We start from the raw sequence: 237,810 nt of genomic DNA on the forward strand, positions 1-237,810 counted from the left end.
TATAAATTAGAATATCTGTGGACAACAAAATCTGTTTTACAAAATTTATTGCATTGACGTGAAGGAGAATTTATTTCCCAAAGAATATCTTATTATAGGTAATAGTGTTTTCCATTGCATAGACGTATAAACATGCTATAAATTGTGATAATGGAAGTAGCACAAGCGAAAATTGAAGATTTTATACTTGATGTGTTTCATTGTATTAAATACTAATTTTAAATATACATTAAAGAATTTATATTAATAAAATTTCGTGTTATCAAGCATTATTAGATATGAGTAAATATAATAATTTCCTGAATTTTAGAAATAAAATATGCAGAATTATTGCTATGCAATTAGATATTTAGATATTTATTAAATTTTGCGCTTTTATTTGTTGAGTCTTTTGGAAAGTAAAACAAAAAATATAAAAAAAAACATATAAAATATAATCTTTTATAGTACAGTATTTATTTCATTTTAACATAAATGCGTTTCATTATTTCGAAAAAGAAAATAAGGTTGAAAACTGTTCATATGTTTTTTTTATAAAGATATATTTTGTTCAATTTTCTTTATTGAAAATTCATACAATTCAAAATGAAGTATTCATTAATTAAAATTATATCTTCAGTTCCATTTATTGATGAATATTTAAAAATTCATGTTAAATTACTCTCTAATTATATCAAGATTGACAATTTTATCTTTTAAAGATAAAATAATCAAAAGTGGAATAATAATTAGAGCGATTAATATTTTCAAAAATAAATACTTTCATTTTGATTGACATTTGTACGCTGGGCGAATTTTACGCTATATGTGTAATATGAAAGAGTCTGATCAAATTCTCTCCCTTGCTATGGAGTAGATATTATTCTAATATGTCATTTATATGGGATAAATAAGCCTTCTTATTCAGATTATGGAATGAATATAATATTTATAAATTGAACAATTTTTAATCGTTTCATTTCAAGTATTTACATTTCCAATCTTGACAAATCTTTTAAAATAAACTAATGTATTTTTCGAAGGTTTTAATATATAATTTCAATAATTATAAAATGCAAAACTGAAAATATGAATATTGATTTTAATTTAATAATATATTGGTATCTTTTTATTTTTTATATTTATTTTACTTTTTATTTTTTATATTATTTTTATATTTTTATTTTATGAATGTAGTAATAATAAAATAACTAAAGCAAAAATTTGTTTTAAAGATGTTTAAAATAAAATATAACAAGATTACTAAACATATTTTTTCATCTATTCTTCATTGCAACGATTCTTTTTTTTTCCATAAGAAGTTTTCCATTACAAAAATTAACTCAAGAATGCTCTTGTGGAAGAATTGTTTTTCTGGAATGTAGAAATTTTTCAAGCTCGCAATTTCATCACAGTAGGGAGTGCATCCTAGGAAGATGTTATTCAAAATGAAACTTATATAGTAACAAATTATTTATCACTATTGATTCAGATTAGATACTATTCAAGCAAATTTAAATTCAAACACATATATATAATCTTTACTGATTTGCATGTATATATATATATACTTACTATCAGAAGTACATTATTTTTTAATCTCTTAATAGTAAACAGTAAATGAATAAATAAATCAAAATATTCAGAATTCAACCATTAAAATTTATATACTTGAACATCTTAGTAAGCAAATTGACACTTGAATAAATCAGGATTTGAAATTATAATTAGGAATATTTATCTGTTAATAAAATAATATAAAAAATATATAATAGAAAATAAAATATATAAAATATATAATAAAATATCATTATCTCGTGAAGACTATTATAACGAGAGGAGAAAGATGTTCATTGGTAAATTGGTCATATAACTGCAGCATAAATAAATTTTAGGATTTCTCAGGAATTTAAACTTTTGACATCACGTATTTTCTTGACTTACCAATTTTACCCTCTCTGTTTATATGTAACTTGTTTCACATGGTTCACCACAGTTTACAGGACTTGAGAAATTTCCTTGCCTAAGCTGATGTTCGTCCACCAGGAAGTTCTAGATCCGAGAACAAAGTGTATCGTCATTGCCTTATTTCAAAACGATGTCAAACTAAAACAAATTTCATTTTGTTCCATGGAAGATATACTACCGGCAAGAAAATTAAATGTATTTAACAATGGAAATTGAAACAATAGAAATTTCTTATTAAATTTATATTAAAACAAAATTAAAAGAGTGTGATAAGTCAGCTTATAATAAAAATAGATTTTATATAACAAAGTTTTAAAATTATATCCTGGATCTTTGAAATCTAGAATATCTGGACTTTGTTCATAAAAATGTTGTTGCACATATATATATATATTATACATTAAAATTTAAGCTAGTTATTTGAAATATTTTACGACCGTTGCTGTTTAATGTGAAATTCATGAGTTATTTCACGCTTGATTGCAAAAGCAACATATTAAAGTAATGAAGAGAATTTGATAAGTTAAAAGTTAAATATAATTTGACTCTCTAAAATTCTGAATTATGTTTGAGACATATTCTTATATTAAATTAAAAAGTTAATAAAGCTAAATTTAAAAGTTAATAAAGCTAAATGTAAAAAGTTAAATAAAATAAAATAAAAATTAAATAATATTCTAGAATTTCGCGAAAGAAAAAAACACAAATCAATCTTAAATTAAACTTGATCTTTCATTCGATATGGTAGCAGATTAAATCAATGAAGCAACCGATTCCAAAGGTGAAACAAGTTTTTCGGTGGCTGGTTGTTCTTTCTCTTATCGAGAAATTTATTAGCATAGACTGGTAGTAGAAAATCAATATCAATGTCGGATCTTAGACTGTCGAGTACGCTGACCTAACCCATGAAAAATGTTCTTATGCGAATATATATTTTTTCAATTTTGATCTTTTTATATTCTTAAATATCTTGAAAATTATTCCATCTAGAAAGGAAAAAATCATTTTATAAATCATTAAATATTCCATAAAATATTTAAATATTATTTAATGAAGAATATTTTTAAATTGACTTTATAAATTTTTAAGTTTAATAAATTATGTTAATAAGATATTTTTTATTTTTAAGACAAACCATGTGCCATGAAGAAATTTGAATGAATTCGCAATTATTTACGCATGATTTCTTTGCTCAATGCTCTTTTCTTGTTATTTCCATGTCAATGATAGAATCCTCAAAATCACATACATAAGAAATCCCTTAAACGGATCTAGGTCGAATGGAAATTTTCCCTGACAAATTCCATTTATTCACCCCTTTATCCCTTCGAAATAAACTTTGATAATGTTCCAGAAACTGCTGACTAGATTTCCCATTTGCTATGTAATTTCAATGTTGATTGTTAATGATTATCTAATCTCTCAACTAGCGAGTTTTTAAAAATAGAGAAACTTTTATAGAAGCCTATCAAATTTTTAATTTTTTCTCTCATTCATATCTTTTCTTACGTTATCATTTCAAATGCATTTCATTATAAGGAACTAGAAAAAAAAATATAAAATGCTACAAAAAGAAATATATTATTTTAAAATCTATTTTTAAATTATAAGAAAATTGGATTTATTCTTTAAGAAGACATTCGAACAATATTCGTTTTATTTTATCATATTTATCATGTTACTTTTTAAAGTTTTTAAACTTACAAAATAGCATGATATTATATATTTATCATAAAAATGTGATTGCATTACATAAATTAATATATAATATCATTAGTCAATGAAAAGTATATCATAAATTATAATACAAATAGCAAGTGCTCATATAAAAAATACATTTGAATAGAAAAAAAATATTTTGAATAATTTTATTACATAGTTTGTGTAATTGTAGAAAAATTCTAAAACTTACGTTTAACACTTACAGATAAATTAATCGAATAGCCTCTTTATTAGAAATGATTTCAAATTTCATTTCTTATATATATATACATATATAATCACATGTATTGTCATTATTACGTATAGATAATTAAGAAACCTTTTGATAAATTAATTGCTCGAATTTATAAAATGCAAGAAGAAGGCAGGAAATAGATGGAGAATGAAAACTAGATCATATAAATTGCAGCACCCTGGTTCGGTTCCGTTGGAAAAACCAGATCGTCGAGCTTGAATCCATCCTTTATCCCACATAGACCGAGCTCCTTTTTCAGTGTATCCACAAATTGAGAAACCTTGTCTTTCGTTATGATGGCCACTATGCAGCCACCCCATCTATGTAAAATGAAATCGCACGAATATATCATTTCATTAATTTTGTCATGTATTGTGAAGTATATTCGATGAAACTGACGCTAAATATGAAATTGCAATATTATAATCACATGAAACATTAACAGCTGTGACGTTTTCAATAATGAATGATTTTATATATTGGAAACATTTTCATTAACATTAGAGTTTCCATAATGTTATATTAGCTCTTGCTTGAGTTGCATGCTATCGTGTTATAAAAATAATTTCTTCGATAAACACTGGCAATTCGAAACACACCCATGGATCGATCTACTTTTCAGAGAAGTCGTTACAATTTTTTTTCTTTTCTTTAAATAGAGATACTGAAAAAAATATTGAAAAAAACATTTGATGTAAAATATGCATGAAAAAGAGTTTTTTTTCATTCTGAGTAAAGAAGTAATCTACTTTTGAAATCATTTAAAATGCAATAAAATTCATTGAATTTTCATCGTGAAACAATTAATCTTTTCGAATAGAATTTAAAGATTTAGACCCATTTTTTCTTATTAAATTATTTATTATATTTTTAATTACTTGGTATTTTTATTTCCATTGAAAAAGTATAACAATTATGATGAATAAAATTTTGACTTTATAAAAAAAGAGTGATTAAAATGTATCAGAAATTTAACAAAAGAAATATATTAAGAATAGAGTTGATTATGATTTGGAAAGTATCAGTTTCAAAATGATCAAAAAGACAGAAATATTTTTTAATAAATAATCTGCAGATTCATAATTTTTTTTATAATTATTCATCTAATTTTCAATCTATTTTATATATCATTTTATTTTATATGATCATATATACATACATATAATAAATATATCAGTAAGATGATAGAATCTATTTCTATTTAAATGCGCATTCTTAAATTGAAGAACACGAAATTTCGAGATATTTTTTTCAATTTCATTTTCATTCCCTTTGATCATCTGTCACGAATAGATATAAGATATATATTACATTTATTCTTCTATGTATTCTACATGTAAATTTAATTTACAATGGTGGACAATATGATATGACTGTTATCCAAGTCCCGAGTTTCACTTACCCAGCTCCCGTGAGTCTTGCACCGAGTGCACCGCAAGCCATAGCTTTATCAACGAGTGAATTGACACTGGGATGACTGCACTCGTATAGTTTGTGCATACTAAAATGGCTATTAGACATCAGATTGCCTAGTTGTTTTAACTTCTCTTCTTCCACAATTGCATTTTTCTCACTAATATGCTGGAATTCGAGTACTCTAGCCGCCTCTAAAATATATATGGAATCATATGATCATTCAATCGATTGATATTTAATAAATGTACTAATAATGAATACACATTGATGTTAATGTAAAAGATAATAGGAGTAAAGCAATAAAAAATTAGATAAGCACTTTTAATATGGATATAGAATTTCAAATTACTAAATAAAAATCCAGAGTTGATCTTCTTATATTTTTTTCTTGTTCTTTCTAATAGGATGTACATGTGCATCTTCGTATATATATTGTTTAAGAAAAATAGTATAATATAGTTCTATTTAATAAAGGACAGAGAGATGAATAACAGAATATCTACGCTTATAAATCATGTAATAGGCCCAAGATCTGAAGCTAATTTCATAATCTGTGGGTAACAATGCAAAACAGCATACTGAATAATATTGATATAAGATATTAATATATTCGTAAGATACATTTGAAGAGTTAATTTTAAAAGCCAAAACAAACGCAAAATTTGATATAAAATGTAATTTATATAATATAAATATTTTATTTATATAATTAATATAATATAAGTATAATAAATATAATCAATTAAAATTTGCATTAAATGAAGTGAAACGGGGGTAGAATGAAAGAGCTTTATCTTTGTCATATTATTATGTTGCTTTGTTTTCACTTTGCTTTATTTAATTTAAATTGGTTATAATTATAATAATTTAATATATAAGTTTTAATAGATTTTTTATATATAAATTTTTTGTTTCAGCCTTTAGAAACTTTTAAAATTCTATGAATTTATTAGTTAATTTATTTTATTGTTCTATGAATATATTAATATTATATAATACTAAGTGTAGACATTAATTGTATTATATTATATTATATGAAATTGAATGCATGAAATTTAATTGTTTTAAGTAGTTCGCTGAAGATTATTATTCAAGATTAATTATATAACGTCTAATTAAACTTTCGCACGATTTTAATGGAAATTTTCAACAGGAAAGAAGCGTAATTCTTCAAATATCTATGTATATATCATATTAAATGTGTTAAATTTCTTTATCATTTTATATTTATTTACTGATATTCTAAAGAAAATTATCTCTTTACTAACAAAATCTGATAACAATCATTGAACAAGCTAAAATAAAAAAAATTAAAATAAAAAAATTTGAATGGAAAGTTCTGAAGAATTGTTGTCATTTTCGCTATATTTCTAAGTCAATAAATTTTATGACTTGAACCGAATACGATTGGTTGTGAACAAATGATTACAATTAAAATTTATTACTTTATGAAGAAATGCATGCAAATGATTGATACGCGATTTTTTTTCTTCTAATTAGATTAAAAATTTTTTAATCAAATGATCAAATTGATTTAATGATAAAATAGTTTATTTTCAGTATTCTTAGAGATTTCGCGAATTCTTATCTGATATTCAAAATTTTCTTATGTACAATATCAAATTTCTTTGATATTAGTATGATGATAAAATTTGTATAAATAAATTATTCTGTTGGAAATATGATTCAGAACATTTCAGAAAAAAATAACAATGTAAATAAATTTTATTAAAAATTTTTCTGAGAATCAATGTATGGAAAGTTTGTTAGAGATATAAGAAAAAAATAATTTATGCGCTTTGTGTTTCAATGTTTTCATAAATTATTATTACCTTGATACACATGGAGAGCACGTTGTTTTAATTTGAAAATTTGCGCATTGCTAAAAGTTTGTAATAATGATATTTCACGAAGTTTCTCATTCGTTATATCAAGGTTCTTGCTAATCTGAAAAAAATACGTGTATGGCTACTGATAATGAATTAAGTCTTATCATGGATAAAATCATGGATAAACAAAAATCAATTGACATAATATCTTATATCTATAATACTTTTTTTTCAACAATGAATATTTTTTTTCAATAATAATATTCGAACAATTATTTGATATTATACATCAATTGCATGTTACGTTAACTGCATACCTCACTTAGGGTATATGGTTCTTCGTGAAGGTCGGTTGTTATAACTGAAACCATTTCGTCTAAGCTCATATTAAGACTCTCTTGAATATCGATTAGTCTTTGTACATGTTCCCAAGGTTTGTTTCTTTTCTTTGCTATCATCTATGAATAAATGAATTAATCTTAGAAAAAAGTCATAGTTTAAAAAGTATTAAAAAATTATGAATTAATTTTTTAAAAATAAAATTACAAAAAAGCATTGAAAAATGCTTAAAAACAAGAATTTTATTAATTTCTATCTATATGAGCAATATAAAAAGTTATTTAATAATCATAAAATATAATAAAAAAAATCTCATTAATCTCTTTGAAGATATATTGAATAAATATTCAAATGTTCATGTTGTTTGAAACCAACAAATAAATAAATCATTTTCAAATCTGCTTCTAATTCCTTTTTCCTCTTTCATCTTATTATATTTTAACATCAAACATTATTCATTTTCTATATTTAATTCGCAAATAATAATTTATCTCAATTTAATTATTCAGTTTATTGTAAATATTTATATTCATATAAAATACAAATTACTTTAGCAAGTAAATAATTCAATAAATAAATTCAAATTCATAATTATAAAGAATTACCTGTGCAGCTAAGCGACATTCTGCAACTCTTAAATTATAATCTGTTGTGGAAGCTTTGTTATGACAAGCTTGGCTGTGCGCTATTACGAATACTGCGGTTTCCGGTAACATGACATCGGTACCACGCAAGGGATTGAATTCGATTAGCATTGCAGAACCTTCATTAAGAGTATTAACGAGCATCACCATAAACATATTCGTATTTGTAGATTATATAATATGATTAAACTAATAATTGTTCCTTTTAGAAATGAAGAATTACCTGCTTTTCCAAGGAACGCGATTGCTTGATCCATTCCACCACCTTGGGTACCAATATATCTTTCAGCGTTAGCACTGATGGTAGCCAATTCACGTTTCGATAGTTGATACTATAACAGAAACGATTTTATTGATTAGAAATTCGAGTTCAATCTAAATTTCATTGTCAAATATTTTTCTTATTGCAATATCTATATTTTTTTTGTAATTTTTTTTGTAATTTACAGCCATTATAGTAAATATCTTTCAGCTTTGAAAATATTTATTCTAAGAGAACTCAATAATTATACTAGAAAGAAGATCTAGGAATATGTCATCTAGAAAAGCAAATTTATTCCATTTTTACAAATTGAAATTTGCATGATAAATTGCTAAATATATAACTTACTGGTATTTTTAAGTTAATAGTAATCTTTAAGTTAAATTTCAACAATTAAAAAATGTTAAAATAAAAAAAAAATAGGAATCACTTTATTTTTAATAATTTATTTTGATATGAAGAGTTATAAATTTAGTTTTGAATAAATTTTTATTATTTCAATTTCACGAAACAAGGAATGAGTCGAAGATCTTGGAATATTGATAATCTTTCAATTTTCGAACGTTTGAAAAAAAAACAAAATTTTTTTATCAAATGAACTTCTTAAGTCTATCTTAAACAAATAATTTTTCTGAATTTTTTCGGTATGATCAATATATGTAATATAATACTTTTATTATATCGAACTACATTTGATTTCTCTTATCTATTATCAACTGGTAATTTATTCTACTGACCAAATTCTTATTCACCAATATAATTCGCAATATTGCATACCAATGTATATCATATTATTATGAAATGGTGTATATGATGATATGGAATCAATTTTATAGCATAAAGTTTCAATAGTCATATGTAGAGCAATCATAAACATATTTTATGCGATCGTGGGGGTGGAAGAACGGGTAATGAACAAGAAAATATAAGAAATTCTTGGGACATTTCATTCGAAGATATTCGACGCATAATCTTGAAGACTAGCAAGCGCCACGAGATCGTGACTTCGTTGAAAGAGACATTAGGGACTAAGGAACTTTTCTCATCGATCTTGCAACCTTGAGATAGAAAAAGAGAGGAAAATAAAAGGGTAAAATGGAAGAAGAGGAAGGAGAAGGAATGATGCTCTATCGTGGCGACGAGGGAAAAGAACGATGAGATTTTACTTATCTCCGGAGCAAAGGCGGTTCGAGATCTCTTTTTCCATTATTTCTCTACAAACGGAACTGTCCGCAACAATGCGTCGAGATATGTATTGACATATATGTATGTGTGATTTAATCATAATGAAACAGCTATATCCAGTACATGATACTGATACCTCGTGCAGCTTGTTAATCACATAGCTTTGCAAAATACTCGGCTTCGAAGTAAACTCGGTGTAAACTCAATATTCCTCATTTGTTCGTCAAATATTCCTCGTTTCTTCTTCTGTTATTTTTTACTATGATAAAAAATAATGATAATACTTTATTGATTGACTTTAATAATAATATACTATAGAAATATTTCAAAGTTTTTGAAATATTTGATTTAATATTAATGTATAATGTTAAGCAAATATGTTATAATTCGATTTTAAAATAGTTTAAATAAACTTGTTTGGATAAAAATTTTTAAAAAATAATATATAATCTCTGGTATATTTTATTTATTGTTAAAAATTTTTTGCCCGCAAGAAATACTAGACTTGTTCGATGGAATAAACTTGAAGATATATCTTCATCCTGAAAAATATATTTCTCAAAAATTTTCTTCTACTATTTCTTTTTCATTTCGAAACTTTCTTATATGTTCTCTGCAAAATTTCAATGGAATTTATTTCAATTTATATGAGTTAAACATATTCCAATAATCTATTAATTTTTTAAATATTGTCTTAAATAATTCTTTATATTTTTATATAATATAATTATATAATTTATATAATTATATAAAATAATTAGATAAAATAATTTCTGTAATAATGAATAAAAATTCTCTAATAATGAATAAAAATATAGCAAATTTGAATATTTGAAAAGAATATTTACCTGACTAGCATGCACGATCAAAAGGACAGCGGCAGAAACTAACGCGCTAGAGCTCGAGAGTCCTGAATTAGGAGGAATGTTACCCCAAACTGCAGCCAAAATTCCTGAAGGTACACATTCCTCTGGGATCACTTCAAGAGCTCCTTTCACACCGCAGAGAAAATATTTGTACCAATCTGGACCGCTGTCGACGTCTCCGATACAAACACTATGTAGAAAAACATTAAATTTGTTTTTTTTGCAATTATATTATAATTTTATCTACTTCCATTTTTAGGAATAACAAAATAACAGCAAACAACAAAAAAGATTGTAAAATATAAAACATGGAAAATTTTTTTTATTAATTAAATATTAAAAAATTTATAAAAAAAGATAGTGAAATATATTTTATGTTTCATTTTTTTAATAATATTTCATGTTAGCTATATTATTTTTATTTCTTTAATTCCCTGTTACTGCAAGATATTTTTCCATTATTTTTGCTATTTCTTTTATGCTACCTATATTTGCATGTAATCCGGCATGGATTTTATTTTAAAGATTTTTTTAGAACAATGTTTGCAAATTTTACGGATTTTTGCACATATATTTTTTTTGTTGCACGAAAATAAAAAGACCAATGAAATACCCAATGGTAAACATGATATTTTTCCTTCTAGCATTATCTCCTTTTTATTTGCATTACGATGAAGTTCATTTTTCTTCTTTCGTTGAGAGGAGCGAGGTTATTATATGCGAAAACTACTCCTGGTACTCGACATCAACACGAAAAGATTAATCAGAGATTGCAGCGAATCGTTCTCTTGCTTTTTTTCTCTAAATTTTATTAAATTTAAAATTTATATGACTAAAGTTAGATATGTTAATAAGTTAAATATATTATTACATCAATAATGAAAATTAATAAAGATTAAATAATAATATTACTTAATATACGAAACAAGTTTTTTGAATTTTTAATTTATAAATTTTTTTAATTTAATTTAATATAAAAAACATAACTTTATAGTAATTTTCATATATTATAAAATAAATTGTAACCATTGTTATTAAGAAAATTGTACTTTTATAGAACTCATGAGAACTTAGATATTCTTGAAGAATACAATTACTTCATCTACAAAGAAATCCATCTCTGATAAGTTACAAAGACTTCTATTTGCTCAAATTATGTCTTATATTTTCTGTAACATAAAGAATCAGCATCATAACTGGTAACAATTCTTACATAATATATATATAGCTTCAGAAGCTATTGTTCTCTTTTTCAACCATGTTTCTTATGTAGAATTGTTTTAAATATTTTTTTTTTCAATATTTGCAAATATATTTCCATATCATTCATTATTTTTCCTTCATTATTTAATAATGATATGTGACATTTTACCAAATCAATTTGAGAGAAATTTCATAATTTATGAAAATTAAATAGATTCCATGGATTAGTCAATGATCGAAGAATCGTTTCATAAACATAATAGTTATTATTATCCATTAAATTTTTCAATGATAACAGGAATTTTCAATCGTTGACGGCTAAACTCGATGACCGTAATAAAATTACATGGCCAGTTTTATCATCTGACTTTTCATTTTATTGCTGCTTCCTTTAATCTGACACGACCACATCCAACAGTGTCACGATACTTTTCTGGCAAATTAGTTTCACGTCAGACAGAATACCATTTATTTTTGTCTTCGCGAAAAATGCATCGCGGAAATTTTTTACGATGAAATTGCATATTGTACAGAATATTATATTATAATATTATATTATAATATTACATCCAAGTAATAATACAATAAATATACAGATGTAACAATTTTAATTTGATTTCAAAACATATTTTAATTACATTAAAACTTATTTTATCCTATAAAAAAAAATATTATTTCTATGTATTAAAATATCAATATAGATAATAATTAAAATTGATTAAATCATTAAGTTAGATTGAAATGAAATTTTATGAGAAATATTCCATGTTCTATAATACTTACATACATATATATATATATATATAGCAATTTAAATTTACTTATGTAAAATTGTGCAATCTTTATGTATGCACATTAAATAGAAAATTCAGCGAAAAAATTTCAATTTGTAACTTGAACTTAAATCGTATTTCTAGAAGTGGGATGTAGCACAATACTCTGATTATTCACACTCTTGAAAGTTTAGGATATACTTATATTAAGTTTGTACTTCGTAATTGAATGCAATATTTCTTGTTATACTTTAAAGTAACTATCTTGCATTAAATTACAGTTATTTAATTGCAAAAAATGAGAATAAGAAATTTATATCATATTATATTAAAAACATAAAATAAAATAAAGCTTTAAAACGTTTTATTATTATTATAATATATATAAATAAATAATCTTTTTAATTGGTTTCTTTTTTTATTTTCTTTTTAAGTTCATAATTATTTTTTTACTTACCTAATGTCTTTGAAATTACAGTGGAAATTTTTGTATTTTGAATCTAAATTAGTAAGATGAATGACGTTGTCGTTTGAGAGTGCTACAGCAATAAGTATATCTTGTTCAATAGCCATTGGACAAACAGCATATCCGCAATAATCGATGTGCTCACCAATTAAATTAACTCTGCGAACAGTTGATTAAAATAACCGCAATTACTCGAAATGGAAGTTTAACAATATTGAAAACATTGTCCTTTTATAAATTATTTACAATATAATATATCTACAATAGATTTTATTTTATCTTGATATAATATAAAGAATTAATCATTATTATAAATTATTGTTATATTAATATAAGAATAAATATAAATATAAGAATAAATATAATAAAAATTACCTTCCCGGAACTCTTACAAAAAACAAAGGTTTGATATTGTATGTTGATTGAAAATGATCAGCTAAAATATCCAGTCTCTTTAAGAGTTTTTCATTTGGTTGTAAAATGGGAACTCGTTCTTCCGGATTTATAGTGCATTTTTCATTATCTGGCATTTCTTGAAACAAATTCATAAAAGATTTTCTCAATGTAAGTCATATAATCAACAAGCATTGTAACTATGAGAAATATTTTATTTTTCAAAAAACTTTTAATTTTTTCATTCAGAAGTAAAAAACATAATCGAGAAGTTGAAAAACAATTTAATATTTACCTGAATAACTATAAAAATACATAACAAAACAACAAAAGCCACAGCTAAATAAATATTACTGTAATAATAAAACTGTATTCGAGACTGTCATTTCGGTTCATAAATTCTATTTCAAATTCTAATTTGAAATTTAATATAACTTATAGTTTAAAATAATTAAATTAATTATAAATTTAATTATTTTATTTAACAAATCTATAGATCTATAAATATTATTTTCGTTAAAAATAATTGATAGAATATTGAAATGATTTTAATATCTGACATTACGTAATTTTATATTATTCTGTAAATTTATTATGAAATATATACATAATTAATAATGTATGATATACACTCAAAAAACTTATTCGTCTTATAAAAATTTTGATTAATATGCTACAAATAATTATTTATAAAATAATTTTCCATTAAAATATTAAAACAAATTATTCAAATTATTTCATTTACCTAATTTTAACGGTTTCTTAATTCGATATGGTGTAGCATCAACAATCGAAGAAATCTCGAAAGATACAGTCGCTCTAAGTATTCGATTTGAGTGTTCAATCGATGAATAATATATTACTACGCCGCAAGTTAAATGATAAATTTAAAGCACACCATTGTCAATTTGCTTCGTATGTTTTATATTATGTAACATTACAATATGTATGATGTTTATTTATATATTTATATTTTGTATCTATGAGAATAAAAATTAGAAGTTTCATTAAATTTTGATATTTCGTATAAGAATCAATTAATTAATGTCTTGGTATATTTATTTTTTTAAACTAATTTGTATAATTATTATCTTTATATTTAGATAATTTGAATTATTCATTTAGATTGTTTTTAATTAAGAGAAAGTTGGTGAAATTTTTATTTAATAATTATTTGAAATTATTAACTAGATTGTCGAAATGAAAATTTTTAATTGATCTGCACTATCGATTTATAAGAATTATAAGATGTTCATAATAGTTTCCATTTGTTCTACGAAAGGCACCACTATACAGCGTGTTGATTGAAACATAAAGCATTATAAAATAACAAATTATTCCATACAAATGTAGTATTATTATAATAATAATATAAAATATTATATATTAATTTAAAAAATGTCCAAAGTATTTTTTTAATATATATAAAAAAAGATTCAGGGAATAAATACATCTATAGATATCATGGCATGCTTATGTGTTTGTAAACAAGATAATACCGGCCGTTGTTGTATCAGCTTTTCATGCAATGATGAAAGTAGATGGCAAAGCATTCTTATAAAAAAGTTTCGGATGAAAAAACAGAATGAAATAACAAGGCAGACCTACCTGTTATTGTATAAATTTTAGATCTCAAAATGGCGATATGTCACGTTATCGTAGATGTTTAACCACAAACGTGGCACAAATGAATAATTTATGTACGAAATAAGCCACAAAATAACGTTAGTGTACACGTGTACTAGAACACTTGTGATTACTATATTCGCTGTACATTTAAAACTTACAACCAATTGTGCTTTTATCTTATGATAAGAATTGAAGAAACTGATAATATGAGATTCATCATTCGTAGATAATACTGTAGCACACGTATTTCATAGCTTCTCATCTGTTCATCATCATGATGAAACATAATAACACATGTGAATAAAATACGTATATTTTAAACTTTGAAATAAGATTTAATTATTATGATTTATTAATCTTTTTTTTCTCGAGTTAAAAAAAATTTGTAAATCGTAATTGTTATAGTCTTAATAATTCGCGCACAAAAACTATTAAAACTATGAAATCACAAGAATATAATTTAGATGTCCGAACAACAATTATGGCAGAAGTAAGAACTCATCAGATAAACGGGATACTGTCGGTATATGAATCACATCGATAAACTTAGATAACAAATTAAAAAATTTATTTAAAATTTAAAAATAATTTTAAAAATATAATAATCACAGTGGATACTATATAAGTTTAAAAATAGAAATTTAAATAGATAATATAAATATATATTTTGATTTTTTATTTTATTTTTCATACTTCGATTAATTTACTTATTGTATTCTCAATAATATTTTCTGTTGTATAAATATATTTAATTTATACTTATATATTCTCCCTGAATTTATATATCTTAAATTAAAAAATTAAAATTAAATCTAAATTAGATTATAATAAAATTTATTGGAATGAAATTTTTATCAATATTAGATTAAATGAGTTTTACTTGAATTTTTATATTATAAATTTTAAAATATATTATAAATTTTTATTATTAATTACTGATTAAGTATTAGAATGATTTAATATAAAAAATATTAAATCATCAATATTTTATTATCTGTATTATATATATTTATATAATATTATATAAATATTAATATAAACAATTATATAATAATAATATATAAATAAATTTAAGTTTAGTACTATATTTAAATTCATTTTTATGAAAAAATATCTTATAAATTGATATTATTATCATTGTATTCTAATAAAAAATATGAATCTAATTTTTAATTCAACTTATGACTTATAACTTATATAAATCTGTCTATTATTTGTAGCAATCGAAAGAATTATAAATATATTTCAATTCAAATAATATATAATATATGAGAATATTTGATAATGAACGGTCAAAGAAATCATTTTTAAAATCTGTTGACTTTACCGACTTTTATGATTAAATTGAATGTAATTCTTGCAGTTACCGCTCTAAATTGTAGAGGGCATGCCAAACAGCACCATCGATATTTCAGAACATGGAATACAAAATTCCATTAATGATATATTTTATAATACATCACGTATATTTTAAAATATGGAAAAAATCTAATATTATAAGATATAATAATATAATAATATAAATATTTATAACATATTATATTTATATGATATTTCTGCCATATTATAATTCATCAATAAAAAAATATTCTAATATTACTATTAAATATATTACTCATCAATCTTCATAGAGGGCATATCAATCACAGTGACATTGGCATCATCGTCAGCCATTTTATGTAGTCTATGATCGAAGCATCATGAAATCGTGGAAGTCTGTGATAAAGGCAAATGGCCGCCGTAGTGTATAAGAGCGGGTTACGCATATGATGTTTTTCCGCGAACAGTTCCTGACGTACGGTATGTAAAGACGCGTGAGTTGATCATTTGACAAAAAGCGTGATGTGAACGACAAGTGAAAAATTGAACGGTGTTTCCGTGGCCGGCGATGAACGGTGAAAATGCTAGTGCGGTGATGAAATCGGTGTCGGAGGGTGAGCTGGGCGTGGAAGAGGTTAAATTATCAGAATCGAAAATACAGAATTCTATCCCGCGTTTGAAACGTACGTTTACTTTGCCGAGGAATCCGTTTCAAAGTGCCAGCAGGATGTTAAGACGACGTCCGAAACAAAATCGTGATTCAAAAGACAGTAGCAGTGCAACGAGTACTAAAGACAGAAACAATATGCAGCAACATCAGCAGCAAGTGGAAAGCATACAACAAAATATGAGTCGATTACATGGCAGCCAAAGTTATCCAGAAAGGCCTGGTGTAAAAAAAGTGTTCCGTAGACCTTCTTGGAAAAAGTTTATCAACAAAATGGTCCAACACATGTCGAACGTGGGCACACAGAATCATAAAACTTCTCATAGGGACGATCTTAGTTCTAGTGCTGGAGACATAAGGGTACCTCCGCCTCGACCGGCACATATACCGCCTGATAGAGTGCCAGGGGTCATAGGTTTACGCAATCACGGTAACACGTGTTTTATGAACGCTGTATTGCAATGCTTATCGCATACGGACATACTTGCAGAATATTTCGTGCTGGACCAATACAAGGTCGATTTATCCAGAAGAAATAAACTAAACTCTAAAAAATATGGAACAAAAGGAGAGATCACAGAACAGTTGGCTCTTTTATTAAAGGCTATCTGGAGTTGTCAATACGATCCAGAAATGAGCACAGCGTTCAAAAGCGTCGTCGACAAATACGGAAGTCAGTATCGCGGGAACTTGCAGCACGACGCTCAGGAATTCTTGTTATGGCTATTAGATAAAGTGCACGAGGACTTAAATCAAGCCACCAAAAAAAAATATAAAATCATAAAGGTGAGATATCATGAAATTTTTTAAGGTTATGAATAGCATCTTTTCGTGTATTGCATATAATAAATATATTATTACACAATATATTTAATTATAATTATTAGTTAGCCACATTAATTCTAATTTTTTGGTTTTTTTTTTTAACCAAAAAATATATTTACAAATTTATAAATGCTAAAAATATTTATGATAGAATTTTTTAGAATTTGTTTTTTTGTATGATAAAAAGGCGTGTTTATCCAGTTTTGAGTGAATTTTATTTATTAATCGAAGAATCAGTCGACCGTACAATTGTGATCAGGCCTTAACCTAAATTTGTTTCACGTTCGAAAAGTATATGTATGTATATCTACGTGCCGCGCTTTCTGAACGGTTCTATCTAGGAATCCGGACAAATACGCGCGAAAGTTCCATTCCGGAAGAAGTAAAAGATAAATAGAAATCGTCCGTTTACCGTATAATACATATATTTTTTATAAAAAAAATAATATATCTATTCTAATTTAAATTTATGATTAGAATAAATTTTATTTTTGTATTACTATGAATATATATTACTATGAATATTATCATGTAGATCTTTTTTTTTAATTATTTAAATATTTTAAAGTATTTGATTAATAAATGTATTTAATATGTATTAAATATATATTATATATTTATATATATTAGGAATCAATATTCGTTTATTGATAATAAATTATGATTTATTTTCATTATCGAAGATTAATAATTAATAAATAACAATTTTTATCGATATTTAATACTTCATTGACATTGCAAAAGCAATAATTGAGAAAAATTAATTTAATAAATTAATAAAATAACAAATATATTTAATAATATATATGTATATAATTATTTACATATTATATCACGATAGTTTTATTTTTATCTTTGATATGTACAACAATAGCAAAATTATCATCTTATCGGAAAAATTATAATCTTATCGGAACCATTATTTTTAAATATAACTATAATAATTACAGAATATAAAAAAAATTTTTTTTTTAAAATTTAATATCATTTTCTCTAAAATTAAAAATAATTTATATATATTTAATAAACCGCGAACTTGACTAGTGAATCATTTTTTATATTAATACAATATACAAAAAGATATAGTAAAATAGAAAAAGAACAAATTTTAGTTCGCTGATTCACCGCAACGAGATGCCCGCCAACGATAAGTGACGTAACCAGAAAAAAGTGCGCATCATGTTTGGTTCTTTTTTGGTATATATTTTTTTTTTCGATATTTATTTCACGATCAGCTACTGATTTATTATTAATGACATTTTTTTCAATGCTATTGTCTTCTGGTTATATGCAATGAATGCTGTATTTCTTTGTTGGTTAGTGTAATGACGATTACATGAACGATGAGGTAAGAGATAAAGAAAAATGACTTATGAATCATGCTGTTTATCGAACAAAAAACAAACGGAATTGCTGGTAGCATAAATGTGAAAGATAGAGAAAGTACAAACAAAAAATAATTTAAAAAATTTTTTTGCAATTGATGTAAGAGATTTATTAATTATTATTATATATTAATACATTTCTATATATAGAATTTGATTCTTTCGTAATAAAAAATAATTCTATAATTTTTACAATAAAATTCTTATGAATTTTTTTTATAGTATTGTTTATATTTCAAATTTTGGTGTTTTAAAATATTATAGCTAATAGTAGACAAACGAATATTAATAAGTGATTCTCAATTTTGTACTCTTTCAAATTCTTGTCATGTAAAATTATGTGCGTTTATTAATTTTATTAAATAGCTGTACATGTTTTTTATTACAAAACGATTTTAGAAACGTTATTTAAGCAATTACAATTATATGCATACATATAAATATACATGAATATTTTTTAAATTCATTTACAACATTTTAAAAATGTAATTAAATAAAATATTAATATGCGAATATAATTATATATTATTTATATGATTGTATTTAAATACTTTTCGATTTCATCTATAGAATTTTTTATTTGGAAATATAGCTTTAAAAATTTATTGTCGTATAGAAAAACAATATTAACTTATTTTTTTGTTAAAATAACTAATAACTGATGATTAATTAATTATCTAAACAGTTGAATTTTTCTTTAATATATATATATATACATTTTTTATGATTTATTAAATATATTAAATTTTATTATGATTTTTTTCAACTTTTTATCTATCCTCATTAATTGAAATTTATTCATAATCGAGTATCTGCTTTTTTAGTTTTTTTTTTATTTTATTTATTTTATTATATAATTTTTTTCTTTTTTTCTTAAGAGAATAGAAATTGTTTGAAATATTTATCTATATTAAAAATTTATTTATATTCTGTTATCGATTTAATATATTTTTTCTCTGATTTTTTTTCATTTTTTTTTTTTTTTTTCCACATTTCATTCTTCGAATATGTGAATATATGAGCTCATTTGATCCGTTATCTTATCAGACCATTTCTTACATACTATCAAAGTACTATAGTATTTGTTGAGCATCATAAGAAAACAGTCTTCTGGGAGGCAACTCGATAATCCGGATCAAGAATTAATAATGTTCGACATTGTTGCCCCTATGGATTTATCAACTCGTTCGTGCTACTTTTTTGTAACTAGTTTTTTCTTCAAGTGCCCTTCATCAGCTACGTTGACCGACTTCTTTGAAACCGGTCATTGAAAAGCCTTGAAAATTCGAAGATACTCTTTGGAAACATTAACACCTTCTTTCGTAGAAAGTCGTCAGGTGCATTTCATACAAGTTTCTTTTATTACATGTTTAACCATATACATTACAATTTGTTATTTACTAGTGAAATAGTTTTATTGATATATTAAAACCAAAAAATTTTAAAACATCTCATAAAAAAGATAATATTAATTGAAATATATTAAATATTAAATATATATAATATTAATCGAATATAATAAATATACTTTTGTATATAATATTTTAATTCGTATAAAACAATTGTATTATACAACACAATAATTCCAAATGAATCGATATCTTAAAAAGATCGAGAAGTTCGACATTTTTCAAAATACATAAAGCCACTCGAGCACGTGCTAAACGACAGTGCCACGATTTATTGACCTTGCGATAAGATCATTAGTTCTTGCTATTTTAAAATTAGGATACTTACATAAATCGAAATGATTTGCTATTCATATTATTATTTATCATGTGTATATTGAAATCTAATAAAATAAGATTTCTGTTTAATTGTCATAGAAAAAAAATGAAAATTTTATTCATATTTATATAAAAATAAAAATTATTATACATATAAATAAATTAGGTTTTGGTTTAGATAAATTTATTAATTATCACAACTAAATTTCTTAGTTATAATTAATTGTTTTATTGTCTTATCAAATAATTCGTTCGTATTCCTATTTACACACAATTTTTAGAGATTTATCTACAAATATTTTTTATCTGTTGTACACAATTATTTTCACGCGACTTCTTGTGAACTGATTTCATAGTGTTTGTCTCTCAAGCGTCCATGAGCAAATACCACGTGTCCTTAATCGATTATTTTATGATTCTCATTATCGATGCTTCTTTTATCGTCTGTTTCTTCCGCGAACCTTCAATTAAACATTCGTACATGGCAGGACTAAATAGAATTTATCAATATTTTTCGTTTACTTTTTGTAAATAAGTACAAATATCAAATATTGAGAAAAAAAAGCGAGAAAATTATCGAAGAAGACAAAGATTTGAATATAAAATAACATAATGTTACGTTTGATGAAAAACTACCTTCAACGAGACCTTGCACGTGCAACGTGATGCGCGCTTTTATGTAGCAAAAAGGTCGTCTCGCTCTGGCAATCAAAATGAAAATCTGAAGGAAAATTTATGCGTCTTGAAGAAAAAATATGAAAATAAGTTATATTCTGATCTTAGTAATCATTCTTTCACTAAAATATTTGTGAATAGAATTAAGATTTAATCTAGATAAATCATATATACATAAATCAATTTCTAATTTCAATCTAGATAAAATTGTTTTTTTGCTTATAAATATGGAATAGTTTATAAGAATATAATTAATAAAATAATTTTTGATAGAAATTATGATATATAAAAATAATCTATATATAAAAAAATTAAGTGTAAGGAATTAACAATTCAAATAATATTTTAACTTCGGTTCCAATTAAAAAATTAAGATACGTTTATTAACATTATTTCTTTCTTCTAAAAATTAGGGAAAAAATTAATATAATATAATTAATTTGTTAATATAATTAATCATAAAATATAATTATGCAAAGAATAATTTTTTCTTGATTGATATCGAATAATTTTTCTTGAAAATTGATATCGAATAGAATATTTAACAAAAAAAATAAAAAAGAAGAAAAAAATAATAAAAACATTAGAATTTGAATGTAGATTTAAATATTTATTGCCAAACATCGGACTTCCATTTATTGTTGACGGTTCATAAATAATCCAGTAATTTTACATTTATCTGAAAATTGATGGAACTTAAAAAATTAATAAGATCAAATTTTTTTTCTCTTTAAATGAATTATTTGTAAACAATGTATATATTATTTTATAATAGCTTCTGAAAATCTATCGCTAGGACAGAATAAATAGTAATTAGACATGTTAAGCGTTTATATAAGCATAAACAAGCACCTAAAGCTCTGATTTCTTAGTTGCGTTGTTAATCACGATATGCCGTTTCTATGACGTCCTTCGCGTAGTATTACACACATTGAATCATAACATCGAATTAATTATTACTTTTCTGCACGTCTAATTAGTTCTAATCATACTTGGATGGCCCTGATACAGTTTTTAACTATTACCGAATTAAATTAATAACCAGAATGGAAAGGAAAAACGAAAAAGTGAAATTCATTAAATAATAACAATTTCTTTTTTTGTTTAAAATATATTCTAAAAGATTAAAGATATGATATTAATAAAACATTGCATTTGTCTTTATTTCAATTTAATAATTTTATGTTAAAATCAATAATAATATTTTTTATCATTGCAATACATAATATAGCTTATTGAAAAATACCAGAGGAGAAATTTAAGTACTTTCAAATTCCAACTATTGCATTATATTTCAATGCATTCCATGACTATCGGCCTGAAAGAAGTTAATTATAACGGGTCGAGGGACGCTGATTGCTACTGTTACGTAAAGAATGTTTAGAGAAGCCACACTTCCTGTTTTTTGCTTTGTAGTTGTAGGAAGTGAACTATCGATATTTGTCATAACATCAATAAGTTCTAATAAATCATTTCGTGAATCACTTTTTTTTTTAAATTTTTTTTTATTAAAAATGAGAATAAATTAGATTTTATTTAAAATTATAAAATATGAAAATATGGTATATATTAATAATATATATTAGTTTAGTTTAAATTTGAAATAAGAGGATTTTTTTATTACTTTATTAATTTATTATATTTTTATTAATTTATTACTTTAATTTGACATTCAAAAAGATAGTGAAAAAAATGTTGAATCTGACAATTCTAATGAATTCTATAAGGGTTACCGACCGATTGACCAAACTTATTCAACCTTTACATTAGTACACGTGTACCAACATGACATTGACCAATTGTGAAGTTGCGAATTGTAGAATGAGTCGTTACAACCTGTAAGCATCGAAAATTATTTCCGGCAACCGGATCGGCGATATATCCTGTGAACAAACCGATAATTGTGTTTTTGTGGTTTTCACATGAAAAAAAATTATCACTTAATAACAAATAGTTTAATCTTATCTTATTTGGAAAAAATTTATTTTTTATTTTTTTTCGAAAAAAAAATAATTTTATTTAAATATTATTTATTTAAAACTAAATATTATTATTAAATATTAAATATTATTTATTTTTAAATAAATAAATTAAATAAATATAAATGAATAAATGTAATTATTTTTTTATGATTAAAATTTTTTTAATCGATTTTTTAATTATTTCCTTTTTTATTTTGTTAAAAATCGTATAATTAATTTTACGAAATTCTTCATAATATGTATTTTTAATTACTATTATTTTGATTATGTGAAATATATATTTGAAAAAATTGCAATTAGAAGGTCATAAAAACAAGTTTTATCTATCCGATTAAGGGAAGCCTTCCATGCCAACTGAGCACACTTTCTCGAGAATTTGCTGATCTGAAAGGGGACAGTGAAAAAGCACGAGGCTTACAGAATATTTCTGAATACTACTATCTAATATTCTAAATAATTAAATTATTATTTAAAAATATTTAATTTAAAGTATTTAATTTTAGTAATATAAATTTTTAAAAATATATTTATATTTAAGATATACATGAATCTTATATATTAAATATAATATTTAAATAGAATATAATACATATGTATTATGTATATGAAAAATAAGTATTTTTTGTAAACTAGCATTGTTACTTATTAGAATATTGGTTTAATTCCTAAAAAATAGTTCGATACGAACTTGTGAATTTTAACGAGTCATCGACAATTGTTTGGTGTTAATTAAAATATCTCACTTGCTTTGCTCTTTCAATCATATCTGTTACGAAATCAAAAAGTGCAACAGACGGCATAGACAGCAACAAACTACTGGTAGACAGTTATTATTAGAATAAACGAGTTATAAATAATCGTCTTTATGTATCTTGAGTGATAAATTGTTTGTACAAATGATGCATGTCTCAATGATGCATTTCTCATAAAAAATAAATCCATACGATTCTGTTACGTATAAATAAATGTTTATAAATCGTGAAACAACAGTATATACATTTTTTTCGTTAATATAAAAATTTAAGAAATGGAAACCTTTCAATTTATGAAAGGTTATTACCAAATAATTTATGTTTTGCTTTTTATTCCTTTTTTTCTTTTCGATATATTGATGACTCAATATAATTTATTTCTTCTTTTATTAGTTTAATAATTCTTCATTTGATTAAGAATTTATTAATGATAAATATTTTTTATTATTTTTTTAATGTGATGATATTAAATTATTATATTTCAATACAATTTTATGTTTTTTGATTAAGTTTCTTTTGTTAGTATTTTTCCATCATTTTGTAACAAAATTAATTCGTATGATATATTGTTTGTTTGGCTTCTTATCTTGTTTAACATATCGATGACGTAAAGTAAAATATTCCTAAGGTTAAAATATTCCCTTGATTAAATGCAGGTATATACAAAGTATACACGATTATTTGCATTTTAATAAAACATTACCAATATTCTTATGATATTTGTGATAAAGATTAATTGTTTCGTTATTGCTTTTACATTCATTTGAATGGCTTCGATATCTTCATGATAAAACCAATAGCATTCTTTATATCATTACGAACCAAGTTTCTTAATAATACAATAAATATGATTTAATTGAATATGATAAATTATTATTAAATTTTCAAAAAAGAACTTTTTGAAATGTAAAGATTAGTAATTGGAATAATAAATAAAAAAAATAATAAAATTTCAAATTTTAATGAAATATTTTATTATATAATACATTAGCAAAAATATATCTATATTAAATAAATCGATATTATATAGAATATACATAATTAATCACAAAACAAAATAATATCTCAGATTAGAAAGTTTCTCCGTTTTCTCTTAGAAAATGTCGACTTACCTTATTCCTATTAAATTAGAATGTTATTTATAATACAATAAAAATATTAATCAAATAGTATTGTATATCATAAATGCATTTATTTATTAACAAAATGTTTTTATTTTATTTACAGAATTCCTTCGGCAGGCCGGATGATATTGTCGCGGCGGAAACTTTGGCAAATCATGTCCGTTGTAACAATTCGTTTGTGCATGCAGTGTTCCAAGCTCAATTTCGGTCTAGTTTGACTTGTCCAAGATGCCACCGACAATCGAATACGTTCGATCCTTTCCTTTGTGTGTCAGTACCTGTCCCGCAAAATCATCGACAGATGAATCTTTTCGTGAATGTTCTTTATACGTCACAACAACCGCGGCAAGTAAAAATCGGTGTAAGTGTAAATCAGATGGCCAATGTAAGAGAACTCAGAGAAATTTTGGCCAGTGATACCGGTATCGATGAGAATCACATGTTACTCACGGAAGTTCATGATGAAGGATTTCATAGGTAAACTATTATTTCCGATTTATTCTTCTGCAGATTATATTAAATAAATGAATGTTATTTTAGTTTTAAAATACCTTTTTTTGTTATTTATTACTTACAGAACTTTCTCTGATTGCCAACCTTTATCTGTGATTACGGAAAACGATCCGCTTTACTGTATAGAACTGCCACAGTTGAAGGAACCTACAGAGCAAGCATATATTCTACTTGTATGGATTAACATTCTTATGAAAGGAGATCTAAGGCAACGTTTTGGTAGTCCATATACTATGCAAGTATCTAGAGAAACATCATATGAAGATTTACAAAAACTTTTATTAAAAGAAATGCATAGTGTTCTGGCTGATGATGTGCTTACGTCGAGTCAGAGTCCTGGACTATTTAATATTCGAGTAGCGGATCCTGCAGCTACTCCTATTCAAGATGAACATCCGTGTATAGATCCTTGTGTAGAACATCCCCTTTACACAGAACAAATTGAACAAGCATTGGCTCTCTGTGCCGATGATTCTGGTCCTCAGCATGTAAAATTAATTCTTGAATGGGATGAAGCTACTAAGTGTAATATTATTCAAGATGATAGTGATCAAATCGAAGAACATGCCAGTGTAAAACAATTGAAAACAAATTCTGAACTGGGGGGAGCTGTTACTTTAGAAGAATGTTTTGATCTATATACAAGAGCCGAAATATTAGGAGCGGAAGACGCGTGGCACTGTCCATATTGTAATAAGAAACAAGAAGTTGTGAAGAAATTGGGTCTTTGGTCTTTACCTGATATCTTAGTTATTCATTTAAAAAGATTTCGACAACAGTCTAAACAAAGATCTACATCTAAATTGACCATGTTAGTCGATTTTCCTTTGTATGGTTTCGATATGACTCCCCATCTTGCTCATAATGGAGTTCAAACGCATAATAACGTGAGTAGTTTAGGTGGTCTAGGCTGGTCACCCTGGAAAAAACCTAGACCTCGTCAACAAAATATCCCAAAATATGACGAAAACGTTTATGATCTTTATGCAATTTGTAACCATCATGGACAAGATTTACAGGGAGGTCATTATACCGCATTTTGCCGAAACCCATATGATACTCAATGGTATTGTTTTGACGATACCCGAGTAGAAGCCGTAAATGATACTAATTTAATAACAAATGCTGCATATATGTTGTTTTATCAACGTAGAGGGTTAACTAATAATTCTGGTAATTCTTCAGCCGCATCTACAAGTTCTGCCGGGTCTGGACTTGATCATTGGGTTTCAAAAATGCCACCATTTTATTTTAACAATAAGACTAATAACAATGTTTCAAATAACAATCAAAGCAAATCACAGGAAGTGTTGTGTCAAGATAAAATCGTAGAAGAAAAGAATATAACGAATTTTAATAGAGGATGTCGTAATTATGCTACTTTGCAACCGAAGAAAAGAAATGTTGCGACAGAAACGGATATTAGCCAGATCGATCACTATTCAGATGATGAAGCACCTTGTAGAAGAGAATGGGTAAATTCATATTATTGATATATATAATTTTAATTGTAGATGATTTAAAAATATTATTTTACATTTTAATTTTACATTTATATATAATTTTTAGGCTTCACCAAAACCTGTTCGAAAAATGTCGTCCATTACGTTAATACCGCAATCTACAATAATCCATAGTGCCAGTAGTGATCCAGACACAACAATAATACACGAGTCAACGTTGTAACACACAATTTAAGCCAGATTAGATCTGGCTCGAGCAACGCTCAATGTATAGTGCCTGGAATGGTGTGTGAAAGATCAGAAATAAATTAGAAATAAAGAGTAAAAATAAATACAAAAATATATAACAACTTTTCGCGGAATTTAACTCCATTCATTTCTTATCAAAGACTTAATGTAGTCTATTTAGAAACAAATATGAAAATCTTTCACTTTGAATTTATACATATAAGAAAGCTTTTCTTTTATATTAAGCATCGACCGAACAAAGAATATCTAGAATCTCTCTAATTTCTTTGTTTTGATATTGAAAAAAGAAAAAAATAGAAAGTTACAATATTAGATGAATATTTTCTGAGAATGTAAATGAAACTCGAGGCATTAGTGATTTTTGTATTTATATCGTATTTACAAATTGCGTGAATTGTATTGTACATTCTAGTTGTTAGAAAACTTTTTAAGAAAAGGACAAATATTCAGTATCAAAAAGTATGAATCCCTTATTTACATGCTGTCTATTGTTAATACTTAGATTTTTTTCAATGCAATAGGTAACTAATATTTTACATATGTCCAACAAGAATGTACATGTGTCAAAGAAACTTTGTACGCGACTTTTTTTTCGAATTTGCGGATCAAATATCGTATGCGTCGTGTTGCAATGAAACTATGACAATAACTGAATCTTATTTAGCAGGATTCATGTATTACAATGACTTTCTTTTCAATAATAATTCTTGTTTGGACATATTATATAGTTGCTAATCATTGCTTTGAATTTATGCTTAATTATAATATTTATATCATATTTGTATCACCTACTAGTGGCCTTATCTCAGTAATTAATATTAATATGTCATTTGCAATCATACAAGCATAGTTACTATTTTGACAGCGTTTTATTACCAAACATTGACATTGTATCGTGAAAGCCACCAAATTGTAACATATATATCACTAATTCTTTGGATTCTAATGAATCGACGACCAAAAAAATCAATATACTTCCATTTAAAAGTCTCGTTCTTCCTCTAATAATCGGCATAATTAAATTTTGTTATTCGAAAAAGATAATATGTCGGTTCTTAATAGAGTGGCTTTCCTAATATTCTTCAGCGATGTCTTTTTTTGTATTTTATTCTCAAATACTCTAATCTCTCAGTTGTAACGAGCATTCCACTTATTGTTAGATTTGTTTATAAATAGAAGATGATGAAAAACAGAAGCATGAAAGTGAAACAAATTTATATATATTCATATACACGTAGGTGTATAATTTGTGAGTGAAAGATATTTAAGTTATTTTAAAAGTAACATTTATTACTAGTCATATGTATCGTGGACGGGATGTGGCGACTAAAGAATGTATGTGACGAATTGTAACACAATTAATATCGAATTCATTATAATAATATAAAAAAAGATATTTGATTGAAATAAAAAAAAAACGTAAGATATAACTTGATATACATGTTTTAAAGGCGTTTACACGTAAATTGGTTCCTGTGACAAGATTAAACAAGTGCCATGATGGTCTTAGAGATATAATACTCAATAAAAATTCAAATATTTTTATACTCGGTTTAATAACGATTGTTCTTTTCAAATTTAGTAATTGAAAACTTAAATATCTTAAAAATTAATCAATAATCAATAAACTATATGTAAATAATTATAGTAAAGAAATGCAATTTTTCTATAAATATTCCAATTACTGGATTTGAAAAGAGACATCACATTAAATGATCGAGTATTATTCAGTTCAAAATAAGAAGTTCCCTTCGTGGCATTTAATAAACTGCATGATAGAATGAATGTGTAGAATGTGTGATAAACAGAAGTAAAGGAAAGCCACTACCCGTTTATTATTCTATGATTTTAGAATTTTGTGCATTCACGTTAATCGACTGAGGGATATGTTATTAATTATATTATCGCTGTTTTTGTTGAAATAAATTAGGAAATGTATATATAAATGAAAAAAAACGTCATTCCACTTTGTGCACGCTGAATTATGTCAGCTTTGATCTATGATTCTAAATACTTCGCGTTTTTTGAAGTAACTGTTGATGCTTGTTATGTTTATAGACAATTAATTGCCACGCTTTTTATAATTTTTCAAGAGCACGCGTGGGAAATTCCCTTGCATCAATTCAGAAATTTCAATGTGGAAAGAAAATATCGACCAATTGTATACTAGTCTAATATATTTTATTGTAGTCTGCGAAATATATAATAATTTGTTGCATATTGAAGAAATTTGTGAAAAGATAAATATCAATTATGTCGAATTTTATTTTAATTATATCAGTTTATAAATAATAGAGTATAGATCAAATAGATAAAAAAGCAAATTTGAATTCGAAATGAGATATTGTATAATACTATTATTCAAGTCTAATGTAAAAAGTTTATAAATAATTAGGAATAAAATAAATCGTAATATACAGAGATTTGTCAATAAAAGTAATATTCATACATAAAATATTTGGAATATAGTAATTTAAAGAAAAATTATGTATTTGACTATTATTTACATTAAAATTCGATTATAAAATATGCGTTCATTTTAAAAATATATATTGATCCCAATTCTTTTGTTATTTAATAAAAATATAGTATTTATTTTGTTATACTTGAGAAATATGTAGTAAAATTAATTGTTTTTAATTTAGTAATAAACAAATTATAAAAAAATTATATGAAACGATATGATTTATATAAAAAAATATTATATAATAAATATATAAATAATTTAATAATATATTAAAAATTTAATATTCAGTGTTTAATTTGAATTTTATATTTTCGCGCCATTCAATGTTATAATGGAGTATATATAACTGTTAATAAAAAATTGTTTATTACTTTTACTTTATTTATAAAAGAAGAAATTAATTTTTTAATTTGTTGCATTTAAAATAATTAACAGTATAAATTAAATATTTTCTTTTAACTGAAAATTTTATTTTCTAAATTTTTTAATATTTTTCATAAATTGTCAGTCATCATTTTTAACAGTTGATATTTTAAAATATATTAATTTTATTTTTAATTATTTAAAAAAATATATAAAATTATAAAGTCATGATTTATGTATGAAAAAAAATTATAAATTTTTTGTTTTTATATTATAATTTTTCTTTATTTTGTAATATTTTTTTACATCAAGAAAAAAAGAAATAAATAATATCAAGTCTTATTTCTTAATAATAATAAATATAATCTGTTTCTTTAATATAAATATATATTTTAAAACTTATTCCATTAATTAATTCTATCGATATTAGAAATTTAAAAATATTTAAGTAGTATATACAGCATTTACATAAAATATAGCACATTTTAAATATTTATTGTATATTTTATGTAAAATACGACAAATTTATAAGCATAAACTATGAAATGTATTGCTTTTCACAATATGTATATCGAAATTCATAATATATTGCTTACAATGTAGGCCAGAAAGATTTAAGTAGTTTCAATATTGCACGGTCTGCTCAAATAAATTGTTTCAATTTGGTGGATTATCACGAAATTTTTCTTATCCGATACATGTATGATTAAAGGCTTGGATTACGAATAATGAATAATATCATCTTACATTTAATCGAAAAGTGTACCGAGCATCAAGAGTCTTCTCTCGATATTTACTTCAAACGAAATAATTCGTTGAAGCGAACTGTACATACGTACATCTTACGAGAAAGATGAAATTGTATGGTATTACATTGGGATTGGTCGTGGCGCCACCCCACTCCGTGAAGACTTTCAGTCGAGCTCGAACCTTCATCGGGTGTGGAGTGTGTGTTGCATTGTCGTGTGTTAGTGTTCAGATTATTCACTGAAAATTAAGGTAAGAGAATTTTTTTACGTAATACATAACTAAATACATAATAATAAAAATATATCGTTTGCATCGTTTAACAATTACAATTATAACATAAAGCCGGTAAATCATTACACAAAAACTATTTTTGTCCTCGTTATTAGTCGATGTTGCATGGAAACAATATCGTGTACGACGGAGTTTCAATGATTTGTTTACTTATGCTCAAAATATATACGAAGTTTAAGTTAACCATCGGCATTCTAATGAAAGCAACAACAAGAGACAGCGCCTCTCCCACGAGATAAGAGAGACAGAGAGAATGGTGGCGCTCAGAGCCGTCTTCGTGTGTACTCTCGGGATCGATACACAGTACACACTTGGCGCGACGTTCGTGTAAGGTTACGGTTTGTACGGGATCGCATGCGGGTGTGTATGCTTCTTTCCATGCTTGTCTCCTGTGACGTCGTTGTGTTACGTGTCTGCGTGCATGCTCTCTATAAGCGAGGGTGGATTTTCGGTGTAGCTACAGAAAAATTCAAAGAAATTGAGAAGAACGCGTCAGACTATGCGGGTACTTCATGCAACGCACCCTCTCTCAAGGCGAGCGCGCCGGCAACCGTTGCTGAAAAGAAACGTGTGAGAATGACAAGTAAGTGCAGTAAAGATATTCAAAAAGGGAGATTTGCTGTCTGGTATACCGCGAATTATAATAGTGAGACTTGTCACATTATTTTGCTTCTATGAATATATTATATAAAAAATATTGCTTATTTATTGCTTTTATTAAATGTAATAGAATTAGATTTTAATTTAATTTAAATTAGACATAATTTTTTATATTAAATTATAAAAATCTGTTAATATATTATACTATTATTTTTCATTGTTTTCATTTTATATTATTTTATATTATAAAAAGCAAAATTTAACTATATGGGAAAAAATATTCATATTTGATATAATAATGTGACAAAAATACAGTGATATTATTTTCATATTATATTTCTAATATTCATGAAATTAACAGCAATATGTTCTTTCTTCTTTTTTTTTTTTTTTTTTATTATATTAGTGTTAGATTAGATAGACAAAGGTTAGATGTTAGAGGTTAGAAACATGTAGCTAACTGTTAATCACTTTATCCGTTATTTTCATATTGACAATTTGATCTTATGAATACTTTTGAAAATTGGTAGAGTTAGTCAATAAAATAAAATAGTCATAATATACTCGATCGATTTGTGGGAATCGAAAAACCGCAACGCGTGCGATAATCTATCATTAGAATAAGTTTCACTCTCCGAGTAACTTTTTACGTAATGAGAAATTGTAATATCTTAACCTATTTATTGGTTCGATAGACAATCATATTTTAGTGAACTATATCACACTATGATATATTTCTTGATATAATACTTTCATGTATTATTTCTCACTCTTTTTTTTAATATTTAATTACATAAGTATTCCTTACGTGCATTTTTTATAAACAATTTTATTAAATGTTTGCTATAATAGAAATTTTATTGTAAAAAATTGATTGAATGTTTTATTCATAGATTTTTTTTGAACATATATGTTACATGTTTATACGTATAGAAAATTTTCTTAAGACAATACATTCGAAAATAATCTAATCTAAGAAATTATATTTATTGTTATATTTATTGTTTATGTCATCTATTTCTATTATTTATAACGCTTTAGATTTTTTTTAATGAGTCTATAATGAGTTATACATATATAAATAATATTCTGATCGCAAATTTTTTCTTTATTTCAAAGAATCGGATATTTAATAAGATTAATATTTAATAAGATTAATATTAAGTAAATATGAAATAAAAATATAGATGAAAAAGACAAATCTAAACATTCGAACGAAGTAGTCGATATTATCTATTTGTTTCATTGAATAAAGAACGAAACACGAAATATCTAGTATTTCGATGATCATAACTTTCATATGAAATTTTATATTTCCTTATATATTACTCGACAAAATAATTTACAAATAAAAATTTGAAAAAAAAAAAAGAGAGCAAGTATACTTGATTTTGTTCTGTATATTGCAGTAATATACTGATATTTCGAATTCGTTTTTTTGAATTTTTAATTTTACAATGATTTAAAAATCAATTTTAACTTATAGAAAATTTACACATATATTCGTGTATTCATTCATACGTAATATTAAATTGTGTGTTTGTTTTTTATGTGATGTAAAACATCTCTCTATCGAGATGCTCTAAATCAATAACAACCAACTGCAAGTGATGTCAATTTCAATGAAACTAGAACGCGACGGTATTATTTTAATAAATGGTACGCGAAAAATTAATTATATGAAAAATTCAAACTTATCGAACTATGCTTTGAAGAAAACCTGTATTTTCGAAATATAATTCTTTAGCATATATCACGAACACATTTACCACAAGTAGAAATGAACGTGTGTTAGTAATGTCAATTCGTTAAATCACGACAAAGATAATTAACCGATCAAGTAACAAATAAAATAGTTTTTGTTATCTATCGCTTAAATTACAGATAACCAGTTAAATACACCCATGACCGATTCATTTTGATCGTTTAACGGTTCGAGATAATTATCTGCCATTTGATAGCTTATTTAGTTCCAACGGTAATTAATGCTTTAAATTTTCGTAGCTAATGATATAATAGATTTATTCTTTACACTTTAATAAGTATCTTATTAATATAATGTCAAATATAAATCAATGCGTTATCTTATGAATACTTATACTCTGTATATCATATTTAATTCAATAATAATATTTGTTAATTTATAAATTAACGCTAGGGAATAATAATACGCAATGTTTGCTATTTTTTAATAGCGAATTGATATAATTTTAATTTATTATAGAATCATTTTAAATGAATGCTAACCAAAAAGAGACGAGATGAGATGATGGACGAGAAAAGAAAAACAATTAGTTTAAACTTGTACGCATCACTAACTCGGAATAATTGGGCCAATCGATAGTTACTACCCTTAGTTCACCCTTCACTTCTAATGAACTCAAATCATGTGCAAAATCGTCATCGTGTACACTCGTACATATTATTACACTTGATTTATAATCTATATTCATCTATATTTAAAATTTACTATCTCTTATCATTATACCATTACCAGAATACATCATTTTGTATATGTACATTTTTAAAATTCAATCAAAAATTACATGAATATAGATTATAATTTTTACTTTACTTATACAAATATAAAATAAAAATTAGAATAAATATATTACTCGAGTAGAATAATACAAAATAACAAAATAATAATAAACAAATAATTGTCAAAATATGTCCAACAGAGATTTTAAACATATAGTTACATTTAACATACGTATAACGATTGAGTCAAATCCTTGACCCTCGCACACCATACACTTTCTCTAGTAACTTAATACAACACCCATCTTCGTAACGCAACTTCTTCTTCCGGTAACTATCATAGGTCACCGGATACAATCGAACGTGGCAACCATAATTATTACCATTCGATTAATTACAACACGCATACTTAATTACAACTCGAAATCATAAACGTCCAATCAACACTTGCCAAAAGGATCTCGAGAAGAATCAGAATAAATAATTCCACGCGTTAAACCGCGTTATAATGAAATTCCCGATTGACTTTGATGCTCGTCAAAGGGTCGTCGACTGTCGTGCTCTCGACGAGCAAAGACCCTTCGAAAAAGTGGAGATATTTTCGCGTGACACGCGACCACGTTCCTCGCAGAGCACGCGCGTTTCGTGGTTGAATCGAACGGAAGCATTATTGAATCGGCAATACGGCCGAGTGGCTCATTGGAATGCAGTGATGCATCGCTATATATACGTGAAGCTGGCGGCGGGTGCCAGTGGTCGGTCTATGGCGCATCTTCAGACTTAAACAAACGATCGGTATGCAAGGTGAGAGGCCTATCTATTCAAGCCTCGACGGAATGCAAAAAAAGCCGACGTTTCCAGACAAAGGGGGATATCGGGCTCTGACCGAGTGGAAGTCTTCCTGATGCCCGTTATTCGTATGTCTCCTTGCTTCTTCACCCTTGAAAACGCGGCTGGAAATCCGAGATCCTATCCGAGCAAACTCGTTCCGTCTCCAAACTGGACGTGTCACGCATGTGCTTTTTCTGACCCCTAAAGGCCACCTGTCCATCGTCGCGCATCGCCTGTTTCAAGCTTCCATGCAGCTTATGGGGCAATGTAAAGCAATGAGCGGTCGTTTACCAAACAGTAGCACGCTTTCATTGCGATTGCGCTTTCGTTTAGACGCCCAGCTTACGATACTGGCGACAACCAGGCGTATTATTGCCGCGAATCAATTATTTTTGTACTTTGTCTTCGTAAAAAAATCGTATCTTCTTAAACGGATATGGATATTTTTTTTCTATTTTATTGATAAAATATTATTTCTCAAGTTTTGCAAGTTTGATATTCGGGCGGAAATTTTGAAAAATGTTTTATGATGTTTTCGATCTATTTGAGATTGATAACACATTGTGTGGCAATGTGATATTTATTCAAAAGAGCGAATTTATGTTATCAATCAGTTAAAAAACTAATAAAAAAAAAAAAATAACAGAGAAAAAATATTATAATTGCTATTATTTTCAAGATAGAATAAAAAATATATTAAGAATTTCGGTTACGTAATGAAAACAATATAAAAGAAATTCCGATTTCTGAAAGTACGTAGAGAAAGAGTTTAAAATTCATTGTTTTCACAATTCAAGGAAGAAAAGAAAGAGATTTTTTTGTTTAATTTACATCGATTGTCAAGATTCCATATTTAAAGTACAAGGGCCATTTAACGAGGGGGTGTTCGAGATTGACAAAACGCGTTATTGAACCGAGAGGAGTACTCAATTATTTGGCTTGTTATGCCTCGAATCTGAACTAACTGAAAAGAATCGAGGCATTTGGGCAATTGATCGAATATGGTCATATAATTGTTGAGAATGATTAGACTTGAATACTCGAGGATAAGTTATTCCTTCTTTTCAAATGCTTGAAAGTACTTTTTAAATTCTTGCTTTGTGATTTATTCAATTATCGGATATTATTATTCAGATATTTTTTCAATGATTTTAAAAAGAAAATTTTTTATCATCGTAGAAAAAATTGAAATTACTTATAATCAAACAAAATGATAATTACGAGGAAAAATTTAAAAAGAGATAAATTCAAATGATATACAAATGATATGTTTATCATTTCTTATAAGATACAATTACCATATGGAATATAATCACATTATAGATACACATATACATCATTATATTACATATAATGATTACATCTATACACCATTGTATTTATTATCTCATTTATTGAATGATTTGATCCAAACATATATCTTAAATGTCATATCATTTCAAATAATACTTTCATTACGAAAATCACGAAAATTCGATCTGACAAGATAAACCTTTCCATAAAAGTTGTGTAAAACTGGAGTAAAAATATTTTTACTCTACCACTCTATGTTTAATAAATTTATAAAATGATCGGTATGGAATAATATCGAAAGGAATTAATTCGGGATCGAAAATCACTTTCGTTCACTGAAGTGAGACTGGTCGAGGAACCAGCTTGCCAGATAAACTTCTTTCGAAGCTTTCTCTTTGGCTTATCGGGCAACTACGAGGCAACAACTGTAGCAGAACGAAATTACGTAAACGTTTTCAAATTTAGAACCGGATAGCGACTAATCCCGAAGGAATAAAGAGTTTCTACCGCTGTTAATCCAGCATGGAGGGAAAACGCCGAGGGCGAAACACGGCGTTCTGCGACAAAAGAAAACTCCTTCTATATTGCTCTCGTAGAAAAGGAAATATATAGTGCTATATGAACAGGGCGATGACAAAAAAAAAATGTGCTTTATATAGCTTATGCTCCGTGGATTTTTGTTCGAAATATCTGCTTGAATGAAATTTAATTATGAATTATACTCGCCGAGTTATCGGCCTCGATAACTTTCTTCCTTTTGTGTTATCTGTTCTCTTGAATTCCGTTGAAATTATATATTCATCCGTGGTATTCATATCGTAAGATCTTATCCTTTTGTATAATACAATTATCTACTTGTACGAGCTTGTATATGCAATCATCTTGAACAATTTAAAAGAATGGACGGTCTTTAGAAATTTTTATTAGACGATGGATTCTTCGAGATTAATATTCGAGAAATTCGTCGTAGTTTATATTTTTGTTGATAAATCTATTATCGTAATACTTTATCAGATAATAAATATTTTGATTCAAAAATGTTAAAATCGTTTTAATGAATATCTTAATTGATCTCAAAATAATATCGATAACCAAATCCGCTTGGATGATTGCATTAATATTATCGAAATTTTATAATTATGCCAATTCGTTTTGAGGCATTAAAACGTATATTCTACACATTTTTTTTTTCACAAAATACATAATATCATTTCTATGCAAACAAATTTTTAGAATTGTTGTCACATGGAAACATATTCACGCTTAACGACAGATGACAGATTTCGCAATATATTAATAATAAATCACAATTTTATCGTCTATCAATGTTGGAACAAAGTATGGACTGGACGAACGAGACTAATGACAATTTTACAACTTCGAAACAACGTTCGAAAAGTAACGTTAAACAACTTTACAATCATTAAGGTTAAAAGAAGAAAGGGGAACGAGGAAGTTCTGAGCCGGTTTCCGCCGCAAATTATCTTTGAATTAACATGGCGAAACGTGGTTGTGCGCGATAGTGACGTCCCTTTTCAGAGGTTGAATTTTCCAAGCAAACGCTTCGGGCCTCATTGCCATCAAGTCATGAGACGAAGCGAGGCGAGAAACAGGCCAGGGCAAGGGGACTTTTTAGCGGTAGAATTGCAAAGCAAACTATGGAGAAGCGCCCCGGGTACGTTGCATCACTCTGCCTCTTCCTAGTCTCCCGCGTGCCTTGAATAAAAAGAAAAATTACCCCCTGTGAAAGGGGGCACAAATAAATTATATCTCGGACACGGCAATTGTACACCGCCTTCGACACGTTACCGTAATTATTCAAGAAACTTGAGCTTAAATGATGCCGTTTATCAACGCCCTTGTATTCCTGAGGAGTATTCAGAGGATCTTGGATGTGAAAATGCGGATAATGGAATTACAGCTACTTCAGATGATCCGATTTTTTGATTCCGTCATATTTATTAATAAGCAAGTTTCATATCCTCATTGGTAATTTTTGTTTATTTTTTTTAGTGTTAATTTTTTCAAATTTTCGCCTTTGTATGAATCTGATTTTTATAATACTGACGATGGCCATATACATATTAAAATTACACAAAACAATTGATTCAACAAATGACTCGCAACTGCTTGTAAATATGATAACGAATCGGTTAATCTTTATATTTGAGAACTGGTTTGTGAATCTTGTCTGTCTTCGATTCGATAAATATAGCATCTTCCAAATTTTCTTTTCTTTTTTTTACTTTTACAGATAATTATAATCAATTGCAAGAAAAATTTCCATTAACTTTCAATCTTAATCGATGACATCCAAGTTTGGAGAAAATTGAAAATGAACAAAAGTGTCTCTCTCGATCTTTATATCATAAAATTTCCTCACTTGGATTAATTTTTTTTTTTTTTTTTTTTTAAGGAAACGGAAGATTATTCGTGCATCCGTAATAAAGATGGCGAAAAAATTGCTGGGCTATTTTCTGGGAGGGGAAACGAGGTAGTCCGTGCATCGGTGAGTGCATTTTAAAAGTTGCACGGGATCGGTGAACTGGGTAGCGCGAAAAGGGGTGGCTAAAGGGAAACTTTTATAATTAAAAACGGGGCAGAAAAAGTAGCGCAAACAGCGTTATAGTCCCGGGCCCAGAATGCGGGTAGCGTGGGATCCGCGTGCATCTAGCAACAAACGTCCGGCGCCGAGCGTAATGGACGCTGAGGAAAGTAATTACCATAAAACGCGAGTAATATTAAAGTTAAAATGTTGGATTTCTTCTTCTTCTTTTTTTTTTTTTTTTTTTTTTTTTTTCGAATAAACGAACGAGTTCGTCTTCTTCGCGCAGGTGTCGCGCAATTTTCCCTTCGCGAAAGAAAGATTTTTCATCTCCTATCTATTCAGGAGGAAATGAATGAGACGAAGTAGGATCTTGGGGGGAAAAATTGTTGGATATATTCAGAGGATCAATTCGATAATTGATGTTGGAGTTTTTTTGAGAAGATGTTTAAAAGAATTGTTTTTCAAATTAATTGATATTTTAACGAAGAGAAAAATTTCAATTCCTCGATATGAAGATATAAAATATCGAAGGCAATGAGTTATTTTCTTTTATCGGTTTATTGTTCGAATATAGCCATCTTATATGCGGCGATGCAAATGATGACAGGTCGAATAACAACTTTCGATGCGATTGTATCTCGTATAGTAAAGCGTTCGAAGTAAAAGGTTCTAACAAGAAATGAATGTCTTTGTATAGTATATATAGTGAGATATTATAGAGTACATTGACTTATATACGTGTATTGTCTACTAACTGTGAATTTTAATGTTTTTCTAATTGAATTCTCATTAAATTCTGGTCTTTTCTATTCGTATCGTATAATATTCTTCTTACTTGACCTATATTCTCGTGTATATAGCAGCGTTTTTTGATTGACGCGTAAGAAAGATACGTCTTTTAGATGTAGCAATGAAAGAAGAAATGTACTTTTCTTCTTTTTAGGTTATGTTCGATTGTGAAATGTACAAATAGATGTATAATAGATACAATTTGAAGAATAATTATATTTGTCGGCTATACTGGTTTTCAACACACAATTGTACATTACACACAATTGTAATTTATTACAAATCCTGTCTACGCTAAAAACTATCATGCCTTATTTTATTTTTAAGTGAAAATAATGTGTTGCTTGCGTTGCTTCATTAAAATTGATATTTTATGATTCTACATGCTACCTTACGTATTACTCATAGTAATTCACATTTTAATTAACAATTTCATGTACTTAGTTAACACAGAGTTATCCCCATTCATTTTTAAAATTATTTTCAAATATCTGCAATTTCTTTTTCTCTCCTTTTCACAATGTTTATCAGTCTCAAGTGTTGAGCTCCGATTTCCGGAAACACGTACTTATACACCAAAGCATCAATTAAGCATGCATTACCGTATCAACTTGCCAGCAGCATATTCTTCATTTCTCATAACTTACATTGTACGATACATTTTAAATCCATGAAAAATTTTTATGAAAATAATTTTCTAATTTTTTAAAGATTTTTTTCAAGATCAACTTTCTAATTTAAAGATATTTTTTGAAAGTTCAATTCTTATTTGTGCCATGCATGTTGCATACACTGTTGCATGTATATCCTGTCGCAGTTAATCATTGCAAGCAACTGTAGGCCACGTGGCGTCAACCTTGTGGATGGTCACTCTGTATACATGTATCTATAATGTCTCAGGATTTACATGTATACACGCAAGGGGAAGGTTGGCAAAGCTGCATCGATCGAGCAATTATTCTTTATTTTGCACTTCTTGGAACACTTTTTATTCCTCCTTTTTATTATTATTATTATTATTATTATTATTATTATTATTATTATTATTATTATTATTCTCTTATCTCACATTTCTAAAGGACTTTTTCCTTTTTTTATTTATATTTTTATTCTCCTTCGTCAAACATGAATCGACCACTTACAATTAGAACAATTGCATCGGTGATTCATGCGAAGCGATGTTTCATCGATCGAGTTTAAACAAGCTATGATTTTATAACATCGAACCGTTCGGGATATAACAAATGTAACAAAGAAAATGTATTAAGTTGATTCATACGAAATGTATCTTCAAACTTTGATATATGTAACAAATAGGAATGGAGAAAACAATTGTTATAAATCGCGTGACACTGAACGTTGACGAAATATTAATAAATAATAAAAATATCGAAATTGTGATCGGCTGCACTCGAAATTCGAGTCGAAAATCGATGGTGAATAGGAAACTGTAGGAAATATGGGAAAGGAAAGGTCGAGTGGAGAAAAATTTTCTCGAGCATCTGGTCGACAGTCCTGTTTATACGGTCGCATGCTGCAGTCGACTTTGGTAACGTTGTAAATCGTTGCGTTTACCACTGGAAAGACACACGGTGGCATCTGGTCGAAAAATTGCATCTCTGCCCCACTCCACGATCCACGTCGTCTTCTACTTTCTTTTTCTTCCCCGCAAGACAAAATCTTTTCCACCCCCTTAAAATCTTTTCCAGAATTTAACCTGCTGAAGTTCTAATATTATATTGTTCACGGCAATATGTATTTACCTTGTATTTTGCCTGTGAATTTACCACTCGATATACGATTCGAGACGAACAATCTTCCAACTCGACTTTGAAATATGCAAAAAGATCCAGGATAAAGGAAAAAGGGAAGCTCGCAGTTGAATTTCAACTGGTGAATCAAGATGAATAAAAGTGAAGCAATTCAAAAATTAAGATTTTTAATCGTAATAAGAACGAGTAAAAATATTATATCGATTAACTTAAATCCAATTTAAAATTCGATCGATTTTTAAATTGAGATTTTGAGCGTACATATATCGATGAAATTTTTTGAAGATACGATTGAGGTGCGGATGGGGAAGCATCTCGTTTATCTTAGACGAAGACAATCTTTTTGAATTTATGGCGGGGAAAATTGGAAAATGATTACTTGGTAATGCATCAATGCCCCCTCCCGATTGCCTATTTGAAATTTCATGCTTTTGGGGATGATAAAAGGGACAATTTGAAGCGGCATGCATAGGAATTAAATAGAAAGTGGGATGAAAAATTGAATCCACGATATCTTTCATATAATTTTCTAACATCTTCGTGAAGAATTCAATTTGCTATCGAAACTTATAACCCATCTACATTGGGAGATCAATTTTGTATTTGTGAGAAATGTAATCGATCGTACTTAATGAATTGAAGATAAATATTAAAATTTCGTTCATAGAAACGGAGCTCGGTGTTCTATTTAGCATAAAAATATAATTTTAGCGATCGATCTACTTCGTATTGATCCATTGTTTCGGAGGTTCGAAGATTTTAATAATCGATACTTGGCTTCCAGGAACCGACTCGCATTCCCATTGAGGAACTCGATTCGGTATTTGCATTCCGTAATCATTCCTTGAACGACATTATTGGTTCCTCGAAGCCCGACAGCAGAGCCAGGATAATATGAAGAACTGAAAGAGATCCCGTAGTAGACTTATTCTTTCGCCGAAATAGAGAAGCGCCTTTGAAGATTTAAACAGTGTTTGCGTCGCGCTTCGTGATTTCCTTTCTTTTCCTTCCTTCTTCTCTTTCTTCCCGTTCCATCTTGCCAAGGGAATAGGAAAAATGAACGTGTAATACTTGATATTTGAAAGAATCGCGAATTATTATTAATGGAATTCTTGAAAAAGAATTTGAAATTTAAAATTTGATTTTTGGAATGAGATACATCGATATATCGATGGTACTATTTTATTATATATAAACTGAATGATGAAACACAAATTTTATAAAATTTTATATATACTCGGTATTGTAATAAATTTTAAAATACTCGAAATACTCATATCATTTTATCATGTATTTTAATTTCGAGGAAAAATTTTTTTTAAAGTCAATTCAATTTCCAAGTGAATAAATTTTATAAATCACAGACGCGCGAATAGCATCGATCGAATAGCCTGAAATGATTCGAGATATTGAATCAGTTAAATCAATAGTCGTCCAATAGAACAGTGATTCCCAACCTATGAGTTGTAAAGTGTTTTTTAGAGAATACACTCGTCACTTTTAACTTATTTATTTTAATATAATCACTTTACAAGAGCTTTCATTAATTTTCTTAACTTTCTTTATATGTAAGGCAAAGATCACAAAATTTTAATATAATCATTTTACAAGAACTTTCATTAATTTTCTTAACTTTCTTTATATGTAAGGCAAAGATCACAAAATGTTATTTTATAGATTATAGAACTTTAGGCATTTGGGAAAATTTTAATGTGCAAAACGTTTGATTTTTAATTTTTTAATTTCTTGGAAATGAGCCATCAGATTTCTGGTGAATCGACATAGATATAGATAGTCATCAATATTAAAATTCGAAGATCCATTCTTTTATCGCCTCTTTAAATTTCACGTCGATCGACGATCAAGGTATCTTTCTATCCGATATCTAATTAATATAAAAATTAGAATCGATCAATTCGAATATCTTCGATCGAAAACGTCTACTCCGGAAGGAATGATTTAATTGTGGAATTTTTCTCGGTGTCGTTTCACTGGCTCGAAGGAATACGAGAAATGGAGAAATTCAAAGGGAGTTTCGCCGCGGAGCATCGACGTTTTGAATCTTTGTAACAGGCGACGGGTGCGGTTTAACTCTGTTACGCGGATAATAGCGTCGCGGCAAGTTTTCCCTTTCCTCCATTTCCATTCTCTGTCCCCGTAATTTCGTTTCACTGGAAGCGTACACTTTTATCAAACGACCTCCTTATCGCCGCGCCTCCTTCGATCACTGGGCCCCGTATATTTCCCTTTCGAGTTTCCGGTTCGCAGAGACGGAAGAAGAGAAATCGATTGGCGCGTGGAACAATCGCGATTCAGTAATGAGAGACATCGTATTATTATTATTATTTTGACATATCTGAATGCGGTGATAATTTTAAAAGAAATATTTTCTTGATATTTTTTTTCTTTTCCTATTGTTAAATATTATAACGCAGATGTTTGAAATTTATTTTCTTTCTCCTAATAATTTGTACATTTAATAATTAATCCGTGAAAGAAATATTTCAATGCATATTTGATTCTATTCTTTTTTTTTCCTTTTCTTAACGATGTATTAATTACGTATAATTAATATACGTAAATTTTCCTTCAATTCCATTGAATAGAATGTTTCGTGATCTTTCGTTTGAAAACATTGAATTATTCTCTCGTTACTTTTTCAATAGCTTAATAGCTTCGTTGATACGTTATTCATAAGTAGCAAGTGTTCGTAAATGCGTATAGAGTGTTTCTCTTCTAATGGAAGTCTGAATTATTTCCGTTGGTAACAAAGTAAGAAAATTATTACATAGTTGTAAAACCCGCATAAACTTTTTCCTCGGTTATTATCATTATTAAGATCATTTCAAACTTAGATTTTTTTTTCCCCGCTTCGTAACAAACTCTCTTTATCTTTCGCCATTATACCTCTTCGTAACACGCCCGGAACCCGCGTACATATCTTTACAACGCGATATATTTTCTACCTAATTTTAATAACGAAACTCGAACACATCTTATCTTTACCTCTTAAAATTCAAACAGTAAATCTTCTTAAAAAAAAAAAAAAGAAAAACCAGATCAACGAACGTACCGAAATATATCCCCGATCCGAATCAAAGATACCGCAGGGACCGCGATATCGGATCACGCTGTTCGAGATACACCGGTATTACAGCTTATCACTGTATCTTAAAACTGTCAAACTTCACGAGGAAACCGCAACCAATTAATTCGAAAGCCCGAAAACGGGTGTCACGGAACAATCGGAAGGTTATAGGGATCTGGGATATCAATTTCACGTCGATTAATCGACGCTGTGCAGAAGCGATCGAGTATCAATGTAGGACAGGAGGGATGATCGGTTATCGGGTGTACAGGATCTCGATCGATCGGGATTAAATAGTCGATAACCGAGGCGAGATATCGAATGGGGAGCGGGAAGGCGTGGCATAAAGGAGCACGCGGGAGTTAACCGCGAGAGCGCAGAAATCGATCGGCGGAAGTCGTTGCGCTCTCTCTTTCTCTCGCTCGCTCCTCCGGCACTCTATCCTCTCGGCTCGTATACCTCGCTCGTTCTCCCTCTTCAACTATCGCTCCACCGTTTCCTCTTCGACGTATTGCTGACATTGTTGGAACGAGTGACGTATGCGCTGTTTCGTCGTGTACAGGGTGTCTCGGGGTATGTGGTTCAAGAGGTGTAAAAGTAAGTCGAAAAAGAGGAATGGTATCTTTTCGAGTAAATCGAATTTGAAAGCTTTTCATTATGTAAAGCTTTAATCGATGTATTTTTGAATTTTAATTAAACGAACAAATTTTATTCCACGTTATTTTTTGCTTCCTCTTCTTCTTCTTCTTCTCAAGTGTGGAATAATACACGCATATTTAATCTAGATTCGAAAACTGAGAAAATCTTATATTCTTTTTCTGATTCGTTGTCATTTTTTTGTTTTAGATACATTTTTGCTCGTTCTATAACGCCCGTGCCGTTTTGTAACACCCTGTACATTCGGCTACGAATCACACTCTTCATGATTCATTCAAAATCGACGGTGAACTTGCGCTCAGGAAATATTCGCTTACCGAAAAAATCCGTCCTGAATACGCACCAAGGGAAATTTTTTAGATTATCGAGGACACAATACACGGAGGTACAAAGGCAGGATTTTTTATTTTCTTTTTTTTTTTATTTTTCTTTTTTTTTTTTTTTTGACGATAACTTTTTTGCCGTTGGTTCTTCGCATCGTTTCGATTTGATATTCCGTGTGGATGGAGAGAATTGGGGGCACGAACGAAAGAAAGATAACGAAGCATGACCTATTTGACGCTTTCTTGTGCTTAACGCATTGGGAACGTGGTTTTCGAGATTCGTATGCACCTCGTTTCCCGTTGTGACGCATATCGAGGGCTTTAGCACAATGCAGTTTAGTCATACAGATCTCTTCGAGAATGCGTACAAAAAAAGGAATCGATCACTCGATTGTATTGACAGATGACAGACTGTCCCTGATACGAGATTTTTCATGCACGATTATCGAAATTTTATAGGTAATTCGATAATTCCTTTAATTTCACGATACATATCGTATAGTATTTTATAATTGTATTAAAGAATTTGATTAATATAATTATTGAAGATTAAACTCAGGTATGGATTAGCGTGAAATCGATGGAGTAATTATAACAAGTGGGATAAGAAAGGAAAAGTTACGAATCAAAAATTCCACGTTAAAATTCCCCTCCCAGTAAATTCCATCTCATGATCTTTATCGATATCTTGCAAACGTTTTACGACACCGTGCCGATGGAAAGTGCAAGTAGCCCCCTTAATTCGAATTATCCGGGCCGCTTGAACGCGGCCGTTTCAAATTTGTCGTCCAACACAGCCTTTTACCGTAATCCTCTTCCTCGTGGGCTCGTAGTTCGTCGCCGTTCCATCCAAGGCCATGAATAGCCAGGCCACCGTTTTCAGTAGTTTTTCAACGTTTCAAGCTGTCGACAAGCCTCGAACCAACTTGCCCCGTAAAAAATGTTTTACCTCCCGAAACACAAGGGATTCAAATTTTCCCTCTTTTTCTACGTCGCTGCTTCTAGACTTTTTCCTGCTCTCGTATTTTAAAAGCTCTCTGTTCGAAAAAAAAAAGAAAAGAAAAGAAAAGAAAAGAAACGAAAAAAAGGGAAAAAGAGGAAGAGGCAAAAAAAAAAATAATAGTAATACCGATGGTTAATGGTTGGAGCGGAACAGAATTTTACGCGAAATATAGAAATTCGAAACAACATAGTTGGTTCAACTTCGGTGTCTACGATTCTGTCCATCGTAAATGTTGTCATGGCAGATCGTAAAATATTTTTCTTGGAAGGCTCTCGATGCAATTTCATCGCGAATAAAGCATTTCTTTAGAAATGATAAAACGAGAGAAAAAAAGGGACGGGGGGCATGGGACGAGGAGAAAAATGCAATAATTCCGCGCGCCATCGTAAACTGTGCATTTGCTCGTAAAAGCTATCCGTGTGCAGGGAAGACGTGGAAGAAAATTGTCGCTTTTGTCCGTGGAGGAAGGCTGGAAGGGATAGAAAACGGAAGCCTCGTAAAACGGAAGCGATGATCGAAAACTTTGAATGGGAAAAGTGAATGAAGATAATGTAAATTTGCGAGTATAACAGTGGCGAACTTTTTCTTCTTATTTATGAAGAAAGGAGAGGAGGAAAAGTTGGAGAAAAATTGAATCGTTGAAGATCGATTCGAATACGAGGATTAATAAAAGTTTCTTTTATACGTATACATATGTAAGTAGATATCATCTTCAAATTTATCTCTTCTGAGAAGATTCCAATAAAAAAAAAAAAAAAGAAAAAGCTTATCTACATGTACAACTATCATCCTCTTTCTCTGTATCGTGAATCATACATTAACGAATGCGTGAATCAGTTTCCTCTGCGTTAAAAAAAATTCATTCCCTTTTTCGTTTCAAAGGATGATGTTCATTGACCCATTTTAAGCCATTTTGACGATATGTCCTGATTGTTAATCATCTTATTTTTAATCATTTTGATTGTGCAAATAAATATCAACAACAAGATGAATACATGATTACTACGTATTTATATAGAAAAAATAAAAAATTTTATATGATACAAACTAAATTTCCCAAAGTGTCTTTCAATCGATACATTGAATCACTCATTATGGTATATCAAGGAAAGTCAGAAACGACTAATCTCTGTCTTAATCATTCCATTTCCAGAATCATACTTGCCACGCTACTTAATAAACTACGAGAAGCTAACGCAATAAAGTTGCTTGGCATTCATTGTGTCGGAAATATATTCACGCTGTTTAATTCCATTCAATGATACACGCGTTGAACAATTGGATATGCGCGTCTTAATTTGTCCCTGAAATCTTTGTTCCAAGTCCCGGCATAAGATTGCATAATAGCCGATCCATTGAAAAGTATAATCGCGTAAGATAAATCGATTCTTGCCATTCGTTCGGCGTGGCATTAGGAATCGTGGCGTTTGCAATGAACTTGATTCCAACTTACTCACTTACGCTCTTACACGAGCCCGAAACTCTAAGGGAGTCGGTATAATTACTTTCGGTGGAACAATTTGGTGCCGTTCATTGTGCCAGGTGTTTAGAGTTCTGGGCAAATGTGAATCGAGAGGGTGTCGATTAAACGATTTCATTGTAATTCATAAAGTGAATCATCGAGATTTAGAAACTAATATTTAAACTTTTCTTCGCGTATGAGATTCTCGAGAGATAAAGTGCACGATGGTTTAATATTTTTAAATTCTGATGTTAAGTTTTCGATGTAAAGTTTTATTATAAAGTATTATAAAGTAGTTTCTGTATATTTGTGTGTATATTTGTAGATTGGTAGGTAAAATATTTAACAATTAGATATTAGAATGAGTAATTTAACTCTTAAATTTAATTCTTATTTAATAATGATTGTTTAAATGTTTAATCTTAACGTAATTTTAAATATTTTTTAAAAATGCACAAAGAATGATAAATTTAAAGAAATTCGTAGGAAATTTTAATGATCTTTAGATCTTAAATTTTCAAGAAGAACAGTATTTCTTTCAGATTCTATAAATAATGTTGGAATATAATTTATCCAATGTTAAATTCTTTCCATTCCAAATCATATGACTTAAAATTAAAATCATCATGAGTAAAATATCTTTTGTACCTGTCTCACAATTTTAAATTTCTTTGATAAATCATTCTTTCAAAAAAGAATTTTCTCTTAGATATCGAATATTAATTTCTTTCTATTCTTGACTTCTATCTTGCTATTTGTGAATGTAGATTCGTAAGTAAAGACGAATATAGTCGCTCTTTTCGACCGATTTCACCTGACGTCATTATATCTCTCTTTGGAAAATTTTACCAAGATTGGATCTCGCGCACGCGGGTCAACCGTTTCAATGTAGGCTCTCCAGTTGTATGCTATCTGTTAAATGAATCTTTAACGAACATCCATCGGCCGGAAATATTCAGGAAGTTTAAATGCAATCGGTTGATCGAGCAGTGAACAATCTGTGGCGTGTTAAAACGATGATTCACCTCGGATCCTTTCTATCCGACTTCACCGATTTTGTATTCGTTACGAATGATTTAATTTAATAAATTAATTGGAGATAACATTGTCATTGTTGTTAACAAATGTATACGATTTTTAATACTCGAAATCTGTTCTTATTCCAATCTATCAAGTAATGGACGATATATTTGTTTATGAAAATTGTTATGTTATTCTTGTATCTTTTGTATTATTTTATTGTATTAATGTATTAATGTAACGTAATATCGGTGATCATCTTCAGAAATCATCTTTCAGAAATATTAATTGTAAATTTATAATAACATTTACGGCTGTTAAAATTAAAAATTCTAAAGATATGGGTGATTATTTATTGATAACATTTTATGTGATCTTTTTTCAATTCTAACCATCGTCATTTTTTCCATTATTTTATATTTTATAAAGTATTATTGGAGAATTGTGATCGAATTTTAATTTATACTAAAAATTAATTATTCGAAACATTAATACATATTATATGATAATGTAAAATTTAGACTCGATTATTAGTTGAGAACGTTAAATAGATTTTCTGTTTGAAAATTTAACGTGTTGGTAGTCAAATGTTGCCAGCAACGCCATGTTGGCTGGTGGTGACGTGTGATTAATTGCGAATTAATTAAACAATTTTACTATTTAAACATTATATCTGCATATTAGAAATAAAATTATATTATATAACGTTATAAACTTGTTATTTATTATTTAACACACCGAGAAGCAATTATTACTCTAACTGGAAGAAACTTAAAAATATAACGATAATTCAAATTAATTCGTCTTTTTATCCCATCGCGTGTTTGTACAAAATTAATAATATAAATACAAAATACAAATCTAAAGTAAATCTGAAGTTGAAATTTAAAGTGAGTCGATAACAAACGCCAAGTTTCGAAAACAAACGAATTACCTTACCCGCGGACTTAATCAAACTTTTTCGTCTGATTCTCGTTTCGAGCACGTTAAAATTCAACGGGCGTTGCATGCATGATAACGAGCGATCAGCATCCGTCGGTTCAGCTCGGTAATTCATGCGCGCAAAACTTTTCACGGAAATTTCGAATATCCGATGCTCTGTCTACGTCGCGATCACTTGCCTCCATCTCTACTTTCCGAAAAAGAGAGAGATAGAGAGAGAGAGAAGGGAAAATGAAAAGAAAAAAGAAAACAAGAGGTAACAAGGAAAAAGATCAGAGGGAGGAAGAGAGAGAGAGAGAGAGAGAGAGAGAGAGAGAGAGAGAGAGAGGGAGGGAGAAGTCAATTCGAGAAAGTTTTCTCATTGTCTCAGAACGTGGAAAAGTTTCGTTGCAATTTCGTGGAAGATGACTATCGATAGCTCGTCGTACCTAGCTGTCGAGCTTCATTTGCAACGAGCTTTTAACGTTAATAACTGTCCGCTTTATACTCGGATAACGAAAACACAAGGAACAGGTTGAACGTGTCTTTAAACGACTCATGATAATCCATGATTTCTTTTTTATAGTCGCGACATTAAACGACCAAGAAAGCTTCCTCAAGAGCTTTTAAGAGAGAAGCTTGGAACGGCTTGAAAGTTTAGAGTATGAAACGAAGTAAAATGAGAATAAAATTATGGTGCATGTTAATATTGATTGCAACGTTTTTATAACGTTCATGATATAAGATATGATTGCCATTTAATTAATTATTCATTATCTAGTGGAAAGTGATGATTAATTTTAGAATATTGTTGTGAGTATGTGTAATTAAGAGTAAGATATTTTTGTTTTTGTATCAGTGAATCATTTCATATATTTGCATATTGTTTTTGATTATGGCTTGCATTCTCAATTTTAGATATGATTCCTTTGTTAAATAGGAAAACTAATTAATTGGAAAATAAATTCTTTTCTATAATCGATTAATATGAACTATTAAGTAATAGTGTAAAAGAATACATAAGAGAAAATGTATTATAAAGAATAAATTAATCATTTTTAGATACCATCCCAAGATCTCTCAACATTTTAAATATTTTCAGATATGTTCAAATACATTTAGTTTAATTTAAATACATTTTGATCATTGGATATGGATCCATGATTTCTTATATATATTCAGTTTGATAATTAAGAGATAGCAGTGAAGAAATCAAGAATGAAATATAATTGAAAAACAATTTTTTTTAAAACAATTATCTCCATTTTTCTTTATTTGTTTTTACATGTTGTTGGAGAATCAAAAACGTTTAGTTTTTATAAGGGTGGTCATGGAAGTAGTCTGACAGGGTTGAACCTCCTCAAGTTTCAAATTACATTTCCGTTTCGTTCCACGTCTTCGAAAGTTTCACTTTACTTAGAACAGGATTCAAAGGAAAGTTCTTCCTCGATTTAATCCACTATATCCTCTACACCAAACTTGTTCCTGAAGTGTTCCTCGTACTAGATAGCTAATTTTCGTCGCTTATCATGCCCTAATTATTCGATTCCTTCTTCTTGAATAATTCGAGATAGAATTTCATTTTACAATATTCCTTCAATCATCTCGATTGCTCGTAAAATTTAATAGATATCTCTCGTATTTTAAAAAAATTGAAAATCCTTCGGTATCTTGAATATTTTAAAGCACGAATATCGTTTCTCAATAAATATTTTAGAATCTTTAAACCTCGAATATCTCTTCGAACAGATATTCTTAAAGTTTTTAAAACACAAATATCGCTCTGAAAATATTTATTAGATTAGGTATTTTAATATTCTTTAATCTCGAATATCTATCCAAATAGAAGTAGTTTTTAAAAATCGAACATCTCTCGAAAGCTTTAGAAAACGTTGAAAGCAACTGTAATTTCGTTAGAAAATATTTGACAAGGAGTTGTACCTCTTTTTTCCCAGTGAATACATTTTTCAACTCCATCTTTTCTTTCCTCTCGTGATAATAACTGTAATTTGCGGAAAAATTGACGTTTAATTACGATTACTTTCAGGAAGCATTTTTCGATCGTAGATATATCTATTCCAACGAGAATTAAAAAAAATTAAAATTGCACGAATTCCAGGTAAAAAGATTGTCTCTACGAGATCCACATCGATAGATAAAAATACAAACTACTTGTATCGTGCACCGTTATCTCTCATAATTATCAAAGTACTATAAAAAAAAAAAAAAAAAAAAAATGAATGGAATCTTTATTCGAATCGATGAATTCTTAAAAGGTTCAACCGTTACGAATCTCTCGGGGATTCGTTTAATCTTTAACGATTCTCGTTTCACAGAGGAATGTCTCGAATAATACAGCATTTTAGAGGAAGAATCGCGGTTATCTGACGATGATCGCCATGGAAATTACATAGGTGAAATAATTAATCGTGGCTCCGCTCGCCATTTTGATTTTACGCACATTCCCGCATTAATGCTTGAATTGCCGTTGTATATTGTTGTTTGTGTATTCAAAACGGCTATACGAAATTATTCAGCTTGTTTAAACAATTTCGCGATGAATTATCGAGGCATCGTGTGAAATCGGTTTATGAGTCATGATTCTCGATATCTATCGTCGTCGTATTCAGAATTTTCTTAGTGCAATTCCGGTCGTGAACAAGTATATGCCACGTAAAACGTATTCACGGCAATAAAAACATTATAAAAATCGAGATTATCTTCGCTGTATCTATATCTATATATATATATTGATTTTCCATTTATTCATTCAACAGTAAGTTTTTATTTTGTTTTATTTTATTTATTTATTTTTTTGTATTTAGAGAGTGTTCATTTCAATTTTGATTATTTTTGAAAAAGAAATAATAAAGAAATATTAAAAATTTTGTAAAATGATAGTAAATGATGGAAATGTGATATACATATATATATATATATCGAAGTTAATTAAGTGGAAATTTATATTGAAATTCAATGTCCTTGTTTTGATCGAAAACACTTGCGGTTTTCTAATTTTTTAGTGAAATTACCGCGAAAGTATTACGTAACATTATACGGAAATATGTGCTTGGCGTTACGGAAGTAAGATAAATGTGTAACTTTTTGATTATAATAATTTTTATCGTGGAGCAACATGTAAAATACACGTTTTATTTATTATTCGCACGAATAATATCGTGGATCGATATGGAATTTTTAAAACATGAAGGCGAAAAGGTCTCAAGAAATACCATAGTGCAACAGTGCGCGAAACGTAGTAAAAAGTATTCCCTCCTGATAAGATAATCCTGATAACCGCGAAATCGTTTGCCCGCACTACTGTGGAAATAAGAAATTTTAATTATTCCCTGATATTCAATCAACCTCGTTTTTTTCTGCCCTTTTCTACTATTTTCCCTTTTCTACCAGTTTCTTTCATTTTTAAAATTTCTCCTCGAAAATTCTCGCACGAAATTCTCGCACGATTCCAATAATTTTATCTTATTATATCTCTGGATTATCGGGGATCAACTCATTCAACGTTTCTTGAAAATCCTCTAAACATTAAGTTTATCGAGACAAGACGCAAAGATTGTTCAAAAACTTAAAAAATAACTCTTAAAAAAATCTTTACAATCATCTTTGTCGTACCAAACTTTTGTGTTTGCTTTAGATCCTCCTCAAAGATCTATCTCACGAATACATTATATAACCTATATATATAATTCATGGAAGAATAAATCGAGCATGTAGAATGTAACATATTTTTATACATTATGGAAAGTTTCATTTCAAAATAAATCGATTTCCTGAAATAACACTCTACATTTCCGCCTTATTTTTTCATGCAGATTCGTCCCCACCCTCGTCAACTCCGCACATCTCCAAATTCAATCCACCAAACATCCCCGTAAAAAACGTTTCAACCCCCGGAGGGCAATTAACCGGAATCAGGATCCAACAACCGTTCCATCCACGATGGAACTTTCCCCCGCGAACGATATAACGTAATAGATCTCTTGGATTAATTGCTACAGACCAGCAAGCTTTGCTCCAGGAGGATATAGGAATGACTGGAACGGTAGTCTAGTTTCTGTCGCGTGATATCGCACACAAACGATGATGTGCGACTCTTTCGTGGCCACGGTTGGAACACGGCTCGTAAATGTTAATCACCATTGTACCCCCGATGAGCCTAATCCAGTTGTACATCGCGTTGGCTTCCCTCCCAGCGGAGCTCAGGTGATTCCTGCAACAATTTCGGGCTTGTTTGTTAATGCAACGTGTACACGAGCGAGTGGTTTCCTACGCTACGATGTGTTTAACCTTCGTGGCCGGTGGATGAAAGATGCAGGGGGAAGCGTGGAAAGTTAGAAACGTTCCGTGATCCTTTGAGCTACTTGTATTGCGTACGTATATATTGTATTTTAATAAGGTATTTTAATCCGCGATTCTTCGGGTCAAATTGTCAAATTCACGGGATGTGCATTGGACAAGTGGGAATAATTTTATCGCGGAAAAATATGAAAAGAGAATGAGAATCGTTTTTGTTAAGAGTTTTTTTTTTTTTTGGTTTGGAAATTTTCCAAAAGTGAATTTGATTGATTCGAAATTTAATTCGATAAAATTATCTTTAAATAAAATATAGTGCTTTTCGTTTGTTTTCACGCGTAGAATAATTTTTAAATTTAACAATCATACCTCGTATACATAGATCATCAATGGTGAATTGGATATATGATTGAAGAGATAGAGATCGTGAATGCAGAGACATGAGTCAATCTTCTCCTGTGAATAGATATATGTATATGTAAGTAATATCTTGAGAGCTAGGCGCCATTGCACACGACAATATTTGTCGAGATGTTGTAAAGTGTCTAGAGTTAATCAACCTCTGTAAATATCTTTGAAATTCCAAGTGACAGGCATGTTTTATCGCAATATTTGTATAGGGGGGAATAAAAAGAAAAGAAAAAAAAAAAAAAGAACGTTTACTCAAAAAATCGTTAAATTTGTAATAAGTATTTGTTATATCTATTAGACTTAAGCATAGAAGGTTATCAAGGTTGTTTAAATTTAAATTGCTCTTAATCAAACGAACACGTGTTTCTAATCTAATCACCATATGCACCATGTTCACGCAACACGATTCTAATTCGGATCACTTTTTTTCTTCTCTCTTTCTAAACTGGCCAAGATAACACAACTCTCAAGTAACGTATTTAAAATTCTTCAAGCGTTTCAAAATCTTTTATCGTTGGAGCGTTGCATTATCTACGCCTCTCAATTAAGAGATAATTCAATTCATAAATAATAATCCTTTCTATTCTTAATCTTATTTTACGACAAACAGCCAACAACTTCCCGCGTACATAAACTCAAGGATCTTCCACCGTTTTTCTCGCAAAAAACGCAAACCCGGCCTCCCTCGTCACCCAAAAGGTATGCCCCTCGAACAACCCGATCGACCGTTCGAAATCACCGTACGATCTCTTCGTGCGTCAGAATCGTGGAACGATCGAGCAGCCGGCGACCTTGCAGCCGGCCAAGATTAAACTCCGCTCCCGGATCACTCTCGGCTCTCGATGGTATCCGTTCGAATAATTACGCCGTGCGCGGAGGAGAAATGGCCGGCGCGAATAGTTTGGCCAAAGTTATTCAAACGGCGTGCCGCCGCTATCTTGGCGGTATGCGCGGCCACCTGAGAACGAGTGCACTTGTCTCCCGCCGCTGATCCAGCCTCTGACGGATCCGAAGAATTTCATACTCGAGCAGCTGGTTGCCTCTGCATGGCCTATGGGAACCACGAAAGAGCAACCTCGCACAATAACGGCCGTGATTGCAGCCTGTGGTGCAACCCGCCACGTATATATTGTGAGCAAGCTCCGCGAGTTATACATTTTTCACCCTTCCTTCCTTACCTATCGTACTATTTATAGTGAAAGTGAAGCATCAAAGAACATTCTTCTTTTCGAAGAAGTGTCGGAAGATTGCCTTATTTCTTGGTTTTTGTCAATAGATATATATATATATGTGCCTCGTTTATTTCATCGATTTTTTTGCTAAGATTTTCATTTTTTATCTATTATATTAACTTGCATGACTAACTACATGTCTTGTGGATATCGATGAATCAGATATCAAGTTAGTCAACTTAACTATTATCCTTAATCCCTTTTGGGAATAATGCTGGCTCCAATCTACAATCTTGTGATAGAACGTAATATTTCATCGAGTCTGTTCAATAAAATATTCAATTTTAAATTGGCGAACGAGGGAGGAGGGAGGGGAGAGAGGTATTATCTCGTGATATTCGTACGGATAAACCGTCGAAAATATCGAAATAACATGGAGGCGAGGACGTGCCTCGAGAAAAGGCTGGAATGGCCGACATTGTGTCCGGAGAGAGACCAGGTGTAATGTAGTTTAAAGCCGGCATGCGGCAGCTGATCTTTTCCCACGGTGTTCTGAGGCGGGTCTGAGGAAGTTCAAGAATGGACCAAACTTCCCTCTGCTCTTACCTCCGTCGTTTTTTCCTCCATTTCGTATAAAAAGCCCGCTCCTCTCTGCGGGCTTGTGTTTATAATTCCAAACGACGACCACGACAAAGAGCTGTGACCTGGAATGCAAAGTAAGGCTCGTGTCCGATCGTTTCACCGAAACAGAGGATACTTCTTGGTTGGATAAATAATATATTTTTCAGAAAATTTGTTTCATCCTTAATCGTGTCAATTATCATCGTTTAAAATTGCGTCGACACGATTTCGATAAGTTAAAATTTTAAACTTAGGAAATATAAGTTGATAGTTCGAAAGATATATATCGAATAAGAAGAAAGCAAGAAAATTTCAATTTTTCTTTTCTTTTTTTTAGTTAAGTTTAAAGAGAATTCTCGGGTATTCATAATTATGTTGAAAAAAAATCTTGAATTTGATAAGAGATTATTTTATAATCTGGAGAGAGTGTAATTGGTTACGGAATATTATTTTAGGTCGTTTCTTATACATCAGATAATCCAATCTTTTCTTTTTAATCTTTCGTTCTCAGGCTAACTATTCTCTTGTAATTATATTATCAAGATCACAGAAGAAAAATTTGATTTTTTTTTTTAATTTTTTACTTCTAACGTTGAAATTATCTATTTATTTTACTTTACATTTTTGATTAAAATACTTACATATCGAGATTTCTATCTTTTTAATAAGTTAAGATATTAAAATAAGTCTTTTAATTATTAAATAACATAAGAAACGAGAAATTTCACGTAATAGAAAAGACCGATCTATGATTAAATAAATTAAGATCAAGATCGATATCCAATCGTCTGCGGGAAGCAAATATTTCGCTTTAGATCGATCGTTCTTCTATTCGTTCCTAAAACAAGGAGGGGAAAAAAAGACGGTGAAAGTAGGAAGAGGTCGACACAATTGATGACGGCGTGCAATGAAGGAAAGGAATCAATTTATATCGTGCACAGGACATCGAATAGATTCAACTCCGATCCGTGGAAGGTTCTAATTTTTTTAAACAACACGAAGATTCTTCGAATCTTCCTCCTCGACTATCAGAATTTTGTACAATCTTCTGATACACGTTGAGAAGAGAGAGAAAAAAAAACAACTTTCTCTGCTTCAAACGATCATATCCTGTTATATTTCACTGGAACGAGAAGAGAAGGAAAAACGAGATAAGAAGATTGCAATCGACGATGTCGTGCAACTAAAAGATTCCAGTTGCAGAGCTGGTCGACCTGTATCCGAGGATATTGCCGGAAATCATCAATTTTCTACGCCACTTGATATGTTAATATTCCATTTGCTCGTTCGAATTTATCCTACGGAACACAAGTGGAAAGATCTTCGTGGAAGATGTATTTCTTTTCATCTCGAATGCAAAATTTCGCGGCACATCGCTTTGGAAAATTGTGTTTCGAAAGTTTCGCCAGTTGAATTGGACAGGTGTAAGGGATGTATGCGTGGGTGTGGCGATCGAAAGAGGGATGGAACGGAGGAATAGAACCCGGCGGTTATGTAAATCAAGCGCCACAGCATATAGGATGCTGTGTAATCAAAGATTTCTCCCCCATTGTGCGTACTTCCAATTCGCCTAATTTCAATCTCTTCAGTTTACGATCTTTGCCTCGTTACAATGTCAAATTTTCACATTTTAGATTCACATGGTAGATTCAACAAGATATTATAATGCTCGAGTTGGTGAGAAATTATTATTAAATTTTGTCTTTAATTTTGGCAAGACAAACAATTTCGAGTGGCTCGTGACACCCACTGTTTATGATAAATTCATTTTCTGAGAGTGGTATTCTATGTTCAGGAAATATGTATGAGATTTAGAGGGTTGATTAACAATTGCGTACTTGAGAAAGGTATTTACCTTGAAATAAATGCTGTGAATGGAATATGCTAATAGACATAAAATTATTAATATACATATATTATAATTATAATAACATTATAATAATTAAACTACAGATATAACAGATATACAAAATGCACATGACACGGAAAATGTGCAAAGTGCTCGTTACAATATTTAAAGAATATAAAGCAAATCTCGATATTTAACGATATTTAACCTCCATTTCTTTATTCACGTTCATAAAAATTTGATTTGGCTAATAAAAATCCACATTCCTCACGGTAACACAAACTAGAAAAAGATGAAAAGCAAACGGAAGAAATGTCTCGCGGAGAAGAGGAGGTGGAAACGGAGGTAGACAAAAGGAGGTAACCGATGTCCGGTGGGGAGATCCTCGGTGATTCCATTCGAATATAGCCGCCGGGGAGGGGTAATAATTCGTTAAAAAGAATCTCGAGATACTTCCGGAAGAGGCACATGTTCTTGTCGGGTATCGTCGCCGACGAGAGCGGAATGGAGCAGCTGGCACAGATTTCATTAATTAAGCGCTCGTTGCTTCCACAACGGCGCTTCGAGCGTAATTGAATCAGGCCTGGCAAAGCGTTTCGAAGGAGTGACAAAGAGTGCGGGGGCGAGAGGGAGGATAAAGAGAGCACATCATCGGACGACGTCGACGTATCTGACAAAGATTAAACCGCGTCGAGGGCACGGTTCGATCCGTGCCTTCGTTCGATTCGATTCGATTCGATTCGATTCGAAAACTAAACGATATCCAGACAGAATTGGATCCTCCTTTTTGCACGGCGGTTACCGGTTTAATTACACGCCAAATCGGATAATCGGTCCGCTCTAAATATAACAGGTTTCTTTCTTTCGTGCAGAATCGATTTTCTCACTTGATTTGCTGATCCATCACAGGCCGCTCTCTTTTTTCCCCTTTTTTCGCTGTCCAAAGAGCGCGACAAAGGACACGATATTTTTTTTTTTAACGTACAGTATCGTTCATAAATATTTGAACACTTGGCCGAATCCGTTATCAATCTTTGTAAGAAGATTGAAATATTCTAACTTGATGAAAAATAATCGAATTGTAATTCAATTCGCTTCGTTTTGAGTTTGATTCTTTTTTAAAATTTGACTTATTTCTTTTCTATCTAATATATTCTAGATATTAATATGAATATTATTTAAAAAGAGTAAAGAAACGAAGATGTTTATTTTCTTTCTCCTGGTACGCGTAAAGTCACAGAAATCTTGGAGGAAGAAAAAGCCGGGAGCAATTCTTAACCCGTTCTTTCTGTTCCAGGTCTCGTAGCATGTCTTGACGAGTAGGAGGAGCTCTTCAACGGGGTTTTCGGCAGACAAGGGTTCTCCAAAATGGCGGGCGGTCAGCAGCTTCCCGAACAGTACACGGTACCGCAGCTCGCTAAGGTCTTCCACGGCCTGCCGCACCTCAACGTCTCTCTCCACTCGGTCAACAACACCTTTAATCCACATTCCGAAATCTATCTCGAGGTAAATAATAATGCATATAACGTTTCCTTTTTGTTTTACAATATTGTAAACAAAACAAAATCAAGATTTAATTATACAATGCATCCTATTATATTGAAGTTTATAGTTTACTAGCATTAGAAATAAAATTTACGATTTGATTGCGAAATGATATTAAAAGAATTCATAAAAAATATCGGTATAAAACAAAAGAAAAAATCGATAAAGATAAAGCGTATAAGAAATATTTTTGCATCGATCGATGAAAATTAACAAAGTTCAAAGAATATCGTTTTAACTACTCGAATCTGAAAACTTGATTCATTAATGCAGAAATAATATATAGAGCCGTGATTTTATTGGTTTTCAACGACAATTTATCAACGACCAACAACAATGCGCGAATCGTGTCCATGTCGCTATGTGTAAGCTTTAGCTGGGTCAGCGGAATAAATCGCATGTCGTTCGATTAACAGGATCGTGATAGCAATTCACTGAATTCTGCTAGTTACGTCAATATCTGGAAGCAATTCCTGCTCGATTCCTTTTTGGCCAACGTACAAAGCATTCTCGTTGATTTCCCGTAAAATGTCCCTCGATACTGCCTCCCGAAGGAAGAAGAGATTCTTTGGCAATGCTTTCCAAACCGAGCATTCGTTGAATAGATTGTACGCGTTGAACTCGTTTCTCAAATAAATGGGAATGTTGTTTTGCTGAATTTGAATATTTTTTTAATCGTTCTTTCAATTCAATATCGTAACAACAAAATTTTGAGTTATTTTAAAATAACGGAATTTAAAAATTGCTTTTGCAAAAGTTATGTAAAATTTAATAGAAATCTTAAAATTTGTATTCCAAAATTAATATTTTGGAGGAAAATTATACTTTTTATCTCCTGAAGTACTGTTTCGACAGGATTTTATTTCGTTAATTAGAATAATTGTTTTACGGTGGATTTTAAAAGTTTTTTTGATCTCTTGAACAGAATATATGTGCGAAGACATCAAATTTGACGAATCGTATTAATTTAATCTTTTATCTCGAATATTAATTAATATACAATTTATAATCATATGGAAATATATCGTGCTATTTGTAAAAAATTGTCTTTCAAATTCCACTAATTAACTGACTGAGGCCGGAGCTGTGACATCCAAGCCGGAACTCGGATGAAATTACACGGTGTTCGATTCTCGATTCATCGAACTTTTTTTTCCCCTTTTATTTCCTCTCTCTTCCCCGCGTATTTTATTGATTATCGCACACGTGCATGAATCGAGAACGAATCACCTAACCTTCTCACATCGTTCGACAAAAAGAGATTGCACAATATTCTTTTGCAAAATTAAACTTAATTAATTCTTTGAATTAAATTCTTTTGCAAATGTTCGTGAGAATCATTTGAAATGATATTTCCATTTAGTTTATTTTTTTATTTTTGTTCGACGAAAACAGTAGGAATCACGGTGACTTGGCCCAAAGAATGAGTATCCAAATGAAACGGTGTACTCCCTTTTGTCAAAATGTTCTCAGTTTCTGATCCTGTCCAGACGGTTGTCCAAAAGACGGCAAAAATTGCTATATCGAGATGAGAATCATCCGATACTCCGTAGCGAAGTGGAGGGGAATGAGAAAGAAGGGTAAACAAAAAGAGAGAAGAAAGATAAAGAAAGATAGAGAAAGGGATGAGAAATGAGGAGGAAAAGGACGAGGACAAACGCAGCTGGATGCTACGAGTGCACGAGAATCCAAGCTGTGTGTAAGTGGAAAGCACAATGACCGGGAAAGCTCAAACAATGCACAAAGGCTTTCGTATAATACGCCTGAGGCAACGTGTGGGCTTTAACGGGCTCGAAACGTCAGACCGCTAACTAGTGATGGGCTCAAGACACTTCGAATAATGTTTAAACACAGCTAACGCGATATTTCGATGTTAATTATCAAATTATTCCGTTATTATTCTATCTTCGTACTTCTTTAGAAATTTTCACGATTAAAAATAAATATTGGCTATCCATTTAATGTATTTCAATCAAGTTTAATTATTTTATAATATTATATGTTTTAAGATTTTTTAAAATCTTGAAGAATAAGTCAAGTATTTCTATTTCTTTTTTTATCAACTTCTATATCATTAAATGAGCACAAAATAAATGGAACCAATAAATTAATAAAATTTTTCTGTGTTAATAATATTTTTATGTGTTGATAAAATATCAGTAGTAATATTCTATATTTTCATCTCAATAAATATCGATGGTAATAAAACAATATCGGTATTTCACATTTCGATATTAGTCTTTTCCCATCGCTGCAAACGTGTGCTATTCTCTCTTTCCACCATCTACTACTTACCCCACTCCAAAAGTATCGTGCTCCTCGTAGTTCTCGACAAGAAGCACGATCGCCTGGCACAACATCTTTCGTTGCAGATGTCGAGGGCACTGCAACTTATTACTATGGAATCAAGACGGATATCTCGTTGCTTTCGAGCAATTCGATTGTCGTTCGTTTTCGAGACGTCTGGAAAGCAGTTTGCGCAGCGGTGCTCAGCAAGTTTGTTCTTCTCTTTTTTTTTTTTTTTTTTTTTTTTTCATTTGAAAACACGAATGTGCTTCCTCCAATTATTATACCGGCAGGTGCAGGCTAACGAAACCAAGAGGAGAAAATAGCACGTGTTTCGGGAACGTTAATATTATACGAGTGTTCACGAACATAAAATTTTTATAATCTTTCATCTTGATTTGGGTCAAGTTTTACGAGTTTCGACATTTTGCAAAGTAATTGATGTGCATAATGTGTTAATGTGTTAACGTACGTGTATGTTTATTTAAATGAATGTTCTTTTTTTTTAATTTCACAATTTTTTTATATATAATATAATCATTAAAAAAAGATTGAATGAATAAAACTGATTTATATAATATTCTCAAATAAATATTTGGGGGTTAATGAAGATGTTTATATCGATAACGATTGTGAATTACGCTTTTATTATTGCATACAGAATATTTCCTGTTTCCGGTTTTAATTTGTCATTAGTCGTATTTTTCCCTTCATTTTCAATCTTTTTTAAAGGAAACGGTTTTCCTCGTGTCGTTATATCTCTTATCTAGTTTTTCTTCGCTTCCTCTTTTGTCTGTTATTCCTCCCTACCCTTCTACTCTTCTTTCCATCACTTTATTGCTGCTTTTTTTGCTTCAGTCAACCGGTGAATATTTAATTTTTTCTTTTCTTTCAGTTTAATTTTTTTCTTTTCATAATTTCTATTTATATATCACTTTATACATTATTTTTTTATCATTTTCCATTTTTCCGTAAATTAAGATGAATATAACTACTTTTGCCATACGTACAATCAAATAAAACAACATGAATATTCTTTGTTTTATAATATTTATTTTTCTTAATTACCTTCGGCTACTGACATGGCTTGGAATATTTTTAAATTTAATAATGACAATGATTATAATATATTCAACTGAAAAATAAAAAGAAAAAAAAGAATTATAAACGATCACGAATAGTTGCTCTATTCAAATATTACAGGATAACGAAATAAAATAGAAAATTTAAACAGTAATTTTAAAGACAAACACAAATAAAAGTTAAAATTTATTTTTGCATACTTTTATATTTGGATTAATTTCTTTAATTTTTACCTATTTTATCCGAACACCCTATAAGTATATTGGTGATGTCGAGAACGTGCGAAACTTAACTGGCATACACATATTGCTCTTACATGCGTCGGTAGGGTAGGTAGTCGGCGAAGGAGAAGCCTTGAGGAAACGCCTGTCTGAGCACTCTCGACGCAACACGAACTCTGGTAATTGGGTCCCCAGCTATTGTTTCTGCTGCTTGAAAATATTTCACGACGCGTCTGCTGTAATGGCACCGGGTAATTAAATCATGAAATGGCATTTTGTCATATTTTTCGTCATTTTGTTTTCTAATCTCCGATTTGAATGTTCATTAATCATCTCTTATCTCTTTTATACTTTCTTTAAATCTTTAAATCTATAATATGACATAATGAACAATCTGTAATGTATGCATTTTTTTAAATATTTTAAATTTTATTTCTTATACCAATTATCACTATGTAAATTTTTCAACAATATGTACATATATTTTGTTATATAGGCAATTCCCATGATGTTTTGAAATAAGAAAAAAAAAAAGTATTGACCTTTGCACCAAAGTGCGTGACTGCCTTAAAGGAAGGCGCTGCACTTTAGTTCAGAGGATTTTTATTTCAAAGGTATCTCACGTACTACAAACGTCTTAAAAGAAATCGGAGAAAATCCTGGGTACAACGACCCTGCTAGTAACCCTCTTTCGTTCATTCTATTTTCAGATTAGCATAACAAGCAAGTAATATGACACGACTTAATTATGCTGTCGCAATTTAAAGAATTACCATACCATAGAGGTTTAAGCTAATATACGTGCAAATAGGGGTATTATCGATCAAGATTAACCGTGGAAGATTCTGTAATTAATTTCATGCGTGTCAAATCTCATCGTCATGAAACATTCTTTTTTTTTTTTTCTTATTCTATCCTTATTCTATATATAAAATCCGTTTAATGTATTTATGTTTGATAATTAAAATAAAATATAATTGTTTTCTATATATTTAATAAAATTAATAGAAATCGATGTTAATAGATTAACAACTACTATATAAAATAAATTACGTGGTTCACTTTAAATAGCAGATATTTCTAAATCAACATTTTTATCAATAAAAAATTTTTTCAAAGATTTCCAAGAACATCATGATTATCTCAATGAAATAAGTCTTTTTCTCGATATACATAAAAAGCGTATTTAATCTACCAGAAACATAGCAAGCTTTTCTGACTACCAACAAATGTTCCTACTAATTCCATTGAGCATTGTTCAAGACGAGTTTCTCTCTCTTTTCCTTTTCACCGGCCACAAAAATAAACGCATTCGAAAAATTTACAAAAGCGATAGCCACGTTTTGTTACGGACGTGGAAAATGAAAAGAACACAAAACGCCTCTATGAATGTGGACTAATAGTGTGAACGTGAAATGCAAAGCATGTACATTATGTCGCAACACGAAACAAACGATACGGTGGTCCAAACACAGTTAGGAACTCGTCCATCCAAATTCGAAGGTAGTTTTGTAGCGTAGGGTAAAAAGTGTCGAGTGCGCGAGCAAAAGACAAAAGAAGTAACGCGTTTTCTGAAACGATGCGAGGATAGCCGTAAGCCCGTATTTACTCTTTCAAAAGTTCGCGAGACTCGAAAGAGAATCCATTTGCGATTTTACATACTACCCCTAGACAACTCAGTCCCGTGAAGTTTTAGTTCCGCTCTTTTTGCACACCCTTTCCTTTCCTTTCTCTCTCTTTCTCTCTGTCTTTCCTTTTCATCTTTCCTCTCAATCTTGAGCGCTCTTCCGGATTTATTCTAGAGTTTGCGTCGCAGTAGGTGCAACGACCGTCTTCAGTTCACGTTCCGTAAACAGGGAATTCCTGTTTAAACGCGATTCAATCCTCGAATTTCGATCAGTCGTTCGCCTGTTTCCCAAACTATTTAACGAGAACAATTAAACGTCTGTCTTAAGCACTTTTGGCTCTTCCATTGAATTTATTCTGCGACTGTTTAGATATAACTAATATACGTAGTTACTTTTTGGTTTAAGATAGAAATAAACGGAAATCGATTTGAAAGAAACTTCTTTTTTCTTAGGATTTTGATTTTTTAAAAGTTTGTCGTGAAAATTTTAAAGTTATTATCAAAAAGAGATTGCATTATTCTAGGAAAATCGGGTGTGTTCGATTCTTCCGGTTGTAGAACAAACTTACGAGTGAAATTCCGTTCGACGCAAGATGAAGTTTGTTTGGAAGAGAAACGTATCCGTCGCCGGATGGAAAACGCACCAGGGGAAGAAAGATTTTCCATAAATTTACACGAGCGTCCCTGTTTCATTCGTTTTCAACTACTCCAAACTGTCGGCGAAGTTCTCGACAAAAGTGAGGAACAGATATCTTCCTACGATTGTGGCTCATGACTTCCGTTTCTCAATCTTCGAGATGGCATTTCTGCTTTTTCTTCCTAAATATCACATAATATTTATCTCAGAATATAGTTCTATGAATATAGTTTCTCTATACTATATTTTTTATTTAATAGTTTTAAATGATATTCTAGATTTAAATGATATATTAATATTTGTTTGTTTCAAAGTCAGATTCATTGTAAAATAACTTCCAACATGAGTTTGTCAAACAGTATGTCAATCATGTATACAATACGTTGAGCAATGTAAATCAATTGTAATTTGATTTATTTTTGATGTTTGTATTTTTCGATATAAATTTTTACAAACAACAATCAATCATCGATCATGTTATATTTGATTGATTTCTGACTTGAAATATTAATTAATATTTATTTGTTAAATTCTGAATGATTTTATAACTTCCTAAAATATAAAGTGAAACAATAAAAATTTTTTCAAAGAATTCCAGTCATAAATTTAAAAAAGAGATGAAACACTAGATGACAATATCTTCCTTATAAATTTCGAAACTATTGTACTCGATTCCCTTTGATTCACATCGCTTTTATCAATTTAGCAATTATTTTTCAAAAGCATGGTTTGAAATATTCGAAATAGATATAACATCTATCCATTTTTAGTATCGTTTCTTTTGAAATAATATATAGTATCTAACTCTATTGGCATCTGAAAAATAATTAAATAAATTAATTAGTTATTAATAGCTAATTTTATAACTTAATTAATTGACAGATTAAAATCTTTCTCTGTTTTTTCATTTCCCTGTTTTAAGATTTCAAATATTCGAAATAAAAATAAATCTCTAAAGTCTTACCTATCAGTCTTATAATTATTATAACTATTAGATATTGCAAATAGTGAAATACAAAGAGAATTTTTCACGAAAAATCACAAGTATGAAGAATTATAGACAAAATTCATCGAAATACGATTTAATAATCTGAAACCAGAACAAATCAAAATTTTTCATTTTCTTATTTTATAATATAATAATTTTCCTAACTGTTTTTAGAAAATTATTTTTAAACTTATCCACAATTTCGATGCAGAAATTACTTAATACTTTCGATGTTAAAATTTCACTATTAATGGCCGTTACACGTTGAAAAATGGCGGCAAGGATCGATTCTCGAGAAATCACGCGTCGAGAATTATAGGCGAAGTTTATCGATATCGCGTAAATAATGAATACAATATGTACATACATGGGTCGATGTAGCAGGTTCCACGGGGTGGCACGCGAGCTACGAGGGTGGTTGACCCCATGGCGTGCAGGCCTTTGAGTAACACGACAGAAAAATCAAATTTTCGTCAGACGCTGCGACGTCGAGCACGCGCGATATAATATCTTTGAAGCGAAACGGAATATGGAATCGCGCTTTTCGGGTCACATTAATCCATCTTCCTCTGACCGATATAGACGTTTAATATACTAATAATGATAGAAGCAATTACATAAAATAATGATGATATAATTTATCTTTGTCGAAACATGTCGATATAATAATATCTATATAATATATCATGTGAAATGAATCGCTCGAGCCTAGAAAACAATTCTTATTATTAAGATATTTTGTTTCTTCGATCTTTATTATTTTGATAATTTAAAATCTTTCTGAGAGTCCCAGATTGATTTTTAATAAGATTGATATTAAATTCAAGCTTAAATAAAAAATATAAATTTCTTTACATCAAACTCAATCAAAATTTTATTAATTTTTATTTTATATTATATTTTAATAAATAAGATAATTAGATAAAAGGAAAGAAAAATATAATAAAAGTATAGAGAAATAGATAAAAAAATAAAAGATATCATCTAATTGATTGATATGATATAATCTAAATTAAAATATATTTTTAAAAATACTTATTTTTGTTGCATATTTTTCTTCTAACAAATATAGAAAAATCTATGCTACATTAAAATTACAAATGACTAACTCAATTACTTGTTATATAAATATATTGTTTTATAACTTTTATAACTATAATTTGACAGTTAACCTAATTAAAATTTATAGGTTATATATATAAGAAAATGTTGAAGAAAATTTGTTTAAAATGTCATAAAAATATTCTTAACAATATATTTTAAACTCACTAAAATTGATGAAAAAATAACTTTTTAAGTTGTTCTTATTAGTTTTTCAATGGAATAAAATGAAAAAAAAGCAAAAATATTTACTTGCGATACTTTCAACGATCATTTTAGATCGCGTGACTGACTCATTTTTCGTGAATCATGCGCATGCGCGGATGACAATTTTCGCAAGACATACAGATCACTTTTCGACATGTTTGTTAGTAGTTAATTAGCACAATTAAAAACAACAAATCGAGTCTATAGCACCACTAATAATATGTTCTAATCAAATATAATCGTTGATTCGATTAGCAGATGCATCTGTCGGTGAAATCAGTTGCGATTTGATTCAATATTCGCATTATCAAGCTCGAAAATTAAGAAAATATTAAGATCTAACTTATCCCGCGTAATTACTGGAAATACTTGTTCGCGTCGTATTTCTTTTAGGTTAGGTAGCACTGTATCACAGTGCCCTCTGAGATACAATATTCATGTTCCATAGCCATTGGAATTTTTGTATTTGGCAAATCGAATTTTAGGCAAGTTTAATTAACGGTGCAGTGAACATGAACGATAGCTATAAATAAGCATTGATTGGAAAGTGGTTAGGAAAGCTTTTCTCTGGTCTCTTGGTTAATCCTGATCTCTAGCAGGAAATCATTAGCGCAGGAAATTTTAGGAAAAAAAGAAAAAAAAAGGCGCATTGCGATGATTTTAATTTTAATTAAACTTCGAGATTTCCGGTCGCGTCAAAAGAAACTCGACTTGAACGTTAATTGCTAAAAAGATAAAGAAAAGGAGTAAGAAGAAAAAATAAAGACGTGGGAGAAAAACTGAAATGAGATAAAGATGTAGATGAAAATCGAGATAAAAAGGTGGCGTACACGAACAGTTTCATTAAAAATGCACTCCGATAACTAACGTTTAACTTTAATTAACAGAGCCTCGGGATACTTGGAAGTATCCCCGCAGCTTGGTTAATCCTGACGTTGCTGGTGCTCCTGGTTTACCTGGTAACGAGATGCTGCGACCGGAAGCCGCGCCCCAGGAGGTCGATAACCCTGCTGAAGTGTTCGCTGGCCATCCTGGCGTTGCTTTGCAGTGGAGCTGTTGCCGTCGGCCTCTACGGTAACGACGATGTGCACAACGGTTTGGTGCAATTGGTGGCCGCCGCGATGAACGTCGATGGTATTCTCATGGGTGTACGGAATCAGGTTGGTTTGCTTTACGAAATATGCCTATATATTCTGATCTTTCTAATGTTCTCTTCTTCCAATTAAATACGCTTCAAATAGCATCTATATTTACCTCGTTTAAATTAAATTGATATGATTGATTACTTGTTGAATATAATAATCAATATATTGAATTTCTGATAAAGGAAAAATTTGAAATGATTGTGAAAAAGATATTTATGATAATTGTGTTCGAATTTTAATATTAGAATATTAAATTGACATTAATTTTTTAGATAATCTTAGGAATTCGATATTTTAAATATTTTATCTTCTGATCTTTAATGTCGTAAATCTTGTCCTGGATGTTCTCTAATATTACTTCTCGGATGGAATTTCATTTTGCTTATTAGTATTTATTTCATATATTCATATATTCATTTTCATATTTTACTCAAAAAAAGTAAAATTGTGACTTGTTCATAATTAATTTGCGGTCTAGATTTTTTATGTTTAAATGTACTTTGACTCACGTTCTTAATTTAGGTCAAGAATAGCGAGAAGTTTGCGGACAAGCGTAATTGAAATAAGCCTGAAAGAAGATCCATCTTATGATAAATAATCCGATTTCCAACCACCAAGGATTCCATTTTTTAATTAAAGATTTTTATCTAACGGACTTAATTTAATCGAATCGCAAGTAAACGAGATTAATTTCATTTTCAAAGAACTCAGAAAGTGAATTAGTAATTACATCTTAGAAATATTGATATAACAGGATTGCTTAAATTATTTAATCGTTATAAAAAAAAATAAAAAAAGTAAATATTTTTAATTAAAATATCACATCAATACTTCAAATCATACTATATATTTATTTTTCAAGACCGACACCATCGAGATTATATTAAAGAAGAAGATACAACCACAATTGACTGCCTTGGGAGATGAATTCGATGCCCCTGTCAGCAATAAAACCATGCTCGGCTTGCTGTTGACTGCGCTGCAGAGCATGAAGCAGAACACGAACATCGCCGTGAACCGGAGCTTCGAAATTCGAAAACCGCTGAGTGGAATCAGCCTGGCCGGCGCAATCGGGATGGCAGTGAAAATAGAGCAATTAAGGTGGCCCATCACTATGGCCGTTCTCAGCGCGCTTCTCGTTCTCTGCGTGGTGCTAGTCGTCGGAGTTGCACGACATTCCAGATGCGTTCTCATAACGTATGTGCTTCTTTTTCATCATTTGCAAAAACCGTGCGAAAATCGGATTTCTCTAACTGGATTCAACTCTTTTAAATCACGTTTTTGTCTCTTTTTACAAACGGGAAGGTGGTAAACTCAAATCAATAAATTTCAGAAATGATTTCAAGATATTAAATTCGAAATATGTAAGATTTTTAAAAATATATTTTATTTATTATTTAAGGACATTAAGTTTTAGTATATATTTCTAAACATTTATTTGAATTAAATTTTTTATAACGATATTTTACGATTAATTAAGTCAATAATCGATTTAAACAAATGTAAAATGAAATTTTTAAGCATGAAAATAAATTAAATTATAATTATTTGAATAACTATTTTTGTTTTGTTTTAGATTCTCCGTATTCGGTCTATTTGCAGTGATAGTCTCTTGGCTGATGGCTTCACTATATCTCGCGACTTCAGTGGCCTTAGGTGATCTCTGCGTGTCCCCAGACGGTTATTTAACCAGAGCGGTACCGTCCACCCTAGCCTCCGAAGTTCTTTCATATTATACACATTGCGAGAATACACGCAGCAATCCATTCAGCCATAAATTAAACGATGGCCAAATCGCGGCCAGCAATATGAAAGAAAATATGAATACTGTGACTAGATTGGCATTAGAATTGTTTAAAGAACAACAATTACAACCAAAACTGAATAGCCTTTCGATTGATGTGAACACTGTGAGCAAACTTATGTCAGGCTTGACCACATTATTTGATTGCAAGCCACTTCATAAACAATATGTTCATGCCGCGAAGAGCTTGTGTCATTTAGGATTGTGAGTATATTTTTATTTTTAATTCGCTATTTAATGAATACATAATAAAAGTTTAATAGTGATGATTATGTTTGCAAAGAAGTAAATAATTGAAAATTACGTAAATTATTATATAAAATGTTTTCTTGACATTCGCAAAATATTGAATACTATTAATTCTTAGGAATATAATTAAAAAGATACTCAAAAATTTTTGAAATTCCCCAGATACGGATTAACCTTTATGCTATTGGCCAGCCTAGCTGCAGGATTGTTTTTCACAGTATTAGTAGGAGTGGACTCTCATACTTGGATCTACATTCGAAAACGGTGAGTATGCATGGTCAATGTACTTAAAGGATGTAATGCGCAGTGTATGATTAACGGGGGCTTTGTTCTAGAAGAGATTACCATCAAGTTGACGAGCAGGATCCTTATCTACCGCCATCGGCAGCCTCACAGGCGATAGCAGCTAGAACCCTTCGAGGCCAAGGGTCGTACCCGCCTACAGCCCCTTCTGTATTTTATCCGAATGCTCATGGCACTCAAAATACCATTAAGCAGCCTCTCTTGCTAACGCCGCCCCCGCCGTCCTACGCTACTGCGACTGCTCGAGCACGTCAGCTGCACGAGAGCATGTTAAAGTTTGTGCATGAAATTTTATTCAGTTTTATTTATTAGCTATGGTTCACTTTTATCGTACAAAACTGACATAAACACGATTTTAAGTTAATTTGGAGAAGATAAATAGCAAATAATAAAAAGATGAATTCAAATGAAACTAGATTATTAAACTTGCTTTTTAATTTAATAAACAACATAATTATAGGGTAGAAAACATAATACGATAAAGGTTGGACGTTAACAGCTGCGTGAAATGCGTCAGTTTCTCAAACTAATTTTATGATGCAATTGAAAAAGGAATTTAATTTTACGATTTTATATTATTTATAATTGCTCTATAAATATTAAATTGATGCAAGAAAAAATTAAATACGATCCTTTTTCATAACTGCCATCAAATTAAAGATTTGATGTAAAAAAAATATAAAGTTTGAAATAGATGAATCATAAAATTGATTATTCAATATTAATAAGATATTAAACATTTCATCAAATCTTTATTTGATCATTTGCTTTATATAGATGATGTATTTTTTATTCGATTTTATGAGATGTATTGATTTTCTATTTTTACCAGTGTGTTGAATCAATTCATTTTACGATTTATAATATGACTTGTTTATGTCGATAGAAACTATTCTAAGTGTAAATGTTGCTTTAATCGTATACAACACTCTGGTGGCAATACTGCAAATAATACAGTACAGTTATTGATCTTTTATTTTTGAAAATAAATTTATTTATTTGATAAATTAATTAGTTAACAATCATAAATTAAATATAGTAACAAAATAATTGTTTCTCAGGACAATAACTGTACAATGATTTTCTCTCTTTGGTGTTTTTATAGCATTCTGGCAATTCAAATTTTCTTCAATACTCATAGATATTCTTTAACTTTTTTAATTACTTTCTCTAATCGATGTTTAAAGCAAGAAAAAGAATTCGTTCTTTTTTTCTTTTTTTCTATTTATGGAAATATTAGCGATAGTATGCTTTTGCGCGTGTTTTTATTATAGCGTTCGTGTTTAGATTATTTTACAAAATGAACGAATGATACAAAGTTTTCTTGATAGGAATTAGACATCAGAGAACCATCTGAGAGAAAGATAATGCTGCAACTTTGTTCGTTTCGATTTGCTATTTACAGAGGTGGGGGTATTAACGGGAGCGGAGGAGGAGGGGATCACAAATCGTCTCAGCATAATCAGCAATCGACAGGTGGACGAGCTGAGCACCGTTCTGGGCTCGGAGATCAACCTGGCCAGTACGCGACTTTGAGCAAGCAATGTAAAACTCTTGAATCTAGTGACTTTTACTGAGGGCACGCCCCCGCAGGGCCCGGTAATTTCATTATTCTTTAAGAAAAGCAATTAAAATATATATTATTCTAAATTCAAATTTTTTTAATGTAAATTTCATATTAAAATCATAGGTAGAGAACCACCTTGGACACCAAGTGTGGCGTCCTTCACCGGTACCCTGTCTCACAATTCTCATGGACCTGCTCATCTGGCAACTTTCCAAGATTCTCGCAAAACACAGACTCTAGACCCAAAAAATCTAGCGAATCTTAAAAGAGGTCCGACTCCTGCTTGGAATCAGAATCGTCCATTACCACCAAATCCTAGCAGTCAACCAACCTGGGAATTTGAGTCTCGTTCACAGACTAATATGAATCAATTTCGATCCCTGGTACGAAATAAGACACCAAATATTCGGATTCAAGACCAAGTGCAAGATCAAGTACGAACGCTGGATAGAAATTTCACCAGGAATCAATTCAATGGTACTACACAAAATAATGCCGTACCAAATATGTATGGAACATATAATCGAGCACAATCGAGACAAGAAAACAAATCAACGGTGGCGACGTTGAGTCAAGTACAGGGTAGCGATCCCAATTTGTATGCTGTGACGGAATTGTAAAATCAAACGGTGTACCAAACACATGCAAACTGCCATTATATAAGAATTTTGCAATTCAATAACATATGTAAGCTCATTGGTAAATTGAGTGTGTGTAGAAAATTGAGAAAAACGAAAACAAAATCATTCTTTTTAAGAGACTCTTTCTAGAAACATTTTACATTTTTTTAAGTATTAACGTGCATATTTCGATATATGCATTCTTATTTTATATGATAAACTCGAAGAAAAGTGGCTCAATCGTTTGGTAACTTTTGATAAGAATCATAAACATTTATATATGTTTAATCATAAGATTTTACAAAAGGTCGTCATTTTATGAGTACAATTGATAGAGACCGGAAACCATAAAGAGTTTTCCTGCAAAGATATTCAAAATTTTTGGGAAATCAAAACAAAAATAAAAAAAAGAGGATGAAAAGAAAAAACACATCTTTTTATAACTATAAACATTTGCACATTTAATATTTCTCATCAATTTCACGAATGATAAAAATAATAATATGAATAAAATAAGATGAGGACAAAATATAACTTAAAATCGAAGAATTCATAAATAGTATGTTTTCAGCATTATAAAAATTCATGTTGAAATCAAAAAAAACAATAAAAAGAAGATAAAGAAGGAATTCATTTATATTAATAATTGAAAAATATTTAAAAATATTTTCATTAAATAATTTAAATATTACAAGTATTGAATATTCAAAATATTAATGATATTGCGCAATGAAGATATTGTTAAAAAATATTACATTTAATATAAAATATGTATAATTATCCCTTTCTTCAAAGAATTTACTTATAAAATTTTGTATACTTTTATTTTATTACGATATATTTCATTTACGATGATTTCTTAATTGAAATTTTTTAATTCTAAAAATTTTTTCATTGCTTATTACTTTTTTCAATTTTTCTTCAAATTTGGTATGGCAGTATGCCGTATAATATTTCTGTAATAATTACTTCTATATTTTCTATATTCTCTTCGTCTTTTTTTTAGACACCGCTTATTATTTTTATATTTTGTTCTCTTATTTTGTTGTTATTTCTCTATCTCTTATCATCAAATTTTTTGTTTTAGTTTAAATATTTTTTATAAAGTAAATATAATAATTAAATAATTAAATATTTTTTATAAAGTTTTAATAATTATTTCAAAAAATTAAATTCTTTTTTTATCTTATCTTTATTTTTTCTATCAATTATCTTTTTTGAGAAATATGATAAGAGATTTCTGAAATCGCTTCATATCTTATATCACATTTCTTGCATTACTTTATAATCTTATTGAGGTTCGATAATCGTAAAAAAAAAAGAAAAAAAGAAAAAACAATTTTATAAAAACTTTTTTTCTTTTTCTATTTTTCTATTATAATTCTAATTTCTAATTCTTTTATTATATAGACTTTTTTATAAAAATTTCAAAATACTAGTAATATAATTTTTTTTATACTTGATTTCTCTAAAATAAAAATTAAAATCTGGGATATCTTTTATATCCAAGATTTTATATTGTATATCATGTATAATAATAATTATTATTATTTTCCGTTAATTTATTCCGTAAATAATTATTGCATATGTATAAGTACATACAAATTAGAAAGTTAAAACAAGATCATCATTGCCATATTTATTACTGCTTGTTAATCATTTGTTTTCATTAAAATGACACAATATAGCACAATTATACACATATTAATATGTCTAAATCGCCTAATAATAAGATGCGAAGAAAATTCATTCATTTTTTCATTCAACCATTTTTGAAGATATCGAATTTTTTTTTTTATTTTTTTGTATTTGAATATTTAATTTTTAAGATAATTTATGCCATTAATTTTCACTCGTGGCCTACTGCTTTCTCTTAAACAATCTTTCTATGCTAATTGCGTTCTTACTTGCCTATAAAATCATTTAACTTTTTAATATTTTAATTGCTCTTAATTCATCACATTATACTAATCTATAGAAGTGACATTTTTGGAACAACTTTTTATATAAATTATAAGGCGATTGTATCGAATGCAATGATATTCCACACGACACAATTTTTATATACTTTTTTATACTTTTTATCGAAGAAAACGCGAATTTATCATTGATTTATCGGTGAAGCATTTCAGTAAACATTTTACACGTTTGCGAAATATATACACATTGATATAAGAAGTTACCGCACGAATTACAAAACGAATAATATAAATGCAAAGTATTCATATAACTCGTGAAACACTTTTGAAAAATTGATTTTAGAAGTCGAAATAAACACAAAATTGATATATAAATAAAAATATTGATTGAGACTTATTTATTACATTATACATATTCAAAATCTCTATCTCTATTATCAATTTACATTTTTGTATACCAACTTGTGTTTGCTTTGAATCTCTAGAATTTTCAAAAGTTATTCTGCGAATATATTAATACCTTGTATTTTATAAATATATATATATATATATATATATATATATATATGTATATTTATCAACGTTAATATTTAAAGTTCTTAGTGAAACGATGAGCATCCGTGAATTTTTATCTCGAGATGCATCAATTCGATTAAGTGAAATGAAAAATAAACAAATAAAACAATAATCGTCACAAGACAGAATAAAAAAAAAATAAGAAATTTTGCCTATACTCAGGCAAGCATACGTTTTTAAGTACAAACACGTTAAAAGCGCAAGCATTGTGTACGTCGGATCTTTTTTCATTTTTTATATGAGACAAAGATTCTAGGATCGTCTGAAGTATCAATATTGAGTATCTAAAATGCATTTCGTATATGTATCCTTCGGGTGTTGATAGAATCAGCCCCTTTTTATGGTATACTCGAAGGATAGATTGATGAGAATTCCAATTAATATAATGACAATTTAAATGTTCAAAATTTGAAAAAATAATTTATCAAGATAATTAAGATAAATTTATTATTGTTTAAAATTAATTTAGAAACAATCTTTTCCCTATATAGTATTCAAATATTTAAGATTTTTTTTATCTTTAAAGAAGAATATTATTATTCCATAAGTGGCATTCTCATCAGTCTCAAAGAAGTTTTTGTAATCGATGTTTTTTCAGCCGAATAGAAAAAAGAAAAAATCGAGATTGAATTATAGATGCGGAGCGCAAAGTCTTCCTATCACGATTATATGTATTCTCAATGGAAGGGGTTCGAAACGAGTTTATGAAATATCTGCAACGAACCAGCGGACGGCTTTATATTCCGCATCCTATTCAGCGAAAAAAGTATGTAAATAGGGAATAATATTAATAAGTGTAAGATTGTCGAGGAAATGTGACAATGAACAAAAAAAGAAAAAAAAACATTAAAAAGAAGAAATAAGATGTATGTGTGATATAACTTGAATTTAGGTGTTACAAATTTTACACAGAAATAATATCGTTCTCCTCTACCGTTTTCGTTTTTTTAATTTTTTTTTTTTTTTTTTTTTTTTTTTTAAAGGAAATGAAGAAGAACAATGAAAGAAAGAGGCGCTATAGCTAAAGAAATTTTTTATTATTCGTTTATTATTGTCTTCACAAAATTAAAAATGTTTAGAAAGACGAGAGAATATGATTTAATGTTCATTATTTACAACGAGCATGGAAACGGTGTAGGTAGAAAAAGCATGATTAGGTAAAACACGTTTGATCATTGTACATAGTTGTAATATTTATTAAAGTGAAAAGAAAATGGAGCGATCATAGCGCATTTTAGAATATAGCGATACATAGATTTAGCTGTTAATTGATTATAATCTTAAGATCAAATTGACGAACGAAACCGGAAACGAAATAGAAACAGAGAGAGAGAGAGAGAGAGAGAGACAGACAGAAAGAGAGAATGTGTGCGTGTGCGTATTTCGTTTCCTTGAATTTATAAAAAGAAAAATATCCTAGTCAGTAAAAAAAAAAAGGTTTTTCTTTTCGACTTTGTCCGCAATTTCCGCAAAACACATGACAGAGTTTCTTGCCAAATTTTCTCACACAGCTCAATTTTTCGAACATTTTATAGGAAAGTTTGTTATTTCTTGAAATATTGTATTTCGCTATCTTATTGCTAATTAATTATTAATGATGAAGTGTTTAACTGGTAGGGGAAAATCTTTGAATTCGAATTAATTCGAATTAATTTTCCCTACTATTTTTAGATTTTAAGTAAAACTTGATAATCTCGAATACTTGATGCGGAATATGAGTCGACGTTGACATGGTTTATAATATCCCTTCTAAATCTCAATTGATATGGTGGGATCGATTAATAAATAACTTTTTATATTTTATATTTATAGAGAAGGAGACTTTTATATAGCAGTATATATATTTTCTTTCTTTTCTTATGTTCTACTTTCTCAATGCAATAATTTATTAATTAATTAAAAAAATTACAAAATATTTTGTAATAATCAATAATCAAATAATTTTAAAATAAAATTGATTTTAATATCCATGAATTTGATTCCATTGTATCAATGTTGAGAAAAATGAATATTATTTTAAAATTTAAGATAAAATTAAAGTAATAAAAATATATATAATTTTTAGTAATCAGTAGGGAGCAATGAAAAAAACAATATTGAGGGATATTATAAAGTCAACGTGAAATAGTTAAAAGAAAAACCTTGAACTTTCGTCTCTGTCGTTCAAGACTGTTATAGAAACGCGTAAACGGGATCAATACAGTATTCTCCGAATTTACAAAAATTCTTCTAAAAAGAGGTTATTAATAATCCAAGATATATAAAAGAGGATTGTATTATGAAAGGAAAAATTATCTTGCACAGAAAACATATTTTCAAATGTTCGATTTGCAATTTGATATAAAAATCTGAGAATTCTCACCTTTAAAAAAGAGAAACGATCAATATAAATTCACAAAAGAAATTGGAAATATCGATAAATTCTAAATATACATAGAATTTTCAAAAGATTCTTGATAAAACTTTGATTTTAATCATTTGTCAATTTATATCATCTTATCAAGCAAAAATCTGTGCGAGATGACATTAAGAACTACTTTTTCCAATGAGTACAACCGCATTTCATTTTTGCATGATTTTGATATGGTAATAATTGCATGAAAAATGGAAAAAGAGGGAAAGACAGAGATAGAGAGAAAATATGTATGTATGCGAATATGTATGTATGAATGTATGATAAAAAAGAAGGAGAGAGAAAATTAATTATTTTCAAAAGCGCTAATATAAGGGAGAGTAGGATAAAGCAGAATATCTTTTACTCTAACAAAAAAATAAAAGATAAAAGATAAAAATCCTAGATAACATAAAAGAAAGAATCATATAAAATTAGTTTTTTATATAAAAAAAATTATTGTTTTTGTTTTTAGTATTTAGAAATTAATTAAAAAAGTTATTTTTATTTACTTATTTTAATTTATCTTAACATAATTTAAACATCTTAATATTTCAAAATATTTTTTTCACTATTAGCATTAATATTAAAAAATATATATTGAACAATATATATAATGAACAATTTTGTCTTATTTTAAACAAAACAATTTAGTTAAATATTTATATTTCAGAATTTAGAAAAAAAAATTAAATGAAATATTAAAATAGTATAAAAATATAATATATATAATACTGTATAAAAATTATAGAATACAATGATGTACTTATTATTGAAATTTAGAACGTTTAAAAGTTATAAGTAAGAATGAAATCATTGACATAATATTTTTAAAATTCTTTCATTGAAAATTTTCAAAATTTTTTACAAAAAAACTATCGTACGTCAATTGTTCACTAGACATATATTATAAAATAAATTGAAATTAATTCATACATGCCATATATTTTAATTATATATCATAGTTCTTATCATGAAAAAATATGGATATCTTATTTGATTTATATAAATATTTATCTCAGCTTTATCCAACTTTTCCTTATATATATATATATATATATATATATACATATATGGGATGGAAATGTACGGATATTGAACGTAAAAAATTTCTCTAATTGGTGCATTGGTTTGGCCTATAAAACTTTTTTATTAATTTAATTAAGAATGTTTAAAAGTTAGATAATAAGAGGAAGAAATAAATCAAATGTCAAGATTATCGAAGAAAATGCTTCGATTATTATAAAGCTAATTTTTCGAAACTGATTTCATAATGAATATTCGAATCTCGTTAATAGATTCTTGAAAAATAACGCTTCCAAACGATATAAATACCATGTCCTATTGGTATGTACATATTTTCTTTACATAAAATATTTTAATGATAGTTTCAATAAATTTAAAAATAAAAAGATAAATATTAATGTACTTTTGTTTTGAAAAAATTCATTTAATTAAAATTCAAATTTCTTAAAATTATATTTATGTAAATTTAAATAAGAATTGTTATTTCGAATAATCACAAAAATCTAATCTCTTTCGTTTTAATCTCATTTGAAATGTATATCAGATGAATTTGTTTTGTATAATAGACTATACAGCGTGTAAAATTTCATGAATCAAATTTTTATAATAAATATATATAAAATTATGCATTCTGAAATATTTCTCATTGTCGAATATTGAAGCACTTAATTGATTAATAACATACAGTAAATTATCATTTTATATCTCATATAAATCATATTTAAAATCGATCCATTGAAAAAATTGATTAACAAATTACACACTGTACAGTTTAAAATACATATACTTTACCAAAAACAAATTTTGATGCGATCATTATGTATGCATCGATAGACAAATTCATTCATTTGACCAAAAAAAGAAAATGTAACTGAGATTGAATTTGAATTTTTAAATATTGATTCGCAAAAGAAGACATATTATTCTTTGCTTTTTCATTTTTTCTCTCTCGGCGTGCGAAAAACGTTTATTCACAAAGTGTGCAGAGGCTATCAAGATTTTGTGTAAAATTTCTATGGTGTTTTTGTACGCGCAGAAAAAAGCATTTTCAAGCGTATATTATAAAGAGAATTCTTTAAGAGGCATATATAAGAGTAAAATGAAACTCGTTAATCAATACTGTTTTTGTGCATTGCGAATTACGTCTAATTGCCATATTCCAGACTTAATTCCTCCTATTGTAATGGTAACACGAATATTATGAAAAAAAAAAAAAAATAAAAAACATAAGATTCATTTGTGTATATTCAACTATTATACTTATAGTATATATATATATTATTTTATATTTTACACAAAAAGCATTTATTTTAAATTTCAGGATATATATGTTAAAAAAATATGTTAAAAATTATAATTTTAAATTAAAAATTTTATGTAACATTCTCTATTTCAAAATCATATACATAATTTTTAATGTAAATAAATATATATTAAAAATATCTATTTACTTCTTATAATTTTTTTAATTTATGTTTCTTAGTTTTGAAATAAAAAACAATAATCATATTAAAATTTAATTTTTTTTAAGTATTTAAAGATTTTATTGTTCAATCATTTATTGGATTGTAGTATATTATTACAACAATTTGGTACATAAATATACATACAGTTTAATTTCTTTTATTCAATGTATCTATTAACAATTTACTGAGTATATTATAGTAATGTGAACATCTTTTTTATGTTTTTTCTTAAACTGATTTCTTATCCGATTGTAAATTATATATTATTACATAATAACAATTCGAATCATTTGAATGTAAATTTATATCTCTTTGGTTATTGTTTAAATCGGAACATTGTTCTGATTTTCTCTTTTTTTTATACAGTTCGTTGTATTTTTAAAAAAGTTTAGCTTTTTAAAATAAGTTTAATACTTGCATAATATTTTTTTTAATGTTCGAAGCGATCACGAATTTATAAATTTGTTTTTTGGTATTCATTGTTAATATATTTTGTGCTTTATAAAAAAAAATCGTCTCATTCGTTATAAATGCAAGATCATTATTTGGAAAATAAAAACTAAAAAAATAGTGGAAATTTGATTGAAAATTTATTCAGAATTTATGTGCACATAAAGTCGGTGTAAAACACTGTTCTTGAAAACTTAATTAGCCTATTATTTAGTTTATTTAATTTTATATTGTAATATTGGTAGTCATTTAACTAACTAAAAACTTAAAAATAATTATTTAAAGTTGTATCATGAACATAATAAAATATATTTCTAAATGTTGTGCTATGGAAATACTTAGAAAAATACTTTAATAAAATACAAACAGTTAATACTTTTTATCAAATAAACTCAGGATAAAAGCAACATCTTATTATCAGTCTAATAAGTACACAAGCCATATCTGACAGACTTTTCAAGTGTTTTTGAAACTGAATCATGATGAGAATGACAAAAATAGGTGAAAAAGAAAAAAAATAATACGATTGATATATAAAATGACAGAAAAAAAGTAGCATAAAATAGTTTATTGTGGAAAGAACGAAAGAGAGAACAGCATATCTTTATCTTTGTCAACTTTTGAAGCTCTTCAATGCTTTAGGGATACTAATTTTTTTGCTGTGCTCTGCAAATGTAAAGGATAGCTTCTACCGGAAACACTCCAACGTTTCACCTAGAGCATTATTCCTTTGCCAAGTTCGTAAACTTGAAATTATTAAATTGAATTTTCTGCCGATCAACTATCATTTAATGTTTACTACGACTTCACTTCCCCAGATTCTTCTTTTACCTGCGGGTGAGAGGTAGTATTTGTGATCACAGAAATACTTTTCCCACTCTGCAAACTAGAATGGCTTGATGAACGACTATGACTTTGACTGCTCGCGCCAACAGGAGTCTGTACAAGAGGTTGTGGTGGAGTTCTGGCACCAGATCCATTGATTACCGTGGAATTAGGTTGTAATTGCATATGATATTTGTAAATATTTTCTGTACTCTCAACAATTCCTGTATTTCAATGAAATTTTCAATGAAATTCGAATTAATTCACTATGATTTCATATTTAAAATTTTAATTTGTATAAATATGTACCAGCTTGTAAATTTAAACTGCGTCCACGAACCCCAGTCTCTTTTGAGGGAGGACTCCACCAATTAACAAAAGTTCCCACAACAGGCACATGTCTAAGAATACCTTCTTGCCATAATTTTTCAGCGTTTTCTCTTTCCAAATCTGTTTGTGCAGCTTCGATACCTCTTTTCACTACTTCAGATATAGTATCCAATAATTTAGAACTAGCTTCCACTTCTTGACCAACTTGTAAAACTAAAGATAATAATTCAGCTACATCTGTAGAAAAAATTTATTTTAACTTTTTATTTTGAATAACAATAATTTAAATCAGAAATAAAAAGTGTAAATTTTTGCTTACCTGTATCTTGCGTAACCATTCCAAATCGTACACAAGCTAAACCATCGGCTCCCTCTCCTAAAGAAAATGCCGCATCCGTATTTCGTAAAGCTTCAACTAATTGCGTGTTTAATCTATTCAATTCTTCTTTTGCTTGGTCGGTCATGACATGAATCCAAGTAGGAGGAGCATATCGAACACCACCTAAACCTGCCCAACCAGGCATTTCTACTAAATGTAAAGAATCATTTTCTGAGACTAATCGTACGAATGTTGCTTTATGTTCAACTGTTGCTTGTAATATTTCCTGTTAAATAAGTGATAGCAATATAATTAATAAATAATTGTTAAAATATTAATTATATATTCGTGTTTAAAATAAACTTACTATCTGTTGTTCCAAACAAGCTATTACATTATCTATGTCTTCAGTTGAAGGAGGTTGTTCTGGATTTTCTAGAGGACAAATACGAATTGCAATACCATGATGTTCTATTTCACATAACTCTATTTGTACATTTTCGATGTCTCTTTGAAGAATTTGACCTAACCAGGAATTTAATTTATCGTAATAAGGAGGAACGCGTTCTGTTGTTTGAGGATCTCTATCTGCAGGCACAAATTGAAATACTAATGCACTAGCAACAGCTTCAAACAGCTGAGGATTGTTCACTGGATTTGTTAGAAGCTCATTTATAGTATAGGACCCTGTTTCACCTCCAGGTGGTTGACTCTACAAAATGAATTATATGATAGAAACAAACTTTTTTTTAAAACAGGATATTGTTGTTTAGATATATTACCAATATCCTTATACAAGAAAATTTCTTAATTTTATTGTACAATTCTTCCACAGCTAAGAAACATCTCTTCAATCTATTATGTACACCATCTCTACCTAATACTTGTAATGTAGTCCATAATGGTAAAGTTGGTAAACGTCTTGACAATGAATCGGTCATTAAACCTGATACTAAAGACAAAGTTGTATCTCTTGTAGTTGGACGACCGCCTTTTGTATCCGTTAATCTATATAATGTCTATGTATACATTAAGAAGAAATTTAGTATACAATTTTTAACATACTATTTTGATATTTATTTTTTTATTTATCTATTTAAACAATTTTCTAATCAAATATATGCATACTAAAAGGATACAACTACTGGCAAAGATGGTATACCAAGCCATATTCCAAGAGGTAATGTAACACTATCTGCAATCTTAGAAGGCTGAAATTCAAAAACATTCTTATTACATATTTTTAATGTATAGAAAAAAATAAGATAAAATCTTAGATATGAACACACCAAATCTTTTGCAGAATTATTCAATGCTAATGCAGCTAAAGAATGACCTCTAAGATGAAGCCAAACATTATATTTATCACAAATTGCACGTAATCTAGCAATATTATCGCAATGTCCTGTTAAAACTGAGCCTCCTTCTGCTAATACCAGAAGTGGTGTTACATTATTTGATTGCGTATCTTCTGCAAGTCTGCGTTCTAAAGCTGATACATCCATGCTATATCGCGATCCAAACATTGTGTTATGGGGGATGGGCCTTACACAATGGAGTGGCAAAGAAAGCTAAAAATTATAATAAAGATTTACAATTAAGAATTCACAAAATTATGTATTCTTTTAAATTATAGACTATAAGTTTTTATACTTGTTTGCACAAATGTTGAACAACTCCTAAAGGTGCAGCCACAGAACTGTAAATTAAAGGTGGAGAGGCTGCAAGTGCAGTAAAACCTTCTTCCATATATCGAGGATATTTTCGATGTAGAGCTAATCTGGTTACTCTGACCAAACCTTCCAAATGGTCCTCATGAAATGAAGAGGCACAATCGACAAAACGGAAAATATGACTTAGCCATCTAGTTGTATCTGCAGCCAATCGGCCTGCTAGTCTCTGAGCATGGGATTTTGGAAGTGCAAGCGCATACGCGGATATAGTATGTGCGATTAAAGCTAATTTCGCTGGCTCGGTTAATGTTGGCAAAGTAGTTACTTGACTTGTTGCCGTTTCTGTTGAGCCATCTTTAACAGATTGTGGGGCATCTTCGTGAATTACCAAATCCTGTAATATTTTAAGATTTTCCATAAAACATAATTCTAACTCTAATTTTAACTTTGTATTATTAAATTTTGTTTTATATCAATTTTTTTATAGTTTTAAGCGATTATGCTAATGTTACATATTTTAAAAAAACCGCCAACTATAATTCTATAGAATAATCAACCGACTGCAACAATCATATAACCACGTGATAAGTAATAGCCATGATCATAATAGTATCAACCAATCAGTTCGTAAATCTTAGAGAAACAACCAATAGTTGTCAATCAATGATTTCTGCTAGCGCTATATTTACCTGAATTAAAGTTAATATCTCATCTGAAGTTTTTGGCTGTGAAAGAAATCCGGAAGGATTGTTCCATGTGGTACCGCCACCGTCGGCTGCCCTCTCTACAGCTTCCTCGAGCCTCGATATTACCTGTGAAGCTTGAAACTCTAATGCGGCTACTTCGTTCGATGTAGACCCACCTCCGGTACTGACCTGTCAAAATGATCGAAAAAGTTCGGAATAATAACGTGTTGTTAGTACTAGGATTTCTTTCGACACTTCGAAAGGCACTATTACGTTATGACGCACTGTCCTGATCACGGCTGACACGAACCTCGAGTATATTTTGCGCTATACTTTCCATCGTCGTTTTATCGTTTGTGTCAGTCTCTTCGGCCATCGTGGCAATAGTCGTCGTGGCACAGTAGCGTCACAATCCATATTCTATTTATGTCCATAGAGTAATAAAAAAAATTTTTTATTTTCTCTCTAAATAAAAAGATTTTATATGTGTATATATATATATATATGTATATATAATATATATGTATATAGAAATATTATATTCCTTAAACAATTAGCATTTTATATTTTCTTTTTTTTTATATTAAATAGCAAAATAAGAAAAGGTATTAGACATAGTTGATACGGCCCTTATTTTATCTATATAGCTGTTATCGCAGCGCCAATTGTTCAATTTGTTGATTAACAGAAATATATTTTGCATATCAAATGGCTTATCATACACATGTGTTTTTAATTTAAATGTTTTAATTTGAAAAAATATTAATAAGTTAGTTAATTATATAAAAAAACTTAAACAAAAAAAATCTTTACTAATGATTAAATGTTTTTCAATTATCATTATTTTAGATTTTATTATTTATAAATTTTTTAAAATGAATTAAAAATGTAATTGATAAAATTGAATCAATAAAACATGAACTTCAAAGAATACAGACTTTTTATTTTATTATGACTTTTATATAAAGATTTTTGTAAGTGATTCAAACTATTATTTAAAAATACAATAATTTATAAAATATATACATATATTTATTGAAATATAAAAATAATAAGATATAAAAAATTTAATATTTTATTATATTCTGTTATATTATATTAATTTTGTTTAATGAAATAAATTTATATTAAAATTATGAATTCGAAAAATTTTTATTTTTTTATTACAATTTATTCTTGTAAAGATAATTACAGAATTATGTTAGATTAATAATATAATTTTTCGAATATATATATATGTACATAAAAAAAATTAAAAAATTAAATAATTTCAACTATACCACCAACTTTCCTGACAGCATCTGCTAATTGATCAGCATCTTGTTTTGAAAGATCACTTTTAATAATATTTGGTGTACTTTCTACAAATTTTTTAGCCTATAAAAATATAATTAAGTAATGAAATATATTTTACAAAATCTTAAATATATAGTTAATCACAGAATCAATAAAAAAGAATAATCAAAATATAATATAAAAGTTTAATCAAATAATCAAAATAATAATAGAAAAGAAAATAAATATTAATTTTTTTGTTTTATATTGTTTATTCATAATATTAAATCAGTTTAATTTTATATATATCAATATTAATATAAATAATATGTATAATATATGTAAAAATATTGAATCATTTGATGATTTAATTTTTTATAACATATTAAACTAATTTAATATTATGAATTTTGTTTATTAAATTTATTTGTGAGTAAGATTTAGCTTCAATATCATTCACACATTAATTTTATAATAATATTTATATCAATGAAAAATTTAATTTATTTAGTTAGTCTAATTTATATATAGCTTATATTAGTTGATGAAAATTTTGAAATTTATATTATAAAAAAATATCTATCATTAAAAATTAATAACAAGGAATTTAAAATGTTTTATAAATGACTTAATATAAGATAAAGAAATTACCTGTACAAGATTACAATTTGGTAATATGGTTTTTAACTCTTTTATTAAAGCAATTTTTTGTTTTTCATCAAAGCTTTTTAGCTTAACAGTAAATGCAGTTTGTACTGTTGCAGGCTCTTCAACTTCCTCCTAAAATTAAATAAATTTGTATAATTTCTCTTTGATAATTTCTCTTTTTAAAATGTTTTTATAATAAAAGAAAACATATATACTTCTGTTTTTACTGGAGCAGCAATAAAATTACTCATAGGCATTGCATCTGGCAAATTTAATCTCTTTTTAAGTAATTCACTTAATTGTGCTACTTCTATAAGATTTAAAGAAACAATTTGATTAGCAATTTGTTCTATTTTAGAATTAACTGGTAGTTCATTTTGTGTAGCAACAGATTCCAACAAAGAAGGTGTGCTCATTGCAGCAACTGCTTCTGTCTGCTGAATAATACTAAAACATTAAAATTACAACAAAAAAATTAAAACAATAATAAAAATGTATGCGTTCATTTTTTAATATTACAAAATTATATCAACTCTTTTATTAAAGCATATTTATTATCAAAAATTAATATAAGAATTATATATATTCACATTTTTATAATTTATATTATATTTTTTTAATATAATTCATATATTTTACATATTACATATTTATACATATTATATTATTTATACATATTTTAAGTCAGAAAAGAGAGGTTATATAATTATATTTTACTTAATTATATATTTTCAAAATATTAATTCGTACCATTTATGAAAGTGACGAACTTGATGAATATTTCGCAGACAAATAAATCGTAATGTATTCATTATATACATTTGATAGCAATTTGCTAATGTATAATTTTAATAAATATAGAAATTTTATTTGTAGCAATAGTCAGTGAAAATAAAAATATGAAGATCTACAAATAAAGAGAGAACGAATGAAAACGAATCAACACTTTCTAATCCGTAATTTAGTTACAATTCCTTTCATCTATTCCTGTAATGCTAGTATCTTATTCCATTCTGAATCGATAATATCGCATACAGAGTTATTGGATGAACATAATACGTTACTCTTTGTACCACTAAAAATGGCTAAATTTCCCTACTGTGAATTTTTTAGAAAGAGAATATGTGACATTATCTCCATTATCATTGCTAAATTAAACAAAAATATGTCACATAAGACAGATTTCTGCCTCTGGCATTTTGTTATGCTATATTATTGTTTATTAGCATTAACAATAAGAATAATATGACGTCATGTATTTCTCCTCCTACAGAAATTCACAGTAGGGGAATTGAACCATTTTTAGTGGTACAGAAAATAGTATACTCGTCTGATCGCATGTGATACGACCAATTATATACGACTATTATAATATTTAATTATTCCTATCGTTCCAATAACGCTGTTATCTTATTCCATTTTGAGTCAATATAATGTCGTATGTGACATGTGACATAATTACGATAGTAATGGATATGTATCCTTCGCATCCTGGATTAAGAGGCACAAAAATGTATCGAATGATTGGTTTATTCTATACTTAATATGACAAGAAATTAAAATTGAAATTATCAAATTTACTTTTTTAATATTTCTATTTGTTTCTTAGTTAATAATCTATATATATTATTACATATCTTAATAGAGAAAAAAATATCGAATATAAATATTTATTATATTCATTAGAAAGAAAACATAGAACGTGTATTATTCATGTAATGCTTTTTTTCTTGTCTTTTGAAGGTTACCTGACTCCTGTATTTTTGTGTCACACGCACACGCGATATTTCGATTTCGAATATAGCTACATGTATAACCTCGCTGCGTGACATGTGTTGAAAAGATTAATATATTTGTAAGAATATTCTTCTTTCTTTTCTAAAATTTTCTTTAGTATATATTTAATATATCTTAAATAATAATATATTAATATAATAATATTTCAAATTTTTTTTTATATATATATTAAAAATATAAAGAATTTAAGACATACATTAATTTTAATTAATATCTAATAACAAATGAATATATTTTTATTTTTAAACATATCGATTTCTAGAACATGAATGAAGATAACAACAAAAGAAAAAAGTAAAGAAGAAAATAAATTATTAACCACAATAATGACTGATTTTTCTGACAGTTTACAACATAGTCACATCCTTGAAGAAATGAGTAATAAAATTGTTTTAATTAAATTCACATATTTTAATATTTATAATTACATTAATTTTTCACATTTATCTATTACAGATTTTCCGTTTATATACGGTTTTTCACCTGTTACAGAGGATGGTGTGCCAATTAGAAAATTATTTATTAGTAACTTAGCACAAAGGGTTTGTATATATATTTTCAATTATAATTTAATAAAAAATATTTTAATATAAGAATATAATTTTTTAGACATCATTTAAAGATCTTATAAAATTATTTTCTAAATATGGAAATGTTGAAAGTTGTTTCTTACGAAGAAATCAAGGAAACAGTAATTATGCATTTGTTACTTTTCACACTGTAGAAGCAGCTTCAAGGTAATTTAAATTTTAATAAATATAAAATTAAAAATTATTAGTAAGAGAATCAATATTAATATTATATATTGATTTATAGAGCCAGATGTGATTTAGATGTAAGATTACACAATAGAGATTTAAGAATCTTTGCTGCTCATTCATGGCATCAACCAGATAGTATAGAAAATCAATATTATAATGTAAAAGATAAATCAAAATCTAATAAAAAAGAAATCAATGAACAATGTCATCAAGATTATATACAAAATGATATTACAAATACTAGTATTCAGATATTAAATGATGACTGCTTAATACATATTTTTCTTCAATTATCAATTGTAGATAGAATTAGAATAGAAAGAGGTTGAGTATATGATTTTTTTTTAATATATATTAATATTATTTTTATTGAAATATATAAATTTAATTTATATATGTATGGTATATATAAAACTTTTTTAATAATGTAGTGTGCAAAAGATGGAAGGCATTAAGTCTTGAATCTTGGCATAGTGTAAAAAGACTGGATTTATCATATTCTATGTGGGGTTTCTTACCTGCATTATTAAAATATAGAGAAATTACTACATGTACTATACGAAAAGTTTTATTGCGATGTGGTCTATATTTAAATGAAATAAATCTATCAAATGCTACAGTTAATGTACATCATAGTACATTACATAGTACATTAACTATTGTTGGAAAGTTGTGTCCTAATTTACAAAAAATAGATGTTACTGGTCTTACCATTTCCCCATCTGGTATCAATTCATTAATCAATAACTGCCATAACATTACAAAATTTAGCCTTGGTTCTACTACTTATGTTTGTGATATTGATCTACAAAAATTATTCAAAGTAAATCCAAAATTACAATATCTCAAAGTGGATTCTGGTAAAATATGTGGACGATGCTTACTTTATTTACCATTAGAAACAATTGAAGAAATTGTTTTAGAATGTTGTACTTCTCTTAAAGAACAATTTTTATCACAGGTAAACATTTTTCAATTTATTTAATTTATCTTTCAAAAATTTTTACTAATAAATTATTTTTATTTTTTTAGGCAATTTTAAAACTGCAAAACTTGAAATCTCTTACAATAAATAAATGTATTGGTATATCTGATAATGTTATCCAAGCTATAGGCACACATTATAAAAATCTAGAAACATTAGATATTTCTAATAATTCGTTTATTTTACAACCGAACGATATGTTACACATTGCAAAATTAACTAATCTTAAAATATTAAAAATTAGTTTCAATTCAAGTGTTATGGACGAACTTCTTTCCCATTTGGCATCAAAATGTTTGAGACTTACATATCTTGACATTGCCGGTAAGTTAAATATAATTTTTAAATAATTCATATGTAATTCATATGAATTTTTTATTTGTTACAGCATGTTTTCGAGTTACAAATGTTGGTATAGCTGCTATAGCAACTTTACCAAAATTAGAAGTGTTAATAATGAGTTATTTAGACTTAGTGACGGATTTAAATTTACGAGATATGAATAATTTAAAAAGATTAGAATGTCGTTCTTGTAAATTTACAGATCAAACAATGATTAATCTTATTGAATCTGCACCAAAATTAGAATTATTAGATTTATCACACTGTAGTGGTATTACAAATCAAACGTTAACGAAAGCTGCCACAGTTACAATTAATCGTACTAATAACATGATTTTAAAAATATTTGTTGGAGGAACAGCAGTGGATCTTAGCACATTTGATAAAGTGTCACCTTTCTTACAAATAGTTAATGTGATTTTGCTTATGTAGGTATATCTTGTAATATATTTGGCAAATTTGTACTGTAATATTTACCCCTAGAAAAACGTAGGCTTAAGCCATTACGTAAAAGACCAAGGGAAAGAATATGCTGAATTTATCTAAATTTTTTATATTTTTGATCCAAAAGTGTGATTTAGAAACAAATATTTTAGAATATTTGAATAATTTTGAATTGTGCGGAATAGAACGTGTATATGAATATTTTATATAAGATTTTTCATTAATAATTTATTTAATTAGATTGCAATACGATTATAAAGATAGATATCGTGGTGAGAATTTGACTTGACACATGATTATTCACAAGTTTCGCAAATTATTATAATATTTGAATATTTTGTATTATTATTGCACTTCTCGTTATTATTTTTTGAACATTCTGAACTTGAATCTTCATTTTCAGTTTGCTTATTACAACTAACTATAAATTATAAAAAATATTATTATTTTCTTTAGTGACTCGATTATATCATCAATATCACTATAATCATTGTTGCTGTCAGATATAATATCAAATATGATAATATGAAATAAAATAAAAATGTAAAATATAATTTACAAATCTCAAAACAAAATTCGTCTATACACTTTTTTTAAGACTTTACGAATTTGCTCTATTTATATGTTTTAAAATAAAACAATTATTTCGACTAACAATTGTTTTAAAACTTACATAAGTAAACAAAATATATAAGTAAAAAAAATATAACTTGCAACGATCATATAACATTATGCTTCATTATCTTTGTTTTGAAATATGATATCTAATTTCACGCATCATTGGTTTATATGCAGGTAGAATAATAAAAAAAAAACAAATAGAAGGAAATATATCTACCGACTTTTCCACGCGAATCCTGAAATTAAAAATAACAAATAATTTTTTGAAAATTTTTGAAATAAGAAAAATAACATTTTTTTCTTTTTTCTTTTTAAATAGTGAGCTCATGAAACCCTTGGTCTTTCTAGGATTAATGTATGGGTTTATTATAATTTAATATATATTAAATGATTTTTATAAAATTTGTTATAAAAAAAAAACAATTGAAAATGTTCAGTAAATGAGCATCATTATAAACCAAATATCTTAATATTACATTAATTTTATAAGAATCGATAATATTTATATTGATAGACTTTGAGATTAATCTATAGAAAATTCAAGAAAGCAATAAAGAAAAATAAACAGTAGTGTGATTGCGATTATGTTTTTAAAAGAAGTACATTATCACAGCCTATTAAAGAATAAGTACAACTCATGATGTTTAACATACAACATACAACATTGTTTTTGTATTATTTACTTTGGTATATTGTAAGAATATGTAAACGGATTGAGATTAATGTTTTTCTAAAAAAATTTATCCAAGTGTATTTTTTCTAATATTTATATATATATGATATATGAATATTTTCTAATTGTGTTATAAATGAAAATATATAAATAAAATAGAAATAATATATTAATAATTTTTTAACAAAAGCGCAATTTTTAAAAATAAATGATGGCACAAATTAATTAAATTGTAGTAAAAACAAGATTTTTAATATGAACTAAAATGAATAAATTATATAAATGAAAAGACAAAGGTAATTACATTAAAACAATTAAAATTTTTATGAATCATATATTATATAATATATAATAAATTCATATAATATATGAAATTTATTATAGTATTACTTAAGAAATACATAAATTTCTTCACTATTTAGAAATGTTATCGTAGCGTTCTAATACTGTTCTAATTTTTAATAATATAATTGCAAAAATTTTGTAATTTTGCATTCAAAAAAACAGATATAATTATTCGTTTTTAAAATATTATTAAATTTTTCTTATAAAATTTTAATATAAGAGAAATTAAATCTTAATGTAACTATACTTTGTGCATACAGGTACATGTAAAAAACTTTTACTAGAATATGTAATATTAATATACCTTCTTTGATTTATAGCGATAATTACAGAAATTATATTCAACTCAATCATAGAAATTAATAAAATTAATAGATGTTAAAAACAAATATCTTCGATATATCTTTTTATAAATATATGTTATATAATTATATGTTAGATTTCATAAATATTATATGTATTATATATTAGATTCATAGATTTTTAACTGCCACGAATAATAGAAAACTTATATTTGCTTTTAATAAACGAAGAGCGAATTTGATGAATTAGCGATCAGTGAATGAATAAAATATTTTAATACAAAATTAATTAAATCCTTTGTATTTTTCAGTCTCTTTTTTATATGTAAATTTTTATTTTAAAATAAATTTTGATAATATATAAATCAAAATAATTTTTTAAAATTAATTTCAAAAAAATACATCATCAATTTTAATGATATTTTAAAAATATATTATAAAATTAGATTTATTTTATATCTTATCTATGTACTAAAACATTAACTATTGTATTCATATAAATTCAAATAAAAGATACAAATTAATTATTGAATGTTTTTATCTTTAAGTAACTACATTACATAAAAAAATAATCGTTGTTAATATACATTTAATAATTAATAATTTATAAATATCAATATTAATTAATCAATAATATTAACACATACTTGAATGTAAGATAAATTTATTTTTTGAATAATTACAACATTTAGACAGTGAATCGATACAGTGGCAATTATTATCCACAAATTTATAACAAGAAATATCCATATATTTTTAATTAAGTTCCAGAAATAATTATTTCCTTGACAGTTAAAATTCACTGTTTAGTGAATAAAATTCTTTAACTGTATGATACATCTTACATAATTTTTTAACAAGACTTATTGGAAAAAAATTTTTTCTGTTTATAATGTATTATGAAGACCATGTTATAGTAAATAGCACATTATAAGATATATAAACATAATACGAAAGATCAGTTCTTGGGCGTCTTACGCTTAAACACATAAGTGGATATTTCCATTATGCTTGCAAACATCACAATACGCTCATAGTACACTCCGATATTTTTTTAAGCCAAATCGGAAAAAAGGCTAACATCTACACTTGCAATCGCATATATAAAAAAAGTAATGACTAAGCAAACATGAATATCTAGGAGAAAGATATATAATTTCCATATATATATATATATATTTCCATATATATATATATATATTACGAACTTTTCTCATTCAGTTAATAATTTCATTGCAATATTTTCGATAAAGAAAGAATTAAAATATATAACTTTTTGAACAATAGAATAAGAATACTTATACTATCATTATACTATGTACATATAAACATTTTTATCAGCACATTACAATGGTAAGCAACTATATCTATTGGATTGTACAATATTAAACATCTGTCTATCATCATGGACCAAATATTATTCGATTAAGAGAAACAATTAAAAACTATAATAACAAAAAATTATTGATTCCTATATTTGTATTATTTTGATTGAACGCTTTCTTTGAATAAAGTTTCAAAAAATTTAAATTTTTTTAAACTGTTTCCCTTAATCATGAATAGAATAAAAATTATTAATATCTATTAATTATTACACTTAATGGTTGAAATATGTGTAAATATAAAGATAGCCAAATGAATGGCTAAATTTTTAAACATAGTTCGCAAAAATTGCACAAGATTTGATTCACAACTATACAGTACATTCCATTGTATAGATTCATTATCATATGAACACATGGACACGCATCAAAGTTATGTTGTCAATTATTATGAAGTGTAACATTTCAGACCGCGATATATAATATAATATCATAAAAATAATTATTTTTAAAAATAATAGTTTAACATATAATATTAAAATAAAATAAAATAAAATATTTAGAAAAATATTTGTTTAGCATAGATATTTTTGCTTAATTCGAAAATTTCACATTACTTGATTTTAATAAAATAATACTTCATAATTATCCTTATATAAATTATAATAAAATATTATTTATAATCATATTATATAAAGACTAATAAAATAGCTACATATTATTTTTGATGATATTAATTGATTTTTATTCAATAGTATTTTAAATACTATTTTTTTATTATTATCATACGAAATATATATTTCTTTAAAATAATACATATACAAAAATTTATGTTAATTATCTGAAATACTATTTTATTTAATTATAATTTTAAATTTAATTTTATCGCGGACTGATATTTTCATAATGATAAAACAAAAAATTTTTTTTTCAATGGTGTGAATAATGTTCTACGAATGTCAGGTACAAATGTTATACTAGTAATATGTTTTCTAGTTAACGATTTTTTCTTCAAATTATATCTTCATAAATCCGATGCCCATTTATGTATCCTTGTATTATCATAGGAAACATAACTTGCCCATGAGTGTACAATAACGTTAAACTTATAAGGATAATCATTTATCTTACATACTTTCAACAAAAACATAAGATACGAAATATGTGTAAAATGAAATAAAAATTAAATACAGTGACGTATTTATACATGCAAATATGTCAATGTAGATTTTTATATTTTACGATACCATATATACATTAAAAGTGATCATATATATTCAATCATGTTCATTAAATTAAACACAATTGTTATCGCGACTTTAAAATCAGATTATGATATATATTTAAAAATAATTTAATATTTTAAACATAAATCCAATATTCATATAGAATATTATGATATAATTAATAATTAACATCTTATGCATTTAAATAAGTAAATATCTATTTAAAAAAAAAAAATAAATAAAAATAAATGATATATCGAAATCTATATTAATGCTCTTAGATTCTATTTAATAAATGCTTTTCATTCAAGTGTTTATGCGAATGATTGAGCAAATTTTAAAATATAGTGAAAAAAGAAGTAAGAGTGAGAGAGTAAGAGAGTGAGAGTGAGAGAGTGAGAGAGAAGAAAAAAATATAACAGATTCTTATAAATAAGTCTGTTTTCAAAATCGCGAAAGATCTTCATTTTACGAACTTTATAATGTTAAAAAAAGAAAAAATGAAAACGCCACTGTTCATATTAATAAAACGAAAAGAAATGAAAATTAACTTAAGAGTACTGAACGCGTATATAGGTAGTCAAGTATGTAAGAGTGACATTTATTCAGGATTGTACATTCGCTAAACGCGTTGGAGTAGTCGGTTGTAAATCCATTGTACGACATACCCAACCAGCAATATCTACATTTTCAGATTCAGCTTTTTTAATCCATTCATGATTCTAAGAATTAAAGATGCATTGCAATTTAAAAAGTAAAATAATAATTATTTAATTTAAATGAACAATTATATAAAATAAATTACATACCATTAATGTTTTTAAATCTGCCCTTTCAGCAGGATTTTTTTTCAAGCAACGATCCACAAAATCTGTAAAAGCATCGCTAAAGATACCAGCAGGCAATTTCGGTGGTGGTTCATTCACGATATAATCCAGCAATTCGAATATAGCCATCGGTCTTGGACTACCCGTATCTATATAAAAATAATTTTATTATAATCATAATATAGGATTTATGGGATATTAAAAAACAAATAAGTTTAATAAAATATTTTATATAAATTTAAATATAAACAAGATATAAATATAAAAAGATATAAAAATGAAAAAAAAGAAATAAATCAACTAACTATGTCCTGGAGATTGCGTTGGAGTAGAAGCATTATTTGTAGCTGCACTTTCTGTAGGTGGTTGACCTGTCGGAGTATTAAATATTGCAGCTAAAGTTTTTTCATCTGGAGGTGGAATTGGATACATTCCAATTGCCATTTCCACAAGTGATAATCCTAGAGACCAAATATCACTTTGAACAGAATAATGTGTACCTTGAAGTCTTTCTGGCTAAAAAATGGAATAATTTATAATATATTATCTCTTACATATATTAAAATTAAAAATAATATACATAATGATATATAGTACAATTATAATTATAATTCCTACCGACATATAACTTCTCGTTCCAACAAATGAATTAGCCATAGAATCGATTAATTGTCCGGAAACACCAAAATCACAAATTTTTATTTCTCCAGCGCTATTTACTAAGATATTGCTTGGTTTTACATCTCGATGCATAATTGCATGTTTATCTCGCAAATAGCTTAAACCTTTCAAAACCTATGACAATATTACATCAATTGAATATTGTTTAAAGTTTTCTTATAAATTACAATTAAAAAAACATATATAAAGTCCGAAATTTCTTTCATATAATCGAAAAATCGAACAAGAAGGCCATGAAAATAATTGAACTCTGAAAGAAGCAGTCTTTTTAATATTTTATATCTATATTCGAATTTGTGTTACATCTATGTATGTGAAGCTAATATATTTAAAAATGATCAAAATATTATCTAAAATAGCGCAAAAACTAACTATTACTCCAACCGAGAAAAAACTTACTGAAAGCGAATTGAAAGCTCTTCAAGAAGAATTACATACTCTTGATCATATGATACCTTTGGAAGAGTTATGCCAGAAATTAAATACTCATACACAGTATGGTTTAACTGAAGAAGAAGCGGACAGACTTTATCGTGAGGTGGGACCAAACGCTCTAACACCACCAAAAGTACTTCCAGAATATATTAAGTTTATAAAATGTATGTTTCATGGATTCGCTAGTTTATTATGGGGTTGTGCATTATTGTGTTTCGTTTTATGTGGAGTTAGTTTATTAACAGAAGGTGTAACTGGTGGCTCAGAATGGTTAGGATTTATTATTACTTTGATCTGTTTATTTTCTGGTATTGCTGCATATGTACAAGAAACTAAGACTACAAAGGTAAACAAATCATTATCATATTGAAATCAATGTATGTTTATACATACATATTCTTCAATATACATATCCTTTTTTATATATTTTACAGGTAATGGAATCATTCAAAAAAATGGTACCGACTTTTGCAACCGTAATACGTGGAAATACTAAAATTCGTTTACCAACTGAAAATTTAGTCCCAGGTGATTTAGTGGAAATTAAAATTGGCGACAAAATACCAGCTGATATTAGAATCATCGACTGTCATGAACTTAGAGTTGAAGTTTCAAGTATCACTGGAGAAAGTGAACCAGTACTTCGTTCAGATAATCCTACCGATGAAAATCCCTTAGAATCTGCCAATATGGCTTTCTTTTCTAGCTTTGCTGTTTCTGGGAATGGAATCGGAATAGTAATAGCTACTGGTGATCAAACAATGATTGGTCGCCTTGCTGGCCTCACGGCACAGCTTGAAAAAGTTGAAACACCAATAGCTAAAGAGATCAGACACTTTGTTCAAATAATTATTACTATTGCAATATTATCTGGAGTGTTATTTTTTGGATTATCGTTAATGATTGACTCTAATTTAATAAGAGCAGCTACTTATTTACTTGGCATTGTAATAGCCAATGTACCAGAAGTTTTATTAGTAACTGTTACCACGAGCTTGACGCTAACAGCTCAAAAAATGGCGAATAAGAATTGTTTAATTAAGAATTTAGAAGCAGTGGAGACTTTAGGATCGACCTCTACTATTTGTTCAGATAAGACTGGGACTCTAACGCAGAATAAGATGACTGTATCTAATTTATGGGTTGGTCACACAAGATATAATTTTCCACCAGATCGAAGATTAGGTCTTGAAAGAACTTTGATAATAGAAAAATCAGATTTCCAAAGGCTGCTTAAAAGCGCCACTCTTTGCTTGCGTGCAGAATTTATGACGGAAGCCGTTTTATTGAAACCTGTTGAAGAACGAGAAGTAATTGGTGATGCTTCGGAAACAGCTATTCTTAGATTCTGTGAGCACTTACATTCAACGGAGGAATTTCGAAATATGCATCCAAGAGTTGCAGAGATACCATTCAGTTCAGCAACTAAGTTTTATATGTCAATACACAAAGTTCATGATGGATATCTTATGATTTTGAAAGGTGCTCCAGAAGTAATTTTAGACAAATGTAAAACAATATTGACTGCGGATGGGGAAACGAAAAATATGACACCGCATGATTATGCACTATGTCGTCGAGCTTGTTCAGAATTCGGTTATCTTGGAGAACGTGTATTAGCCTATTGTGATCTTCGTTTGCCTCATGATACTTATGGTCCAGATTATAAGTTTAATACTGAATCTCCAAAAGACTATAATTTTCCTACGAAAAATTATAGATTTGTCGGATTAATAAGTCTTATAGATCCACCACGGCCAGCTGTACCTGACGCTGTAGGAAAATGTCGAACAGCTGGTATTAAAGTGATCATGGTAACAGGTGACCATCCTGTAACTGCGATGGCTATAGCAAAAAAAGTCGGTATAATAAGCGAAGGACACATAATCGCTTTTGAACGAGACGGTGAAGCAAAAATTGAACTAAAAAAAACAATTTCTGTAATAAGTGAATTAGGTAAATTAGATGGCAATAGACGTGCTATTATTGTTACTGGTATTGAATTGAGAAACATGGACAGCAAACAATTGGATGAAGTTATAAAGAAAAATGATGAAATTGTTTTTGCAAGAACATCTCCGCAACAAAAGCTACTCATTGTAGAAAGTTGCCAGAGATTAGGTGAAATCGTTGCGGTGACTGGTGATGGCGTAAATGATTCGCCAGCATTGAGAAAAGCAGATATAGGAGTGGCCATGGGTATTAGTGGTTCTGACGTAGCAAAGGATGCAGCTGATATGATCCTGATGGATGATAATTTTGCATCGATAGTAACTGGAATTGAAGAAGGTAGACTGATATTTGATAATCTTAAAAAATCTATTGTTTATACTTTAACGTCTACTGTGCCTGAAATGTTGCCAATGTTAAGTAGTATTTTATTTGCTATTCCTTTGCCCCTTATTCTTGAAATGATTCTTTGTATAGATATTGGAACAGATTTACTTCCAGCGATAGCATTAGCATACGAAAAACCAGAATCCGATATAATGCAACGGGCACCAAGAAATCCACAATATGATAGGCTTGTAAACAAACGTTTAATATCATTAGCTTATGGTCAGATTGGAATGACTCAGTCTATGGCTGGTTTTTTTACTTATTTTTTAATATTGATGTTAAATGGATTTCTACCCGATCGTTTGTGTGGATTGAGATTTGAATGGGAGGATAAATCGATTAACGATTTACAAGATTCTTATGGTCAAACATGGACTTATGATACTAGAATGGATTTATTAAATGAAGCTCGTACTGGATATTTTTTATCTATTGTTATAACTCAAATGATAGATTTAATAATGTGTAAAACAAGAGTTAATTCAATTTTACAACAAGGAATGGATAATTGGTTTTTAAATTTTTCCTTTATTTTTGAAATAGTCTTAACTGGTATTTTATTGTACGTGCCAGAAACTGAAAAAATACTCAAAATCATGCCATTGAGTTCTTACTGGTACTGGCCATGTTTACCACTTGGTGCATTTCTTTGGATATATGATGAACTAAGAAGATTATGTATTCGTAAATATCATCGTGGAATTATATATCAGGAAACTTATTACTGAATAATTTATTTATATTTAAATTTTATGACTAATGTTTAATGAAATTAATTAATGAAAATGCTTTTAAATATTAATTATAATAATAATATAATTATAATAAATATAAAAATATAAATCTTAAGCAAATTAGAATAAACAAAGATTATGAATTTATAGAAATAATTATTTAATATACTTACTGCTGATGTAATTGTGCTTAGTATAGGTTCTGGAATTCTTCCAGCTTTTTTCAATATTAAATCTAATGAACCACCATCCATATATTCCATACATATACTAATTTCTCCATCACTGTAATAAATAGATATTTTATATCTAATGTAAACATTAATTTTTATAGGTAATTATTATTTTATGTTAAATAAAAAGTATATACCTATAAAAAGCACCATAAAATCCAACTATATGTGCAAAATTGCACTCATGAAGTACTTTTAATTCTCTGATTATTTGTTTCTTAATTGCAGGTTTAACTTCTAAATGTATTAACTAAAAAGTTTTAATTATTATTATATCATTTCAATGTATTAATTTGTATTAATATATTAATTCAAGTTAAAGTAAAAAATTAATATGAGCAATACCTTTCTTGCCATTATTAGTCCATATTTTTTATGTCTCACTTTCATAACAACACCACCATTACCAGCACCAAGTTCACCAAGTTTCTCAAAATCTTCATCACATAATTCTCCAACTTTTTCTTTTTGACCTAAAAAACTTTCTAATCTTTTTCTTTGCTCTTCATCCATTTCTAATTCTTCTAACCTTTCTTGAATAGCATCTATACTCATTTTTCCCATTACTCCACTATGATAAAATAAATAGAAATTAATATATATAATAAATTTTTCATTTTAAATAATGTAGATTTTAAATAAGAAAATTAATTACTCTGGTATTACTGGTGGTTCAGAATAAATAGGTAACGATGGTACTGGTGGTGATGGTGATACAGCTGGAACTGGTTCTATTGAACCAGGAGGTAATGTCAAATTTAACTTGTTTTTTGACATTTGGATTATAAAACTAAACAATCACTATAATACACAATTTTTACACAAATATGTTGTTTATTAATATTTTTTAAAATTAGATAATATCTATTTAATCAATTGAAAATTTATTTAATTGAAAATATTTTTTATAATCGTATACGTTTAATTTACAATAAATGTATTATCATTAAAACCATTCTCATTATGAATTTCATTCGAAAATTTAGGAAATAGTCCTAATTTAATGTTGTTAGAAATGGACTATTAAGTTTCAAATTTTTCGTTAAAATACACTTTTTGTTAAATCACGAAAAAACATAAACTTTATTCTGAGTAATTGTTAATTTAATAACAGCAATCATGAAATGGCACAAATATGCATTTTCTTACAAATATTGTACAAATAAGAAGAGGTTATACGAATCTTCCCGGGACAACGACAAACATATATAATATAATGTTCTAAATATCCCTAGAATTAAATTTTCTAAAAATTTCATTAATTTGACATATTACAATGATATTTTAATTATAAGACAATTCTTCTTAATATTATCAAATTTTTATCATTTTATTTGATTAATATTATATCAAAAATAATTAATCATTAATTATAAATAATAAATAAATCTAATATATCTAATTATGTATTACAAACATGTATGATGTATGATGTATGATTCATATTTAAAGTTTAAAATTAAATATTTTTGATTTTAAAAAATTATTAAAATATACACATATAATAATTATTCAAGCTAATTTAATACTTTTATAAATAGTTAAAAGTGAAATTATGTATTAAATTATAATAATTATATATTACAATAATTATGTGTTATAGTTCAAAATTTACATTCATATAGATTTAACTAAATATAATAAAATAAACGTTATATATAGTTCTTTTAATGATAGAAGATGGTACTCCATATCTTATAGGAAGTCTAGGTATATGTATGACGTTTTTTCCTTCAAAATCGTGCTCTTAAAAGGTACGTATGATCTGCATTATATCAATTTTTGAATCTGCTTACATCTACACTTTTGTATTAATAAATTTCTTATAATAACGTAATTTTTAAAAATATGATATTAAGCAATTATTTTATAAAAAAAATGTGAAGTGAATATTTTATAATCAATAATTATTGAATTTCAAAATATGTAGTGGCAGGTTAAGTCGCGACACCTATATCGTAAAATGCCGATATGAAAGATTGTCATCAAATTTCTGTAATTCTAGAACAAAATGGGTCGTTATTCTCATGAACCGGTAAATGCAAGCAAATCGTGCAAAGCACGAGGATCTAATCTGCGAGTACATTTTAAGGTAAACAAAAGACTATTTTGGAACACTTAACCTAAATTATTAAAATTGTATTTATAAAATGTAAGGATTTAATGATATATTATATTTAATAGTTTATAATCTTATAATTATTATTCTACTTTTTAGAATACACATGAAACAGCACGTGCCATTAAAAACATGTCTTTGCGAAGAGCACAAAAATATTTGAAAAATGTAATTGAACATAAAGAATGTGTACCATTCCGTAGATTTAATGGTGGTGTTGGTAGGTGTGCTCAAGCAAAACAGTTTGGTACTACACAAGGTAAGTAATAATAAATAATTTTTTTTTACATTTAATAATATTTTTTATATTTAATAATATTTTTAACAATTAAAAAATTATTTTTATAATGACTAAATTATCTATTTTTAAATTTAGGTCGTTGGCCTAAGAAATCAGCAGAATTTTTACTTCAATTATTGAAAAATGCTGAAAGTAATGCTGATGTTGATGGACTAGATCTTGATCGTCTTGTAATTAATCATATTCAAGTAAATCATGCTCCTTGTCTACGTAGAAGGACATATAGAGCTCATGGTCGCATTAATCGTTAGTATTTCTAACAATAATAATAATAACTTAAAATATATATTAGTAATTAGTAATATATATATATACTTATTATTATATTAGTAATATATATATATACTTTAATTAAGTATATTGTATATTTTTATAATATATTTATAGCTTATATGAGTTCACCATGTCACATTGAAGTAATTTTGACTGAAAAAGAAGATTTTGTAGTAAAAAGTCCAGAAGAAGAACCATCAAAAAAGAAACTAAGTAAAAAGAAGCTTGCCAGGCAAAAGGAAAAAATGATGAGAGAATAATTTTTAATATTGAATATATCATGAAGAATAAAAATTACTCTGCTTTGTCTAATTTTTTTACATCATTTCTATCCTTTTCTATTATAAGTTATAAATTGAAATCCTGTATAATTTATTTGTAATATAAATTTAAAATAATAATTTAAAGGAATAATGGATTTATTTTACAAAGTAAAAAACTTAATTAAATTTCTTTACTTTCTTTCATTATTACATCGTTATTTTACATTTTAAATGTCTTGTTACAATTTATGATGTCCGTATTTGGAGTACGAGTCAATGGCAAGAGATACAAAAGTACGTACCAAAAATATTACAAATATTTGAGAAATGAAATGTCTACAGTGTAAATAACTGTACATTTTATATGCGTTAATAAACAAAAATTCATACATTTTTTTCAAGATTACAATATTCTAACGAATATCTAATTTTTGAATATATAAAGAAATATATATTTTTGTTTCCTTATAAAAAAAAATATAATGTATGAATTAATATTTTTGTATTTTGTTTATTTTTGAAAATATCTACTATCATTTATAAATTCTAATTGTTAATACTAATTTGTTTATTCGAAATTGATATGTAAAACAGGAATGTGATGTTCAATCGCCACAATGTTGTCTAGAATGAATCGTATTATGAATTAAATGAACAAATATATGAACGCACAATTTATTATTATAAACGTGATAAGTTTTTCAATTTTATGTGTATATGACTGTACATCAATTTATTCGATCTGATGCAAGTTTTCACCGATGTCAAGAAAGTGGTTCCCGTGTTGTATTTGGTAAGAATAAACATAATAATCCTCCACCTGTATGAAAAATTAAGTAGAATAAATTTTAATAATGATTAATGATATACCTATATTGGTTCTTTATCATTTAAGGATATTTCTTTTTTGTTGAAGATTCTTAATTTTGAAATATACTATATTTATTATAAAATATATAATAGTTAGTAATATAGTTATATATGTATATCATATTGATATAGTAGTAAGATTATATATATTCAAATTACTATATATAAATAATAATAATTATTATTATAAAATATATAAAACATACCGATTAAAAGTGCAGCAACGATAAAAGTTGGTGCTGGACAATACATATCCAAGAGTTGAGATATTACGATGTTACCAATAATTCCACCGAGACGCGCTGCAACCATGGAAATAGCAATTCCTGTTGCGCGAAGAGGTGTCGGGAAAACTTCGGTTATTAGACAATCTAGAGCTGCATTTCCACAGCTTATCACACCGCTGAAGATAGCCGAAACGATCAGATTGTGATGCTTATTGTATACAAAATATAATCCGATCGCGCAAAGTCCTGATGAAAGTGTACTAAACACTGCAAATAAAATAAAATTAAAATTATTTATTAAAGAAAATATATAAAAATATTAAACATAATTTTATAATTATTTGATTACAAAATATATTTAATTATTTAAAATGTTAAATTATATTTACGCAAGAAAAATTTACGGCCAAGACGATCCATTCCTAGAACAGCAATAATATTTGCAGGTATAGCGGATGCTACGGTAATTAACGATTCCATAAAAACGGAAGCGCCAATTTTATCGGAACAAAGATTCTTGATATTTTGAGAACCTCTTTGAACCACATATTCGGTCACTTGACATATCGAAGCGATTTCATTTGGATGATCACGATGAAATTCGTCGAAACGATTGAATAATTCGGGAAACCACATCATTAAACCGTAATAACCGATATGAAAAGTGAAATTAATAATAATTGAAATCATGGTGAAACGAAGTATAGGTGAGACGAAAAGTTGTTTGCTATTGTTTACGATATCGGCGAGCATTGTTTTGCATTTGTTCTTTTCGATGCTACTATTCGTCAATTCCGGTTCTCGGATGTCATTTAAAATTAATTCTTTTACCTGAAATAAAATTCATTGAAAATTATAATTTTTTTCAATGCTTTTATAATATTTATAATAAATATTTATTTCGTGACACATTAATATAAAAAATATTACCGTGTAACTATCACGTGATTTGCCAGTATTAATGGCATAAATTCCACGGAAGATATCGAGCGCTTCCTCGTATCTTCCGCAGGATAAGAGGTATTTAGGAGATTCAGGGAGCAACAGGAGCAGCCCCGCGACGATAAACGATGGAGCAGCGCAGATCAGCAGGAAGATTCGCCAAGAATTATACGTGAACGCTGAATATGTGATACCGATATCATGAGGGATGATCAACCACGCCAAACCTAATAATTATTTATTATTTTTAAATAAAATATGGATTTATGATTTAATTATATTTTATATAATATAAAGAATAATTTTTAGTTAAAAAATAATTGAAGATTTACCAGCAACAAAGAGGTTTCCAAGTGTCCAAAAGGCAGCCATAAAGGACAACATTGATCCTCGCTTCGATTTTGGTTGGAATTCGGCAAAGTATGACCAAATCACAGGTCCGCTACCTCCAAGACTGTAATAATTGAGAACTTTTTTTTAAATAATCTTTTTAAATATACGAAAAGTATTCATTATCGTCAATAGTGGCCTGTTATAAATAAATTATTATAAATTTTTAGGAAGTTATGTTTCGTTATATGATTCATCAGTATTCCACTTTAACTCGCGTTTAAAAAATTGTTATATAATAAAATATCAAATATCAAATGAGCTCGATATATTGCAAATTATTGCGCACAAATTGATTTACTTACGCAGCGCCGTTGAGAAAACGGAAGATCATAAAGAGTGCATAAGATTGGCTGAAGCTGGAGGCGACAATGCAAAGAGCATTTATGAAGGAGATGGCGATAAGAACTTTCCGTCGACCTAGGGCGTCCGCGATGGAACCCCAGGCGTACGCCCCCGCCATCATACCGATGAAAATGATTGAGTTGAGCCATCCCTTGGCTTGAGTATCGAGATTCAGGTCACATTGTGCACTAGGAAGGATGAAGGACATAGAGATTACGTCCATCTCCTCACTGGTGCTAACGAAGCCGCATACCGTAAGAAGGAAGTAGTGAAATTTGCCATAGTCTGAGAATTGGAAAGAAGAATAAAATAAATAATAATTAGATAGATAATAATTCATATTGAAATAACAGAAAAGTGTAGGAAAAATAGAGCTAATAAAAAAATTACTGGTAAGTTCAATGGCCTTTTCGAAATCCGCTTTATCGATGGATCCTTTCTCTGGATCTAGGGTCTTGCCCTTTGTTCCAATACCTATTATAGAAAATTACGATATAGTTAAATTTGTGGAAGCTATCGATTCACGTTAATAGACATAATTTATATAGAATTTCTACCTACGAGCAAGTTCGAGATCCTTAGAACCACAGCCGTTTAGCTGCTCGTCTTTTACATCACACTCTGAAATAATAAAGTTAAGATTAATATTTAAATATTAATTGTGTAATTAATCATACACAAATAATTTTAAAATAAAAGTTATTTTTAAATCAAAAACAAATATCAATCTTTATATATATATATCAATCTTTCTATAAATAATATCTTTTTATTATTTCTAAAAATGATTAGATATTTTGAAGACTATTCTAAAAGATACATACTATGATTGTGCTTTGAATTAAGATCACCCTCTACCATTCTACGATATCGGCGCAGTTGGGTGAATCTGGCTTGGTAATACGATTAGATGAGACTTCTTCGTGCTCGACGACAAGCTTCGATCGATATGAGATTGATATCGTTCTTGCGGATTACTGGATCTCGGCGAAGTCTTCCTGCTGAATCTGCGCTGATCTGCTGCTGCTCGTCGGCGGGGCTAGGTTCTGCGCTCACTTGTGAGCTAAAACATGACGCAAAAACTTATATATGCTTACATAAAAAAAAAAAATAAGAATGTATATTTTATAGTATTTTTCATTAAACAAAAATAATACCAAGGTGAGTGAAAGTAAAAAAGTCATGGTCGATTGAACGTATGTACAAAGAAAATTCATAAATAGCTTCAAACGGTTAATTTACTTACAACAATTTAAACGAGATTGATGTAAAAAATTTTAAGATTAGATAAGTTTTGAAAAAAATATAAATTTATAAAAAATAGTAAAAAATTTATAAATATACAATTTATAAAAAATCAATAGAATTTATAAAATATTTAGATTTTTATGATTATTTCAATGTTAAAGAAATTAATAGAAAACATTTTATCAGTTAACTATTCTAATATTAAAATATCAGGATAATATATTAAAAATTCAATAAAAATAGAAATACATATAAAAAAATAGCTTAAAAAATTTATTTAACATATATGTTCTCGGCATTAATCATTATTTAATTATTCAACAATTATATTTCACAAAATTTTGAATGAAATCAAAAAATGATGAATCAAAAATAGATAAACTTAACTTGGATAAGATAGTTTAAAAGAGTATTTTGTTGTTCTAACAGAACACGATCACGTGTTTCAAATCAATATGCAGGGGTTAAGTAGGGCCAATTCGTAATTGCATTGATAATGGGCGTAGGTCGTAACGTTTTGAAAGGCAACGATTTGGAGGCTTTCCAATGATGGAGATGATAATTGAGTCTGTTTACAAGGCGGCTTGCAAGCGGAACGTGATTCGCATCTTGTGAGGGTTCTATTTTTATGTTCCCTTTTAAAGGTAATAAAAATGTTATTGTAACGCTGTCATAAGAAACGAGTATTGTATGTGAATATCAGTTAAGAACAATTGTTCAAAAGTGAAGAATAATTAAATGTGTAAAAAGATATTATTAAATATTTTTGTTTTTTGTATTTACAATAATAAAAAGTTAAAAATTAAAGATTTCATAACTTTCTAGAATTCTCTTAGGCTTATTTTACATTTACTGTACGTACTATAATTGTAATAAAAAAAAAAAATTGTAATTTCCTGCAAAATTACACAAAGATCGACCTTGATCTAACTACACTTATTTAACATATGGAAGAAGCACACTATATATGATTACTCTAATTATTATATGTTCCCACAATTCTATGCTCGATATAACTAGTAGTATCACACGTAACAGTAGATTTTCCGCACGGTTTTCTTGCTATCTTTCGACTGAATATCTCGGGAATCTTATTAAGCATAGAATATCGTCATGGATGAATAGATCAGGTTATGAATAATTTCTTAGATTATCATAACAACTTGATATTATCTACGACGAAAACAAACTAAACGAATATAAACAGAAAGAATTAAATTTATTTATATTGAAATAATTTTATTAATAATAAAAATATTTTTATTTTTCTGACACATGCAATCCTTTCTTGTTTTTGATATATTTACTCTTGAAAATATTCGAAATATTTTAAATATTTTTTATTTTTTAATTTTTTTATTATTCACATAATGAATAAATATTATTCACCATTATATAATATCATAATTGTATTGATTTCTATAAGAAAAAAAGTGAGAACAAAAAAAAAAATAAACCATCGACCGTGACAGGACTCGAACCTGCAATCTTCGGATCCGAAGTCCGACGCCTTATCCGTTAGGCCACACGGTCGTTGAAGGGTAGTTTTCTGAAATTAGTATTTCACTACTAAAGAAAATACCACCCCTGCTATTATTTGATACAAAATAAATTTATAATATAAATGATTTAAGATATTAATTTATGATGTTATGTTGTAAAAATAAATACTTTTTATTATAATCTATAGATGATATAACAATTTTTCAATTCGTTATAATAAAGATATAAAATTAGCATTGAATAAAATATAATGAATATGTATATTTTATATATTTTATATTTATATAAAATATATAATATCATAATTATATTATATTTATATTTTATATTTTATATATTATACAAAATAAAATAAATATTATTATTATTATTTATGCTATATATAAAAATTTGATATACTTATTGGATAATAGAGAAGAAAATAGAAAAAATGAGAAAATTTCAAGAAAATCTTTAATTCAATACCTTGACCAATCCTATTACAGACCCTGAAAGCTCAATGACATAATTGCGAGGAAGGCGTGTCGTGGCTTAATCTTGTTCTAGAAAACGACTGAATATTAACAGACATTGACGGACATCCTGTACCAAATACTCTTTAAGTAGACGGTATCACGCGTATCAAAATCTTCTATGGACTTTGCAAATCATGATTATCCAGGACATTTGATTTTAATAAAAATAAGACGATACTGGTGTCGAAAAGAATTTTATTGGACAATTGTTCAAGATTGTTATTGTTTCAAGATTTCAGAAACGTATTTAAAACATTTACAAATATGTTTTTCTCGAACTGATTAAAAAATAATTCAAATAGAATAGATCTACACGAATTTGTTATTTTTAACTTAAAAATTTTTAATTGGAAATTTATATGAAGATTAAATTATTGATATAAAGTATTGCATAAAAATATTAAGAAAAGTTAATTCTTTATTATACTACTTTGTTTAATATTATTAGATTTTGTCTAATATTATTAGATATTAGTTTTACATATCTAATTTATGGTATGGAAATAAAAATTTAAAAATAATTTATTTAAATTATACATTTTCCCATAAAATATATATATAATTTTTCTTAAATATAAATATCATTACTATACCAACACTATATATATGTACATATATAGTATTTTTAAAGATAGAAATAGTTTGCGTTACATCGAGGTCGTTGCACAGTACACTATAATTAACTAACATCAGTTAAACTATCAATTATTCGTTGTGTAATTGAGTTCAATGATCCATTCTAATGCAATTGCGATGTGTGATGCGCATTGCAGGTGCAACTTATGCGTGTAGTGGACTGTTGACAGAATGATGCAGAAAACCTTTTAAGAAGAGAATCTAGCACAACAATTATTTCATTCCTTTCTTGGGGATTTAAACGAAATGAATTTAAATATAGAATCAATTAAATATAGAATACAACAATGTTTGGAGAAGTAAACGTTAAGTTTTAAATCTTTTCGTATTTTTAATTATATTAAGCATTTTATAAAATATGATATTTTTTGATAAAACATTTTATTTTCAATAAAGAAAATTTTTTCACACTGTTTTGAATATTGGACACTGAAGATATTTTATTGAATCGAACTTAGATTAGAATATACATATATAAATAGAATATTATTTAATTACAGATCGATTGAATATTAGAGAGATTACAAGAAAATATAAAAAATAAACAGAAACGTAATGATAATTTTAATTAATAACAATATTTATGTAATTATCTATACATTGACTAATACTAATAATATATGTAGATACGTCAAATATATTTTGTATGCAATAAATTGATTTTTTGCATTTGCAGTTTGCCTTGAAAGTTAACTTTATTTGAATAATTTGAATCAATATCTTTCAGGATGTGAAAAATTTTTTTTCTCGCAATCAGTAAAAATGTCGATTCTTGGAAAATGATCTTACAGTTTACATTTATTACATCATGTTCAAATTAAAAGAGGAGAGCTTTGCTGAATAAATTTGTTTTTTTAATAAAATTATCGTTTTAATAAAAATTAAAAGGAAAATTTAATGTATAACAAAATTTTCAAATTTAGTAATAAAAAGTTTTTCATTTGCATTATGAAAAAAATAAATCTTTCTTAAGAATCATTGTACAATTATCTTTTGTCTCATTAAAATAAATTATATTTATATTATTAATACAAAATTCTTTAACTATTCTCTAACTATCTTTATATTTATTTTTTGAATTAATATGATCCAGTATATTTATATTATTTTTAAAAAATTATATGTTATCTAAAATAATTTAAAAAAGAATAAAATTTTTATTCATAAAATTCTTTTTTTCGTCTTTAAAATATAAATTTGATAACAGAATAGAATAGAAAGTATGTTTGCCATGAACATGAATCACAAACTCTGACAATAAGAACAAATAATTATGAAGTCAATAATGTTTGAAAAACCATGATTTCAACGAAACTATTTGATGGATATTGGAACCAAATAAAATGGTTATAGAAAATACTAAAAAGAAAAACGAAAAAATGGATTGCATCATGAATGCACAATTCTTTATATTGATCGTGTTTTCTATAACTTCTGATATAAAATATAAATGATGTTTTAACTCGTGTATTGTAATTTAACAAGCTGGAAAAAACATGATAATTAATGGTAAATTATACATCTTGTTCTGTTTTCAATCGTTTTTATTATCATATCTATATCTTCTAATTTTTTCTTACTATATATTACGAATGAACCGATTTTCTGAAGAATAGTCATAATAAATCGTAATGTAATGACAGAATAAAATGAAAGATTATATGAGATTATATAATTAAGCGTGTGAAATATATATTTCTTAATAATGCAAGCTGCGAATGAATTTCAAACACTTTTTTTGTTCTTAATTATAATCAGAAAAAAAGAGAATCATACGTCTTATAGTAATCTTTTATTGAATTAATATGATAATATAGTATAGGATAGTATAGTAATTGAATTAAAATGATTCCATTGTCAGAATGAAAAGATCTGATGAAAGTCATTAGAGAGATCTGATGAAAGTTTCCAGAGAAAATATTAATTAATTTGAATTAAAATTCAATATTATAAATGTAATTTTTTACAAAATCTAACAAAATGTCTTGCAAAATCTTACAAATGTTTTTAATGTGTACAATAATATGGACTTACATCCACTTTTTTGTTATTTAATAAATGTATTCTTAATGAAGAAGCCAATTTACAAAGTTCTGAGAGTTGCAAAGAAGCGTATCATTCATAAAAGCTTTTTGTCTCTTGTCTGGTATTCATTGATATATTAATTTGTTAAAATGAGATAAATTGCGATAAATTGATAAATAAACAAAAATTATATTACGAATATTCTTACCACATAATAATTAATGAAACATTTTTATCCCAAGTAATGATAAAATTTATGCTTGTTAAATTAATTAGATTTATGATACGATGATCAATATTTAAATTTGATCTTTATTAATTTAAATTTAGTGGAATTCCATAAATTTGGAGCTATCGATATTTGTAAAAAATATATTAAGATTACATTGAAACCTTCTTCTGGATCTTAGGAATATAAAATATAACTATTCAACATTTTTTTATGATCCAGCGTTAATCGAGATGAGAAGACTTCACAAACATTTCGAAATACAAATTCTACTATCGTTTCATCTCAATTAACATTCAATTCAACTAAAGCTTCTCACGAAGGAAAAAAAAAGAGGGCTTCGTTTAGAAGAAAAATATCTTATGAAAAAAAAAAAAAAAAAAAAGGAAGATTATACTCTTCTGATAAAACAAAATTATCAAATATATGAACGTGCATCTCATCACTGTCACGTGACTCACGTAATCACGAGGGTCATATTTGATCGAGTGTTGGATATCATTCGCGATCGCGAATCGAACGGTGCGAAACGAGGTCAAGCTGCTCTCGAAAGCTCTAATCGACGTGTCAAGCGTGTGGCACTGAAAGTAAAGCGGTTTGTAATTATCGTCAGTCTCGCAAGGACATAATAATCAGTCTCATTGCGGGCAAATTTACCGCGGGGGGTGGTGGTGGGTGGAAAGAGGCGAGAGAACAGCGGTGTCGTCGCTGAAAAGCGGTGCCATCACACTCGTTAAGATTGGTTCGCACCATACTGACACCGCTACTTGTCGTGTTATTCGATAAATCGTGCATAATATCGTTCATAAATAGGTAGCGTATTATTAAAAAGAACTATCACAGATAATCACGGATTTTTTTTCAATGATCAATCATTATTCAAAATGATTAATATGATTTATTAAGTCAAAATGCACATTGATTTGTTAAATTTTTGAATGTGTAGAGAAAATTATAATAAGATTTTTAATAAAATTCAATTTTAAAATCACATAAAGATGGATCAATGTTATTTTTGTGGATAGAATTTAACTGGATACATATTCTAATTATGATCTGCGAGATATTAAAAATTTCTTGAAAATATCATAAAACTTGTGTATTACTTACTTACGCGATCAAATGTAGAATTTTTGCGAGATTAAGATCCAAGGATCTTTGGTTCAACACGGAAGAATTAGTCGTCGGATCTGTTTATGTTTCATGGAATCGATTGCATTTGGGAAACTCACTCGATCGCGTTAAATTTAAAAAACACGTCCTGGATATAGTTTAAAAGAAAAGTGGTAACTTATATACATAAATTAAGAATATTATCAATATTATATCGTTAAAATTATCACTTGAGATATTCTTTCAACACAAATGAGTTTTCATAAATTACAATCTATTTTTGGAAAATGTATAATTATAGGAAATAATAGAAATATGATAAAAACACTTTTTAAAATATTTTTCTTGAAATCTCTACTTTTTTTGAATATATGTTACTTTTCTTTCAAAGATTTTGAAGATAATTTTTCTAAGAAATTGAAATGAACAACAGATTCCTTTCGGAAAAAATCGTAATTTTCAATGAAAATTTCAGATTTTAATATTTCCTTGAATACTTTGAAATCTCAAAATAGTTTTATCTTATTCTTTTTCTCTCTCTCCCTCTCTTGAATAATTAAAAATCGTTGAATATTAATACAAAATAACATTTAATAGTTTCACGAGTAACGATGAGAAGAAATAAAATGAGCGCTATATAAAAGTCGCTATATAATATCGAAGCAATAAAAGCTAAGTGCCACCTTCTATCATTCGGATGAAAAACATTCCCGTTCATTTCCTAGTCTATCGAATGACATGCTGATGATGACCATGAAGGGAGATGTCCCCGATATTTCTCTTCAAAGGATATACGATCCTTTGAAACGTCGACTCAACAATTTATTATTTTATCGATTTGTCAATACGTTATTATCGGACTGAATGTTTATGCAGATATAATGTTTAAATATACAACGTGTTTGTAATGTATCGTTCATTTAGTTGATGAGTTATTTGATAATCAGAATTTGAAATGAAAATTATTCAAAGCAATCAAACAATTTTTATTCTAAAGATAAATAGACAATGATAAGAAAAAGAAAAATATCGATGAAGTAAGTTTTGAAAGAAATAATTGTAAAAATGATATCAGTAAATCGAAATAAGGAAGATTTATGAATCATTCACATCATCTATTAAATATAACAATTATTTTTTGAAATCAGACATTTAGATATATCATAATAGTACTTGAAAGTAGATGATTAAAAGGCATGCTGAAATTCAAAAATAAGTTCATCAATTGAGCACTTGAGTCGCTCTTGAATATGCATAAGTTAAACTATTTTTATCAAGTGTAATTGTTGATGATTTTAAGATTTATTTAATCTAATGAAAATCTTGTAATTATTGTTTACATGTTATAAGATGAAATTGAAGGAACAAATGAAATAAATATCGAGTTGACGTTTTAAAATAATAATAAAATATTTATTATTATTATTAATTTATGAATGTTTGCGCTAAATACATATATCTTCAAAGCAACAAACCAATATTATTCGATTAATGGAATCGAAATATATGTATATAGAGGATTGATCTAAGTTTAACAAGCTAAACGAAGTTGATGAAGTTTCTTATTGAAGCGGCTATTGTTTTTGCGCAAGAAATTTTTCGCAATTTTTGCCAAATCGTGACACGTTTTAATGTTAAGAAGGATGGCCCGTAGATGGATCGATCGTATATTAACTTATTAATCGGAATGAAAAAAAGCGCAGGTGTAGCTGACGATGGAATGAAACAGATTTCTCACATAAGGTAATATAAAAAATGGAAATATGCTGACCTCGTCGTCACTAGAGCAAGGCTCATTCCATCTGTGCTCGAAGGACTATTACAATTTCTTACATTATATCTTTTGCCATGTAGCACGCTTAATCGTTGCGCATTGAAGTTGTTAGTGACAATTTTATTAGAGAAATAAGATTACAAAATTCTTAAGCTTTAAAAAATTTGCAAAATTACAGATAAATGAACGTTTATATCGTCCATTTAGAATTATTTAATTTAATTGCTTGTATCGTGTCGAGAACTTTGATTGATTTTATATTACTAATATTAATAGATTAGATCAAATTTTAAAGTATCTTTAAAGTATTTTCAAATAAATTTTACATTAAAAATTAATCGAATCGATTAATCCAATATTATGCAATATGATATCGATCTTTTGGCGATGAATCGATATCCATCGAACGAATTACAAATTATATCAGACTTCTTTCAACCCTGTCTAACACGGGTTTAACATCAAAACCTTTTAAAACTGGTTTTAATCGGTTATATCTCGTAGTCTGCGCGAATAATACAATGTTCTAATTCCTGATGTCCACGCTTTTGGATCTTTAATTAATTATTACGAGTTTACGTGAATCATTTGCCTGACGCGAAAAATTTATTCATAATCATCCGCCGTCTCGATGACCAACGTGTGATTTTAATTTATTGAAATTGTCACGATTATTCATTGATCTGGATGAAATCGTGTATTATATATTTTATGGAATTGAAGTTATGATTTAAAAAAAAAAAACATTGTGCAATACATTCTATCCGTATAATATAATATAATATAATATAATATGTAATAAAAACATAAATTAATAGAAAATATAATGGATAAATGATTCTAATTACTACACTTTTTGAACGATCCAAGAATGAAAAGATAAGCAACGTAGTACAGGATGATCACAATTGATTATTTCAAATTATCAAAATGAGGTAATAAAAAGACGAAGTGTAAACAGCATCAAGATCTTTAATTCGTGCAGATTCAATTGGATACATCAATAGTAACAGGATCGTAGACGAACAACTGCGTCCTCTGCTGCTATTGAACGTTCTCTAAGTCGATCTCGCAAACAAGAAAGAACGTTCGTTCCTTCTCACCATCATCTCTCAAAATAACGCAATAGAATCGACGAACCTAATTGTGCCACTTATGCGAAACAAAAAACACAAAGATATTAACAACAATTTAAAAGTAACAAGCTCTCATAATTCCAGCTATACTCGATTCACAACCTCAACACTAATCTTAATCGTCTACTATACTATATATATTATATCGATCTATCGTTAATTTCATTAAGAAACAAGAGAAACTATAAATGAGATATTACGATGAGACATTTCTTCGTGTTTAACGCAAAGATTTTGAGATATAAAAAAATATATATATATATATGTATAAAAATGATAATTTAAAAATCAAAGATATATTGTGGGAAAAAAAAACGTTTAAAAAAAAGTTTACGACTTACAGTGTGCGGTTTGCCAAGTCTCGGAGAAGTTGCCCGAATTGGGGAACAACCGAGAGGCAATGGGAGAGCGCAAACCTTATATAGGGGAGGCCACGAGGCACCAATATTCCCCACTCTTGCTTCGTGGAATCCGCACACAAGCGTATCTGCATCCAGAGAGGCAATGATAAGTAGTTGGGAAAAGAAGAAACGGGATCACGAAAATCAGGATACATCGTTTTGACAAACAATCCGAGGTAAATACGAGAATTTCTTTTCAATCAACATTCTTTGTCTTCTCACGATTGTTCCTTGGCCGCGTGTAGCCTCCAAACAGAAATTCACGAAGTTACATAACGAAGTCTCGAGTGTGAATTCCCGCGAATGTGCACACATCGATGACAAGAGTCGATCGTTGGACGCCGACGAGAAAGCGTTTTATATCGCTGTACCAATGAAAGAGTTTCAAATTTTTCGAGATGAATTCGTGTAAGGGAGTTTAAGAACGCCGATCAGAGGATTGAAAAACTGTAATTTCAGTCGCACGTGCGGTTGAGCCGTTTGGTTCCAACGAGGATCAATCGAGACGTTCAATTCGTTTAAATCAGTTCCCCAGCTGTTTTGCGTTTATCGGTGATATTTGATAGGAACGAGATTAAGAACGAGTGAAATTCAGTGTTATGATTGAAAAGAATGAAACTTGGCAAGGGAATGGATGAGATTTTCATATATTCTAGAATTTGACGAATTTTTGAAAGGAACGAAATTTCTTCTCTCATTGCTCGAGTTAAGATTTGTCTTGACTAATATGTGAAATCAAAAGGCGTTATTATCTGCGCATCACTCAGTATTGTACAAACATAAATCTAGACAAATAATCTGGATTGATTTATTGTATCTTTCTGAATTTGCTTTTTTCCTTTTTTGTCGTCAATTTTAGAACGCTAGAAACTAGCTATATTCGAAAAACTTTAACATTTGTTCTAAATCTTAGGATGAACGTTTGGAGAGAATATATTTAATGAATCATTCAGTAATTTTTTTTTTAAATTTGGTGATGGATAAACAAATGATAAATCAAATTATTAAAAGATATATAATTGTACTGATTATTAAAGCATTGTGATATTTCATGTTTTTGTTGTCTCTTACATAATGTTACTTAGTTACATCATTGACGAAAAGATAAAATGATTTCCTAAAATACTACTTTGTTTATTATTTCAATATTATTTATTGCAAATTATTGTTAATTAGTTAAAAACTCACGTTTCGATGATTAAAATAAAGTTTTAAAGTAACCTTCATGTATTAACAAAGTAATCCGAATTTAAAAGCCATGTCATTGCTTGGTACTGATAATAGCAAAATTTTAAAAGAGAAGCTTTTTAAATTTTAATATTCTTAGAGATTATAATAATACACGTTCTATTAATTATTATATATTAATTTTTAATTATTAATTAGTTATTGTAGTTTTTGGTAAATTTATAAAAACAGAAACATAATCTTGTATTTATAAAAAACAAATTTGAAGTATTTTTTGTGAAATAATGATATAAAACCTTTCAAAAATTCCAATCACCATTTAAAAATTAAATTATTGAAGATTTTCAACAATCATTTTGAAAAAAATATGAATTTGAGCAATTCTCGACAATGCAATCGGATGTAATAATTTACGTGATCCAGATAGATTATATGTTATGCGGAGGATAAATTAATGGCTCATAAAATCAATCAACGGGGAAAACAGGACCGAAATTGAACGCGAATGTATCGCTAATTGCGCAGCGGGGGCATCAATCATGTGGGTTTACCAACTTTAAAAAGATACACGTCAACTCATGTTGGAAGAAACGTGATAATGAAGAGACTGTTTGTACTCAATAAATCTTACTACGGCTTAACAAGCCGGCAAACTGGAACCAGGTTTTCAATATTCGCACATGCGAAATTTATATGATCATAAACTGATCGATAAACTAGGAAGTTCGTATTAATTCGTATAGAAAATGACAATTATTTTTTTTTTTTTATTTATTAAAAAAACTTTAATATTTTAATCTTTTAATGTTTTATATTATGTCAATTGTACAAACATATGTTCAATTCCTTCGTATTTATTTTTCATTACAAACGAGACGAGGTTTGCGCGTGTATTATACTTATAATTGTATCTTGAATGTGCTATTTTGAGATTCTTTGATGAAAATAATACACTACTACAATTCTTCTTATCAATTGGAATTTTTTAAAAGTTCAGATATATAAGTTGAGTATGAAATATGATTATAAATGTAAAAATTCACGATAACGAATATATAATATAATAAAAATAATATTATTCTTTTTTTTTTTTATTGAATTTTTCGAATTTATTGAAAAATAGAAAAAATATTATTTATATACAAAAAGTTATATAAACTCGAAAGACTGAGGAAATATTTTCACCCATATTTTCGCAATCGAGAACGTTTTCCGGCAATTATTATTATCAAATATTTTTCGCGTTATTATGACGAACCTTTGAGGACAAATTAAACACAACTCGCATCCACTGATATAAAGATATCAGGCGTGATATACATCGAGAAACATGGGTTGCATTGTCTTACAACGCTTGGCATTAATATACGCAATGATATATGACTATCATGTAATCGATTGTCTCGCCGCGCAATGATTGTCTCTATTCGCTTCTGTTTCACTCATCGCGGATGAGTTTTCGAGTACTCTTCACGATGGAACAAGTCAGCAGGATGTTAAACGGTTAAATCGAGTCATTATGCATTTCATTTTGTTTTCTTCTCTACCAAAATTAGAGAGATTTGATACTTTGTAATTTGATATTTTGTCAATTAAGAATAATGATTTAATAATTGATGATGTGAAATATTTATATGGATATATATATATATATATATATATATATATATATATATATATATTTCGAAAATATATGTGATTAAATGTAAATTTTATGTAAAATTGAATGCTTATAATACAGTATTGGAAATATTATATAGAATATATAATATTATATATAGAATAAATTCTCGAAAATTAAAATCAATATCAGCAAAAATTGTTATTATTATTATTTTTTTTATTATTAATTTTTAATTCTACGATTCAGTTTAAAGATTGAAAATAAAATAATACAAACGAAGAAATATAAGAGGAGAATAAGAGAAGACACGTAACTGAAAGTAGATTTTATTAAGCGCTAATCGGGTGATAGAGCAAAACAATGGCGTAACAATTGGAAAGTTAGTCTATATACGCAATAAATATTTTTCCGGACTATGCTCTTTGACATTCTAATCAATGATGATGTCATCGAACTTTGTTGAACTTGAAAGACCACGTGGAGATGTGTCAGCTGTTTAAACTTACGCGCGAATACTATAAGAAAGATAACATTGCGTATTTTTATGAAATGAAATATTTCCCGTTTAAACAATTGTTCATTTGCATCGAATTCAAAAAAATTTTCACAAAAAGTGTATATATGCACTTTTGTTCGAAATGTTTTTCCCTTAAACATTTTGATTATTCATTTATCTTATATACAAAAAACTTTGTACCACGTTAAATAAATTCAAGAAATTTTGTTACATCACATCGAATGAATATAAATAAAAATTGTGTGGCAATTGTAAATATTTTAACATTGTTCGAGAATATTTGTTTTAATGATTAACAACTTCAGCTACTTTGAAAATCATGAAAATTCAATCCCAATTTACTATTTTCAAAATTGTTGATGATGATAAAAGAACTGTAGAAACGCTCAAACCCTTTTACTTTCATAATGAGAAACGAAATAAAGATCTTCTATTTACTTATAATAAATAAAGAAAAAAAACTCTCAATTATATCATTCAGACAAGGGAAACAAAGATAAAATTTCATCTAAACTAACAAGATCAGAATTAACTTATGATATCATTCACGAGACACTCTCTATCTGGCGCGAGAACGAGTTCTATCGGACTTGGTATGCCCCAAATCGGCAGAAATAGAATAGTAAGAGCGAGAGTGATCCAGTATGGTAAGAACGAACGTGAGCGTGTCGTGCGTTCAGGTGAACACACGCGCGTGAAAGTAATGCGAATTATGCGCGTGCACGATCATGTGTGTCCGGCATCGTATACATGGTGAGTAGTGAGTCATCGAGTGTACTGACGTCATCAACATGCTCTGGGGGCAATCAACTGGTAAGCAGCGTAAAAATCTTGCGGATCACGCGTCACATACTGCAGCACGGTTGCAGCACGATTGCAGCGTGGGTGGATGCTGCGAGCTGCGATGAATGAGAGCTGTGTGCGTATCGTCGTTTCGGCGGTACCGAAGAAATTCGACGCGCTGCATGCCTCTAACTTTCCACGTACGTGAATCGATAAGATTCGAGGGTATACAATGCTTCTTCCTTGAAGCTAATTCGAATGTTACGTGTGAAATAAATTATCATTCGTATGTTTAATCGTATCGAATGGAAAATATAAACGTGACGTGTACATAGACGTATGTGATAATGGAATTATTGCGTAATTTCATTTTATTCGTATAATCTGTTTATATAGATTGAATTGCATAAACTATTATGACTTCTGAACGAAATGACGTATCGATAGATCGAAAGCTGGACGTAAAAGGAATTAGATTCTTTATTATTTAATGAAACTTTAAACTCGTGAAATAAAATTATGTGACCTTCAAACGACCTTGATTATTAATTTTTTTTGCTAATGAAATTTGTTTGGATTCACTCTATTGCACTTTTATTACCATTTTTATTTTGGAATTCGATCATTTTTTTTTTTTTTTGATGTTCGAGGTCATTTTATCTAAATCCAAATGTAACTTTAATCTAATTTAATGTATTTAATAATAAAAGTATAATAAAATAATAATATATTTAATAATAAAAGTAAATATATTTTTTGAATCTATTTAAAAAAAAAGAAATATATATTTTTTTTAAATTACATCTAAATATGTATCTATTTTAAAATCTTAATGACACTTTACTTTAATAGAATTTCTAAAGAAACCTACTTCTCTCATTAAAGATACTGTAAAATATATCCTTTTAGAGTTTCTAGGATCTAGAACTCGAGGGCAGTATTCCACGTGACTTGTAGACATCCTAATTTAAATAGCAACCAATTGATCAAGAAAATCAGTTCGTTTTAAAAGTAGGACATTTGTATTTTGATTTAAAGAAAAATAAAAGTTTTATAATTCTATTTATGTTAGATTAACGCAATAGTGAATGAAATTTTTTCTAAACATGAATGATTCATTCTAATTTTGATATGATTAAAATACATTACAATAAAAATTCGATAATGCAGAATTATGAAATAAATGTATTATTGAACTATATCTCTAAAATAGTATAAATGATAAGATAATATAAAAAAAAGATACGATTAATATAACGATTGTTAATAAAAAAAGATCTATAGATATATATACAAGATATAAAAATGATTAAAAAATAATATAAATATACGCAAAATAATGATTATCAAATAATATTCACTATCTTAATTGAAGCTAATGCTAATTCGATTATCAGATGTGCCGGATTATTATAAATCAGATTATTAAAATTTTATTGAAATTCATTCTTCATACATTTAATATTCTAATCTCGTTGCTTTTGTATCATTTTCTTATTCATTATTTATGGAAAAATGTATATATTTATGCTATTCTCAAATCAATGTTTTTTTCTGCTTATTTTTTAATTAGAGAATTTATGTTCGCAACACATGAAGAAATTTTAAGATTGATTGTTTTCAACAATAAATCTATTAGTCAATGAAACTAGAGACAAATGACTATTGAAAATCAAATTGTAAATTACGAACTTGCTATACTATAAATCCCCATCATGCTTATGGTATTCCATTGTTGTATTTCGTTTTATTATTTCAGCAAACTTTAGATTTTTCAATATTATTAAATTTGAAGTTCTCGAAAGTAAACATTTCCAAACAGATATCATTTTAAACTTTGTATAATATTCTGCAAGTTTAAAAATTTTTTTTATCTATTTAATTATTATTTTATTTATCTATTTAATTATTAATTATTTATTTCTTTTTAAATCAAATCAAATTATCAAATTAAATTAAATTATGAAATAATGAAACAAAAAATGAAATAAATATTTTTTAATCAAAAATCAATATTTTTTAATAGATAACGTAAAATTTTAAAATCTTAAGAAGTGATATTTTTATATAATCCTTATATAACATAAGAACTTAAATTATTTGATATCCTTTTTTTCATCAGTTTTCGAAAATTATTCTTCCGGATGTTGCGATTTTTCACAGTGTTAAAGTTTCCAGACAAAATTGCAATATGATTGTGTTCATTTTTCACTATATAATATGTTTATCTATATTTACTAAGATATTTCGAAAAAGAACAAGCAAAGTATAGGATTTTTTTTAAAAATAGAATTAAATTTCTCTGTTCATATAATATAACATGAAAGATTATTAGATTTTTTTTTATAAAATGTTTTACGATTTTTCTATATATTTTATCAAATCTCTAACTATATATAAAGCTTCAGGCTAATTTCCATAACTTTTTTAGTTTTATCAGATCTTATAAATTATCGAAAGCTTGAATTATTTATAAAGAAAGAAATATATTTTTTTTTACTTCTAAAAATTTACAATTAAGCATCATTTTGAAAATAAACTTTCAAAATATTCAATTGTTTTATATTGCCAGAGATGTATTACATCTTCTTACGTGACATTAATGATGAATTAGCAATTTATCATTTCCGTGTCACATTACAATGTATATTTTTTTTTTTTTTGAATTTTGAAATTTCTGATAAAGGCATGACCTTGAAATTTAAGTACTTGAGTACTTAGCAATGTGATATACAATGCATTACAATTTTTTATTCCCACAAATATGAGCGACATTTCAAGATTTTATGGATAAACTTTCTTTATCAGTTTATTGGAACATGTAAATCAAGTTTAAAAGACGGAAAATTACATTATTTTTCAAAAAAAAAAGTATTTAATAACAAGATTTAAACTTTAATTATTTAATATATTATTTAATTGTTAACTTTGATTTGTTAATATTATTATATAATCTTATGCAAAGTTTTAAAAAACATATGTGATATCTTTAAAGAATCGAATCTGGAAATCAAAATAAACGTGATAAGATATATAAAAATTCAGGTTATGCTTTATTTTTCAACTTATATATGATCTAAATTTTATAAAAAGATTTTTTTATACAGAAGAAAATTATGTTCATATTTTTTAAAAATATTTTAATTATTTTTTCAAGATAGTATAAGTAAAACAAATATAAATATTATGTCCATTGTATAGTGAATATTTGTATCCAATTTTTATTGAATTGCTGATTAATTTAAACTGAATTTAATTTTCTGATTTTTCCAATAGTATTAAATCCTCTAATTATTAATATCAATTCATTTTGTTTAAGTGACATTAGTATTGAAAAATTCTTCATAATCATTTAAAATTACTTAATAATTTTTGTTAAATAGTTCTAGGATTCCTTGCACTGATAATTGTGTGAAACATAAATAAAAAAGAATAAATTCTCTAATTTTTTTAATTGGAACTTTTAAATTAATTTTACTAGATCATTAAAGATGGAATTTTCTTAATCTTTTTTATGATGAAGTAATGTACATATTAATTATCTTTTAAATTCTTCGAAAATATGAGCTTAGTCTAAATGATTCCGTCATTATAATATTACATAAATAATATTCTGAATTATGTAATAATTTATAATATTTTTAATACTTTTTATCTTTAAAAATCTTAATTTAAATATTGTGTAATTTGTTTTTAAAAATAAAAAATTAAAAATCGAATATCATACATATCAAACAATATTCAAAGAAAAAGATATCTAATATAAAAGATTGGAATGTAGAAAAGTGTAAAATATTTTTCAATAATTTTTTGTGTATAAAATGTAATGTAATCATAATCATAAATTGAACAAGTATCAGAAACTGCTACTTTAAACACAATTACATCTATCAAGAGTATTCATAAGTGACACGAACGACCGGTATGATCTATTTCCGCTCGAAATCTACTAGGCTTATTAGCTCTGTAAGCTGATTTAACAGCGAATTTATTTGATCTGTTATACCCTATTAAACACTTACAAAAGTTAAGAAGCACACGAAATACCAGTATATTTAATTTACTCGCGCATGCAATGAAATGTACTTCACGAAAACATAGTGAATCTTTAGTTAAAGCAATAAGGAAGTTTGAATTAAGTAATAGATTTAACAAGATTAAAGCAACAATAAAGTTTTCAACTGAAATGACAATCAATATTTTCTAATTATAATTCATCCAAATTGTAATGAAAAGATTAGAAAATAATCATATTAATAATTCGAATTTATAAAAATATGTATTTGTATTAAAATAATTATTTTTATATCTCGTTCAAAAACATTCTTTTGAAAATATATGAAATAAAATATACTATAGAAAAATCATATTTTTACTATAGGATCATTAATCATTTAAGTAGAATCATTTAATTTATTATAAAAAAAAAAATTTATTTAATGAATCCTTAATATAAATAAATATTGCTCAAACAATGAGATTTATTTAAATTTTTATCAAAATTTATCAAAAATAAAATTAATAAAAAAAATTTTTATAATTAATTTAACATTGGGAATATTGGGCGAGAAAGTACAAAAATGACATACTCACCTAATCATAATATCTCGTCTCAAGACGATCCCAAACCGGCAGCAGCTCATTCAGCGAAGAATTCACGTTACCTTTTGATACAACACTTCCGGCAGCACTGTTTTTTTTCTTTTTCGTTACGATTAAAATGCAGGACTTGAAGAGGCGTCGATAGAGAGATAACTAAATCACTACGAAGGGGTCAGTTCGCGGCGAGTACGTCTGTCAATCTGTTAGTACCACTGCCAACTGCTCAGGGACATCGCACGGGATCGCGAAATCAGGCGGTCCCCCCTTTCCTCTTTGCAGCTCTAGAAAAAAGGTATACCTCACGCAAAGGGGGATAATAGGCGACCATTGACAGCTTCACGGAAGTAATAAAACTCACGGTTAAGGATAAGTGGAGAAGCGCGAAATGTCACTGAATAAATAAATTTATAGTACACACTGATAAATCTAGGAATTTCTTTTGAACCCTTTAAATTATAAACAAATACCTCAATTTGAATACTAGTATATATTTCATATTGTGGTTATTGTAACGCTGCAGAAGCATAAGATATTCTTTAATGATCAAAAATAGAAAATCGTGATTCTTAATTATCATTCAAATTTATTTTGTTTTACTTCTTTTATTATTTTTTGATCTTTCTTTTGTTTCTACCTGTAAGTTATTAATATGTTTTATATATATATATAGACATTATAAAATATTTTTATAAAATATTTTTTTAAAATATTCCTAAATTTATTTAATCATATTACTTTACAATATTAATATATTAAATATATTATACAAAATTGATAATTTTATCGACTTATTTAATGTATTTATTCATTTTATATACTACTATAACATACATTGCTTTAATTTTTATCGTACATTGTCTTCTTGATAGGGTCCAATGAAACAAACGAATGAAATTACATCCGAGGATCCAATTAGTGAAACGTTACGCGAAACGATCCCAACGTTGATTCAATTTTCCTAAGCATAAAACTCTTTAATTGTTTGAGCTTACTATCTTGTCGTGATTATTTAATGTTATGCATATCCGACAGAGAGACAATCATGAGAGAAAAACAGGTCATTGAAGAGACCAACCTCTACAATTGTTTGAATCCGGATGAGAAACAGACACAGATTATTTTAATATAATGCATATTAATAAATTTACATATTAGAATGCATATTTATAAAAAGAAAAATTTTACATAATAATATGTTGTTAGAAATGATATAATAGTTCTAAATAATATAGTAAAGGAATATGAATTATAATCCTATAATAAATCATAACTAAAGAAGAGATATTTTCGATAGAAATTAAGCAAGATTTATTAAATTAGACTTTAATAAATTGAAAAAAAGTAAATATATACAATTAGTTATTATTTAATATTTTCCCACGCTTCAAAATAAAATTTATTAGAATTATTACTCAATTTATTACTTGATTCTCCATTATTACAAGATAAAGAATAAGATATACATATATTTATATCTTCTATTATAATATCTATCTTAAATTAATCTAATAACAATAATTTTGATTTTCAAATAATTTTATTACTGAAAAAAATTTTTTAGATAAATTAACTTATCATTATTAAATTATTACGAATTATATATACTGATTAGAATCTGTTTGATTCGGTTTAATATAATGTAAGGTATTATATTACAAAAGAAACGTAATAAAAGATTAAATGATATATCTCAAATACGCCATTTGTTTGTAAATAATAAAATGTGATAGATATATCTAGCTCTAAGAAGCTTTTTCTTATTAATTCAAATTTAAAAATTTTTTATCTAATAAGAATATAATGATTAGAAATAATTTCTGCAATATATTATTAAATCAATAAATGATATATGAAATAATTTGTTTATGATTGTGGTATAATTTCCATCGAACTAATTATAAAAATCTCATTCACAGATTTCATAGCCATTTAAAATCTAATATAGTAAAATAAAATTTATGAATTCTATTTATTTAGAAAATTCTTTATATTTAGAAAATATTATATAGTTTTTCATTCAGATTCTTGTAATTTACTACTTTATGTTCGCCAAAACATATTTTTGTCAAAATTTAGAAAGAGGTTAACTTATTGACCGTTTGATTATTTGCTTATTATAAGTTATAATATTTTTTCATGAACATAAATTTACAACAATATTTTTATTGAAAAAAACTTTATATAATATAACAATTTTAACATACAGAATTTGATATATTATTAAATTTCTCGAAAAGATATTAGATGAAATATATTGTATTGTCGACATAACCTTGCTTTTAATAATTAATCAACATTACGAATTTGAACTTTGAAGTCAAAGAAATAATAAGTAAACATATTTTTGGATGTAAAGGTCAAACATGGTTCGCCGTTAGGACAGCTCAGTGATAGTAAAATGTAAAAGGCTGGTTATCTAACACACCCCTGTGCCCTGTTCGAGTTAAATTACTATAGAAGACTTTATCCACTTTAGGCATCAGGCAATCATCCTATTGCCGTACCATAGTATCATGAATGATGGTAAGAAAAGCTACCGAGAGCCAGTTGCCACGAGTTCCCCTGAAATACTGTGTGCCGCTCACTCACTTGTATTCCCACGGTCCACTTCGCTAAGAGAAAACAATATAAAACAATATTTTCAATCAGTTCAACCATTGTCAAGCATGTGGTTGTTTCACGACGGATGTCGTAGTAGTTGATGTATTTGTCAACACAGTCTGACATTTTAATAAGACAGAGAAAGATAAAATACAATTGTTACCAATCTAAGGTAATTCGAGAACAGATAGGTTATCGAGAGAGACAAACGATATGCGCGACATGCTGTGAGATAACAAAGAAACAAAATAATAAGATGGCAGAATATGTATAACCATAACCAAGAAGAAACTACAAATAATAGTTTATGTGAAATGCAAGAATGCAAAACATTTATATTATTAAAATTTTCTTAACATCTTAACATTTTAAAAAATTTGTTGTACCAAACGTTGACAATCTATAAAGCTTCTTATTGCGTTTCTTATCACTTTAAGAAGCAACTGTGAGATAATGACCCAATTAGATGTCATTTACACATGACTCATATCGTCAATTTATTCATGTCCGGTTGCCAAGATTTTATTAATGCCTTATATATATGATTATCCATATTTGATACAAAAAGGTAAATCATTTTGAATAATAAATGTATAACATATAATATTAATAGACTTTAATTACATTTGCAAGCTTAGGTTAAGAAAAATTGTTTATCACATAGCTTATAATAGTCTCCATCAATAAAAATTTTCAATTTCAGAAATTAAATATTTAATAAAAATAAAAAATAAAATTCAAAATTGAAGATCAAAATCAACTTAAATCAATCATTAATTTGTAAAGATCTGCATTTAAATGCAATGAATACAAAAAGTATTTGTCATATATTTTTTTATTATTTTTTAATTTTTTCTTGGTTAAGAATCATTAGATTTTTCAGAGCAAATTTTAAAATTTTTTGAAATATTTTTTGTTAAAATAACAACTTTAAGAAAGGAAATATAGAACTACTTTTTGCATTACATTGAAAAAAAGAAAAGAAAGAAAATGTTTCAAGAAAATGAAACAGATAAGATTTTAAACAATTCTCATCAAAAGCAATTGAAATTCTAATATTTAAATTATATAAATACATCATTTCATTGTTTTCTTACTATTCAATTTTTAACATATTCCATTTTATATTACAATTAATTATAAATTTTTGTTTTAGATTTTTATATCGCATAAAATAATAAAATAATAAAATAATAAAAATATTTTTATAATAAATGATAATTCAAAAAATAAAATTTTATAAAATAAACAAAGATGTAATCAACTTATTAAAAATAGAACGATAATTATTGATAGTATGTCTATCAGCGTCACATCATTGAGAAGGGGCGCAAAACTAGTTCGTCGTCGAATGACGTAGGAGCTCTCATTTTCTTGGCCACCTAGTATACACATCCGGTCGGCCGCCACTCTGCAACTTTCCTACTTCATTCATCGACATTCTGTGGCCTTTGAAGGTTGCACAGCAGAAAAGAGCGGGCACGGTCGCGCGCCACCGATCAGAGTCAGCCGGCGTGCCGACCAGTTTCAACATAATAATTCCTTCTCAGAAATACATCATAACTACCACTACATTCTGCAGCATCCCAAATAAGAATCGTACTTACATATGAATTGAATATCTTCTTATACGAACATCTTCCCATATGGTTTGTATCCTTTCAAGAAGTTTCATATAAACAATTATATTATATACCAATAGAAATTTTATAATTAGGCTAATGAAAATATATTTAATCTAAAATTTATAATTCATTTCAAATTTTAAATTTTTTATAACATATGTAATAAAAATGAAAAATGATTAAATTTGGCTTTTTTATAAATAGGAAATATTATATATTATTTAATATTATAAACAATATTTATAAAACATCTAATTATATTATAATATTGTAATATTCTAATATAAAAGAAGCTTGAAGACAAAATTATCTTCTAAGAATTCTATAAAATATAGACAAACAATATTAATTGTGATATCAATTACAATATTAACAATATTAATTATAATTCATACAATCATATAAGAGAAAGTTATAATAACAGGAAGCGTCAATGAAATGGGAAACTGCCAATTATTGGAATACTATCGTCATCTCCGATAATTTCTACGTCACCTTTAGGTTAGCAACTGTGACGTGGCTTTCACTGAGTACAGCGGCATGCGGTGATCGTTATAAATGTTGCAATTTCTTGAAATCAATGCATGACTTCCATTATTTTTATTCTTCAATGAAATTAAACAAAGCTATTATTATATATCATATTCAAATATGTTATCTTATAATATTTAAATAATTGATATTAAACTATATATATTTGTTAATAAATATATATAAATAATTGTAAATAATTGATATATTTTATAAATATAAATTATTTTAAATTTTAGAAAAAAAAATGCAATGTTTTAGAAAAAACAATGCAATTAAATTTAAAATATTAATGATTACATTATAATACTATAAAATTTAATTCATTATTAATATTATATTATCATAATGTATTAATTGTAACTATAAATCACTATTAACATATATAACATATATATTTACTATTAACATATCCTTAGAATATAATAAATAAATTTTCTTATTATAAAAAATATCTTAAACTAATTATAGATATAATTATAATGAATCATTCAACAAATAGTTCACTTGAATAATATAGCAAGAATATAACTGGGAACGGTGCTTGATACCAAGCGAACTCCGCGTTCCATCGAAAATTCCGTTCGTTCGATTCTCAGAGCACACACAGGTATTCGCGCTTGTGACCGTGCACGTGCGCGAGAGCACTCTTTGAGGGGAGGGAGACTATCGACGGCGCCTCACTGAGAAGGAGAGTAAAGAGAGGAGGAAGAAGAGAGGATAGAAACGAAGGTGGAGATGGAAAGGAGATAGTTCAGTCGCGCATACAAATATAAGGTGGATAGTATAGTTAAACGTAGGTGTCTTATGAGGTCGTATAGGGCAACGTATAATAGTGTGAACCGCGTGCCGGAATACGCCAATGGTCAATGGTGGGGAGAAAACGTGAATGATCCATAGAAGCCGATACAGTTGTGTGTCTCTCGAAAAGACTTGTGTTAGTCCATAGAATGTAATATACAGATGGAAGGGAATGGAATAGTAGTGAAGCGGTGGGAAAAGAAAAGACAAAGTGGGGATATAGCAGACAGAGAAGTGGGGTGCGGTTAAAGGTTCGGCTTCGGAAATGGCCGCGGGAAAGTAGAGAGCGTTACGTCGTCTGGCAGGCGAGCCAAAGTTTTTCGTGTGTAGCGCTCGTTAACCCGGCGCTTCGAGCGTGCGATCGGCAGTTCACTAGACTCACGAAGACAAGCTGCAAGATGTTTTAAAAAAAGAATTTTAATTTGCAAAAATTGTGTAGTGTACGACTATCTGATCTAGTGAGAGTCGCGGTGTTTCGACCGGTGTCTCAAAGAGATCAGTGCGGGCGGTCGTGCACGAGGATGGCCGGCGACGACGATGCATCGCCGAACAATGAGATCCTCAGTACAGACGGAGAGGGGCAGGGTGCGTCAGTGCGGGGGGAACCGCATTCCAGAGTGGGCGGCATCCTGGAATGCGATCCCCCCGGTAACAAGAATTCGCCGAGCGAGCGAGTCTGTAACAACGACGACTGCGCCGACGGAAGCGGTGAAACTATGATTGCCGACGACTGTAACAACAGCGGAGGCGTTGAAACCGTGATTGCCGGCGATAACGGCGCTTTATGCCGATATGCTCTCAGCACTGTCAATACCGCTATGTCCTTTATCGAAGTTTGTCAGGTAACAATATATGAATACCGGCATTATGTTCTTTTTAATTTAATTTACAGTTGTCAGTGAATTCTGTATTCATTTTTTTCTGTTCTGTCGATTTTTCGCGCTTTTCTCTTTTGCGCATATTTCATTTTTCTTTTTCTTATTCAAGTGAAAGCTATTGTCTCATTTCAGTGAAAATCAATACGTTAACGAAAATTAAATTTCAAAAATCTTGTTATTTCTTAATGTTTCATTGTTTATCATTTCAATGTTATATCAATAACAATATTGTTGATATAGAAAAACATTTATATTCAATATTTCAAATAATGAGAACGAAGCACCGTTAATCGTTCAATTACATTATTCCCGTTTCACATATCATATATATATATATATTTTCTTTTTTCTTCAAAAGATTATTATTACTTTGTATTAAAAAAATCGTTTTTTTCAGATTCGATTGCAACATCTTTTCCCGCAATTGATTTCATCTTCACGGTATAGACTTTGTGAAGATTCCATAGAGCTTACGGCAGAATGTTTGGCGAATGATGTAATACGGTACCTACTTAAGGAAGATATTTATCTTATATCTCGAGATCCAGTTTCCCGTAGTATGAGACACAATGTGTATCAAATGTTGAACAAGCATAGTATTCTATTCGCGAGTATGGTAAATCGTTTGAATGTTGTACCGGATACGGCGTACGAAGCATTCATGGGAGTTGCGGATGAGCTGTTTTTACATGGTGGAGTTACATGGGCAAGAATCGTTTGTCTATATGCATTTATGGGTAGACTCGCTCTTTGGGCTCGGGATAGACGAATGCACGCTTTAAAGAAAAAATTACCACTATATGTCTCCAGATTTATTGGTGAAAAGGTTGCACATTTTATCAAAGGATATGGAGGATGGGTAAATACTGTTTTCTAATGTAAAAAATATGAATACATAGAAATTATGTTTTGGACACATAAACAAATAATTTACTTTTTACATTGACATATGCATGTATTATATTTCTTTAGGAGCAACTGTGTATAGAATATCCTGTGGCAGAAGAAATAAGTGGAGCAATTTGGAGAAGTCTTATAATGACAGGTGCTACACTTGGTTTGGTTGCAACTATTTTAACAGTGACCTCCTGATATACCCTTAAAAATTAATTTACAAAAAATATATTTTGTGTAAGATCTTCCAGTGTACTTATATTTTACCAAAATAGTTTTAAAAATAATTTCTGGAAGCTTACATAATGGTTTAATATTGGCACAAAAAGTGAAATTGTGTGATTTGAAAGACAACTTATAATAAGTACAGGATGTAAATTAAGTTTCAATTTGCAGTCTGCACAATTTTCATATCAATGTCATTCAGTTTCAGAATCATCCCATTTTTTATATAACTCCAACAGATATGTAACATAAGCAAATGATAATGATACAAGTTTCCTATTATATTCATATTTTGTAACAACTGCAGCTCGATGGATTAGAGATTAAATTAAAGAAAAAAATTATTTAATATTAATTTAGAAATTTTATCAAAGTAATTTCTTAATACTCAAAATTGAAGTTTCAGATATTTATATCAAACAAAAATCTCAAAATTCTATTGAATTTAGGTAGAAACAATCTAAATGTATTTATTTATAATTTATTTTAGGTAGAAAATATATTAATGAATTTTCTTATCAATCAAAGATCATCATAATCTATGCTTAGAACTTATTGAAAGTTTAAACTTATTGAAAGAATTAAAATAACAATTCTTATTAAATATATAATAACATTTTTAAACAACAATGATAGATTCTAATGATATAGCGAACATTTTTATACAAATATTCAGAAATAATAAACATTTTCACGAAACCTCAGTTTTGTTAGTTTCATCAATTATTTTTTAAACCTATAATAAGAAAATCATCAAAATGTGATAAATTCAATATTTTATATATGTATAATACATAAGTATTTGATAGCATATTTTGTATGAAAGAATAAGATATCTAATAGTTGTTATATTTCCAATTTTTTAAATATAAAACATTAGCAAATGCAAAGGAGGCTAGATGTTTAAATCCAAGTAGCTGATTTTTATAATAAATTATTCAGTCAAAGATTGCCATTAAGGATTTTCATGCTTTAATGGACTTAATAATCATATTAATATTAGTATTACTCGATAATACATAATAAGTGCTATCAATATTATATAATATAAAATATATCATAAAAAATATAAAATTCTAATATATTTAAAAAATAATAAGTAGATATTAAATAAGGTCACTGTTAATTTTAAAACAATTATATTTTTAAATATATTTGTTTATATGTGTTATGTATTATTTTATTTAAAATAGCATACTTATTCAAACGTAAATACAATCTACGTACTACTCAAAATATATTGATTTATTACTTGATATCAGAATGTAAGTTCAAACCACAAAAATTTCTAAAATACATGATTAGTATAATTGCATGTGTGAAAGAGTATCTATAATATATTCTGTATTCTTTGTTTTTTAAATAATATAAATAATATAATTCGAGTGTAAAATATACCATTTAGATTGGCAAATTAAACATAATTTTGTTAATAAAATATTTTACGCAATTTCTTTATACATATCATCAATTATTAGAAATTATTAAAAATTTCTAAATCAAAAATTCGCTTCTCGAGTAATACCATTACTTTTATCAAATTCTTGTTTATTGAAGTTTTAGCACTGTCTAAAGTCATTATTTTTTTGGGATATGTTTAATAATTAAAACATCAACTACTCAAATTTATCGCACAAATCTTAATAAATACATGGTGATTTGAAGGAATTATAATATCGATAATCGATATTTCACACAAAATTGTTTAAACTTGTTAAAATATTTTTTATGTTTGATATATAAAAAAAAAGATAATTTTTTCGCTATTGTTTATAATTTTATGCATCACATGAACATACAATACAAAATCATGAACTCAAAAATAATTTGTTATGAATATATCTAACAATATTCTTACTTCTATTCAGATCTTGTGACTGTACAGAAAACAATTGTCTTTTCTTCTTTTTTCTTTTTTTTTTTTTTTTAATTTTTATACCTAACATGGATAATAATAAGAATCAACAATTTCTTTTTAATAAAACTTCAAATGTTTCTACTTTAAGTTTGCTAATATTGATATTACAACTATTTATATAAGTATGTATTATGCATTTACGTGTGAATATATAACTATATAACTGTACAAATGGAACTCATTTCGTTCCCCACTTATATAACAGCAAGTGATCATCATATCACAATCATTAATCATTAATTATTTGATTAATGACATATCAAACATATCGTCAGCATTATGACAATATCTCTACCGAACATGAAATAAACTTTTCAAGAAACAACAATTATATAAAAAATAAAAATCAATCCTTTTTTATATTTTAAACAAAGAAATGAACAAACATATTCGATATTTCTATATCTTTAAAAATGATTCAAGTATACATAATATTAATAAATTCAATTTCTTATCATTCAATATATCAAAATTAAATAATGTACATTATGAAGTTTTGAATATTGGACCCTTTTAATATTTTGCATGCTTGACTTTAGTAACTAATAGCAAGAAAATATTGTTTTAATTTATTAATATTTTAAATATCTTTATTTTTATACTTTTAAAACAATTTTCACTTTTTAATTTTTTTACAGATACATAAAATATTTTGAATAAAATTTAAAGATTTTATTCAAATAATATGTAGAGAAAAACAAAGTAAGAGTAAAAGAAATATAATTTGATTTAGATATTGCACACGATACTGACGACATGATCATTTTAATTCAGTTTTTCATAAAGATTGGCAGTTATAGCCTGGACGTATTACTGTCCAAAACAGAGCAAAAATGGTAAGACATGTTATGAATATTATCTGCACCAGTATCTTGTTATATTCAATTATTCCCTTATAAATCGAGTGCACAGGACTGACAATAAAAGACAGATTAAGGTCTAGTTCTATATTAGCCTTTTCATGTACTATTCATAGAACTCTTGAAAAGTTTTTATCCATAGACTAAATAATACTTTTCTAGAGAATCTTATAGTAATATGAAAAGGTATAATGTATTATTATACTATGGCATTAAAATATATTAAGCAAATTTTTGATAAATTTTTGTTTAGTACAGCAACACACTGTTCGATTTCTTTACCACCGTTTATCATCCGACATGTTTATATATAAAATTCATTCGAAACTTGAAAATATTATTGCAAGGCATGTTTATGAAGGATCGAAACATGTAACGATAAATAGCACACAGCAAGCGCAAATTAGTATCATTAATTAATACGGAAGTATTTTACATTTAGCCTGATGGTAATAGGATTCAATTTTAATAAATTTAAAAATTCATAACGATATATGTGCTGCCACAGATCATATTACATTTAAAGTATATCTAACACGTAAATCACTTGGTGACATGCTCTATTTTTATTTCCTGTCAGCTTTCTTGATTTATCACAGGTAGGGCAAAAGTATCAAGAGAGAAATCTTGTCTTGCATGCCCGAAAAACGAAGTTGGTTTAGATTTCTATTCGACGTAATCCCACCAATCTTTTTCGTAACCTTCATGTACATGTTCCAAAAGCACTTTTCTTCGACTATCGCAATATCTTAAAATAAAAATAATATATATTTAGTATTATATAGTATTTATATTATATTTTGTATTTATATTATTTATATATATATTTATTTATAGTATTATATAGTATTTATATATTTTTAAATTTAATTCTTAATTATACATTTGTTAATGTATTATATTTACAACAAGAAAAAAGAATAAATAATTAATAATTTACCTATATTTATCTTGAACTTTTTGTTTAATATCAGCAAGATTTTCACTTGTAATATCTCGTTCAAGATATTCAGAGAGACGTTCTGTAGTACCCTCTAGATCCTTTTGGTTATCCTCAAAAATCACAGATTGGTTATTTTTTCGCACATAATAAGCAAAAACATAAGTATACATAAGAGTCTGTCTACAGGAACACAAAATGTCTACTGCTTTCTTTAAAAATTGTACCTAAAAATAATTTTTTTATAAAATGTTGTTTTGCAATTACTTATAAATAATTAATATTTTGTATTTTATTTTATTTTATTTCTATTTTATTTTTATTTTTTAATTTAATTAATAATATAATTTAATTAATTAATATAATTATAATTATATAATTATATAATATATAATTAATTATAATATTACCTCAATCCATGACATGTTATGTTGTTGCATTTCTTCCATTTTTTCTTTCACACTTGCATAAAGTTTATTTTCGAATTTTAATGATTGCATATGATTTATATATCTATTGCAATAAAATAGATATCTTTGTAATGCAGATCGAGATTTTTCTTGAGCATCTCTTGCTGCTTTAGCCTCTTCTTCATCATAACGATTACAATTATACCAACTAGAACCATGTGGTTCCCAAGGTCCAAGACATACCCAACAAAAATCAGTTTTACAATTTTGATTTTTACACACCATATGATTGCATCCACCATCTTTTTCAATAGTAACATTACATTTTGGACATTCTTTTGTATTTGCAGCAATCCAATTTGATGTTTCAGAATCATCATCACATTTTTTAATCCATTTACGTAATAAGTGACATTTTACAGGATCATGCCAATTTTCTCCACAATGGAAACAGAATGTATGCCCACATTTACAAGTTACTGGTCTTGCTTCTACATACTGTACTTTTATAGCATTATTACAATCTGGAGATGGACACCACCTCAATAACCTATTACACTATAAAATAAAATAATAAATAATATTAATATAAAATCTATAATAAAATAAAAACAGACAAAATAATATTTACTTCAACAAAACTATTTGTTATTAAATGTTGATATTTCAGTTTCACTTTAGAGTCTTTTACAAGACGCATAACACTAGCATCATCAACTAAAATGTCACAAGCATGTGCTGCACATGCAATTGTTTGACCAACTCCTTCTTCCATAATTTTTGTTGTAAGATATTCTCCCCAACAGCCAGTACAAAAACGATGTCCACATTCAAGTCCAGTCATCATCTAAATTTTTTTAATTGTATTAAATAATATGAAAAAATATATTTTTAATATTGTACTGTAAATTATGATTAATTTCATATGATAATATTTTATATATTATGTATATTTATATACATACTGCAGATGGTTGAATCGTAAAACAAATTCCACATTCTTCAGTACCATTTGTTGAAGTTCTTCTGGACTAAAAATTTTATATATATATTGTTAATATATATCTATATCATTTATTTTTTATATAATTTTTATATTTTATAACTAAATAATATAAAATCTTATTTACCAATGAGCTTTGAGAAGATTGATTTCTATTTATTAATGGACCCTTTCTAAATGGATTAACAACTCGTGCTTCAGCAAATAATTTTTCCTGATCACCATCATAAAAGCGTTCCATTAATTTTTCTTTATCCCACTTAAAATGATTTAATAAAATACGTGTAGTTGTAGCTGGTATCTATAATTAATACAATGTTTTAATTATAATAATTATTTTCTTTGTTTAAATTAAAGAAAAATATGTGTATTATATACATATATTTTTTTTATATTTTAATTAAATGATTAGATTATTTTATAAAATAAATTGTTTTCAACATACTTCTACAACTGTATTAACTTCCTTAATAGAATCAACCATATGTTGCACTATTTCTTCTGTTGATAAAACTTCAAAAGGATAATCATCAACATCTGTTGATCGTTCTCTTGGATTTCCAGCTTCAATTTCCATTGCAAAATCCACATCATCTCCACTAGATTCATTGCCAGAATCAACATCATCATATGTTTCCTCTTCAGAATCCATTGTAAATCTTTTAGTTTATTAAGTAATCAAAACACTAATATATATCCGTTTATTTTATATATTTTGCACCTGTATAAAAAAACAATCAAGGAATATAAGTATTATATCTAGTATTATAAATTTTTTTAAATGTCCTTTGTGATTTATATATTTGATTTTTTCCATTACATTATATACATCATTATATACTCAAAAACAATCAAATTATTACACAAATATCATAATTAGGTAAAAACAGTACACTGACACATTTTTTTAATGTAGTCTTCATATGCGCCTAAGAATTATGAAAGAAATAAGAGATCAATGTGAATATTTTTTTTTGTTTTGATACTCAATAAATTTCGATATAATTTCAATAGGAAAAGAAATGTATTACACCTGCACCCGCGAAATACTGTTGTAGCGGAACAAGGTGAAAACAGCTTATGCTCAACACATGACGTCATCGTTCGCTACTTCCCGAATAAAGCAAGAAACTTTACTGTACATTTCTATTTACTTACTATCAATAGTATTTCACAAAATTTCATTCACGACACTAAGCGATTCCCCAAATAGTATGAATAGTTAAAACTTCAAAATATTTTTACCATCGACGTAAGCAAGAAATAAAATCAGCTGCCAAAACATCCGAGTTGAACTCCGGCAACTGATATACTGAATACTATTTTCACGGAGAAAGGATGAATGAGCTACCGTGTTGTTAGCCAATCAGAAGACTTCTATATACATTTTATCCAATAGTATCCTGTGTTTATTGAATTGATATTTCATATTGTTCTTTGGTTTCTATTAATGCTTCGTTTTAGAACCCATTAATTTTATATATAAAAATTTCATGCTTTATATTATAATTAAAATAGTATTTAATTAATTAATATAATTATATATATATAATAAAATCAAATTAATTTAATATAAATATTTGCCAAAGTATAATTTTATTTTGATAAAAATTTTATATATCAAATTAAAAAAAAAATTTTTTGGGATCTTCAATATCTTAGATTTAGTCTTTATTAATAGTAACGACTTTTTATTTCCACAGAAATGTCTTAACTTTTTTTAATAATTAGTAATATTTAAGAAAATATATATAAATGATTATATTAATAAATGAAATCATGAAATACCTTGTTCATATTTGTGACGAACAGAATATTCCATTTCTGATAACTTATTAAAAATTTATAAAAATGAAAAGTTACATAGAAGTAAGATTGTTCCGTATGATATCATCATGTATTTAATGACTATAATTGAATAATTATATTTTTTCTAAGAATATTAGAAAACTAATTAAGGAAAATTTATTTTGATATCGTTTCGATTTCGTTTAATATAAGAAAACTAGTAACATTAGACTCCAATTAACAATTTTAATGAACACGAAACACCAAATACACTTTACGCGATTGCTAAATATTTATCAATTTTCAAACACATCACAAATTTACAAGATGTATTACCATGCACGATAATCTTTTCAGCCATTGCACTTGACAAGTCACCAAATCAGTAGGCTAATCGGGTAAAACCATAAATTAATCTAAAATGCACCGCTTGCCATGAAAGAAGAGACGAGCTTATAGCTCGAACACTGCTGTCACGTCCATAGCAGTACGTGTGATGACTTTTTCTTCTACAATCGAATCAAATACGTTGTTATTTTTTTTTGCGCTCGCTGTTGAAACTTAAGGTTAGTTGGTTGATGGACAAGAATAGACACAAAATTTCACGCAATACTATCCGAGAAACTGAAAATCTAAGAGGGACGCGACAACGAAATGTCTCGTCGCCAAGTGTCGTTTTACTGACTTTAGTCAACTACATGAAGTAAGCTCTTTATGTGATGCACAGCTGACACACATGGGCGTCTCTCTATAAAAAGAAAAAATTAACATTACAAATTATATATAATTTTAAAATCTATTTTCAAAAAAATACTTCAAATCAAAATTATTTCTTAATAAAATTTCTTTTAATTTGACATGGAAAAATAAATAATTAATCCAGAAAAACTAACAGAAATAAATTTTATAAAAAATTATATGCATATAATTTTAAAATATTCAAAATATAATCTATTTATCACATAAAAATTATTAAATAAAATAATAGAATAGAATAGAATTATTAAATAAAAGTAATAAAAAGTTGTTCAAAAAATTATATTTAATTTCTAAATTGAATATAATATATATATATTTATTATATAAAATAATTAAATACGACTTATTAAATTTCTTATCTTTTATATATTCGTAAAGATGAGTTAATAAAATTGATTTCAGTTTAATAGATTTAAATTTTTGAATTATACTACGCCAATGTTTTTACAAACGATAAGTGAAGAAGTTCACGGTATTCTGTCAAGTTAACCCCAAGTGTTGTGATATTCGAGATAAATGTCGAACTGAATTATATAATTAACGGGTAAAATGAATTTACCCAGTGTAAGTGATTATTCTTTGTTAGAAAAAATCGGCTCAGGAAGTTATGCGACTGTCTACAAAGCGTTTAAAAAGGTACGTATATTTATGAGTGGTGAGAATATATACAAATCATATGATAACAGTGTCGTAACTAGGTTAACAGGTACCATAATTTACATATATTCAGTGTAATTTAAAACATGTATAGTTTTTTATTTTTTATTTTTTTCTTTTATTAATTTTCTATTAATTTTCTTCTATTAATACATATAAAATTACAAATTTGCTATTAATTTTGAATATTTTAGATTACTTAGAATATTTTAAAATATTTTAAAATTAAGAATATCTTTATTATTATATTATATATTATATTTATTATTAATTATAAATATTATATTATTATATATTATTATATTAAAAAGTGAACATTATTTTTTCAAATTAATAAATTTATCTTTTAAAATAAAAGATATACATAACATCATATATTTTCTTATTTATATATCTAATGATTTTATAACATGACAGATATTTATTATATAGATAGTTATGTACATATTAGTATATGTTTTTTTCTAAATAAATAGCAAAATATTATGATATATCTCATTTTTAATATTTTTGTGAATTTTATAACTTTTAATCATTTGTTCATACTGATTATGTATTAGAATTTAATTTTTGATAGATTTTAATTAAGTTAAATTTAATGAAAAGTTAATTAATTAATTATCGTGAAATTTTAGTTTAAAATTTAGTATATGATATACAATTAAAGCATTTAAAATCATGAATATAAAGAGAATAAAAATTTAATGAATTTACCTGAAATTAATCTTAGAAAAGATTAGTTCTTTCTAAAATCAATCAATGTTAATATATTTGCAAGTTACTTATATATATATATAAAAAAAAAGAAAAAAATATAAAAATACATTTAATACACATGCAATTTAATATGCAACTTATTTATATAACATATTGTATAAATTTTAATTTAATTTTAATAAAATAAAAGTAATTTCAATTATTCACACTTTTTTATATTTTTTATACTTTTTTATGATATATCTATTTTTTAATAAAAAAAAGAACAAAGAAAGATAATAGAAAGAAACAAGAATATTCTCTATCTATTCTAATTAATAAATAAATTTTATGATTTCAAAAAAATTATTATTTACACCATTAATATGATTACCACATATTTGTACTCGAATCACTAATCTGTGCACTTGTATTCAGAGAGAAAATATCGCGTTATTTAACAGATCATTAAATCAAGCAACTTATTTTAATATAATTCAATGATTGAACTTGAATTGTGTCAAATATATTAATGTAGAATTGAGAAGTAGCCAGAAAAAGATAGTCACGTTGACACTTGAAAACAGTCTTATCTCAAGGCGAGTCTAATGCTATGCTATTGTTGGTCGTTTATAGGATGGATGCCGAGAGATAGTTGCAATCAAATGTGTAGACAAATCGTCGCTCTCCAAGTCAGCTATTGATAACATCGTCACAGAAATCTATCTACTAAAAATATTGCGTCATGAAAATATCGTCGAAATGAGGGATTTTTTTTGGGATGAAGGGTTAGTCCATTAAATGTCGATTCCATTGTAAAAAGGACTATGAATACCAAAACTATCATACTTATTTATGATATGAAAGAAATTACAGGATTAAGCTTTATTTATATATAATATTATCTGATATGAAAAAAAATAATAAATTATCAAATTTATATTAATATTTTTATTCTTCGATTGATTTGATAGAAGCGAGTTTTACTAACAATTCAAAGATTTTTATTCAATCTTTAACGCTTTATAAATATTCGTAAACAGTTCCAATGTTTGTCATTCAATTTTTTTAATGGTCATTCATAATTATTATTAAATTCAATAATAAATTATTTGCAATTATTGTTCAAAACAATTAGGGGATTAAGATTTCCTCCAATTATTTTGAACATGTACCAAAACATATCTATCGTTCAGCATAATGCAGGCACATATACATCGTAATGGAATACTGTGATGGCGGTGACTTATCAAGTTTTATAAAGAAGAGACATAAGCTACCCGAACAAATTTGCCGTAAATTTTTGCAACAACTCGCACTTGCTTTGAGATATCTACGTAATAATAATGTTTCCCATATGGACTTAAAACCACAAAACTTATTACTAATGAGAAAACCGCAATTAACATTAAAAGTTGGAGGTTCGTTTTATATTTTGGATTTTTTTTCTTTTTTAATTTGTTTAAATTTCTTCATTCGCTTAAAGTACTCGACGATTTTTATTTTACGATTTCTTTTATTTTAGATTTTGGTTTCGCTCAGTATCTTTCAAATTCAGAGCAAAAATTTGCGATTCGTGGTTCTCCACTTTACATGGCACCAGAAATTTTGTTTAAGCGCAAGTACGATGCTCGCGTTGATTTATGGAGCGTCGGAGTGATCATGTACGAATGTCTTTTTGGTAAAGCTCCATACTCTAGTGGTAGTTTTCAAGAATTAATTGAAAAGATCAAGGACTGTCGATCTATAGAGGTGATCACATCATTAATCTCTTTTATATATTGAATAAATAGATCGAAAAAGTAAAGTAATATTTTGCTTTCATATTTGTACCATATTATATTTCTACTTATTTTCATCTTCCATTTATTAATTGTTTTCATTATATTATTTTTATCTTATTTTATAGTTTATATATTAGTTTATATATTTTTATGTTTTTTCTTTAAAATAAATAGATTATTTATTTTAAAGTTGTCATTTTACATGTTTACAAATAGACAAAAAAAGTTCTAATTTTAATCGATTCTCATGAATAACTTGTTTAAAAATTTGTTGATTTAATTATTTGTATAATAAAAAAATATAAATATAAATATTATATAATATAATATAAATATAATATAAATACAATAATATATAATAATAAGTATAACAATAAGTTCTTTATACTTTCTTTTTTTTATAAAAAGGAATTCATGTAAATATTCAATATAATTCAATATAAAATGTAATAATTATAAATCATTTTTTAATTGTATTTATATAAAATATTAATCTTTAAATATTTATCATTTATTATTTTGAAACAAAAAAGGAAAAACATTATGAGTTATTTATTACATAAACAATAATATAAAAATAGATATAGAATAAGAAATACGAATAAGAGTACATGATTGTTATAAATAATCGTTATTATATCTTTATATTATCGTTATTATCGTTATTATATCTTTTTTCGAAGCTTTAAAATTCATTAATAATTGATAAATAGTATTTCAATAAAATCTTCAGTTCATAAAAATGAACATAATAAGATTTCAGATAGATAATTATTATAATCAATTGATAACACTTTATAAAGAAATATGTTCTTCAATTATGGAATATAAATATACTTAGAAAAAAAGGAATTGTTTGAGGAAGAATAATGCTTAAAATAAATATTTTCGAATTATTCAAAATGATTTATGTTTGACAATTATATTCAAATCTTAATTGCGGATGAATTAATTTTTATTATTAAATTATTAATTGTATTTTTTATTTATAATTTCTAATCTTATAATTTTTTTATTAAATTCTTTATAATATAACTATTAAATAAAATATATACACAAATTATATATAGTTTAATGATATAAAAAAATTTTAAAAATATATATTTAGTTATAATTATATAACTATTTATAATTATGTTAATATTTTATTCAAATGCAAGATGATAATATATTTATATATCTATCGAAATACTAATTTTAAAGATAACATAAAGATATAACAAATATAAAGTTAAAAATTTTTAATATACTTTTTATATCTATTATATATGTATGTATTGTATATGTAAAATGAAATGAATTAATTAAAAGAAAATTAGATATTTAATTTCATTGATTTACTAATTGATAGATTTTGCAATAATTTAAAAAAATAAATATTTTTGAAAAAAATTATAAAAAATTTATAAAAAATTATTTATAATATACATTATAATAATTAAAAGTGAAAAGAAAAATTAAAAAAAAACAGTTTCTTTAAAAAAATTTTTTATGTCGCAATAGTATTTTTATTAATAAATATATTAATAAATTTTTTTAAAAATTATTTAATTTTATTTTTGATTTATTAATTTTTTTTATAAAATTTTTTTTTGTATTCTTTTTTATTTAAAGTTTCTTTGTATTTGAAAATTATTTATTCCTTTCTCTTAATTGTGACTTGATATCATGAAACCATAGTTACCGAAAGGTTCGCACGTATCACATGAATGCAAGGATTTATTGATGTCCTTATTGAAGCATGATCCTGACAAGAGAATAACGTTCGATGAATTTTTCGGTCATGATTTTCTGGATTTGGCTCATGCGCCAACAAAGGAAAATTATGATAAGGCAATAGAGTTAGTTCAAAACGCTGTGAAAATGGATGCAGAGAAAAATTTAAAAGAAGCATTTCATTTATACTGTGAAGCTCTTAGATATTTTATACCTATTGTTACAAGTAAGAATAAATATTATAAATAATAGAAATAAAATAAATATGATATAATTTATTTATAATTATTTATATTTTAATTATGTATTATTAGATGAGACTGATTTAAAACGAAAAGAAAGCTTAAGATTACGTATAAATGATTACATTAAAAGAGCAGAAATATTGAAAGCATCGTGTATAGATAATATTGATGATAAAGATAAATGTAAATATGTGCATCATAAAGAAAGCTCTTCGTCTATTCAAAGAATATCTTTAAATGAAAAATCATCATCCGCATATCATGAGCTGCGTTTGTATTAAAATTTTTATAATACTGCAATTATTTTAATAAAGTATTATATAATATTTTTTGATTCTTTAATTTATATGGGAGAATTCATAAAATAATATTTCTTTTGTTAAAAAAAATTATTATATTAAATTAAAAAATTAATTAAAATTATTTAACATAAATTATATTGAGAATAAAATATAAGAATAGATAAAAATTGTAATTATATTATAATTAAAATTTTTATATAAATTAGAAAACATAAAATTCATTAAAAATATAATATAATTATATATCATTATAGAATTCTAATTGGGAAGAGTTTCAAAAAAAAAAAAAAAACAATATAATCAAAGAAAGATAAATGGAATAGAATTCGTGTCTTACTACTACTAGATATTACTACTTAATATTACTTATGCGTCAAGAACAAATTATTGTTTTAATTCTTCTGTTAATTTATATAAACATAGAAGTAACGTGTTTAATATGAAATATTATTTTATGATTATTTCTTATAATAGATAAATATATTTAATTGATTTTAAGCTTAAAAAAATTTTTGTTAATAAATTATTATTATATTTATTTATCAATAGGAATACTTAGCAAAAGTACAGTTGGTATGATGGATGCATTTGAAATAGGAGAAATTGCTGAATTATATCTTGCAGAAGGAAATTATGCACTTGCATTAGAAAAATTTCAATTGTGTCTAGGGATATTGGTACCCCTGTTAGGAAAAGAACCAGCAGGTCGGAGGAGAGATCTATTACATAAACAGGTGATGATTAATTAATTCATTTTTTAAATCGATTTTCAAGTTAAGTGTTGGAAAAATTTATATTTATACATATAATTAATATTTATACATTAAATTAATATATGGATTTGTAAAAATATTTATTATTTATATTTTTTACTTTTTTTTATGCAAATATAAAATATATTTGATTTAAAAACAACAAAATAATGAAATAATCAATTATTTTTATAGGTTACTTAATATAGGTCATATTAAGAATAATATAGTAATATAATATGTTTTTATTGCCTTAAATATGTCGAATTACTATTTGAAAGTAAATTTATTATTTAATTAATAATGTTTTATTTTCAGTATTATTTAATACCGTTATCTTTTATTATTTTTTTTTCCATTATTTTATTTTAGAATAATATTTTGATTATAGTTCATTTTTGAATTAAATATTTTTAATAATTTTCAATCAATTGATCAAAGATTTATAATATATAAAATAACTAAAAAAATAAATTATAATAATAAATTGAAATATAAATACGTGAAATTATGTGAATCATATTCGAAATTCTATTAAAATTCTTTTAATAAATCGATAATAATAAATCAATTATTTTATATGTTTATATTTATATTAATATTTACATATTTAATAATTTTTTATATTTATATACATATATTATATTTTTTTATATTTATATATTATATATTATATATTAATGTATATAATATTATAATATTTACATTTTGAAAAATAAACATACAGAATTATTCATTTAATTACTAATTTACATGATGATTATTTAAATATAATAGTTATTTTAATCAATGATTAAAATAATATCAATGATTGTATATTTCTTTTTATTAAATGACAAATAATCATTAGATATTATTTGATATTTCATGATATATCAAAATGATAACTTTAATTACAATATCTTTTTAAATATATCTAATTTATTTTTTTTTTTAATAAATATTATTATTAAATAATTTGTATAACTTTTTTTGTATAAAGAAATTTTTTTTACAAACGCGTTATCATTTTTATTTTAATAAATTAGATTATTATTTTAGTACATTAAATCTTTTAAAATAATATTTTTCATAATAACTAACAATTGAACAATATTAATATTGCGAAACAAATAATTCGATGTAATATCGTAATTAAATTTTATGAATACTTGTAACATTTATTTGTGCTTTTATTACATTTTATTATATTTGCAAATATATATATATATAAAGTATATTATATTCTTATGTATTTTATAATGTTATACTAATTGACAGGTACAATTTTGGATGAAAGAAGCCGAAAGTACCAAAGGACTTTTAGCTACTAAAGATATTGAAGAGTCCGCGCAACGTGGTTCTGATGCATCAGAGCAATGCATAATTCAGTAATTCAAATTTATAGAATATTAGTTATATATATTAATAATCCTCAAATTTTTGTGAAACAAATACAAATGCTATGTTATTCAAATAATTTAATATATGTATAATGTTTATTTATGAAAAAATAAATAGTTTTATAATAATTTTTTAATATAAATAGTATTCTTTAGCAATATATTATCCATATACAGTTACAACATATTTATATTTATTAAAATCTTTTTTAAAGAGATATTGAAAAAATTAAAAAGATATTGCATGAAGTAATTATTAAGTCTAATCTAATCTATTAGATTCTAACCAACCAAACTAAAAAAAAAAACAATGAAATAGAAGTATTTTCGCATTATTAATTAAATTTTTCTTGATAAATTTATTTCTATATTTTTTATTATGATTTATATAAATAAATAATAAATATATATATATATAAATTAAATATAATTTTTTTTCATGATATTAAAAATATCTTTTATTGAAAAAACTTTAGATTGAAATTTATATATATCTACTTATATATCTATTTACTGCACCAAACTACAGAAAATTCATTTAAGGACCTAGTTCTATAAAATTTTAAAAATATTTACATTTTTTTTGAAGTACTCATTTCCAAAAATTTTTTACAATTGTAGTTTCTATAGTTTTCAACGAAGTAACATTACATAAACTATTTATATTATTCTTGTTTTTGTTATGTTTTCTTTACATTGCTTCTAATATGAATGATGTATATAGTTACATTTCATGTCACGCTAGTTCGTCCTTGACATTTCAAAGGAAACAGTTGTAAATCTATTTACAAATAAAAATAACAAATGTCCGAATAAAAAAATAAATGTAAAATACAATGTGATATTTTGTAACAAAGATAATTTCATTTAAAAAAAAAAAAATTTTCCGGAAACACTAAAATTTGAAACGGAAAAAGAGGGCGCGCACATCATGGCGCGTCGCCCTTACGACTTCCGGTAAAACCACGTGACCTAGCTAACGGTCGCTGTTGCCCTGAAGCGTCATGGAAATTCCCATTCCCGAGCAACAACCCCCGCCCCCTTCTCTATGTACATACCCCCTGCTCACCCCCTCCCCATTAAAGTCCCCACTATGGCGTTGTCAGGTACTTATGTACATCCCCCACTCCTTTGCAAAATTCTCTTCCCCCACTACCTAACTATTGGTACCGGATGTGCGGCAACGTCGCAACCGTTAAGTACATAAGGACGAGTGGGAGGGGGACGAAGGGGGGTACGAGAAAGAACTGGCAACGTGTACCACATTCAAATCTGGACAGAACCCGGTCGGCCTCTCGGTTCACCTCCGCACAAAACAGCAGAAAACGCGGGCCGCGAGAGAATTGCGTATACGTATAAAACGAGCAATCGACAACAGTTCTATACGATCTGTTTAAGATTATCTGTGCACATTGTCGTGTATCTTTATTGTCAAGTATAGACACGAAATAGATTTCTAAGGCAAGGCGCATTTCGCGGCGCCCTCGTGCGACGACCCTTTCGCTTTCCCCCCGTAAGTGTGAATTTTGCGCGCGCGCACATACAGTTTAATGTAAATGTCACGGGAACGTAGGGGTAGCGTGACCGTGTGGCGGAAGTGTTGTTTTGTGTTGTGGAATTATGTGCATGGACATTCAGGTTAACGAGAAGAAGAAGAAGATGACCGACAGGAGTGTCGACGAAGACGTACAAATCGTCGAAGCCCGAGTCAACAGAGGTAAGTTTTGAGGTTATGGGTGGCGGCGGCGGTCGCGGTGGCGGCGACAGCAGACTCGCGCGTATCATTTCCCCCTCTCTTCTATATACTCCATCTCTTTTTCTCTTTCTATTATCTGTATTCCTCTCTCGTTAGGTTCTCTTTCTATCCCTCTTTATCTTTCGTTGTTTCCTCACTTGATTTCCTACCACGTCCAATCACGTTACCCTCGCTATGTTGTACCAGTGCCCAGTGCCTAGAAGGTACACATCGTGCTTTCTGTTTTCTACGAGCTGCGCCTCGTGCAGACCCGGCGAAACGTGGTTCCTCAATACGACTACCTGTCAACATCTGAACATATACACATACATCTTTCATGTTGACAATATACCGTTGCTACAACGACACGTGGAATCTAAATAGACATTCTATCTTCTCAAAACTTGACATATTACTTTTCAGCGATTTTTTGCTATTATATTTTTTTATAGATAATAAAATTGATTAATTTTTTTTGTTTCTTTTTAAGTTTTTTAATCATTTTTCAAATATTTATAAACATTACATGTATTATAATCTTTTGAATTGAATATTGAATATTGAATATTGAATATGTAAAATATTTTAAATTTATTAATTCCTATATAATCTACTGTCTAAGGTTTGTATATGTACAAATGAATACATATTTTTTAATTTGCTTTTAAATTATATTTCGATATTATATCTTATATAATACATCTTATTATAATATCTAATTTTAGATATTATCAAAATATTAATAACAAATATAGAGAAAGAAATTTACTATTTTTAAATTGTTGTTTATTGATTACTGTATTTACTATATTAGAACATTTGTATATTAAATGTATGAAATTAAGTAAAAAATATTTAATAATATATAATGCTTGATATTTGCAAAAATATTCCAGCAAATATACATATACATATATTGATTATAGCTATTTAATATTAACAAGCACAATAAATTGTTAATGATAAAATTTATTTACAATACATTTCAATATATGATCAATAAAAGGATGTTAATTCACATTTCATTTTATCCGCGTGTGCTTGCAGAGGATGACGTCACGGTTTATTTAAAGCAAATGGTAAGATGATCCTGGTAATATCGTAGATATTTTTTTTGTAAAGAAACTGTATAATGAATACTTAAATTAAAGAACCATATAACTTTCATAAAGATAAAATATTATGAGAAACTTGAGGCATATCATCTATTGTTAAAAAATTGTTTATATTAACGAAAGATATTGTTAAATATATCATTTATGGACAAATATATGTTTTATACAAATATAAATACAATCAAATAATAATGATTGTACACTTATTTACAGATTAGCTATTAATTAAGCTTTATATATTACATTGAGATTAGGATAAGAAGTTATAAAAAACATTTTTATATCACCAAATTATATGATTAGCATTATTTTTTGTCATATGTATGAAATTACGTGAAAAACGTATCGATTTTATTTTAGAATAAAAAAAATATTATATATATTCTAATTATTGAGTTCATAAGTTTTTTTTCTTAACCTATTTAATTAATCTTATTTTATTATAATATGATAACTATGATAACAATTTTTCTGTGATAATGATTTAATTACAATTTTTCTAATAATTTAAGGTTAGAATTTTTATAGGAACTCTAAATTAAATTATATTTTATATTCTAACCTTAAATAGAAAAATTATAGAAATTGTTTATAGCATGGCATAATTTGCGATTCCTATATATATCTAAATTTATTATTTATTAAATAAAAAAATAATAAAATTAAATATGAAGAAATATTGAAAGTTTATCAGTTAATCAATTATAGGTATATAACGATTATTTATCTGAGATTATATTTTTTTTAAATAATTAAAAATTTATTAACATTCACAAGTATACATAATAAAATGTAAATATTATTAATATTAATAAAAATGTAAATATTATTATTATTATTATTATTATTATTATTATTATTATTATTATTATTATTATATTTATTATTGTGTTGTTATTATTGGATATAAAAAAATTGTGATTAAAATATTTTTTTAAAATTTTCATCTTTTTTAATTTTCAAAAATGATAAAAATATAAGCAAATTTTAATTTAACGAATTTTGTTTCTTTCAAAACATTTGGGTGGGTATAATATTTATTTTATTAAAAGTTTTTTTCTTATGAAATATTTGTATATAATAAATAATAAATAAAAATATATATATACTTTCTTTTTTTGCATATACATTATTTAGCTGATTAAAAATTTTAATTTAATAAAATTATGAAAATTTTATTTGAAATAGTTCTTTTGATATTTGCTTTATTAATTTATGAAATTATATGTGATAAAATATGTATACATTACATACTCTAGCGTCCGTTCAAGTTGAGTCACATTTCTACGCCTCGTGTAACGCGGAGCCCAGCTCACTCCTCCGACCGCCCGCCCGTTTGCTCCGCCGGCACATATATGCAAAGGCAACTATATACTGTATATACGCGAGCGAGAGCTGGGAGGGAAATATGTGCAAACGTAGTATATAATATACCCGCCCCTATGTACTATATAAGAGCTAAAGAATGATGTAACAAAGAGGCCGTTTCACGAAGTTTGCCGAGCATTCCCGAGGTGACGACTTCGTGCAAGTCGCATGCGTGCTTGTGTACTATGGAAACACACACTAGAATGCTTGTCAGCTGCTACAAGTGCACGGCGCCATATGCAATTCTACCGAGTTGCGCAAAAAATATTTACAAAAATGATAGAGCATATTTTGATTGTCTTTTTTTATCATCACTATAAAATATTCATTTTTTAAATTCATCTTTATTTTTTTGTCATGAAACATACATAAAGTATATGACCTCATCATACACCTTATCTTGATTAAAGCAAACATATTTCATTTAATTGTGTTTGTGTATACGATATTTCATTGTATTACGTAATGTTTGATCTTATGATTTCATAATTGAATGCAGAAATTGAATGTAAAAAGAAATACATTATTATTAAAAACAAAAAGCAAATTATAATTTGAAGATGGTAAATGTTGGACAGACAAAGAATCGTGAAATTATAACGAAGAGAATGAATAGATTTGTAGAGAACACATCCGGTTTAACGCCATATTGTTCTTTACTAATCTCTTCCCCCTCCATTTTCCACTCTCCCCTCCCCGCGAACTTGTATCATTTGGCATAGCAACAGCACCAATAGAGAGCTACTATAAATAGCTACGATCTTCCAGTGTTGCCAAAACGACTGGCCCAGCGTATACCAGAGAAGAAATTGACTAATCAAGGCCGCGTCAGCCATTTTGCAATGGCAACGTTGCATCGTCAAAATCATTATATTGGTGATAAATTTTGATAAAAAAAATATATATTTTAAATAAAAAAAACAATCATATTATTTTAATATTTATGTAATTAATTTTTTTAAATATTTTTTTCAATTATTTATATACATAAAATTCAAAATATTTTAAGATTATTTGCAAAATATATTTATATTTATATAATAATAATGCGTTTTGTACATTTTTTTTGTTATATGTTTCTTGAAGTATCGATCAAGCGATGTTGCTTTTTCCCCACATATATCTATGTATTAATATATATACGACTGAAAAGTGAAAAAAAGAGAGACCAAGTGGGCGTGCCTGCAACGAGAACCGGCAACGTTGCAGCCGTAAATCATGATTAAAATAATAAGTATAATACATATGTAGTACATAGGAGGCTGTTGGGTATATGTATGTAAGAGCTGCGCAGAGGCACAAACAACGACGTACGTCTGACAACGTTCTGCGCAGCTTCAGTTCCCCCACTTTTATCATTTGACCCCCACTATTACGCAGAATCCCACGGGTAAGTTCCAGAAGTAGCAGTGGGGATGAAACGCGGGCGTTAGAGGAGGGAAGGGCACCTGAAACCGCGACTATATACCCCCGCGTGCGTTTACCAATCTTGGCACTTTGCCTGAAAGAGCATATCGACCGTGCAACGTTGTCACATCGTCTGCGCGATCTTACGCGTTGGCCCTGGCCACTCTTTGAGCGGTATGTACCTAGCTGCTGCAGCTGATCCCTAACACACGATGCGAAATCTGATCGAGGATATGGTTCACCTATTTATATGATTAGTGACGTGTCTAGTGTAAAATCTAATAGTTTACTATCAAGTAAGAGAAATGAAATGATAATATTATACTGAGGAGAAATAATAAAATTGCATATTTGCAAAATGTTTTATGTAAAACAAAAATGTAAAACTGTATAAAATGTTTTTGTAAATGAAGTTTTAAGTAACATTTTCAATTATTTCTTATCACTATATAAAAATGAATTTGTCAAAATTTATAAAATTGATATAATAAGTGAAATTATATTTATATTTTTCTATATTATTAGATAGATACAAGAAAGTTCGCACAATTAAATAGAATTTATAAATATATAATGTAATTATTTTTATTAAGAAAAATGATAATATTAATATTTTATTATTTTTTGTGATATTAGAAGTTTTAAAAGTCATAAAAATTTCTTTAGATATAAAATATATAAATATAATATAAAATATTTCTCCTTTTTTTGGATAATATTTTTATATTTTTAAATTTTTAATTTATTGTCTACAATTTTATGCATATGTTTGTGTTTATTGTTATGAATCTATATAAACAATAATATATATTGTATATATTATTGCTGAAATTTTATTAAAACATCAATATTTTATAAAATATTTTATAAAATTAATTAAAATATATATAATAATATGCACGGAATAATAAAAATTTCTTTGTTTAAAACATGAGTGATGTTCATGACAATATAACAAGCATGCATAATAACATAACATAAAGATTTTTTTTTCAATTTATTCAATATTTAAATATTTATATCACTGTAACATTCAATAATTAAAAAGGTGTAAAGAATTTTATTTATGCTAATATATATATTTTTTTATTATTTTAAATCTAAAATTATATCACACACAGAATTTTGTTATATGTATAAATATATAATCACAAATAAAAACGTACTTAAATAATTTCTTGCGTATTTGATTATTTTTGTAACACAAAGTTAAATACATCCTTCACTTGTCACTGATCGGCTTCGACTAGAGACTGCTGCCAAGCAACGCTCTTATATAGCTCTCTGTGTATCGAACATCAAAACATGCGATTATTCAGCAATTAGTATAAACAGAAGTTTCTTTCTCTCATATAAAGTATATATTTGTAGAAAGTTAACAAATATTTTTCTAAATAATGAGTTTTATTATGTTAATTATTATAAATAAAGAAAATGTAAAAATTTGTTATAATAATACATATTTACACATAATTTAATATTTACTATTATATTTATTTAAATTAGCGGCGCATGCGTAATATATTTTATATTTAGAAATGCAATTCTGTAAGTAATAATATTGGCTGCAACAGATAGATGGCGACAGCTATTGGAAAGACTAGTAATCCTTTTTACCCAGAACGATAGAAATCTGTACATAGTAGAGAATTCTGATTCAAATTTCTTATTGATAAAACGTAATAAATTAACAAAATATATTGCAATATATTATTTTTGTAGATAGTAAATTTGTTTTTAAATATTATTTTCATTTTATTTTTAATGAAAATTATTCTAAATAATTGATTATTTGATCAAATTCGAAATATTTTGTACTTTTATATTCCATATTATAAAATATCAATAGAATACAATAAAAACAAATTAAGAAATAAATTATTGTTTAAAAATATCAAATAAAAATGAAATTTTTAAAAGAATGATTAACTAGAAATAGTAAATATAATATAAACGTCAGATGGATTCCTAAAAATGGAAAGTTAAAGTCAACTGTGGTCATATGTCGTGGAGGACGATACTGGCACGTACCTAGGAGTACAGTCAGTACGAAAAACTAAACGTGCCGCTCTAGTCTGTAAGATTCGCAGTCGGCTAGATCGGCGGAATGCCTAGTGTCCCGTGCAGCTGCAGACAGACAACTCGATGCTACGGCATGGCTTAGTGGACGGCCTGAAATCGGAGATTTACAGAGGCTAAGTCCACGTAAAATGGCGCTATCCTCAATCGAGAGCATCTTAATCGACAGCAAAGCTTCGCCGGGGTCCAGAGGTACGCCCGTTCAAAGAACATGTACATAATCAGTGTCAACGATACCATCTACGTACATTTATCTACTTCCAATGTATCCCTTGAAAATTGAGTTGAATGTGATAAACTCTTTCGCGCCACCTGCTATAATTGTAATCAGCAGGCAAAGTGAAACGCCGAGGGAAAGCGTGAAAACTTCAAATCAAGAGAGTCGAACCAAGATAACTTTTCCATCTAAGCCTGTTCACCTCGTCGTGTAACATGGTCGTGTGTCGTCTCATCGACAGTGCACATCGATAGTCGCACCGTGTATAACCTCTTCGCTGGTGTATCTTTGCATCCATCGATATGTGATTTTGATTAAAGCAAAAAATATTGTTGATTATCGAAAATGAGGAACGATATTACGGACATGCATACAGCGAATGCTGATAGCAGTACAGACGCCATATGGCTCGAGAAAAGGAGTCCGTCGCAGACGGCGCTCGACCAAGTGTCACTCAGTACGTTCCTAATGCATCTTTTTATAATGAACGAAAGATGTGGTTATAAGTTTAGTGTCATATTTTGTTCATGATGTATACGTGCACGCACATTCTTTATTTTTTAGTAAATGATGTCGATTGAAAAGAGCACGAAATTTTTTCTGTCAAATTCATTTATAAAATGAAATGTAGTAAAATAAAGTAGTCTTTTTCCAAGTATAATTGATGATCGTTTTATTTAAATATTGGTATAATAGTGATTAAATGAAGATCGATTAATTGATGAATTAACATTTGTCACGTGTATAATGTTTTGAAACTTCTAATGTGTTACAAAACTGAGAGTGCGCAACTACATCAAATTTAAATTTGCAAATTTCTGAAAAATGTGATTTCTAATATAATAGTAGAAAATTATTCATATATAAAGTTGAACTAGACAAATTATTAATAATTAATAATTATGTGATATGTTAAAATTTTCATTTTTTGCAATTGAATGCAATTAATGATTAATTTAAAATAAATTATAATAAAAATGTGTTTATTAAAAAAATTTTTTTTGTGTTTATTAAAGAAATTAATACCTATAATTACATACCAAATTAAAAAAATTCTAATTTTTTATAATTAAAATAAGTGTTATATTAACATTTATGATTTTAATTATATAGTGATAATTTTAGTGCAGTTATACAATATTTTAGTTGATCAATACTCTTGCACATATATTTCGAACACATGTAGTTTCACGTAAATTGATAGTGCCAAATTTCATACAGTGTGAAGAATAATTTTATGTGAAAATTATTCTATAAATTTGATTTATAAATAAAATTCATATAGATATACATTAGATTATAGTTGATTATTGTTTTTATGGAACATACTAAAAAATGATAAAAAATAATTATTTATATTCATTTTTGATTATATATACATTTTTTAATAGTACATTGACATATGATAAATTTTTTCCCGCGCTCTTCTCCATCGACTATTTCTTCTAATTTTTATAGATACTAAATATTTTTAAATAATATGATTTATGAATATTAAATATTTTTAAATAATTTTTATCTTTATCTATTTTATAATTTCTTTAATAATTTTTTTTGAATAATTCATAAATTGTTTATGAATATTTGAGAAATAAATAATTTTTTATTAATTATTTATTATTGTAATTACATTATTTTTATTATTATTATAATTATATGCTTATTGTTTTAATATTTAATAATATGAATATTATTATAAAAATGACAAAAGATAAATATATTTTATTTATGTTCTATTCTTTTTAATCTAATTTAATTAATTTAATAATTTTTATTTTATTCTTTTTAATCTAATAGTATTTAAACTTTTAATATTTGATTATTTAATTATTGATTAGCAATTTTAGTTGAAGATAATATATTTAGAATATTTAGAAGAAAAATTATTTTATATATATATTTAATTGTATTAATATTATTTAATATAATTATATTAATTATATTAATGTAATTTATTATTATAGCTATAATTATTCTTATAATATATTATATATATATCGATTATTATCATAATATATATATATATATATATATAATATATATATCTAAAATTGAATGCTTATCTATGAAATTACAGGTAATCATAATTCTTTCAAAAAATTGTAAATATAATAATATTAAGTTAAAAATTTAAAATATTCATTTTATAGTTCATTATCATTGAAAATAATAAAAATATTTTTTGCATTTTTCAGGTTTTGATAAAGTTGTTGTTAAGCAAGAACATCCCGATGAAGCGGAAATCCGAGAATTGGCTGCCAAAATGGTGGAAGCAAACAAGGCGAAAATGGTCAGCGGGATACCAGGAACACCGCAACAACAAAGGCCTCCACAATGTCTCCTTCCACAATCAAATCTTCCTGGTATTTTAGGATATTTGAATAAACGGCCGGCAGATTCATCAACTGCTGTGGCAACGAAACCTTCTACTGAGGGCAAAGTACCGCCTGATGATGAGAGTCAACGAGGACGCTTCGGATGGACAAGCTTTGACGATTGTCATATACCATATATATTTCGCTCTGGCGAGAAGTATTGTGCTGTACGAATCTTAGAATCTAAGTTGTTGAACAAGTACCTGAGTTACCTACACTCGGATATCTACAGTTGTACGTGTATAAGAAGTTATTATATTACGGAAGCGGAAAGCAAATTATTCACTGATATAAATGTGAAACATTGTGAGAATCAATTTGGAAGAGAACCATTTACATGTAAAGACCTGGTGGTTCGACTTTCGGACGCGAAGGAGTTTTATACATTTTTGGACGTGTGTTATACGAAATTAACAGCAGGCACGAATCCTAATGTATCAAGTGGGCATAAAGCCGACAAATGTGGGTTCATTCGAATAAACAAGGAATCTGTAGTACCTTATACAGTAAAAGACGGTCTTCAATATGTCCCTTTGTTTTACTTTGAAGGCGAAACTGAGAATCTCAAATTAAAAGCGGAGAAACTGGAAGGTTGGGACTTATCGTATTTAAAATTTTGTTGCAAAGTACAGGGTATTCGTAATGAATTGTTCGCAAGTGAGACATGCTCGGTGATTAGTTTGAATGACATTAAAAGTTATTTTCCTCCCGGTACGGGATTTGAAGACTATTGGCCGACTAAAGTGATGGACTCTCAATTATTAGTGAATAGCAAAGGTGGTGGTAGCGGTGGCGGTTGGACAAAACAACCTCCGACACCGCCGGCGACAAAACCAGTTTCCGTACAAAATAGTGCGAATAAAGCGGCGGTTAATGCACGATCAACCCCTATGCATAATATGATACCACGTGGATCTGTCGCAAATACATCGCAAGTACAACGTGTCAGTCAACCCAGACCTGTTACAACGACCCATCCTGCGCATTCTTCACCAACAGCACTTCCGTCCGGAAGATCGAATATTGTTACACAACCAATGTTAAACACCGTGCAAAGTGTTAATGGTTGGACGGGTCTCGTTGGTGGTCAACCTACCTTCCAAACAGCACTTGTTTCTCAACCTAGTTCTATAATACGAATGCCCTCATCTTTAAATATGCACAATGTAAGTTCTTTTCAATAATATATTTTTTTTAATAATATAATAAAAAATTAAAAATATTATTTAATTATTATGAATATAAATTATAATTAAATATTATGAATATAAATTTAAAAAAATGTTTTTTGGTGTGTTAGAATTTTAATAAAAAGTTGTTACAAAAGCAATTATTTTAAATAATCAAATCAAATTAATTTCTTATTAAAATTTTAATACATATAAAAATAATCTTTTTGATATTTACTTATTAATTAAAATATTCTTCATTCCTTTTTTTAAAAAAATTAAATTTAAATAAAAAAATATTAATATAAATAGTTTCTTTAATATATTTAAAGCTTTATAATTAATTATTAATTATATTTTTCACAAATGATAGTATGAAATTTCATATTATAGCAAATATCGACACCACCAAAAAATTATTCGCAACAATCTAGTAGGAGCAGAGGGGGTGGTGGTAGTGCAGCAGCTCAGTACCCTGGAGTATATCCAGTTACAACTATGCAGAATGTTGCTCAGGCTCAGCCACCCCCTCTTGTCAGAGCAACAGTTCATTCCAGTCAACCTAATCTTGGGTAAGCAATAAAAGGGTTTCTTAAAGCTATGTTTTTTAATACATATCTATATATGTTTTTTTTGAAGCTTTAAAATATTCAAGGCAAGAATTTTTTTATTTCTAATGTTAAGCATTTTCTCTTACACAGCATTATCAATATTTTATGCTTGCTTTCAGTTGATAGTGATTAAAAACAGTAAATTATATATTAGATGTGAGTTTAATATTAAAAAGCACATTATAAAATTTATTCAAATTCACATAATATATATGTATGTATAATATATATATATATATATAATACATATACACATACATATTATATATATATATATATATATTATACATATACACATACATATTATTTTCTATTTGACAGTTATTTATTTCTAATATATATATTTTTTAATTATTATTTGATATAAAATGTAATTCCATTATTATTAAAATATAAATTGATTTTTTTACTATTTATATTATTATTATAAAAAATATTCTTTGTATTTATTACTCACATTGTATATAGTTTACAAATGCATATGAAAAGTTTGAAATAGCTTTATTTAAAAAAGTGATCTTAATATGATGTATAGAATAAAATAAGCATGCAGTGTTAAATTTTAGGGAAACACTTATTTATTTGGCATATATATTTATATTTGAAAAAAAATTATTTATTATGTGGAAAACCTGCACTATAGCTTCTTGCATTTGTACATACAACGTATGATTTTTTTGTATAGTTATCCAACCTATGGGAAGGATGACTGGTGAGTCCCTGTAAAATGTACTATAGTCATGATTACTACACAAAAGTAAGATAGCATGCACAAGAACATTATAATTAACAAATTTTTGTTATATTATATATTTATATACAAATCTACAATAATTATATATTGCTTATATTGCCTTTTCAAACAGTACTTCTATTTCTAATTTTTTTATTAATTCTTTTATTTATTTATATATATAGTATATATAGTATATATAATTTATATGTATACTTATATATATGTAAATAATATACATATTTATATATATTATATATATATACTTTAAATGCATATATTATTATATATGTATTTATTTATTTATTTTATATTTTTTATGTAATATACTTGTATGTTTATTATTTAAAGATTTATTTTTCATAAGAAATTTTTATTTCTATCTTATAAATGACTTAATAATAATAATAATAATAATAATAATAATAATAATAATAATAATAATAATAATAATAATAATAATAATAATAATAATAAGTTCTTTAAAATTTTTTTCTTAGAAATGTTATTAAATGAGATATTGATATAAAAATATAAATAATTTTTTTTATTATTATTATTTATATATATTATTAATTTTTATTTTTTATTTATTTTGTTTATTATATAATATATTAATTTCTAATTTTAATTATTTCCTTGTTTAAAATATTAAGTAATAGAATATTAAAATTCATATAAAATGCAAAAATTTTTTATATTTTTTATTATACTTTTTATACATAAATATAATAAATCAGTATATACATTTTGTAGGGAATCTAATTATAATGATTAATATCTTATGTACATATTTCTCTTCATATTTTTTTTAGTATATATTTTTAAATTTTTTAAACTGTTCAACAATGTGTAGATTGTCTGTATAATATCATATCTTATATCATATCTTAATCATTTTACAATTTTATTAAGTATTGTAAGTCATATAATTATATTTAAAAATTTTTAAATTTATATTTTTTTTTAAGATTTAACATCAAATATTTCTATTTTAGGGTTACATCAACATATACTACACCTACTTTAGGTGTACCAAATGCTGTTACAGCAAGTACATATCCTCAAATGCTTGGTTTAAGTGAACAAGTACAAGCCCTGATGCCATCACCTACTTCTGTATCTACATTGTTGCATCCACAAAGGCATACACCATCCGTACATAATACATCTCATACAAAATATCCACCACCATTAATACCAGTTAATGGTAGTAATAACAGTACCAGGTATAAAATTATTCATTTTATTTTTTAAAATATATTTTTAATAAAAATCGATTTAATGTAAAAAAGATAAATAAATAATATTTTATTATTATATTAAAGTATTTATTTTTAGGGATTCAAGAGGTAGAAAACCACTAATTCCAATATCAGAATCACATGTATCAACCTGTCAAGTTCAACCTTATCAAATTCAAAAAGCACTTGTAGAAGACAAAATGGTACCTTGTATTAATTTCAAACCATATATATATTCTGAATTATTGATGACACTTAATGACTTTGTCGCTCAGTATTTTCCTGCTTGTGACATTAATAGTTGCCGACAAGTCCTTACAGATGTTTTGCATATAGATTTGTATCAAGGAAATAGGTAAGAAAATGTTATTTTCTGCATATATTTATATAGAATCTTTTTAGCCTTAAAAAGAATATATTTTTTTTTTATTTATTCTATAATATATATATTATTATATAATATTTTAAATAATATAAATATTTTCTAAAATATTTCTTTTTAAAGGCTTCAAATGAAGATGTTAATGGAAGCAGGAAAATGTTCATCTTTAAATGAAGAACTACCACTAATACAAGTAAAAAATATAATGAAATATATGCCCCAATTGAAATATATGTTTAATAGAGGTGGTGAAATGGTGATGCCTGCACCTGCACATTCCTCCGAAGAACATCCTGCCAAAAAGCGTCAACGCACCAGCTAGGACTGGCTACAGCCTTACTGGCCTACTTATGATTATTATCATTCGGCATTTTGAAAAAGCCGATTACTTTGACTCATATGTAATAACTCAGCATTATTAAATGCTTGAGAAAATTGGATTAATCTGTTTTGACATCATGTGTCAGAAAGAATGCACATAACCGAAGATTACCTTTTATTACAAGGAATCTGTGACATACTGTGAGCTATTTCTTTCTCCAAAGTGTATCTATTGACAAGAATATGCTTGTAAATAAAACTGAGATGTATAAAACTAATGCACAGTTGGCAATTTAGATATGCTTTTATATATTAAGATTATTAACACTTTTCTTTAAGATTTCGTTTATAACTAGAAGTTGTTGAACGAAAAGCAAACAAAAACCATAAATACTGTAATTATCAAGATCATTCCTCTCTTTTTTTTCTTCATTTTACTTTTCTACCTCTGCTATAGAGTATACTATTGTCTTATATATACTATTTCTTTATAAATAAAATGGGTTTTAATCTTAATGTGATTCGGAGAAAGAAAGTGCTGCTGTGCGATAATTCATTAACAAAACCGAAATGCTACTATGGGTTGTTTAAAATTTACCTATAGAACATGATAAACGGATATCAAAATTTGGCATTTGTATTATATTTAAAGAGACGAAGGTAATGCTTCTTCAAGTTCCTAGCTATTACTAATATGTATCCTGATAATTGCTGAAAAATAATTTAAAACTGTTACTAATTCTCAACAATGGTTTAATATAAATTGTGACGTAAGTTCAGCAAAACTTACTAATGTAAAAATATTCTAAGTTTTGAATGTTGAAATCTCTATTTTCTAAAGTTCACTTGTCAAAAACACCGTAAACAGTGATGCAAGATTGAGATATTATCAGTGTGTAAATATCTAAGTCAATAAAAGAACTGCAATTTAGAATATTATTAAAAATATGACACGTATTAACAGTCAATGAAATACGTAATACCAGTGTTTATGAAGGCTTTATAATTGTTTCAAATGTGAGTACAATCATTCAAAAAATGTAATTGATTTTATTTTATTTTTAATAAAACCAACATTATTATTAGTAAAGTATTGTTAATTATATAGAAGATTATGTAAAAAAAAATATAAATTTAAATTAAACTATAAAAAGAAATTGTCTTATTTCTTTATACAAGCAGTTTTCATATTTATTATTTGTTAAAATATATTTCATAAAGTGAATATAAAATGTAACATAATTTAATTTATATAAAAAAGTGATATCAGCTTGCAAGTACTTAAAAAAAAAAACAAAAAAAAAATAGTTGGCAAAATTGACAAAGCACCTGAGATAGTCTTCCGTTTTAATCATAATATGAAAGAAAATAATTTATGTTTATTTGTAAATGATTTTTTATTTGTTTAAATAAATAAAAAGTAACACAATATGTAATTAAGAAAAATAAATTCATGTGTATTCATATGTTAAGCGTATAAGTACGCTAATCTTAATTGATCCTGTTCTTGAAAAAAGAGGCTTAAATTAGTATTACTGACTGATTAATTTTCATATTCGCTATTACTATTACATGAAATAGAAAAAACTAAATATATATACGCAAAAATTATGTATATGTAAAAAAATAATTCTAAGGATAAATTAATGTTGACCATCCATCATGGATTTTCCATATAAAAAAAAGGCTTAGGCATCCTGTTACGGTGGAAATGGTATATTTTGTTATTTATTAATTATATTTAGTCATATCACAATTTCAAAGATTCTATTGCCATTAAAAAGACTATGTACCATAGACTGGTGTCTACTTTTTTCTAATATTAATGAAATAAAGAAAATAACACAAGAAATTCATACATAAAAAGTATTTAATGAAAAAAATCTGTACAATAATAAATGTGAAGTAATAATACTATATTTATTATTTAGATTTTATAATTTGTCAGATGTTCATTTTTATATTTTCATAAAGAAATTTAGAAAAAAAAAATATAAACATTTATATCATTTAAATTTTAATTTCAAGCACATGTGTATATAAGATATTGTAGATATTGTATTTAATATATTAAATAAAATGTCAATAATATTAATTGTATTATTTTATTTTTTGTGTTATATTACACATGTGTTTTTGTAAATTATAGTATTATAATTTTTATGTTTGTACAGATAATTGCAATTAAAAAATAAATAAAGCACTAATAAAAAAGTGTATTATATTACAGATTACATAAATACAAATTGATTAATAAAAAAATACTTAAATTGGAAGAATTTCTTGAATTATTTCAATGAAGATTTTAATATATGTAGATTATTAATTACACAGTACTCCAAAAAAAAAAATGTATAAAATATATCATCTATTACATTCTGAAATAAAAAAAAATGTACAGAAATTAGTGGACCCAGTCTAAAAATTAGAATTTAATTTTTAGTATATTAGATTAGAGCATTTATTTGATAACATGTTAATATACGTGTATAATATTTTATCACACTATCATCTGTACATATAAATCATAAGAATTAGATATACTAGACATTTCAAATAAATTCATGATATAATTAATAAGTGTTAATTATTTTACATTAAATAAATTAATTTGATTGAAAAGAAAATATGCTACTATTTAAAATATATCGATATTATAATATAATAGATTTATTCATACAAACAATAAAAAAGCATATAAATCAAACTATCTATTTTAAGTTTCTAGATCTAAATGTTAATTAGCGTGCGATGTGTTCTTAATTGTTTTTTAGTCCAAATTACAGTATTAATTTTAAAACTTACAATATAATATTACGCTCAAGTGTTAAATGCTATTAAATTTTAAATATAAAAAGAAATTAATAAGTATTTTCTGTTTTTACAGTCTTTATATTATTTCAAACTTAAAATGTTGTAATTTAAGAGATAATGTAATATCAGATATATTCGAAAATAAAAAAAAGTTGGTTTATTAAGTTTGAAATTTTTAATATTAAGAAAAACAATTTTTTAATTATGGAATTTTCTTTTAAATGCCGCAACACGTTAAATGACACAGCTGTACCGGAAGAACGTCATAAGCATTTGAAAGATTCAGTGCTGACATCTATGACGAAAGCAAACGAAATTACACGAGATTGGCCGAAGTAGTCAGTTGCGGTCGCCATTTTGTCGGGTAGTCATCGGGTACGTCGTGTTTCTTTCGGGTTGCTGTACTTTTTGAAACAAGCATCGCCGAAAAATTTGGGGTCCAGCACTTTCGTTTGCTCCCCCAAATGGCTTGTTTGAATACCCTTAAACAGGAGATTAAAACTCTTGAGTCCGTCTTCCCTAAGAGCCATGAGAGATTTCAGATAATGTCTGCGAGTGTGGACGAACTCAGCTGCAGATTCGTCGGTAAAAATGGGAAGAAATACGAAATACACGCCAATATTACAGTAAGTGTAATAAGCATGAATACAATTTAAAATAGTAAATTGATACAGAACTATCGACAGTATTTTTCTGTTTATATGGAACCATATTAAATTTCATTGCTGTCTGCGACCGGACAAAGAAACAATAACACTCATGTTGTTATTTGGGGCTTTTGACAAGAGCCATGCCCGGGAGCACGTATACCGTGTCCTTTTTATCCCTATTTCCTATCTATTTTTTCTTGTTGCCCTGTACATTTTGTTGTAGTTACGATCGATTCTTTCTCGCCTCAATCAGTCAGTTTCCGTGGAGATTTTCAGACGAATTAATATTGCGGTAGAGGTCAATGTATGTCACAAATAGAGGGTAAGCCCCTCATAATGGTATCTGTTCTTTATTCGTTTATATTTGCAAAAAAAAATCTTACAAATTTACAATTACTATTGTTGAGACAATTATATCACAATTGCATGAAATCAAACTACTTACTAATTTAATGTATACTAGATAATATTTATAGATAAATTAGATAACAATGAGCATATCCATTTGCGTTCTTCTTACCGTTGCCATTGTCGCTTGCTTCATTACGAAATTATCTTCAATTTTTTATTAAATATCTTGAAATTTTAATAATTAAATGCTAAAAATAAATAAGAATTAAATGCTAAAAATAAATAATTGTTTATTTTATATTGCATAGTATTGTTTAGAATTGAATTCATTAATTTATATTGAATAATTTCAGAAAATTCAAACTAAAAGTTTATTAAATTGTGTATCCAATAAGTTATCAAGCGTAATCACGTGTATTTAAAATATTTGCGTTCTATGTTTCTTTTATTAGAAATATTATTATGAAGATTTTAACTTCAAAAAAAAAATAAGTTGAAATTATTATAATAATGTTTCTCTTAATAGAAATTAATTGTACTATTTTAATTATGTTTTAGGTTTGATAAAAGATATTTAAATTTATTTTTCTTTTTATGTCAAGACAGAAGTTAAACATAAAAATTTAATTCAAAAATATTAATATGAAAAATGTTATTATTTCTATCTTATTTATTTATTGATTAAAAAATTAATAATTTTTATCTATTTTTATATATAATAACGCAAATACGGTTTAATACTGCTAATTAATTTACGATTCCTGTTATACATATGTATGGTCGTAGCACTGACGCTGAGCTAACTGCAATTGCCGATAAATCCATATTTAAATATCGTATATGTGTTCATGATAAATATTCGCTATATAATGATCATTTAATGCAATTTTTATTATTCGAATTATTATAGAATATATCCATTTAATTTTAAAATAACTATTTTATAATTTAAGAATTTTCGTATATTTTTTTGAACTCAAAAAATTTTTTCTTTTTTAATTTCTTAAATTTTTATTGTTATTTTTCTATTATATAGGTTATATATTATACATTGGATAAAGTAAACTTCCAATTTTTATTAATAATTCTTATTTTTTTAAATTATCGTAGATATATTTTTTTTCTATTTATATTTAAAAATAGATAATTATCTTTTTTATCATTTAATTTTATATGTGAAATCTTCATTATATTTATAGATTTATATTTACATAAAATTTTATTCATTAAGCTATTATTGTTTAAAATAATAAATGAATTTTAATTTTTTATTACACAAATAAAGGTTTTCTATAATTGTTTTTGGAAATTTTTCTCTATTTATTTTTTTTATTTTTTTACCATTTTAAAATAGAGTTTAAAAAATTTTTTTAAGAATTTAAATTTCAAAATGTTGAAGTAATAAACAGTTATTTATATTATTATATATTATATATAATTAAATAATTATTATATATTATATATAAAAATTAACCTAAAAATAAAAAATAATTATTAAAATTATTCTTATTTTATTTTATAAACTGATTATATGATTTTTGATGAATGTTGCAGGAAACCTATCCTTCTACACCACCAGTATGGTTTGCAGAATCAGAAGAAACAAGTGTTACAAATGCGGTACAAATTTTAAGTACTACTACAGGCCGTGACAACCATGTTATTAACCAAGTTGGGATTCTCTTGAAAGAATTATGTAGACTCCATTCATTACCTGAACCACCTGATGTTGAACGGTTAAGGACAGCTTTGGATCCATTACGTTTAGGAGGATCAAATGAAGCTACAGCACAAAGAATGGAAGCTGAAGATGCTGAAGATATTGAAGATGATGAAGAAAGTGATGCAGAAGAAGATCTTCATTTAGATATGGATGAAGGAGATGCCAATGCAAAGAGTAAGGTAAATAACAATATTTGAATACAAAAATTATTTCTATATGTGGATTATATTTATGTTTAATTATTTATCCTATATTTTTAAGGGTGAAGAAATAGAATTGGAACATCTTGCAACATTAGAAAGGTTGAGACAAAATCAAAGACAAGATTACTTAAAAGGATCTGTTTGTGGCAGTGTGCAAGCCACAGATAGACTTATGAAAGAATTGCGTGATATTTACCGAAGTGACAGTTTCAAAAAAGGTATGCTATCTTTAATTTGTAATTTTATTAAGATGTTCTAATGATATACTAATGATATACTTATAAAAATATTTAAATTTATTAATATATTTAAATATTAAATTTATAGGAATGTACAGCATAGAATTAGTAAATGACAGTTTGTATGAATGGAATGTCAGGCTGATGTGTGTTGATCCTGATTCACCTTTACACAGCGATCTCATACTTCTAAAAGAAAAGGAAGGCAAAGACAGTATTCTTCTTAACATGCTTTTTAAGGTATGTTCTTAATTCATAATTCATATTTTTATATAAATAAAAATTATTGATTCTAGTTGTATTTTAGATAATTAATATATTATCACTTTTAAGAATTTGTTTTATATTTTGAATATATTTTAATTATATATGATATCAATATAGACTGGTAAATATTTTGAAAATTTTATTCATAATTTTAATTCATATGACATCAATATTCTTTTATGTATTAATTTTTTTAGATTGAAAAGAAAATTTTCTTTATTTTTATTTTTGATTGCAGGAAACTTATCCATTCGAACCTCCCTTTGTTAGAGTTGTGCATCCCATGATCTCTGGTGGTTACGTCCTTATAGGAGGCGCTATTTGCATGGAACTTCTAACAAAACAAGGTTGGAGTTCAGCCTACACAGTAGAAGCAGTCATCATGCAAATTTCCGCAACCTTAGTGAAGGGAAAAGCACGCATACAATTTCAAGGACCGGGTAGTGCTAGCAAAGTGTGTGGGCAAGGTCAATATAGTCTAGCACGTGCACAACAGTCATTCAAGTCTCTTGTACAAATACACGAAAAAAATGGTAAGAAATTAATTTTATTTCTTATTTTATTAAGTTAAGATTTTATGTATATAAAAAAAATGTTCGACGGAAAAGAAATGAATATTTTTAATGACTCTGTGTTATTTAAATAATGAATATATATTGAAATATATAAAACGTTAATGTATTTATGAAATCACTAAATAGTCTAATAATAAACATAAAAGTTACAAAAATATATGTTGAAGCTTTATTAAGTTATAATAATTTAAATTTGTATTAGATGAAATGAAGATAGGAACAAAATGAGACAACTCTATCTATTTTATTTCATTTGCTATTTATTACGGTCTCGGTTTATCTTGCTTATTTTGTTTCAATTTTATTTCATCTAATGCAAATTTAAATTATTTAGCCTAATAAATAAGTCTCAAGCAACATTGTTGTATAATATAACTTTTATGTTTATTTTGATCTCTAGAATCGATCCTTCAGAATTAGGGTATCTCACAAGTATATTAATATCTTACATTTTTTATTGTTTATTTTTTTTTTGTAATGATTAAAATAATTTGATGAAAAAATTTTTCTTTTAAAATTACGTTTATATTTATATATTATATATTATTTACTTTTTATTTTTTACAATCTTATATAAATTTGTTGAATAAAAAAGTTTTTGTATTAAGTGTATTTTTAGTTTTTAACATAACATATTTTTATTTCTTTCTATAAAGAATTCAATTTACAGAATTATATTGAATATATTGTTTTTAGAAGGTTACAGATAGTATTACATATTTAAATATTCTTATAGGTTGGTTTACCCCTCCAAAAGAGGATGGCTAATGAACATGAATCACGGAGAAAGAAAAGTTTGTCGCGTGCTTACAGCTGAGACTTTAATTCGGTGTGTGCCCAACAAATAATTGTTACGATAATGATTTGATACACAAAACACAACATTAACTAGGTAACTTAAGATACTGAATTAATCTAACGCGTAATTCCTTTGATGGCTGAAAAGGCTGCCGCGCAAACAGTGAAGTGTTTGATTCTGTATGCATAGATTTTTCAGTAATTAGTGATTAGATCGCCAATCGCATTTGTGAGATATAATCATTTTTATCTGGAATTGATTCTTATGTTCGGAATTACTAAGAATCTTAATTATTCCAAATAATATTAATCTTAGTTCTTTTTTGTGAGTACACATGTTGTACGTACGTACGAAACAGTGTAAACATTCTGTGAAATGCGTTTGCGCAATCCGTGCTTCCTTCCTTTCAATAGAAGGAACAGGATGGTTAGCAACTTAGATAGTTATATTGACAATTTTTCTAAGTGTTTTTTTTTTTATCATTGTGAGCTTTCCTTTGTTCCATTCTATCTAATTGTATTTTAATTCTTTTATTCATTGTGCAATTCATAAGTAAGTTGTTTGGATATATTTGTTAAAAGTAAACAGTAAACGAATCTAATGTAAGAATAGCGATGTTTCTGGGGGTAAAGCGAGTTTTGCTGTTACCTTTTGTATTTATTCGATATTTCATTTATTAATAAATATGATTCAATATGAACGAGCACACAACTAAATCATCACATTTTGAAATATAATCTGAAATAAAACACAATTTGGAGAATATTAATGTCACATATATTACTTTAAAAGATATACTATTAGTTATAATTTTTTCTTTAAAATTCCATGTATTACAAAAACTAACAATTCATTAATGATTTAATTTTTCAGAATTATAAGATCGTAAATTTTTTTTGTATTGAAGAAAATATATAATATATTTTTTTCTTATTAGATATTAAAACGATAGATGTACATATTTCAATACTTTTCGTTGCTCTATATATTTCTTAATTATTCATATTTAATTTTTAATTAAACATTATTAATTTCATTCGAAAAGAAGATTTTTACAATTTATTTTAATTTTCAATCATTCTTATAAATAAAGAAACATAGCAATACTAGTTAATATATATTTCCTTAATATAACTAACTAAAATAAGAATTGTATAGATGTATATACACATTTCATATATCGATTCTTTTTTTGAAAATAATACTCTTTAAACATTTTTCTTTTTTTTCTTAAATTGGAGAATACAAATGCACAAAATAATAAAGAATTATAGATATAAGATTTGGTTGTGTGTCTCGTTTAATGTCTCACTTTTGTTATATCATTTACAAAGCGGTTGATGTGCTTGAGATTGATATGAAAGTTTGGTCTGTATGTTGGGCGTACGCTCAAGCGAACTTTTAGTGGTATTCTATATACATATATATATATATACATAAATATATATCGTGACATTTATTTGCAATCGAAGCTCTATTTGCATGACGTATTGAACGTAAAATTGCGCGAACGTGAAATCGTTAAAATTTCTTTGTGCCACAGTAGAGTTTACACTGGCCAGTTAAAGGAAATGACGAGACGTAACAAGCGAACACGCGTACATTAAAGGCACCATTAGGATCGCGAAAACGAATTACCGCTTTTTAAGAAAAAAAAATTATATACACATGTATTATTGTGCACATGTATTTGAAATTTATGAGACTATGCTATCCTCGTGCGTCTTTCTTCGTGAAAACATTTTCTTCTAACTGAACAAGTATCGTTCCCTTGTCTATAAAAGAAACAGACAATTATGGACTTCCGGTTCTTTTTCACAATGACTTCATCCCTAGTTATGATAGTAGTCATAAATTATCGTCGCTGTATGGCAAAATCGATGGCCAAATTATTGCGTATATGTTTATTAACAAGCGAATTTCTACATTTTTAAAATGATTACTTTCATATCCTCGAGATATCTTAATTCCACTCCCAGAACGTCTATGCAACATGTTTCGTACATACATACATACATACATACATACAGACATACATACATATATACATAGGTACATCATACATACATATATACATACATACGTACACACATATATATACACACATATATACACGCATACATACGTACACGCATACATACGTACACGCATACATACGTATACACATACATACGCAAACACAATTACATTCAAATACGTGCACATATAAAACATTTCATATTATGTAAACACACACTGATATGTATGCATATTATGCATTCATAACACATGCTCCCCGATTCGTGTATATAAATATACATATTCCGTTCCTTGTGTTTCATCTTCGTACGTTGTATATATATAAATTTTTATCAATCAGTCGGCAAAACACATTTGAACGGCGAAACACTCGTTCGATCACTGCGCTGTTGTGTCTCGGAAAACTTAGAAAAGTTGGAAAAGTCGAAGAATTTGAATCATATATGAATTTCAATGAAGAATATACTTTAGCTCATCGTATATTTAATATTACAAGTAATTTCTTGACTTGACACACCGAATGGGAAATATGTATCTCAGTATATCTCTGTGAGGTTGTTCAGGAAACAACAGTACGAAGATGAAGCGGTACATATGTTATTGGCAATAACGCATGTACGATGCATCCGTAAATATAATTATTATTGGAATAATCGAGCGGAGTAGCATGGGTCAATAGTTTCTTTTTTCGTGGTGTAATTAAAGGAAAAAGAAAAAAAAGAAAAATTGTTTGTGAAATTCGTGCGAGCAGTTTCGTAATAAAATCTAGATTCTTAAGTATAGGTGTACAATCAATGAACTCATTGTCAGTGGATATCAATGATTTGTACAGCCGCGCCTGACTGACATTGAGTGATGGTTGTTTTGACGACGTTAACCGTTATGTTCTTTGTCGAAAAAAACATAAAAAAAGAAAAATAATTTCATTTCTCTCGCGTTTGTTAAGTTTTCTTTCCTTTTAAGAATTTGCGAAGCGTATATTGTAAGCAGCCACGTGGCCTGTATATTTTTGCTACAAATATCGTTAGTAGTACCGTTTTTAAAAATTAAACGTTCTTACGTTTTTCCTTATTATTATTACAACAACGATTATTATTATCTCTTCTTTTTAATTCATTCGACGTTCTAAAAAATTTAAAAAGAAGAAAAAAAAAGTGCTAATGAAATATTGACATAATAAGATCAATCGAAAGCGGATTATATTTAATAGTTTATATCAAATCGATGCTAATTTTTTAATAGCTGTTAAATAAAACGAAGACCTTCATAGATGCAAAAGTAATGGGAATTTTTGTAAAAAAAAAAAAGCATTGGTATAGAACAAATATTTTTTATCCAATTAATATTAATATTAAATAAAATATATGCATATTCAATAAAACTGTTCTACGAATTTTCAAATCAAAGTTTTAATTCCTTTATTTTATGTTTTGTAAAAATATTCGATCGAAACGATATTAATTTACAAAATCATAAAATATGGATGATAATTAATATATAAGAACTTTATAAAAGATAAAAAAAAATATATATATTTTTTTGAGTTTGGATTTTTGTTATTTGACAAAATTCTCCTCACTCTTGCATCGATATTATAATATGATTTTCAAAAAGAAAATATATTGTTTTTCTTTGATCGAAGATGAATGTCCTTTTGATAAATACTTATGCAAAAGAAAAAAAAAAAAACGAGTATTTAAAAGTTTAAACGAAGATGTAAAAAAAAAAATTCAATGTTTATTGAATCAATTAAAATAAGAAATTTTCTTTTTAGGTAACGAGTGTAACTTTTGTATTTGCGATATGCTTAAAGGATTTTTAACTTTTCATAATGATTTTATAATGAACTCTCGATTCGAAGACTGCTTAAAATTCTTTTTGCGTTCCTTCTTCCATTCTCAAGAATTATTGTTGTTAATATGATATTTTATTTTATATTATCCAATCGATATTAACGAGTAATGCAACACAAATGATCGGCCTGTATCGTGTTAAATATATTTTTTTCACTTAATTTAAAATAAAACATTAAGCGGTATTCCTGATTAAAAAATAATAGGATTTACGAACGTAAATATACCTAATTTTCAAATGTATTTGTGGCAAAAATAGTAGAATTTCTTATTAGATTTTCTTAAGTTCTCCTTTGCTTTCGAACAATTCCAATGCCGCTCTGAACGTGGTATCCTTTACTCTTCTATATTTTTTTTCTTTTTCTCATTTATGGAATATTTTCTAATGAAAGAAACAAATGATCTTACAAACAGAATATTGCACGAGATTGTACAATGTATACAATCTCTTTATATGGGATGTATAATCAAATGAGTATTAAACAGTTATTGTTGCTATAAATTATGCATTTAAATTACACGAACGAATCGTTCATATCATGCGACTAATCGCCACGGTTTATAATGATTATTATAATTTTGTTGTAACTATTATTTTTGATTATTATTCAATCACTGGTTACGAGTATATAAATCTTCTGTACCGTTTATTACATATATATAACGTCACTTAATTCACGAGTATTGTAATACTTTTTGACAAAGGCTTTAACGAGAAAGAGCGTTGTTCGTATCGAGAACGGCATCGAGAATGATGATTTTCTTCTCTTCTTTTTATTTTTATTAATTTTCTTTAAAATTCCAATGCCTTTAATGAATATTGGTCGATGACTTTCCATGTGAACGACGTTCTTTGGATATAAAAACTTATAAATACGACTTTACCCCTGTCCACTGTATCTGCCTCTGTATCTTTATCCAATTAATGAACCAAACACCGGTCGAATCGGTTGATCGATTGGTTTGCTTCATTCGGTCGTTAATCTATAATCTTAAGATGATTTCACGTGTCTTAAAAGGAACGAGAAACAAAGTACACCGCCACATATGTACGTACTATTTTGCCGATTTAAGTGAACGATATTTCGATATTTCTAGTATATTTTTCTCTTTTCCTTCTATCTCTGTCCTTTTCTCCTTGATACACCGCGAATTTTTCATTAAGTTACGTTCAATTATCATTTAGGAGAATGCTACGAAACAGAAAATAAAGAATTTTAATAAAAAAAGAAGAAAAGAAAAGGAATGATTCCGATGCGAGTTACTTTTCTTTATTTCCTATTTCAAATTATTTATTTTCTTTTCTCTTTGCGATCTAAATTTTCTTCTATTAGACGGAAAAAATATTTTTTTTATTGTACATATTCTTTAATCTCAATTTCCATAATTATTTTGATAATTGTTAATAATTGCAAATGGGATACCGCAATTGGATTCAAATATTTTTGAATGGAAAAATTAAAAAATTAAAAAGAAGATTAAAAAAATTCATTAGAAAAATTTATAAATTTAAAATTTATAATGATCTTGTTAAAGATAGCTTTGTCTTTCTCATACTTGCTCCGTTTTCATTTTTCTTCATCTAATGCAAATTTAAAGTGCTTAATAACTTAATATATAAGCTTTAATTAACACTTTTATATATCAATTTTTGTGTTTTGACTTTTAGAAATGATCATATATATGATTAATATGTAATTAATATTGTTATTCTCCGCGTATTTGAAAAATGTTAATCTTTTTAAATAAGTTATTGTTAGAACTAAATATTAGAAAGAAGTCAAAAAATTTTTTATTTATTTCCTTTCATTCCAAGTAGGATACGTATGTGTATCTTGTAAAGTTTGAAAAAATGAGTTTTTCACGAGTGGCAATGATATGCATACATACATAGTCGGTTCAAAGTTTAATGTTAGAACTTTCCATCTTCACGATGGGTGAATAGAATTCAAATTTCGGAAATCACATCAAAACATCCCCTATTTCTACTTTCTTCGAGTTTCTTTTGGAAGTGGATTGGAACTGTATTGAAATTATGATCGATGAAACTTTAGGAATTTAGAACATATTTTTTATTATTTGAAAGAGTCTTTGAAATAAAACGTTTTTCGAATAATAAAAGTTTGTTTTATATATATATTTTTTCTCTTTATTGCAAAATAATGAAATTCATTCTTTCTTTAAGTCTAATGAATAAATAAAATGACGATTAATTATTTAATTTTAAAAAAGAAGAGTAAATAATTATGTTTTTTGCAATAAAAGGAAAAATAAAGAATGATATTCACAACTATTTTTTAAAGAAAAAAATAAAATTGTAATTCCCTCGAGTTAGTTGTGTAGACATTCATACTTTAAAAAATTAAATTAAATTGAAAGAAAGGAATTATTGTTTCATTTAATTACGCACAATGGGAGAACTATCTTGAACATTTTACACTGAGAGGATAAGAAAAGTATTGGTTTTGAGTGAAAGCATTCACTCGAGGATCATTGGCGGATACGAAGTAGTAAAGAGAGGAAAAAGTCGGCCAGTAGAGAAAGTTGGTAATGATCATACCATCCTAAGAGATTGTTACCACGAGTGGAATTCATGTACGAAAGTGTTCATCTTCCCGTTCTATTGCTAATGAGATCTTGCATTTTTCTCATCTCGAATTGCTCCTTAAAACCAACGATCTTTGCATTTTAAAATTATTATAATGTTATTGTTCTCATCAGAATTATTGATTATTCGTTAAATCTTATCGATTGTATAGTAAATAATAATAGCAGTAAAATTTTCTTTTCACGATGAGAATATTATTAGATTGTATTTAATAATTTTTAGATTAAGAAATCCAAATAAATAATATAATAAGAAATTCAGAAAAGCATTGTGACAGAAGAAGAATTCGCTCATTCTGTCTTTATCGTTCATTATCAGTATATTCTTGTTAATAATTTCTTGTTAGTTTCAACGTATCCTCTTTTCTTTTTTTATTATATATCGAACTAGTGTGATTTCTTCTGCCAATTAGAAAAATCCGTAGTGACAAATAAAAATAAAATAACGTTCCAATATGCAAACTTTTGAGTTTCGTACAATAATTCTGTGACATTTATAGCAGCATGAATCGTAGATATTTTTCTTGAACTTTGCAATGATGTTCTTAGAAAGATTTTAAGGAAAGGGATTTGCCGTGTTTGAGTACAAGTATTTACAGATTGTACATAGACTTTTGAACTTATTTTCTAATGATAAATATCTAATAATAAATAATTATATTTTTAATTCGCTTTGTAAAAGTTCTGTGGATCGATCAAAGTATTTTTGCAAGGATTCGTAGTTTAAAAATACTTCCCATTATTGAAATACACTTTCCGGTATATTTTTCACATAATTTTAACCTTTGTACGCAAGTTTTATACTTGAGAATACGATCAATGTTGTGCGTTATACCCTCAAACACGTTCAATATCGAATATCTCAAAATATTTCACATTAATTAACTCGATGAAAATGCATTTGCACATATTCGACCAGGAAATCAAACGCTTTCTCAATTAAACATCAATTATCTATAAAATTTCAACCAAACCATTAACTTAATTACTCGAATTTTCGGATAAATCGTCCCAGTCCTTGATTCCTCGATTCCTCAAGTTTATCGTTACGAAAAAAAAACGACAAATAAAAAGACTGGTCCCTGAAGAAAAGATAAGAAAAAAAAAAAGAAACTCGATCACTCGAATCAATCATCTCGTGTCCCATTCTCTCTTTCACGTCAAATGACATCGATATCATTGGACTAAGTTTCCAAGGGAATCGATTCGACGTTTAATGGTCCAGCGTTCGAATCTCATCACACGAAAACCAGCCTGAACTTACTCCTTATTGCTTCCGCAGCGATGGTCAAATCCGTGGCGGGAAACTCGGTAAATTGTCAGACTTGCTGGCTACGTGGCGAATGAATTTGTAACAGCACCGTTAGGCCACTGTTAGGGACGAGTTTCGATGCAATCAATCGGTCGAGTTGCATCCGTGGTAAGGGAACATGTAGCTTTTGGCGTAGAGATGCACGCGCGTGGTTACATTATTGACCAGCTAGAAATAATTTATTCGGAATTTAATTGTTTCTTCGTTGAGTTTATTACGTTGTAAATAATTACGATGCAAATTGGGCAGACTTTTTAAGAAAAATTTTACAAAAGTTAAGATACTAGTTGAGATTCATCTTATATAAGAAATACCTTCTTTATTCGGCAATTTCTCGTTTCTTTCGTTTCGATAAAATGATTTTTCACCATACATTCTATTTTCTTCTTATACCATTTGCTGTAGAATAAAATAATAATAATACGTGATATTTGGAGAAAGAAATCTCAATCGATATTTTTGTATATCAACTTTTATATTTGTTTCTATCTCACGAATTTTAATATGTACTCTGTACATATTAAAAATCCATATAACTTCGATTTTATTTCGATTTGATACTTTTGTGACCATCGTACGTGGATATTTTCAAAGTTAGATCTTCAAATGAATGCACAGTTTGTTCTTTCTTAATGTGAAACTTAATAAAATACAAAAACTTAAATGCGAATAATTTAAAAACAAAATTAATTAATCTTATATTACATCCAATATCCAATTCTCTTTAATCATTACTTAATTCAAAGAAAAAATAAAAATATAGAATGATACTTTGACTCAATACTTTACCAAATATTTAAAGTACACGTAAAAAATTTATTCGTTTATTAAATCCAAATATCCAAGTAGCCAAGGGTGCATTATAAACGACAGTGAGTGAGCATTCTGATCGCTGTGCATTTAGCCTTGCCAGAATTCACAGGAATCTCGGTACATTGATCTCTCTGTTTATGACGTCGTGTTATGGACGTGGCCGGATGAGGGACCATACATGTCGGCGACAAACGTTGCTGATTTTCTCGTGACCTAAACACGATACGATTCTCACTTATCGCCCGATTTCCATTTCTCGGCTATTCGTACGATTCGTCGATAACGTATCATTATGAACGGCCAGGTCAATTAGTTTAATGACGAAGGAACAAGAGGCTTTCGCCTCTATGCTCTCTGCGTCCCGCTAATTAACTGTGATTAATCCTTAATCACGGTCCTGCCTCAATTTCTGCGTTTGTCTTCGCCTTTGAAAGGCTATCTATTAGAGAAATTTCAACGAATTATCATTGATGATCCATTGATTCGATTATAATAACGATTGTAAAGAAAAAAAGATAACCATAGATTCACAGGAATGATTTAAATTTAAATATGTGGATTTAAAATATTGAGAAACAGCAATGGAATGTAAAATGATTGTTCTTATCGATGACACATTTGTATTGAATGTGTATGGATAAATTTGAATACTTGTTTCAAGATATTGATCAGTCCAAAAACGGATATAAAAATCTGAAAATATATAATGTATAATTATTTTAATACTTTTATCTAATTTATCGGTGAAAATGATCGAAATGAATCGATGGAAATTATTATATATAATCAATAAAAACAATGATGATTCAATTGAAGATTCAAAAGTATTATAGATCCAGTGTGATAAACTTTAATTCAATTGTAAACTTGTAATGATTGCGTCGATTTGAAGGAGAATATATATAATGTACAATTAAAAAAAAAATATAATGAAAAATTACGATTCGGTTAGAGGAATCGACTCGTAATCTTTCTCTTCTCGAATTCGTCTCTCTCATTTCATTGAAACGGAGGATTGAGAAACGGTGGTGTACACGTGTGTGCACGCCAGCGCACATAGGTGGATGCGAAACGTACAGTGGCTAGGGAAATATCAACAGGTGTAGTCAGTTGGTTGTTTCGCTTAATCGGTTTCTATTCTGTGACGGAGACTTCTAAGCTCCACTCTATAATTCGTGATATCTCTCGAGGGAATACACTCGACGCTATTCCAGTGTCTTGACACACGGATATAATTATCTGATCGATTTTCGAAACGAAACCTCGATCGAAACGCCGATTCTAAAAATAGACAAATAAAATTTTTATCATCATCACAACCTCTCCATTATAATTTCGTATTTTATTCCCTGAACGAGGATCTTTCACATTTTTTCACAATGATCCAAACTTCATTTTATATTCGTGTCTGACATTGCATAATTATCTCGCGCAACCGAGTATATATCATCTGAGATCGACACCTGACATCCTGTATATTATAGGACAGACGTGTCTCGGAAGCGGTGGACAACTCGGTTTATCGTATCGTATTGTCCTTCTCTGGATACGTTCCCCTTCCATCTTGCTACCCTTTCCTATATTCCACGTCCGATATAATCGAGTCGACCGTCAATCACCACACGAATTATATAGATAGAGATAGAGATATCATGGCGTGAAAGCATGAAAGTGTTCATAATCAGTTGGAGGAAAGGGAATGGAGGCGAAAAGAAGAAGATAGGGGGGTAACAGAATGCGTGGAAAAAGGTTGGCAAATGGGGGGTAAGTTGTTTGGCATTCATTTGGCCGAGCTCATTCCAAGATTGAATCCCGCAAAACTGGCTGCGCCACCCTGTTATAATTAATTTATAATACCTCTAATTACGCGGCCATGTCGGATGTGGCTGTCCCGACATTTAATTTGTTCGCTAATTAAACAGGCTTGCGCGGCCTGCAAGAGTGGTTGTCTTGTTCCTCCGCTTTTCATCCGTTTTCTGGTTTTCCACCTTGCATTCGAGTATACGCTCAGAAATTGATGAATACTCGTCACTGATCGTTATTTTAACAGTTGCACACGATCTTATCTTATTTGTTATTTTCTTTTCGAAAATTTTTATTCCTTTCTATCTCTCTTCTCGTTGAGGAGAAAATTGAGATCTTCTTTATAAATCGATCTTTCTTTCTTTTTGTATTAATACAAACTGTTTCGTTTAATTTACCTTTCTATTCGATGATCCTCTTTGACGCTCGAGTTTAATTTCCTATGGGAGTTCGTGGCCACTTTGCAAGTCCTGTTGGTTTATCCCCTCTTCTGGGGAAGTGTGAGTGTTTCATTTTTTTCTTAAATATATAACAATACTTTGGATCGTTTGTTTGTCGTGACTAAAAGAAAAAAAGACTTTATTTGTGAATAAATTATGGAAATTTATCTAATTGGAATCGAAGAGTAAAAGATTCTTATTTATGATTCGTGTTACGGGATATAAAATATATAAGACAACAACAAATGAGGAGATTATTTTTCTCACGTATTCTGATTTCTTCTGAATTGAATGAGAAATGAGAAACTCTTGTAAATTTATGATACCAAGTTTTGTTATTTATTATTGAAGTTTGACGTATGATAGATTTTGATAGATTTTGAGATGCGATACCATTGGATGTCAGAATGAATACAAATTCGATAAATTAGACTTTTAACAAAATCGAATAATTATTTCATTTGTTCGTGAGATGAAAAATTACAGTAATATCGAGTGATTTGATCATTTCAAAAAAAGTTGAATACCGTGAGAAATAGAATACTTTACATTTGACCTGGCTACTCCTTCGTCCTTTTCATCATCTCCATAAATTTTAACTCGTCGCGTATCTATGTTAATTGTACGTCTGTATTCGTAGAATATTCAACGTATTCATTGTAATTTCATCACAAACTTTTCGTGTGTAATTCTCAACTTTTAATTGGATTACGTATCTGTAATTAGATTGCAAGTCGTTAGTATTTATCGTTATATTAATTATTATTTGATAATTACTTTACAAAAGGAAAAGTAAAATTATGATTATAAAAAAAAAGTGATTTATTTATTTAATTATGCTATACGCAATAGCTTTAACGCTCGTAATTAAGAGTAAAAGGCAAGTTTAGAAAAAATAGATAGCTCTTGTTTTATTTTATTTTGCACGTTCAATTGTTTGAAAAATACAAATATATAATTCAATAAGATATTGATTTTTTTTTATCTTTTTTTTTTCAATTGTAAATTTTTAACATACATTCTTCAACAAAAATATTTGAATATTTTATACTATATATATATTTGATTTGATTTCACTATTTATATTTCATATTATTTGTATTTAATGTTTCAACAAGCATGGTATTGTTTAATTATTAAACGCATAATAATGTTAGCCTCGATATTCATTATATTTTCTCGTACGAAAATCATTGATGTTTTAAGAAGTTTTAAAGAAAATTTTTTTTTATTATAATATTTTAATTCTTGAAATATATTACTTTTTACTTTTCTTTTTTAAAATCCTCCACTTTGTACGAAGTGGCTCATAGATAATGGAATTATTCACAGGTTTTACAGTTAAACAAAGAGCAATATAGTTCTTCAGAATTTCTTCTTTACTCTGGATCTCGAGCTAGTTTTCTTTGAAAAGAATTTCTTAAAAAATTTCGTCCGTATTTTCCTCTCTCTGATCTTGGCACTACTACATTTTATCCCGTTTAAATTATCAATAAAGAATTGTCGACATTTCTTCGTTTATTTCTTTTTTTTTATTATACATAAAAAAACTAAATTTATGCATATTTTAATTTATCGAGAAATATACTTGTATTTTTATGTATATTACAATTTCTTTCAAGTTGTAAAAATATTTTTAAAAAATTATTATTCTCATAAATATTTTCAATATTTTCAATATATTGGACTGAAATTTTTTGTTTTGTTATTTTACTTTTGAGAACATTAATTATATAAATATATTATAAATATAATTTATTTTTTTATTTATTTTTATTTATTTAGATTTGCGAATTTTATTTCTATTTTTTATAAAATTAATATCATATCGAACAGATTAATTAAATAAAATATACCAGTTAGTTAATCGATAGGATCAATGTGATCATTTTAAAATTATTAAAATAACAAAACAAATTTTTTAATAATTTCATATTTTTTATTCTTTATCTGTCGTGTAAATTCATTAATTTTGAATTAACTTTTTCTTAAATAAACGTATTACTTCTTACATCGAATCGATAAAATGTTATTATCGTTTCTATCATTATTATCTTCTGTTTGTACACTTCGAAGATATTTGAAGTATTGAAAGTTTTTCGCTTACTTTAGTTGTTTACTCACTATCGACTTCATCTTTTTCTCTTTATATAGTTTCCTCATTTTGCCTTGTTCATTATTACTTTTAATTTAGACACATTGAGAGCTAGTTTCGAACGAATTTTCATTTGTCTTCAATTCATAAATTGAAATAATATTTTGTAAATATTTTGCTTTGAAAGTTATAATATTTAATATTAAAATATAATGTAAGAAATTGTAATATTCTATTAGAAATTATATATAATTTTTTGTAAAATTTATATATTTTTTTAAAAACTGCAAAATGCATACCGTAATATTTATTTTGGATTCGAATTATAATGATATATTAGTTGAGTGAATATTAATAACAAATAAATAAATAGAACGTTAATCAATAAATTAATGTAGTATATAGACGCAAAGAATAATATGCAAATAAAATATTGCACTTTGAGTTTCAATAGATTATATTGCAGTCTCATTGTTTATAGAAATATTTATGAAATATTATATTAAATACATATATTCGAATATTTTGTATTTAAATCCATTTCTGTATCTCATCATTTGTAAAATATGTATCTATACAAAATATATGTTTTAATAAAATTCATATTATTATATAGAATAATCTATATTATATAATAATATAATATTATATGAACAAATTCATTTCTTGTGTATATATTTCTATACTATATATGAAATATGAAATACGTTTTATATAATAATATAAAAATTAAAAATTATAAAACAATATAATATAATACAATATAATATAATATAATTTAAAATTAAAAGACAATAATTAGTATCAATTTTAGTTTCAAATTCTACCCACGTGGCGTTCCAATCAGTCTGTTCTTCGAAGTGAAGTGTTTCGTGCGTAAAATCATTCCATCATTTTTCCGTATTTTTATTGTAAAATATTTAGTTTTCGTGTTTATTTTGCTCCAAAAGAATAACAAGACGATCGATCAATGTTCTGCTTCATATCATAGGTAAATTATCTCTCTTTTAATTTATTTATCTTTTAATTTCGTGTCTCGCATTTCCCTGGAAATAAGACGCAATAAATTTCCATATACTTTACAATTTGGCGCTTCGATACCAAGATTAGTTTCAAATTCCGCCACCGTGGCGTCCGAATCAGTTCCTCTTTTGAAGCACAGTGACAGGTTTCGTGCGTAAAATCGCTCCTTCGTATTTTTATATTTCTGTTAGAAAGTTTATATTTTTCGTGCATATTTCGCTCCAAAAGAATAACAAGACGATCGATCAACGTTCTGCTTCATATCATAGGTAAATTATCTATTTATCTTTTAATTTCGTGTCTCGCATTTCCCTGGAAATAAGACGCAATAAATTTCGATATATTTTACAATTTGGCGCTTCGATACCAAGATTAGTTTCAAATTCCGCCACCGTGGCGTCCGAATCAGTTCCTCTTTTGAAGCACAGTGACAGGTTTCGTGCGTAAAATCGCTCCTTCGTATTTTTATATTTCTGTTAGAAAGTTTATATTTTTCGTGCATATTTTGCTCCAAAAGAATAACAAGACGATCGATCAACGTTCTGCTTCATATCATAGGTAAATTATCTATTTATCTTTTAATTTCGTGTCTCGCATTTCCCTGGAAATAAGACGCAATAAATTTCGATATATTTTACAATTTGGCGCTTCGATACCAAGATTAGTTTCAAATTCCGCCACCGTGGCGTTCGAGTCAGTTTCTTTTTTGAAGCACAGTGACAGGTTTCGTGCGTAAAATCGTTCCTTCGTATTTTTATATTTCTGTTAGAAAGTTTATATTTTTCGTGCATATTTTGCTCCAAAAGAATAACAAGACGATCGATCAACGTTCTGCTTCATATCATAGGTAAATTATCTATTTATCTCTTAATTTCGTGTCTCGCATTTCCCTGGAAATAAGACGCAATAAATTTCGATATATTTTACAATTTGGCGCTTCGATACCAAGATTAGTTTCAAATTCCGCCACCGTGGCGTTCGAGTCAGTTTCTTTTTTGAAGCACAGTGACAGGTTTCGTGCGTAAAATCGTTCCTTCGTATTTTTATATTTCTGTTAGAAAGTTTATATTTTTCGTGCATATTTTGCTCCAAAAGAATAACAAGACGATCGATCAACGTTCTGCTTCATATCATAGGTAAATTATCTATTTATCTCTTAATTTCGTGTCTCGCATTTCCCTGGAAATAAGACGCAATAAATTTCGATATATTTTACAATTTGGCGCTTCGATACCAAGATTAGTTTCAAATTCCGCCACCGTGGCGTTCGAGTCAGTTTCTTTTTTGAAGCACAGTGACAGGTTTCGTGCGTAAAATCGTTCCTTCGTATTTTTATATTTCTGTTAGAAAGTTTATATTTTTCGTGCATATTTTGCTCCAAAAGAATAACAAGACGATCGATCAACGTTCTGCTTCATATCATAGGTAAATTATCTATTTATCTCTTAATTTCGTGTCTCGCATTTCCCTGGAAATAAGACGCAATAAATTTCGATATATTTTACAATTTGGCGCTTCGATACCAAGATTAGTTTCAAATTCCGCCACCGTGGCGTTCGAGTCAGTTTCTTTTTTGAAGCACAGTGACAGGTTTCGTGCGTAAAATCGTTCCTTCGTATTTTTATATTTCTGTTAGAAAGTTTATATTTTTCGTGCATATTTTGCTCCAAAAGAATAACAAGACGATCGATCAACGTTCTGCTTCATATCATAGGTAAATTATCTATTTATCTCTTAATTTCGTGTCTCGCATTTCCCTGGAAATAAGACGCAATAAATTTCGATATATTTTACAATTTGGCGCTTCGATACCAAGATTAGTTTCAAATTCCGCCACCGTGGCGTTCGAGTCAGTTTCTTTTTTGAAGCACAGTGACAGGTTTCGTGCGTAAAATCGTTCCTTCGTATTTTTATATTTCTGTTAGAAAGTTTATATTTTTCGTGCATATTTTGCTCCAAAAGAATAACAAGACGATCGATCAACGTTCTGCTTCATATCATAGGTAAATTATCTATTTATCTCTTAATTTCGTGTCTCGCATTTCCCTGGAAATAAGACGCAATAAATTTCGATATATTTTACAATTTGGCGCTTCGATACCAAGATTAGTTTCAAATTCCGCCACCGTGGCGTTCAAATCAGTCTATTCTTTGAAATGAAGTATCATGTTTCGCGCGTAAAATAATTTTTATTTTCATATTTTTTATTATTATAAAATATTTAGTTTTTGTTTTATTTTATTCAGTCAGTGGATAAATAAAACAAGCAATCGATGTTCTCTTTCATATTTTAGATAAATTATTTATTTTTCAATTTTGTTCTTATATTTCTTTGAATATAAGAATGAACTTTCATATACGATGTGAAAAATAGGATAATAATTTTATTTATAATAGATAATTATTTATTACGTTCATAATTCGTTCTTTTATATTCATTGGTTAACGTTAACGAAATAAATAACAAAATAAATTAAAATATTTATTATAATTCTCTATCTTTATGAATAATATTGCAAAATAATCAAATATATATATTCATTTAGCAATTAAATTTTTTAATTTTTAATATCATTTTTATCGATTTTTGTGAATTTCGATGGATTTTCTTATGATTTTATTGTTTAAACTTTTAAAATATATATTAAATTTTATTCTTTCTCACTTACACGTTAATTAATAAAGAAATAAAGAAACGTCTGCAAGGATTAATAAATACAATTCTTCCTATATACCAAATTTCCGCATTTTAATTAATTAAATTCCAATCCGATTCATTGAACAAATATTAACAGTGATATGAACATAATAATATTAACATAAATACGTATTAATTTTCCGATAACATATCGCCCCTTCAATTTCTAACCATTTTAAATAGAATAAACTATTAAATAGAATCATTTTATACGGTTTCATTTATAGAATTATAGGAACAACATTAACGCTTTAATTAGAATATTGTTCGTTTACGAGAAAATTAGTATTAATCGTAATTTTTAAACTCAAAATGGGAAATTGATTGAGTTAGTTTGGTTAGTTAGGGTATATAATTAATACAATATTAAAATTTCTACTCAAATATTCATTTTTCTCCCAATCCAATCACTCCCTTTTTAATTCTTCTTATTGCACGCACAAACAATCAAACAATTCTCCCTATCAAAATATACAGTCGCCGTACAATAATCGCCAATAATCCATCTCCGATTATAACAAAACACGTAACACCTCATGAAAGTTCGAATCTCGCGATATAATACGATTGATGTATCGTCATTCCATCGAACATCAACCTCGATCAGGTATCACTATTCGACTACAGGTGCACGTACCGCTCGGGGTAGGGGGACGCGAAGGGATAACTCGGCCGTTTCGCGTTAGAACGTCGTGACCGTAGGTTGGTATTGGTTGGTATCGGTGCGACACAGGGGCCAAGGGGTTCCAAGGGGGTTGATGCGTCGGCGTGTTGCGCCGTAGCTTTTGCCGCGGCGCCCGGCAGTCCGTAGGCGAAGTCCTAACGAGTAGCCGGCGAGCGAGCCGTATCGCGGAAAAACTTGCTCGCAATTAGATCGTGCCGAGATTTCCGTGCCCGTTCTTCGTGTAATCGGTTCCACGATCCGCGTCGTTTTCTTTTCTAATTCGTGTTTTCGTCCGCGTTTGCACTATTCGTCGTACCTTTTTTTTTTTAAAAATCGGTCGATCCTCGATAAGTTTCGAAACTTGAGATTAAAAAAAAGATTGTATGCAGTGAGTATCTGTAATCGTAGATGTGTCGTGAGCAGTGTTTCCGGGCAGAGACACGAGATAGTTTCTCGGGGGGAAGGAAGTCTCGATTTCGGGTGACATGTGACGAGTTGTCGATCGTGCACGAGCGATAAAAGGCCTCGTGATCAAATCTTCCGCGTTTATTTTATCCGCTGGATTCTCGACCGACCCGTGAAAACTCGATGGGATGTATCAGTGAGGAACGAAAGTAGGTGTTTTTTGTGATTCGGGAAATAATGTGCGGAAGCCTCGTAACATTATCACGATTCCAGTGTTTATAGATACCAGTGAACGACTCGAGGATACCCGTATATATCCGTGTAAGTCGAATCGGTTTAAAACGATATACGAGTATAACAAAGTATAATTAATATTCTCCGACCGAGAAAAAGGGGAAGAGAAAAAAATACGGGAAAAATAACTCTAACTTTAATTAAGCCATCTTCAAACAACTTTCTTCGAAGAAACGTCAGACGCTTTCATAAGTATTCTCCGATCGTTCGAACTTGTCTCATTATCCCTCTCTTTGGACTTTTCCTTAAATGGAATCGATGGAATTCGAATCCTCTTTCTCTACCCTCTTATCGTCTTCTCCACCGATCTTATGATCGTTGATAGCGTAACCGTGTCCTTTCTCATCGTGGCTTCGACTCGATTCCGCGGAAACGATGTTGCTGCGCTCGGTTAATCGAGAACGATTATAAACTTTACCGGTCGCCGCAAAAGTGGGACACACACATACACACACTCAATTCGCTCGATTCGAGGTTCGAGGAAGGCAAAATAGGGGATGAAAAAAAGCAGAATGGGGTAACCGAGAGGGAAAAATAGAGGGGTAAGAGTGCGATAGGGGGTCCATGGGAGAGAGATAGAGAACGGAACCGGAAAAGCGGGAAACACTGAACAATACCAATTGCGACAAATTACACGTTGCTTTATCCGGTGATGACGCTGGCTCGCGATTAAAAGGGAAGAGGGGAGGAACGTTGCATCGAATACTGTGAACACGCGTGATTCACCCCATTTTCTATTTCTTTCCATTTTTCTTGCTCCCTTTATTCTCTTTTTTTTTATCCCGTCTTTTATGCGTCCTTTTTGTGTCATTCTTTTTGTTTCTCTTTTTTTTTCTTTTTTATTTTTTTATATCTTCATTCGCGATTTCTTTTTGTGGAATGAAAGAAAGAAGAAAATTGTCGAGTGAACGTCATCAACTTATTGTAGAAATTATTGAAGCTTTTCTCATGGAAATTTAATTAACATGTTTCTTTCTTCTTTTTTTTTTTTTTCGTTTTCGTTTGTGAAATTAGATCGAAATTGGACCGAACGAAACTTAAATTTTTAATTAAACATTGTTTTATATTTATTTAGAAATTTTAGAATATTTTGGTTAAAGTTATTGCGTTGGTTTTAGGTAACGAAAGGTTTCATATGTTTGATAATATAGAAATTAAAATAATTATATATGTTAATGAAGAATCGATTGAATTTCATTTTCTATCGAATTTGCATCTTGGAATCAAACATTCGTGTAATTTATATCTCAAATGCATTTATATTTTAAGAGAATATTTTATGAACTTCTTCTTTTACAAATATTCTTACAAATTTCTTTTATCATTTTTTTAGAATTAGAATTCGATTTCTGCATCTATTTCAGTTCAAAGATAAAACTTCTCTCATATTTTCTTGTTTTTTCATGATAAAAATATTATCGAATGAAATTCTAATTTTTTTATACATATCGATTCTTTTGAAAGATATCTATCAAAAAATATCCAGAATATGATAGCTACAGATTGTAAATTTTAATTTCGTTTCTATATTTCATGCTTTCATTTTTCAAGATTTTATTTGCAAAAATTTTGAATGAGAAATTTTATTCGAATTTTCGCTTTTCAGTTTTGGACGATTTAATTCGCAGTGTATTCGGTTGATTCGCAATGCGATGTCGTTTCCAGTGTTAGGGAGATCGTGTCGACACGTGTGCGTACGTTTAGTCGTGCTTGTAATCCGACAACGAAACCGGAGTTTCACGAAATTTATATGATCCGAGGAAGATTTCACTTAATCTCATGGTATTTCGAGGTTGTTTTGACGTAGTGTACAGTGTTCTAAATCTCTGTAAAATAGCATCGAATATCAATCGATTTATCTACTTTCTAAAGGAATATTTTAAATTACGTATATTTAATCTCAAGTTTCATATTAATTTTTAATCTTTGACACCGATGTATCGATAAATTAATTGCAAAAGGAAAGAATTAAATTCGACGTGGAAACACAAGAAAGTTCTTCTGTAAAGTCTATTCTGTAAAAATAGACTTTTAGTATTTTTCATCAAAACATAAGACTGGTATTTGCAAATTCTTGGAAATTCGTAGAAAAACTTTTTTATTTACTTTCTCAGAATTGATGTTATATTTGATAACAATTGAAAGCTTCTTCTAAACGATATGGTTACACTTCATTCTTATCCTTGTTAGAATGAAAAAAATCATCTTGATATATTGTTTTTTTGCATTTCTTTTTCTTTCCAATTTTTAATTGTTAAAATTGAATCAAAAATAAACATTAAAATCTATCAATATATTTATAATTATTATCTATTATTTCGTTCGATTTAAATACATACGGTGACCCAAAATATTTGATTCGAAAGCTCAATAAAAATATGTTAAAATTAAATTCTGGAAACTAAAAATCCTAATCATACACTAAATTCTGAAATTACAAAATTTATTTCATATATTCCCGCGCGAACATACGTATTCAAAACACGAAAGAAACTTTCAGATCGGATTTTCCCTCCAAAAAAATAATATTCCCAAACTTTCATCAAATAAATCTTCCCTAAAGATAAGATGTTCGAGCAAACACTTCTTACTTAACCACTTCTATACACACTTCTACATAACAACGAAATCTAAAATCGTGCTCTAAATCGATTCGATGATAAAAATAAACAAAACCATTTCTTCTTCTTAAATCGACCGACATACATCGTTCACATAACGTGACAAGCGAACGCTGTCCCCCATCCCTCCCACCCCTATCGAGAGGGGTACAACAACAAAATAGTAAATCGCCGGCAACGGATGGACTAACAAATCCAATCGCGGCCGGCGCGATAATTCACGATTCGAGTTAAAGCTGGTGGCCAAGTGGTTCAGGAACGTGATGTTTCCAGGTGTCGTCATCGCGTCATCGTGGTGGGGCTTAACGAGGCGCAGTTAACGTCGGCCCGTCGTTAGGTAACGCGAGTGGACGCTCCTCGTCCCTCCAAATCCTCCGAAATTGCCGCCACGATTGCTGGAACGATTGTTGGATGGTGTAGTGAGAAACACGGTGGTTCGTGGAGCCGATCTCTCGATCACTCGCAATTTCGGCATTTTGGAATTTTGGAAGGGGGGTGGGAGGGGAGGGGAGGGGAGGGGAGGGGGAGAGGGAGGAGGGGAGAGGGGAGAGGCGGCGGATTTCGGCGAATATATTCAGCGTGAACCGAGGGGAGGGGGGGAGGAGGATAAGATGAGAGGGGACGCAAGGGATCCTCCTGGATCGTGCGAACAAGTGATCCCTTGAATTTCCCACGGTTGTTGGGGAATTGTGGGCCGTTGGTGAAGGAAGCTGGGTGTAATTTCTTCGACGTATTCCGTATTATCGAAGATTGGATTGTGAAGAAGAGGAAGAGGGAAGGAAAGGAAGGAAGATTTGGCAGAGGCGAGAGAGTTGGAGGAGGAGGAGGAGAGGAAGGGTGGAGGAAGGGCGGAGGATCGGTTGGGTGAGTGTGTTGATGACATTATTTGGCCAATTTTGTCGAAAAGTTATCTCCTTCTTTGGATTTGAATGGGTGTTTCTTCACCGTTCCCTGTAAGATTTCGAGAGGATTTGTGGAAGGAGTTCAGAAAAATATATATTATATATTCAGAGAGAAAAGAAAATTTTCGTATAATGTACGAAATATAATAAAAGATCGGCGCTTGCAATTATACTTATTCGATATTCTTATATAAATAATAGCAAAAATAATAAAAAATCACAAGTTACATATCTAGAGTAGGCTTTCTTGCAACAAATCTAAGAGTCTAACGTAATCGAATCTGATTTAAATCAATACTGGTTTGAGCAATATATTATATACGAAAAGTACTTATAACTTTGAGAATTATTGGTTATATACGTACAAGAAAAAGTCAGAACGATGTGCATATAAATATTTTAAGCCCATTGAAATCAATGAAGAGGTAGCTTTTCGATAAGTACATCCAATATTCATAGTGATGAACGAATATAGATACACGTATGTCCGGATGGTACATTTATTAGCGGTTCCTCCGCGATTCGATAATACTGATTTACATATTTCCCGATAATGCCGCATATTTCGACATACCGCGTTAGAATTGTAATCATATGTGTAATTCTCATCCGTACGCGGTAACGAACGATGGTTGTAACGATAGAGGTATTACCAGAAATCCGTCTTAAATCTCTTGTAATTAAATCTTGGACGTAGAGCGTAACATCATAACGCTTTGGTATCGATGTTCTCGATAGATAACAACTAGGATTAGTTTGCTTTTCTTCGATAATAATAGGCAAGCTTCATCGAAACCTAAAATGTGTCTTAAGTTTTCAACATCGTGTATAATCATCGATGATTAAGCGAGGATGAATTATCTTCGTGTTATCTGACACTCTATCTGGTAGCTATAAAACGATAGGTTTCCATTTTTAAAAAAATTATTCTCTCGTTCATTCATCGAGATGGAGATATGTATTCTTGTAATTTGTACAATTTATTTATAATGAGATTAGGAAAATATGAATAGCTTTGTACGAGAATAACTCTTCTTAGTTAAAACGATTCTATTTCAATCGAATATTTGGGAAATAAAGAAAATTTTTACATACTTTATATCTGTTATTGAAACAAATATGCATTTAGTATTATTGTATTATTTTCTTTGTATCATTCTCATTAGGATAAACAAATTAGAATTATTCCAATAGAAGAGTGCTCATATGTTTTATTCTAATATGATATAGTATGAATTTTTTAACGAAACATGTAGAAAAGATTTATGTTGAAAAATGAAGAGATGCCAGGTACGATATTTGTATTAAGTAGTAGGATAATAGTAAGATACACGGTGTAAAATTTTTACGTCAACTTTTATATGGTTATATGCAATCCAATCCAATAATGTTGATATTTTCAATGCTGTGTTTATCTTCGTGATATCGATTTCCTGAAACAATAATTAAAAATCTCATTACGAGCACAACGTTGATGTGCATAATTAACTCGACACTCTGAGTGTAACAAATAATCTGTATTCGTGCAAGCAATTGTTTTTCTCGTTACAATCCGAGTCTCTGTGACCAGAAATACATAATATCCAGTTGAATTCAATTGAAACTGTTTATTTCGAACAATTCGAATGATATTTCAGATAATTGCTTTCCTCACAATACTTTCACTCCTTCTCGATGTTAATAAAATAAACGATACTATTTCGCCGGTTAATTTTTCTTTTGAACAGGAATAATTGTATCGACGAAATACAATAATTGTATATTTTAATAAGAACGGGCCATTCATATCCTTCTTCTTTATTTTATGAAATTAAGAAAATACTTGGATCGAGTTAAGTAAAAACTAAAATTAAAAAAAAATAAAGTTAAAAGTCTTTTCTAAAAAATTCTAAATTTCTAATGTGTTTCTTTCTTCCTAAAATTTTTAATAAAGAAAGAAAGTGATCTTTATACTGAATATATAGAATGTTTCCTTCCTAATCGAACTATAGGATTACAGTCTATAAGTGAAAATTAGGAATAAGTTACGTAAAGTTGACCTCTTGAATCCAAGCCATTTTTGAAAGATCGAATCTAAAAATAAAAACAAACACAAAAGTTAATATATATAAAAAAAAAATTAATTGAAGCTTATTTACATTACGTTAGACAGAGACAGTTATAGAACGAAACAGATTTAACACAAATTTAAACTTGCTCATAAACTTAATAAATAATAAAATAAAAATAACTTAATAAAAAAACTTAAAAAACTTAAAAACTTCGACTTACACTTTTATAGAAGAATCATTCTGTTTCCATCTTCGAAATCGAGTTTTCAAATGCGTGTTCCAAATACGAATATATTAACACCCCCCTCGTAGATTATAGCTCCTCCAGTTTGACCAGAAAAATAGGCAATTCCTGTATATTAGATTTAATACAAATTTAAACTCGCTCATAAACTTAATAAATAAACTTCGACTTACACTTTTATAGAAGAATCATTCTGTTTCCATTTTCGAAATCGAATTTCCAAATGCGTGTTCCAAATACGAATATATTAACACCCCTGTCGTGGATTATAGCTCCTCCAGCTTGACTGGAAAAATAGAAAATTCCTGTATATGTAACTAGGTTTTTCAACTAGGTGTCACCTTCCAATCGCATTAACATATAGAAATGGGCGCGTGTGTTGATGCATTTTACGTGAACGGGTAGGAAAGCGGCTTAGCCCCTTCTAGGAAATACGATGCCACGTAAGATGGAAATGGGTCAAGGGGCGTCTGCATAAGAAAGTTAATTCCACGGATGTTGGCGTGGATGCAGGAGGCAAGAAACGATCCACTTTTAAATGATAAATTATCCGTGACGATGATGCGCTCTTCGATGAGCATACTTTTTCGCGAACGGCGCGCTTGCAGTTGCACTTTGTTATAATTCACGTTTTGTAGCGGCAATTAACATAAACGGTCTCGATTCGCATCGAGCGAGCCATTTATTTGGACCCGTTCGAAAATAAAAACATCACACGCGTGATCGTGATTTACTGGCTGCCGCGTCACGTATTACGTTCCCTTAATGCGAAAATCTGAGCAGCGATTTGATTTACTTGAGATCTATGCGCTCGTATCTCGGTCAATAGAGCCACGATGCTTCTTAATCAGTTGGAGACAAATCACTATTACGTGGATAGGTGTGATGAACCATGTGAGTGAGACGATCGATTTTCTCGAGAAATATCTTGAAATAACAAAGGAAGGAAGGAAGAAAGTTAAGTAAATTGTTTAAACGTAGAAAAGAACCGAGATAAAAAAAGAATACATATGAAATCTTTTTATTTTTGCTTACCTTTTCATTGAAATATTTCTGAGAATTTTCTGAACGCGCATAAAGTAAAGAATATTGTATAAATAAGAATATTGTATAAAGTAAATAATATATATCTAAATAAAGTAAAGAAAATTGATTATTAATCTTCTATTTTAGTCAGAGAAATTTCACTGCTCCGCGCGTCAGACAAGTAGTACAGGTCAATCGTGGAATAAGGAAATTACTCTAGTTATAGTCAGACGAGCGAAATAAAATAACAGTAATTGAATTAGCAATCAGGCAAATATAATAAATCAATCAGATCATCCCAATCGTACAATTTCATGAATTTTAAATACAATACTCGTAATCAATTAAGATTCTTTAATCGTGAAAATCAAAATTTTCGTTTCGCAAATATTATAAGTACGTTCTTAAGGAAGGAGGAAAACGCCGATTGTTCCCGAATATCCTTAGAAAGCGTTAACAGTAACAGAATAACGACACGAGTAGGAATAGAAACGCGAAACCTCAAAACGCTTACTGTCGAAATACTCTAATATTCGAGTCGTATTAGAGGTCAGAGAGTTTTGGGAGGGAATCAATGGCTATAGAGCTTTCAGAGAGTAGCCTTATCTCGAATAGTTCGGGACGAGTTGCAGTTGCATTAAGTAGACGCTTCCTGCACATTTTACGACAACTGCTTTAGCTTACACAGAAACGCACGCGGAGATTCCGCCAAGGTGCATCTATCGTGCAACTCTGCCTTCCACTTGCATCCATTGAATGCACAATTTCTACAGATTTATCTTTGATCGTGGTATACACGGTGTATACATTGAAATGTAAAACACAGTTCGAGGAAAGAAGTTATAAGCCGCGAAATTATGCCGCGTTTACAAACTTATCGGATGACAGATAATACACTTGAAAAATTGTTTAACGAGGGAAAAATTACATCCCTTTCAAGGGGCTACGAAAGGGGTTCGTTTCCGAAGGGACAATAGTGGTTCTAGAAAATATTTGTACGAAAATATTTGATCTTTTTCTTTTTTTTAGACAAATGAAAGTACTATTAATTGTAAACGTGTATCGATAATATATATAGAAATATTCTAATGATAAATAGAATGCAAATAACTAGATGTATAGATATATATTTATTTTCTATAAAAATTAAAGTAATTATAAATAGATTTATTATATTGTTAGATCAATTGCTAGTAACTTTTAGAAGATTTTTTAACCATATTATAGAAATAGAGAAACGATCTTTTCTAATTAATTTAAAGATATAATTTAAATTTATAGTCGATATGCAGATAGAACATATGATGAAACTATATTTTAATTTTTTTAATTTTCTTTTTTACATGGCCGGGAAAAGGGTCGCAAGTTATTTGAATATTAGAAAAGTAGGTCGTAACTTAAAAAAAAAAAAAAAAAAAAAAAAAAATGATTGAAAAACACTGATTTAGACGGCACTTTTTATGCATTTCCTCTTCCTTCTTTTTAACTTTCTTCTTTCTGGTCATCTGGCAAAGATTTCAATCTATATTATATTATCTATATTAAAAGCTTATATCGAAAAGCATTTTCAGTTAATCAAACAATTCTGAGAAATTTAATATTTCGATGTACGTTAAGGTGTCGTAAATTCAGATACATTTATTCGATATTAAATTCGAAGAGCGAAATAAAATAAATACCCAATTATCGTTATAATTGAAGCAGGAAATTATTGTTTTGAATATATAATATAATATTTCATTAAAGATAAAATCAGTATCGAGCAATTACGTACTTCATGAAAATAAATATTATACTTTATTCACTCGATAAATCAAATATATCCGTGGAATTTTTACATTATACGTTTAATATTGTTAGATCATTTTCATAAAATAACGAAAATTTACACGAACACAAATTTAATTAATCTTTCTGTAAAATTTATGTAAATATATTACACGTTTCTTCTTTACGAAATATATTTCGCGTTTTATATCAATTATTTCATTAAAAAAAAACGTAACAATATTATTTATATCTATAATATTATATCTATAAAATAAACTCGCATGTGCAATATTTGCAATTGTACCAATTGCAATTAACGTGTAAAAAAAATTCTAAAATTTCAAAAATATATTCTGCTCGAATATTTCGAAATTGATGCATCGATGAAATTGGAAAAATCCTATTAATATATCTATATATCTCACTCATGGAATGTTCATTGTAAACGAGATCTCTTGTTCGTCGATAGAAAGAAGTTTTATCGCTCGATTAGATAAAATAATATCGAAATATCTGGTATGCGATCTCTGACAAATTTTTGCCGCATAAGCTCGCATAACCGATGACTTTAGGTAAGGGCAGGGAAAACCACCGGTATTTTCCATTGAAATTCACGGGACCATTACTTCTTTCGCCAGCTCCTGGAAGAAAGTCGACAAGTTCGATCGTATGACAGGGTGTGTTGGAAGGTTGCGTCAAAGATAAGGATTTTTCCCCCGTTAAGGATCGAAAGCATTCCTTCTTTCATCTATTTCTGTTCCTTAATTTTCTCTCCTTTTCTCTCGTCCTGCTTCTCTTTTTTTTTTCTCCCTTTCCCATCTCCATCGTTCCTTCACAGAGGAAACCGGAGGAACCAATAAAAACAAAGGAATCTCGAATTCCTCGAGTTAGTTGTCGAGGAGGTGTAAAAGGATCCTCGTGTAAAGAGAAAGGTGAAGGAATTCTTATGCCTTTCTGTGGATGTAATAGGATAGAAGCTAGCTAGTCAAACGTTTGCGGAGGATATTCCATTTCCTTGTGTTTTGGATATTCATCGTTTCGTTGTAGCTTTATTTTCAAATTTTCATGTCGAATAATATGTACAGTGGTAAAATAATAAATCGATCCATTAAATATTTTTACGTGTTATATACAATTAAGAATTTTCTTTTGTCATTTTATTCTTCTTGTATACAAAATGAGAGGATCAAGAAATTGTTTAGACTTATAGCTTGTCGTTGATTACGTAATTGATGTTTGATTTCATACTATCACGAAACATTGTAACATTTAAGTTTGTACTACTTGTTGAGTTTTGCTTAAAATGAGAATATTATGATTTTTTAGAAGATTCGAATCGATTTGGAAATGGGAAAGGATAGTGATTTTTTATAATTCAATGCAATCTGTTTATTTTATTTTGTTTGATTTCATATTGTGACGAAACATTGTAACATTTAAATTTGTACTACTTGTTGAGTTTTGCTTAGAATGAGAATATCATGATTTTTTAGAAGATTCGAATTTGGAAATGGGAAAGGATAGTGATTTTTTATAATTCAATGCAATCTGTTTATTTTATTTTGTTTGATTTCATACTATCACGAAACATTGTAACATTTAAGTTTGTACTACTTGTTGAGTTTTGCTTAAAATGAGAATATCATGATTTTTTAGAAGATTCGAATCGATTTGGAAATGGGAAAGGATAGTGATTTTTTATAATTCAATGCAATCTGTTTATTTTATTTTGTTTGATTTCATATTGTGACGAAACATTGTAACATTTAAATTTGTACTACTTGTTGAGTTTTGCTTAGAATGAGAATATCATGATTTTTTAGAAGATTCGAATCGATTTGGAAATGGGAAAGGATAGTGATTTTTTATAATTCAATGCAATCTGTTTATTTTATTTCAAGTTCATTGGTTTAACGATGAATAAATATTGCTGAAAAAATAAACTAATATTATTCTGAAAATATTTTTGCAAGAATTTCACTGAAAAAAATATTCATATCAATGAATGAGTGTCCATGAATCTTCTCCAAAAAAAGAACAAGAGCTTTCAAAAGAGAACGAGTAAGCACAATATTTTTTAACTTAGTTTCTAGCAATGAGAGAAAAGAATTTGCACGAAGTAGGAGCTAAAACACCAATTTACCATTTCAAAGATATGATTACGACAAGAGATTGATCGAAGCCTTTTGTTATTCTTTTTTTATTATTTTTTCATTAAAACACAGATCGATTTACAATTATTGCACGTTTCTCGCTCAAAGTGATCGAGCATTCCCTTTAAATCATCCCACTCCGCGGTTCTCCAAGTTGGAGCTTACCATGCCACTTTATATATGTGTTATAAATGTCAACCTAACTTATAACCTCTATCTTCTACTTTAGCATTTTAATATTTGATTTAGACATTTGGATCCGGGAAAATGATTCTCGCCATCGATTTTTCATCTCGTGTAACACGAAAATTCCTATCCAATTTATTTCCATCCGATTCAGGTTAACTACTTGATTTCATCTCCCAGTGAATTCATCTTGGCAAATAATTTCATATTCACACCGTCCTTTCTTTTTCACTCACGTAACCCACGTAAAACAACCCTTTTTTCTAATTTAAACTTTTACTTAAAGAAATATTTAATTATTATTATTATATTAATTAATTATTGAAACGTCTGTTCCCCTCCAAATCACCAAGAATAATCCAAATAAAAATTTTCCAACAATCTTAATCTAATATAAAACATTTAATTTTCCATTCAATCTATCTTTACCAACGCTTAAACGTTCGCTCGCCTTTAATATTTTCCTCGAATAACACGTTGGCAAGTTCGAACGTGTTTATCAGTTTTTCGTCGTCCGCTTAATTCTTTTCGCGAACTATTCCCTCATCCCCCCTAAAGTGAAAAGACTCACGATCGGGCGCGAATTTATAGGAAAAGGAAAGTTTTCGAACGCGAAAACTTTCCTTGGTTGTTATCTCAAGTTCTCGACGATCTTTCCACGGGGTTAACAATTTTCCTCATGGAACGAATTCACGGGTGTTTCCTTCCGCGAATCCCGCCGACAAGGTTACGGAATTTACCCCAGTCTGATTTACATTCGGCCAAGCTTAATTGGAGAAACGTTACAGTCTCCTCTTCAGGTCTACACTAAATTCCAATCAGTGTTACAGCCGCCGTTCTTGGGCACGATCGCGTGTCGTTTCGATCTTACCCGCGCAAACCTTAATTAATCATTCGTCTCCCCCTCCCCTTATTGCGGGAGGACGCGATACGATTTCCATCCTCGTTGTATTTGTCGATTATTTCGCACATTGGTTGGTATTTAAGAATTCGTTGGAATTAAAATAATTCGAGAAAGGATTTTGTTAATCGTCTAAAATTATCTTTCTTCTTTGCGAGAAAATTTGACGAATTCGATATTTGTAAATGGGAGGAGTTTTAAAAAAAGATTCCTGTTATCGTCATATTAATGTGTGATCAAAATTAGAGAGTAAAGTCTTATTAGAATTATTGATATCAAACGTTTAATCATATTATTCGAAATTCGTCAAATATGAAATGTTAATTATTGGATCATGTTAAACATTTGGATGGTCAAACATCAGGTATCGATATATCGATATATCAGGGTAGGATTATAAATAAATGAGAAAGGAATGAAAAAAAGAATTTGAATAAAAATAAAAAAAGTAAAAAGAAACGATGGTGACGATCTTTGCTTTGACTTTCCTTTTTCCAACAACCTCGTTTATAACACCATAATATTACCTGGCGTAAACTGCCATTACTTGTTTTTTCATCGTTAAAGTTTCTCGAAACCTTAGTTTCCCTATCGATATACATTATAGATGATTTAAAACCGCGCGGGTAAATAAGTGTATATAAATAACTGTCGCGGCCGGCATCGATTATATTAAAGTAGAGTTGATTGAATTTCTCGGCGTTAATGAGCGTAAGTAGGCGCGATCGTGGAGGGAGGGTGTCAGTGACCGAGAGTAAAAAAATAACGCCAGCTTTAGCAAAGGGGTGACAATAAGAAAGGGATTATGCAAAGGGATTATGCGGTGAATCGAGAGAAATGGGCGAGAGAAACAAGGGGAAGGAAAGGAGAGGATGAACGGATGCGTTGTTCGAATTAATGAAGATCGTTTGAAATTAAAGTACCATTCTGTTGAAAAGACTCGGTTTCAAGAGCGCGTCTCCTCCTTTAGAAAGACGCTAGGTCTTTTTGAGATTTCCTTTTCATTAATTAATTAGTTACATAAGAAAAATGTAAGAAAGATCGAAATTGACGATCGAATAAAAGGGATGTGATAAGTGAGATATACAAGCAAGAGTGATTAAAAAAAGATGAGTATAAGAGGAAACGATGGTATAATATTTCATTTCTCTTTTTTTATCTTAAACTATAATTTTTTTTCTATAAAATATCGCTTTAAAACAATATCTTCGAATAGGGATATTCTTTTAATTTGTATAAAATAAAAACGCAAGATAAATCACAAACAATTATAATACGAAATTTCAACTTCTAGTATACTTTTATAATTTTATCGTCCAAGTAAACTAAAAATAGTCGAAGCTTTCAGACGATATGCATCGATATTATTTCACATAACACTCAAGCTCATCCTTAACTATTAATCTTCGAACAATTCAAATATTTTCGAATCATTCGAATCATTAAATCATATTTATTCCCACGTTTTTTTCACGAAATCGGCTATAGTGCTTTACTCCATCACAAAATCGGCTTAACTATCATAGATACACGTGTATATACGTATCAACAAGCGTTTATAACCATTTTCAAATCGCGTTTCTGGCGAATTTATTTTAAGCGAAACGAGATGATCGCTCTCTTTTCCCTCCCACTCTCCCTCTTTTTTTAACTTTTTTACACGCGAATTTTTCTCACTTTTCCTTTTTTTTTTTTTAAACTCTTTTGAAAATTTACAAACAGCGATTCATTTCGAGCAATTTGTTAAGTACGAAACGCTTGAAGTATGAAGAATTTTACGATAAACTGTCAATGAGTGCCTAGGGAGTAAATAACATACTTCAACTGCTTTGAAAATTCAAATGTCATCGGGCAAAACGGATTATCGGAAAATTATTGTATTATTTCTGAGAACGCTTCAATTCTTTCGTAAAGGGAGTTTTTTAGCTTCGCAAAAAAGAGGAACAATAATTTCGTTCATTATACACGATGTGTATATAGATATAAAAAAAAAATTGGAATCTCTAATTGAAATCGATATAAATATTGTGCGCGATCACGTTTGAAACGTTTCACGGATCGTTTCAAGGGATTAAATTATTTGAAACGATAAATTATTTTTACATGTTATCGTCCATGATAAAATTTCATATACATGAAATGCCGCGATAAAATTTCATATTTTCATATTTCACGGGTGTTGAATGTGAAAGAACAGCAGGGATGGATTCAGCATGTTAAAAGATGTATAAAAAGTTCGTATTCCCTATTTTCCTCAAGCTTACCACAACCTTGTTTCCATATTACAACAGCTGTTTATACATATTCAGAGAAATTGCTCGAAATGATTACTTCCAGCTTCGATAAACAGGCGTGAATGTTATCATCGATTGTCGAACGTGTCTATTCGTATTCTGATTCGGAATAACCGTATTTCTTATCCTCAATTCACGACAAGTGTATATCTTGTTTCGTTGAACGTAGATATTGACTGTTCCATTCATAACACAAAATTGGATAACTGCACGAGATGATGCAGAAGTCGTTGTTGTTCAACGATTGCTCATGGGGGCAGAAAGATAAATGGCAATTTTTAATGTTACAGGCCTAAAAGAGAGTGAAGTCTTTCAAATTTCCATAACTTTGTTTTATTCTCTGAATAGTAGTTGTATTAAAGTTTGAAATCTAGAATTTTACTAGTTTCATTGTATCTTTGTTTTCTGAATTCTGACTTGGATTAAAGTTTCAAACTCTCTCTCTCTCTCTGCATTTCACTAAAGTAAAATCTCAAATTTTCCATTAATTTCGTTTAATAATTTTGATTTTTAAACAGCATTGCTCTAAAATCACAAAATTTTCACTTTGTTAATTTTATTATCTGTATCTTTATTCTTAGAATAATGTATTTCCCTAAAATAAAGCCTCATACCTCCGCTTAGTTAGTTTTATTGCCTGTATCTTCGTGCCCTGAACAATCTAAATTAAACTTTCAACTTCTCACTCAACCAGTTTCGAAGCTTTGCTTTCTCAATAGCAATTGTCCTTAACTCTAAAATCTCATTGCTCGTGAAGATTTTTTTTGAACAGCATTGCTCCAAAACTGAAATCTCAAACTCCACTAATTTCCAGACTCTATAACTCTGCCTTCTAAACAAAGCAGCTGCTCTAGTCTTAAACCTCCATTTCGCTAGTTTCGTTATCTACAGCTTTACCTTCTGAACTCTATTGTTCAGGAATCTGAAATCTCTACTGCGCTAGTTTCATTGCCCGTAGCTTTGCCCTCGGCATTGCCACGGGTGCCGATATAAAACGGTAGACTGAATAGCACTGGTTTTATATAAACTTTTTTTTTCAATCCATAGTCACGCGGATCGATGCAGGTAAAAATATATTCCATGAAACGAATCGTTATATTTTTCTTCTTTTTTTACTATATTTTTATAATGTAAATTCCGTCGAGACTTTCTTTTCTAAGAGAAATATTTTCTTTCGTCGAGATTCGTAATTAAAAATTAATTAATCACGATTTATGATTGCGGTTTCACGGCTTATTAAACGGATGGTTGAATTGGACGAAGCAAAATTCTGCATACGTATAGAAATTTCTCTGTGCAATGCCCTATTAAAGTTTGCCAACCTGAAATATAAGAGGAAACTGGCGAATCATTAAGATAACTAATTAAATATTTTATAGCAAATGCGGCAACTTCCCTTGTAAATTTTGTAGAATCCTCTGGTTCGTGAGGAAATGCATGTTACGAGATGGAACTATAAATTTCAAACTATTTAAGATCGCGCCGGATGGATAAACATGTCGGATCTTTCCTTCGGCTTCCGCTGAAATTGGCGCATCTTTCATTTAACGAAACAGATGTTTTAAATATTTTTTAAAAATAGGATTCAGTGGAATATATAGAGTTATATATACTATATATATTCCTATATATATAGGAATTTCCTTTTTTTAGTAATTTAATGATATTACTATGATGATAATCTTTTCCTATTTGTCTTTTTTCTTATAAAAAATTTATCTTAATATTCAAGAAAGATTAAATGAATACACAGTTTTGAACGATACGTTTCCAGATAATTTCATTTATCTTATCTCTGTTGAAACAAAAGAAGAAAGATAACAGAAAAGATTCGAAGATTAGGAAATAAAATAAACGGGAACATCATTCACGATTATTATTATTTCTTTCCCTCCCTCATATATTTCATATCATAAAAAATTTAATTTTCGAACGAGGAAATTTGCTCTTTAGAGTAAACAACATCGTCACATTCTAGCTAATTGAGATTAACGCGACGCATTTCCCCTTTATTGCTCTCAATTGAATTTTAATCCAAACCAGTTGGATAAAAATACCACGAGAAGAAAAAAGGAAGAGACATCGTAACGAGCTAATTGCTTTCAAGGCGGTTCATAATAAACAGCGGGGATAGGTTCGTTGAATTACTTTTCACAGTCGGTTTAGCCGTTTTGGGCCACGATTTCTGCATCCTTTTCGCGTGTCGTGGTGCCACGGATAGCCCGTGTTCGTTTAACTCGCAAGTGTTTACCGCATTGTGAGATTATATCATAGTTTATAGTGCACTGCAGCGAATGTTTAATGGAGTGATACAATAGCGAGGATATATGCCGTGGATATGTGTTACACGATACACACGTATAACTAAGTATTTAACCTTGCTGGAGGATTCTTGTATCCCTCTAACCCCCACTTTGCTTTCGTCTTTATCTTTTATTTATCGTTCTCTATTTCTAATCAATTTCTCCTTTTCTTTTCTCGATCAATCTTTCCTTCTAATTTTCAATTTTTGTTATATCTGTGACTTTTTTCTTTTTTTTTTTTTCTATTTCTTTCGGTTCCTTTTCTATCATTTCATTTCCGTTTTCCTCATTTTTCTTCATTCTCGATTAATCTCATCTCGTTTATTTTTACTCTTTCCTTCTCGATCAACAATCTTTTATTGTCCGCGATTCCTTTTTTTATCCTTTTTTTTGTTCTTTTTGATCTTTTCTTTTGCTTTCCTCTGTAAAGCTTTTTTCTTCTTTATATTTTTTAATGTTTCTTTTTTCTCTTTTGTTAAGTTTCCGAGCCTTTTCTATTTCTTCTTTTAATTCTTTCTCTGCTTTTTTTAGTCCTGATATGTTCTCTAGGTAATTTTTAATTTCATCGTGTTTTTCTGTTGTTAAAATATTCAAAAGAAAATATGAAATAATCGATATATTCTCTCGATTTTATTTTCATTAAAAGTCCAACGTTCCTTTCTTTGAAACGTTCACATTCCCTTGACTTGGATCAAGAAGTATCTTTTAAAGCAATCTACTTTTTCTCTTGAAGATAAATTGATGATGCTTTGAAGTTTCATCTAAAAAAATATCAAATATTATTATATTAATACGTCACTTCGACTGAAAATTAATAAATATTACATATTTATCGAATTACTTAATAATAATACCTTAACGAGCGTGACAGTAATTTCAATCATGTCGAAAAGATAAAAAGAAGCAAGTAGAATCAGACAAGCAGAATACACAGAGAATAAAACAGTCAGACAATTATAAACATACGGCGTAATAACAAGTCAATCATAAATTAAATCTGCAAAAATAATACGTATTAATACATAGAAATAGGAAAATTCTATCAATAAAGTCGAGAGGGAAAACAATCTATCTTCTTTCCATTCTTGAAGAAGAAACGTTTCCTGTCGTTTGAGGAGAGTAGAATCGGTATTGTTGCGTTTTATCCCTCCCCTTTTTATATGCGTTTCTTGTTTCTTCGGACACTTGCGACTTTGCGGAATAAAAATTTCAACCGAAACGAGCGCTCCTTTTCGGTCCCCCTTTGAGAGAAAAAACTTTGCAGCTCAGTATTACCGTCTAAATGAGATGCCCTCCCCCGCATGTAAGTACGTTCCTCTGTTCGGACCCGTCGTCTTATAATCTTCGCTCTCCTTTCCTTTCGTTCTCGGCATCGTGCTCCAGAATTTTTCTCCTCCCATACTTTGTTCTTCGTATTTGCAAACCTCTCGAATGCGCGGGAAAATTGCGTCGCATGCATGGATAAAAGTCGACAGTGCAAGCGGTTATGTGTGTGAGGATAGTGGTAGACAGGATGACTGTAATTATCGAAAGGAAAGTATTAATAAGATAGATATAAGATATTGATAAGTATTAATAAGATATTAATAAGAAAGTATTAATAAGATGAAAAATCTTTTCGAAAATATAATCGACGTTGATTTGGGATTTGTTTAATTTTGCCTGAAGTTAAAATATATTATTGCATTTCTTTTTCTGATTTTCTATTTATTTTATTATTTTATTATAAAACTCTTTTATATCTATTTCTTTATTTATTTATTTAGAAAGATTATTGTAATAACTAATAATAAGAGAAATTCTCGACCTGTTTCGAAGCGATAAATGATGGTTGAATAGTTTGTGCAGGGAAATTTTAAAGGTTCGTGCATGTTGTTTGGAAATACGGAAAAACGGGGAGAAATTCACGCTTTTAAACACGGCCAGCCAAAAAATTAAACAGGTTAGTTCGTTTGAGGTATTCGTGTCTTGTTATTTTTGGCATGTTCCAAATTCCTCGGTTTAAAATCTGAAATAAAAAACTGGCTTCTATATAGTAAATTACTATTTTTTTTATATTGCGTTTGTTAAAAATATTTCGTTTCATCGTTTAATTTTTCTCAATTAATATAGTTTTATAAAATGGAAAAAGAAAAGTTTGGAGATATTAATTATTCCCGATCAGAGAAATTTGTATAAATGCAAAGATTTATGGATGTTTATTTATACATTATTGTTTATATTTAAAACTTAATTTAATTTAATTTAAGTTTGTTTAATCGTAATTGCCATTATAGTGGCATTTGTTCGCAAAAAGTTAACGCAATTAAAAATTTGAAACTAGATCACGAAAGGATGTGTAAAATGAAGGAAAATTATGCTTATATTCACTCATTATGAATAATGATTATAACTACACAGTATAATTCTTCGTTTTGAATAATTTCATTTTTTTAATCAAAATTTAAAATCGTATCATTTCATATTTCTAATTATTTTTTAAAATTATAGAAACAAAAGTTATAACAAATAGTGGTTTAAAAAAATTCAAGCTTTTGTCATACCTGTCGTTATTTAAAATTTTTTCATCTTCTCATTAAAAAATCCACTTGAGTGTCGTTTCATTCGACACACTTTATACATCAACTTTCACTTCATAAATTTAAATTTTCATCGTCAAAAATTTTCCAATATCGAAAGAATAACATATCTTTCGTGCATCGTTCCTTTTTACTGATTTTCTGTTAAAAAAAACCCTCGTCTCCCATTAATCTCGAAATTCGACAAATCCAAGAGTTTCGTGTCGAGCACGCGATCTTATTGCCAGAACCTTACGATCAATTAGGGTCTCATAATTCGATCATGAGAACAGGAATGGAAATACAGTATCATCTTGACGAAAGTTTAAAGTTTATACTCGAAAGATGCTATACCGTGGTAACATAACTTTGGCGCGTTGTCGTGGATCTACTCGGTGGAATAAGGGAAGGCGGGACGGAAACTGATTTCTCGTTTGTATTTGCTTCAACGGGATCACGACGCGGAATAAATTGATTCAACACGCACCAGCTGCGGTGTAATAACGAGGAAATTGTAGAAGTCTTGGTATCGGTACCGGTTTCGTGGGATATTTATGTCGAGCCATAAATAAAGCAACAAATGTGACGTGAACCCATTTAGCGTTGAAACTGACCAAATAAATATAAAACCGAAACGAATTGTTGCCCTGTTATAGGAATTGGTTGAAAGTAAAGAGAGTAAGATTCGTATTTTCTTTCTTAGAGTTTCTTCTCAAATTGATAGCTGTGAGAGTTTATAAGAAACGTTTGCACAAAGTCCAGATGCACCGAGGTGTTCCAAAATGATACAAAATGTAGATATATAACTTTTTCTTTCAACCAATCAGAGAATACCTTTCTGATCAAAACGTAGTCAACGATTGGTCAATCGTCAATAACGCATCTCGTAACATGTAATATTTGTTGTCACTGTGAAATAAAGCTTATTATTATTTTCTTTTCATCTTGCACGAAATTGATAGGGAAAATCTTTAGAACAGAAATTTTAAAAGCTTCAACGAATCGGGATTTATTAATCGAAAATGATAAATTTCGATAATAATCGCGCGATATTGGACACGAGGAAGTTCGATAAGCTTGGGTAAATCGACTTGACGAATCTACGCCGCGAAACTAAGCGCTATTCAGATGAAACTTTGTTAAGGAGTATTTGATGAATGGAAGAAGATCTCAGATTTTCGTTACGAGCGAATCGCACTTTGTGCAAATATAGAATTGAATATAGGATTGAGCGTAACAGTAGTTTTGTTTGAAACACGATACGAACATTGCAAGGCGTGTTTTATTATTCAACATTATACTTCCTTGATTCTAATACACAAGCGTGATGTACATACATTCCCAGTTAATAGGAATTTATGTAAGTGGTTTCTCACTTCTTCACAAAAATTTCCTCAAATAAATATACATGAAATGACGATATTTCAAATGATATTTCAAACGATATTTCAAACTTTAGAAACTTGGAATTGAATTCGTCAACGCAATATTTTATTGTATCTTTTTATAGGAAAGATCAGGTGGATCACGCGTTCCATTACACAATTTACACATAATTTCTTCGAGTTTAAAATGACAGTCTTGATCGAGTTTGTTGGCCAGTCATAAAACGAATGGACTTACGCGAAGACGCTGTCCCAAATAAAGCGCTAGGCCAGCCCCTAGTACTTAAAACACAATTACCTCGACTAGTTAATGGATCGTTTAACACTTGCCTAGTTTACAGGGGGTCTTGCTCGTAGAACGTTTAATGTAACGAGCGGGAACATGAAACAAATTGGAACGTAATCCTTTTTTCAAGCGCGCCTCATTCTCTTTCTCTTTTTCCTCCTTTTCTTTTCGATCCTCTCCCTACGAATTTTCCAACGATCGAAACGAGCCACGTACAAGTCACGGCCCATATTCCATTAAAACTTGGCGGCAAGGATTGAAATGTATATACGATCGTCGGTAGAGGATATCACGGTTCCAGAGGAATTCGCGTATCACGAGGTCGACAGTGTTTAATGCTTAATGTCGTTTAATTGTTCGACGAGCCAAACCTCTTTTTCATTGGGGCACGGAAATAAAGCGAAGCACGCAAACATTCGCATTTTTCTATTCTCTGTCATTTCCGTTCCTTTTTGTCTTTTTTTATTTTTTTTTCTCACAAAGCTTTAACGAGACATTGTTTCGTGCCCAACCACCATTTCCTCTCGTTTATAACTCTCGTGATTTAAATGCAACGCTTTCGAGGATCGAAGATTAATGATTCGCGAAACGGATCTTGAGCCCTCGCATTCGACCGAGTAAACACTCCTTCCTAGTGTGAATAGCTATTGTTTCTCTCGCTTGAAATGCGTGACGTTTATTTGATGTAATCGAGGAAACGATGGTTTTCGAAGTAATGAAGGACGATGGAGGAAAAAAAAAAAAATATGATATATCTTGATTTCTAAAGGAAAGATCTTTAAAATAACTAAATGTTATTTAAAGGGAAGGAAGAGAGAAATAGAATCTGATTATTTAAAATTATAATGGATATCCACTTGATATTGATTGTAAACTGGTTATTGATCAACTTTAAAACTATCATGAATAATTTTATATTAGATTTATACTAGAAATGGAGTTCTGATTTTTGTGATTAGATTAAAATGATTTAATCTCATTCGAGAATTTTTGAGAAAGGGAGAGAGAGGTACAATTATGTGATGAACAGAACATCTTTATAAACCTCATCTTGTTTATTCTCTGATGTCTCTTAAACCTGATGACATTCTGGCTTTAATTTGACGCGATAGCGATGTTAATTAATTTCAACTGGTATTAAACTCAGCGATGATTACATTCCTTTACACAACATGGAAACACTTCACTTTGAATAGTGTTTGTAACGAGATGTTTAGATAGATGATTTAAGCAATTTTTATTCTTATACTTCTTATTTTCTCTCCATTTTATTTATTTAACAAAATATCAAAGATTGTTATTATACGTGAAACTTTTTTAAAAATCGTTTTTTATTCGATTTCGTTTTAAAATTATTATTGGTTTATGAAATTTTTACAATTTCAGGTAGAAAGTATTTAAAACAAAGCATAAAAAAAAAAAAGAATCGAGAAAACTTTGGTATTAGCAATTATAGTTTTACAGATATTGAAATATAATTTAATGGTTTTAAAGTATTCAGTGACGCTCAGTTATCATGAAATAAAAATGTCCTCCGAAGTTGATTTCTTTCTGTCCCTTGTAGTTCATTTCTAGGGTTTAACATTCAAATTGAGCATGTAATTTGAATAATCGATTCTCAACTCTGATTCACTTCTACCGATTAAAATCAAGGAATAATAATGGCAAAAAGTTCTATAAGTACTTTCAACGAGATGACTTCACGTGACGCAAGCGTAGTTGAAATGTAATAAGAGATTTTAATAGAAGTTTCACGTGAGAGACGATGCTTAAAAGAGAAATACTGATTCTCATGGATTATCAACTCATAAAAAATTATTTTGTCATCCTTTTCTCGATATTTTTTTCAATATATTTTCGATATTCATTCAATATTTTTTTTTCATATTTTTATTTATATATTTTTTTAAAGTACATTCATCCATTGGAATTTATTTTTTTTCGTATCTCGAATGCAAGTTATCAATCGCGAATATTAATTTTAATTCGAGATGAAATGTTTCGTCAATGTTCTTGTATGTATCAGAAAATAATCTCGTATTATAGTAAACGTGCATACGCCTATATTCTATATAGAGTATTTTCGAATTGTAGTATGAATCACTGAGAGTGATTGGCAATATCGAAAGAAACATTCTCTGTTCAACAAATAGATGTCCGATTTTGTTTTCATTTTATATGTTTTCATGGATATAAAAATATAGATTTTGGATAGTAGCCAACGAATAACCACTTATCGTTTCCAACCGATTTTAATACAATATGCGAAGAAGAAACTGGTCAAATCTAAATGCAAAAACATTGTCTCCATATCAAGCTATTGTTTGTCTGAAACTTTGTCGTATCTCGAGGGAAACTGTGGGTAAAACTGTAAGGTAAACTGTAGTTTACTCGACAGATTCTTGAAACGCGTATTTACAAACTTTGTTGCTAAAAAGTACAGCGAAATGAAACATTCGTGTATTAAATAAGACGTGAGATAATTTCAATAAAAATTTAAATTACCTGATATTTAACACACTGATAAAAAAATATTCATTCGATACATAATACCACCTATGAAATTTTTCAACGTTTATCCCAGAAATTAATATCATTACATAATATCCATTTAAATACTTTTATCGACACCCGTTCGACTATAAAACGTTTAAATCGCATACGTATGAATAAAATCTCACTTTATTTCAAATTGTACATTATCAAATATTTAAACCTATATAAATCTGAGCATATAAAAAAAATTGTAATTTTTAATCCCGCAATAACGAATCTCTCGAAAATAAATTAAAAAAACAAAAGTAATTCAAACGCGAAGAAAACGAAAACAAGTTGATCAGATCAACGAGAGATTAGATTGAAATTAATCGAAGCCAATATAGTCAAAAAATCATGTGCAATATGGTTTCTCTTTAAACTGCTTTATAATATCACGATCCAAGTGGACAAATTTTGACACTGGATCCAATGTCGATGAGTGGCCAGGTTACTTGTTCGAAGATGAGTTAAAGAATGAAAGAATTAATCTTTCCGAGATAAAAACACAAAGAGAGGGAAAAAAGGTGAAACTCTTTGGAGGGATGATCGACTGTTTGGGGACAAAGAACCGGTAAACTCTGATTCTTGTTTTTGTTCTTCATTCTCGATCGAGTGGGGAAACTTGCGAGCCCGATCTAATTCCATTTATTTGCCGAACGCTCACGGAATTAGTATAATGTGAGGTTATGGCCGATCGGATCGACTATTCGATTTCCAGGTTCGTGCAAATAATTTATGAAGGCTCTCCTGGGAGAAAAAAGGGAACAGGGAAATGAATATCATTTGCTTTGGCAAGCGGCGAGATTCGATAAGATCTTTGCTCCTCGGATGGTAAGGATGGGATCGGAATGATCGGCGGTGTTTTTTTCTCTAGAGCTCGTTTGGCGGGAACGATTCAATTTATGAGTATGTATTGTGGAATTTCTGGCTTCTAGGCGTGATTCTTTCGATAGTGATCGAGATTGTGTCGTTTTCTTTTATGTACATCCAATTTTTAAATCTAAATTTGAACTTTGTGTAATATTATAAAAATATTGTAAATCTTTTTCATTCAGCATTTAAATCACACATATTTCATCGCGAAAACTTCAAGTTTTTTTCACTTGTTCCGATGAAACTTTGACGATGTTATCTTTTCGTTCGGATTTATAGTTTTTTTTTCTTTTTTACGGCATTTAAATCTTCAAAATATTCCTCTCGTAAAAATTTCAATCCAATAAAATCCAAAATTAAATTCAGCCTCTGCAAATACACAAACATTTAGTTAATTCTACATAGTTTATCAAAAAATGTTTGTTATATTTCGACGCAATATATTTGATTGTCACTTTCATCGGCCAGTTTCGTGCTTGAAAACCAGACTATTGACCCTTTGAAAAATTGATCCTACAGGCTACTGCGAATCGGGCACACTCTAGTTTTCCGATTTTAGCCTCCTCGATGCTCGAAGCTTTTTCCCCGTTAACCGGATTTCACGCGTCCCTTGGTTGCGTTAATGTAAATGGATTAACTCGTTTCTATCGTGTGCGAGGTCGTAGCCACTTTCGAGGGGCCGATTAAAGTATCCACCGGGGGAGGGGAAAAGCGATCAAGGCGAGAGATCATCGAATGGAAAGAAAACGAGGACGTTATGGACGGTGAATTGAATCGGTGTGAAAACGGGAAGAAAAAGGAAGGAGGAGGTGGATCGATATTGAAGGATAAGGCGAAAGATTATCGAAGATGAAATGAAGGAGAGGATTAGATCTCTTTCACACGATGATTCATATATATCGTGATTGACCATTCTTTTTTACACATTTTTTTAATATATTTTCGATTAATTTCGTAATTTCGATTTCTCTCTGTTTGGGAATATAACGATTCTACTTGTTGTTGAATGATTAGGATTTTTGAAGCATATTAAAGAAAAAAGGGAGAATGTGGAAGAAATGGAGATGGAAGAAGAATTGGCAAGTGTTAATTATATTAGCGAGTTGCTCTCAGAAGTATTTTTTTTAGCAACATTTAGAGTGACTTTTATTCCAACAGTGACTTTCAAATAACTTTTCCACTCATATCTGTCATTTCTTTTTCCAATGCTCGAGCTTTTTCCAATAATCTTGTCGAGGATACACAAATTAGAAACCGCGATTTTCCCATCCCATCGAATGAATCCAGAATCGCTGTCATATAAACCCTCCCATAAGTGGTCACGATTCTTATCTGTCATATATACGAATCGTCGTATGAAAGGATTTATCGAATCGATACGAAATCTCAAAGTAGAAGAGAAGAGAAAGAAGAAGAAGAAGAAGAAGAAAATCGACATTGGGGAACGAGGTCGAGATTGACAAAAGTAGGAGAATCGAGCGAGTTGCTCGGGGCGTTTCGAGGATAATTTGCATTATTCGCGTGGAAAGTTTCTCTGCGGCGCGTTAATGGGTCTCTGAGACCCCGAGATTCGGCAGTGTTCCATTTTCTTTCTCTCCTCGCCTTCCTCGCTCCCCCTTCTTCATCCTTCTTTCCATCCCTCATCCATTCTTTCCTCCCCCTCGGCTTTAAGAGAACGGCCAACAGTTTTGTTTCGTACGCGACACGAAACCGGCACAATGGGGTATGGTCTTCGGGTCTCTGGCCACGACGGACAAATACCAGATGATCGAGGAGAGATAGCGAGCTCGCGTTGTTTAGCAACATTAATAGGATTAACGTTTTTGTTGGTGTCGAGTAGTTGTGATCGAGGTTTAAAGTGGGTTAACGGTGTGTGTTCCGAGTAAGGAAGTATTATTCGTTTCCTTTTTCTGGCTTAGTTAGATAATTTGGCGATGGGAAAGAAAGATTTTCTTCTTCTTCTTCTTCTCTCGTCCTTTGACGACGTAGTTGGTTTTATTATGAGCATGCATCGTCTGGGATTGATTAATCGAATTATATGATCATTTATAGATAATATTGAATATATTTCTTTTTCGTATAATTTTTATATATATATGTAATTTTTTGAATTCATCCAAATTCGATTTTCAAAAATTATGATGAAAAAATTTTCTTCTATATTTTTTTTTTTATAAAGGATCATTTTGTATTTGTTACCAGTAATGGTAGATAAATTGTAATAAAATAAAAGTAGGGAGGTGACAAATAAAATTTGTTAATCGTTCTTATATTTTGTGTATCCAGGAAAAATATATGTTATCCATTTATTAATTGCAAATCGTAGAAATTTTATTGCTTGTTTATATATTAATTCAACGTTTAAAATTCATTATACGATTTCGTATATAAAAATACATGGAATTTTACGTAATAAATATTACGAATAAAACGATAACAAATATTACGAATAAATAATATTGTTTATTATCGGAGACTTCTGATTTATATCGTCGGAATATAATTTTAATGGAAATTAAGTATTTAAATAAGCAAATCGCTATTTGAATAAACGATTTTTTAATTAATCTAGGCAACTCGTTTGATTTTACTTTCCCGAGGAAATGAACAGTTCCGACCAGTCGTGGTCGTGGTGTTCAAAGATAAATCATCTGGAACAAATAATGTTAAATGACGTAGCTTCCTGACAGGAGATTTTTCGCTTAGATATAAGTAGAATGGACGTCGACCGATGAAAATGCTAGATAACTTGTCGTTTAATATTACTAATGGGATTTTTATCTGTAATTGGATTAGAGTCGTACAGAAATTTCGAACGTGTCATTAGAATATGGGTATTAACTTTTGGAACGATCTATAATTGGGTCACAGTACTCGAGTATACTTTGCGAAATGATCATTTTGTAACTTTTATAACAAAAAATATTTGGAGAAATATTCCAACGAAGAGTTTTCTTATGAAATCGTTAATTATTATTATTTTTTTTAAACATCTCTCGATATTTAAAACGATAACTTTCATTTTTATTTATTTATTTAATGAAATATTTGCAGATTCGATATATTTTCCCTATATTGTTTTACCAAGAGACGCGGAAATGGAAAGTTGAATTGATCATTATTTCGGCGTAGGGGGGATATACATAAATTAATACTAAAATAATGGATGATTTCACGATGTAATCAACGAGAATTCGCGACTGTGAAGTGCCCCGTAAAATTTCTCATTTCTATGTGACGGTATCGGGAAACAAACGGAAATTGTAATTAAGTGTTAATGAATCGTTGGAATGTGGCATGTTCGAATAGAGGATATTTAGAGTTTCCTGTCGATTATATATATATATTGCAGCTGAAGAGTGTACGAAATACTAAAAAAACCCTCAACAATTATAATCCATCAAACGAAGTAATTAACATTCGTATGAAAAAACGGAATGTTAAATGCAATTGTCTCGTTAACATTCCAAATGTTTTCTTCGATGATCACGACGAAATTACAAATTCCAATTATTCCAAAATTCTCTCTACAGAAGAAAAATAATAACTTTCAATCTCACTCGACGCTTAATCTCAATTTCTATAATTAAAACATCCACGAAACTTTCTAATTTCACTCAAAAGACTTAAAAAAAAACCGATATCCCAAAGAATGAAAAGATATACTATCTTATCCAAGATAATTCATCAATACTTTCGAATCTTACTCCATCTTCGAGTATCGATTCATTACGTCACATTAGCTCGTGTCGATGGATCCCCATTAATTTAGCCATCATTGAACGTTACGATCGTGGCAACCGACTTTATTGGCCTGCACACTCGTGCAAGATCGTGTCGATGGCGACATCGTTCGCATTTGGCATAAAACATCCTTTAAACATCCTTTCCTCCCTCCCTTCCTCCCTCTATGTTCGCCGCTCTTCACGCTCTCCACGCTCGATTCCTCTTTTGCCCGTCGTTCGATCGACCCATTCATTAACGACGTAATTAGCCGCTTGCCCTAATTGCCGTTAAGTCCAAGCAAGTTTTGCCGGTAAGCGACGCTCCTCGATTCGTATCCTCGCCGTAGTTAACGAACTGCGGATGAATACGGTCGCGCTACTCGAGGAGGAAAACCGAATTGTGCCACTCTCTACTCCCCTCCTCCCGGATTCCCCCTCCTCGGCGCTGATATTTCATTATCAGGGAAGCTTTCTCGTTGACGATTTGCTTCTCCGTCTTCGATATTTCATTATTGGGAAACGTACTTCACCGTGATTAAGGTCACCCCCTTATTACAGTTCTCCCCTCCTCTCTCTTTCTCTCTTCCTCTCCTTCTTTTTCCGTGCGATTGAAAATAAGCAGTTTTTGCGGATGTATATGTTTTGATCTCCTTCAGTAGGGAAGAATTTTTCTTTTCTTCTTATGAGAAAGGAATGAATTATGGGTTTGTCCGGGTTTTTTTTTTTCATTTGGAAAGCAGGGAAGCAGGGATTAATAATTGTTAAGTATAGATTGGAAAGAATCCAACGTTTCTCGTTCATTGATAAATCTTGTAGAATTAATAAACGTGGAATTTATTTGAGGTAACGATTCTTGTTTAAGATTTATTTATAATATTTCTTATAAAATTCTGCGCAATAGTTCCAAGAATTGTCGATCTTCCAATTCAATATAATTCTATAAAAAATTGTTACGATTCAAGGACAGTTCAATCTCACGATGTTGTATGTAATATTCGATGTTTTATGGAACGATTTACCATTATCATTGATAAGTAACGTAATTAGCTCCTCCATTGTACATCTTCCTATATTCCCAGTCAACAATGGACAACGCAACAAAAGACCGTTGAATACATTGTTGAAAAAGCAAAAGGGATAAAACAATTATCAGCTGAATTACTTTGTAATTAAGATTATAAGGATTCGTTTCGTTTGCTTTACGTTTTACGTTGAAAAGCTTTTTCTCGTGTGTTTCACTGTTGCACGTGTTATAAGATTGTGTGGAATTGAAGAATAATTTTGTTGCGAGTTGCGGGACGATAATTGAAAATGGAGAGATGAGAGAACAATGTTCGAGATTGGCTCGGTATGCGCTATATATAAAATAAGAAAAAAAAAGAAATATATGCAAATAGATGGCCAATGAATGTAACTCTTTTCGTTCAATATACGGGGAGAAAGAGAGAGAGAGAGAGAAAAAGAGAGAGGTATAATAGTCGTTTTCACACTCGTTTATGATATATTATTTTTCCTTGTCTAATATTCGTGATGGTTAAAAAAAAAAATGTTTATTAATGAATATGCAACGTTCGTTCATTATTGATATTTCATTCGAAAGGAAATGAGGCTTGTACATGGTTTTGACTGCGCATCAATTAAAACATGGCCGTTGATAGATTTATCCCGCAACTATTTCTGATATATGTATATCGATATTACAAAATTAAACGATAATTGAATGATAAATGTTGAGAATTAATATTGGAATGGAAATCGTGAAAATAAACGTTCATTTAAATGCACTTAAAATATAATAACTGATACTTTAATGTAAACATAAATCGTTTTAATTAATTTACTCAAACGTTTCATTTACGAAGAATAAAATTATTTATCCTTAATAATATCCTTGCAATGTATTTCTTTTGTTTCCAAATTTTATCGAATTTATATCTAATATTTAAACGAACGATGGAACTGTTGCGTCATTAAACGAAGTATTAAGACGAATTTAATTGAACTTCATTCAATTTAAGTTAACCAAAATTTCAAACGTAAATTCAAAGCGGTTTAAGTTAACGAAGAACCAGATTTTAAGAAATTCAAAATCCGAAATACTTCTCTCTATTCAACACAAATTATTAAAATAATACTTTGTAATAATACTTTTTCATCATCAACCGTCTTCAATTATTTACGTATTCACTCATCACGCGACGATGAAGATTTCCCATAAATTCCATCCGGGGATAGGATCATTTAAAATTCGTAATGGATAAACATTTAGGCGTAACGTGAGATATGTATGAGGAAGGATATCAGCTTGTTACAGCTAATTGCTAATCATGCAGCATTTACATAGGAAGAACGTGAATCGTGCGCAAAGGGAAACGGGCCAAATAGTAATAGTACATGCACAACTCGCTATTATAGCGAATTCCTATCACGAAACTGTGCTTTCCTTCGTCCGTGGAACACGAGATCGAGAAGTTCGTTGAAAATAAGAATCTTAATCAAATTAAATTTCTCTCCTGTCTCGAGATACCTATGTCACTGAAACATACAAATATTTTAACTAACTAAAATTTTAATGCATAGAAGTTATTAAAAAAAATGTATAAAATGTATTATCATCGAGATATACTACTATTTATTATAATTGTGGAACTGGGATAAGATGGAAACTCGTGTCAAGAAATAATATCGAGTTAAAGCATAGAGAAAATAAATCTTTGATTTATATATGAAATTGATATTATAAAAAGAGGAAGGAAATTTTCCCGAGTCTTTCCCGAGGCGAAGTGTAAATCGAAAGTTTACTTTTCAACTCGGTCGACATTGAAAAATTTATCGCCCTATTCACCAGCTTTGGATTTTTAGGTTTCGTTTAGCGATCGATCTCGATAAACGATAAACTTTTATTTATAGAAAATCAAAGTTACAAACGGTCCTTAGTAGTATACCTCGACCTACATTATCCTCCTTTCCTCGATTCTTGCCCTTTCTCCTCGCGAGAGGTTGAAATTTTTTTCGGTACACGTGTACCAAATCGTAAAACTCATTTCAAACAAAAGGGGAGGTAAACTGTTCTAAACATTCGAGATTATCAAAAAAACCTCGATTTTCTCGTCGAGCACCAGATGCTTGCTCGTTCTATTTCACTGTTTTACGATTTTTTCCTCTCTCTCTCTTTTCTTCCCTCCTCTCTTATCTCGACACAAAATGCGCAAGGAGGGGGGAAAAAAAAAAGAAAAAAAAAAGGTCGACACCGTTTTAACGGGGGGAAAAGTTGAGAGGAAAAGAAAAGAATAGAAAAAGAAGAAAAGGAAAGAAAGAAAGGAAGAAAGAAGAAAAAAAATGGAACGATCAAAGGCTAGGTCGCTAAGATCAGAATTACGCGTCCGATTGGCGCAAAGGGAAATTCTGAATTCATTTCCCCCCCTCCCTCGACGAGCCTTCCTCGGTCGTTTTAGAAATTGCCCCGCAATTTAATTCAATCGATGCCCTCGCGAGCCGGTGTACCTGCTAATTACAGGTAATTAAATAAGTCACGGAGCGAACGACTTTTACATCCGCGCATCGAGGTCTTCTTCCCATTCTTCCACTCGTAACATCCGATAAATCATTATTGTCCGTTGATTAAAAAGTTTAATCTCTTAAGTTCTACGCACGTGATTGTTCTGAAATGGGCAGACGATATCCAAGTTGGGAATAGAGAATCATCGGGATGCTGTAGATACCGTGCAATTATATTGACACGCCGTGTTGTAGTTTAACGTGTATTTTCACGTGAGATGGATGTGACGATATATGGTTGGGCCAATATTGGCAGGAAATTTCGTGACATCGCGATAATACGGTTACCCTTACGGGATACGATGGTCTCGTCGTGATTGAGAAGGGAATGACGTGGAATCTGAGAGTTTTGTCGTACAAGGATATAACAACAAGATAAAAGGTATTACTTATCTAAATATTTTCATTGTTGAAAGTTGATTAGCGCGATTACTCACCAATTAATCAAATTCGTTCCGTTAAATATCCTTCTCTCCTCTTCTATAATCGAAGAAAATCAATCTTTATATCAAAGTCTGACGAAATTTGTGTAAAAATTTAATCTCTCTTCAATTCAAAAAACTTAAGGCAAGAAGAAAACTCCGCAACTCGAAAAGTTTTATCTCTTCTCTCGAGGTTCAAGTGTATATATATATATATATAAATTTCGCTGGACCTAATTTCGACAAAATTGTATCGCGATATTTCACCACGTTTCCTTCCATCGATAACAAATGACAAAAGCACACTAATCGTGCCGTTCTTAAACTTAAGAAGAAATTATCACCTCGTTCGTTCTCGCCTACAAAACGGCGATAATATTTCCGTTATCTCGAGTGGAATAGCGACATTTCGAAGTACAAGATTCCAATAAAGTATTAAAAAAAGGGGAGGAGGCTCGAAAGACGAGAATGCTATCGATTCCTCTTACCATATATATATATATATTTCTGGGGAATTTGGAATTCTGGTCTCGTTTCGCGTCCGCAGAAAGGTGATATCTAAGAAATTTCCGACATTTTCATCGACATTCTCGTGAGAGGAGTATAGCACCCCTCGTTAGTTAAGGGTGGAACGTCTGTGTACGTATTGGAATGCGTATAGGCGGCGGAGCAACAGGAGGCAGAAATGGATGGTAGACGGGTCGAAGAAGAAGAAGAAGAATTTGGGTCGATGAAAAAAACTTTGCATCGCCTCGACGATTGAAATTACGTTGCTTTTAGATTACGAGAATCACTCTGGCGAGGGTGTAATCGCTCTTGTTCTCCTTGCGAAATCCTTTTCTTCTTCTTCTTCTTCTTCTTTAGTTGCTATCTACTTAGTAGATACTCTTTTCCGCCGTTCTTTTTCTCCTTCTTTCTTTTTTCTTTTAAAGGTAGATTGTTGGGTAGATTACGTGGGTGGATTACGTGGGTGTCTATGGCAAATTGGTTGGATCAACGAGATCTTCTTTATGTTTAACATTCCTGTGATAACGAAAAGTGAAAAGTGCTGGTCTTCAATAATATTATAAGAATTGATCTAGAGAGAATTGCGCCTTTGAGAATATTCATTTGATGGACGTGTAATTTTCCAAGATACATGTATTTATTTTTGCAAAAACGAGACGTCGTTAAATATATTATCAGCTCACTGATTGTTTATAAACACGTATTAGTCACGTTATCTAGCATCACGATATCTATCTTTTTTTGATATTGGCCGTCGTGATAATGATTGTCGAGAATTGTCCAACGATTAATCATCTCTACAATCAAATATAAATAATAAATAGGAAATAATTTTATTTGAAAACAATCAAGATAATTCGTTTGAATCTATAGATTTGGGATTTATAGATTCCAGGATTTTGAAAATCACGTGGTTCATTTTCTCGTGAAGAAGAGAACGATGATCACTTGTCGTGATCATTTCCTCTGATGATCGTTTTTACGTTTTCATGGTTGTCTTCTTTTCCGTTGACACGTTATTAGCTCATACGTAACGTGATTCCGACAAAGAAGTAGCCGGCCGTGGTATAATAGCCCGGCTCGGCTGGCGATTGTTGCTGTTTCCTCGAAGATGTATGGCCGACGATTAAATTTGACGGCCGGACTTTATTGCCTGCCCGCGAACAATTGGCACAGATCGTTGCTACAACGCGAACGATATCGGGTATAATGGTAACAGTTCTTTTATGCAATTATATTTATGGTGGCAATCCATTCTGCGAACATGTTAAGTGATTGTTACGACTTCTTTGAACGATGTCTAGCCTTTGTGATAAGAAAATTATGTGTCGAAGAGTAAGAAACTTATGCGTTGTCTGTTTTTCCTATTCATCGTAATGGAAACTTCTTTTGGCGACGATTTGTAATCTTCTGTAAATTTAATAAAAGAAAGAAATTATTAAGAAATAGATTATTAAGAAATTATTAAGAAAGAAATTATTATAAATTATTATTCAAATAAAATTATTTGTGTCAAGTTTACATTATTGTGGATTCTTGAATTATTATCATATTTCTATTATTGTTTAGAAAAGATTTCAAATTCGTAATAATTTTGTAAATAATCGTGTTTTGTTATTATTCAAATATCGATTTAATTTATAATAAATTGGTACAAAAATAAGTTTAAATTTTCGATTAATTTTATTTTCGAAAGAAAAAAAAAATATTTCGACAAATTTTACGAATTCAATTTTTCTACTCACTGTAAAAAATGAAATAAACAATAATACAAAAATGATCGAATTGCAATAAATGTTATTTACACATTTTATTGAAAAATTAGTATTCCAAATTATACGTCAAATTGATTTCGAATAATTAATATATGATACATTACTATTTCGAAAATAACCAATTCACATTCATTTGTAAAGTATTCGATATGCGTGAGAATTTTTTTATGAAATATTTTTCAATTTATATGAAAAAATTCACAAAATTTTGAAATTTGGAAAGGAAGTAACAAGAGACAGCGTGGAACATAATCACGAAATTGAAATTGAAATTGAGATATCTTTCCAAGATACGTGATTGAGTTTATGGTAGAAAGCATGTCCCAATTATATGCTCAGGAGAGTAAGTTCCATTTCAGGAACAATCATTGAATATTACACGTTACACGTTAGTTTCCATCTCTGAAATTACATAGATATCCAATTTGAGGAATAAAATAAGGAGAGAAGAGTAATAAGACTGTGTGAAAAAATATAACAGAGATTTAAAAAAAGAAAAAGAATCCATAATTGAAGAGCTATTCCTATAACGTAGTTTTAAAGGTATCGAGGGACACAGAGCCATTTCGAGAGCTCCATCCGGAAATTCCAAGGTTCTCAGAGGATTCGAAGCTATCCAGAGGTTCCAGGGCTATCAAGGGATTCGAAGGTTCTACGTTCTCGTGTTTTTAAAGTTTTCCGAGATGTTCCTTAAGACGATTCTTCTATGATTCTTGAAAGTTTGATATAATTATATTGCAGTATCGTTTTGATTTTCGATGAGGATGATTATAAGGGTTGTAATAACTTCAACGTGATCATTATTGAATATAATGTTTCATCTGGATCACCTGTTTCAATTGATTTAGTTTCAAACCTTACATCAACTTTAATATCAAGTTTCATTATACCATACAAAGTCTTAATTAATTCATAAAATTTAGAATCTTCGTGTAAATTAATATAGAGCACGATAACCAAACTCGTGATTCACACGTGGCTCTTCTAACTATTTAATATAGCTCTTAAAAAGTCATTAAGGAGGATACCTGAAATTAAATTTCAGTTAATATTATAACGTTAAATTAATGGAAAAATAAAATCAAATGATAATTAAATAAAACATTCGTACGTAACTTTAATACCAATATAAAACACTGGTCTAATAAAATATATGGCTTTCGAATATCTTTGATGATACAAAAATTTTTATTTGGTTACCAAAGCATATTCCTAATTTTGGTGATCAAATAGATGGATTCCACGATTAGTGTTTCTGGTATCTGTTACACAACTAGAAGGGAATATCAGGTTCAACAGACTTGGGATATCGGATGGTCATCTTCATCGTTACACCTAATATCGATTGCAATGTTATGGAGGTCTTATATTAGATCATGCAGTCTCGTGCTATTGAATACCGATTTCCATAATCCTTATTGTATTGATTAATTATCTCATTTTGTGATTATCTGGGTCATTTTCTGTCTTCTTAATTCGCACTGTAATAAAATAGAAAAAATAAAATATCATTTCTATTATATATAATAACAATTATCATAAAATGCAATAAACTTTTACAGCTACAGTCGTATAATTTGAAATTATTCTAGATTTTCATTCATTATTAAAATTAAATCATTATTCTTGATTAAATTCAGAAATCAAAAGTTCATTGCACTTTTTGAAATTTTCGTTGCATGCATAAAAAGAGAATACCTTTATATTTAATTCATTGACGATCATTATGTGCTTTCCATTAAATAGGATTTGTTACATGTTTAATGATCGGATTTGCCATCTGTTCGAACCTAATTTCGAAGAATAGGATGAAAATGGAAATAGAAATTCGACGATATATTTGATCGTGGATAGCTCGAATGGTCGGAAGCCACATTAGTGGAACGGAAGTGGCTGTGAAAAGGTTAGAGAATCTTACTTAGCTCGAGCACTTGTCTCGTATCTTTAACCCATTACTTATACAGCTACCGTTAAAATGGTCATTAATTTTTAATCCAATGGTCCCTTGGTCCATAGAAGAACGAGGAAGAAAATTTAGAGTTTCGTAAATAATAAAATATCTCATCGTTTATTCCTTAATTTTTTTATATCCTTGATTGTTTAATTTAAAACTAATTTAAAACTTGGAATTAAATTGTAATGTATTATTGAATAATTCATTTTCGAGAATTGTTATATTTATGTTTCGTTGAATTTTATTTTTCCTTTATTTTTCTATATTTTTCATGCGGATACGTGTTGAATTTCCCTATAATATATACTCTAAATATACATAATTGTATAGCTGCAAATATTTAATGTATATTTAGTAAGTCTACTTATTATTAATTCCATATAATTCGTGTACATATTAAAATAAATACACGTTAAAGCGAAACTTGATTTTAGAGAATTCTGCGCATGAATTTCGCTCTGAATACATATATATTTTACGTTATATTTACATATTATTTGCTTTTAATAAGTATTAATTATTTTATATAAAAAAAAAAAAGGAAAAAAATTATCCTTTTTAAAATACTTTTTATATATTCTTTTCTAAATTATGAAGATATATTTAAACGAAAGGCACTGTCAAGGATTTTCGGTATTTTTCAAGACTTTTTCTCTTTGTTTCCTTCATTCTTTTACGAGAATTTATTGCAGTATACTTTGCTTCCAAAAACTCTTCAGTAGACTCTCCCTCTTCAAGAGATTTCATCCTTTTTTTTTTCTTTTTTTTTAGAAAACTTTGAACGTTCATTAACTTCGCTTCAAGAATTTTTTTCATCCTCTTTCGAAGATAAGTATCGCGAGTAATCTTTCTTCAGCCTCGAGACTTCCTTGCTACATCTTTTCATTTCTCTTTAAATAAAAATACTTGAAATACTTTGCCCGATATTACGAACCCTCTTTCTAAACCCAGATAATTATGATCTTGACGAAGGTGAATATATTCACGCCCGATCTCGAAAAGCTTAAGCACGAGTAAGCCTGTTACTTGTTATCGTTTGAATAATAAACGATCCTTTGCATAATAAACTTCAACCCAGATTTTCACGCGCTTCGATCGTATTACATTCTTCTTCGAGAAGTGTAAAAGTCCATAACGTCGGGGCGAGGCCGTTAAATTTACATAAAAATTCGCTGTCGGGGGAGGGAAGTCGAGGCGTCGACCAAGGAAAGATCGTGGAAAAGGTTTATCTTTTCAGGGCGTTCTAGTCTACCGACATATTACAAAGGATGTTGGATTACTTTTAATCCGAAACTGAAACCAAATGAGCGTTAGCTTCTTCGCAGCTCGAGGCGAGAAATTGTGGTATCCTCAGTGGAAATGTAAATCTTTCCATTTCGAAACATTTGCAGATAAGTTTCGTGCCACGTATTTGGAATTTCTTTCTCTTTTCCTTCCTCCCTTCAATTTATGCCAAGAGATTTTGGACTTTACTTATTCCTTTTCGCGTTGTATATAAAATTCATCATAATTTCAAAAATTTCATTCATAATTTTAAAAAATAGAAAATTGATTTATCTTTGCTTGATCATCAATCTCCATAATTATCGTGCATTCGAGGTCAGATAAGTAGCAGATACTTTATATATAACCAGACAAGTGATATAATTAATTATGATCAAACAAGGTTAGTATAAGCTTTATTTATGATCAGACGAGTGGAAATAATTGGAATAAATTAGATTAATTATGACTAGACGAGTAATGTATGTGACCCATGGTCAAGAAGTATAAACCAGCTGAATAAATATAAATCATAACTAACAGAATAAATTAATTATAGGGAGGAATAATCGAATAGAATAATAATTCAGTTGTAGTCAAGTGATTAGAATAAGCCAGCCATGGGAGGACAAATAATCTATTGTTAGACAAATAGAATGAGTTAGTTTTGGCTGACAGAATAACCATGGCCAGGCAAATAGAATAACTCACAATTAATCATGTACAGTAGATAATTACGATCAAATAGAACAGATCAAATAGAATAAGTCAAGCAAATAGATTAAATCAAGTAAAGTCTATACTGAAGTGGAATAATACAATCATTATATCCACAATCCATAATTGAAATAAAACGTATACATTGAAAGATGTATCCTATCGAAAATCACCATAACAGCATAAGAATTTAATTCCTCCAAATTCGTATTTATAAATGATACTAGATCATCGTACGAGATTCTGATTTATGCAGTTGTGTTAGACTTCATGAATTTATATGGAATTCCGTTGTATTATCGCAGTCTCGGATACGTTACCGACTGTAAACGCGTGTGAAATTGCAGGTTGCGAATCACGTAGGTATAACGTTGGTGCATTCACCATCCTCTGGTGACGTGACAGGATTGTCTAAGGGGGGAAGTGTAATTGCGCTACGTGTCCTTACGTATGGCAATGCGATATCGACTTCCCATACCCACATATTTACAGAAATTTGCATAGAAAATGGGCTACCAGTTATTTCCATATCGGGTGATAAATTCTTCGATTCTTCTGTTCGATTTTTGACCAACGTATGCAATAATCGATTGGAAATTGGAAATCGGAAATTGGAACTGTAATATTTTTTTTATGAGTTGATAGATGAAATCAGATGTGTGATGGATGGGTAAATTAACGAACAACGAGGAGAAATTTTTGCTGAAAATTTTTTTGGAAAATTTTTTTCGACGTGCGAATTTGATAAATATCGGGAGAGATACGGATTGTTATGTTTAATAAATAATAAAAGAGAATCGAAAGGGAATACGAATTCGAGAAGAAATTAATTAGCAAAATACTCTTTTTAGATTAATTATTCGAAGGATAATTCGATGTTAATAGAATCGATAATATAATCTTCGTATAGGTAAATTGCATATTGCTAATAGCCTGTCTTCGGCACACGTCAATACGTCAATCTTTTCCCTCAACAGGAAACTTGAAATTTCTCTTGTCATCCCTAAGGCTAATGAATATATCCTAATCTGATGTCCTGCTCTTATTATAATCGAATTTTAATCAAAATTTAATCAAAAGAAACGAATAATAACCTACTACAATGGAAACAAAATGGAAAAATGAGCATGCATCTATGATTAATTAGAAATTTATAATTTATTAATAAGAAATTTATAATTTCTAATTAATCATAGATTTATATATTTTCAACATATAATTAATATAATCGAAAGGATTTCCTGGATGTCAAAAAAAAAAAATTAATTAAAATTATTATAAAGTTAAAAATTAATTTTCGCATTGTCACATTTTTAATTTCCTCAGAAAAAAGAAAAATTCCAATTCTTTTTATCATTTTTTTTTCACAAGGAGTTATCTCAAATCCGCTTACAGTAACTTCCCACCCATTCAAATTCTCCATTCTTCGCTCCCTTGTAATTTTTCCCACGTGTAGATCCCTCGCTCTCTCCCTTCCCTCCCCTCCTCTTAATAACTTAATTCCCCGTCGCTAATGGGCCGATGTATCCATAAATATAAATTTTTAATCGCGACCATCCCTTTCCCGCCGACACGGGGGTATCGCGTTAATGCAAGCTGGCGATAAGAGAGATGAAAATTGGGTGAACGCGGAAGAGCTCTTGCCGATAACGACATCGAGCGGGAGGCTCGTTTGATCCTCGGCTTTAGACATCGATCCCTCTTGGCGCGTCCCACGCAATCGCGTTAGTTTCACACCGCATGCTTTACAAGGTCTGTCTATCGTCTATCGATGAAATGAAGGAGGATCCCCGGATGTTCGACGACAGAATGTCTGCGCCTATCGATTTTCGTAAACGTTATCGGCCGTATGTGTGTATATATATATATATCCTTCCGCCTCTGTCATCACGATCCGCACGTCGCTCTTTTTGTTTCGTACGTATGCCCTATTACCAATTGTCAATTGGAACGCTTTTGTTCAAAGCGGTATCCCGAAGCGGACATATTTATTCGAACCGCAACGCAATATCGTTTTTATTGGCGATGGTCGAGCATCCTAGTCGCCGAGTTTAAAGGCTGCGAATTAAATTTCAATCGCGCGTAGGTGCGCGCAGCATTCGAATTCGCCTCGTAATGGTACGTTGGAATTTTGGTATTTTTTTCTTTTTTCATTACGATTTGGATCGGTTTCCTTCCCTCTTTTGCGGCCTCGATAAGTGGAATTAGGGATATTGCCGGATAGACAAGTTACGGGACATTTATAGGACGAGACAAGTGGTGTAGAATAATCATCATAGTTTGTCGGGTAGAGCAGGCCAGTTATGGGCAGACAAGTAATGTAGGGCAATTATGATCAGCCGAGTAAGATAAGCCAGTCATAGTTAGACAAGTGGAACAAGAGTGCTGTGTGATCAATCAAGTAGAATAAGATAGTCGTTGTCAAACAAGTGTTACAGGAACGTGAGTTTCCACGTAACTGTGGGTTTCTACGTAAATACATATTTTTCATGTTAGATATATTTCACATGAGTGAAACTTTTTAAGCTTAATTATTAAAAGTATATTAAGATTTGGAAAACTTTTTTTCAATTCATTATATAACATCGAAACGATTTTCAGTTAATGAATGAAAGACCGTTAAAAAATGCGAAATTTTGCTTGTTATTCTTTTACATTTAGTCTATCAGCAAATCAGATAAACCAATTTTCTTTATTATGTTTATCCAATTTTAAGTATAGCGATTAGATGAAATTAATATCGACTTTTTGAATTAATGCGATATTTGTTTGTCATATTAATTAAGATTTTAATAGATACCGAGCGCCAATATTTTCAATTGATCTCGCATATTCGATTTAATTAGGCATTAATTATTATTCGTATTCTCGATGGTCGCTCGTTCCGACAAATGATTAATTATAAAGGATTATACTGACGTTTATTAGTGCATTCATAATATGCGCTTAATTAATTTATTTTTGAAATTGAGGGAATAAATCGGTATAATTCGCGTGTTTATGATCGTAATCCGTGGCCAATAATTAATATCAAGTTAACAAAAGAGTTAGCAATATTGTCAAAGAACATTAGAATTTTTATATGAAAACCATGTTATACCATACCGTAATTAAAAATTATGAATATATTATAAATAATAAATTACCTCAGACATGTTAAGGGTGTATTCTTTGTTCCATCTCGTAATTCGGATATTAAGTGACCCTTTCACACACTCGGCCAAGGATTAAAGGTTAAAATTGCATTTAGACTTTCTTACATATATATATTCCGACACACACACACACATAAAATGATCCTTTCTTCTCTTTAACTAGACTTCTTTTCTTTTCCACGAAGAAACTTTTCACGAAGAAAACTCCTGAAAAAAAAAAACATTTATCTTCATTGTATATAATAATGAATTCCAAAAAAAGAGGAAGAAATTCTTTGAGGAAGAAATTTAAAAGCGGAGTTAAAAAATTTTTAGCGACAAGAAATCTTCCATCTCAGTTTCTGTATGTACAATAACACGATTACTTGAAAATATATTGTTCCTTATCTATCCTTTATCTATTTCAAGAAGAATGTTATAGACACATTTCTTGGCTACCTCGTAGGTTTAACGAGTGGTTGCAATGCAATATTAATCCCTAGGGATTTTGAATGGGAAATAATGCGAAGAAGAAGGAGAGGTGGGCAAGAAAAAGTCTCGTTCCCTTTACATAATAAATGCGCCGTTTTGTTTCTCTTATTCCAACGTCCCTTCCAACTACTTCTGTTTCCTGCTCTCCTCGTCATCGCAGATTCATTCCTCTAACCCCTTCTACACGAGTTGCGAGTTTTCCCCCTTTTTTGTCGTTCTCTCCTCTTGTCGTATTGCTCGCGAATAAAATGGGAAGGAAAAAAGGGAGGAGGGGAGGGGGAGAGAAGAAGAGAGACGCGATAGCGGCATGACATTATGGAACTTATCTGTAAAATAGGAATTTACGAGAGAAAAAAGTAGGTGAAGAGGGACGGACGAACGGGATCGGCAAAAATGGATAGCGAAGGTAAAAAGGAAGCACGTTTAAATTTTGATTATCAAAGCTTATTTCCCGTTTCCAATTTCGTTTCTTTTTTTGATTCATTTTGTTATATTTTATCTTGTTGTTTTTATTATAAACGGGAAAGTATAGGAGAATTGGTTAATTTTAAGTTCAATTTTGATTATAGATCAAATAACTTGGATTCTTTAAAAAAGTACAAAAAATACATGGAACTTTAAAATGGAAATTTTCTTAAGAGAAAGAATTAATTGTAACATTGATAAAAATCAGATTTGTGAAAATCTGTGAAACACGTTGCTAAATTGTTTTTATTTAGAAAGATTTAATTAATTTCATTCATCGAAACAGAAGTTTCGATCCAAATTTTCACTCGTAACTTGATTTCAATTAATTAATTCAGCAAATTGATTTATTAGAGGGATGCGTAGCATTGTGTTATCTCACTGCTCAACAAAGTAGTCCATTGATTTTCGATCAGAATGCTAATTAACATTCTGTCTGCTCCTAGAGAGAGGTGAATTTCTCTCTTGTGTTTCCACGCATAAACGAATATAACCGCGATTCATCATTGAAAATATAACCACACTCGCGAAACATCGATAAAACTTTCATACTTGATTATTCTTCCCTATTCATCCATCGTTTTGCATCTGTTTACCGATTTAACGAACACTCGAAAATAATTGCGATTTGAACAAAATATCGACCATTTGACCGATGCTTTTTAAATAAGAGGGGTCATCCCATTTATCGATTTAATGCATCTCGGATAAACGAGTTTAATTGCGAAAATACGTACAAATGCCACGTCGTGAGAAGTGAAAACTGAAAACCGAATGAATTTTCATTTATTCATATACAGAAATTTAAAATAATTATCTATAAATTATATCCATGCAGAGTGTTAATATATTCCTTGGATAGCCTAAAAGATTCTAAATGCCAAAACGAACGTAAAGATGGGTTTATAAAAAAGGATTTTTGAGGATTTGTTTGAAATTACAAACAATCGAAGAATGAGTGGACTCTTTGTTACATCTAAAGCAAACTTAAATTGCTTTATTTTTTTATCTTTCTTAGAATGATTCTCTAAAAGTATTTCACGAACATATTAACACTCTGTATAGAAAAAAAAATGGAAATATTCATTTTAATAGGATGAAGTATGATAAATTGAGATATTTTACGTGTTTGATGTGTATGAATTATTTGAAAGTATAGCCAAGTGAAATTAATAGATCGCGCGACAAGATTTATTAAGCTTAAGATTTATGTATAAGTATTTTTTTTTTAAATTCGCGGATGCTTTAAAAAAAAAAAGGACGGAATTGAAGATAGTAGAAGCGGAAGCATGTGCAACGTTGCTTGAAAGTTATACTAGGTTATACAGGGACCAACTTTAATCTAATTTTGTGATTTACTACATTTACCTTTACTCCGAAGCGACAGAGTATAAAACTAAGTTAACAGTCTCGCTCCATCAATTTTAATTTTACAAGCTCTTTTGTACATAATACTAGTTCTTCAATCCCTGGTACGAACAAAAACGATATCAAGAAGCAGTTGCCTTTACACTCATAATTCTCATGAAAGTTCTACACCGTTGTTCGTTATATTCATTTACGTTTTACAAGGGGTTGAAAGCTATATTTTTTTTTACATTACCCAAGTTTCAATGCAAGTAATGAGAATCTAACGAAAAAAGTACCTAAAAATGAGATTTTAGTGGAATATTTATAAATTATTACGATAACTATCACATATAACAATAATTATAACAATAACTAAATTATAACAATAATCAATCACTCCGATATTCTAATAAATTCCTATTTATCCATAAAGACGAATGAAAAAATGAAAAAAATCGCGAGGACATTCTTTTCGATGAAAATATTCCTTCTTCCATGCGAATTCATTCGAGATATGCGTTTGAGCTACTGAAATTAAAAAAAAAAAAAATAAAAAAAGAAAAAATACAATACTTAACACCGAGAACTGGTCGTAAGTTTTTATCGGTTCCAGTCCGTGCGACATCGAAATCCTACGATACATCGAACACAACCTCGATTTACCAGCTGTCGTTTCACCATCGACATTTCATACGAGAGGGTTATCCCGTTCTTTTCCTCCTCTTCTCCCTCTCATTTTCTCTCCTTCTCCTTCCCTTCCTCCGCGCGCTTATGAGCGGCCATATATCGCGAACACTGGCTCTGGGAAAAGCTTATATTGATGAATCAACGTCGCGCTGGTACGCACGGAAAAGAGGAGACAGTATCTGATTTACTGGACCATAAATATCTCTAATCTGTAGCAGACCCGGTGCATCCTTCCGTCTCTCTTTCTTCGGTTACCGGCGGTCGGTTATACTCGTCTCGCTCTATCTTTTACGGGGAAACGAAAATTTATCTTCGTCCCTCTTTAACCGGTTCGGCTCTTCCTTCCGTTCTCCATTTCTCATCCGTTTTAGACGGGGTGAAAAAAGCACTAAATTACGAATCGGTGAACGGTGAATTGAGACAATCCGAAATTGGTTTCTGGAATCGGTTGGACAATGACATTCTTCTGGGATCGACGAGGTGAGGACTGATGGATTGGCGAAAATGGTGATGTAATATTAATGGTGATGTAATGGATAGATGTAATATTTTCTTCGAACTATTTAATCAACTTATTATTTCTCTTTTCTTCGTTTTAATAAGAAAAATAATATCTTCCTTTCTGTATAAGTTCATATATTTTTTTCTAGCATACGATTTCGACAAAATGGAGTATAAATAATTTGTCCCAGTAAAAATATAAATATACTCACGAAAGTTACGAACAAACTAATCAAAAAAGTAAATACATTTGCCTAAAAATAATTTTATTTTTGTGACTCGTCCAATGAAGATGTATAAAGTTCAGACATGCAATAAACACGAGATTATTTAGTTTTCATAAGAGAAATCTGTAATATATTCTAGTACCCATGAAAACTTTATTTCTCTTATCTTTATCTAGTTTTATAAGTTAACTTTTCTTCGCATTCATCCCCATCAATCACATTTTCATAATTTTCAACCAACATCGCGGAACGAATAATCCCGCACAAATTGAGAAACAGATAATACGCTCGTCTCCAATCTTTCGCATAAAGAAGTTGCGGAAAACTTAATTGTACAAGAATTTCGGCGCACACTTTGGCCCTGTAATAATATCATCGTTGAATCCATCCCTCAAACGTTTCAAGACAATACGGTTTCCACGGCTTTCTGGTAATTAGCCCGGAACATCCTCAAAGATCCTTGCGCGTGCACTCTAGTTATTCTTACGAGGAAATTAATCCTCGGCGCAATAAAGGAGTTTCTATCCAGCTAAACCGAACGAAACGAGATTCTCTCTCCCCGTGAGCATAGCCTCGATACACGGACGGTAATTGTCGCGTAATTACGAAACTTGAATTTCACTACGAAATCTCGTTTATTAACATTAACGACCTTCCTTCCTGAGTCGAGATTCATTCTCATATTTAGAACGGTTTCTTCACCGATGTTAATGGATCAGAGAGTGATTGGATCAGAAGATTGCCCAGATCTTGTTTACGATTGCCATTAATAGATGAAAAGAGAAGTGGAACATTTTTGTATATATATAATCGAGAAAAATGTATATTTATCGATGAATGGGTCGAGGTATCGTGTTCTTATCTTTTTTTGTATCTCAGATTTATTTGATGCGAGGAATCTTAAATTTTCAAACGAACGAATTGGATAATGCGTAAAAGTATATATTTGTTACGAAAGATTAATAATTTTAGTATGCAAATTATTTTATTTGAAAGAAAGGAGACAAAGCTGAAAATCGTCATTGATATAAATAAAATGTGAGAAAATGCGAAGTAGATGCTGCTTAATTCCAAAACAAAAATAAAGACCCATATCTTCCGAATATTGACATCCAAATATAAATGATACCGATAATTCAATTCTCTGAAAGTAAGTTACCAATTTTCTATCATTTCTTTTTCATATCATATATATATATATATATATATATGCACCTTATAAGCCGTCCTGGTTGATATTCCCCGTTGACGTTGCCCATCGATTTCTTCTCGACTCATCTTCGTTATTTTCCATTTCGTGCAATGATCCTGTAGCTTGGCAGAACGATCCCGTGGGGAGATTGGTCGGTGTTCTCGTGAACTATGCTCCATCGTGTTCCCAGACCCCCTTATTTTACGTCGACACAACTGCCTGTCATCCTTAACGAGTTGAAGCCATGTACTGCAACGATGCCGCGCTACTCGACTCACCGGTTTGTCGTGGCATCGAGTTTTAGTTAAGCTTCTCTGCTAGGAATCTCGTTTGAAACTGCCTCAGGCCTAATAGAGGCCCTCCTCCTCCTCCCCTCACGGGGCACGATCCTGTTCGAGATAATAATTGTCCTCGAGTGTATGAATGTTTGTGGCGTGATGGCATGTTTACCAAGTTAATTATCTGTTTATCGGAATAGTCGAATTTTTATTTATATTTTCTAACGTTGAATTGTTTTCTTTTTTCTTAATCTCTGATTCTACGTCGAAGATTTGTTATTCTATTATTAGATGAAATTGTACTCTAGATTATTCGTTATAATTACGCTTTCTTATAACTACATCAGGAGGAGGAAAGTATTTATGAAAGTCTCGATGGTAAAATATAAATTCAGTATAATAATTCTTTTTATTTTTATTCCACGCAATTATATTCCAAATTAAATATTCACGAACGAGATATCGCGAATGTAGCAAATTCATGATAATATCCCGCCTCGAATTCTCCCCAAGTTTCCTTAACAAAATTCAATCCTCTCGTTATATAAACGAACGATTGCTTGTACAACGGAGCATCCTTCAATTCCGAATTTACTTATCACGAAAGATTGATTAGTTTATTTCGCGAATAGTACTATTAATAACACACCCAATATACCAAGGTAGAAATGTACTGGGTTTGGAAAATAAAGTTTCATTGTATTACTGCAATGATTCATGTGAAGTAAGGAAAATTTAAAATTAGTTTATTTAACAGTTACTTGTACCTGTAAGATAAAACGAGGTAATAATAAACGATCCAAATAGTAGATTTAGCTGGAAAATTTTCTACGTACGTACAGTCATTTGATGTCGATGGCGAAGAGTTAAAGAAAAAAAGGTCAAGATTAGCAAAATAGTGATTCAAAGGAATCATTGAGAATCATAAAAATTGTTGGACAGATATTATATTTGATGATATCACGCGTTTCTTTATCATGTCAACACTTTGATGTCATGGATAGATAGACAATTCTGCCTTGAAATCTCTGTTCTCATTAATCTCGTTACCCATAACTTTGTTCTTAACATTGCCTGTGAAGTCCATGGCAAAGTTGAACAACACTGTTCAAAACAAAAGTTTGTGTCAAAGGGAAGCTAAAATCCAGGGCCCCAGTGACATGCATAATTATTTCCATCTGAGACGTTCAAATAGGTCGCCCTGAGGATGCTTTCTCATTTTTGTCCCATTCTTCCAACTCGGTTTTCCAGCCATCACCTGAAAATGAAAGGTGAAGAATAAGATTCGAGCTGGTCGGAACGAACGTTAAGTGTCGTCGCATTTTTCTTCACTCCGTGAACGTCGATACAAGGAGCCCGACTCCCTCTTTGAGTTGATCCACCGGAAATCAGCCTTTTGTCCCTTCTTTTCTCTTTATTTCTGCTCCATTTTTCTGCAAAAAATGATATATATATATAGGCATGTTCATCGTTGATATTATTATTATTATTATTATTACCAACTATAAATTTTAATGATCGTGATATGTACAAATCAAAGAGGGAATAAATTTACATGAATAAATTATAATTCTCAAATCTGAATACGAATGAGAATAATTTCGTTAGAATATATATATATGTAT

General features: G+C 28.6%; 17 protein-coding genes, 1 long non-coding RNA gene and 1 other non-coding gene across 56 annotated transcripts in view; 11 read left to right on the forward strand and 8 right to left on the reverse strand.

Moving 5' to 3' along the window:
• Positions 1 to 1,243: 1,243 nt before the first annotated feature.
• LOC122712794 (N-acetylgalactosamine kinase) lies at positions 1,244 to 15,373 on the reverse strand. Of its 10 annotated transcripts, none has more exons than XM_043932694.1 (13): positions 14,889 to 15,373; positions 13,263 to 13,419; positions 12,879 to 13,046; positions 10,428 to 10,635; positions 8,356 to 8,464; positions 8,094 to 8,251; positions 7,467 to 7,607; positions 7,153 to 7,267; positions 5,307 to 5,511; positions 4,082 to 4,224; positions 1,924 to 2,031; positions 1,555 to 1,581; positions 1,244 to 1,407 (listed from the first exon to the last, which is right to left on the reverse strand). In XM_043932694.1, the coding sequence occupies exons 2-11, from the start codon at positions 13,415 to 13,417 to the stop codon at positions 2,003 to 2,005; spliced, it is 1,431 nt and encodes a 476-aa protein (XP_043788629.1). In that variant the 5' UTR covers positions 13,418 to 13,419; positions 14,889 to 15,373; the 3' UTR covers positions 1,244 to 1,407; positions 1,555 to 1,581; positions 1,924 to 2,002. The 10 variants fall into 10 exon arrangements, with proteins under 10 accessions (XP_043788629.1, XP_043788628.1, XP_043788627.1 ...); XM_043932693.1 differs by having other exon boundaries at positions 1,555 to 1,720; XM_043932692.1 differs by lacking the exon at positions 1,555 to 1,581.
• A 1,299-nt stretch (positions 15,374 to 16,672) lies between these two features.
• On the forward strand, positions 16,673 to 29,852 carry LOC122712803 (ubiquitin carboxyl-terminal hydrolase 31-like). Its single transcript, XM_043932715.1, has 4 exons — positions 16,673 to 17,682; positions 25,470 to 25,843; positions 25,944 to 27,354; positions 27,449 to 29,852. The coding sequence occupies exons 1-4, from the start codon at positions 16,798 to 16,800 to the stop codon at positions 27,563 to 27,565; spliced, it is 2,787 nt and encodes a 928-aa protein (XP_043788650.1). The 5' UTR covers positions 16,673 to 16,797; the 3' UTR covers positions 27,566 to 29,852.
• Positions 29,853 to 30,991: 1,139 nt separating this feature from the next.
• On the forward strand, positions 30,992 to 73,645 carry LOC122712760 (protein tweety). Of its 7 annotated transcripts, XM_043932632.1 has the most exons (10): positions 54,505 to 54,641; positions 54,947 to 55,042; positions 59,915 to 60,123; positions 69,200 to 69,472; positions 70,320 to 70,654; positions 71,034 to 71,465; positions 71,673 to 71,774; positions 71,846 to 72,088; positions 73,219 to 73,412; positions 73,504 to 73,645. In XM_043932632.1, the coding sequence occupies exons 3-9, from the start codon at positions 59,986 to 59,988 to the stop codon at positions 73,388 to 73,390; spliced, it is 1,695 nt and encodes a 564-aa protein (XP_043788567.1). In that variant the 5' UTR covers positions 54,505 to 54,641; positions 54,947 to 55,042; positions 59,915 to 59,985; the 3' UTR covers positions 73,391 to 73,412; positions 73,504 to 73,645. The 7 variants fall into 7 exon arrangements, with proteins under 7 accessions (XP_043788565.1, XP_043788564.1, XP_043788571.1 ...); XM_043932630.1 differs by lacking the exons at positions 54,505 to 54,641; positions 54,947 to 55,042 and adding an exon at positions 30,992 to 31,420; XM_043932629.1 differs by lacking the exons at positions 54,505 to 54,641; positions 54,947 to 55,042 and adding an exon at positions 31,841 to 32,045.
• On the reverse strand, positions 62,441 to 69,127 carry LOC122712762. Of its 5 annotated transcripts, none has more exons than XR_006346413.1 (5): positions 67,372 to 67,808; positions 66,981 to 67,106; positions 65,949 to 66,832; positions 63,765 to 63,988; positions 62,441 to 63,583 (listed from the first exon to the last, which is right to left on the reverse strand). It is a non-coding gene; the product is annotated as an uncharacterized LOC122712762 (long non-coding RNA). The 5 variants fall into 5 exon arrangements; XR_006346416.1 differs by lacking the exon at positions 62,441 to 63,583 and adding an exon at positions 68,358 to 69,127 and having other exon boundaries at positions 63,646 to 63,988; positions 67,372 to 67,598; XR_006346414.1 differs by lacking the exon at positions 62,441 to 63,583 and adding an exon at positions 68,358 to 69,127 and having other exon boundaries at positions 63,646 to 63,988; positions 67,372 to 67,712.
• A 77-nt stretch (positions 73,646 to 73,722) lies between the features above and the next one.
• LOC122712761 lies at positions 73,723 to 74,693 on the forward strand. The gene has a single exon (XM_043932637.1). The coding sequence runs from the start codon at positions 73,743 to 73,745 to the stop codon at positions 73,998 to 74,000; it is 258 nt and encodes an 85-aa protein (XP_043788572.1). The 5' UTR covers positions 73,723 to 73,742; the 3' UTR covers positions 74,001 to 74,693.
• Positions 74,694 to 82,363: 7,670 nt separating this feature from the next.
• LOC122712780 (putative pyridoxal-dependent decarboxylase domain-containing protein 2) lies at positions 82,364 to 87,019 on the reverse strand. 2 transcript variants are annotated; one of them, XM_043932664.1, is made up of 11 exons: positions 86,943 to 87,019; positions 85,973 to 86,082; positions 85,666 to 85,851; positions 84,957 to 85,370; positions 84,593 to 84,874; positions 84,443 to 84,505; positions 84,086 to 84,322; positions 83,671 to 84,015; positions 83,304 to 83,589; positions 82,964 to 83,221; positions 82,364 to 82,878 (listed from the first exon to the last, which is right to left on the reverse strand). In XM_043932664.1, exons 2-11 carry the CDS (start codon positions 86,036 to 86,038, stop codon positions 82,628 to 82,630), a joined length of 2,388 nt encoding a protein of 795 aa, XP_043788599.1. In that variant the 5' UTR covers positions 86,039 to 86,082; positions 86,943 to 87,019; the 3' UTR covers positions 82,364 to 82,627. The 2 variants fall into 2 exon arrangements, with proteins under 2 accessions (XP_043788599.1, XP_043788598.1); XM_043932663.1 differs by having other exon boundaries at positions 84,443 to 84,514; positions 86,943 to 87,018.
• On the reverse strand, positions 86,825 to 88,549 carry LOC122712783 (39S ribosomal protein L12, mitochondrial). The gene is made up of 4 exons (XM_043932666.1): positions 88,336 to 88,549; positions 87,801 to 88,032; positions 87,589 to 87,717; positions 86,825 to 87,039 (listed from the first exon to the last, which is right to left on the reverse strand). Exons 1-4 carry the CDS (start codon positions 88,404 to 88,406, stop codon positions 86,923 to 86,925), a joined length of 549 nt encoding a protein of 182 aa, XP_043788601.1. The 5' UTR covers positions 88,407 to 88,549; the 3' UTR covers positions 86,825 to 86,922.
• Positions 88,550 to 88,895: 346 nt separating this feature from the next.
• Positions 88,896 to 92,489, forward strand: LOC122712781 (F-box/LRR-repeat protein 20-like). Its single transcript, XM_043932665.1, has 9 exons — positions 88,896 to 89,098; positions 89,329 to 89,440; positions 89,645 to 89,760; positions 89,839 to 89,924; positions 89,992 to 90,119; positions 90,199 to 90,467; positions 90,575 to 91,104; positions 91,176 to 91,452; positions 91,517 to 92,489. The coding sequence occupies exons 3-9, from the start codon at positions 89,652 to 89,654 to the stop codon at positions 91,900 to 91,902; spliced, it is 1,785 nt and encodes a 594-aa protein (XP_043788600.1). The 5' UTR covers positions 88,896 to 89,098; positions 89,329 to 89,440; positions 89,645 to 89,651; the 3' UTR covers positions 91,903 to 92,489.
• A 4,220-nt stretch (positions 92,490 to 96,709) lies between these two features.
• LOC122712800 (dual specificity mitogen-activated protein kinase kinase dSOR1) lies at positions 96,710 to 102,785 on the reverse strand. The gene is made up of 8 exons (XM_043932710.1): positions 102,309 to 102,785; positions 101,999 to 102,224; positions 101,791 to 101,903; positions 101,594 to 101,705; positions 97,849 to 98,025; positions 97,536 to 97,746; positions 97,213 to 97,379; positions 96,710 to 97,125 (listed from the first exon to the last, which is right to left on the reverse strand). Exons 1-8 carry the CDS (start codon positions 102,428 to 102,430, stop codon positions 97,009 to 97,011), a joined length of 1,245 nt encoding a protein of 414 aa, XP_043788645.1. The 5' UTR covers positions 102,431 to 102,785; the 3' UTR covers positions 96,710 to 97,008.
• LOC122712799 (sodium/potassium-transporting ATPase subunit alpha-B-like) lies at positions 97,984 to 101,507 on the forward strand. The gene is made up of 2 exons (XM_043932709.1): positions 97,984 to 98,692; positions 98,781 to 101,507. Exons 1-2 carry the CDS (start codon positions 98,219 to 98,221, stop codon positions 101,412 to 101,414), a joined length of 3,108 nt encoding a protein of 1,035 aa, XP_043788644.1. The 5' UTR covers positions 97,984 to 98,218; the 3' UTR covers positions 101,415 to 101,507.
• Positions 102,786 to 103,545: 760 nt separating the features above from the next.
• Positions 103,546 to 104,658, forward strand: LOC122712777 (60S ribosomal protein L17). Its single transcript, XM_043932657.1, has 4 exons — positions 103,546 to 103,745; positions 103,872 to 104,031; positions 104,149 to 104,319; positions 104,461 to 104,658. Exons 1-4 carry the CDS (start codon positions 103,665 to 103,667, stop codon positions 104,604 to 104,606), a joined length of 558 nt encoding a protein of 185 aa, XP_043788592.1. The 5' UTR covers positions 103,546 to 103,664; the 3' UTR covers positions 104,607 to 104,658.
• A 127-nt stretch (positions 104,659 to 104,785) lies between these two features.
• LOC122712778 (synaptic vesicle glycoprotein 2B) lies at positions 104,786 to 126,873 on the reverse strand. Of its 5 annotated transcripts, none has more exons than XM_043932660.1 (10): positions 126,669 to 126,873; positions 108,208 to 108,446; positions 107,945 to 108,004; positions 107,774 to 107,857; positions 107,344 to 107,668; positions 106,981 to 107,102; positions 106,637 to 106,875; positions 106,096 to 106,537; positions 105,686 to 105,973; positions 104,786 to 105,429 (listed from the first exon to the last, which is right to left on the reverse strand). In XM_043932660.1, the coding sequence occupies exons 2-10, from the start codon at positions 108,242 to 108,244 to the stop codon at positions 105,374 to 105,376; spliced, it is 1,653 nt and encodes a 550-aa protein (XP_043788595.1). In that variant the 5' UTR covers positions 108,245 to 108,446; positions 126,669 to 126,873; the 3' UTR covers positions 104,786 to 105,373. The 5 variants fall into 5 exon arrangements, with proteins under 5 accessions (XP_043788595.1, XP_043788594.1, XP_043788596.1 ...); XM_043932659.1 differs by lacking the exon at positions 126,669 to 126,873 and adding an exon at positions 117,904 to 117,946; XM_043932661.1 differs by lacking the exon at positions 126,669 to 126,873 and adding an exon at positions 109,607 to 109,690.
• Positions 110,092 to 110,164, reverse strand: Trnar-ucg. The gene has a single exon. It is a non-coding gene; the product is annotated as a tRNA-Arg (tRNA).
• Positions 126,874 to 132,087: 5,214 nt separating the features above from the next.
• LOC122712793 lies at positions 132,088 to 136,171 on the forward strand. The gene is made up of 3 exons (XM_043932689.1): positions 132,088 to 133,077; positions 133,511 to 133,972; positions 134,086 to 136,171. Exons 1-3 carry the CDS (start codon positions 132,757 to 132,759, stop codon positions 134,203 to 134,205), a joined length of 903 nt encoding a protein of 300 aa, XP_043788624.1. The 5' UTR covers positions 132,088 to 132,756; the 3' UTR covers positions 134,206 to 136,171.
• LOC122712791 (E3 ubiquitin-protein ligase ariadne-1) lies at positions 135,552 to 156,317 on the reverse strand. Of its 5 annotated transcripts, none has more exons than XM_043932685.1 (8): positions 156,236 to 156,317; positions 139,809 to 140,084; positions 139,491 to 139,664; positions 139,326 to 139,391; positions 138,992 to 139,207; positions 138,361 to 138,918; positions 137,951 to 138,177; positions 135,552 to 137,758 (listed from the first exon to the last, which is right to left on the reverse strand). In XM_043932685.1, exons 2-8 carry the CDS (start codon positions 140,013 to 140,015, stop codon positions 137,677 to 137,679), a joined length of 1,530 nt encoding a protein of 509 aa, XP_043788620.1. In that variant the 5' UTR covers positions 140,016 to 140,084; positions 156,236 to 156,317; the 3' UTR covers positions 135,552 to 137,676. The 5 variants fall into 5 exon arrangements, with proteins under 5 accessions (XP_043788620.1, XP_043788616.1, XP_043788618.1 ...); XM_043932681.1 differs by lacking the exon at positions 156,236 to 156,317 and adding an exon at positions 141,488 to 141,624; XM_043932683.1 differs by lacking the exon at positions 156,236 to 156,317 and adding an exon at positions 141,152 to 141,287.
• On the forward strand, positions 141,661 to 149,550 carry LOC122712792 (serine/threonine-protein kinase ULK3). 3 transcript variants are annotated; one of them, XM_043932687.1, is made up of 9 exons: positions 141,661 to 141,717; positions 142,313 to 142,546; positions 143,900 to 144,051; positions 144,470 to 144,684; positions 144,789 to 145,015; positions 146,728 to 146,989; positions 147,078 to 147,278; positions 147,860 to 148,044; positions 149,323 to 149,550. In XM_043932687.1, the coding sequence occupies exons 2-9, from the start codon at positions 142,460 to 142,462 to the stop codon at positions 149,434 to 149,436; spliced, it is 1,443 nt and encodes a 480-aa protein (XP_043788622.1). In that variant the 5' UTR covers positions 141,661 to 141,717; positions 142,313 to 142,459; the 3' UTR covers positions 149,437 to 149,550. The 3 variants fall into 3 exon arrangements, with proteins under 3 accessions (XP_043788622.1, XP_043788621.1, XP_043788623.1); XM_043932686.1 differs by lacking the exon at positions 141,661 to 141,717 and adding an exon at positions 141,725 to 141,854; XM_043932688.1 differs by lacking the exons at positions 141,661 to 141,717; positions 142,313 to 142,546 and having other exon boundaries at positions 143,913 to 144,051; positions 144,460 to 144,684.
• Positions 149,969 to 165,313, forward strand: LOC122712789. Of its 4 annotated transcripts, none has more exons than XM_043932677.1 (7): positions 149,969 to 151,161; positions 159,561 to 160,906; positions 161,303 to 161,481; positions 162,206 to 162,232; positions 163,252 to 163,482; positions 163,595 to 163,852; positions 164,003 to 165,312. In XM_043932677.1, exons 1-7 carry the CDS (start codon positions 151,065 to 151,067, stop codon positions 164,199 to 164,201), a joined length of 2,337 nt encoding a protein of 778 aa, XP_043788612.1. In that variant the 5' UTR covers positions 149,969 to 151,064; the 3' UTR covers positions 164,202 to 165,312. The 4 variants fall into 4 exon arrangements, with proteins under 4 accessions (XP_043788612.1, XP_043788611.1, XP_043788614.1 ...); XM_043932676.1 differs by lacking the exon at positions 149,969 to 151,161 and adding an exon at positions 157,107 to 157,822 and having other exon boundaries at positions 164,003 to 165,313; XM_043932679.1 differs by lacking the exon at positions 149,969 to 151,161 and adding an exon at positions 157,107 to 157,340 and having other exon boundaries at positions 164,003 to 165,313.
• A 2,059-nt stretch (positions 165,314 to 167,372) lies between these two features.
• On the forward strand, positions 167,373 to 172,834 carry LOC122712774 (ubiquitin-conjugating enzyme E2 Q2). Its single transcript, XM_043932653.1, has 6 exons — positions 167,373 to 167,640; positions 169,570 to 169,917; positions 170,000 to 170,159; positions 170,269 to 170,420; positions 170,686 to 170,980; positions 171,759 to 172,834. Exons 1-6 carry the CDS (start codon positions 167,479 to 167,481, stop codon positions 171,788 to 171,790), a joined length of 1,149 nt encoding a protein of 382 aa, XP_043788588.1. The 5' UTR covers positions 167,373 to 167,478; the 3' UTR covers positions 171,791 to 172,834.
• A 12,819-nt stretch (positions 172,835 to 185,653) lies between these two features.
• The window catches only part of LOC122712772 (peroxidasin-like), a 286,627-nt gene continuing 234,470 nt past the window's right edge, over positions 185,654 to 237,810 (forward strand). The window contains exon 1 of one of the 5 annotated variants that reach the window (XM_043932650.1): positions 185,654 to 185,754. The gene's annotated coding sequence lies outside the window, so the exon portion shown is untranslated. Of the gene's footprint in view, positions 185,755 to 185,974; positions 186,056 to 186,351; positions 187,790 to 193,305; positions 193,333 to 237,810 lie in introns of those variants that run through there. The other 4 variants (XM_043932649.1, XM_043932652.1, XM_043932648.1 and 1 more) reach the window with 4 other exon arrangements.

Source organism: Apis laboriosa, unplaced genomic scaffold (assembly GCF_014066325.1).
Source record: "Apis laboriosa isolate Shangri-la unplaced genomic scaffold, ASM1406632v1 scaffold218_cov154, whole genome shotgun sequence".
Taxonomy (NCBI): domain Eukaryota; kingdom Metazoa; phylum Arthropoda; class Insecta; order Hymenoptera; family Apidae; genus Apis; species Apis laboriosa.

Bases quoted from the DNA above. Each gene is read 5' to 3' on its own strand.
- LOC122712781 (XM_043932665.1), top strand. From the start codon at position 89,652: ATGAAGATAACAACAAAAGAAAAAAGTAAAGAAGAAAATAAATTATTA. The intron at 90,120-90,198 runs GTAATTTAAATT...ATTGATTTATAG, and splicing joins ACTGTAGAAGCAGCTTCAAG to AGCCAGATGTGATTTAGATG. The intron at 90,468-90,574 runs GTTGAGTATATG...TTAATAATGTAG, and splicing joins TAGAATTAGAATAGAAAGAG to TGTGCAAAAGATGGAAGGCA.
- LOC122712792 (XM_043932687.1), top strand. From the start codon at position 142,460: ATGAATTTACCCAGTGTAAGTGATTATTCTTTGTTAGAAAAAATCGGC. The intron at 146,990-147,077 runs GTAAGAATAAAT...ATGTATTATTAG, and splicing joins TTTTATACCTATTGTTACAA to ATGAGACTGATTTAAAACGA. The intron at 147,279-147,859 runs GTTTGTATTAAA...ATTTATCAATAG, and splicing joins ATCCGCATATCATGAGCTGC to GAATACTTAGCAAAAGTACA.
- LOC122712774 (XM_043932653.1), top strand. From the start codon at position 167,479: ATGGCTTGTTTGAATACCCTTAAACAGGAGATTAAAACTCTTGAGTCC. The intron at 169,918-169,999 runs GTAAATAACAAT...TATATTTTTAAG, and splicing joins ATGCCAATGCAAAGAGTAAG to GGTGAAGAAATAGAATTGGA. The intron at 170,981-171,758 runs GTAAGAAATTAA...ATATTCTTATAG, and splicing joins ACAAATACACGAAAAAAATG to GTTGGTTTACCCCTCCAAAA.
- LOC122712761 (XM_043932637.1), top strand. From the start codon at position 73,743: ATGAATCAATTTCGATCCCTGGTACGAAATAAGACACCAAATATTCGG.
- LOC122712777 (XM_043932657.1), top strand. From the start codon at position 103,665: ATGGGTCGTTATTCTCATGAACCGGTAAATGCAAGCAAATCGTGCAAA. The intron at 104,032-104,148 runs GTAAGTAATAAT...TTTTAAATTTAG, and splicing joins ACAGTTTGGTACTACACAAG to GTCGTTGGCCTAAGAAATCA. The intron at 104,320-104,460 runs GTTAGTATTTCT...ATATATTTATAG, and splicing joins AGCTCATGGTCGCATTAATC to CTTATATGAGTTCACCATGT.
- LOC122712791 (XM_043932685.1), bottom strand. From the start codon at position 140,015: ATGGATTCTGAAGAGGAAACATATGATGATGTTGATTCTGGCAATGAA. The intron at 139,208-139,325 runs GTATGTATATAA...AAAAAAATTTAG, and splicing joins TTACGATTCAACCATCTGCA to ATGATGACTGGACTTGAATG. The intron at 138,919-138,991 runs GTAAATATTATT...TTTATTTTATAG, and splicing joins TAACAAATAGTTTTGTTGAA to TGTAATAGGTTATTGAGGTG.
- LOC122712793 (XM_043932689.1), top strand. From the start codon at position 132,757: ATGGCCGGCGACGACGATGCATCGCCGAACAATGAGATCCTCAGTACA. The intron at 133,078-133,510 runs GTAACAATATAT...CGTTTTTTTCAG, and splicing joins CCTTTATCGAAGTTTGTCAG to ATTCGATTGCAACATCTTTT. The intron at 133,973-134,085 runs GTAAATACTGTT...ATATTTCTTTAG, and splicing joins TCAAAGGATATGGAGGATGG to GAGCAACTGTGTATAGAATA.
- LOC122712760 (XM_043932630.1), top strand. From the start codon at position 59,986: ATGGCGGGCGGTCAGCAGCTTCCCGAACAGTACACGGTACCGCAGCTC. The intron at 69,473-70,319 runs GTTGGTTTGCTT...TTATTTTTCAAG, and splicing joins TCATGGGTGTACGGAATCAG to ACCGACACCATCGAGATTAT. The intron at 71,466-71,672 runs GTGAGTATATTT...GAAATTCCCCAG, and splicing joins AGCTTGTGTCATTTAGGATT to ATACGGATTAACCTTTATGC.
- LOC122712794 (XM_043932692.1), bottom strand. From the start codon at position 13,417: ATGCCAGATAATGAAAAATGCACTATAAATCCGGAAGAACGAGTTCCC. The intron at 5,512-7,152 runs GTAATAATAATT...TATATATTTTAG, and splicing joins TGCTCTCCATGTGTATCAAG to AGGCGGCTAGAGTACTCGAA. The intron at 4,225-5,306 runs GTAAGTGAAACT...CATTTTACATAG, and splicing joins GCAAGACTCACGGGAGCTGG to ATGGGGTGGCTGCATAGTGG.
- LOC122712800 (XM_043932710.1), bottom strand. From the start codon at position 102,430: ATGTCAAAAAACAAGTTAAATTTGACATTACCTCCTGGTTCAATAGAA. The intron at 98,026-101,593 runs GTAAGTATATTA...ATATTGTCATAG, and splicing joins TAAGCACAATTACATCAGCA to GTTTTGAAAGGTTTAAGCTA. The intron at 97,126-97,212 runs GTATGTAATTTA...TTTAATTCTTAG, and splicing joins CAGATTTAAAAACATTAATG to AATCATGAATGGATTAAAAA.
- LOC122712783 (XM_043932666.1), bottom strand. From the start codon at position 88,406: ATGTATATAATGAATACATTACGATTTATTTGTCTGCGAAATATTCAT. The intron at 88,033-88,335 runs GTACGAATTAAT...TTAATGTTTTAG, and splicing joins GTTCGTCACTTTCATAAATG to TATTATTCAGCAGACAGAAG. The intron at 87,718-87,800 runs GTATATATGTTT...ATTTAATTTTAG, and splicing joins CTGCTCCAGTAAAAACAGAA to GAGGAAGTTGAAGAGCCTGC.
- LOC122712803 (XM_043932715.1), top strand. From the start codon at position 16,798: ATGAACGGTGAAAATGCTAGTGCGGTGATGAAATCGGTGTCGGAGGGT. The intron at 25,844-25,943 runs GTAAACTATTAT...TATTACTTACAG, and splicing joins CATGATGAAGGATTTCATAG to AACTTTCTCTGATTGCCAAC. The intron at 27,355-27,448 runs GTAAATTCATAT...TATAATTTTTAG, and splicing joins CACCTTGTAGAAGAGAATGG to GCTTCACCAAAACCTGTTCG.
- LOC122712799 (XM_043932709.1), top strand. From the start codon at position 98,219: ATGTATGTGAAGCTAATATATTTAAAAATGATCAAAATATTATCTAAA. The intron at 98,693-98,780 runs GTAAACAAATCA...TATATTTTACAG, and splicing joins AAGAAACTAAGACTACAAAG to GTAATGGAATCATTCAAAAA.
- LOC122712778 (XM_043932660.1), bottom strand. From the start codon at position 108,244: ATGGTAGAGGGTGATCTTAATTCAAAGCACAATCATA. The intron at 108,005-108,207 runs GTATGTATCTTT...TTATTATTTCAG, and splicing joins TAATTCAAAGCACAATCATA to AGTGTGATGTAAAAGACGAG. The intron at 105,974-106,095 runs GTAAATATAATT...TTTTATTTGCAG, and splicing joins TGGCCGTAAATTTTTCTTGC to TGTTTAGTACACTTTCATCA.
- LOC122712780 (XM_043932663.1), bottom strand. From the start codon at position 86,038: ATGGCCGAAGAGACTGACACAAACGATAAAACGACGATGGAAAGTATA. The intron at 85,371-85,665 runs GTAAATATAGCG...AAAATATTACAG, and splicing joins AGATATTAACTTTAATTCAG to GATTTGGTAATTCACGAAGA. The intron at 83,222-83,303 runs GTAAGCAAAAAT...TTTTTTCTACAG, and splicing joins AATGGTTACGCAAGATACAG to ATGTAGCTGAATTATTATCT.
- LOC122712789 (XM_043932676.1), top strand. From the start codon at position 157,711: ATGAGGAACGATATTACGGACATGCATACAGCGAATGCTGATAGCAGT. The intron at 162,233-163,251 runs GTGAGTCCCTGT...TTTCTATTTTAG, and splicing joins ACCTATGGGAAGGATGACTG to GGTTACATCAACATATACTA. The intron at 163,853-164,002 runs GTAAGAAAATGT...TTCTTTTTAAAG, and splicing joins GATTTGTATCAAGGAAATAG to GCTTCAAATGAAGATGTTAA.